The sequence below is a fragment of the Ceratotherium simum genome, chromosome 23, assembly GCF_057802395.1.
Source record: "Ceratotherium simum simum isolate JZ-2026a chromosome 23, ASM5780239v1, whole genome shotgun sequence".
Taxonomy (NCBI): Eukaryota; Metazoa; Chordata; class Mammalia; order Perissodactyla; family Rhinocerotidae; genus Ceratotherium; species Ceratotherium simum.
In genome coordinates, this window is record NC_141922.1 from 18,429,801 (window position 1) to 18,635,028 (window position 205,228).

The 205,228-nt window shown below is 42.6% G+C and overlaps 4 protein-coding genes, 1 long non-coding RNA gene and 1 other non-coding gene across 14 annotated transcripts; 3 read left to right on the forward strand and 3 right to left on the reverse strand.

Moving 5' to 3' along the window:
- The first annotated feature begins 15,096 nt into the window (after positions 1–15,096).
- On the forward strand, positions 15,097–37,874 carry ZHX1 (zinc fingers and homeoboxes 1). Of its 3 annotated transcripts, XR_015555965.1 has the most exons (5): positions 15,097–15,416; positions 21,398–21,514; positions 30,934–33,786; positions 34,166–34,234; positions 36,284–37,874. XR_015555965.1 is itself a non-coding variant. In XM_004431097.3 (4 exons), exon 3 carries the CDS (start codon positions 31,162–31,164, stop codon positions 33,781–33,783), a length of 2,622 nt encoding a protein of 873 aa, XP_004431154.1. In that variant the 5' UTR covers positions 15,099–15,416; positions 21,398–21,514; positions 30,934–31,161; the 3' UTR covers positions 33,784–33,786; positions 36,284–37,874. The 3 variants fall into 3 exon arrangements, 2 of the variants coding, with proteins under 2 accessions (XP_004431154.1, XP_087303608.1); XM_004431097.3 differs by lacking the exon at positions 34,166–34,234 and having other exon boundaries at positions 15,099–15,416; XM_087447482.1 differs by lacking the exon at positions 34,166–34,234 and having other exon boundaries at positions 15,099–15,329.
- Positions 37,875–47,573: 9,699 nt separating this feature from the next.
- C23H8orf76 (chromosome 23 C8orf76 homolog) lies at positions 47,574–63,756 on the forward strand. Of its 2 annotated transcripts, none has more exons than XM_004431098.3 (6): positions 47,574–47,718; positions 50,625–50,720; positions 51,469–51,612; positions 55,296–55,753; positions 59,842–59,974; positions 63,424–63,756. In XM_004431098.3, exons 1-6 carry the CDS (start codon positions 47,605–47,607, stop codon positions 63,619–63,621), a joined length of 1,143 nt encoding a protein of 380 aa, XP_004431155.1. In that variant the 5' UTR covers positions 47,574–47,604; the 3' UTR covers positions 63,622–63,756. The 2 variants fall into 2 exon arrangements, with proteins under 2 accessions (XP_004431155.1, XP_087303609.1); XM_087447483.1 differs by having other exon boundaries at positions 51,472–51,612.
- Positions 63,757–71,667: 7,911 nt separating this feature from the next.
- SACK1A (scaffolding CK1 anchoring protein A) lies at positions 71,668–90,926 on the reverse strand. Its single transcript, XM_004431100.3, has 4 exons — positions 90,417–90,926; positions 81,037–81,204; positions 79,258–79,382; positions 71,668–72,590 (listed from the first exon to the last, which is right to left on the reverse strand). Exons 1-4 carry the CDS (start codon positions 90,894–90,896, stop codon positions 72,056–72,058), a joined length of 1,308 nt encoding a protein of 435 aa, XP_004431157.1. The 5' UTR covers positions 90,897–90,926; the 3' UTR covers positions 71,668–72,055.
- Positions 90,927–97,875: 6,949 nt separating this feature from the next.
- On the reverse strand, positions 97,876–108,853 carry LOC147913981 (uncharacterized). Its single transcript, XR_015555966.1, has 5 exons — positions 108,660–108,853; positions 107,094–107,218; positions 106,187–106,432; positions 102,800–102,876; positions 97,876–102,307 (listed from the first exon to the last, which is right to left on the reverse strand). It is a non-coding gene; the product is annotated as an uncharacterized LOC147913981 (long non-coding RNA).
- An 825-nt stretch (positions 108,854–109,678) lies between these two features.
- On the forward strand, positions 109,679–109,751 carry TRNAM-CAU (transfer RNA methionine (anticodon CAU)). The gene has a single exon. It is a non-coding gene; the product is annotated as a tRNA-Met (tRNA).
- A 4,701-nt stretch (positions 109,752–114,452) lies between these two features.
- On the reverse strand, positions 114,453–190,761 carry TBC1D31 (TBC1 domain family member 31). 6 transcript variants are annotated; one of them, XM_014787987.2, is made up of 22 exons: positions 190,614–190,761; positions 186,317–186,463; positions 182,436–182,551; positions 178,824–179,002; positions 172,266–172,417; positions 169,373–169,532; positions 167,902–168,102; positions 163,334–163,510; positions 157,622–157,701; positions 157,397–157,543; positions 155,522–155,655; positions 149,540–149,673; positions 149,037–149,216; positions 147,849–148,081; positions 147,423–147,575; positions 145,991–146,126; positions 139,199–139,291; positions 126,519–126,659; positions 124,715–124,909; positions 122,550–122,688; positions 116,865–116,957; positions 114,453–114,800 (listed from the first exon to the last, which is right to left on the reverse strand). In XM_014787987.2, exons 1-22 carry the CDS (start codon positions 190,688–190,690, stop codon positions 114,667–114,669), a joined length of 3,201 nt encoding a protein of 1,066 aa, XP_014643473.1. In that variant the 5' UTR covers positions 190,691–190,761; the 3' UTR covers positions 114,453–114,666. The 6 variants fall into 6 exon arrangements, with proteins under 6 accessions (XP_014643473.1, XP_004431158.1, XP_087303611.1 ...); XM_004431101.3 differs by having other exon boundaries at positions 116,865–116,960; XM_087447487.1 differs by lacking the exon at positions 114,453–114,800 and adding an exon at positions 114,832–116,756.
- Between the last annotated feature and the right edge of the window lie 14,467 nt (positions 190,762–205,228).

Genomic DNA, 205,228 nt, shown 5'->3' on the forward strand with positions numbered 1-205,228 from the left:
CTTATATATAGAAAATCCTAAAGAATCCACAAAAAATCTGTTAGAGCTAATAAATTCAGTGAAGTTGTAAGATAGAAGATCAACACATAAAAATCTGTTGTATTTCTGTACACTAGCACAATGAACAATCCAAAAAGGAAATAAAGAAAGCAATTCCATTTACAATAGTGTCTGACAGTAAAACACCTAGGAATAAATTTAACCAAGGAGGTGCAAGACTTATACACTGACAACTACAAAATATTGCTGAAAGAAATTAACTAAGACCTAAATAAATGGAACGACATCCTATATTCATGGATTGGAAGAACTAATGTTGTTAAAATGGCAGTATTCCCCCAAAGCAATCTACAGACTCAGTGCAATACCTATCAAAATCCCAATGGCCTATTTTTGCAGAAATGGGAAAGTCAATCTTAAATTCATAATGGAATTGGAAGGGACCCTGAAAGCCAAAACAATCTTGAAAAAAAGAAAGTTTGGAAGACTCATACTTCCCTATTCTAAAATTTACACAAAGCTACATTAATAACGGTACTGGCATAAAGGATAGACATACTGATCAATGGGATAGAATTGAGAGTCCAGAAATAAATCCATATATCTGTGGCCAATGGATTTTTGACAGTGGTGTCCAAGACCATTCAATAAGGAAAGAACAGTCTCTTCAACAAATGGTGCTAGGAAAACTAGATATCCACATGCAAAAGAATGAGGTGGTACCTCTACCTCACACCATATACAAAAATTAACACAAAGTGGACTAAAGATTTGGAGCCGGCCTGGTGGTGTAGTGGTTAAGTTCGTGCACTCTGCTTTGGCGGTCCAGGTTTCGTGGGTTCAGATCCTGGGTGTGGACCTACACACTGCTCATCAAGCCATGCTATGGTGGTGTCCCACATACAAAATAGAGGAAGATTGGCACAGATGTTAGCTCTGTGACAGTCTTCCTCAAGCAAAAAGAGGAAGATTGGCAACAGATGTTAGCTCAGGGCCAATCTTCCTCACCAAAAAAAAAGGACTAAACACCAAAATTTAAGAGCTAGGGGCCGGCCCCGTGGCTTAGTGGTTAAGTGCGCGCGCTCTGCTGCTGACGGCCCGGGTTCGGATCCCGGGTGCGCACCGACCCACCGCTTCTCCGGCCATGCTGAGGCCACGTCCCACATACAGCAACTAGAAGGATGTGCAACTATGACATACAACTATCTACTGGGGCTTTGGGGGAAAATAAATAAATAAAAATTAAAAAAAAAAAAAGCTAAAACTACAAAATTCTTAGCAGAAAACAAGGGCAAATCTTTATGACCTTGAATTTGGCAATGATTTCTTAATTATGGCACCATAAACACTAGCAACAAAAGGAAAATTAGATAAATAGGATTTCATCAAAATCAGAAACCTTTGTGCTTCTGGTGCAGATACTATCGTAATGAACTATTAAGACTCAACAACAAAAAGTCCAATAATGGATGGTCTAGAAAAGTGACAGGCTAGAGGCAAGAGAGTCAAAAGGAAGCCTTCAGAGGCATTTTTGTTAAGGAAGGTTTAGTAAGACCTTGCTTGGTAATCTAGTGGGCATTAAGATAATTCCAGAGTTGTAAAGATAAACTCGCAGAGGATTGGTGGGGATATTGACAGTAATAGAGAACAGTTGCCAGTTTCAGGGATGAGTTGAGTATGATTGGAAACATCTTGATTTTCAGGTCATATAGGGATGCTGGGGAGGCAGAAGAGAGTAGTCTTCCTAGTCCATATTTTACTCCTAACTTCTGTAGTAGGCTGAAACGGCCCATCCAAAATATATCTTCATCCTAATCCCTGGAACCTGTGGGTGTTTCCTTCTATGGCAAAACAAAAAAGGAGAGGGTTCTTTAGAAGTAATTAAATTAAGGATTTTGAAATAAGGAGAGTATCCTGGATTATTTGTGTGGGCCTTAAATGCAATTATGTGTCCTTATTAAAGGGAGACGGAGGGCCGGCTCCGTGGCTTAGCGGTTAAGTGCGCGCGCTCTGATGCTGGCGGCCCGGGTTCGGATCCCGGGAGCGCCCCGAGGCACCACTTCTCCGTCCAACGCGAGGCCGAGTCCCACGTACAGCAACTAGAAGGATGTGAACCTATGACATAACAACTATCTACTGGGGCTTTGGGGGGGAAAAACTGAATAAATAAAATCTTTAAAAAAAAAAAAAAAAGGGAGACGGAGATTTTGGAAGAGAAGGCAATGTGACAGTCAAGTCATAGGTTGGTGTCATGTGGCCACAAGCCAAGGAAATGCTGGCAGCCAGCCACCAGGAGGTGGAAGAAGCAAGGAACAGATTCTCCCCTAATTCATCCAGAGGAGCGCAGCCCTACCCACACTGGTTTTGGCCTGCTGATATTGATTGTGACCTTTTGGCCTCCAGAAGTGAAGGAGTTATGATTGTCGCGAAGTAACAGTGGTGAGAAAGAACAACCATTTTAAGTCTGTCCCCTTGAGATGAATCTTCCTAAGAAGACGAGGAGGTTGTCATATGAGAGTACAATGAGGAAGGAAATGCAAGAGGTTCTGAACTGATTTTATGTGAAGGGCAATTTCTCACCTTGGAGTAGGAGTGCTACCAGTTTCAAAGCAAAAGGAAAGAGAATAGCTTTTGCTTTTTTGTTTGTTTTTTAATCAGAGAGAAGGGCATGATTGGAATAGGGCATGGCAGATTGCAAAAATACTTCTTCAAACTATTCTTACTAAGAGGACCAGGGACTGCCATTTTCCTCGAATGTGCACTTAGTCTTTTTCGTACTCTCGCACTCACCATTATTCTATGAGATAGAGCACGTCTTTCTTGAAGCAATTTTTTCTCCAGCCTTCTGTGACACTACGCTCATGGTTTTCCCTCCAGATTCCAGAACTACCCTTTTTTTTTTTTTTTTTTTGCCCTTTTGATGGCCTCCGTCCTCTACTCTTAGTCTTCATGTTGTTCTCCAGAGCTTGATCCTGGGCTCTCTTCTCATTCCACACTCTTTCTCCAGGTGTTGTTCTCTGCTCTCAAGGCTTTAAAATACCTGTATTTCAGCTGTATATCAACTACTCCCAAATTTGTATTTCCAGGCCATACCACTTTTCTGAACTACAGACAAACATATTTTGATCTTTCCCTGAAACCTCCAGAGTTCTTCATCAATAAATCTGCCATCTACTACCATCCATCCAAATGCCAAAGCCAGAAAGCTAAAGCTTCTCTCTCCCTCAGCTTCCAATCCATCACCAAGTCCTGATTTTCTGCCTCCCAAATAGCTCTCAGTTCTCTCCATTTCCTCCACTGGCTCTCTCAACCCACTATAAACATATACCTGCCGTACCCTTTGCCCCCTGCCATCCATTCTCCACCCAGTAGCCAAAATATTCTAATGAATTCAAATCTTATATCATCATTTGCTCATACTCATTAGTGCTTTCCATTGCTGACCCGTGTTATGACTCCTACCTACCTCTCAGCTTCATCTCACCACTCCTCCTGGCCCACAACACTCCAGCCACACACAGCCTTTTTTCAGTTCTTTTTTTCTACCTCTGGGCTTTTCACATGCTGTTCCCTTTGTCTGGAATGCTCTTCCCTCCACCAATGCATGTCTAACTCCTCTTCCTATCCTTCATTTCTCAGCATAAAAGTCACTGTCTTAGAGACGTTTTCCTGACCCCCTCAATCTAACTGAGATTTCCTATTTTAATCTCTCATTTAATCCCCAATATTCTTACATGACACTTTTCATAATTTGTAGCTATGTATTTTATAACATTTATTTAATGTTTGTCTCACCAAGAGATCATAGGGTTTTTAAGGTCAGGAACTAAGTTTGTTTTGTTTTATGACTGTAGATCCAGCACTTAGCATAATAGGATCATAGGTGACACTAAATAAATATCAGTTGACTTCATGACTGGGTAATGGATAAGGAGAGCAGAAGATTAAGGAGCAGAATGGGAAGATGTGAAGTTGATAGAAAATGGAGGCCCCTGGGGGCTATGGTAAAGGGAAGCCCACACTTCAGAAAAGGAGAATGGGATCTAGCTAATAGCATCTAAGTTTTAAAAAGACACAAAATCATCTCAATTATATTTTTAGAAACTGCTTCGGTTAGATTTATCCAATTCCAAGGCTGTAAAAGAACACGTTTTCACGTTGGTTTGCTGAGAGTTAATTGTCTACGTATTAGGCATCCTCATGAGACTGAAACCTATCTAATTAATGATTGTATATTCTTAGTTTTGCGTAGTCAGTCCGTAAAATGGGAAGACTGGAAGGTTGTGGGGTTTTTTGTTTTGTTTTTTAGTAGCTCTGGAAACAAGCACAAAACACCAAGAAATATATATTTATATGTAAATATATTTATATATTTAAAATAAATTACATTTATTTAAAATAGATTAAATATAAAAAATATATAATTAAATTGTATTTATTATATATATAATTAAATTTTATTTATATATAAGTAGTGATGAAAGAGCAGCCATCAGTTAACGTGTTGGATTATCAATAGATGGGTTTTATTGGTTAAGATGCTTTTGGTTGCAATCAACAGAAATTCTCTCTGGCTAACTTGAGCAAAAAGGCATATTTTTGAAAGGATGTAAGTTATCTCATGGACAGTCAGAACAACCAAAAGTCAGTGAAGAGCACCAAGGCTGCTCCACGCCCTTGGAGGAGTTCTTAAAATAGTTGCTATTGATGTGACTCAACAGAGACACCCAGACTCAGTGAGTCTCTGTTTTAGATTTCAAAGTTCCCCCTAACAAAGAATTGGATTGGTCTTGAGGTCCGCCTTGGTGTGGCCAGAGGCCAGGGTCATATAATTTAGACATCGCTAGAGGAAACCCCAACTATAAGGAAGTGTGAACCCGGCAGCTACTCCAAGAGTTGTCTGTCATAAAGGTTAACAAAGCCACAATTACTGACAATTTCTAATGTGCGTTTGAGCCAGTTCTTTGATACATATGGTGAACTCTCTCACCTTGTGTGCAGTTTACACACCATGTCTTATTTAATCCTTACAAAGACCATAGGAGGTAAGTTCTAGTATTATTTCCATTTTACAAATAAAGAAAATGAGGCTTAGAGAGATTAAGTAATTTACGGTTTCACACATAAGTGGCAGAAGCAGGACTCCACTAGGTCTGTGTGATTGAAACCCATGTTCTTAACCAGCTCCCCTGAACAGACACTGTAGGTGCCCTACTCATATGCTCTTGGCATCCAGCATTCTGGTGTGTGCCATTGGCAACCTCCTGCAAACATCTGGAAGCCCACCTGAGGGCTTTCTCATGGTCCACGCTGGATGTAGGCTGGAAGTGAAGGGAAGTTAACATCCCTGGGAATAGCTGCCAACCAGCCATAAGATGGGAGTTGATGAATAATACCCCAGCTCCCTTGCCCCTTGAGTGGGACAACTCTGAGGTGTGTTTTACACATTGTCTTTAGGTTCCTGACTGGGGTTGAGCCCTGGGTCTCAGAGCAATAACCTGCCTGAAACTGCACTCAGCTTTAGCTTCCTTCCCTGTCCCACTCCTCCACTCCCCCGCTTGTACCTCTTGGCATCACCTCCCTAATAACCACTTGCTTTCACATCCTTTGTTCTGGGTCTGCTTTAGGGAGCACCCAACCTAAACTCCCTTTATTAAGTAAAAGTGGAATAACATGACATGTCCCAACAATAACTATAAGATTTTTTTTAGCTTTCTCAGCTATTACTGAACCTCACAAACCAGCATGAATTTCCTTAATATTTTATTGTGACGGCCTAACAATTTTATTTTCAAAATTCTTCCCATTTCAAAGATTGTCTTAATTGTTTTGTATCAATGTTAAATTATGTCTTTATTCTGTTTTTAAGGGGAAAAATCTGGAAGCTTCATGTTTAGGCTATGTGATTTTAGTATGCAAAGGTTGGAGATGAGATCACTACATTTGAGCGATCAGCCCTGCCAACATCTGAGCTCTGGCTGGGAGTCAGAGAACGGCACTTAACATGCAGCGAGAGGCCTCTTGGAATACTACTACCTTCAGAGCACATGCCAAATCAAAATTATTTAAACGTTCAAAAGATACGAGACTAAAACATTTAGTGGATCAAAGAGTGCCAAACATGGGTCCCCTGGACATGCAGACATTGTGAGCTACAAGTGTTGGTTTAAAGGACCATTGTGAAACTTCAACTGGCTTAAAGATTGTCTGGGGAGAAAGAGAGGGGCACACTGCAATAGATAATGTATTCATGAAATAATTTGGAAACTGATTACGTGTGATGAATCCTAATTATAGCTATTTACTGTGGTGAATATTTAGGAAAATCAGGGTCTTAAAAAAAGACACAAGCTTTTGCTTTAATTATTTAGGAAGAAAAGTTACCCAAATCTTATGTTCTGTAATTATTTTTTTCATTCAGTTTACGTGTTTTATATTTAGGACCACAGCATATGTCTCTTCTGTTTCTTCCTTAAATTTTTCTTAAGTCTCCTTCCCCACCCCACTAGGGAGAAAATGTAAATTACCACCATCACTGGAATGAATTCTCTGGTTCTTCTGAACCTTCACCTCACAGCTGTTGCATGAAATATAATCACTAAAATACTAGCTACATGAAAATGTCTATCCAAAATGACAATTTTCTAATATTCTTACACAAAATAACCTTGCAGGAGAAGAAACAGAGATAACTAAACGTATTTTCTTTCATCTAAAAATAGCTAATCTGGAAATACATCAAAATGCTAATAGTGGTTAGGAAGAGAGAACCATGGGCGGATTCTTTATTTTTTTCAAGTTTCTGCAAAGTAATTATATTCCCTTGATAAGTTTAATTTTATAAAAATGTAAAAGTTACTTTTAAGCTATAATTCTTATTTTAATTATGAAATCTAAAATATCTAAAGGAAGGCAAAAAAAATCAGAAAAAATATTCTTGAGTATCTAAACTGAAAAATTATATATTTTTCATATTTTTATATTGTCCCTCAACTGTCTTTGGGTAAGTATTTTTTAAAAAGTTGTTAAAAGTCTGCAGATCTATCTGTGTGATCAAAAAGGAGGTGTCTAACTTTGGGGTATATCTGTAATATAAGCATAGCATTGTATCACCTTGCTGGCTGTAAGCTGCATACCTCTCCTCCAGCTGTGAAGCAGGAAGGAAAGAAATGTGTAAGGAGGAGGTAGATTACAAATTGAGAAATAAACTTAATGACAAGTCCAAATCTCTATTTGTATAATTGGTCTGTATTTTCAATTTATAACATTTATAATTAAAATGGGAGTTAAACTATATTACAGATGACAAGACACAACACTAATATGTTATTATTAGCGTATTTTAATTGTAGTTAAGAGGGCAGGGACTATTTCTGTTTTGTCCAATTAATATTTGCTGAATTTATGTATATATGTACATACATGCTATTCCTGAGCACTTACCGCATGCAAGGCACTGGGAGAGAGAAGAATGAGATGTGGCCCTTGCCCCCCAAGGAATGTATAATACAGTAAAATTACATGTCAATACACCTGAATTGCCTCATACCTCACTAAAGAATTTAGGTTGGCCTTTACTTTATCACCCATGGCACAGAAGGATGGACTGTAGGCTTCACTGTGCGGTGGAAAAGGATGGCCTGTGGAGTCAACGTGGGTTTCAATCTTCTTGAACATGTTCTCCAAAAGAGATGCCTTTTGTTAAGGTAACATGGCAGAAACATTTACTGCTCACCAAAACGTCCTTGTGCTCCCCCACATTTCCTGTGACTAGGGCTGATAAAGAGCTCTAGGCAGAAGTGTATGTGTCACTTCTAAACTGAAGCATTTAATAGCTGGTGGACATCTCACTTCCCCCTGCCTGGGCAACCTAGAAGACGTGTATATGATACAGACAAAAAGAGGAAGCAGCCTGGATCCCTGAGTCATCATTTGGTAGGGAGTTGCCCCAGAGACCGGCTGAGAGCTACAAGAAAACTTGATGAATGAAAAATCATTATATGTTAAGCCAAGAGTATTTGGGTTTATTACAGCAGCACAACCTAGTCTGTTTTGACAAATAGAGATACTAATATACTCACTTGATAGTTGTTGAGCCTGTGATGGAAGAATCAATGTGAAGCCTAGACTACGAGACCTGTTTTTTAAAAGCAGCCAAAAATCGATGTGTCTTTCTGTGTTGATTTCCTCCACAAATAGTGGAAAAGACATGACCAACCTCCAGCCCACCCCAGGCCCCTGCTCCCCAATATTCAAACCTGAGTAAACCTCTGCCTCCACAACTTGTGGGACTTGAACAAGGCAATCTTCATGAGCGTCAGTTTCCTTATCTATAAAATGGGGGATGTGGTACTAATATTCATAGGATTGTTTTGGAAATTAAATTATATAGCAAAACATTTAGCTGGGGGCCTGGCAGGTAGGGATGTTTCATAAGAGTTGTTTGCCTCCCTATTCTTTATCTGAGGCCATTGGTTCTCAACGCTGACTGCATTTTAGAATTATTTGAGAAGATTTAAAAGAAAAAATCAGTGCCCGTATCCCACCCTAAACAGAATAATCAGAATCTTTGGAGGTAGGACTGCCGTATAGATGTTTTCTTGAAATGTTGAGAAACATTGCCTTAGGCAATGTGTAAACAAAATATTTGATTACATACAATTTAAAATAAAGCCTTCATAATAAAAAAAATCTTCAAAAAGTACACAGTGTGACCACTTTTTCACAGACCTGGAGTTTTTAAAAAGGCTTATTTGTAAATGACAGACACTAAGACTCAATAAATAGTTACCGGATGCTCTCGGGGACTGAAGGGCATTCCGATAAGCAGAACTGTAGATAAGCCCAGTGATGTTGCAGTGGAAAGCACAGGCTCGGACATCATTTACATTGTTTATAGTGATGACTGTTTTTGTGTTGTTATGGGCTGAATTGTGTCTCCCTCAGAATTCACAAGTTGAAGTCCTAACACTAGTACCTCAGAACGTGACTGTATTTGGAGATAGGGTCTTTGCAGAGGTAATTAAGTTAAAATGAGGCCATTAGGGTGGACTCTAATCCTATATGATTTGAACACAGACATGTACAGAGGAAAGATGATGTGAAGATACTCGGAGAAGACTGCCATCTACAAGTCAAGGAGAGAGACCTGGAACAGATCCTTCCCTTACAGCCCTCAGAAGGAACCAACCCTGCCAACACATTCGTCTTGGACTTATAGCCTCTGGACTTGTGAGAAAAATAAGTTCCTGTTGAAGCCACTCAGTCTGTGGTACTTTATTATGGCAGCCCTAGAAAACTAATACACCTGTGCTACAGCTAAAGGTGTGGTAGGTTTTTGGTGAGTGGGTGGGAGAAATAGCCACCCTGCCTCCACTTTATCAAGAGATATTCAGAGAGGAGATGGATTTTTATAAGGTCCTTAAAGTTGAGTTCTTTGACTATTTGATGGGGCGGTGATTTAAAATATTAGAGAAGGCAGCCTGAGTCCAGGAAATGTGAATCATTCTGTGTGCTGGCTCACAGCCATCTTCTAAAGGAACTGCCCTTGCTCACAGCCTCTGCTGCCCACATAAAGCTGCCCTTTCCCCCCGAGACTGCCCACCCCTCCCACCATGGCAGATTGGACTAAGCTAACCTTTTAAGAAAAGGTGTGCTGGACCAATCAGATTCTCTTTTTAGATTGTGAAGTTGGGACACCGAGAACCAGGCCATTTAGCTCTAACGAATAAAGCTGAACAGTCATATTGGACTCCTAGGCTAAGGCCGCTTGGCTGGGCCATGTTCTCGAGTCTTACAAGGAGAGTCAAGGGAGGAGAGAATGGAGTGGACGTACAGGGACAAACAGTAGCTTTGGCTTCTTTAGTTGAGCTAGCTTGAGTGGGTTTCTGTACTGCAACCAGAAGAGTGTTAACTGGAACATCATGAAATCAAGATTGAGAAAATCAGCACCAAAGTCCTGCCCTTAGAGGCCACAAAAAATTAGCCTAATCTCTCCTCCATGCAGATACATAAGACTTTCAGGCTGCAAAGACCCTAGAGGATAGCATCAGCATCATTGTGGCTAATATTTTCTGAGAAATTAAGGTAAGCCAGGCCCTTTGCATGAACTATCAACCCTTTGAGATAGAGCACAACCATTGTAATATTATCTTCATTTTACATATGCGTAAAAACAGACAGAGAAAGGTTAGGAAATCTGCCTTTAGTCAGATAGTTACTGTGGTAAATCGATTACAAAAAAAAAGGCCACAATTGTTTGCCTTTCTGAATCCCCATCCTTTGCAATGTGACTTTGCAGCTGCTCCCATCGAGAGGTGGAATCTGGGCTGGCCCTGCGACTTGCTTTGGTCAATAGAATGTGGCAGAAATGACAGTGTGTCCGTTCTGAGCCTAGGCTTAAGGGGTCTTAAATGCTGCTGCTTGATTTCTTAGAACCCTGTGCATGTGAAGAAGTACAGGCTATTCTACTGGAAGATGAGACACATGGGGCCCAGTTGCCCCTGTGATCAATACCCAGCCAACAACTGGAGGTGTGACTGAGGCCGTCCTAGATGAGCCAGCCCCTAGACGATCCACTAATAGTCAGCCAACTGCCACATGTATGAATGAGTCCATCTTGGACCAGGCAGCCCCCAGACTACCCACCTGCTGACCACAGATGCATTAGTGAGTCCAGCCAAGATCAGCCAAACCTGGCCCAGATCATCAGAACCACCTAGCCAACCCACAGACTTAGGAGCTAAATAATTGCTTAGGCTTTTTTTTTCTTTTGTGTGAGGAAGATCAGCCCTGAGCTAATATCCACGCTAATCCTCCTCTTTTTGCTGAGGAAGACTGGCTCTGAACTAACATCTATTGCCAATCCTCCTCCTTTTTTTTTTTTTCTCCAAAGCCCCAGTAGATAGTTGTATGTCATAGTTGCACACCCTTCTAGTTGCTGTATGTGGGATGCAGCCTCAGGATGGCCAGAGAATCGGTGCGTCGTTGCACGCCCAGGATCTGAACCCAGGCCACCAGTAGCGGAGTGCCCGTACTTAACCGCTAAGCCATGGGGCTGGCCCTTGCTTAGGCTTTTAAACCACTAAGTTTTGGTGGGTTTGTTATGCAGCAACAACTGCTGTTGTAGAGGATCTGAGACTTAAACAGAAGACCATCTGACTTCACCACCAGTGAATGCTCTCAAATCCTGTGCACACTGTCGCCTGGCTAATGCAATGCCTTCCTTCTGAGAAGCAGCATATGTAGCATCTTCACTAGATTTTAAGGTTGGCCAGAGTAGGTACAAAACCCACCTTACCTTGCAGGTTACTGGGCAACTGACTGGGCAGGTCAACCTCTCTAAACCTTGGCTTCCTCACTAACTGCAAACAATACCAATTACCTTACAGATATACCAGAAAGGTAAAATGAGATAGTATATCTAAAGCATCCAGAGTTTAGTGAGTCATGAGGTTTCCTGGAGGATGGAAATCTGCAATGGATCCAAAAGTTCTTGATGACTGGAGTAGAATTTCCCTTTCAGTGTTGATGTCCAACCAACTGACAGTTTTAGGAACGGATATCCCTTCTTAGAGATACTGACGTTTTATAGCTTGTAACCCTTAGTTCTACAAGTATGCGGTAAGTTTTCCCCCAATTATAAGCATTTTTCTGGATCAGTATTTGTCAAAGTGAAGTCTATAGGTCGCTTCCATAAGGGTCATCAGCTGCTTGTCAAACGCAGACTCACAGCCTCATCCCAGACCTACTGAATTAGACTTTCCTGGGAGAATCTAGATTTTACACAAAGTTCCCTGATAATATTCTTGCACATTGAGGTTTAAGACCTGCTGCTCTAGACTCCTCTGCTAAGACTTTAAAACACAGCGAAGCATTGCATTTTCTCATTCTAGTATTGCTTGCCACTTGGGTGTTCCCCTAGGGTTATTTGTGTCCTAAAATTTTAGGTCAAAAATGACACACTGGCATCTTTTTTTCAGAGATAGTGTTGACATAGCCACTAACTTTTCTGTGGAAATAGAGTACACACCAATGAATGAACCAACCCACTCGATACCATGATTTTTTTTCAGAAAAAGTCTGTCAACATATTACTCCTTGAATAAATCCTGGGAAATCAGTTTTTGGTGTTTTTCTTATTTTGCACGTATAGTCCTATATATATGGTCTTACGCTGGGTACACAAATAGGGAGGAATGGAGTGGGGAGGGTATTTACCAAGAATATTAACTCATTTCTACTATTGTTATTATCAGTAACATTATTATTTTCACAAAGCAAGCACTCAAAGGAATAGGAAATGACTCGACCCTGAATTGACTTCGAAAGTTTGTTCAGTCTGAACTAGCTTTAGCAGGAACATTCTTGTTCACCTTCTGAAGTAGCCATTAGAGAGAATTGTGGGAGTGTTTCACTAGGGCAAAATTCTCAGATTCACCTCACTATAGTTAAAAGTTTAAAGTGTCTTAGTTTGATGTCTTTTCGGCTGATCTGTTTCACGGTATCATGTTTTTTAGAAAACTTTGTCACAAAGAGTAGAAAAAGGAAAAATAATAACAGAAGGAAACTACTACAGAAAGTTCTGTTGGAAGCCTATTCCTCTTCAGATGACACCAGTGCTTAGAACTTTTGATTCAAAGCTCTTCATTCCCTACAAATATTTTTTTTTCACTGTTCCAAAGGTGGAAGAAGCTCTAAATAGCAAGAGTGCTGTGCTTTTTAAAACCTGCTGGACAACTTCTCATCTCTAACAGTACTGAAATTTTGCCATACCAGACTGTGTATGACAAGCCGCAAAACATATGCATAAAAAAATCTAGACTCTTCTAATTGAGCCAATCCATGGGTAAAAACTTACTTCTGGAGCCACACAGCTGTTGAAATCAGTCATATTTACAATTTTTACAAATGAGTTTATTTTAATAAAAACAAGTTACTCTGTGAGCATGATCTCTAAACAGATTTATGTGGGCTGGTGCAATCTGCTATGCTAAACATATATTCATATTGCTTAGGTCTGCAACCAGCTTTTTTGAGTGTGATAACAGTCTTGCTTTGTACAAGGATACCAAATAATTGGCAGCAATTCAGCCAAGGACACTGGTTCTCAGCACTGTGCTATTGAAATTGTTTTCCTGGACAGAACTGCCCTGCGGGCATGGCCCTAAATTGGGAGGACTCTGGGCTACTGGCATTGGGCAGTGAACCAGGCAGACAGCTTCAACAGAGAAGGAGGTGACTCTACAAACTGGTGCTAAAGAAGAAGAGGAGGAGGAGGAGGGGGAGGATGGGTGGGAGAAGAGAAGGAAGGGAAAAAGGAAGGGAGGGAGGGAGAGAGGAAGGGAGAGGGAGACAGAGGAAGAGAGGCAGAGGGAACGAGAGAGAAGGGAAGGTGAGATTTATATTCATTAATCCATGCCTTTAAAAGGGTCTCTATGTATCTCTCCTTGATCTCTTCTCACCTCTCGTCTTGCTTGATGTTTTTATGCTCATGTTTTTTGCTCGGTTACTAGACTGTAATCTCCTTGAAGACAGAAATATTGCCGGACTCAGCTTTGCATCTCCTACAGTGCCTGATATACGCTGGTGCTCAAAAACCTAGTTGTTAAATGCATGAACAAAAGAATGAATTTCTGTATCTGAAGCATTTCCTTTCAAGTCCTAAACCGAGGTTCTCAGTGGGCACAGTACTGCCCCCTAGGGGGCATATTGAAATTTTGTGGGAGCAGTTTTTGTCTTGTATTGTTCTCATATTGGTACTAGAGTATTTATACAGTGAAAAACATTATTTTTACTGATATTAGTATAGTATTTTAGAATAAACTACTTTCCATTTTTTCATGTTTATATTATTGAAACATTTACATTGGTTTCTTGAAATTGTTTTGTAGATAGTTATCTATGAATTTGATTCCAGGAGAGTAAAGTAGTATTACATTTTTGTTGTAAATACAGAGTGTTGAGTATGGCAGGATTGAGTACCTCTGTTTATAAGATCATTAAGCATTGCTTGATTCTGCTTCCACAAGTTCTGGGATCCTAAGACGAAACATACAAATAAAAAGAAGCTGGTGTACTTTGATTTCAACAATCAGGTTTTCACCATAAGCAACTGCATATTTTAGGATTAATGTCGCTCAGTGGGGCACGGCTGTCAAAGCACAGAGGGTGACTGAGTGGGGAATGAACGTCAAGGCGCCACGTTCTCGCACGTCCAGGCCCCTGACTGTACTGCCCTACTGTGCAGAGTAGTTCGGATGGTGAGTCGTTTCTCTCGGCTTGGGTGTGTACTTTTCTTCATTTAAAAAATGATGTGGGGGGTGGAGGTAAGGGGAGGTGGGGAGTGGCGGTGACGCCTTCCTGTCTTCCCCAAAGCCTGGGTCCATAGCTGGCCGTCTCTGCGAAGCTGGTTCACAGTGAAGCTGTCCAGATTTGAGGACCACGGCTGGAAAGAAAGCCCTCCAGAAAAGTGACTCGTGAGCAGGCAAAGGAGGATTTTCAGAGAGCAGAGGGAGCAGAGGGCGGCTCTGTCTAGCACGGTGGTTCGAAGCGAGGTTGAACTTCTAGTGCCAGCCGGTGGAGCTGCGGCTTGTGGAATCGGGACCGAAGGCAAGAAGAGGCGGGCCGGCGATTGACAGAAGGTGGGGCTTCGAGCTAGAATCGAGACCGGTCTCGGGAAGGCGGGGCTTCCATTGACAGTGGGCGGGGCCTCCGCGGAAAGGAGGCGGGGCTTAGATAGTACTGCCGCCAGGAGATGGGGCTTAGGATGAGGAGAGGCGTTTCTCACCATCCGGCTGCAACATTGGGAAGGCGGAGCGCCCAGAGGGCGGGGCCACAGCTAGGAGAAGGCGGGGCTGCCCTCTGGATTGACCTGAGTGACGACCAGACTTCTATTGCTAGCGGGCGGAGCTATCGCCGGCAAGGGGCGGGGCCGCTTCGAGACCTGGAGAAGGCGGGGCTTCTGTTGACAGAGGGCGGGGCTTCCGCATACTGGGGCGGGGCTTCTGTTGACAGAGGGGCGGGGCGGCTGCCTGCCTCCCGCCTTGCGCCAATCCAACCGGTAGAGGCCCGGGTCGAACCCTAGGGGAGCAGTAGGGTCCCGGAGCGCAGAGCCCGGCGCGGAGAGGGGTGGGGGCGCGCGGAGGGCGCGCGCGCGCGGGAGGGCCCCGCCTCGGCCGGCTCTTCCCTCTCCGCCACCCCCGGTCGGCCGCTGGGGCGCGCGCCTCGCCTCGCACCCCCACCCCCGACCCTTCAAGCTCCGCGGGGCCCGCCGAGCGGCCGAAGCCGGGTCCCGGCCCGCTGAGCGGTTCCGGGTGTAGGGTTCACAGGTCAGAGTTGACTCCCTGAAAAGTGCAGCCGGTTTGAAATGCAAGATGGCGGCGGTGGGGCGCTGAGAGGCGCGGCGGCCCCTGCAGGTAGCGGCGCGAGTCGGCCCCGCGACGAGCTGGCCGGGGCGCCCCGGGGCTGCGGGTGGGAGCGGGCAGCGCAGAGCCCGCGGCCGGCGCGGCGGGCCGGGAAGGAGGGCGGCGCGGGCCGGACGGAGAGGGCAGCGCCGGGGCAGAGACTCCGGGGGCTGGGCGCGCTCGCCGCGGCGGGTGGCGGGGCGGACCGGCGCGGGCCGTCCGAGCGGGAGGGACCGGGCCTGCCTGGGCCAGGGATCGTCGCCGGTGGACGACCCTGCGCCTCCTTCGCGCTTTCGGGGTCTCTGCGGCGGTGGAAGGAGGTGGGGGTGGGCTGTGTAAAGGAGATTTCAGCCCTCCTGTCTCTGAGAGGACTGAGCGACTTGGGACTGTTGGGGGAGTGCAGACTGGTCTCCTGGGGGAGGACGCCTTAGGGATGGAGGACTCCAGCAGTGCTGAGGGTCCAAGGGGAGGTCGCGAGCCCTGCCCTGCGGGGGCGTGTGGCCGCCTGGGGACTGCCTCCCTGAAAGTAAGGAGAGATTCTCTTGCTGGAGCTGGGCGCGCTGGCGTTGTGGTTGGAGCCCCGGGAAACCCTTTGGGGAGAGGCTGTACCCAACTTCGTGGAAGCCTGGGCACACACTTCAGGGCCAGGCCATGCCCCCACTTTGGGGCAAGACTCCGAGTTGAGTCCTTAAGAACCATATTACGTTTTGAGGAAGCCCTGGGACTTAGGGAGAAGTTAAAGAGAATGGAAATGTTATCCGGCCCTTTCAGGACGCAGGGAGGCTGACCAGGGACTCCTTCAAGCCTGAGGGCCTAAAGGGAACAGTCTCCTAATCCTTGCGGGGAATGGGGGGCTGGGAAGGAAATGTGAGAGGAAGGGGCTCTCATGGCAGGAAAGAGGAGCCCTGGCGGATGCCCTTTGCCTGTAATTTACACCGAAGTTCTGGGTAAAGGGGGTTGAAATTCTTTGTTTCAGCACGTCTCCCCTCTTTGGTAACAGTAAGGAAAGAGCAAAACCCCGGAGAAGGAAAAGCTTCTATTTGATATCCTTAGCTTAGGTTAGAGAAGGATCAAGCTGTGGTCAGGCTTCACTGAGAGACTCGGGGTAGGAGTCTCTCAGAAGCAGGAAAGGGGATGGATAGAGGAGGAATATAGGGCAGAGGTTGGGCAGAGCGGGAATTCCACAGCGCTTTTCTGTCATTTCACTCCAGCTCTAAAGAAACACGTGAGAAGAGGCTAATCTTTGCGGGGTGGTGGTGTGGTGTGTGTGTGTGTGTGTGTGTGCGCTGTAAGGGAAGGCTAACTGATAGAGGATTTGTAATGTGATTAGGTTGGGATTCCATGTAATTTGAAAAGAAGAAGCAATTCTCTTGGAGGTTAAGAGGATAGAAGAAAAGGGAAAATCACAGAATTGGGAAATAGAGTGGTTCTCAGGGAGGAAGAAGCCAGCTTTCTCCCAAGAATAGTGACTGTTTGTTGGGTTGAATTCCGTACCTACAGAAGTGCACCTTCAGATTTGTTGGTATTGGTCATTGTTTCTCAGTCTTTGTCTGAAAGCTTTAACTTGTGTTATATGGTGCTACATGAATTATCCTTGCTTCTGAAAAATTATCCTGAAAGAGTCATTTGTTTTTATGCCAACAGTGAGGATGAACAGGAATTGGTTCTAACAGGAATATTGGCCCTAGTCTAGCCATGGATTTTTTATTTCTTAATAGCCATTCTGACTCTTGATTTTAAGCAAAAGAAATGTGAATGCTGCCAAAGACAATAATGCGCTCACAGGATGTAAAAGAAAAAAAGACTTTCATGAATATTTTCTCCTCTTAGTTTTTCTCTCCTTACTCTCTAAGCCTTTTACGGCTAAGCAGACTAATTTTATGCAAAATAAAATGTAAAATCATGGGTCCTTGCAGTATAGAAGTGATAGCATTTCATTTATCAATGTCTTTTTGTAGAAGAACCTTTCAAATGCTTTCCTTAGTGATCAGGATTAAAATGAGAAAAAAAGAATTAAAGTAAGACTTGGGTAATTGATGACAGCTATGATTCATACAGATTTCTTGAACCATTCTCGTTTTTTTAAAAGAGCTTTAACGTCTTCAATGGAAATGTTTTTAAAAACACATTTCAAGTATAAACTAGTTGAGAGCTGCACATTTGGAACATTATTATACATGTGTGCTGTTCTTTGGTTTTTCCAAAGTGCGTGTAGCTCTAGTTTTATATTCAGTTCTGAACAGATTAGATTGGGTGAACCAGAGTGGCATTGATGCCAGATGGTCTGAAAATATGCTACGGCTGCAAACATAACTGTGCCTGTGCTGGGGAACACTCATTAGTAGATAGATGTCTTTCCCTTATAGCGAGCTTATTATTTCACTGGATTTGGAGGACAACTGATGAATGATGTAGCAATTATTTCACCTTTAATGACACTTGTATTATAAGTTCTTCTTTTCAATAAATGTGAATAAAGTTTTACAATTATTTTGTTAATAAACTTAATAGCATAGGTGAGGTAGTTCATTTTGAAGATTTTCTCCCTTTTGTATTATATTTCACATTAAAACTGAAAGGTGATGTTATGATGTATTATACATTTTCTTTCTTGTAATGTTCATTGGGCACAAAAATGTGATATTTGGGACTTAGTTTGCTTTAAGTTATGCCTTTATACTTAAATGGAAGTACTAGTAAAATTACTAAAAGGATTACAGATGTAGCTGAGGAAATAACCTTTTTATGTACATTACAGCATTGTGGATTTGGGCTCAAAAGGCTCTACTTATTTGAATATTAACAGTGTTAAAAGTTCAGTGCCTAAGCTAGTTTTTAATCTAATATCGTATTCAATAAATTCAGGGAAGTGTTTGGGAATATCTATTGCACCATTTATGGTATTAGCCAGTATAGCACATTCACTTTTACATCTAATTTTTTTCTAACTTAAAATCCTTTTAAATCATTCTGTGTAATTTCAAAAGTAATTTAAATTACATTTCTTTGAAGGGAAAAAACTATGATACTAGCCATTGAATAACAGCCCATGTTGCCATAATATTACTGATATATTTTATTGTGTCCTTGTTGCTCTGATATATTTGTAGTAGCGAGTAACCAGATTTACATGACTGAAGCTGCTGATTTAGATTACTAATCAGGATATACATTTGATTTTACATTTTGGAGATCTGTATTTTATACAGTTAATTTTTTAAGTAAATATTTATGTAAATTTTTGTGTAGTTGTCAGATTTTGGTCTTAAAGGATACTTAATCTTTGCAGTTTCTATAATCCATCTTCCATAATGTATTTTAAGAGGTATAAAGATGGTCTTATATACCTTTGGTCTAAACAAATATGATGATATACTTTGGAAAAGAGGTATACATGAGCAGTTTAAGAATGACATTTATTCAAGGGAGTCAAAATCATTTTTTATGCAAGATTTTTGTTTTCAGTTTTTAGATTTAGGTTTTTTAAAAATCATTATCAAAGCTTATCTAAAAAATTGAAACGTTACAGTGGTAGACATATGATATACATATTTATCATGTTAAATAAAATAACAACTTTGTCATTAAATTTTAGTGATTTCATATTTCCCATAGGATTTCTGACTCCCCTTTTCCCTTTCCTAGAGGTCTTTCTTTCTCTTTTTTGGTTGTTGTGAGGAGTGAAAGGAGATAGGAACAGTCTGATATTTCTAAGCACTTCACTCATAATTATGTTTTTCTTCTGTACTAAATCTATTCCCTTTCATGTTACAATATTATCGAAAAGAAGTTTATTAAAACTTTGCCGGGCATGGACTGTACTTGGGAGTGGGGGAATGATGAGAAGAGAACAATTTCTCTTCATTACTGTGATAAGATTATTTATATCAGAGGTTTGTTAGTTCTAAGAAGCACTTCTTAAAATGTGCCATACATTAATGATTCATCTTGAAACTAAGGTCAGAGAAAGTATGTGTATGTTGGGGTGGGGGCTGTGTAAGTTATGATTTATTAATGTCTACCTGTTAAAGCCAATTTGTTCTAGCATTGCTTAAAATGCTCAAAGGTATGAAAGGGAAAGTAAAGCTGATTGTTGTCTGGACTTTTAAAATATTTTATAATGTTTAAACATTTAGCAAATTTAAAGAAAGACTTCCTTTGTTGTGTAACCTAAAGTTAATACCTAAATAAAAGTCAGAAAAATCTAATTGTGCACTTACTAAGTGCCAGGAAATATTCCAAACACTTTACATGTGTTATTTCTTTCGATCTTCATAGCAACCCTATTAAGTAGGTACTATCATAGCCCCATTCTACAGATGAGGGGGCTATGGCACAGACAGGCTAAGTCACTTGTCTGAGGCCACACAGTTAGTAAGTGACAGAGCTGGGATTTGAACCCATTGCAGTCTGCTCCCAAAGCCCAAGCTCTTCATCTTGATTTACAATCCATTTTCTACTGCCAATAGCACTCGGCTGTTTTATTATATAATATATGTGGTTGAGAGGACTTCTTTAATTTTTGAAGTTCAATCTAATCCTAAATTTTAAAAAGATACTTTGAATTAGAGAGAAGTGTTCTAAAGTAATCCCAGTATCCGGAATTGAAATACCGTCAGGCAAGTGTGCTTTGCATCCAGAAGCACTGAGGAGCTCTTCCTTGCTCCTCTAGTTGCCGTGTGCCTTTACATGTCTCAGCAGCTTTTCTCAAGAGACTCTTGTTCGGTAAAACATCTTGCAATTACTGTGTGATTTAAGAATGGATTCAAATAGGTTACCAATTTCCTATAATATTAATAATTCATTTTGGAAAATAACCTCCCTCTTTGGCAGCTGTTTCCTGTCTTCTCTTCTAGCCTACATCCTGTAGATGGACGGCTAAGGAGCAGCTGAATGAGGAGACACCAGGAAAGGAAATTGTAGAATCCCAGGCTGCAGAACTAACAGGATGCTCCCTGGGCCTACAGGGAAAATGCTCTTTTGCTTTTCTTGAAAAGAGTGTAACTATTAGCCTAAGCTTTAACTTAACCTAGAAGTGTTTTACTAAAGAATTGGTGTGTTTACATTATTTCTTGACTTAAGAAGGCTCTTCATAAACTTGTATGTAATAATAGCAGGAATCGAAGGATAAAGTATTTGAGGGAAACCATCTTCCTTAATGTTCATTCACTATAGTTTACAGAGTTTCGGGGCTTAAAGAACAACAAAAATGTTTCAACCCTTTGAAAGCATGATTTACTGTTATTTAGTAAGAGAAGCAAATATAGTTTTTATTAAATTTTCCTGATTGGTTTAACTACTCTGAGTAATATACCACAGTTTGGGGGACAAATCTGAATTTTCAGAGAATGATTTTCAGTTCGTTTGATTGTACAATCTAATGCTTCGCGATGTACTGACTGAAAGCCATTTGGTACTAGCTCTCTTGCAAAGACGAAACAAACACCAGTCGTTCTGTTGGATCCTACATGTTTGGGGGTAGAGTAGCACTAGTTTATTTAAGTAATATTGGCTTGTCGCCAGCATTAATAATCCACTCCACTTCAATTAATACATAGTAAATTAAGATACAAATATCAGTAGGTTTATGTGTAAACATATAAACATATACCTCCTCCAACTCTTAGTTTAACTAAGTTGTCTTTCATAACTTTTGTGTCCTAATTTTTTTACAATTCCAAATTTCTTAATTTCAGCTTTCATATTATAGCCTGCATATATTTACATTTTGGAAATTTTTATTGAAAATAGTATAGTAGTGACTTGGTTGTTTTATATAATATAAATGGAAGTTTTTAAGGTGTGTTTTTCAATTTTGTGTTTCTTACCAATATTGAATTTGTCATTTACAGATTCTTTTAAAATCTCTATGAGGAAATTAAAAATTTTTTTCAAAATTACATTTATTTTTAAAGAAGCCAAAGCATAAACTTTAAGGTTTTCTAAGACCGAATCATATCTAGAATAATGAAGTGATATTACTTTTTTTGTAGGAGATGGCAGATAGATACTTTGGACCTGTTGGTAATGATGGCCTGAGCTAAACACCTCCTAGGTTGAAGGGACACCCTTCCGTGTCAAAGAACAGAATGCTGAGGAAGCTGTGGCAAGTATGTATTTCATTGTTTTGGTATGGTAAATCTCAGATAATGAATGTGCCAGTTTAGATCCCATGATACTATATTTGGCTAAAGTTTTAAAAACTTTTCTTAAAAAAGCAGCAGATATATTCTTAACACTTTTTTAAGAAATGTACTTTCAAACTTTAAAAATACAGGTGTATTAGCTGCTTTAATTTTAGAGGAAACATCATCATACTTCATAATAAATCTATGCGGTATATTTATAATTGATTTTTCAATTAATATTTGCTGAAATACGCTGTGTGTCAGGCACTGTACCAGGGGCTGTGGTAACTGGTAAACGAGACAAATGGAGGTCATGAGGGCAGAGACCTTTAGTGTGGAGAAATTGATCTAGAAATTTTACTATTTTTTTACCTATATCCAGAAAAATGCTTCAAGACTTACAAGAACAATAAGTTAAAGACAAATACTGTATGATTTCACTCATATTTGGAAGATAAACACATAGATAAGGAGAATCGATTAGTGGTTACAGAGGAGAAGGGGGTAGTGGGGAAAGTGAAAGGGGTAAAGGGGCGCATGTGTATGGTGATGGATAAAAACTGGGCTGTTGGTGTGAACACGATGCAGTCTATACGGAAACTGAAATGTACTGATGTACACCTGAAATTTACACAATGTTGTAAGCCAATATGACCCCGATAAAATAATTTTTAAAAAAAGACTTATAAGAACAATTCCTGAAAATATATTTTCCATATATAGCCTACTAATAATGGTTAATTATAATTATAAAAAAGGATATTAATAATTAAATACTTTGATTTAGAGTAAGCATACCAATATTTAAATATTTGAATATATTTCTCCATAATTACTTTTATATTTTATTTACCTGATATAAATTGGCTTTTATAAGAAGCATTAGATTACATACTATACCGTTTGAAATGTTTATACTTTAGTCCAATTGTTATTTTAGATGATTCCAGAAAGTACTAGGAAAGATTCCATGACCATTATTGTGGTGGTTCACTTTCATTTTTTAAAAATTGATAGAATCCTTACAAGTTGACCTTACCAATACTAATTACTATTATCTTTCAAAGTGTTTTTAGAAATTGGATGATTATATCCTGAGTGAAATAGGTAACAATTACTTTATTTTATAAATGGGGAAGATAATGGACAGATGAATGGTTTTTCAGCCTCAATGATAATCTCACTTGGAATCAAGAATAGCATTCTTGTGTTAGACTGTGAAAGACTTAGCACACCTCCTTGAGAAAAGCAGGGGAAGACTATTTTCAGTAGAAAATTACTTTGTTTCATATAAACTTTAATAACAAAGATAGGAGATTTCATTATAGTGCTAGTTTATATATCATCTCAGTATGTTACATACATGCCAGCAGAAGATAGAAAGCCAGCATGGGGCTGGCACCGTGGCTTGGCGGTTAAGTGCGTGCGTTCCGCTGCTGGTGGCCCGGGGTTGGGATCCTGGGCGCGCACTGACGCACCGCTTGTCCGGCCATGCTGGGGCCGCGTCCCACATACAGCAACTAGAAGGATGTGCAGCTATGACATACAACTATCTACTGGGGCTTTGGGGGAAAATAAATAAATAAATAAAAAATTAAAAAAAAAAAAAAGAAAGCCAGCATGGTAGTGTCCTAGAGACCTTTCAAAAAGACATTTTACTCTTCATATCTGGGGTCAGAGCCAGGAGAAATCTGTTCAGCTTGTATTCTTCTTTTAATCTTTAGCAGCCTGAAGAATGGCTTTCTCAGGTGGAGAAAAACAGGTAGAGAAGATAGTTTCTAAACCTTTAAGCCTTAATTAGCATTAGCAAAGAGATCTTCTGAAATTAGATTATCTTTGGCCACAGTTTCTTAGATGCTTTCATTTTTATCACGTTCGCTCCTGTCTATATTCACCTTAATACATGAATTTTGATTGTCTTGAGACCATTTTGGCAATTTTCTTGAGATTTATCTCTTAAGTAGTGATTCTAGGTTATATAATTTTTTTTTAAATTTTATTTATTTATTTATTTTTTCCCCCAAAGCCCCAGTAGATAGTTGTATGTCATAGCTGCACATCCTTCTAGTTGCTGTATGTGGGACGCGGCCCCAGCATGGCCGGAGAAGCGGTGCGTTGGTGCGCCCCCGGGATCTGAACCCGGGCCGCCGGTAGCAGAACACGCAGACTCAACCGCTAAGCCACGGGGCCGGCCCAAGGTTACAGTAATTTTTAAAAACATTTGTTGTGGGTACAAATTTGGGTTGTCAAATTTCTCATTTAATTTTTTTTTAAGAACTTTACTATTGAATATTTCTAAATATTTTTACATTTTAGCTTTGAAAATGCCTCAAGGGTATAAAGGTCAAAATGTTTCTTTTTTTTTTTAATTAAAAAAAGTATCCTCTTGGACACCTTTTTTTTTTTAACGTGGTAGATAGTCTTTGTTTTACTTTGACCCCATTATTCTTTGTTCCTGCTATTATTTCAGGCATTTTGTCATTTTAGTGGATTTGTAGCTCTTAGTTTGAATACAAACACGTAAAAATAAGTGTTTTCAGCTGGCTAAACAGAACTCTGACTCAGAGAGAAGTGAAACTAAACAGAATACAGAGTCCTAAGAATTCTCATTATAGGTATGAACACATATTCCAAAGAATTCTCAGTTTGTATATTTTAGCTACCCTAAATTAAAATTAAATTACAGTTATCTTCTAAATGTTCTTATTTGACCCAGAATTGGTGTAAAAAACAAAGTTTGTTTTTATTCACATAAAATCGTACCAAAATAACATACTGTTGTGGCTAACCAGGCCAATAAACTTATCTGTTAATTATTTAATTTGAAGTACAAGACAGTCAAAAAAATAGAGGCTCGGAAATTCAGAGTAGTTATGGTTCTGCTTAACTATAAAATTTTTTAGACTTTTTTTGGCACTAAGCATAGAATTTGAAACAATCCACTAACTTTTTATAGTGTATTACATTGAGAACTGATTTTTTATTCTTTTTAAAAATGTAGAACACCATTACAGTATAGTTTTCTCTTGGAACAGAGAAATAATGATTCTAAGTTCAAATTTGCATTTTCTGTCTTTACAAGAACTATGCCCTTTTCTTCTGAATTTCACTGCAGGACTAATTCTTTGAATGAATTTATCTCCCTGTTTCATTTTTATGTAGTCCACAAATTTAGATATACACTATTCATACATAAAACTCATTTGTTACAGCAGAATTATAGATGTTGGTAAATATTTGTTGAATATTCATTGCTATATTTTAATAAATACAATGTTTTATATTTGAGGATGTTTTAATATTCTAATGACTAAGGTAATTTTATTAGTAAGGTTTTGACCATTGAAAGTAATCTACTGTAAAGCAAGCACAGTTGTTTTTTATAGCTCCTCTGTAAATGAGTGTTTAATGAAGTAAAATGTATGTTGTAATACACAGTACAGATATAGTTTAAAGATTTTTTTTCAGCAAATATCATTGGGCACTGTGTTGGGTCCTGGGGATATAGTGGAGAGCTAAACAGACATTCTTTCTGACCATATAAGAACTGCTGTTAGAACTACCTCAAATCTTTTGTGTGTGTGTGTGTGTGAGGAAGATCAGCCCTGAGCTAACATCTGTCGCCAATCCTCCTCTTTTTGCTGAGGAAGACTGGTCCTGGGCTAACATCCATGCCCATCTTCCTCTACTTTATATGGGACGCCGCCACAGCGTGGCTTGCCAGGCGGTGCATCGGTGTGCGCCCGGGATCCGAACCCACAAACCCCGGGCCACCGAAGTGGAGTGCCGCACACTCAACTGCCAGGCCACCAGGCTGGCCCCCAGAACTACCTTAAGTTTTTATACTTTGTTCAAATAAATTTTACTTTCTTAAATACTTTTCTGTAGAGAAACTTTGTTGTAATTATTTTGATTAGTTAAGAACCCGTGAATTGATTAACCCATGAATTTTCTCCCACCCTCAGGAGAAAAGCCAGGATGCAGAGAAAACCATGGAAATGGGCTTGGCATAGATCCACACCCTGGAGATTATGGGTGCTCTTGAGGGCTCTTAGACCCAGTCTGACTTCTCAGCTCCACAAAATGTCTAGAATACACCTCAATGCTGTACATACTCAGGGATTCCTGCTCCCCGTGAAGAAACCTTTATGTAGCACATGTTTTTGCCTTAAAAATAGAAAGTAAACTTCGTTTCCAGCTTGAGACAAATGAGCATAGAAATATTTTAGTGTGTTTGCAATTTTAAGGCCTTGAAGCTATTGTTTGTTGTATTTTGTAATAAAGCAATGTTATAACAATACTAAAGAAAACTTTTAAATACCATACCCATAATGTCATGTGAAAATTTCATTTTTTTATATTCTCATCTAGTCTTTGTCCACATGCATACATATTCTCCCATAGTTATTTTATAATTAATATGCAAATTTTGCTCTGATATTTAAAAATTTAACAGTAAATGGACATTTTCCGTATTTCTTTTTTCTTTTTTTTTTTTAAACAATTGGTTTTCTTTTCTTTTTTTAACTTTATTTATTCTTTTTCCCCCCCAAAGCCCCAGTAGATAGTTGTATGTCATAGTTGCACAGCCTTCTAGTTGCTGTATGTGGGACTCAGCCTCAGCATGGCCGGAGAAGCGGTGTGTCGGTGCGCGCCCGGGATCCGAACCCAGGCCGCCAGCAGCGGAGTGCGCACACTTAACCGCTAAGCCATGGGGCCGGCCCTCCATATTTCTTAATTACTCTTTTGCTTATCATTTTTAATGGCAGTATAACAATTAACTGATTTGATCAGTTATTTTTTTAACATATTTCTCTACTGAAAAGTTAACTGAAAATAGTTTTCAAAAGTAATTATATTTACAGTGCTGGCTGCATTTAGAGCATAATTTTTTCTTTTATTGGCAGACTTCACTTTAATTGTGTTTTAATTGCAAAGCCACCTGGCAACTCAGTTGTGCAACTGAACTCTAACCCCTTTTACAGGTAAATAGTACAAGCTTCCCTAAATCGATTTTGAGCCCTGTTTTTAGTTGACCTTCAAAAAGAGGATGAGAGGCCTGTCAGCTAATAGCGATTTCTGTATGGCAATTTTCCTGTCCCAGCCCCACTGCACTTTAATGACAAAAGGAGATGAATTGGAACCATAGAAATTCTTATTCTGGATTTTTACCCCTTCTGCTTTTTCATTCAATTTGTGTGCCCTGTCAGCTGATTAAATTGCTTGAGAGAAAGAAAGAGAAAGAGAATAATACTAAATAAATGGTATTTCTTCATCCTCCAAAAGAATTTTTCGGGGACTGGAAATAACATTAATTAGGCACCTACTATTTATCAGAGTGTGTGAAGCATTTTTATTTGATCAGCCTCTAAGGTAGATCCCACTTTTTTTATTTTTCCAGGGCAGCCTTCTCTGCTTCTTTTCTAGAAGCCTCCTGCAATGTGCTCATATAGGCGATACTTCCTCTCTCATTGCATTGATCATAATTATTCTAAGTAATTGTTTACTGCCTGTTGTCCTTACTCGACTGCTAGTACCTGGCAGACTGGAGACAGTCTGTCTTGGTCACCGCTGTATCTTCTAGTGCCTAACTCAGTGCCTGGCGTATGGTTGACATTCAACAAACAGTTGTTGAGTGATTTTTGTTGAATTGAAGAATCTTGGTTTTATAGGTGAGAAAACTGAGGTTGATACTGAGTAACTTTTCCAGTCACCTAACTACTAAGTGACAGAGGAGACTCCAAAACCTGTGGTTTTACCCTATACCACAATGGCTCCGTGAATTTATTCCTCTGGGCCTGGGTTTCTTCCTCCATAAAAATGGGGCAATTGTACTGACTTTGCTTCCCCCCAAATTATGACTTTATAATAAGGACCTGAGGATGCCTTTGTTTGCGCTTTGGTCTACTTTTAGGCTATGTGCATTATAAAATTGAGCCATTGCACCAAATCTTGAGGCTTTTTTAGAAATTCTCAGTCTCCATTTAGAAATATGTTAAATAATATACTGACTCTGGTTTTGTTAGCTAAATGTGAGCAAACAGTTTTAGGAGTAAAGAGGCAAGAGTATTTCTCAGGTCTATGTAGTTTGGTATAGAAGTAACCCAAGGTTGAGGCTATCTATAATACCCAAGATAATCAGATTTTTGGGCTTTTGCATTACTGAAGACTTTGAAGTGTCTCTTTTAAGTAGCTTATATATATATTGCCAAGACCAATGCTTTCAAAGGAAAAAGCACAATTGTGCATATACATCATTAGATTGTAATAGTTTGTAAATTTTTATTTTAAACTAAATACTGTATGAATAGTTTGTAAATTTTATGATTTTAGCAAAAAATATTTAAGCTTTTAAAATTTGGTTATATCTGCTTAAATTCTTATGAACTGACCATTCTGAGCTAGTGAGCTATTAGGAAGAGAAATAAAAGTAATAATTTGGTAACATATTCCTATTTTTATGCTAGATAAGAAAAAAGAAGTTTAACTCAAGAACTAGAGGGCCAGAATAAAAAAGGAAGCTTAGCTCCTCAAGTTTCTGTTCTGTATCTCTTATTAGTACTGGCTTCTCTCTTCTACCGCCGGGTGCCCCAGGCCTGCCTTCTACACTGAAACAGCCTCAGATGACACAGTAAATTCTCTTTAGATTAGTTTTCAAATTTCATGGCTCAGCAGTGGCAAGCTGAGAAGGATTTCTGATGAAACTGATATATTGACTTGAAAGTGTTTAAGTTTTTAAGGCAAAGCTTTCAAACACATCTCAGAACCCATCAGAGGTGGAAGTAGGGATTGTGGGATCCATAGGATGGGGTCAGGAAGTAGTTTAGCCTCTCTACTTCTCCAGCCAGATAGCTACTCTTTTATCTGTTTTGCACCTGGGCTTCTCATAGAATTTTGTTTGAAGAAAGCACTCCCTTGCTTACAACAAAAAGTTTGAAAACCACCACTTCATGGAAAAGTAAAACCCTTCTATGTTTGAGTTTTGGCTATTAGTATACCCCAATTAAATATAATCTCTCTGAGATTCTAGGAGAATAACAGTCACAAAATAGTTTACTCCCTGGCCTTTCAGCAGTTCTCCTTCACTTTAAACAATGTGGGAGCTGCTCATTTGTGACTCTGCCACTTACTTAAAGCTATTTGAGGAATTCCCTGTTTCTAATGACAAAAAATGATCAAACAGTTATGCTGACACTTGAACAAAATAGTGGAATCTCCTATTGAACTGAATAGGAGAGACAGCATTAGCTTAGTTTATAATATTTCGTTAAGAAATAGTTTTAAATTTGGGTCATTTCTCTATAATCCTGTAGAAAGCAAAGGAGTTTTATAGAAAAAAAGAATGACACCTTTGAGAGTAGGGATTTGGACTGTTGATACTACTATTATTGACAAGCTGATGCCCTTTATTTTATAATATGGGAAATCAGGAAACAAGGGACATGTAGTCCAGCTTTCCATCTGTTGCTTGGATCCATCAAATGGATATGTAGTATGTATTTGAATAATCCCAGGGAGGAGGATCTTACCACCTTCAAAGGCAGGGCATTCTCTCCTTGGACAGCTCTGTTTCCTAAAAATGTTTCTCCCTTTACTGAGTCCATATGTCTCCTCACAGATACCTGGTTTTGCTTTATAATCTTTGAAGCAAACTTTTCCTCTTCAGTTCAGCTAGGAGAAGGATTATGCTGGTAAATGAAAATAGTTCTAATTTGTGGTAGAGAATAAGTGAGACCATTTACTCACTTTATTCATTTTCATTAGTTTAGACTTCAGAAGCACACCAGCTTTAACTGATTTCACATCAACATTTTATTTTCAGTATTTTGGGTACAACATTATTAAAATGTATTTGTATGAACATAATTCACTTTTTCTTGATGATTTAAGGTCATTATTATAAATTTCAGCTACTGTTCTCTATGTTGATATCCTCAGGGCAGGTTGAGTTTTGTAGAACTGTTTTTCTGTTCATTCTAGTTCAGGTTAATAAACATTTAGTGAGTCCCTACTTCCAGGCTTCTTGTATGCAAAGGGGATACAGAAATGAATGAGAAGTCAGCCAAAATAGCTCAGCTGGAAGAGTGTTAGACTGAAGATATAAAGATTCTTCATTCAATCCAGAGTTTCAGGAGCTTTGTTATATCTCAATAAAGCTATTACTTAAAAAAAAAAAAGATTACCATCAACTATGAAGTCTTATTTAACATATTTTTTATTAAACAGTTAATAGTCTGTGAATTTCCAGTTTATAACTATATATACAAATATTTTCCTATGTATTCACCAATCTTATTAATAAACAGGTAGAATTATTAAAAAAAAAAAAGGAGAAGAAAAAGAATGAGGCACATACCTATAATAAGGAGACTGGGGGTGTGGAAAGGTTGTGGGACAGAAATGCAACGTTCCTCTGCTACAGTATATGGGGGTGCTAGGCTAGAAAATAAACCGGGGAAGAGGTTGGGCCAAGTTAAAGGGAGAAGGTGATCTATAGGGCAGACAGATCATCACACCCAGTGCACAAACAAGTGCCCGGCATAAGGTACAGCATGCGTTGAGTGTCCCTAGAACAGCAGTGTTTCTACTGAGCCAAAAGCCTAAGGAAATAGGAGTTGGGAGAGAGACGGCAGGAAGGTGAGGTCTGGGCCAGGTTGTGAAGGGAACTACATATCCCTTAAGGTGTTTGGACTTTATTCTTTCAGCACTGGGGACCCATGATAAACTTTAAGTCAGGAGATTGATATAATTAGATATATTTTACCAGTTCTGGTAGCACTGTGGAGAATGATTAAGAATAATGTTTCTGAAACTTGGATCATTCACATTGCATCTTTGCTGCTTTTGCCGTACTTGGGCATGCTTTTGGGATGGTGAGACAGACCAGTAGGAAGAAGAGGGCATAACTGATGGATTGAATTTCTTATACACTTAATAGCCATAGTTTCTGAGTATATGTGACTGCTTTTTATAGTTTTAAAGTTCCTCCCTTGTTAACAGACTATCATGTCACATTGATAATAGTGTGTTTGCCAAAGCAGACTCTTTCTCCTACTTCCCTTCCAATATATAGCTGGCTGAAAATCCAAATCAACAAGCCTGAGGGCTGACCCATGAGTACAGTACATGACCTTTAGTGAATTGGCTTGGAGACATCTATTTTGATCCTAAGAGGACTTTTTTCCTGGTTCTTGTCTTATTCTGGATCTTTTTTTGTGTGTGAGGAAGATCGGCCCTGAGCTAACATCTGCCAATCCTCCTTTTTTGCTAGAGGAGGGCCGGCCCTAGATCTTTATAACTGAGCTATCCAACAACTTCATATAAGTGAAATATAACTGTAATTTGTTTAAAAGATCATAATCACTCATTTTAAAATATTTTTTAAATTTATTTTAATGTAGGTGATTGGCGTTGTGATTCAAAAATTTCAGCAGTTCAGCAGTATTTTATCTGCCAACAATAAGCTCTTTACTTGATTGCACCATGAAAAAGCTGCTAATGAGACTTGTTGAGCACAAAAATGGACTTGAAGAACCAAAAGCCATTGTTTTCAAATGAAGAATACTGAACAGTTTTAAGCCTCAATGCTTTTTAATAATCACCACTGAGATTTTCCCCATAACATCAGAATGGCAAGCAGGCGAAAATCAACAACACCCTGCATGGTCCTTACCAGTGAACAAGATCCAGACCTCGAGTTGATATCAGATGTGGATGAAGGTCCTCCTGTACTTACACCTGTAGAAAATACCCGAGCAGAGAGTATCTCAAGTGATGAAGAAGTTCATGAATCTGTGGATTCTGACAATCAGCAAAATAAAAAAGTTGAAGGTGGCTATGAATGTAAATATTGTACTTTTGCAACTCCAGATCTAAATATGTTTACTTTTCATGTGGATTCAGAACATCCCAATGTAGTGCTAAATTCATCCTATGTTTGTGTTGAATGCAATTTTCTTACCAAAAGGTATGATGCACTTTCTGAGCATAATCTGAAATACCACCCAGGAGAAGAGAATTTTAAGTTGACTATGGTGAAACGAAATAACCAGACAATCTTTGAACAAACAATAAATGATCTGACTTTTGATGGTAGTTTTGTTAAAGAGGAGAATTCAGAGCAAGCGGAATCGACAGAAGTTTCTTCTTCGGGAATATCTATCAGTAAAACTCCTATCATGAAAATGATGAAAAATAAGGTGGAGAACAAACGGATTACAGTTCATCATAACTCAGTTGAGGATGTCCCTGAAGAGAAAGAGAATGAAATCAAACCAGACTGTGAAGACACTGTGGAAAATCCAAGTTCTTCAGCTTCTGAATCAACTACAAGTACTTCCATTGTAAACAGAATACATCCAAATACTGCCAGCACAGTAGTGACCCCAGCAGCGGTTCTTCCTGGGTTAGCACAGGTGATAACCGCTGTGTCAGCTCAGCAGAATTCCAGTTTGATTCCCAAAGTCTTAATCCCTGTTAATAGCATTCCTACCTACAATGCTGCATTGGATAACAATCCCCTTTTGCTTAACACCTACAACAAATTCCCTTATCCAACAATGTCAGAAATTACAGTTCTTTCTGCTCAAGCGAAATATACAGAGGAACAGATCAAAATATGGTTTTCAGCCCAACGTTTAAAACATGGTGTTAGCTGGACTCCCGAGGAAGTAGAGGAGGCAAGAAGAAAACAATTCAACGGAACAGTACACACTGTACCTCAGACCATAACTGTTATTCCTACACACATTTCCACGGGGAGTAATGGTTTACCATCCATTTTACAGACATGCCAAATAGTTGGTCAGCCAGGTCTGGTGCTTACACAAGTAGCTGGAACAAACACCTTGCCAGTAACAGCACCGATAGCCCTGACAGTGGCAGGGGTTCCAAGTCAAACTAATGTACAGAAAAGTCAGGTCCCTGCTGCTCAGCCTGTTGCAGAGACAAAGCCAGCAACAGCAGCAGTTCCAACTTCCCAGCTTGTCAAACACGAAACCGCGCTGGCAAACCCTGATTCATTTGGCATTCGGGCAAAAAAGACTAAAGAGCAACTGGCAGAACTAAAAGTTAGCTACCTTAAAAATCAGTTTCCCCACGATTCAGAAATTATCAGACTTATGAAAATCACAGGCCTGACTAAAGGAGAGATTAAAAAATGGTTTAGTGACACAAGGTACAACCAGAGAAATTCAAAGAGTAATCAGTGCTTACATCTCAACAATGATTCCTCCACCACCATTATTATAGACTCCAGTGATGAAACCGCGGAATCCCCAGCTGTTGTTACTTCACAGCATAAACAATCCTGGAATCCTTTTCCCGACTTTACTCCCCAAAAGTTTAAAGAGAAGACTGCAGAGCAACTTCGTGCCCTTCAGGCAAGTTTTCTCAACAGCTCTGTACTTACAGATGAAGAATTAAATAGATTAAGAGCGCAAACCAAACTTACCAGAAGGGAAATTGATGCCTGGTTTACAGAAAAGAGGAAATCAAAAGCTTTAAAGGAAGAGAAAATGGAAATAGATGAAAGTAACGCAGGTAGTTCCAAAGAAGAAGCTGGAGAAGCTTCTCCCGGAGATGAATCTGGTGCACCTAAGTCAGGGAGTACAGGCAAGATATGTAAAAAAACACCCGAGCAGTTGCACATGCTTAAAAGCGCATTTGTCCGAACACAGTGGCCGTCACCAGAAGAGTATGACAGGCTGGCTGAAGAAAGTGGGCTTGCTAGAACGGACATAGTTAGCTGGTTTGGGGACACCCGTTATGCTTGGAAAAATGGAAACTTAAAATGGTACTACTATTATCAAAGTGCCAACTCGAGTAGTATGAATGGTCTGTCTTCCCTTAGGAGAAGGGGGAGAGGGAGACCCAAAGGAAGGGGCAGAGGAAGACCTCGCGGGCGGCCCAGAGGAAGCAAGAGACTGAACAACTGGGACAGGGGGCCGTCACTCATCAAATTTAAAACTGGAACTGCAATACTTAAGGATTATTACCTGAAGCACAAATTTCTCAATGAACAAGACCTTGATGAACTTGTTAACAGATCACATATGGGTTATGAGCAGGTCAGAGAGTGGTTTGCAGAAAGACAGAGAAGATCAGAGTTAGGTATAGAATTATTTGAGGAAAATGAGGAGGAAGATGAAGTTATTGATGATCAGGAAGAGGATGAAGAAGAAACAGATGACAGTGACACTTGGGAACCCCCACGACATGTGAAGCGGAAGCTTTCTAAATCAGATGACTGAAATGTAAGTTTTTGATCTGAGTGTGTAGTCATCAACCACATACACTTATAACAGTCACCTCTAACTGTCATCTTCACTTTCGATAGTTTTTTTCTAAAATAGATTTTCTTTTACCTAACAAGAGGATTAGGTGCCATGAGTATAGCCAAGAGGTATGTGATTATCATGTGTAGTCTGATTAATATGATCATTATGTTTATTATGTAGAGTTTAATATTGCTTTAATTATTTTTTATTTGAATTTTTTTTTACTTTAAGGGAAAGTTACCCATTCTCTAAGAAGGGAGACTGGTGGGTGGCGAGGACTCACAAATACTAAGATAACTAAAATGCATTTCTTCACTGCTGCTTCACTAACGCTTCATTTTTTTGCCTATTTAAGGAAAGAATTCAAAAACAAAAACTAAAAAAGAAGGGCAAAAGTATACCGAAGGAGAGACTTACCACAGGGGTGAGGATTGCTCAGTTTTAGGAAACTAGGTGAAAATGGGTATCTTTTTTTATTCATTGTATTGCCCCCCAAACTACTAGATTTTTAACTAGAGTTTAAAATGCTTTATGTATTAAAATTATTCAATATTTTTTCTATTAAAAGCCAAAGTTCTGTTTTAAGCTTATATATAAATTTGTGTTTGCTTAGGTGGCATCTGTTTTTGGAAACTGTGATATAAATTATTTCTGTGTTAGAGATCAAAAGGTAAATAACAGATTTGATAGTAAATTAACTCAACCGCCTGAAATGTCTTTTCATTCTTTGATATAAAACAAACCTGCTACCAGCAGAAACACTGTATTTAGTTGAAAATATATCTCTGTAGTCATAAAAGTGCAAGTAAATATGCTTTAAATTTGACAGGTTTGGCATGTTCCTTAAGCCTTAATTCTTTTATAGATTGGATTAATTAAAATTTCACTGTAGTTGCAAATCAGATACCTGATTTGGAGTTAGGACTTCAGTTCTTAATACTTTTGGAATTCAATAGCATAGTTCTTTTCTTTTCTGCTGTTTGGAGTGTTCCGGGATAAAACTATACTTTTTTTGAAAACAATGTAATTGTGTCATGAAATGTTTGTATATGTCTATCAGTAGTCCAGAAGCATCCTGTTCTCAGAAATTACTGCAGTGTTCTCAAACAGTAAGAGAGGAAAGGAGGCATAGATCCTCCTTATCATATGAGCATATTTACTTATTTCCTTAGCTTTTTGCATCCCCAACCCCATCCTCTACTTTTATGCTTTCTTATTCTGTGCAGTATTCCCCCATGTCTTCCTCCCTGGTTTTATTTATTTTGTTTTAACAATTATTTATAGAGAGCTTAATATGTACCAGGCACTATTCTTATTGCTTAGCAATCCTTTTCCAGGTTTTCTTTTCGTTAACAACTTTTTTCAGGCTGAAAAACAGATGAAACTAAAAATGCACCTATTTTAGAATAAATCTCATTCCAGGTTATAGAGTATAACATCTAATTGTAAGTGGTAAGTAGTTAAACAGTTGCGTACAGCTTTATTCTGAAGCGCAGCCCTCCATTTCCTGATGTCAGAAATCTTCAGGACAGGCTTTCTTCTGACCCAGATGCATAAAATATTTTTAACAGGCATTTTTTTTATTGCTAAACACAAGAATGCGCACTCAGCCAAGATTAAATCAACAAATTTGTTGCTGCAATGAATTGTTGTTGTTGTCATTGTAGTAATCTCTGCAGTGATTTTGTGGGGAACTGCAGTCTTCTAAAAATAATGTGAACTTTTTTGTACAGTTTAGTTTGATCTTTCTTTAAGTTTGTGTGGGTAATTCTTATAGATTAATACTCTAATGGATACTATGGTCAGAAAACTCACATAAAGCCACAGTTACCAAAAAATAGTATCATATGTGTTATACATGCATTTTTGTGGTATGTATATAGGCATGCCTTACTTTTAAAATATGTAAAAGTCTAAAATAATAAAACACAATTAGCAAATTATCATTGGATTAACAAAATAATTTTTCATGTTATAAAAGGATTCACTGTACGTTTCCTCTAAGCTGTTACTTCTCCGTTTAAATATGGTTCAATTTACAAAAAAGAAAGTAACCAAAACGTTTCTAAAATAGTTACTGCAAAAAGTGAGATACATATATATCTTTTGCACAAGTCAGCCTTATATATAAATAGAAAAAAATACAAGAGTCTTTAGATTTCATAGTCTGTTTATTACAAATACTGACAATGAAATATGTACTTCCTACTAATAATTTTTTATAAATTATTACATATAGGTGAAAAATGTCTATCAGCAAATCTCGTATACGCAGAACAGATACATAGGACTTGTACACAAAATCTAGTGCATTATGTAAGATGTATGTGGCAAGTGATCTCGGTATTAATAAGCAAATACAGAAGATGTATTTTCATGGCTAATTCATATCATTTTTCTTTCTAAAAGTGGTAAACATTAAAATATGGTTTTCTTTAAAATTTTAGTTTTTTATTATGTTTTTCTTTTATAGCTGCCTAAAACGTTGGAGGAGAATCAATTCTTCAACTCCAGATGTCTGATTTACTGTGAATGGGCCCAATCTTTGATGACACTGAAAATGTTTTGGGGCATACACATTCTCAAAAAATAGGATCCAATACCCAAAAGAAATGGAACTTAATGTTGTGCCAAAGTTAAACTGCTGCAGTTGGTGGAAGTTCTGCAATGTAAATAGAACACTAATTAAAAAACAACTTGTAAAAATTCAAATTTTAATACAGTACATTTTTATTCTGATATGATGCAGACATTCTGATTCTTAGACTTTCTGAGGGGATTTAATGACCACTAGATCTTGTCCTCATATTTTGTCCAGCTTGAAACTGTATGTCTGGTAAGATGGGCCTTATTGCCTGTATTCTTTGATATGTGATTAAGCTTATAGCTTTGAGTGACCAAACATTTTACAGAGTAAAAATTGTCAGAAACAGGAAAAAGAAAAACCTGATTTGTTTCTATGTCTTATTTATCAGGCCCTGCACTAAGATTAAAAGTTGTGCATGGGCTCATACAATTTCAGTGTAAGTGAAAAAAAAGCCTATTGACACATGTTGGAACAATAAGATTTTGCGGTATCATTGGCCCTTAATGAGTGAATCTTTCACTGAACACGTTCATGGATACCACTATTACACTTGTAATAATTCTGTTACTTTTTTTCATTAGAAGCTAAATTTGCTTTTTATTAAACTGAAGATAATCAGTACTGAAGAAGGAAAAGAAACTGGCATAAGAATTTGGATAGGGTGAAACTCTGAAATAAATATTGTACCAAAAATGTGAAAAGAATCATGTAGTAAATATATACTTAGTGTTTTCTTACAATCATATGGAAATGTTTGTACAGGTGTCAGATCAGAATTTTTAAGAATTATCTTTTGGTGAAATTCTACTTTAACAATTTCAGTGAATAGAGAAAAAATTCTGAACTGATCATAATGAGTTAAAAGTTAGCTTTTCACTTATGAATCATGGAAGTGTTAACTGTTAACTCTTGCCATTTCCGGAGACTGAAAGTTCAACCTAACTTATAAACTTTGTAAAGATCGGTGCTGTTCATTCGTGTTGAGAAGGACCCTTTCTTTTGTGACTCTAGGACCATTTTTCCATATGTGCTTTCTTCATAGAAGAAATGTTCAGTTTAATTAGCTTTGGATTTTAAAACGTTTTTCTGAATGACCAGAAGTAGTGGGCTCGGCCAGTTTGTTCTATCTAATTTAATGAATAATAAACATTAAGCTCTTGTTTTTACCTACATGTTTGTCGGTAATGAAAATGTTATGAAGAAGCCTTGAATATGCATGCTGCTTTCATTTTTATAAACTTTTTATTTTTTAACTATAGCTTTATTAGCAATTCCAAAATGCTGCAATGTAGCTGATTTCTTCACTCAGACAGCTGGCTTTGTGGGTGGCTTTTTCATACTACTGTTAACTTTTTTTAAACGAAGCAATGTAAAGACTAACAATTTAATGCACTAAACTGTTCTTTCTTTTACACGTTTAAAAACTTCTTAAAGCACTCTGTATTATAATGATTAAATTGCTCCCTTTTTTAAACCATTGCTAATGTGGTCTGAGTTTTGTTTGACAATAATTTTAATGTTTTCAAAATTTGAAATGTCAAGTATTGGAAATGAAGCCTTTGAATATATTTATATTATGTTTCCCTTGCAATATGTTAATTTTGTATAGCTGTAAATAACTATTATTAGCAGTTTTTCCCCATCTTTTTTATAGGCTTGGCACTTAATTCTGCTCTGATGTTGGTTAGCTTTTAAATATATTTATTTGACAGAGCAAAAGAGCCCTCCTTTCCTGGTTGATTGTGTCCTTGAATACAAAATAAAAGTTAGCAGTGATTAGTAGTTTTCAGTGATTTTTTTTTTCCGTGTTATTAACCAAGTTTTTAAAAAATTGTGGTAAAATATACATAACAAAATTGGCCATTATATCCATTTTTAAGTGTACAATTCAATGGCATTAATTATATTCACAATGTTGGGCAACTGTCACCATTTCCAAAACTTTTTCATCGTCCCAAACAGAAACTCTGTAACCATTAAGCAATAACTCCCTGTTCCTCCCTCCCCCCAGCCCCTGGTAACCTTTAATCTACTTTCTGTTTCTATGAATTTGCCTATTCTTGATATTTCAAATAAGTCAAATAATACAATACTTGTCCTTTTGCGTCTGTCTTATTTCATTTAGCATAATGTTTTCAAGGTTCATCCATGTTGTAGCATATATCAGAACTTTGTTCCTTTTTATGGCTGAATAATGTTTCAGTGCGTGTGTGTGCATATACCACATTTTGCTTATCTGTTCATCTGTTGATGGACACTTGGGTTGGTTCCAGCTTTTGACTAGAAAATTGATGCAGTGAACATTGGCATACAAGTATCTGTTTGAGTTCCTATTTTCAGTTCTTTTGGGTATATATCTAAGAGTGGAACTGCTGAGTCATATGGTAATTCTATGTTTAACTTTTTGAGGAACCATCAAACTGTTTTCCATAGTGAAAAAATGTTTTCCACAGTGTCTGTAACCATTTTACATTCCACCAGCAATGTACAAGGGTTCCAATTTCTCTGCATCCTTACCGTTTTATTTTCAGATTTTAAAATTACTATTATTACTATTCTAGTAGGTATGAAGTGATATCTCATTGTGGTTTTGATTTGCATTTCTCTAATGACTAATGATGTTGAGCATCTTTTCACACAGTTATTGACCATTTGTATATCTTCTTTGGAAAAATGTCTGTGTGAGTCTTTTGCCCAGTTTTTAAGTGGGTTGCCTTTTTGTTGTTGAGTTTTAGGTGTTCATTATATATTCTGGATATTACACCCTTACCCAGATATATGATTTGGTTTTACACCAGATATATATATACCAGATAAATACAGGCAATTCTCATTATTCACGGATTCTATATATGCAAATTTGCCTAGTCACTAAAATTTATTTGTAAGCCCAAAATCAATATCCGTGGCACTTTTCGTGATCATTCACGCACATGCACATAGGTGGCAAAAAATTTGAGTTGCCCAGTGTGCTCGTTCCCACTGAGGTCAAAAAAGGCGATGCTTTGCCTTGTTTCAGCTCTCATACTGTTAAAAAGCATCCTGTTTGTAGTGTGTTTAGTGCCACTTTTTAAACATTTGCGCCTTTTTTGGTGATTTTGCTATTTAAAATGATCCCCACATGTAGTGCCAAAGTGCTGTCTGGTGTTCCTAAATGCAAGAAGGCTGTGAGATGCCTGATGGAGAAAATATGTGTTAGATGAGCTTCATTCAGGCAGTGAGTTATAGTGCCGTTGGCTGTGAGTTCAATGTTAATGAATCAAAAACATATTAAATACTGTGTCATTAAACTGATGAAATAGATGAGTCATATATGTCATGTCATATAATTGGAATCATACAGCATATAGCCTTTTCAGATTGGCTTCTTTCACTTAGTAATATGCATTTAAGGTTCCTCCATGTCTTTTCATTAGCTTCACAGCTCATTTCATTTTAGCATCGAATAATATTCCATTGTCTGGATGTACCACAGTTTATCCATTCACACACTGAAGGACATCTTGGTTGCTTCCAGGTTTTGGCAATTATGAATAAAGCTACTATAAACATCCATTGAAGGTTTTTGTGTGGACATAAGTTTTCAACTCCTTTGGGTAAATACCAAACTGTCTTCCAAAGTGGCCGTACCATGTTGCATTCCCACCAGCAATGAATGAGAGTTGCTGTTGCTCCACATTCTCATCAGCATTTGGTGGTGTCAGTGTTCCGGATTTTGGCCATTCTAATAGGTGTGTAGTAGTATCTCGTTTTAATTTGCGTTTCCCTGATAACATACGACACTGAGCATCTTTTTATGGGCTTATTTGCCATCTGTATATCTTCTTTGATGAGGTGTCTGTTAAGGTCCTTGGCCCATTTTTTAATCAGGTTGTATGTTTTCTTATTGTTAAGTTTTAAGAGTTCTTTCTATATTTTGGATAACAGTCGTTTATAAGATGTGTCTTTTGCAAATATTTTCACCCAGGGTGTGGCTTGTCTTCTCGTCCTTTTGAAGTTGTCTTTTGCAGAGCAGGAGTATTTAATTTTAATGAAGTCCAGCTTATCAATTATTTCTTTCATGGATCTTGCCTTTGGTGTTGTATCTAAGAAGTCATTGCCAAACGCAATTCTAGGAGTTTTATAGTTTTATGTTTTACATTTAGATCTATGATCTATTTTGAGTTAATTTTTGTGAAGAGTGTAAGGTCTATATCTAGATTCACTTTTTTGCTTGTGGATTTCCAGTTGTTCCAGCACCATTTGTTGAAAAGACAAATACAACATACCTTAGTGGAATGAAGCTCTCTTTCTTCTACACTTCCTTTGTACTTTATATTTCTCTTAAAGTGGTTATTACTTTCTGTCTTGTATTATATTCAGTCCCTTGTTCATTAACTGTGTGTTTTACATGGTAAGTGCACAGTTGCTTTCACTGAAATAATACATGCATGTTATTCCTTCTGTTCGGCTTGTCCTTCTGATGTTGTCACCGCCACACTTGTTACCTCCCCTTGAGGCCTCCCTGTTCCCCTCCTGCCCTAGTCAGTACTAACTGCTCCCCCCTCATCTATCCAACAAGTCTTGGTTTATGCCTTTATTCAGTACTTGTCACAGTTAGCTCTGTTAGTACATCTATTTCACTAGCTTAGAGCACTTTGAAGGCAGAAACTGCATTTTCAAAATCTTTTTTTTAAGCTAACATTTACTGAACATTTCCTGTGTGCCAAGCTCTAGGCTGAGAGAGTTACATGATTTATCTCAGTCCCCGCGGACATTCCTTGAATTAGATGCTATTATTACCCCCACTGTATAGATGAGGAAACTGTATAGATGCAAATTCACACACCTGGTAAGGTTGGAGGTGTCAAACCTGAACTGTCTGCAGAGCTCCTACCCTTAACCGTTGCCTCTAGTGCCTAGCCAGTGTCTTCACAGAATTGTTACTCGATAAATGTTAATCAAATCAAACTGAAGATTGCAAGTTTGGGAGCCAGGAGAGGAAAAAGCAATGCCAGGCTGGTTGTGTACATAGCTGGCATTGGCAGGCGTGTTTGTCTTTGGGACAACAGCCTGTGATACTGGAATGAAATGATCTGAGCAAGAGAGAGTACACTCCACAAGCCCTGAGAAAATTTCATTTGGCTTACGATTTGCTGACCCAAATAAAAGGGCATTAAATTGAGTTTTGTAGAGGAAAATGGGGGTGAGAGGAGAGGCCAAAACTCAGCTACATAGTCAGATCATATGACAACCAAGGGAGTGACAGGAAAATAATACGACATCATAAGCACCATGCACAGTAAATGCAAGAAAATACAACCAAAAAGCTAGTAAGATACAGTACGTGGAGTTTTGGATCATTAGATCATTTGTTCGTTCAATAAACATGTATTGAGCACATGATTTGCTCTCTGCCTGGCTGATCCCTCTCCTGTCTCCGGCCACACAGCTAGCTCTTCCTCTCGCTCACTTGCCTCAGCACACTGGCGTGCTTTCTGCTCCGGATTCCTGCAGTTTTTTAGATGCTCTTGCTTCCGCCTGCAGTGCTACCTCCAGATGTCCTCTTGGTCAGCTCCTTCTCTTCACTCCAGGCTCAACTCAAAGGTCACCTCTCAGAGGCACCTTCCCTACCTGAAGAAGTCTCTTTCTCATACATCATCCTTCAGATGTTCTTTTTGTTTGTTTGTTTGTGAGGAAGATCAGCCCTGAGCTAACATCCGTGCTAATCCTCCTCCTTTTTTTTCTTCCCCAAAGCCCCAGTAGATAGCTGTATGTCAAAGTTGCACATCCTTCTAGTTGCTGCATGTGGGACGCGGCCTCAGCATGGCCAGAGAAGCGGTGCGTCGGTGCGCGTCCAGGGTCCGAACCCGGGCCGCCAGCAGCGGAGCGCACGCACTTAACCGCTAAGCCACCGGGCCAGCCCCTCAGATGTTCTTTATAGCACTTACCGTGGTCTACAACTACCTTGTTCATTTATTTACTTGTTTATTATTTGCCCACTGGAACTTAAATTCCATGAGAGCGAGGATCTTTTCTGTCTTATCACTGTATCCTCCACTCTGAAAACAGGCCTTGGCTTATAGCAGGTACTCAATACATTTGAGTTGAATCAATGAATGTACCTACTATAAAAATTTACAGAATATGGGAAATAAGTGAGCTCAATATGTTAATGTAAGTTGATAAATACCCATGAGAATTAGTGGGATGGAACTCATGCCAGTAATGACAGGGTATGCTTTGCTCAAAAGAAACAGAAAAAGATGGAAAAGGAGAAAAAGCAATATTTACAAATATCCAGGGAAGCTGAGAAAGGGAGCTCAGAGCAAAACTGCTTGGGTTAAAAAGGAAAGAGATGTGATTTCATTATGGAAGGTGTTTTATAGGCTGCTAAGCCCTGTTATTCTCTCTCCTAGCACTTTGCCATCATCTGTAATTAAACAATTTCCTTGCTTACATGTTTATCATCTGTCTTCTCCATCTTAACATAGGCCTGTTGAGAGCAGGGACCATGAGTGGTATATCCTTAGCACCTGGCACAGAGTAGACCCTCAGTAATACATTGGGTGATGCACAGAACGCATAAATGAGCACTGTGTTCCAAGAGTAGCCCCAGAGGAGTGTACCGTGTAGAAGGGAGAGGATTCATATGCGAAGAGCCTAAAGATTAATCCATTCAACAAACATGGAGTGAGGGCCTACTGGGTGCCAGACAGTGTGCTCGGTGCTACACAGAGAGATGAATGACCCAGTCCTGCCTAGAGTGAGGGCACTGTCTCCTGGGGGTGATGGACAAGTGAGCATGGCACAAAAAAGTGAGCATGGACAAGAGCTGTATGGGATGGGAAGTGTCTTGTTAGGGAAAAGCATGTGGTACCGTGTGAACCCAGACAAGGGTCGTGTAACCCAGACTGGGGGATCAGGAAACGCTTCCGAGGAGTCAGCCAGATGGAGGGCACTGGGAGGGGCCTTCCTGACAAAGAAAATGGGGAGCTGGGACCTGGTAAGGGCAGGAAAAGTTGTAGGATGAGGGAAAGACTCAGGGGGAAGAATGTGGGAGGCTGATTCCGGAGAGGACCAGCCTGGCTGGAGAGCAGGATTCAGTTAAGGCAATGGGGTAGGGAGAGGGCTAACACTTTTAGCGTGATGGACATGTTCATCATCTTGATGGTGGGGGGAAGGTTTCACAGGTGCATACATATGTCAAAACTCATCACATTAAACGTGTAGTTTATTGTTTGTCAATTATACCTCAATAAAGTTGTAAAAACAGAAACACTAATAAAACAGTATGAGTGAGGTTGGCAACAGGTTGTAGGTGGCTTTGATTGCCTAGCTAAGGAGTGTGTAGTTAGAAAGGTGTCAGGCTTTTCAAAGCACCCCTAACATCTCTCCTGGACCGGGGAGGAAAGTAGTAACCTCAGACACCCATCCTTGAGGGCTGGACAAGGACTTCCTCTGCCTTCATCTTGCCTCACAGAAGGTCTGTATTTCTGGGCAATTCTAGAAACTCTTTGAAGACAACCAGTCTTCCCACCTTTAATTAAAGCCTATGGTCAAAGATGATATTTTGGTGTTCTGGAGGGGAGGGCCTTTGAGGGGCAGAGGTGGAAATTGAGAGGGAAATCAAGACTGGGAGGGGTGTGGAGGACTGCAATTTCTGAGTATAGTGAGAACAGTCCTGTACCCTGGCAACACCCACAGGGCTGTGGAGTAATGTACCCAGAGTGGCTAGCCTGGGCTCAGGGGCCCCAGCCAAGGCCCAGGCAAAGACCCTAGCGCTCTGCCTGGTACAGTGGCTGCAAATTCTGTAGACACACATGTATGTCCACTTGGCTTCCCTGTCACCTCCAGACCACAGCCCCTCCTGAGCCACCGGCAGACCACCAGAACCTTCTGCTCTTTGAAATGGCGAGAACATCTGATTCTTGGGCCAACAGAGTCTCTTGGCCAATAACCTGGATTGGGGACAGTAATGTTAGTCATCCTCTTCTGGGTACTTGAATTGCCCAGGTTTCAGAGGCCATGTTTGGGATGTGAACAAGCAAGGCAGAGAAAGCCATTCTGCAGAGAGTCCTCAAGGCTCCAGAATATGAGGCAGGCAGAGCCAGCCAGTGACAGATTCAGTTCTCTCTGTCTCTGTGAAACCCGGCCATTTTGTTTTTGGGGATAGTTGAGAACATAGATGTTGATGTCGGATAAGGTGACTTTGAATCTGCCCTTTTCTACTCACTGCCTGGGACCCTGGGCAAGTTATCTCTCAGATCTTTTTTTCCTCATCTGTAAAAATGGGAACAATAATGTCTAACTTGGGGGAGAGAGATTGTGAGAATTAATTAAAACAAAGTTAGGGGCCAGCCCAGTGGCGTAGCGGTTAACTGCTCGTGCTCCACTGCAGCAGCCCGGGGTTCACAAGTTCAAGTCCCAGGCGCGCACCGATGCACCGCTTGTCAGGCCATGCTGTGGTGGCATCCCATGTAAAGTAGAGGAAGATGGGCACGGATGTTAGCCCAGGGCCAATCTTCCTCAGCAAAAAGAGGAGGATTGGCAACAGATGTTAGCTCAGGGCTGATCTTCCTCACACACACAAAAAATAAATAAATAATAAATAAATAAAATTAATAGCATGCCCATAGCACAGCCTAGTACATACTAGATGCTCAATAAATGTTGGTTCCTGCCCTTCCTCACTCATAGGTGGGATATGAACATATGACTTAGAACTGAGAAGTGCTCCCATCTGCTCCTTCTGCCATGTCCTGTCCATTCAACAGGCATTCACTGAGCTGCTCTGGGCCAAGGCCTGTCTGGGAGCTGAGTTTACAAGAGGCAAAAAGACACTATTTCTAATCTCCACAGTGTGATAAATGCCACAAGGGATAGAAGCATGGCGGAATTACAGGAAAAAGAAAGGAGGGCTGCCTGGAGGAGGTGATGTCTACCTTGCCATAGGGAACTCAATCAAACCCCTCAATCAAAAATCAGATTTGTAGAGAAGATCTATAGAAATCTATTTTTATCACCACCCATACAATTTTAGATACTTGCAGAATTCCTATTTACTCCCTAATATGACCTAACACTTGGCATTTCCTAAGTGTATAAGGCGTATTCTCCTAAGTGTGTAAGAGCGCCCTTCTCTTTATTGGTTTACTCTCCTCTTTTAAAGAGATATTATCCCAGGGCCTCTCTAGCAATTGAGGCAGTGGTTTACAACTTGAGGTCCCAGACCCTGGGTCCTCAGTAGCGATAGGGGTCTTTGAGCTGTTTTCATTATTGCCAAAGGCCCAACATTAACCGTGTTTCACCTTTCTTCAGGCTTCCCAGGGTCCCCAGCAGCTATTTCTTTGCTTTCCACTAGAATCCTAACTCAGAGTGAGGCAATGCTGGTAGGCTCAGGCTGGGCAGAAGCTTGGACTGGCTGTGACATAGGACGTGGACACAATTTTTTTTAAAGGAAAATGAAGCAATTATTAGTGAATAAATGCAACTTTATTGTGTACACAAATCCTCCACGACTTTGCAGAAAAAGAACTGAAAGGGTTCTTAGTGGTAAAAAGGCTAGAAACCCCTGAGCTCAGGAATCCTGAGTTCAAAGGGCAAAGAACTCTTACCTGTAAACTGCCCGTCCGTGGCTTCCTGACCGTTTCAGCAGAATATCCAGCTCAGTTAGTTGTTGGGCCAGGAGGAGGCTAGCCCTGGGAGGGCTCAGAACAGGAGAGGATGGAAGTTCTAAAACCAAACAGCCTTCAAAAAGAAAAATCTGAAAACATTCTCGCTGTCTGCCTTTGCTTTGCTCTTACTTTGCACCGGGATGAGGAATTTTGAATGAACATGTATTTCTCACTTGCTATCTGACAGGCACTTTACACACATTATTTTAATCAGTGCCCATTTCACAAATCGGGTCACACAGCCAGCAAATAACTGAACCAGGATCGTGAACCCAGACAAATCTGGTGCTTGAAGCCCCTTCAACACTATGCTATGATGCCTTTTCTGTTAGGACAGGGCATTTTAGGATTGGGGCAAATATCTACCTTCTTTAGACTCCATTATTTCTGGGTGATGATATTATGGATACCTTTTTTCCTTCTATTTTTCTATAATTTCTAAATTTTTCATAATAAGGAGTATTACATCTATGATGGGAAAACAAACTTTTTTTTTTTAATGGCCCTTCTCTGGTTGAATTCATCAGTAGCTAATGCCTGGAGGCTGTCCTGGTGGAGCCTTCCACCCAACGCTGTTGGATATATGGGCTGGTTCTAGATTTGGGGAGTCGTCAGCAGAGAGATGGATTTTGAAACTTTAACGAGTGGATTAGCTTCCCATAGGGTGAATTTGTGGAATAGAAAACTGGGTTGAAGAAAGAACTTCGGAAGAAGAACTGGTGAGTGAGGAGACATAAGAGGAATACCAGGGAAAACCTCCATGTCGCTCACCTGCTGTGTCATATGGCACAGGAATACTGCGCTGTGCAATGCTGGCCAGTATTTTGTCAACAATTTCTACTTTCTAGTCTCAAGGAATAGCTTGAAAGTATAAGAATTCTAGTATGTTAGTCTTAGAATCCTGGGATTTGGGGGGTTTCTCCAGGTAGAATTAATGGTCCTTGATCGGGCCCCAGAGTACATCTCTACGTCCTCTGCTTTATAAACGCGCGAATTACTCTGGTCCTTGTTATCGGTGGTGGTGTCTCTTCTCTGGAGACACGGGAAATACTGCCTCCTTACTTCATTTCCCAGCTCTCAACCACGTAATAATTGATCCTGAGCAAGTTACTTAACTTCTCTAAGCCCCAATATCTTCATTTGCAGAAGAGCAATCACTGTGCATTTCATAAGTTGTTGGGAGAGGATATAAAGTGCAAAAAATTGCTTAACACTGTGCCAGGAATATCGTCAGTCGCGAAAAACTGGTACCTACCAGTTTTAACCAGCTACCCTGGGGCCAGTGCTTTTGATGCGTGCAAGAATCGCTCTGTCCATCTCCTGAAACCGAGAAGTCAAACTCGGGTTCGGCGAGTTTGTCAGATAAAAATCGCAGCTCAACAGTGACTTCCCACTTGCAGCCGGCCAAGCCCGGGTTAGGCCCCGCCAAAAACTACAAGTCCCAGCATGCCGCGCTCTGGGGCTTGGCGCACTCGCCTCTTCCGCGTTGGCTCCCACGTGGGCGCCGCTTTAGGCACCGCCTCTGCTCGATGCCCCGGCAGTGGGCGCGCGATGGAGGGTGGGTGCTGGTTCGGCGGCGAGTTCGAGGACTCGGTGTTCGAAGAGAGGCGGGAGCGGCGGCCCGGCCCCTCCACGTCCTACCGCGCCAAGCGCTGCGAGCCGCAGGTAAGAGGCCGGGCCTCGCCCTCGCGGGTCTCGGCCGGACGGCGCGTGAGACGCCCCACGCCCGCGTCGCCTTCCGCTGAACTCCAACCCTCCCGGCCCGAGCGGCCGCCGCCTTCCCGGGCTGACCCTCTGCCCACCCAGGCCTCGCGTCATCCCTTCCCCCGACGAGGAACGGCCCCGCCCACTCTGCCCACCAGGGCGGGAGGAACCCCCGCGCCGTCCGTGGTTAACTCGCACGTGTCTCCCTACGGCCAGCGGGTCTCTCTCCCTGCTCTAAGGTCTGCAGTAACTCCCGTGTGCCTTCGCTGACTCTGCAGCCGGGCAGTCCGGGCCCCCAGAAATCCGGCCACCCCCTACTTGTCAAACCTTGGTGGTGTCTGCTCCCCAAATGGTGACGTCCTACCCACGGGCCTGCCCTTGTTCCGTGAATTCCCCCCGCCCACCTTAACCCCGCGCTGACGGTCAAAATCGTTCAATTGTATCCATTTCTCAAGGCACATCTTAAATGCCGCGTCCTCGAAGAAGTCTTCTCTGATTCCCTCTTCCCATCTAATAGTTTTGTCTTTGACTCCTTTCTCCCCTTTGAGCTTCTATTAAAGCACTTGTCAGTGTCCCAGAGTGCTAAATGATCACATGGGAATGGGTGCTTAACTTTATGTCCCCCGCAGTGCCAAGCAGTTTTTCTTCATAGGAGCTCCGTAAATATTTTGAATTAGCAGAGTATTACTTTGTATCATTTCATGTATGTCAATTTCATCTCACCAATAATAGCTACTATTTATCAAGAACTTACCTGTTCCAGGCATTCTGCTGGATTCCTTTACCTGTTGGCTGATTTTTCCTTACAACCATTGTATTTACACGTCACGTGCTCAGTAATTACTGAATTGTATTTTTGGTCTGTTTCACGTAGGTTTTCTCCTTAACCACATGCAGTCTTCCAAAGTTACCTCTAGTGTTTGATCATGTAGACTAAAATCAGGGAATAGGCTGGGAGGTCATGTGGTGCAGCATTAAAAAGCCGTGGTTATGAGGCAGGACCCTTGAATTTCAGTGCTGGCTTTCCCACTTGCCTCTCAAGATGTCAGTTCCTTTTTTGTCATTTGGGAAAAGAATATTTGCTGGCTCACAGGGTATTGTGAGGATGAAATGAGAGAATACTTTGTCAGGTGTGATGTGCTGTATACTTAAAAAGTAAAACCCAAAGATCACTTGTCTTTAATATATGATACTGCTCATAAACTCAGAGAGGCCGCATTCAAGTCGTGTTGGTTTCCCTAAGTGTCAAACCAGGAGTTGGGGTTGGAAGATTTCTGTTGTCCCTTCCTGCTCGGATTCTGTGTGGGACCAGATGTTGGCCTTATCCAGCACTTCACCTCTTAGTCACATCCTCATTCACAGCTCTTCCCTCCCTCTTCTTATCAGAAAGGGGTATTTGAAGCCATTCCCTGTTTGAATTCTTGCAGGCCTGCAGGTTAGGTGGGAGAATAAAAATAATCATTTGAAAGCCAATTTTGCTTGATCATTTCCCAACAGGATAATGGAAATTGGATGGAGGTTTGCAGTTATGCAGTTATTCTTCAAGAACTTGGGATTGGGTAATAATCCTATACAGTATGTGACTGGAGAGCCGTGGAGTGCACAGGGAAGTTATGGGTTCAGTATACAGACTGTTGTTGAGTTACACAGTACTTCAGGAAGGGCAGAAAGACAGCGGTGACCAGCTCTCTCCACTGTGATGGATCAGCTCAGGAGAGGAACTGTTTTACCAAGGTAACAGGGACAGTGATACCCAGGCAACTCTTAGAAATAGAACCAAGCAATTTCAGCGTGTTGGGGGAGCCATCACAAATGCAGTTACGTTTGTAACCAGATAACATTTAACTGGGGATGGATTTCATTCAGCCTCAGTGTTTTACTGTGATGAGATCCTTCTTTGGAGCTGGGAAAACTGGGACACAGAGTGCGATTTGTCACACCTCTTTTCTCATCCTAACATTCTTTAGTCAATAACCAAGAAATCTCAGCCTCCCTTTCCTTTCTATCCATAGGGTTTAAATCAGCAGAAAAGTGAATAAAATATTCCAGATGGGCCTGTCTTCAGCCTTTTCTCCAGCAGGTCTTTGACATTCAACTATAGGGAAGCTTCCTTTCAGCCTGAATTTCTGTCTCCTCTTTGCTTAGATTCTACTTTTTTATTTTTTTTGAGGACGATTAGCTCTGAGCTAACATCCGATGCCATCCTCCTCTTTTTGCTGAGGAAGATTGGTTTTGGGCTAACATCTCTGCCTGTCTTCCTCCACTTTACATGGGATGCTGCCACATCCCATTGGTAAGCGGTGCATCGGTCCGTGCCCGGGATCCGAACCTGTGAACCCCGGGCCACCAAAGCGGAGTGTGCGAAGCAGAGTGCGCGAACTTAACCGCTATGCCACCAGGCCAGCCCCTACCTTTTGCTTTTACAACATTTGCATAATAGCACTGTAACAATAATTCTTCTTTCCTATGTCCTTTCCATAAAGATTTGTCAGTCCCTCTTCCATGACTTGAAACATTTCTTTACAAGGAAACTCAGTCTAAAGAACCAGAATGAACTGTGCTAGTTAAATGCAGGTTCCCAGGCACCATGACCCCCTATTGAAAATGCTGCAGATGAAACCGTATACTTCTCTGCTTTTTCAGTTGAGAGGTTTCATACTATTCGTATGTTTATTACTTGTGATAGTTTTAATCAAAACTGGGCCATCATTAAAATTGTCATGCTTCTTTGTCAGATGTTTTCCCCGAGTCTCATCCTGAAGAGGTATTTTTTTTGAGGTTTAATTGTGTATAGGAAATTCCTTCTGGGTATGAGGTGGGAAAGTATAGCTTCATTCTCAGTAATATGCTATATTCACAACTTCTAGTGGTTTTATGAAGAAACGGGGAGCAGTGATGATGTTGAAGCTCTGACTGTCCAGAAAGTCAAAGGGGACCTGGCGTACAGACGGCTAGAGTACCAGGTAGAATTCAGCCTATACAAGAGTGCGCTTCTTGAAGTGGGCCCCTGTTCTGTCAGTTACAGCGTATGTGAATAACAGTGTGCTTGGCTGTGAGTGGGTTGTTTGTGAAGATAAATTTAATCTTTTGTGATATGTGTTTCTAATCTTAGAATCCCAAGTTTCTATCCTTTCTCCATGGCTCTATACAATTTGTTTTGTTTCCTGTAACTCCAACATAGGGATCTTTTTGGGATCCTTGTAGGTCTGTTTCCCCAGGTTCTGTATCTCGCACTATGTGGGAGCCTCTAGCACGGATACCTCATGGTGTCAGAGGAGCAAAGCGCCCCAAAATGTAAGAACAGGGAAGAGTTAACAACTTGATACCAGCTTGCTTTACATATAGATCTCATTTCATCTTTGCGAGAGTCCTGTTGTTATTTTGCTGATGAAAAGGATATACAGCAAGTTGGTGGCAAAACCAGGATTCAAACCATGGTCTGTTTGACTCCAGAATGCTCTTCCTACCCTAGTGTGATGTTTTCCATGGTAGTAGTGGTTACATTCTCCAGCCATCATCTCTACCTTTTAGAAAAATAGTGCTGACTGAAATACTCAGGTCTTCCTTAGTTCATCGTTGGGCCAATGTTAACATTACCTTCTGCTTAGGAAAAAAAAATCATCCCTATAACTGAATCCTTTCTCTACTATGTTTTCCACCTTTCTTTTCTTCCCTTCTCTTCCTTTCCTTTATTTAACAAATAATCGCCAGAAGGCCCTGCAGGAGTATTCCAGTATCTCTGAAAAATTACCATCTACGAATTTGGCCATGAAAAGGGACGTCCAGGAAGGGCAGGCTCGGTGTCTGGTTCACCTGGGAAGGCACGCAGAAGCACTAGAGATCGCCGCAGACTTGGTGAGTGGTTTCCTTGCTTATTTTCATCTGCTTTCCTAGGATGGTTGAATAGTTTATTTTCTAAAAAAAAAGGAAAAACAACTTCTTGCCAGCAGCAAAATCTGTGGATTTGGATAAGCGGAAGAGAATTGTCAGTGGTGTGAGAACTTTATGATGATGAACAGTTTGGAGCTCTAGACATAATTGTTTTCTTGTAATATATTTTCCTGTGTATGCTCAAAATTCTTCGTTGCCTGAAAATCTCATTTGCAAAGGTTTTACTCTCATTAGGAGTAAATACTCAGAGTGGAAGGATTATCAGTGATCTGTTTTCTTTAGATTTTTTTTCATTGTATTTTCCATAATTTCTACCATGAACATATATTACTTTTGTAAACGGGAAAAAAAGTGACAGAAAATGACTAAATGTCATTCTGAGCCAAGCTTAATAATCCTTTTTATTTTTAAATGGCATTTACAGCATTTTTTTAAAGGATAAAGAAAAGCAGTTCTTTGCAATTCTAGATTCTGCTTGTTTTCGAATTAAGGCACTTATGGTTTTCTTCTATGGTTTTTTGTGTAAATTTTGTATGAGGATTGGTCTGAGTTGACCAGTCGTAGTTTATAGATGAAAATGGGTTTTCTTCCTCAGAAGGAATTAATGAGGCACCAAGACACTGGTCTCGAACCCTGTGGATCTAGTCGACCAGAGGTCAGCGTAAAGTATGCATGCCACTGAGCTGTCCTCCTCCGGCTCCTCATCTAAGAGAAATCCCTAAAGGTGCTTCCCGAGGGGTTCATTGCGTAGGACCTCAGCCTCTTGCAGTTGGAGGAAACCTCTGCGGTAACTGTCTTCAGAACATGGGAAACAGCTGTGTTCTTTCTTCTCCCCTCTGCTAATTGTGGGTTAACTCTGAAACTGGAAGATGAAATTACCTTGTTAAGGGAGCACAAGGCGTGAACAGAGAACTTGGTGGAATTGAACAGTGTTCATTCTCAGTCTCCCTGGTCTGCCAACAGCAACTTTGGCCCTTCTGCTACCTTTTTCTAGACGTCAGTTCCGTGCTTTGTGATGGTTCTGCTCTCCCATCCTCTCTCTTCCTGGCACCTCTTGCACGTCACAGTTGTGTTTTGTCTTCCCTGCCTGGACCTCTGAAGGCAGAGGCAGCTAGATTGGTGTCCGGGACTGGATTAGCTCTATGGTTCCTCCTCGCTTAGTAAGTCTCTGTTTCTGTGGCTCAGAGAAAGATCTGTTGCTGGTTCGCAGACGCCAGGTTTCCAGAGCTTGGGATGGTTTCCAGGCAGGAGGAGGGACCGGCCAGAAGACCTTCCACTCTGGTCAGGACTTGGAGAACTGTTCATCCGGCTTCTGGGTGCCCTGTCGGGGAGGATGGGAAGGAAACGGGCAGTGCAGGCTAGTGGGTCTCACCCCTTTCTTTAGGTCTCTTCACATGGTCTCAGTGGACCCTGCCTATTTGCATGGTTTTCTCATTTCCTGGCATCCGTGTTTTGTTTTGTTTTTTAAATTTCTTCCCTACTTGCAGACCGTCTTCTTTCGTTAGTAGCTCTGGCCCATTTCTGGTTTTTGCCTCGGTGGTGTTTGGCCCCTCACGTTCTGTAGGGTGACAGGGCAGTATACAGCATTGACCAAAACAGATATCTGGTCCTGGAGTGCCCGTCAGGACATGAACATGTGCTCACAGCTTCTATTGACGTTTATTCACCTCTCTTCTTAATGATTTTTGGATAAAATTTGTAATAGAACTTATTTCTTAAATAATTTAAACATCTTCTTATAGTGGCTGATATGCTCATGTGATGAACCGTGATAAGCAAGCTGCTTTCTGACAGTAAAGGACTCTTTTTCATTTATGCACTCTACAGACATTTATTTCAGTCCTGCCGTGTGCCTGGTTCTAGGTTCAATGCTAAGGAGACAGATAACCCATATCCATACCGTGCACATACATGCTCGTCTCGTGTCTAGTGGAGAATCCTAAGCCAGCTAACATGCATCAGCGCTTCTGAAGTACCCTTCATTCTGTGACCTCCAGTGTGACTGTAGCTCTGCTGCTTACTAGCTGTGTGACGTCAGGCAAGTTAGATAACTTCTCTGTGACTCAGTTGCCTCATCTGTAAAATGGGGATAATAATAGAATCTATTTTAAAGATTTGCCGTGAGAATTAAATGAGTAAAGCCCTTAGAATAGTTCCTGGCACATGGTAAGCACTCAGTGAGTGTTAACTGTTGTCACCATCATCACCTTACAGAAGGAGCTGCAATATTCTGGAAAAATCACACACACTCATTTCAATGGAATTTAATTTCCAGAGAGTTATTTACTAGTTATGCTATCAAAACCCTCGCATCCAAATCATAGTTTGTACGTCACAACCTCAACCCCAGCACACACATATATTGCTTTCTCAATACAAATGTGTTTTTACACAATCTAAGGCGCTGCAGACTGGTGTAGGAGAAAGGTAGTATTTGTTTCGGATAATCTATATGTGTTGCTTTCCTTATTATAAATAAAAGACATGAAGATGTGTTACTCAGCAGTTATTAAACATCTGTTGTGTCTGAGGTGCTGTGCTCTGTACAAGGAATTCAACATTCAACAAAAACTCTTTGGAACGTAATGGTCTGTTGGGAAGGACAGAATACCAAACAATAGTAATAATAAACCCAGATCAGTTCTGTCATTGGGAAGGTACGGTATGACCAAATAGGTTGCATGGGGCTTTATTTCCTACCTTTTCACTCAATATATGCATATTTAGGATCCTCCCCAAACTTCCACTCACTGGTCTGCCAGCTTCTTCAGGCTGCGTACTGGGTGGTTTTACTCGTATTTCTTGCTCTGTGTAGTTCTGAGTGGGAGCTTGATCTAGAAACTAGTTGGCCAGGTTTTCCTTAGACTTAAAATCAACTGAAAGGTGACTGTAGTCTGCCATCTGCTCTCCGCAGACTTGAACTTAGAAAAAGAGGGCTTGTTTTCCATAACCCACGGGGCTTTTGCCACATGGCAAGTTAGGCAAGAGGCGGTGGCTCTGGTTAAGGAGACTTGAAAAGGATTTTCTGATCAGAAGGAAACCAAGTAACCCCCTCTAGCCAAAAATAATTGGCCTAATAGTTACCAGGGAAGCATTTGGATTCAATTAGGATGCATCATGAAACACTGAGAGCTTCAGGGCGATCCTGTTAAGATGCGTAAGCCAAGTAAAATTTGGAAATAGAGTCAGTTCGAATCCTCAAGGAAATTACCAATTGGAATTTTAGAAAGCCTGGAATATTAAAATGGAACCATTAGCCCAGGGTATAAAAAAGTTGGCCTTGGGTCTTTCAGATATCTGGCTGAAGACAATAAAGATTATGATGAAAACTGAACATAAGCTGCCATGTATGTTTTTGGTGTGGAACTTTGTCAGGCCACCATCACGTGAATTATGTTATTATGACATTAGGGTGTTTGAGGGTGCCTGGAGATTATTTTGCTGGGTTGTACATATTTCTCTAGGTTTATGGTTGCAAGCTGAGATCTATTGAAAAATATTTAGTTCACTCTACTTCTGCGGCTACTGAATCATACTTCTAATTTTTCTTATTTAGAACATATGCAACTTGGGTTTTTAGGCATCTCTGTTTTTATGTGGAAAACATCCTGCAGTTTAAGGTTTTTAACCTTTTTTTTCCTCCTTAGGAAAATAAAGCAACTAACACAGACCATTTAACCACCGTGCTCTACCTCCAGTCTGCTATTTACTCAAGTTTGCAGAACTTGGAGAAAACAATTTTCTGCCTACAGAAACTGATTTCTTTGCATCCTTTTAATCCTTGGAACTGGGGCAGATTGGCAGAGGCTTACCTGAATCTGGGTCCATCTCTGTCAGCATCATTGGCGTCATCTCAGAAACAGAACAGTTTCACTTCAAGTGATAAAACTATCAAATCCTCCTTTCCACCCTCGGAAAAAGACCGTCTTTTGTGTTTGCCTGAAACGTTGCCTGGGAGCTCTGTGTTTCCTGTGGAAGCAGGCAGCAGTAATAACCAGAAGAATGAGAAAGCACTTAAAAATGTTCCAAACTGTACGGCAGAAAAGAGAGCAGCAGTCTCGCTAGAGACTCAGATGAAAGCCTGTGCCTGTCTTATACGAACCAGGTAAATGAAGAGTGGATTGAACAACACATGGACTAATTAAAGGTTTTAGTTTTCTAATTTTTTTTTTTTTTAAAGATTTTATTTATTTTATTTTTTCCCCCCAAAGCCCCAGTAGATAGTTGTATGTCATAGCTGTACATCCTTCTAGTTGCTGTATGTGGGACTCGGCCTCAGGATGGACGGAGAAGTGGTGCCTCAATGCGCACCCGGGATCCGAACCCGGGCCACGAACCCGGGCCACCAGCATCACAGCGCGCGCACTTAACACCAAGCCACAGGGCCGGCCCATTAGTTTTCTAATTTTAAGCTTCAAAAAATTCTAGGTTAGACACTTGGTATATGTTTTTGAGAGTTTTCCTATGGTCTAGACCGAATCCTTTGAATGTGTCCTTTTAGTATGTAAAATTTAGAAACAAAACTATATTTGCTCAAAGATACAACTTGTATCATTAGTCAAGGTAAAATGTTAAACATTAAAATTAGGAAAAGAGAATTAAATGTATAAAACATTGACAAAGGGGGAAGAGGTATTTTAAACAAGGAATTTTTCACTCGTACGTTCCACAGAAATCTCCTGAAGGAGAAACTCTGCGCTTGTGTTTGATTCACTATTAATAATGTGAACAAACAATGTTTAATTCATTCCAAAGAGAATTCCCGTGGTTTAGGGACTCCAAATGGTTTGAATCCATCGAGTATGAGAGTTGAAAGGAAAGGGGAGTATACACTGGGCCAATTCTGTAATTTATGAGAGAAACACTCCCTTGGGTTTCTAATGATACCAAAAAACATAAAGTTGTATTTTGTTTTCTTTTTTTTTTTTTTGGAGGAAGATCAGCCCTGAGCTAACATCCATGCCAATCCTCCTCTTTTTGCTGAGGAAGGCTGGCCCTGAGCTAACATCTGTGCCCATCTTCCTCCACTTTATATGGGACGCCGCCACAGCATGGCTTGACAACTGGTGCCTCGGTGCGCGCCTGGGATCCAAACCCCAGGCCCCCAGCAGCCGAGGGCATGCACTTAACTGCTACGCCACGGGGCCGGCCCCTGTTTCTTTTTTAACTCGGGAGAATTCAAGAACTATTGATTAACAGTGAGGCTTACTGAGAAGTAGTATCTATTTGGTGGGTTTTAAACTTTATTCAGCAGATGTTTATTTAATGTTGACAATGTCCCTTTAGTTCAGAAGTACATTGAATGGCAGCTGTGTGCCAGGTGCCTGCTGGGTGCTGGGATCATAAAGATTGTTAAAAAAGAGTCTTTTTCCTTATACAACACACTGTATTGAGGAAAATATACATATAGTCAGTGACTGGCCACACAGGCGCTGAACAGTGTATTAGTAGTGTGCACAGAGCTCTCCAGGGACCAGTACACAGGAGCTGTGCCGTGTGGCAGGAAGGAGGAAGCCTTTACAGAGGGGACGAGGCTTCTGTGGAACATTCCTGGAACCTTTGTCAGCTGTGTGGATAAGTGCGTACTAGGTGCTTCGTATACACTATTTCATTTTAATCCTCACCACCCTCTGGGGTAGATGTTGGGATCCCACTGTGTAGACTAGGAAACTGATTTAGAATCACGCCCAAGTGACACAGCTCTGAAGTGCTGCCAGGATTTGGGCCCAAGTCTTTGACTCCAGAGCCTGTGTTCTTTCCAGGATATCTTGCTGACTCCATGGAATATTCCCCAGCTGAGGAGTGGCATGCCAGGTAAAGAGGAAAAAAGCACCGCCCGACGGGTGGAAGGGCCGCTGTAGCACGGCGCTGTCGCGTGGGCTGGTACGGCGCGAGCAGCATTGGTGGGGCAGCTCCGGGGGGAGGCGGTAGACCAGGAGGCCGGGACGGCGGCGTAAGCAGGAGGCAGACTGCGGTCAGATCTCATTTTAAGGAACCTAAAAACTTGTTACTGAGTGAATGAATCTGGACACCTCCACTTGCCAGCTGTCTGAGCTACACAAATTACCACTTAAATTCTCTGATCTCCACTTCCCTCATCTTGACAAGCTGGAGAGATGGGGAACGTCTGCTTCCTGAGGCGGTGAGAAGTGAAGTCTCTGAAACACTTGCTGCAGGGTGCAGCGTGCAGTAGGTGTTTGGTGAGTGTGGTGCTTGTGTGCTTCGGGTTTTATTAGTACAAGAAGTCAGAGGGAAGGCCTGAAGAGTAACTGGAGGGTTAAATGTGGAAATGGTGTGGCAAGAGTTGTGATCTCAGAGAGAGACCTGGTGGCTGGGAGGATGTGTTAGAAGAAGGAGTTGGAGGCAGGAGCCCAGTGAAGGGGCTGTGCAATATCGGGGGGAGGTGGTGAGGACCTGGCCTAGGACCGTGCAGTGGTAATAAAAAGAGGAGTGGATGTCACTGCAGGATGGAATAGACAAGACGTGGTGACCAGCTGAGTGTGAGGGAAGGATTCCTCTTCACTCCTAGAGAAAGAGGACTCAAAGGCGGCGGAAGAGTTTACCTTGGGTGTGTGGGTGCATGGCGGTGCCTTTCACTGGGACAGGACAGATTTAGGGTGGAAGGAATGATTTTCGGTCTCGTGTGCTGAGATTCAGGTGCCTGTAGGGTGTCCGGCTGGAGCTTTGCATTAGGAAATGGGAGTTGAGCTCAGAAGAAGGGAGCTCGAGGTGAAGGAGCTTCAGGGAAGAGCTCAGCAGTATGGTGGTAGTGAGAAGTCGGGCTTGATTCTGAGAAGAGGGTTTGATGGCTGGGGCTCATTTGTGACCTCTGAGAGGCAAGTTCAGGAGTGGTGCGGTGACGGGTAGATTGCAGAGGGTTGAGGAGTGAATGAGCATGAAGTAGAAGGAGCAAGTATAAGCTGTATTCTCAAGTAATTTCGGGAGCAAGCAAGCAAGCACCTAAATTCACAAATGTGAATGCCTTCAGAGGCCAGGAAGGTCATGGGGACTGTTAGAGGGAATGTGAATCAGGTCCTGTCTTCCATAAACCTCTCCAGCGGCTTCCCACTGCACTGACGTAACTTCCACGTTCCTTTCCGTGGCCTGCAGGGTCTGACGTGAGCTGGCCCTGCCTCTGTCTTTCTCCTCATTCACTCCAGTTTTTCCTCCCTGGCTGTGTCCCAGCCACGGTGATCTTTTTTGTGATTTTCAAACACGTCAAGCTAGTTCTTGTGTCAGGGCCCCTTCCCCCAGATAGTCCTGTGGCTGGCTCCTCCTCATTTAGGTCTTAGCTTGAGTGGTATCTCAGAAAAGCCTGCCTTCACTGCCCCTCTGAGGTAAACACTTCGTCCATCCTCTCTTGGATTTTTTTTTTCATAGCATGCATCACTACCTGAAATAATTTATTTGTGATCTCTCTCCTTCCATTCCGTGAAGCAGGAACCTGTCAGTTTGCTCACCAATATCTTCGAGGCCTAGAGTAGCGTGTGGTACATTCCTCAAGACATGAAATGAGTGAACAAGAGAGCTGACTGCTTCTGGGTATACCGCTAGGGACCAGTGAGGCCTGAGGGAAATTGGAAAAATCTACACATTCAATATTTTAACAATCAATCAAGAGAAGGAGCCGTGTGAGGAGGCCAGGAGGGAGGAGGAAAGAGGAGACCAGGTTATGATCGTGACGGGGAAGTCAGTGGTGAGGCGACTGCCAAGTGGTCATCAGAGGGTCATTACAGATCTGGCCCTGTTTTGGTGGCTGCAGTGTGCTAGGGGATCTGACTGGTCCTTGAGGTCACTTTGCTGTGGGTTCAGGGAGATGGAAGGTCACAGAACAGTGACTTCAAAGGAGCACATCCAACATGTGGGGGTGGAGCCTTTGATTGGGAAGCTGATTCTTTTCACTCCAAATTATTTGTGCTTTCAATCACTTGACTTTACAGGAAGCCCTTTTGAGGTTTTGCTCTCTAAAGATTTCTTTGAGAAGCTTTGGTCTGTGAATTTTAGAAAAGATGGCTCTCCAGTGTGGAGTTGGGCAGTTTGTTCCGAGTGAGAAGCTGTGGGGTTCACAAGAGGGTGAGCTCCTCCCGTTAGCCTGTGGGAGCCGCATGCCGCTGAATGCCTGTGCTGCGCGGGAGCCTTTCCTCCCCGCCGCCCCTGATGCGGCGCCTACACATGGTGCTTCCTGTTTTCCAGGCTTCTGCTTCAGCTCACCCAGTCTCAGCAAACGTCGTTTGCTTTGGAGAGGAACTTACAGACTCAGCAGGAAATTGAAGATAAAATGAAAGGGTTCAGCTTCAAAGAGGACACTTTGCTGCTGATAGCTGAGGTGAGTTTATGTGAAACGGGGCATCGTAGATATTTTTCCTGGCTCCGATACCATATTTTATAAAACGGGCAAATCCCATCTACTAGAGGACTTCTGTCTCCCTCCTTTACGTGCCTTTTGATCACTTAATCCCCCAAAGCGGCCCCTTCAGCATCCTTCTCCTGCAGCATGCTAGAAGGCGGGGGCTGTGCTTCCTGTACGTGTCGGTGCTGGTTAGCACCTGCCTGCTTGAACAGCATAAATGCCCAGTAACTGCTTTCTGACTGCTGAATAAAGGAGGGAATGAATGTTGACATTTGGGCAGTACTTCTGTATGTTTTTTTCTCCGTGCATCCTCCCGATGGCCTGTGGGATAGGAGCTGGGAGGGAGGCTCCGACAGGTCGTGACTAGCCTAAGGTCAGATTTTAAGTGGCACCCATCCAGCTACAAGTCCATTTTCTTTCTTCTCCACCCTGTTACTACTTCAATGATTGCAGAGAAATTCAAATGTCAACTTTTTTTTAAGCTTTATTACCTTTTTAAAAAATATGCTGTTGAAACTTCTTAGGATGGCATTTGGAGATTATGTATTTAAATTACGCTGGTTCCTTTTAGTATGCTACACGTGAAACTTGATAGCTCAGGTACTTTTCCCATGAGACTAACTCTATCCATATACATCCTAATGTTATTCTTTCAAGACATACCTCCTGCATGTTTCTGATTGCCAGGCTCCCTCCTTCCTTCCCCGAGCCAAGCTCTCGTTGGGACGTCTTTTCGCTATTCTGGGACCACGCTTCCTGTCTATCCTCTGAGCCTTTTTCAACCATTGCCCTTCCCTGGGCTCTTCCCCGTGAGCCCAGATGCCCTGTCTGTCCCTCCTGATCTACCGGAGCCTCCTTAGTCGTTGTTTTCTTCGTGTTTCTACAGCATTTGTAGCTACTGACCGCTCACTCAGTGTTTCCTCTTCCTTCTATGTCTGAGAGGCTACCCGAGTCTGGGTTTCTCCTGTGTTTCTTACTATTCCTCTGCCTCTGGGGACTCCACCGGTCTCCTCTGTCTTTTTTTTTTTTTTTTTTTTTGGGAGGAGATCAGCCCTGTGCTAACATTTGCCAATCCTCCTCTTCTTTTTGCTGAGGAAGACTGGCCCTGGGCTAACATCCGTGCCCATCTTCCTCCACTTTATATGGGATGCTTGCCACAGCATAGCTTGCCAAGCGGTGCATCAGTGCGCGCCCGGGATCCGAACTGGCGAACCCCAGGCTGCCGCAGCTGAGCATGTGCACTTAACCGCTTGCGCCGCCGGCCGGCCCCTCCTCTGTCTTAAGTGATGACATTCCCTGAGGTTTCACTCAGGTTCTCTGTTCCCTCCACCTTTCTCCCACGGAAATCATAACCACACTCAGTTTCAGTGGTCACCTCTGGGTTGATTACCCTCCAATCTGTGTCTCTAGTCCCGTCTCTGGCACACTCGTGTCACATCTCAGATTAATTACCTACTGAGTGGTTAGTCTGAGATGATTGTTGATTATCTACTGTCACTTCAAGCACAAGATGTCTAAAATGGAGCTACTCATCAAAACACTTTCCAGTCAGTCTTTGGTCAGTGCCTAGCCTAGTGTGGACCCTTTCATAGACGTGGCCGGCAGTGAGCGTGTGTTGAGAGGAAGCCGAGAGGAGGTGGAGAGAACCATCTCTTCGTTCTACGCTTAATCGTTTTCGTTGGTCTTCGCTGTCATTCTTCTTTTATCCAGACCCAGAACCTCTCTAGCTGTGGGCTGCTTCTTCTCCATCTCACCTCCAGCCAGGCACCAAGCCCACCCTTCCTTCAGGTCCACCTTCATTTCTCTCCCACCGCTAGCACCCTGGTCCTTATCACCTCATGTTTGACTCCCACAGGGACCTCCTGGCTTGTCTCTCCTTGCTTCCTTGCTTTCTCCCCTCAGATCTTTCTTGAACATTGCTACTGGGTTCATCTTAAAACATTGCTTTGTCCACATTATCCACTTGTTTAAAAACTAAAATGTGTCACCATTACCTCAGAGGTCAGGTCTAGTGTAGGTACCTTGATTTAATGTCTAGGGCCTTCTGGAGAGCAGCCCCAAACCTATGACCTAGTAATTCCTTACACAAATCTTTGCTTCCACTAAACTAATCTGCCCATGTCTAACAACTTGTCCTGGATTTTCCCATCTCCACCTACTTACCGTTTCCATCCTCAAAGACCCAGCTGAAGTCCCACATCCTCTAGGAAGCTTTCCCTGAATGTCCTGGTCTATGGCCATTTCTCTGTCCTCTGAGCTCAGATAGAGTGATTGCTTGACTAGATAGCTCTTTGGGCCCTAAAAAAAAAAAGCAAGAATATGTCTTATATTTTCGACTAGATTTAGGTTCCTTATAAGTGAGAGTATCCTTATAAGTAAGACATCCTTGTAAGGTGTCTTAAACGTCTTCATGTCTGTCACCATGCTTGGTACCTCTGTGGGCCGACTGGAGTAGTAGTAGTTCTCCACCTGGGTGATGCATGTGACATACCTGTGGAGCTTTCTTAAGAAGACAAATGTCTGGGCCCCCATGGGGATTCTAACGTACGTTTCACTTTGTGCTCTGTGAATTTTACTTAGCATTGTGACATGAGCATGACCCTATATCCTTCAACATTCTTTGATTGCATACGTTTTTTTTCTTTTCATAGTTATTGGAATTAGGATCCATGTAAGGAGCACATACTGTTATTTGGTTCACTGTCTTGACTAAAGGTGGGCCGATGACTTAGTGGGTTCAGGTGCAAGCTTTCTATAACTTCAGTGTGGATGTCTTCTCAGAGAAGCTACCGCAGAATCGGGGCCTGCTTCTGGCCAGCAGGGAGCAGTATTGTGCCTTCAGAGGGCAAGCTGCTCCTTAAGGCCCTGAGGTTGCTGTGGTAACATTTCTAGAGGGATTCTCTCTCTGGGTCGGGAAAGGGTGGGTCGGCCCAGCTACTTGCTACTAGACTGTTTGCTGCCTGTGACGTCTTTGGAGAACTTCTAAGAGAAAGAATCTGTGCCCCCCCCCACCCCCCCCACAGCAGCAGTTATATTCTGCCCCAGCTCTGCTTTTCGGTCGTTTTACAAGGAGGGGTAGTCAGTCACAGTTGCATTCTGCCAACGGAAGATGCTCTTTGATGTCAGGAGACTGACTCGCACTCCCTGTAGGCTGATAGTCCTGCTGCCACCTGAGTCCTTCAGTGGCCGTTCACTCAGGGAATGATGAGGGTAGAAATACGGGATATTTAAGATACGTGGTCCTCGGATCACTACTTCTGAACAAACATCTTTTCAATATGTTGGAATGGTCGGAATTGTCCCCTGGCTGCTAAAGTATTTCTGCTTTTGTATGAAATCCGTTATTTAAACTTAATGAATAGCATAGTCTTCCGTTCCATGTCTGCTCCCCCTTTTATTGGGACAGGTGTTTTTCCCTCCTGCAGGTTATGGGAGAAGATATTGTCCCAGAAAAACTGAAAGACGAGGTTTACACAAAGGTGAAGTGTATTGGCCCCGCAGCCCTGACTGCCTTGGTGATCGCATCGTCGGAAGAATTTGAAGACAAGTGGTTCAGAAAGATCAGAGACCACTTGCGTCCCTTTGAAAATCAGTTGCATACAGATATACACATCTTGGCTTAGTGGTTTCTTTAAAAACAAAACAAAACATCCTGCACTGTATTAATTGCCCTTGTTTACTTCAGACAGAATCCACTGCTAATCATGGAGCATAGTGAATTAAAAATGACTATTTATGTTTTATAAAAATGGCTTCTCGGGGCTGGCCCCATGGTGTAGTGGTTAAGTGTGTGTGCTCCGCTGCTGGCGGCCCAGGTTCGGATCCCAGGCATGCACTGAGACACAGCTTGTCAAGCCATGCTGTGGCGGCGTCCCATATAAAGTGGAGGAAGATGGGCACAGATGTTAGCCCAGGGCCAGTCTTCCTCAGCAAAAAGAGGAGGATTGGCATGGATGTTAGCTCAGGGCTGATCTTCCTCACCAAAAAAAAAAAAAAAAGCCTCTCTTTCAGATTATTTCTAGTGTGTTCAGTTTCTTGATTTTTTTGTTTTCTCTTTAGATTTTTGCTGTTTACTTATCTTGAGCCTCCTAGCCCTTTAGAAGATATCTGTTGGGAAAGTGTATAAAAGAAGCTTTTAGATTTTATAGTCTTTTAAAAACAGTTACTCTATTGTAAGCAGCAGTGTAAGTGTCCACATGTTTAGGTAAACTCATCAGGAATGACCAAGAATGTTGAAACGTAACAGTAAACCATTTCTGAGAAGGGTGTGTCAAGGTCTGAGAAGGCTCTGAGATTTTACCCCACCTGTCAGCATGTTAGCCTGCCAGTTTCACGGATGCTCCAGGGGATTTTAGTACTCATGGCCCAGGAAGCCCTTTCTCTCCATCCCGTAAGCTACACCATAAGCATATTTGCATCACTTCTTCCCTCCAAGTCCCAAGGGGGAAATGCACATGGGCCCAAACCAGTGAGTGCACGTGTAGTGGTTGTGTTATAGGACAGGAACCCCGAGCTCAGGAAACCCCAGTCTTCTATAACGGGCAGTAAGCGTGCTCGCCTTGTACTCAGAGGAGGACGCCATCTCTTTTTGAAGGTTGTTTGCCCTGCAAGCATCATTGAAATGATCGTCTGGAACGAAGGGCAGCTAGTGCCTTGCTCACAAGACGTACAGAAACACGAGAGACCCGTGGAGCACTGTCTCCCAGGGTGATTTTCCCATCCTTTCAGCCACACAAATTATAATCACAGTCTGTAACAGCATCTTCACTGACAAAGGGCCATCACCTTACTCGAATTATCTGCGATGGAAGAGCTCCCTTATGAGAAGTGGAATTTACTAATAAACCAAAAACTTCATCCAGTGCTGTCCCACACACCTTTTCTTTTTCTCAGCAGAGGGAAGAGAATTCCAGCATGGGCAAAAAGGCGAGTCATCAGGATTTCCTTTCCACGTCACCTGCTCACTGCACCCTTTCCCAGGCCCCGTCCCCAAACAGACAAAGGTCCGATTTTGTTTGTATTTTGACTACCCTTTTAGTATGAGTGAGTGAGCGCAGGATGAGCAATTGCAAGTTTAGTCATTCATCTCTAGCGTGAAACAAAGGACTTTGTATGATTAGTAGACATTTCAGTTTTTAGGAACCATTGAAAAGTAGGGAAACCCCTCAGCAGCTCCCCATTGCCCTCCATCCATTCACTGAGTCGTGAACCATCACTTACTGAGCTCCTGTTACTTGAAAAGCATTGTCTGGTTGCCACGGAGACACTGGTGATCATGGAGTTTATGGTCTGGTGTGGATGGCCCTCAGGGTAGAGCCCAGCCTGGAACATGGTTTGCCAGGCCCTTCGCAGTAGAGCCACTGGCTGCCTAGGGCTTCATCTCCCCTGTCCCCGCTTTTGAATGTGCCCTAACTCACCTGCAGGCTTCCGCACAAGCAGCCGAGTCTGGAACCTCTCCCACCCCCGACATACGGCCAATTCACGTTCAGCGTTTAGGTCCCAACTTAGTGTTCACTTTCCAGAAGTCTCCATGCCCACGTGGTGGAAGGCTTCCTGCTTGTACCCCTTCACCACTCACTCCCGTACTGGCCCTTAATCCTCCGTGTCGTAATCACCTGTCTGTTTTCCATGATAGACTTTAAACTTCGTAAAATCGGGGACTAGGACTGTCTTGTTCATATTTGTATCCCCAGGGCAGAATACCTGGCATCTCACTGAACATTTGTTGAAAAGAATTGCTGAATAATTGGCCAGCATCTTATTTTGTTTGCGCAAAAGGTGAATACCCTGAGGTTCTGACACAGCGCTGAGGCAACCCCAGCACCCTGCCCGTTTCTCTGTAGGTAAACCCCTCCTCCCGTTGGTCTAGGCCTCCCAGAAATGCCCTTGTCTCCTCTGGCCTCTCTTGGCTTCCCTTCTCCATCCTAGTCCCCTTCTAACTTCGCCTGTGCTTTTAGCTTTAAGCCCTCTGGCCTTCCTCCCAGACCCACTGTCTACACTGTCCTGAACTGGCTGAGTGGTCTTCGGGAACCTGCTCACACCTCCCTCCTGCCCCACCTCACTTCCTGGCAGCGGCATGTCTGTGCATGTGAGAACCCTGTGCTCTGATGCCTCAGCCATACCGCAGGCTGGGAAAGGACACCCAGGAAGACTGGCCCCTCTGGGTTTCATTACACAAAAGTCATCTTGATCATTTCCAGCACAGATGGTGAAGGTTATTAATTGAGCAATGATGATGATGAAGAAAAACCTCAGGCCTGCCTACTTAGACACCCCACCCTCTTGTCAGTGAATGAATCCCTCAGAAGGTGAGCCGATATGAACCTCAGAGGTGACTGTCCGCACTCCAGGTGGGTAGGACAGGACCCAAGGGCAGCTCTTGCCTCTTGTGACTCAAAAGACCTGTCTTCAATGTTTTCTCCCAAGGGGGGATCTACGTCCGGTATTTGAGCTGGTGAGAGTCCTTTGTCCTTCACACTCTTACACCCCTGCAATCTTCATATTGTAGCCAAAGAGATCTTATAAAAATAAAGATTGTGGGGCCAGCCCGGTAGCATAGTGGTTAAGTTCACGTGCTCTGCGTGGGTGGCCCACAGTTCGAAGGTTCAAATCCCTGGCGCAGACCAATGCACCACTCATCAAGCCATGCTGTGACAGTGTCCCATGTACAAAACAGAGGAAGATTGGCAACAGAGGTTAGCTCAGGGCCAATCTTCCTCCACAATAAATAAGAAAGAAGGAAAGAAAGAAAGAAAAGAAGGAAAAAAAGAAAGAAAGAAAGAAAGAAAAGAAGGAAAAATCACTCTCAGAGCCCTTCGGGGATTTCCCAGATCTTCATGAGGCCTGTGAGGCTCTGGTGGTGTGGTCTGGCTGGGCCCCCTCTACCCCAGTTCACTCTGTTTTTTTCTCATGTCCTTGGACCCTCTGCATCCTCCCACCCAAGCCCATTGCCCCTCAAGTTACCTCTACTTGGAACATTCTTCCCTGCAATCTCCAACCCTGCCACAAACTCCCCCTTCCTACAGATCTCAGCTCAAAGGTCACTCTCAGATGAGATGTTCCTGATCCTAGACTTGCTCAGGTACCCCCTTTAAATGTCGTCACCATGCCAAAGTGCTTAATGGAGTTATAACTGAATATTCATTGTGTGGATCCTCCTTGCTCGATCATAAGCTTGGGGACTGTGTCTCTGCTTTGCCCCTTTATGGTGGAGCTCAGCTTCCTGGACGTACCATGACTTCTGCTCCTTGCTGGCTTCCTGGGGCCCCAGGCCCTTGCAGAGGTGGCCTGAAGCCTGGTGAGCCAGCAGCCCGTGGGCCCGTCCCTGCAGAGCTCCAGTGCCAGCGCCAACGGGCCCCCTGCCCACCCACGTGGACTGCATTTCCACAAAGATGTGCTTCATTTTAGAAAAACCTTAGGTAGACATCTCTATGAGACGAATCCAAGGCCACTGTTTACAAAAAAGATTATTTAAAAAGCAGCTTTCTAGTGCTTTTGAAATTTCATCTATAAAGATAGTTTATACACTACTTTCCAAGATCTTAATCATAAAAGCAAAAAGCAAACAAATAAAAACCAAAGAGGATTATACAAAAGAATCCAAAGCTTTCAAAACTGTGATCCTAATGAGGGGCAGCCCAGGCCTGGCTCCAGGCCTGTCTTCCCAAAGTGTGTCTGCGGGGAGACTTTGCTGAAGAGGTCAAGGGAAATAGAGGACAGGCGTTTGTCTGCTTGGGGCTCACGCTGCCTCATCCTTTTCTTCCTCGGCACCGAGTGGCTTCATCACCTAAAGCTTCCATGTTGTGTCTGCTCAACCCTTGAGCTAATGACCACCCACCCCCCATCTCTGGGAACTGCCCTCTCATTCACATCGGTGGGTACCTGGCAGCCATATTTGTACTCAATGACCCTAACTGATTGGAGGGAGGAAGGAGGGTTTGCCTGACCTAAGCTGAACCAATCAGAATCTCCCCTGGAGATTCAGAGATGAAAGATGCTTCTCATGGGTCTGAAACTAACAAGGTCAAACAAATGTGGAGATGGCTGTGTTCTGCCAAGTGGACTGAAGAGCAGACACAGCAGGTGTGTGGAGAGAGATTGGAAATGAAGGAGATGCCCAGAAAGGGGCAGAGGGACAGGTCTCTGCTTTGCTACTTCTGGATTCCGGGCTCTTCCTGTTCTCTAGGCCCGGCTACACTGTTGACTGAGGCCTCCACAAAACACCTGGAGTGTGGGAGGCAGAATAACGGCTCCCTAAAGATGGCCACATCCTAATCCCCAGCACCTGTGAATGTGTTAGGTTACAAAGCAAAGGGGAATTCACTTTGCTAATCAGCTGACCTTAAAATAGGGCGAGTCCCCTGGCTTATCCAGGTGGGCCCGATGTAGTCATGGGGATCTTTATCGATGGAAGATGGAGTGTATTGGGCAGGGCTCTCCAGAGAGCCATCTGCAAACCAGGACGAGGGCCAGTATCAGAACCTGACCACACTGGCACCCTCATCTTGGACTTCCAGCCTCCAAAACTGTGAGAAATAAAATTCTGTTATTTAGAAGCCTCCCAGTCTGTGGTATTTTGGTATAGCAGCCCGAACCAACTAAGACACCTTTCTTATTCCTCAGGTCCTCTCCATTCCTGAAAAGTCAAGGGCGAGGCCTGGCTTGTGCTCTTCAGGGGAGATGGGGAAAATGGGGCTCAGAGCTTGGGGGTCTTCACTAGCAACCGTTTCAGTGGGAGGGTCTAGAAAACTCTGTTCTCAAAGCCCAGCCCAGAAGGTGTCTCTGTGTGAATTTGGTGAGCGGGCAGTGGGGGAAGCAGCCTTGGCAATCACGGCCACAGGCTGGACTCCAGCCTCCCCTCGCCCTTGGCCTCGGGCATGCGCTGCAGCCTCGTGCCGTGGCCGCCTCCCTTGAGCCTCTCTGTGCACTTGGCATGGCACCTCATCGTGTGGACACCCTCACTCACCACACCCTAGGGAGGAAAGAAGGATGGAGCACCTTGGGAGGCAGCCTGTCTGTCTCAATCCGAATACACTATATTTAGTGAAGAAAAAGGAGGTCGTGTTTATGCTTGTACGTGTGTGTCTGCAATGTTTACATCCTCTGAGAGCAGTTTTCCTGACACACATACGCTTTTCAGGAGGAAGCTGAGAAAGTGAGTGACAGTTGCTCTGTGTCCAATAGCTTCTTGGACCGAGTCCAGAAGATGAAGCATTTGAAGATGCGGCTCTGGCACTTCCGTGACGGGCAAGACGGGCGGAGGCAGGGGCCCAGCTCAAGGTGAGGGCAGGGCAGAGGGAGCGTAAAGGTGGGCCTGTGGCGTCTGAATGTTCGTCTCCCTTGCAGGAGCAAAGCTCCCTGACCGATCAGTTAGCACTCGTGCACTGGGGACGTCCGAGGCCCTGTGGTTAGGGTCCCTCAGGGCCTGCAGAGATGCCCTTGGCCTCTGGGCTCTTACGATGCAGACAGGGAGATAGAGGTCAGTATCTGGTGAGGACCAAATGAACGCTACAGATAATTTCTCGAGAGAGAGGTTCGGGGGGCAGTGTTGATCATCAGCAATCGATCCTTCCAGTCAGTCCTGGCTGATAATCCTGCAGGTGGATAATGTGATCCTGAATCCCTGGGGTGGGGTATGCATTTGGCCTTAAGTGAAGCCCCGCTTCCACCATGTGCCCCGGACAAGACTATCACACTGTTTCATTCTCTCATGTTCTTCATGGTGCTTGTTCACGTGGGTGTCACTCCCAGCTGACTTGGGGTTCTCCAGGACAGAAGCGAGTCTGGGTCTCTGCCTGTCACTGAAACGGTGCCTGGCACACGTGGGCGCCCCATTCCTGGTGTTGTATTTCACACTGTGGGCGAGACAACGGATGTTTCAGGGTGGTCCCCAGCAAGCAGGCACAGGTGCGATTCCAGCCTAGAACAGAATTAAAGATGGGCGAACTCGGTTTGGGAGGATTGGAAACTTGGGTAAGGACTTGCTTTGCAGGTGTGTCAAACCCTGCTAGTCCCCTGGTGGCTATGGTGTCTTGGGACAAGAGCCCAAGGCCGGGGGCCCTTGGGAATCCAGTCCCACAAAGGAATGGCCCAGCCTGGTGTCAGTGGGTCCTGAGGTTGTATCAGTCAGGCCAGGCTGGATTATGGTGCGGTAAGAAACATCCCCAAATCTCAGTGGCTGAGACAACAAAGGTTTGTTTCTTGCTCTTATTACTTATCCACTGCAGGTCGGTGGGGTAGGAGTGGAGGTCCTGCTCACCAGAGTCTCTTAGGAACCCGGGCTGGTGGAGGGGGCTCCATCCTGAGGCAGGCTCCTACATGGCCAGCTGCTCCTAGGCTCTTAAAGCTTCTGCCCAGAAGTGGTCCTCAACGCTTCCGCTCATGTTCCACTGGCCAAAGCAAACCACCCCTGACTTCCCAGCAGGCAGGGGTCACACATGACAAGGTGCCCAGGAGAGGAGAAACAATGTTGTGAACCCCTAAGACGACTGCAGAGGGGAACCTGGCCGGCAGGGAGCGACTGGGAGCAGGAGGGTTTGTTCCAGCTGCTAGGTCTCCTCTCTCCAGACTGAGCTGGACACGGGCAGGGGCAGAGCAGGCTGTTGCAGCTCTTGGCACCCCGAAAGCTTTACCTTCCTGAAGCTCTCTTGGCAGACTGAAATCCAGTCTAGAATGCCCAGTGGTGCCTGGTCATTCTAACCTCCTCACAGCCATCAGTAGGAAAATGGCAGCATCAGGACCGCGGTTTAAAAAACGTTCAGGAACCAAAGGGTTCTGAGCTGGAAACAGCAACAGGGAAGCCATCTGCTGAGCTGATTTGCAGGTGGTGGGGGGAGGGGGGCATGGAGAAGGGCAGATGGATGGGAGTTTGCACCTGCTTCTCTCAGGCTGGAGCAGCCGGGCTCACACCCACCCCCAGCTGACTCCCTTGGTCTTTGGGTCTCCGGTTAACTGTCACTTGTCCAAAAAGTGTCCCCCGACCTCTCCAAGCTGGGCCGGCCAGCCCTCCTCTGTGCTCTCTATGCGCTCTCTATGCGCTCTGTATTTCTTCTTTGTCCCCCAGCTAGGCTGTGCCTGCAGGATCTAGTACCACCCCAGGAGCAAAGCACACTGTGAATCTGAGAATGAATGAATGATGGGGCTCCTGAGGGCGCAGCATTCATGCTTCAGGATGGCAACAAGCCAGACAGAAGCACCTGGACTTGGAGACAGCTGGCCGCACCCAGGGGCTGCAAGGTCAATGCGGAACCCTCCCTGGTTGCTCAAGGCTGCCCTGGGCACTGCTGCAGGGCCGTTCCCAGATCCTGAGAACTCAAGCCCCTGGGACTCAGCCCAGACTCAGGGACCTCCAGGCTCGCCCAAGGCTCTTGGGGGAAAAATCTGAGCTGCAAAACTGCCTTGTCCAACTCCATGTCCTAGCCGCCTGGGCTTGCCCCATCCCTGGTGGCTATGGTTTCACTGGGCCCACACAACTTAGTGGCAGGTTCTGGGCCTGATGCCTGATTCATTGGGCCCAGGAATGAGTTATACCTTTCCAGGGAGGAGGAGTTTTCCCATCTCTCCCAGAAACATCCAGAATGTTCCCATGCCTTCTCCTGACTCTCTGGGAGTGGACCGTTCCTGGGCGCTGGGAAACAGGAGTACCTTGGTCACACCTACCCTCTCTCAGTGCCTCAGTTTACCCATATGTAAATCTCGGGCTGCATCTGCCCCTTCTTACATTACGGAGATTCCAGGAATATTAATATGCAAGCACTGGCTGCTCTTTGGAAGAAAGGGGCTCTATTTCCATGATTTTGTCCTCTAGCTCCCCACCCCCCACCTCCCTGGAACCTTCTGGAATGTGCTGCATAGGCCATACTAGAGAAGGAAACCCAGGGACTGGTGGGCGTCAGCAGGTGCATGGTCTCAGGCCTGGGGACATTCAAACACAGGCAATGATTTCGTCCAAGTGCCTTTAGTTCCAAGGGAAGCAGGTTAAAGCTGCTAGTCGTTGAGGTGGGGTCCTTGGGCCAGAAAATCCAGGAATGCCCAGCCCGGGGCTGGGGGAGGGACCCTTCAGAAATGAGGGGAGGCCTGCAGAAAGGGCCTCCAGGTGTGGGCCACCCTGGGCACCAGGCCCAGCTGCTCGAGCTGCAGCCGCGTGGGCCTGTAGGCGTTGAGGTTGCTGTAGAGAGCGGGCGGGCCGTCGTGGGGCCTCGGCGGCAAGTGGGCCTGTGGAGTCAGGGGCCCCCAAGGGCCAGCGTGGGGCTGAAACCTGGGGGGTGGAGGTGGGTTTGGGGCCGGGGGACTGCCGGGGCCTGAGGATAAGGACAGACTCCGGTTCTGGGGGTGGCTGCCCGTCGACGGGCTGCTGAAGGGGTTGGAGGACGTGCGGTCACTGGCGGAGCTGCTGCCGCCACTGAGGCGGCCGGGCGGGGGGCTGGGGCCTGCTCTGGGCTGGAGGGGTGCGGCCAGCCGCGGGGACTTCAGGCCCATCACGGGCTTGGAGGCGGCGTAGAGGTGGCGGAACTCCTCGTCGAACAGCTCCACGGCCTGGCCTGTGAACTTGGAGAGGATGTTCCGGTGGACGTGCCCGCAGAGCCAGGTGAAGCTGGAGGAAGAGGAGAGAGAGTGAGGGCTGGCACTGGGGAGGCTGGGGCCTCTGTGGCCCTCCCCTGGGGGCAGTGGGGCTAATGGCAGGGCTGGTGGGAGGGGATGAACACACGCCCACCGCTCCTCTGTGCCAGCTCATTTCATCCCAGCAGAGCCCTTGGAGGGAGACACTGGTGTGCCCCTTTCACAGATGACAAAACTGAAGCTCAGAGACCAGCAAATGCCTGCAGGTGAATAATTAATATGCCAGAGTGAAGCCCTGGCCTCAGGTCAGGGTTCCCTCCTGGTGCTCAGATCATGGCCCCTTAGAAGATCCCTGCAGAGGCACAAAGGGGCTGAGTGCCAGCTGAGTCCGTGTCCCCAACTCTGTGCTCATATGAGTCACCTAGCAATTGGGCTTCAGCGGCAACACCTGTGAAATGCAGCGACACTTACTTCTTCTAACCAAACAGCGGTCTGGGGCAGGCAGCTCCTTGGAAGGCAGGGGCTATATTGTCACGAAAATATAAAGAATGTAGCCCCATTTTCAGGCACATAAACCTGTAGGAGGTGGGAGGGGGAGGGAGAATCCTCTGCTCTTGGCGGGGATGGGAAAGAGACCATGGGGTGAGCCTACAGGAACCAGAACCAGGAGCAGAAGTGCAGTTGGCCTGGACACCCACAGGAGGTCCCCCTCAATGAGGCCTTGGCCCCCTCTATTTACGAGTTTTAAAAGAAAACAAAATGCTCAAGGCATTTATGTATTACTTTTATGATTCCCTGATTTAACCAAATTCCTTTCCATCTCTAATGGAAGACTCCCCTAATGACTCGCACCCTCAAAACCCTTGAAAATGCCTGGTGACAGTGCAGAAGACCCACCAAGAGCGTCAGGTTAGAGATTCCTGGGTCCCTAATTATGTGAACCCAGGCGTGGGAGAGACCAGGGCAGATGGTTAGAGGAGGACAGGGTTACCATGGGGGACAGAAACAACCCCCACCAAGGGTCTGAGTAGAAACAGCGCCCACACCGGTCTCAGCCTCCAGCCCCTAGCCTGCCTGCCTTGCCACCAAAAGGTGGGGCCCGGCCTGTGGGAACCCTGCTCTTCGAGGCCGGGGCAATCCCGGGAAGAACAAAGCGGCTTTGTTTAAACCTTGCCTCCCGCCCAGGAGCCACCCCCACACCCCCAGAGAGGTGAGCAGCTGATGCTGAGCCTGGAGCCCGCCAGATGACAGGGAAGGTGGCAAACAGAGAGACAGTGGGTCTCGTGGCTACACTAGGAAATCGGCTGCCTGGTATTGTTTGGAATCAGACTAGATTAGGCCAAGCAACTGCACGCTTTGCTCAGCAAGACGGGTCCAAAGGCACCCTGGCAACTTTTCAGGCCCCCACACACCGGGCATGCCCCTGCGTCCCTGCGCCTTCACCTGCCGGCAGCCTCTGTGCGCCCCCGCGCACTGACTAGGGGTTCCTCTCCTTTACACTGCGCGTGTCCGTTCATCCCGTGCTCTAGCGTCTACGCTTTCTTTTCTCACCACCGATGGTAAGAAATACACTTTATTTTTATTGTCTTTTGGCCCTTAAGTACATAGAATTGACTTAACCATAATCTTTGGCTCAAGACCCACTCTCATCATTGGTCTGTTCATGACTCATTTTAATTTATGTAGCTATTTACTTAGTTATTTTCTATAATGTAATAAGCACCTATGAACCCACCACCTAAAATTGAAAAGGTAGCATCTGGACATTAACCAGCATTTAACCACACTGTCCTTCCCAGCAATCCATTTTCCAGGTTCCCCCAAATAGAGGAAATCATCACCTTGGATCCTGTGTCATAGTTCCCATACTTTCCTTTTCTATAATTAAAAAAAAAGTTTTATGTATTTTAGAAAGTAAATATTTTTATTTTAGATGTTTTTAATCAATGTATGTAATCTTTGGGGGTTTTTCTCACTTAATATTATATTGCTAAGATTTATCTGTGTTATCTCTTGTTGCTGTACTTCATTTGTTTTTTTGTGTGTGGAAGATTGGCCCTGAGCTAACATCCATTCCAATCCTCCTCTTTTTGCTGAGGAAGACTGGCCCAGCTAACATCTGTGCCCATCTTCCTCTACTTTATATGGGACGCCGCCACAGCATGGCACGACCACCGGTGCCTCGGTGCACGCCCGGGATCCGAACCTGAGCCACCAGCAGCCGAGCGTGAGCACTTAACCACTACGCCATGGGGCTGGCCCTGTTCATTCGGTTTTGACTGTTGTCTAATATTCCCCTGGTGGTCATATCACGGTTTAGTCATCCATTCTCCCATTGATAGTCATTTGGGTTGTTTCCATGGTTTTTCTGTTGTGACCAGTGCTGCTATGAACGTCCTTATACGTGTCTTCCACTGTACTGTGGACCAGTTTCTCTTGGAAATAACCTAGGAATGGAATTGCAGGGTTATAAACTAGGTGACTATTCAGCTTTAGGAGAAAATGCTGAACACTTTCCAAAGTCACTGTACCGATTTGCAATCCCATCAGCAATGCAGAGAAGAGCCTGTAAATCCAACATTTGGTATCATCAGTCTGCGTATTTTTTTGCTGGTTGAAAGGTATAAAAGGGTAACTCATTCTAGCCTTGATTTGCATTTTCCTGATCACAGCGGTGCTGAACATCTCTTCATGCATTTCCACACGTGTGTCCTCCTTGGGGACATGCCCGCTCACGCCTCTCGCCCACTCTCCATTGTGCTACTTTACTCTTATGAATCGTGGGAGTTCTTTGTGATTCTTGACACAAATCTTGTCAGAGCATCACGAAAACCTGTTCCCAGTTTGTAATCTGACTTTTCTCTTTCTTTAAGATGTCTTTCAATGAACCTGAGTTCTTAATTGTAATACGGTCAGAATTAGAAATCTTTTATAGTCAATGATTTTTTGTGTTCTGTTTGACACAGAGGGGTGTTTGTATTAAGACACCTAATCCTCACCTTAAGGTCTAAAAGATATTCATCTGTATTTTCTACTAAGAGTTTTGAAGTTTGTTTTTGACATTTAAGTCCTTTTAATGTATTAGGAGGTTTGTTTTTTATATATGTATGTGAAGTAGAATCCAATTTTCCACATGGAGAATTTTTTTTTTTCCAGTTTCTCCTTTCTCCACTGCTCTGACAGGCCCTGTCATGTGTGGGTCTGTGTCTGGACTTTCTGTCTGTCCCATTTGTCAGTGTGTCTGTCCCTCGTCCAACGCCATGTTGTCTTGATTACTTCATGACAGCTCCATGACAAGTCCTGATCTCTGGGAGGGCAAGTCCTCCTTGCTTGTTCTGCAGATTTATCTTGGCTATTCTTGGAGAAATACATTTTACATCGTCACCTACTCACATATACAAATACATATGTAACCACACAACAATTTCCAGAACATCCCTTACCTCAGTGTGCTCTAATCATTTTTATTCTATCCTATTTCATTAAAAAAAATTCTGGGCACCATCCACTAAATTGATTTCATACTCTGCTAATGGGTGGTGATGCACAGTTGGAAAAACTTTGTTCCTCTAGCCACACTGGATGGCCAGGGCCTAACATGGACTCTCATTCGTTTACTCATCCATCCATTCAACAAATGTTTATGGTCACATATAATGTTTAGGCACTGTATTAGCTGTACTTCATGCCAGGAATGCAATAGAGAAGAAAACAGATCCAGTCCAGGCCCTGATATCGTGTTGTTTACAATCTTGGCTAAATAAGTCCACAGAGAAGGTCTCTAGGAAATGAACTGGAAGCTACCACCTGCAAGATAAATTAACAGGATAAAGGTAACAGGAATGAGCAATCCAGCAGAAGGAATAAACAGCAGATGCAAAGGCCCTGAGGCATGAAACGGCATGAAAGACTTGGGAGGAGGCCAGTGTGGCTACAGCATAGTGGAGGGGGAAGAAAAATTCTGCTGAGACAGAGGCCATGGTATGAATCTGGATATTTTTTTTCCTAGGAGCAGTCACAAGAGTGGAAGGATTTTAAAGATGGAAGTGATTTGATCTGGTTTGTGTGTAAAAGTCTTTCTGTTCGTGGTAGAGACAGCCCAGAGATGAGAGTACAGATCAAGGCAGGAGTGGAATCAGGGGCCAGTTAGAAGGCTGTGCCGGTATCATGCTGTTCCTCATGCTGTTGCAGCTGCCTGATTTTGCCCCCCTACCCCCGACGGAATCTTTCTCATCCTCCAAGGCCCAATCCAACCTCCTGGACCTGCCAGCAGAAGTGGGAGCTGCCTCTTGCACTTTCTTAGCTCATGCTGATCTTCGGGCACACTCCACACCACTCTGTGGCCATTTATCCATGTTTTTTGATTAGAGAGGAGAGTTCTGTGTGCCCAGCACCTGGCACAGCACCTCTATACAACCCCCACCTCCACCCCCACCCCTCAGGAGAAGATGTGGACAGAGCTCTTCCGTTTGGGAGAACTGTGTACGACCAGAGGGAAGAGCCCAAATATCTGAGGCCCAGGGATGGCTGGACTGAAGGAAGGGGTGGAGACTTTCTGTTTTGTTTTACTGGAGACAACTCTAAGGGTCCAGGGGAAAGGATCCTCTGAAAGGCTGGCAGACAGATCCCCTTTGACTGTTGAGTGCAAAAGCGTTACAGTTGTCCTGCCCTCCCTCCAGGATCTGGACTCTCCACAGTTCTTAGGAATGGTCCCGCATGTCTTCAACCCACTGCCACCCTCCCAGCACCTCCCATATCAGGAGGACATGCCCAGCCCGATCTCAGTAGGCACTGGAGAGCTGAGACCTAGTCAAGGAAGCTGGTGACCCTGGGCCAATCACCTACCCTCTCTGTGCCTCAGTTCCCCCATCTGATAATTACAAGAATAAGGCCTCCCTTGAAGGTTGTCATGGGGATTAAATCCTTCCTACAGGTCTGATGGCACCTGACCCAGGGCCTGGCCCAGAGCTCAACACGGGTAGTTCTGCTTCCTTCTGCCCCTCTCGAGGGCGAGGGCCAGCCCTGCATGATGCACTCCGTAGGGGCAAATGAGAGGCTCCGTTCTCCCTATTGAAGACAGGAGGAGAGACTCTCCCCCTCTTCATTTCTCTTTCAGAAGCTCTGTCTCTGTCCTTTTCAAATGTATGGAAATCTTTTTAATGGCTAAATAAGCCTCTTGGCTTGTCTCATAGCTGGTTGCTAGGGGTTGGGGAGAGGGGGATGGGGAGTGAGTGCTTAATGGTGAAGGGGATCAGGATGTGCTACCCCAAGTCTATATGCCGCTCTGACATGAGAAATATTTTAAGCTGAAGGAGTCTGAGACACGGCAGGTGCAGGAAGGAGTCTGACTTCCCCCTTCTCCCTGAGGCAGGTCATTAGACCCTCATGTGAGAGGCGCCCTCCCTGCATCAGGAGGAAAGGAGCATCCTTACCTCCAAGGACCGAGGGACTCTGAGAGGAAGCCGAATGAACAGTCTTACTACATTTCCCCAGTGACCATGCTTAGCTCATACCCTTCTGTCCTATCACACTTTTCCACCACTCTCCACTCTTCATCAAACATGGTATAAAGACGCTCAGGCTTAACCATTTCTCAGGGTCTTCTTTTCCTTATGAAGGCTCCCGTGTCATGTAAAGCTTATGTTAAATACATTTGTGTGCTTTTCTCTTGTTAATCTGTCTTTTGTCAGTCCAATTTACAGGGCCCCAGGCGGAGAACCTCGGAGGGTAGTAGGAAAAGGAGGTTTTCCTCCCTGTACAATGGGTCATCTGACTTCTAGGCCAGGCTGCTGCCATGTCTGGTCCCTAGCGCCAGCCTTAGGTCCCGTGGAACTTGGAGATGCTCTGAGAGGGAAGTGGAGAAGGGTCTGGGAAGTTTGTGGTTGGGGGGCCACAGAGGGTGACGCTTGCCATCTTATCTAGGACACTGTGACAGCTCAGCGAGCCCTGGCAATTCTGAAGTGAGAGGATGACTGTCTTGGTGCCCTCTTCTCGGGCCCACACGTCCCCCTCCCTGCTCTGCTTGGCAGCCCCCTGGACCAACATCTTCTCAGACCTCACCCTCTCAAATCTTGCCTATCCCGTGTCCCCTTCCCCTGGGGCCTTGCCAGGGTCCTGGCTGGCTAGTAGCAACCATTCATTGAGGACCTACTGTGTGCTAGGAGCTGCGCCACATGTTTTGCAAACTTTATCCCATTAAGCCTTACAATAATCTGCGAGGGAAAGTATTGTTACCCCCATTTTACAGATGAGGAAAGTGAGGCCAAAAAGAATTGAATTGTACACTTTAAATGGATGAAATATCTGGTATGTGAATTATATCTCAATAGATTTGTTATGTTAAAATAATAAAACATTTTGAAAATAAAATGGGGCACATACAACAAAACAAATTGCATGGCTGTATAATCACACCTGAGAGATCCAAGAAAGGAAAAAGAGGATTCCATATCCTATGGCAATATCAAGGGAAACTGAGGCACTTGGAGGTACCTCTCTACACTGAAGTCCGGATTTCCCCCTTTGCGTAGGCTGGTCCTGCCTCCAGCTTCATATATGGGATGAAGCCCCAGCTCCCGGCAGAGGAGAAGCGCCCTGGGAGCTGCTGGTGGGCATGTGTGCCCGAGGGCCGGGGCTGGTATGCACCACGCCCAGCCTTGGCCTCTGCGAAGCCTCAACAGAAGGTGCAATCCAGTGCTCACCTGTACGATCCAGACAGGACATATCTCCAGTCCGAGATGATGAACTTCTCCTGGATCTGGCCGGCAAACTTCCTGCCTGATTTGGCACAGTACACCTCCCCTTCCACACTCCGGATGGAGATGTTCTGTTGGAAGGAAAGTCACGGTTCTCTCACTAATTATGTATTTATAGATATACATTTGCCCTGGAAAGAGTGTGGAAGGATGCTTACCAAGACATAACACAGGGGTTGTCTCTAGTTGGTGGGATTATGGGCCATTTTTATTTTTTCCTTGGCTGAATTTTCTAAATTTTCTTCATTGGCCCGACATTATTTGAGTAATAAAAAAAAAAAAAAAAGGAAAGGGGAGATGGTAGAATTTAAACAAAGCATAAAATAGAAGAAAGATGAGGGCCTGATGCCCATGGAGCCCTCAGTCTAGGCTCCCTTGGACCACAGAGGTCTGGCAAACCCAGCCTTGCCTTGTAAGTAGCTTTAGTGACATGAGTCCCTCACCCCAAGCTGGTCAGAGGGAAGGCCCAGTGCAGCCAGAGGGGGCAGCTTTGTGGAGACCTCAGTGGACCCTAGATTGTCCTAAGAAAAGGTGTGTCTACAATGTGAATCGTGGCCCTGTTTATCCCTCTCCTCCCCAACAGCACCCACTGCCCCAGACCCCAAGCCGGAACCCTTGGAAGGCTGGAGAAATGAAAGAGCGAGTGAAGCATGGGGATCTCTGAGGAAGGTGGAATATTGTGGGACCCCATGAATGTCCGCCCGTGGCTGGCAGGCTCTGGGAAGGGGACGCCCAATGCCTCCAACAGCCCCTCCCAGCCAATCCATAAGCTCTGTGAGATGGTGAGAGGGGGGCGACATCTCACTGTCCCTTGGCGAGTAGAGGACTGTTAGGTGTGGGCCATGAAGGCAAGGCCTGGGCTGACTCTCTGGACCTGTTCTGATGGCCTCATGCCGAGGAGGTGAGATCCTGGTAACATCAAACAGACCCAGCAATCAGAGGACCAGAGGTGCCTGAACTCAGCTGCCTCCGGGTCAGGGTGGAGGAGAAGGAAGGAGGAAGCGAGGAGGGCAGGATCTCCTGGAGGCTGACCTGCCTGAGCGAGAGGGGCGTCACCAGGGAACCACCCATCTGCTGTTCAGCTGGGCCTCCTCATGAAAGCCATGAGTGGTTTTATATTTGACCTTGAAATAGCTGCCCCAAATTTGACATGACTAAATAAATTCTTATCTCTGGGTTTCTTTTATCCCCGGCAGGAGAAGAAAGTGGGAAGTTCAGTTAAGTCCAAGAGGAACAGCTTCCTGTTGGGGCTGTGGAATCCTAAACACGTATCAAACAGGTCTTGGGTGTTACCCTTCCCTGTGAAGTGCACCCACTGGGTTTCCTCAGCCGAGAGGGGAAAAGGCATGTGCGGCAGAGATTGCTGCTCACCACCCATCCATGGGCCCCTTTACACCTCCCAGCCCCCATGCATCTGGGTGAGGTCAAAGGGCTATGAGCGGAAGTGATGAAAATCTCTTCCAGATCAGGTCCTAAATGTTTTTCCTGCAGAATTCTCCAGCCCTCTCTCTCCCTGTCACTGCTTTCTTGGAGGCCACGTATTCCTTCTGGTGTAGCTACAAGTTGAGAGAGGGCCCTCTGACCTACATTGGACTTTGAGGGAGAAAGAAACCTTTATTATGCTAAACCATTGGGCGGGGGAAGGAGGGGACGGGGGGAGCATCTGTTACCACAGCAGAGCCTATCCTATCCTGACTAATATAAAGTACCTTTCGGGGCCCCTACCTTGAGGTGACTGTCAGAGATCTGGACTTTGTCACACATCTCCTGGAAGAGCTTCACGCCTCCCTGGTCCAGGAGTACACAGACGAACACCCCGCGCTTGTTGGCTGCCTCTAGAATGTCACAGAAGATCTCCACATCCGTGAACACATCCATCAGGATGGCCAGGACCTGGGCCAGGGCAGAGGGGTTGAATACCAGAGGAGTCAGGGCCAGCTGACTGGTTTCAGCCAAACTTCCCAAGTCCCAGTGGGCCTGGGAGAGCCATTCCCATGGCTGCTGCGCTGCAGGGGAAAGGATGGGGCCGGGGAGGGTCTGACAGGGCAGGATTCAAGGAAAGGGAAAGAGCTGGAGTGGAGGCCCCTGCTCTGTCCTGACCCCACCTCTCCAGCCCCGCCACAGAGCCTGTGGCCTCTGTGCCCACTGTTGGAGTGGAGAGAGCAGAGGAGGAAAGGGAGAAAGCAAACAGAGAAGGAGGGCAGAGAGGGAAAGAGAACAAGGGGAGGTGGCCGGGCAGGTTCAGAGGAGAGGAACAGATTTAATGTCATGGATTCTTGGCCATTTGGAGCTCCCAGGCACTCTATGGCTGCTGGTTTTCAAATGTTTTTAAGCCGCGGAATCCTCACCTCAAACAAAATCCCGTGTGGAGACCCCATATGTAAACTAGACCAGACTGAGCTGCCCCAGTGGGATGGAGAAGGGAGTCCTGCTCAGCCAGCAGTCACTGCATCCTCTACCATGGCAGAAACTCAGGGAAGGGGGAGCCCCAGATGTCCAGCAAAGGGGAGAGACAGATGTGTTCCTGCCTACCAAGCACCCATTCCTCCTCCTCCTGCCAACAGCACCCCAGCTCACTTTAAGGAATCATCTCTCCTCCACAATCGATGTGGTTTGGGTGGGACTTACTGCCATGCCCTGGATTGGGCACAGGGAGGGCACATCACCAAGGCCAGACCAATGAGCGCCCTGCTTCCCCTGCTGGCCACAGAGATTGGTCTAGGGGTGGTCACGTGGTCTAAGTTATTCTCATGAGAGTCAGCTCAGGACTTCCGCTGAGACTCTTAGGGAAAGGAGGCACTCTTTCTAGTGGGGTTGCTTAGCTGGTAGTTTATATGCTCCAGCTGCTGACAGCCATTTTGCCACCACGTGGGGACAGCCTGCCCGAAAATGAAGCCAGCCCCGGAGAAAGCAGGGCCCAGAGGTGGAGACACATGGCTGGCTGCATCATTTGAACATCTTGTTTCAGTCGTGCCTGAAGCCAGTCCTACCCCTGACTTGTCCACTGTGGATGCTGATACGTGTTCTTCTTCTTACGCTTGTTTGGGGTTCTTTTCTGTCACCCAGTCAAGAGTCCTTCCTAACACCTAAATTGTGGTATATTACGTGGATTATTAGGCAGCCATTAAAATAAATAATTATAATGGTTACATAGAAACTATAAGACATGGTGAAATAAAGTAAAAATTGCTGTATAATAAGCGCTTAACAAATGTGTATTAAAAATAAATGAATTAAGTGAAAAAAGAAAACAGAACACAGTAGTTTGTCCACTACGACTGACGCTGAGGAAAAGCCGTGTGTAGAGAGATAACAACAGAGCCAAATCAGCAGTCATGTTTGGAGGGGGGACTATGGCAATCTTTCTTTCTTCAACATTACCTGTAATAATAATGTACTAATTTTTATTTTTTTATTTTTATTTTTATTTGTGTGTGTGTGTGTGTGAGGAAGATCAGCCCTGAGCTAACATTCATGCCAATCCTCCTCTTTTTGCTGAGGAAGACCGGCTCTGAGCTAACATCTATTGCCAATCCTCTTCCTTTATTTCCCCAAAGCCCCAGTAGATAGTTGTATGTCATAGTTGCACATCCTTCTGGTTGCTGTATGTGGGACGCTGCCTCAGCACGGCCGGAGAAGCGGTGCATTGATGCACGCCCGGGATCTGAACCCAGGCCGCTGGTAGTGGAGCACATGCACTTAACCACTAAGCCATGGGGCCCGCCCCTGTACTAATTTTTAAATAATTTTTCTAATAATTACAATAATTTTTTTTCTGTAGCTGAGGAAGATTAGCTCTGAGCCAACATCTGTGCCAATCTTCCTCTGCTTTATATGTGGGTCGCTGCCACAGCATGGCTGCGGATGGGTGGTGTATGTTTGTGCCTGGGATCCAAACCCACGAACCTGGGCTGCCAAAGCAGAACGCACCAAACTTAACCACTACACCACGAGGCTGGCCCCACAATAGTTGTTTTTGACCATCAACACCTGGGAAGTAGCAAGGATAAGAAGAGTGTCATGGAGACAAGTGAAGGACACGGGTGGCCACTTGGAGCTGACTTTCTGCTCCGTTGACGTGGGTGTCTGGACAGGGGAGGGACCCGCTACGAACTGCTCACCCTGGGCTAGAAGTCAGAAAGGATGTTCTGATAGTGAGGCCTGTGACCCACTAGAACCATGGCTGTGTCATCACATGATTAAGTGTTTGTACACGTTGAAGCTTATGGCACTGATAATGCCTAATACCGAGGCTGCCTCTCTCTGCTGAAACATAAATGCTTCCTTGTCCAAGGTATTGACAAAAGAGACAATTCTCTCCCCCCAGGAGGTCAGTAAATCCTCCCAGTTGCATTCCAGTGAGTCCTTGTTTCCCTGAGCCAGGCTGGTAAGTGGGTGACCAATTGAACAGAGAATGGGGCAGGTTTGAAATAACCCAGTGTCTTCGTTTGAGGGATGCTCGGAGATACAGGCTCAGGATGACTAGGTTTATCTTGTCTGCCTTCTCTTGGGATTGTCTCCCAGCTGGATTGATTCTTCAGTCCCTTGCATGGGCGAGCTGCCTTACAGGGGGTGGTGGGTTGAATGATGACCTCCCAAAAGGTATGTCCACATCCTAAACACCAGAGCCTATGGATGTGACCTCATTTGGAAAAAGAGTCTTTGCAGATGTAATTAAGCTTCTCAAGATCATCCTGAATTATCCAGTGGGCCCTAAATCCAATGACAAGTATCCTTATAAAAGACACCCAGAGGAGAGACAGGGAGCAGAGGAGAAGACCATGTGACGCTGGAGGCAGAGACTGGAATTATGCGACCACAAGTCCAGAAGCGCCTGGAAACACTAGTAGCTGGGAGAGGAAGGAAGGATCCTTTCCTAGAAACTTCAGAGAGAATATGTCCGAGTCGATATCCTAATTTTGGACTCTGGCCTCCAGAACCATGAGAGAATAAATTTCTGTTGTTTTAAGCCACCAGATGTGTGATAATTTGTTACAGCAGCCCTGGGAAACTAATACAGAAGTATAGCACATACTCCAGAGGAAAAGTGGTCTACTGGGAGTCAGGGAACTTGGGCTCCAGCCTTGGTGCTACTGGAGACTAGCTGAGTGCCTTTGGACAAGTCACTCACCCTCTCTGGGCCTTTTTTTTTAATTTTTAAAATGTTTTTGCTGAGGAAGATTTGCCCTGAGCTAACATCTGTGCCAGTCTTCCTCTATTTTGTATGTGGGACACCACCACAGCATGGCCACCAATGAGTGGTGTAGGTCTGCACCCGGGAACTTAACCCGGGCCACTGAAGTGCAGCGTGCCCAACTTAACCACCAGGCCACAGGGCCCGTGCTGGGCCTCAATTTCTTTATATGTAAAACACTGCACAATAATAGAGCATTAGTTATTATGCAAGGTGTGTCTAACCGTGGGCCCAGATAATATAAATGAAAGCATGTGCAAAAGTAAAGGCTATTTTTCTAGTATGCAGTTAAAATATGACTATGATTTTGTATGTGTTATTCATGAGCAAGTGTGGATAATGTTAGACTAACACCATGGATTGTTGTTTTAATCTAGGTCATGGAAGAGGATTAAAATCGGTGCCCACACCTCTATGAGCATAAGAAAGAAACAGGGTAGGGAGAGCTGTGTTCTTGTCAAGGCCAATGGGATGGACCAGCACAGTGGGGTGGGGTTGGCTGAGAAGAAGAAAGCACTTTCCGTGACACCTTGCTGGAGAAGGAAGCGGGCCTGGAAGCACCGCCTTGCAGGCGGCTCTGGGAATGGGGGGCTTGAGTGAGATGGAGGGGCCCAGCCAGGGGGATGCTGGTCTGCTGGGGCAATACCCATAGGCAGGGGCCATCCTGCGGGGACCTCAGATCCTGGCTGGGAATCCCTCACTCCCTGCCAGGCCTATGTGAGCTCCTCGTGGGCTGGAAATCCTGCTGCTTCCGGGAAGGGCAGGGCGTAGGAGGGGAAATGGGATTTGGGTCCTGGTGGGGCCACCAGCCACGTTGGGGCTGCTTGTTGGGGGCACTTAGCACCCCATCCCCCACTCTACGCTGGTTTCTCCTCTCTCCTCTTTCTCTTCTATGTGCCATGCTCTTTTTTCTGAGCTTGCTTTCGACAGATGAGTAATAACAGCAGCAACGATTTGTCGAGCACCTCCTCTCGGCCATCTGTCATCTCCTGTAACCTTCACAATACTGTCACCCCAGCTGCCCAGGTGAGGAGCCGGAGGTGCACAGAAGTGAAGCAACTTTCCAAAACCCACACGGCTAAAAGGCAGGAGAGATGCCCCGGACCCCAATCCAAAGCCAGGCCCCCAATCATTCTACTTCAGGCCTAAGAGAAGGACTCTACTGTCTGTCACTGTCTGTCTGTCTGTTTATATGATCAGATACAGCCTGAGGGCAAAGAGCCTTCTCTGCTTGTGGGTTGGGGTCGGGCCAGGGAAGGAGAGTCAAGCCCTGGGAGGGTTGGGGGACCCCAGAGCAGGGCTCAGTGGACAGAGGAAGGGAAGGGGGCCCAGGTGGACCCTCCACCAGCACCCCTCTGCTGACCACAGAGCAATGTGGCCACAGCCCTTGAAAAGGCAGCTGTGAGATGAGCCCACCAGGGACGAGCCTGCTCCAACAACATATCCCCACCTGTCTGTGTCGCCTCTGGCTGTGCCTGGTGCTCCCCTGGCACTCCCCTCCCCCACAGCCCAATCTGGAGCAGTGACAATATGCCAGTGCTGCGCCACATCCCGGGCACCCAGAGAGGAGAGTGACTTCCTCTAGGAACTCCCGTGGGAGAGGAGACAGGCCTATCACAGATCCCAGGAGGGGGGCTATGGAGCACCTCCGCTGGCCCTTGGGGGCCACCCCACGCTGGCAGGACTGGGGTAGAGATGCCCTGCTGCCCTGGCTGGGACCCCCACATCCCTGGGGGTCTGGTCCCTCTCTCAAAGGTCTGGCCCCTCCCTCAGTGACCCCTGTCAGAGGAACCACCAGCGACCTCGCCTTGCGGACCCTGGTGGCCCTGGAATCCCTGGTCACAGGTGTAGGGTGAGGGACCGGCTCATCAGCTCCCTCCAGGGGATTGCACAGTTTCTGCTCAGGTTTCTCCCTCCGTCCCCCATCCTGACCCTTGACCGTCATCCCTTGTCCCCCTGCCTGCTTCCCTCAGCCTGGCTCGCAGTGACCCCATGACTGTGTTGGGGGAACAGCCACTCCCCAGCAGAGGCTTAGCCTGTAAAGATGGTCCTTGACACCTGGGGTCGGGGTGGGGAGCTTCTCTGGAACCTTCTCACTACTCTCCCCTCCTCCTCCTCTGTGTGCCCCACTCCCGCCTCCCCCTCAACCTCCCAGAGAGCTGACTAGATCTTTCCTTTTTGCAGTGAATCTGTGTTACTTGTCCAGGGAAAGGGAGAGGGAGAGGGAGAGGGGAGTGAGTGGGGAGAGGGGGCTTACCTGCGAAAGTTCTCCAACTTTTGGTCTCATGCCTCCCTTAGACTCTTAAAAATTATTGAGGATTCCAAATAGCTTTGGTTTATGTGGATTATACCTATTGATATTTGTCATATTAGAAACTAAAACTGAGAAAATTAAAAAATGTCTATTTAAAAATAACTAATATTAGTTACTTAAAATACTATTAAACCCATTCTATGTTAACATAAATGTTTTAATGAAAAATAACTATATTTTCCAAAACAACAACAACAAAATGTAGTGAGCAGAGTAACACTGTTTTGCAAATCTCTGTGGCGTCTGGCGTAACAGAGGACAGCCAGCTTCTCAGATCTGCTCCTGCAGCAATCTGCTGTGACATGTTGTTTGGATAAGAGAATATGAAGCCAGTCCAGCCTCACACAGGTAAGTGGTTAGAAAGGGCAGGACCTCACAGACCTGCTGAAAGGGTCTCGGAACCCTCAGGGATCCTCGGTCACACTGGAGGATGTGTTAATCATGGCTTTTGTTGTTGGTATTTTATGATGCTTTGACATCCCCGGGCTAGCTGATTTCTGGAGACAGCAAACACCTTGCCCATGAGCACACCTGTGATGTGCAAACCAAGCAATCCAGAGCCCACATCCCAACCACCTCTTTCATCTCACTCACACACCAAGCATAGCCCCTGCCCTAAATCACCCCAGGGCCAGGGACTGGACAACTAGGACCACTTATAGCCCAGAGCCTGCTGACATTATTCAACCTAGCCAGTCTTCAACTGTTTACCCTGCCCTGCCTCTTTCCTGCAAAACCACAATCAAGGTTTGGGCCCATGCGTTCCTCTCGCTCCTTCTGTCTCCTGACTGCCCTGGTGCTTCCCACGTGGCCCTGCGTGGCATACGGTGCCTTCTGCTTCTAGGGAACTGAGAGCAAAAACCTCTTCCTTTGTGACAGTCATTCCCATGTCTCTGTATCCCCACCTCCAGGACGTGGAGCCCTCTCGCACCTCCTGACCTTTGCATTGGACACTCCCTAGGCCCAGAATTCCTTTCCCTTCCCTCTTTGCCCAGGGAAAACTCTTACTCAGCCTGTGAGACTCAACTCAGAGGCCACCTCTTCTGTGAAGCCTGCCTTAGTCACCCTCCCCTCCACTCCCAGGCACACAGGGTTGCTCAGGTCCGGGGCTGCTACCCACCCATATCCTACCCCCACTCCCCACCTCTCCCCTGAGGGCAGGCAGCCAGCAGGGAGCTCCCCAGAAGGCGAGAGGCCTCTTGTTCTCCTCTGTCCTTCTGGGTGCAGGGCCTGGCCTGTAAATTAGGCTTTGTGGAATAAAGGAATGAGAGCATGAAGGGAAAGGGGGGGAATTCCTGCTTCTTAGGGAGTGGAAACTGCTCTGGAAAACTCCTAGCAGGCTGGCTCTCTTCCCCTCTACTCTTTTCTCAGGGGGCTAAGCCAGAGGAGAGGGAGAATGCAAACCCATTCTCTCCACCCTCTTCTCTCCACTCTGTGTGGGGACGGGGGGCACAGCCTACTTCCATGGACAGCCCGTGGCTGAGTTCTAGATCCCTGGGTGTCTCTGTGGGAACTGGCCACCCCTGTGTCTGTGTGCCTGTGGGTGTGTGTGTGCGTGTGTGTTGTGTGTGTGTGGGAGGGATATCACAAACAAAATGGGTGAAGTTCATGGAGCCTGGGACAATAGGGAGTGGTGGGGACGGTGGCAAAGGAGACAGGTCTACCCAAAGAGGTGGCCACATCTCAGCATCAGCAGAGCCAGCTCTTCCTACCTGCTAAGAGGAGCTGGAGATTCTTACTTTTAGGTGAATTCTGATTTTTAAGTGTTGTCCTAAATTCATAACTTGCTGTGTTGCTGAAACAAAGGACATCAGTGGGCCTTAGGGCCAGAGAGGCAAAGCGAGGGAAGCCTTGCTGGGTGGGGATTAGGGGGAAGGAGAGGGTTGTGTCACAGGCCCCAGCAGGGCTTCTCTCTGGGGGGTCTCACTCACCCTTTGAGCCGCAGCTGTGATTGAGAATGTCCCCAAACCACTGGTCCCTACCCCTCGGGAGAGAACTGAACTTCACACACAGAGAGACCAGAGCTACACGTTTAGGAACAAACCCTTGGACCTGGAAGGGACCTTAGTCCAGTGTGAAATCTGAGGCCTGGGGAGGTCAAGGGACTTGCCCTAGGTCATGCAGCTGGCCCCAGGCGGTGCCCACACTCCTGGCTGCCTTCCTGGGCCCATCTGTCATTCCTAATGCTGCCCTGCCAGGGAAACGTGAAATACTGCTCTGAAGCAGCCCAGTGACATGAAAAGCCCACACTCCACCCATTGTCACCTTCTATTTATTTTCCAGAACTCCACTCCCTCTCTCCCCAACCGTGCACAGCCTCCCCACCCCTGGTGGCTTTTTCTGGAGTCTTAAGATTTCACACAGTATTGGACTGGGGAGGGGATTCAGTCACGATACTGGGATCCTGCAGAAAAGGAGCTAAATATCTGCTTGTTCTTTGAGTTCTTTAAATGCAACAACATAAATCATTTTAGTGATGAGAGAGACTGAGAATCTTAACAGATGACAGATTTCTTTCCTTGGAGTCCACTCACACCCCTGCCCTCTGCAGCTTCGGGAAGGAGGAGCGGGCATCTGTGGCCCTGTGCTGAATGGTCATTTTGTGCACCTGCGATGGAATGAGCTAGACTCCCTCCACCCATTCCCCAGCTGAATTCCCAATTCACCAGCAATTCTAGGAGCACTGAGAGAAGTCCTGAGCCAATGCCAGTCATGGGGCCTGCAATTCTGCCAGCCAAGCTCTGGTCTTAAAGGATTTTTCTTCTTCTAAAGTCACTTACTAAAGTACAAATACTCTGGGGAGGGAGAACCTTCTCTGCTGCCTGCTCCGTCTTCTGCCTGACCACTGGCTGGATGCAGGTGCTGCACAGCCATGTGTGGGCAGACTAAGCTGAGTCTGAGGGGACAAGGGACAAGTGTGTGCCCCAGGGGAGTGGCCCCTTCATTTGGAAGCACAGAGGCTAGGTGCCTTGCCCAGCCTGGGGAATTCAGGAAAGGCTTCCTGAGAAAGGGCCTTGGGTGCTGGGTCTTGAGAAGGAGTAGGCACTAGTCAGGTGAAGAGCAGGGAAGGTGAGGGGTTCCCAGGCAGAGGGAACGGCACGTGCAAAGGCCTGAAGACAGAGCAAGGCGGGTGTGAGAGTCTGCAGGGCACTCGGCATTGAGGGGCAGGAGGTGGGAGAGGAGCTGGAGAGGTTGTGAGCCATACTAAGGCGTTTGCTGTTCCTACTGTGGGCATTTGGGAGCTAGTGAAGGCTCTAAGCAGGGAAGGGACCAAGTTAGACTTGAAGTATAGAAAAAGTGTCGACAGCAGCAGCATGGAGACTGGGTGGTTGGGGATCAAGATGGAAGAGGAGGGCCAGGCAGGAAGCCATCGGAGGAGTTCCAGTGGGTGGTGGTGGCTTGGACCCAGATTGTGACAAGTGGAATTAGGAAGTCAGTGATCCAGGGCAGGCCAGAGAGTAACACTCCGGAGTCCATGCTAAGCCCCAATCACCTGGACTCCATCCCTCAGAGCAGGACATACTCCCCTCTTCCTCCTCCACCAGCCCCTATTCCTCCCGCCCGTGGTCAAGGAGACACGGGCCCCGCCATGCCCACCTGCCCGGTCCGGGTGATGCAGCGGCGGATGAGGTCTCTGATGTTGTTGTGTTTGTCCATCTGGAAGTACACGGTGGCGCTGGACTTCTCCTTTAGGTAGGGTTTCTCGGCTGAGGCCCAGGTGTGCAGCAGGGTCGGCTCGCTGCTCTCCGAGGCCATGGGGTAGTAGGTACCTGACTGCAGGGAGCAGGAGTCGAGACCCTTGGGGCCTGCCTCGGCCCCACCCGGGGACTCCAGGGCACAGGGGGGCTCCTTGGACCGGGCCTGGATGTACTGGGCCTCCACTGAGGACAAGAAGTCCACCTCGCCTTCCTGGCTGAGCGCCTGCCAGTAGGCCTCGGGACCCCCATCCAGGAGGGCATCTGTGGCCAGCCGGGCACTCTCATTGTCGCTGAAGTCAGCCCTGGCCGGCCGGACCCACTGGTTCTTGACATCTTCCAGGCGTTTCCGGATCTTGCCCACATGCCTTGACTGGCTCATGCTGCCCTGTCCCTGGGTCCTGGGGGAGAGGCACACTTGAGCCCTTCCTGATGGCAGGGGCGAGCGGGCCACGCCACAGAGGAGGACCGGAGCTCTGGGAACCTGGGGAAGCGCCCAGCGTCCAGGGCTCCCTGCCACCCCTCGCGCCCGCTCCGAGGAAGTGATTTACCGCTGTCCTGAGCAGTGCTTCCTCACAGGGATCGTCATCTGCAGCCAGAGGTTGGCTTATCTGTGAGCGACACCCGCCCTGCCCACAGGCCAGGAGGGCTGGCTCAATCACGCCTTGGCACACTCAGCCCTGGGAGATTTGCCCTCCTCCCAGCAGCAGGGGGGGCCAAGGTGAGCCAGCTTCCCGCCCGCTAGTTGCACAACTCTCTCGGGGACCCGTGGGCCTTTGTCACAAAGCAGAGAGACTCTCGCAGCACCATCACCCTGAGCCATGGGTCTCTGTGCTCCTCGGTTCAATGCCGATTGGTTCAGACATGCATTTTCCTGTGAGGGAAAGATGCTGCCCCCGAGCCCTGCGTCCCTGTGAGGGGGAAGCTGGAGGCAGGCCAGGCAGAGTGTTCGCCAGGCGCTCCGCCTTTCTCTGGTAACGGCCCAGCTTGCTGGCCCTCCCCGTTCCCTGAAAAATCTCCTCTCTCCTCTCTCTCTCCCGTATTGTGTTTGTCACGGTCGTGTTTGAGCAGAGCCCCCAGAGAGGCTCCAGTTCTGGGGCCACAGCTGATCCGGTGGAAGTGGCTGCTGGGAATACTGTCTGGAGGAGAATCTGGGGCCGTGTCTGGGCCCACGGACTGATGGGATCATCTGTCTCAGTGCAGGGGGGCAGGTGGCAGCAGGCGCGTTTGAAGAATATGAACAGTCAAGGGAGAACACATTTTCTTTCCATCAGGTCGTGGTCAATTCCATGTCAGTGGAATGCAAGATCTAGAGTCTTGATGGTCATTAACTGGGTTCTGCCAGAAACAGACCTCTGAGACTTGAGTTCAAGTACCAGTAGCTCATTGGAAGGTGATCCCAAAAAGCATGATGGGGGGGTGGCAGGGAGTGAGACAGGAAGGAAAGGGAGCCACTGTGGGATGTGTTACTGAGCAGGTCACCATTGTGGACATCTGGGGTTTAGGAACATCTTGGGGCGTGTCCAGCCAGGGACCTCTGGGAGATGGTGTAGAATACATCTCAGAGTTTTCCTACCCAAAGGGCGAGACAGCTGCAGAATTTATCTACCAACTTCCATTTGTCATTGGTCGAGGGACGCTCCTGGGGCAGCGTTTTTCCCCCCCGTACTGCTGGCCTGCCCCAGGAGCTCACCAGCACAGCCCTGAAGCCAGAGAAAGCCTCCAGGCAGAGGGTGCAGGTACTATGGTAAGAGACCATCGTGGGAGTGGTGACACTGAAGCCATGAAGGCCAGGCCCTGACAACATCTGCTGAGAGAATTACGCCGGAAAACCAGGCCTGCGTGGTCTTCAACAGCTAGTACGTAGTAAGAGGTGGATGTCTCTCTGTGGCACGTCTACTCTTTGGAGGAAAATTCCCATGAGTGTCTGTAACTCCACTGCAGCTGTGGCCCAAGCGGCTCAGTCCAGTAGTAGAGTAGCATCCTTAAAAGCACAGTCCAGAGAACAGAAAAGGATTTCTTCTCCTCTTTTGAAGGACACTGAAGGCATCTAATTCACAGGCCTTTATTCTGCTTCAGCCCCTCCCCACAGTCCCTGGAACCTTCCTGAGGACAAATCCAATAGACTCTCTCCCCATCGCCCCTTGGCTCTGGGCCCTCCCCCGTCTCCCTTCTGCCAACTCTTGCTTACATAGTTGATTTAACCTCTTTCCCACGTTCTCCTCTGATCTTCCCTCCTCTCTGGTCTCCTCTGTGTCCTCCTCGGCTCATTCTCCAATTCTGCATCAGCTAGGTCTAGTCACCAGTCTGTGAGGAGTCTCCTGAGCCTAGCATCTGAGAGCCTGCACGTTTGAGACCTGTGTGAACATTCCAGCCTGCCCTCTCCTGCACTTGGCCATCAGTGAGTGCTCACTGCATGCTGGCTATCTGTGCTGAGGGAGACACAGATTATTAGGACTCTTTTCACAGATGAGGAAACCAAGGCTCGGAGAGGTTGAGTAACTTGCCCAAGATCACACAGCTGGTGAGTGAGGGAGCCTGGGCACTGTCACTCCAAAGCCCATGTATTTTCCACTGTGCCAAACTTCACTATTTCCCTTCCCCTCCCCTGTCCCTTTTTAACCCTCAGAACAACCCAAATCCTCTTATCAGTTTCAGAATGTGTGTAGAGGAGAAGGAAAAAAGTAGTGGATGTCCTGGGATTCTCCTCTCACCTGGGCCTAATTCTCTTTGTTAGATGAATAAATGATTGCGGGTCCCTCTGAGACAGAGGCAGGTCTCCACAGCCTGTAGGGACCATTTTCACCTGTCCATTTGCAGAGCAGCTCTCGTTTTTTGAAAAAGAATTTTGAGTGGAACTTTCCCCTCTAGAATGGCTAGAAGAAGGAGAGCCCTGTTTCTCCTGTCCCTGGCTCCTTGCCCTCACACAGACCCCAGAGATTCTAGTTGAATCCTTTAGAATAGACAGCAAATACACTCTATGCATGTTGTCACACCTTGTCCCCCCATTCCTGTGCTCCTGGCAGACATTACTAGTCAATCACAAAACTCCTTCCCTGTGAGCTGGGAACCATCTCCTCACTGCTCTTTACGAGGCTCCAAGAGAAGCCCTCACCTGGAAGGAATCTTGGATGTGCCGCAAGTGCTCCAGTTTACTGATGAAAAAACTATAGCTCAGAAAGGGGAAGTGACTGTTCTCAAAGTCACATAGCTGGCCAGTAAGTATCATTAGCTTTGACCCTCATCTTCGCTCCTCTGCAGCCCCAGCCTTGTGAAATGACATCATTCTTGCTGGGTCCACTGGCTGGAATAACAAATCCCTCATCTGGGGTTGCACTTCTGAACCAGAAAGTCTGGCCAGCTGCAGAGCCACACCTTCACCTGTTGAGAAATCCTGAGCCCTCTGTTCCAGGCACTGTGGATTACGGAGGACTGACTTACCTTCTTCCTTCCTGTGGCCTGAGTGTAGTCTCTCCTGCTCATGAGGACACCTGACAATGAGGGAAAGAATGAGAAGCCAGGCTCCTGTTAGCAGATGAGTGGTGTTGGGGCTTCCTGAGAATTCTCTTTATCTAGGGCAATGGTTCTCAGCTGGGGGCGATTTTGGCCCCCACTCAGGGGGCATCAGTGTCTAGAGGAATTTTGGGTTACTAATGGTGGATATTAACAACTCGGGGACAGATGCTCCTGGCATCAAGTGGGTATAAGCCAGAGATGCTGCTACATCCTACAATGCACAGACAGCCCCCACAAGAAAGGACTATCTGGCCCCAGATGTCAATAGTGCTGAGACTGAGGAACTCTGGTCCAGAGCCCAGGCCCTAGTGGATGACTGACTTCGCCCATGTGGGAGGTCCAGTCCCCTGCCTTTGTTCAGCCCGTCCCCTCAGCTGGAAGTCCTTGCCTCTACCATCACAGCTGATTCACGTCTTTCTCAGCGTTCAAGGTCGATCTCGATTCCCACCTCTGCGAGGGAGCCTTTCTCGACGATTCCCAGGCAGCTGTCATTGCTCCTCCTCTGAGCCTACTAAGTGCTTGTAGGACTTGTCTCAGCCAGTCTGGTACTAGTTATGGGCACACTGCCTCATCTCCCCACTGCATTTAATTCCTCCAGTGGTGCAATGGCAAAGGGCTTGCGTGCTTCCGGAGTCAGGCACAAGTGAGTTCAGAGTGTGCCTCTGAGAACATGCAACCTTGGGTGGGTAACTTACGGGACCTTGCTGGACTTCACTTTTCTGTCCATACACTAGCAGCTAACCTTACGGACCATGTCCTGTGTGCCGGGTGGTGGTCTCAGTGCTTTACGGGTGTTAATGCATGCGATCCTCAGAGAGCCCTGTGAGGAAGGGCTATGACTATTTCTGTTTCATGGATGAAGGAAACTGAAGCACAGAGGTTACGTAACTAACTGCCCCAAGGTCACCTGGCCGGGAAGTGACAGTGCCAGGAGCTACACACGGGTGGTCTGGTCCCAGAGTCCACCTGGTAACCGCAGTGTCTTCTGCCTCTTTCACAGGACGAAGCTCGAAAGGTGTGAGATGTAAGGGAGAAGGCCTGTGTAATACTGAGCAAACCTTGTCCCATTTGTGCTCCACTCTGCAGCCTAAGACAGCGCCAGTATTTTTTTGTGAGCTTTTAACATAGTTGATATTATACCACACATGCAATTTCATATCTTGCCTTCTTTTATAGTTTAACAATACTCAGAAGTGTATTTTTCATATCCTTAAAAAATGCCTGGGCTTCCTCTCTCACCTTCCCCCCGGCCTTTTCTTCCTGAACAATTCAATCTTAGAGCCACTGGGTGCGTTGGAGCAAGGTAGGCGGCAGAGATGGGGAGGGGGCCTGGTGTGGAGGGGACCTGATGGCCCAGGGCAGGTGTCAGAGGCCAAGCGGGGTGAGGAGGTGCAGGGCGAGGAGACGTCCATGCGGGGAGGGGGCAGCCTGGAATGGATGTCAGAGCTTGAGCCAAGAGAGGTGGCAGAGGAGATGCTAGGTTGGTTACAGGCAGGGGCATTGGTCAAATAAGGAAATATAATAAGTAAGGATGATGGAAACCGAGTGTCTTACTGCCAGGGCAGAGAGTTACAAATACAGAAGGGGAAACCAGAATGAACGCTTTAGTGTTGACTGTGAACTGGAGACACTGATTTGGACTCACAGCTTCCAATATAGATAAATTTTAAAAATTTAAAAATTACATAAGTTCTAATATATAATATATAAATTATTGATAAATATATAAAGAATGATATAAAATATAATCATACTTTATACAGATATACATTTATCTCTTAGCTCCCTAGTTCTGTCCGCTGACAGTGACACTCCTACGGCAACATCCACACCCAGTGCCCGGGGCTCCTCGGAGAAGTGGCTGTTTTCACGAATGGGGCAGGGAAAATACAAGACGATTCCGGAATATCTTGCACCACAAAGCAAGAAAGTGCTGAAAGAATGATGAAGTCATGTCAAAAAGACACAGAGGCCAGCTTAAAGGGGCTCCCACTGGCTAAGCCTGGGACAATCTGAGCATCAAAATAATGGTAATAAAGGATTATAAACATGAAATAAACTAGGAAACCATGAGTCCAGACTGATAAGAATAAATATGTTGAGAGTTTGAGGAAGAACAGGTATTTAAGTAGTTTCAATAAATAAATTCCCCATAAAGTACTGAATAATTACAAAGAAGGAACAAGAAACGTTACACGGAGAAACCTGTTGGACATGACCCTAATCGTGTGATCAGAGTGACCCTCGTCAATAGCGGAACAAACAGAAGTCCCGAGCCACCCGATGGGATGTAATAAGAGCCCAGCATCACTTCCGCGATATTCCTGCTGAAGACGTATAACCTGAATTTTGACTTTTTTTTAAAACGATGTTTTTTAGGTGACCCCACAAGGAGGAAACAATCAGACAAATCCAGGCTGTGAGACATTCTACAAGACAAGCCGGCGGGAGATGGGGGAGAGGATGTTATTGGGGACCAGGGAGGGAGTGGATAGTTCCGTTATGTACACACTGCATCCGATCACAGCCTTGCAGGGTTTTCGTACATGAGGAAACAGAGGCACAGGGAGGTTAAGCAGATTCTTCAAAAGCCCAACAACAGAGCCTGGATTGGGTTCGTCTTCAAAGCCGTTGCTCCTATCTGCAGCCAGATTCTGTAATTGCTGGTTTGAGTGAGAACCTCCTCCTTCAGGCTGTGAGCAGTTTGGGGTGGGGGATGGGGGAGAGGCAAGGCGTGACTTAACCTCTTGCCTGGGGCTGGCACGGTTTAGGCATTCAATCAATGTTTGTTAGGTGAATACAGGGCCGAGAGAGCTCCCGGGGCAGAGGCCAGCTTACACAGGTAGAACGCACACGAAGAGGATTCCAGAGCTTGCTCTGGGGCAGCCAGGGGCTGAAAGCCTGGGCTGTGGGCCCAAGAACCTGGAGGAACAGGGTGCCTCCTGTTTGACCTTAAGGAGCAGCTGCCACCTTCTCCCTCCCACTTCTCCATCAAGGCCTGTAGCAGCAAGAAAATTGTACAGTCTCATTACCCAGTGACCTGAGAAGCACAATTAAGTTGAAAATTAGTTGGCATAATTAATTAGATGGGCAAATAGCTCCCTGTCAACACCAATCAATCCATTCTGCATATCATCAGCTCAGCGCAGGCAGGAAGGAGCCCCTGCAGCTGCTGGCAGGAGGGACAGAGGGTGGTGGAAATGGGACAGGGTGTCCAGCCAGTACCCTAAACCCCACCCACCATCCACAGGTCCTTCTACAATTGCTTTTCAGGGGAGCAGCCTCTCCGGGCTATCCTCAGCGAGTTCATCCTTGGCCGCCAGCAAAACCACGGCTTAATTCTCAGGGGCCCATAGCTGCCAAGACCCTTTGCGTTCTCAAGTTTTTATTTTCGAGTTCCCGGTTCACTGCTTAAGATTTCTGACATGCATAAAAACCATGGGAACTCCCATTTTTTGGCTTGTGAATTTGCAGAAGCTTTTTAAAATTAAGGTATAACTTAAATGCAGTAAAATTTAGTCTTGTTACTGTATGAGCTCATGAGTTTTCACAAACGCATAGGATTGTGTAACCACTACCATGATCAAGATATAGAATATTTCCATCACTGTAAAACATCCTCCACTCCCTTCTGTAGTCAACTGCTTCCCCCACTCCCAGCCTCTGGCAACCTCTGATCAGTTCTCTCTCCCTAATGATTGCCTATTCCAGAATGTTCTATAAATGGAATCATAAAGTGTGAGCCTTTTGTGTCTGGCTTCTGTCGGGGAAGAGGGAGAATCCCCCTCTGCCCTTTCCCTTAAGGTTCTTCTAGCTGGCCAAATAATTAAAAAGAGGTTAGCAGGAGAAAATAATACCAAGTTTAATAACATGTATAGATGGGAGAAACCAGGGAAACTGAGTTTCTCAACACAATGGCAGAGATTCTCATCTTAAATACCATCTTCAGCTAAAGACAAAGGAGGACGTTGTGGGTGGGGAGGGAGACAGAAATCACAGTAATCAAGGGTATGTAGATTTAACGCCTCACCCTCCACACTGATAAGTTTCTAGAGAGGCCATCTCCCCTTCCCCCCAGCACAGAGAGGGAGATACCTTTGCAAATGGAGATTTCCCTTATAAATGTAAATTTTTGTCTGGCAACTCTTTGCAGGGCCACTTAGACAGAATTTTTGATAAGATGGGCTTGTTGGTGCCTTTTCTATTGTAACATGTATTTTGCATTATATTACAGCCATCATATGATAGTAACTCCTTCCTGGAACAGGAATTATGTTAAATTATGTTAAATTCTTTAGGCAGTTTGGGGGAGGTCAAATGTCCATCAGAGAAAATAATCAAGGTAAAGAGAGATATTTCAGGGTGGCCAATTTTGATCTCCCACACTTCTTTCGCTCAGCATAACACCCTTGGGATTCATCCATATTGTGGCGTGTGTCAGTGGTTAGCTACTTTTTATTGCTGAGTAGTATTTTATTGCATGGATGTACCACCGTTTGTTTATCCATTTCCCAGTCGAAGGACGGTGGACTGTTTCCAGTTTTGCACATTTATGAATAAAGCCACTATAAATACTCATATATAGGTTTTTGTATGAATACAAGTTTTCATTTCACTTAGATAAACACCTAGGAGGTAAGTGGCCATCAGGCTGCCGGGGGCCATCAGAAGAACCCTCCCTCCAAGCTGGGCTGGGAAAATTTTTTCCTCTGCTGGAATCCACTCTCTCTCCTTTCTTCTGAAAATAACTCTATCGGTTTTTGCCCTTTGTTTTGTGACTATTACACATTCTTTTATAAAAATTTGGCAAAAACAAATGAAATAAAATGCATTAAAATGAAAGAAAAAATCAAACATCTTCCATAGCTACACCACTAGACATTGTAATTTTTAACAGTTTCTTGGGTGTTGTGGCAACAGTGGAGATTAGATCCCTCAGGACTCTCCACAGTCTCCCACTAGTGTACTCTTCCACAGCGTCTGGCAAGCTCAAAACTCCTTTTCCCAGGCCTCCCAAAAGCCAGAGCTGTGCGTGGGACCCAGGCTCTCGTAGGCAGGAGCATCCTCACATGACTTAAAGGCACCCAGGCAGGGATTTGGTTCTTCTGCAGCAGCCGCTGGGGCAGAACTGGACGCTGGTGCCGGTTCATGGCGTCGGAGGTGGACAGTGGTGGTAGCAGGAAGGTTTCCACCGGAACAGTCCATAGTGTGGCTAAGCATCTTGCTGGCTGGGGTGTCCTTGCCTCTGTGGCATCCACATGTGGTTCCCTAGGCCTCCTGGAAATTCTGTAATGAACTAATTATAACAAATCCCCCTCTGCTTAACCAGCTAGAGTGGATTCTGTGGCCTGTCTTTGGGCCTCACAGCACTTACCATCATATGGAATTGCCTCCTTCACGTATTTGTTTACCTACTTAACGTCTCTTAGTGAAGGGGGAACCAATTTTGTCTTCTTCACCACTCTGACCCCAGTGGCTATCCCACTGCCGGGTGAAATATTTGCTCACCTTCCAGCGGCCCCTACCCCAAGGGAGAGCCGAAGTACCAGCTTCAGCCACCTCTGTAGGCTTAATGGATTGTGTTCCCTACCTGTACTCCCTCCAACACTTGCTGACTGCCTCTTTTTGCAAAAAATGCAATGTTCTAGAAGATTCCCACCTGCACCCCTCTTTGGCTCTAGTGACTTAAAGATTGTAAGGGTGAATCAGCTCACTGTGCCCAACTCCCTGCTTCCCTTCAACGAGCAAAGACCTGCTGCTCTGTGATGAGTGTGTGTGTGATAACTGGGGACAGATTTCTGAATAGGAAAAGACCCACAGACTCAGGATAGAAACGTTGTGTCATTCATTCATTCCACACTCACTGAGTGCTTCCTATGCATGTATGTGCAAGGTGCTGGATGGGACCTGGACTCCCAGTAAATGCTACTTTGTAACCAGACTTTCTCGGTTGGCCATCAGACTGTCACCTACATTAGTTGAAGCCTCTAAGCCTTAAATTATGATCTAGATGATGTGACTTTGCCATAATGTAGTTGTGCAATTTCAGGCATACATGCTATGTTTGAAATACAGGTGCAGTAGATTTTAGTGATATGATTTGAAAGGATTAATGTTTAAGCAGCCCAGCCCCTGGATGCCCAGCTACTTCAGGGAGAGACCAAGACACCCAGTAGCCCTGTGAAGAAGGGGCCTTATGGCTCCGTGTCCCAACACAACCAGGGGAGCTGGGACATTCACTGTGACCCCCTGCCATTGCCATTACACCCGTTGGAACTGCGGGCAAAACCACTGTCCTATTCCAGATCTGAACCTGGAAGGAGGAGGCCCAGCTCCTTGGGGCCCCAGGGCTGCTGGGACCACACCCAGCACACCTGTCTCACCTGTCAGGGGGGGCAAAGTGGGAGGGCCCCAGAGTTGAGCGCTGTAACCCTTTCCTCTCCTCTGGCTAGGGGACCTCGCTGTTGTCCCCACCTTGTATGTGGAGAGTGGGCGATGGACCTTGGAGTCCGTTCCCGACCAGTTCATGGAAAGGCCCACCTGGTTACCGAAATCAGAGCCTGTACATCTTTGGAACGAGGAACTAGGTCTTTGATCAGACTAAAAGTTGGGAATGTAGAAATGAGCCAACGGCAGGCCTGCCCTCAGAGACAGACAAGCAATTACAGTGGAATGTGCAAAGCATTTCCTGTCATCGTCAAATGCACGAGGGCCCACCGTGGGCTCTGCACAGCCTACAGCATGGCTTCTGCTGTGGAGGGGCCTCCAGTCCAGTGGGGAAGACGGCAAATGAGAAGTCATGACATTGAACCGGGATGAGTGTTAAGGTCAGGAGAGCAAGAGCCAGGAGAGTACAGAGCAGGGAGGCCTGACCTAGGCAGGGGTGGGAGGGATGTGAGGAGTAGGAAGAGATGAACTCAAGAGGTCAGACCTCGGGGGTGGGGCACAGGAGGACTTCCGCCTGAAGCTGTTAAGCAGCCTTCAGACAAGGCCAGATTAGGGTTTGTAAGGGAGGCCTCTGGCCACAGTGTGGGGAAGAGCGGAGCCCTCAGGGAACATCCGGGCTGCCAGGGGTGAGGGCTTCCTGCTTCTCGGTGCTTTGTCAGCAGTTCAGAGCAATGACTCTGAGATGCTTCCACAACAGGCTGACTCACACTGTGCAGTCTGCTCGTCCAGTCAGAAAGGGAGCTGGGAGGACGTGGCCTTCCGCTGCCCTGGACAGCTGACAAAAGACTGTTGGCTGCTCCTCCCGCCCCGTGCTTGGCCTCTCTCAGCCTCCCTGGACCTGCCCAGCTGGCTGCGCCCTCACTGCGGGCTTGTTACGGGCAGAATACTAAGATGAGACAGTGGGCCCACAGCCAAGTCCTACCACCTCACCAAGACCTGTTGGGAAGGGGCCAGGCCTGGGGAACCTTTGCTGCCTCCCAAATACCACGGGAGAACTTGCTCCCCAAATGGGGCCTTTCTCCCCGGCCTCCTTCCTTCCCCGATAACCTTTCCCCTCTCCCAGCCTCTGCACTCCTTCCATATTTTTTATTTTTTTATTTTTTTTAAGCAGAGAGAACTTAAAAGCTGATGAGAGCCACAGTGAGCAGGGATTCTGGAATGCATTCACCCTGACTTCCCTCCAGCTGAAGTAGTGGCTGCAGAGGACTGTTTAAGGAAAGAGGCTGTGGGCTGTGGTCAGGTCAGACGCGGCCCGCAATCTGGTTGTGATCCTGCCAAGCAGATGGAGACAGCGATCCGTGGGTGGGAGAGAAGTGCAGGGAGACGTCAAGGGTGAAAAGAAAGGTCCCAGTTCTTTCCATCTGTGAAAGCCCCAGCACTGACAAATCTCAGAGCTTCTGGTTTTCAGCCTCAGGTAAATGGAAAATTCCCCATGTGCTCCCTTGAGAGTGAAACAGCAAACCTGCCCGAATGCAGGACAGAACATACTTTTTGGCTGCCCACAAGCTCCTCAGACTTCCACTGTCAAACATGCACAAGAATGTTCACGACAGTATTTGTTCCTAATTGGGAAGAAGTCGATGTTCTAGAATTAGAAGACCTAGAGAAGCTCGGGCTGCCATAACAAAGCACCACAGCCTGCGGGGTTTAAACAACAGAAATTTGTTCTCTCACAGTTCTGGAGTCTGGGAGTCCAAGATCAAGGTGTTGGAAGAGTTGGTTTCTTCTAAGCCTCTCTCCTTGGCTTGTAGGCGGCCGTCTTCCTCCTGCATCTTCACCAGGTCTTCCCTCTGTGTGTCTGTGTCCTGATCTCTTCTAAGAGATAGACTGCTGTGGTTAAAAAAACAAGGAAGATCCATATGTATCGGCAGGGAGAGTTCCCAGCTATTGTTAAGTGGAAAAAGTAAGTTACAGGACAATACGATTAGGGGCAAGGTGGAATCATATTTACTTGTGTATGTCTGTCTGTGGCAGATTGGGGTACTGTTCTCAATTCTTCACTCTCTTCCTTGCCCTGGCTTTGCAGCCTCTTCCACTGTGGGCCAAGTATACTTCCCAGCCCCGTGGATGTTGAACTCGGCCAGGTGACTTGGTTTGGCCAATGGAATTTAAGGGAGGTACCCAGAGCAGAGGCCTTAAATGTGCTGGTTTGGCATAGCTTGGTCTCTTGGGATGCTGTGACCCTCAGTGAGAAGAATACACTCCAGGGAATGGCTGGTCCCAGGAGAACATTCAGATGTGACAAGCAGAAGTGAACCCACCCTCAGCCTGGAGCTAGCCCAGTGACCCACCTACCCATGAGCAAGAAAAATACATGCTTACCTTGAAAGCATTATGTTGAGTGAAATCAGCCAGACACAAAAGGACAAATATTGTATGACTCCATTTATACAAAATCTCTAGAAGAGGCAAATTTACAGACAGAAAGTAGGTTAGAGGCTACCAGGGGTTAGAGGGAGAGGGGAATGAGGGGTTCTTACTTAATGAGTACAGAGTTTCTGCTTGGGGGGATGAAAAGGTTTTGGAAACAGTTATGATACTTGCACAACATTGCAAATGTACTTAATGCCACTGAATTGGGCACTTAAAAATGATCAAAATGGTAAATTTTGTTACATATATTTTACCACAATTTTTAAACATAATAATGTAATACATACAGTCATGCACCGTAATGATGGACTGCATATACGACACTGGTCTGGTACGATTAGTACCATACAGCCTAGGTGTGTAGGAGGCTATACCATCTAGGTTTGTGTAAGTACACTCTATGATGTTCCCACAATGACAAAATTGCCTAATGATGCATTTCGCAGAATATATCCCTGTTATTAAGTGATTATACACCGAAAACCATTGAACTGAACACTTTAAATGGGTGAATTGTATGGTATGTGAATTATATTTCAATAAAACTATTTAACAAAAACAAAAACACACTTGTTGTTTGCCATTAAGTTTTGGGTGATTTGTTAAGCAGCACTGGTGCAGTGTGCTAATAGCTGACTGATATAGTCTGTATGTGTGTATGTACTTTATAACGAGCACACATTACTTGTGTAATACAAAATATACAAAAACAGAACTTATTGGGTTCCCCCAAACAGGTCCCTCTTTCCTGGTGGTGGCACCAGGACCTTTCTGGACCTTGCTTATCCTTTTTTTTTTTTTTTTTAAAGATTTTATTTATTTTATTTTTTCCCCCCAAAGCCCCAGTGGATAGTTGTATGTCGTAGCTGCACATCCTTCTAGTTGCTGTATGCGGGACTCGGCCTCAGGATGAACGGAGAAGCGGTGCCTCGATGCGCACCCGGGATCCGAACCCGGGCCACCAGCATCGCAGCGCGCGCACTTAACCACCAAGCCACAGGGCCGGCCCGTGGACCTTGCTTATCCTAATGTGGAGTGACTTTGTTTCCCTCTTTGTCCTTGGCAATTAACCAGACCCAAGTCCTGGCTGTTCTGTACAATGTGTCTCCACTTGGCTCCCTCCTCTTGGTCTCTGCAGCCGTCTCCCAGGATGTGCTTTCATCGCCCTGGGCCTGGATTGTTTCACGGGTTTCCCAGGTGGTCTTGCTGCCTGGGTCCATGGGATAGGACTAATTCACAACATGTTTCCATTAAGTTACCCTGCTCAGCCAGCCCTGAGCCCACCTCTACACACACACACACACACACACACACACACACACACTCTCATGCACACACACTTTCCACTCTGTAAAATGGGCTTACAACAGCCTCTACTGCCTGTCAGGTCAAATCTAAGCCCCACCAAATGTCACCTGGACAGGTGCCCCAGCGGTATGTGAAAATATCCTAAAATTGATCAACTGGAGAAAGAGCTGCTGTAGGGGGGTCAGGCCCCCGGTCCTTTCCCATCTCCCCTTTCACTTCTGCTCTTCCCCCACCTTCAGGATCGTACCACTTGGGTGTGAAACCTCCCGCACTGCAAATAAAGGCAACGTTCGATTCAAAACATTGGTTTACAAGTTGAGAAAGTGAAAGACTCTAATGACCAATTATTGTGGCTTCCAGTTCAAAACAGAAAGAGGACCTAATCAAGCTGGATGGATGAGAAGTGATTTTTTAGGATATAACTTGAAATTGTTTAAGGAATTGGGTTTTAGTGCTGAAATAAAACTCATTCCTTGCGCCGGCCCTGTGGCTTAGTGGTTAAGCGCTCACGCTCCGCTACTGGCAGCCCAGGCCCAGATCCCAGGCGCGCACCGATGCACCGCTTCTCCCGCCATGCTGAGGCTGCGTCCCACATACAGCAACTAGCAGGACGTACAACTATGACATACAACTATCTACTGGGGCTTTGGGGAAAAAAAGGAGGAGGATTGGCAATAGATGTTAGCTCAGAGCCGGTCTTCCTCAGCAAAAAGAGGGGGATTAGCACGGATGTTAGCTCAGGGCTGATCTTCCCCACAAAAAAAAAAAAAAAAAGACTCATTCCATTCTTTTTTTACTTCTTCATGTCAACAAAGTTTCTCAACATTTACATCTGTACATATGAAAAATACGAATAGAATTCATGCTGAACCCCTTCTCATTCTAACAAAAAGTAATAGTTGGACAAGCATACACGAAGTACGTGGGATTAAAAAGTTGCATCCATCTCATGGATATTCGTTTTTGATAAACTTTTATATTTTTCCATTGAATAATTATTCTTCAAATCTATAAATAAATTTATAATTTTTGATTGTGTACTAATAAAAATAATATGTCAATTTTGAAGAAAATTTTGACGGAAATTTACGGTCACAGGAAACAAAAAATGTTCAATTTATGTATATATTTGTGTTAGGCATGTTAGGGTGATCAATAACAGACATGCAAACATAAAATATGTACTATATGAGGATAAAATTCTGTAGGGGGAAATAGAATGGAAATATGAGATCAGGAGGGAAAATAAATGTAAACTTAACAAGTGTTAAAGAGGAGCTTATTCATGTACACTTAGATTATGGTTGGTTTGGAATGCTTAGGCTATTTCGAGTTCATCGGATGCACGTTAAAAAATCATATATGCGGTTTTACTCTTTAAAAATCAGCACATACAGTCTACTGGAAATTACATCTTGTGTAACTGTTTGAACTTATAATGAGCAAGTTTAGCTATCAATTTAACGTTATGCCAGGAGGTGTGTAGATGTTTTTCAAAATTATTTCAGGGGGTGCCCGTGAGGAAACAGTTTGGGAAACTGCTGCTGGGGGCGGGGGAGCGATGGTTAAGGGGCCGGCCTTGCTGTCTGACTCCGGATGGAACCCCCCCTCGCTGCCATCAGCGGCTCCAATGTGGGCAGGCCGCCTAATCCCGCTTGAGTTTGCGCATCTGTAAATGTAGGGCAATGCTAATACCGACCCCTTTCGGTCGTTCCTGGAGTAAATGAGGAAGGAGCGCCTTCGTCCACCCGAGTAGGGTCGGGTCGGGGTGGGGTGAGAAGCAGATGAAGAAGGAAATAAGGAAATGGAGATCAGGTTTTCTCAGAGGAGGTGACCTTTGACTGTTGAAGAAGGGCAAGGAAGAGACCCGTGTCACACTAAGGGGCCTGATGGAAAAGGGGCGTCAGGCGGAGAGAACAGCCCGTGCAAAGGCCTGGAGGTGGGAAGGGCTTATTCCGGGAGCCCCGCGCAGGCGCAATCTGAGGTGCCCCCCCCCCCCACGCCTGTCCTCGGCCATCGGTCACTCACCACTAGCCACGCCTGGGGGTCACCGCCTGCAGGAGACTGCGCCTGCGATCCCGGTGGGCATGTAACACTGACCGCCCCTTACTCCGGACTCAGGGCGCAACCAGCCCGCGGTTCCCTCCACAGGACCCACGAGGTGCCGAGTGGGGACTGGGCACCTGCCCGGATTCTGCCGGAGCGCGGGCTTCATCGAGGCAGCAAGGAAGCACGTGTGTGTGTGTTTCATTATGCTGACACGCTCAGAAGTCTCTGAAAATCGGTGGCACAAGTATTTTTAAAATGGAGACACTTTATTTAGCGGAATATTTGCACCGCCACCCACCTCTTGTCTACCTTCCATAAACAGGGCTGGATGATGGTGGTGGTCACCCCGGCGTGTGCCCAGCCTGGTACCCTGCACGCGGTCGGGGCGCAGTCAGTGCGTCCCGAGCCTGGCGGAGTGGGCACCCCGGCCCCCCTCCCTCGCCCCTGTCTCAAGGCTTCGGGCTTACGGAAACACTAGCACCACACGGACCCCCCCGCCTCCCTTCTGCCTTCCAGCGCCGGAAGCGCTGGGTGGTGGCGGAGACCCCTCGGCAAAGCGCCCCCTCGCGGCCGCCCGGCAACGGGACTGGGAGCCGGGAAGTCGTGGGGCCGGGGCAGGACCACGCGACACGGAAGGTCTTCCTTCTCTCCCTCCACCTTCTCCTCCTCTTTTCTTTCTTCCTGTCCCTTCCCCTCCTCCCCCTTTCCTCTCCTCCCTTGTACTTCTTCCTAGTTCCTGCAGTTTGTCTTCTAAATTAATATATTTACATTTTAAAATAGGTAATAGATTTAACATAGTTCAAGTATTTTTTTCAACTATTCGAAGGTCTTCATCCCAGAAAAACATCAGACAGATCCCAAGATTGAGGGTCATTCTACAAAATACCTGACCAGGCCTCCTCACAACCGTCAAGGTCTCAAAAACCAAGGGAAGCCTGAGAAACTGTCACAGCCAAGACGAGCCTAAGGAGACACGACCATCAGATGCAACGTGGGATCCTGGATGGGAACCTGGAACAGAACAAGGACATTTGGGGAAAACTAAGGGAATCGGAATCAAGATGGAGTTCAGTCAATAACGTATCAACACTGGTTCATTAGTTGTAACAAAGGTACCATACTAAGGTAGGATGGTAATAACTAAGGTAGGATGGTAATAACTAAGGTAGGATTGTATTAACAGGAAACTAGGGGCGGGCTTTCTGGGAACTCTACTGTCTTTGCAATTTCTCTGTAAATCTAAAACTGTTAATAAAGTTTATTTTTTAAAAAGTCTTCATCCCACCCCTGACCCCAACCATGCAGTTTCCACTCCCCCCACGTATTAATCATGGCTCTTAGATTTTTGTGTACGTGTGCCTTCAGAGATTTAGTGAGCAAATGCTAGCAAGTATGATTGTACCCCCCTCCCCCTTTATAGAAATGGTGGCAGACCCCACACCCAGTTCTGCTCTTGCTTTCCTCACTCATTGCATGTTAGACACAGAGCCTTCCGTGTTCCTGTGTACAGCCGCGACAGACGGTCCAATTCCCTGTTCATGGACATCAGGCTGTTTCCAATTTTTTTCCTAATCTTATTTTATCTTTTTTATTGAGATGTAATTGACGTATAACTTTCTATGAGTTTCAGGTGCGCAATTTTTTGCAATTCCAACACGACTTCAAGGAATAACCGTGGCCCTGGGTGAGTTTACCTGTTGGACACCTTCCCACTCACGGGACTGCTGACCTGCGAGCGGGTCAATTTGTAACTGGGGTAGACGGGGCTGTTGGGTTTAATCCACTCGTCAATCAGTGCTCCTCAGGCCTGGAGATCTGGGTGAAACTGCTGTGACACCCCAAGTCTGCAGTCCTCAGAGGCCCCTGGATTCTGATCCCAAATGTTGAGGGGGTTCCCTCTATGGCCCCTCTGCCCCGGCCTCTGCCCTCCTGCACCCGTGGAGCTGTCCTGGGGCCCCACCGACCATACCCCCAGAACACTGGCCCTAGGTCAATTCCCTCTCGGCAAAGTGGGTGGGAGAACTTCCCCCAGGGCTGGGAGGTCACGGGGTTCCCACTGGGGGTGAGGGTGGGAAAGCTCCCCTAGGACTGGGTGGAAATAATTCCCTCAAGGCAACCCGCCCCATCCACAAGTCCTCCTACAGAGGAGCATGCCCTAGGGGCCCACCTCCTCTCAGCTCCCTGCCGGGCCTCCCCCGCCCTGGAGCTCCCAGTCCTTCCCCTTCTGGGCCCCGCGGACCTCCACTCCAGGGGTCTCTCTCCAAATTCTGCTGCCTGCTCCTAAGATAATATTATTTTCTCCATCTCCTTACACTCATACTGCCATCTGCCCCCTTAACATCTCCCAAATTCTGGATGATTTAAAAAATTCCTCCCCCAGCACTTTACAATGAAAGTTTTCAGATAAGCAGAAACACTGAAAGAATCGCACAGTGAATATCCATATACCCACCGCCTGAATCCACGTTAACCTCTTACTCTGCCTCCCGCGTCTCCCCCTCTCCGCCCTGAGGTCCGTGGGTCCATCACGTCGTCTGGTCTTCTGAGCACTTCAGACTTGCAGACGTCAGGACACTCCCCCAGAGCCCATGCCTCCCATCGGCTGGAGTCCAGTCTAAATTTACTATTTTTAAGGTAAAATTTACTTACAGCGACATGCAGATCTTAAGTGTGCCGTAGTCTGGCTGATTTTAGATGGTACGTGGAGAAGTATTTTTTATTTCAGTAGTTACATACTTATTCTAACGTGTATTAGGAAAAAATCCCCTTTGTTCCATTTATGATAGTGACATCCAGTTTGCTTTAAGGATGAACGTGTGTAGATGACTGTGTAAAGGGCCGGGGGAAGGCGAGGGGAGCGGTGGGGAGGGCTGGGGGCTTCCGAGACGCCGAGGCTGTGGCTCTGGGCGTCGTTTCCGGAGCTGCGGACGCTTCTAAGAAGGGCGGCCTCAGCCTGGGGCGCCGGGAGGATCGGGGGTCTGCCGTGGGGTGTGTATGCGTGTGTTTTCAATTCCTGCATCTGCGCGCCCACTCCAACTCTCGGAGGCTGCCGGTGCCCTGTGAACGCAGCATTCAGCACAGGGCGCGGAACACAGTAGGTGCCCAATAAGTGTTTCACGAGATCACAAATGTGCAACCCCTTTGTAAGCACTATACAAAAGTAAGCGTTTACAACAACAGGAAGAATCCCACTCTCCCGTGTCCCCCTACCCAGCGCAGCGCTGCCAAGCAAGCCGCAGTGTTTGTCGATTGACAAACAGATCGGCAAGCGGAGGAAGACTGGAAAGCAGGGGGCGTTTCGGCCAGGGCGCTCTCCGGAGCGAGCGCGGGAGCCGGCGCTGGGGCCTGGAACGCCGAGCGTCCCGGGCCAGGGACCTAGTGGAAGCAGACAGGACGCCATAGTTTTCTGAACATGCGCACAGGGCCGCTGTGCTGGCCTCATTACTCTACGGCCGGAAGCGGTTCCTAGGTGCCTCGTTAGCGCAGTAGGCAGCGCGTCAGTCTCATAATCTGAAGGTCGTGAGTTCGATCCTCACACGGGGCACAGTAGTTTTGTTCGTTCCTATATCTTTACTCTTGCAAGAAAGACGGGTTTTGTTTGCCGGGCTGTGGACGGGGAGACCCCGAGCGTGCGCGCTTTCCCCTGCCGGGGTCCCCGGTGTGTCGCCCTCCGCTCGGCTCGACCTCTCTCCCCGAGGTAGCGGGGACCCGACGGGTGACTGACCTAAACTCTCCCGACGCTGCCGCGCTGCCCCGCGGCTCTCGGCGTGCTGGGCGGAGGGCGGAGGACCAGACGGCAGGCGGGGGCATGGCGACAGGGGGACGCTGGCGGAAGACGCCTCTTAGGAAGAACCTCAGCCTCACCACCTCCGCCCTGCCCGCCTAACAGTCCTGTTGGTCCTGCCCTTGCCCCTGAGCACTGGCGTCGCGGGGGACGCGCACAGCCGGGAGCACGCGCTGCTCACCCGCCAGGAGGGCGCTGCCAGCGCCCTGGTGCAAGGCCCCCTGATGGGGGCTGCAAGGAGAGACAGGAACACAGGCCCCCGGGGCGGGGGCTGATGCCTGACACCTGGCACCAGGGAAGGGTGGGTCTAGGGGGCTGTGGGAGGTGGGCGGCACGCGATGAGAGGCCAGACGGTAGGGGCCACTGAACACCATGCGGAGGAGTTCTGGCTGTGGAGCTGGGGAGTGGCAGGACGTGATAGGGTCTAGGGGAGGGGTCGTAGGGAGGCCCTGCAGGCCGCTGCTGGGGGCTAACACGGCGCGGGCTGTGCCGGTCCTGCGTCTGAGACGGTTGCCGCAACCGCTGTCACCATCGACGGTTTCTGACAGTGCAGTCATTCTGCACAGGGCAAATAGCAAGTTCAATTGAGGGGTGACAGCTGTAACCATCCCTTCGTCTTGCACGATTTGATGGCGGCACCGATCTCTGCAGTTCCCCATCAGGGATGCGGTAATACTTTGGTTTACTCTCCTGGTAGGGGGCACCTTCCAGAGGCTTTCACTTGGCTCTTTCTACCATAAAGACCGTTACTCAGTGGGTCACAGTGCCACTGTGGAGATTCTGCCATTTGTCAGTATGTTTATTCTAATTATACACTCAGGTACTCGGGAACTAACCACAGTTGGTTCATGGCCCTGCTTCATCCACTGTAATTCAGACTTGGCCCAGACTTCTTCATCACCTGACCCCCACTAGCCCTGACTTTGGTGTCAAATTTAAAGCCAATGTCTAGTGTCCCTGAAAGGTCTGGGTGTTTTCTTTTCCCTCCTACGCATTCAAATAAATGGCAACAGGTCCCTTTGGGGAAGGCCTGGGGCATTATTTATCCTACATGTATGGGGCACTCACTGCTGCAGGATCCTTCCTGCAGGGGACCTGGCCTCCCCTTCAATCACGAGGCTTCGGATCTGGAAATGAGTTTAAGTCTGGAAAATGGGTGACAGGTATAGCTCTCCATCGTGGTGACTCAAGTCAGCTTTTCGGCCCCCGGATCTGAAGTTTTCCCAGTTGCATCTATCAGGCAGCATTTTCGTAGGCTATCTCCTTCATTCTTGGGGATAACATAATCAATTACCAGTAGCCAAAAATCCCTTACCACTGCTGCTTCTCTGCTGCTAAATGCTTGTCTTCGGTAGTTAAATGCCACACTCAGCCTCTGCTGCGATGGAATCCCATCGTCCCCACTGAAGTCAGGGAGCACATCCATGGTGGCGTCGCACCATCACACACCAAGAGAGGAGAGCCACCACAGAGCTGTTCAAGTTTGCAGATGCTCCTTTCACTCGATGCCGTGACAAAGGGAGCATCTTTGGGGCTGAGCATGCAATTGGGAGGTGAACAAGAAGTTCATTTGTGATAAATCCACTCTTACATTCCTCCCTTCCTAAGCCTTTGATACCTTCATCTACATCATGACAGGGAAATTCTAGCCTCTCAATCTGATTAAATAGAGGCTGACATTGAGGCCACATGTCTGTCAACCAACCGAGTAAACTTAAGAGCCACTTCCAATTGCATGGGTGTGCCCACTATCTACTGCCTGCCTCTCAGCTCCACGTGCCCTCTTCAGCAGCTGCTCTGCAATAAGGGACTGGACTCTCCACGCGCTTCTCCTTAGTGTGCTCGAGGGGCGGCCGTCAGTAGAGGGTGCTGGAGGACACGGCAGGAGGAACGGGCTCCTCTTTCTAGCTCCAATGTGCTGTGTTGCTTCTTCTTGCTCCTGCTTCCTGGTCCATCAGCAGCGTGTGTGCGGACATTCAGTGGTGCTCTGCCCCAGCCGTGCGCCCGGAGCGCACAAGGTCTTGGTGACTCTACAGCCCCGGCCTGATGAGCACTTTGCTGCAGTCCTCGCCACGTGGACATGGCACGCTCAGCCTTGGTTTGCCTGTGCCCCAGGGGGTGCTTTCCCATGGCCCTCTGGACATGCACAGTGCAGGACAGTGCACACACCAGGCCACACCCAACCCTGCCTACACCCCGGGGCCTGATGCCGACTCCCTATGTGCTTTCAATACTGCCTCAACCTGCCCGCACCCCAGACTTCCCTCCTGCTGCCTGCGGACTGTCGGCCGGCTCTGGCCTGGGCAACCCAGCAAACTCTCCGTTAGGCAATGGTCTGCAACCGCACCTTCTCCCACCAGGGCTGAGCCTGAGCCTGGGGAGGCAGGGGCCTCCCTTCCAATTCTGTCCCTCCTGGAGTACTCTCCCTCAGTCCTAGGCACGCTTGAGTTCTCGTCACATCTTTATAGTTACTCCCCTATCATAGTTCAATAACGATTTATATGAGATTTTTCCTGTTTAACTATCGTGTGGTTTGTCTCCTGATAGGACCCAGACTGATATGAGATTGAACAGTAAGCCCAGAATCTGTGCTTAGTGCCCCCACACTACGGTCCTCGTAGTCATGACTGCTGAAACGTCAACACGGAATCACCGTGGACAGGCCTCCAGCAAACGCTCAAATCCCGCTCCACATCAGAATTCACACCAGAGAAGAACCAAATGAATGTAATAAATGTGCAAAGGGCTTTAACCAAGTTAGTAACGTATTCATTCAACACCACTGAATAAATCCTGGGAGAGACTCTCTAAGTGTAATCGATGTGGAGACAGAACCCCAAATCTACCCAACATGGTACACGAGAGAGAAACCGCATGGATGTAATAAATAGGAAAAGGCCTTTAGGAACCGCTTCGCTTTAACAAACTCAACCTTTATTCAATTCCTAGAGAATTGACATCATAAAGAAATTGGGGTAAGGTTGAGGATATAATGTCAAGAAGCAGGAAGAGATAATCAGAAATGTATTTCATTAAATGCGATAACCTTTGAAATGCTAACCAAGCACATATGACTGAAGAGATTCAGCCAAGTATCTGAAATCTGCTAAGGCAGTGACTTTATCAAGATTACTACTGGGAGAACTGTAGGCTCAGAGGAAACTGAAAAAATGTGATAAAAAGAACTTCTTCATTTGGTTGAGAGTATGCATAACTCACTTTCACTGGATAAACGGAAACTTTTTAAAAATGAAATAACTGTAATACTGTAAAGGAAGTGTGTGTGTGTAGTTGCAAAACCAATCTGAGCCGGTGTAAATTCTAGTAAAAGAGGACCTGAAGTAAAGATAAAAAAGTGGCAATATACAGCGGATTCTGGCTGGCAGAATCACAATATTTTAGAATTTGAATGCTTTTGGGTGAACAAGCAATTTCTCTTTCTCCCAAGTTCCCATCATACCCTATGTATTTTATATCCTGTGACTTTCTGTTGCCAAACACACCATCCTGGCCCATGAGGCCTGCTGTAACTACCAGAAATCAGGCGGAGGGAAGTGCTCTTGGGAAAGCAGCGCCTTGCACAGTGATGGGGTCTTATTTTAGGACTTTGCCTATTGGACAAAAGAGAGCCCTCTGCTGACTGAAAATAACTGGTTTACCGTAAGATTATGCTTTGTGACCCCAGAAAGGAGAATTACTACCATGTATTGCACACTTATTGTCTGTCAAGTGTGGTACCAGGAACTTTATGTACTTTACTGTATTTAATCCTCGCATCAAGTCCATGAGCTATTTCTACCCTCCTTTTAAAACTAGGTTCAGAGAAGTAATTTGCCCAGGATGATGAAGTCGTGAGCAGCCCTGCTGTGGAGCTAAGAGGGGGAGAGTAGTCGGTGCTGTCAGAAGCAGGCAGAGGGCAGGAGAAGCTGGAGACACAGAGACAGAGATACCAATGGCAGGAGCACGGTTGGATCACTGGCGAAGAGGAGGTCCTGCTGCTGGGCAGACACAGGGCTAGAATCCAGGCCGCTCCCCGCTGGTGGTGCTGTCGAGCCCTGCTAAGTTTGCTCTCAGTCCTGGGTGTACCACTGTTGACACAGTATCCTGCTCTTTATCTCTCGGTTTATCTTTAAAATCAACCCTCATCAACTAAAGTTACTGAGGTTTATGCTGCTCCTTGCAACCTGAAAAACCCCAACACAAGTTTCAATAGCTACAAATATTTTTTTGTGTGTGTGAGGAAGATCAGCCCTGGGCTAACATCCATGCCAGTCCTTTTGTTTTTTGTTTTTTTTGCTGAAGAAGACTGGCCCTGGGCTAACATCTGTGCCTATCTTCCTCCACTTTATATGGGACGCCGCCACAGCATGGCCTGACAAGCGGTGCGTCGGTGCGCACCCGGGATCCGAACCCAGGCCGCCAGCAGCAGAGCGCACGCACTTAACCGCTACACCACAGGGCTGCCCCTGCAAACATTTTTTTATTGTGAAAAGTACAAGGAGCCATTTATAAGCCAAAAAGCATCAGAATTAAATAGAACACATAATTTTTATACACACATTTTTCTATACAAAAGGTTGATCTCTATAGGAATTTAAAATAAATAATCTAAAAATCAGTGTCATTGATTGCAAAATAGTTCTCTCTCTTTGACTATCTCGAGGGGACAAGCCTCCTATGTAGCCAAAAGATGAGGCGTCTGACACCTGTGTCGAGCCTGGGCGGTGAGTCTCTGGCGAAGATTTCTCACTCTCTCCATCAGATCCCGTTCCATGGTGTCCCACTGGATTTTTCTTTGATTTAAAGAAACTTGAAAACAAAATTTAAAATTAATAATAGTTTCATTTTCTAATGCTAGCAATGATACAGCATTTATTTTAAAGGTAAAAATGTTGCAAAAAGTCAATAATGAAATAAATATTCTAAAAACCAAATTTCTTAAACAAAAAAGCCTAATATATTACTGGCCCTATGTGGTTCCATTTACAGGCCGAATGTTTGTTAAACTGAATTAATGCTATCAGAGAACTTATCTACTTTTGGTTATTTAGCATTTTTTTTCTTTGGGGGATACAGACAATCTTTTAAATTAGGAACAAAACTTGTCTAAGAGAGAATTTGAGTTCTTTGCAACAGTAGTTTCCTTCCTATGATGCTTAATGGAAGTGAGAAAAGGCAATCCAAGTTGCCAAAATTAATACTGCAAAATGTACACTGTGACCACTTCCCAATGATTAAACAGAAATAAGTAAATCAAATGCTTTTTTTTTGTGTGAGGAAGATCAGCCCTGCGCTAACATCCATGCCACTCCTCCTCTTTTTGCTGAGGAAGACCGGCCCTGAGCTAACATCTATGGCCAATCCTACTCCTTTTTTTCCCTTTTTCTCCCCAAAGCCCCAGTAGATAGTTGTATGTCATAGTTGCACATCCTTCTAGCTGCTGTATGTGGGACGCGGCCTCAGCATGGCCAGAGAAACAGTGCGTCGGTGCACGCCCGGGATCTGAACCGGGGCTGCCAGTAGGGGGCGCGCGCACTTAACTGCTAAGCCACAGCGCCGGCCCTCAAATGCTTTTAATAGTAGCTAACACAGAAAGAGTCCAGAATAGAGGTGAAAGCACTACCATGTGTCCTAGTGTAACTGCCATCCCGTACTCATTCAGAGGGGCGGGTAAACACTGGAATTTGAAGGAAAAAAAAATCTTAAAAATACACTTCTCTGAAACGTAGTTACATATTGTTTCAACTTCTGCAAACTATTTCCCCCCCAAAGGAATACAACTTTTATGCTTTTTTGTTTTGCTCCCAAATAACCTAAACTTAACCAAATATCCTCAACTCGATTTTCAATTTAGAATTATTTAGTTAAAAAGTTAAGTTCTGACATGTGAGAATAGAGAACAGTTGAGAATCTCTTGTACTTTCATTTGACTTACGCATGACTTTTGGTTTAACTTATATTCTGACACCAAATTTATAGATGCCTATAAAAGTATGAATTAGCAAAAATATTTTACACAACACTGGAATCTCAGTGGACTTGTTATTAAGTGTCTTTCTTATAAAGCTAGTCTTAGGGAACACTGTATAAAAGTTCATTCTTCTAAAAGAACTCAGAAGACCTTGTTAAATTCTGATTCATCTATACGACAGTTTTACTGAAAAAGTCATTTCAAATAAAGTCTCACAGAGTTTCTTGTTCCTTCCCCACCTTTTAAAAAACAAATCAAAGACTTTCCTGGGAAATTGTTAGCTCCTTTATGGGCTAATGCTATGACTACATTTCCGTAAGATGTTTCCACCCTGTCCCTTCCAAAAATAAACAAAACCTCCGGCAAATCAAGTCAAAGGATCAAAAGTCCACGAATCAGCATGAAGCCACCTGCCCTCAGCGGGTCTGACCCAGGCTGTCCCAGTGCTCAGTCCATCAGGGCCCACAGCAAACACAAGTTTTCAATGGAGCCCAGCCCAGAACAGAGTCAGAAAATTCAAATATTAGTAATAGCTTTGAAAAATAATGCTGAGGTTTTCTTTTCACAAGGATGTAAAAATAGTTATGAGTATCATTAATTTAGTGAGTGACAGGCTTCTGCTGGAGCCTCCAGCTCTGGTTTTGGACAGCAGTGCTGATGCTGAAGAAATGGAGAAGCATTAGCGATATCTGGCAAACTTTCTTGTACTTGGGTTTCGGTCTGATCCAGTTTTTCGCCAGCTGGAAATCTGAGAATCTTGCCACCTCCATTTTCGGATTTCCATTATCAATGCCCTGGGAAAATGGCATCGATGTGCCATAAATATAATTTAAGCCACAATCTTGCTTAAATATTGCTAAATTTTCAAAGATAGAAGAAATCTTTCTTGCTTATCAACTTACTCCGTGCTGAGGAATCCACTTCACAAATGTCACTTAATTGTGAGGTTCCAGGCAAACAGCTTGAGGCGACCTGTTCATTTTGGCATCTGGGCACTACTGTTATAAAAGTGAGGAGATAAACATGATGTTTGAGAGTGAGTGGAAAGCCTTTATTAATTCCAAATGCTCCCCAGTCAATTAAAATTGCCAAGGACAGGGGCCGGCGTGGTGGTGTAGCGGTTAAGTGCGGCATGCTGCCCTTTGGCGGCCCCAGTTCGCGGGTTTGGATCCTGGGGTGGACTTACACCACTCATCAAGCCATGCTGTGGCACCGACCCACATACAAAATGCAGGAAGAGTGGCACAGATGTTAGCTCAGAGCCACTCTTCCTCAAGCAAAAAGAGGAAGATTGGCAACAGAAGTTAGCTCAGGGCCAATCTTCCTCACCAAAAAAAAAAAAAAATTGCCAAGGATGAAAAGCCTTTTACTTTTCTGTTCTGAGAAGAATGCTGTCACCACTCAAAAGGCAAGGCAAGTGCAGTTAGTGAGAATTAAGAGCTGAGCTGAAGTTTTGGTAACGTATTTTCAAAACACCCTTAGTTAAAACCAAAAGCCAACAAATAATTCAAAAATATATATATACTAGGATAGAGATCCTGAATATTTCTTAGAAGAGATTGTGAAATGCGATCAGCAAGCCTTTCCTGAGAACTACTGTGAGCTGCTCACTGCTGGCTTTAACCAGGCGGGGCCTCATCACAGAGCCAGCCTGACCGGCAGCCGCCTCAGAGCAGTAAGCACAGCAGTGTGCCAGCACCCATCTGGTGCCCCCCTATTTAACTAATCGCTCTCCTCACCTCACAGTTTATGCTCACCCTTCAGCTGTGTTTTTACTGGTCCCTAACTCCTACAGCTTTACATCCAATGAGACACAAGGTCTTTTTGATTTTTCATCCTAACGCTGCTTATAGCTGTCCCTTCCTTTCTACTCCCATCCCCCGGGTCCGAGCCTCCAGGAGGCAGGCCCAGACTGCTGGGGTCACATCGACTCATTAAAATGCTTTTACCTGGTCTCAAGAGCTGTAGTTTTAGCTCAACAAGTCATTAAGACAAATCTGACTAATTACCAAATGACTAATTTGGAATGGAATACAGGAGTCATCTTCAAATATCCAAGGGGCTGGCATGTGGCAGAGGCAGTAAATGTAATTAATCTGCATTGCTCCAGAGAAGAGTGTCTAGTGAGAGAATTAAAATAAAAACAAAAAAACAAAACAAAAACAAAACCAGATTCAACTTTACAGGAGGAAGGAGTCACTTTTAAATGAAATACTGGCAGAAGACGGAATAAGGTACTGGGCTCTCCAGTTCGGTAAGTATTCCAGCACAGGCTGGAAGACCACTATCACAGCGCTGCAGAGAAGATACACGGATCAGACCCTGGTTCCTCAGATCCTTCCCAGCCTGAGATCTCACAGTTCCTTGTCTCTCATCTGTTCTCCCAAATCCATGCTGCCACGGCTGGTTAATTCATCTTCCCAGAGGGCCACATTGTAAATATTCTCTCTGTTCCTTTAGCCTACGGCAATGTTTCAAAAACTGGCTAAGCAGATTCACCTGTGAAACCTTAGAACAAAAATCTAACTTCCTAGCTTCCATCCTAGATCTATCAAATTAAATTACCATTGGTGAGGTCTTGATTAAATGTATTTTTAAAAAATAATCTGCAATTTACAAAAAAGATAATAAATGCTAATTGTAAGAAATTTGAACACAAAAGGAATAAAGTAAAAAGTGAAAGTTTCTTTTCCTATACTTTTTGAACTGCGACTTGTTTTTCTTAATATATATATTTTAAAGTCCCAAAGGTGATTCTTATTATTTTAAATTAGTATTTATTTACTGAATTGGAATTACATGAACCATAAAATTCAAAAGGAACAAAAGGGCACAAATTATAATTTTATTTTATTTTTTTCCCCCCCAAAGCCCCAGCAGATGTTGTATGTCACAGCTGCACATCCTTCTAGTTGCTGTATGTGGGACGCGGCCTCAGCATGGCCAGAGAAGTGGTGCTTCAGTGCGTACCCGGGATCTGAACCCGGGCCGCCAGCAGCGGAGCACGTGTACTTAACCACTAAGCCACGGGGCCGGCCTAAAAGGGCACAAATTAAATGTCCTTCCTTCTCCTACCCAGGAGGCAAGCCCTATACAAAGTGTTCTCCACAGGTCATTCTCCTATGCAGCCAGGTTGGCAAACAGGATGGGGCCCAATTCCTGAGCCCGGCACTCAAGGCCCTATCATCTACCTTCTCCAATGGCATCTATACCCGTCCTTGTGTTGTCTCTCTGCTCCAGCTGGCCTAACGTACACCCCCATGACAGGCAACTTTCTGCCATTGATTAATTACATTTAATAAGTTCTATCACAAACAAACAAAGTTCATAGAGGCCTTTGGTTGATGAATCCACAAAATTATACGGGAAAATTTTGTGTGTATGTTTATGTGCAAGTTTCTGGGGGAGATTCTCAGAGAGGCCCACAACCCATAAATGGTTAGAAAACAGTGTAATATAATGTTAGAACCATAACAAAATTAAAGATCACCTAGTCTATAATCTTCTCATTTTACAAATGAGAAAACTGAAGACCAGTACACATTTCTGAATAAATTCCAATGAATGAAGGCAAGTAGTTAAATAAACTAGCCAGAGGCACACAGCTTAGTGACTCCGCCTAAGTTGACTTAAACTCTTGTGCTCACTTGCCATAAAGGTGGGACTCGGGCCCAGTGCTCCTGTCCTGTCGTCCAGTTTGGGCTCCTGCACCACACCGTGAAATTCTCCCTCTGACATGTCCTCCCCACTGCTCTAAGCCCTTCCCTTTCTTCAAAGCCCAGGAGTTTAAAAACCTGGGCCAATGGCCCCACAACATTTACTAATGTCTTTTTAAAAAAAATAACAGTTTCATGGAGATATAATTTACATTCCATAAAATTCACTCTTTTAAAGTGTACAATTCAGTGTTTTTAGTATAGAGTTGTGTAACGTCACCACTAATTCCAGAACATTTCCATCACCTCAAAAAGAAACCCCATACTCATTAGTAGTCACCCCCCAAACCCTCAGCAACCACTAATCTACTTTCCGCCTGTACAAATTTGCCTACTCTGGACATCCCATATGAAGAGAATCATATGATATGTGACGGCTTTATGTCTGGCTTCTTTATCTTAACAAAAGGTCTTTAAGGTTTATCCATTTTGTAGCTTGAGTCAGTACTTAACTCCTTTTTATTGCTAAATAAGTTTCCACTGTATGGATCTACCATATTTTGTTGATCCATTCCTCATTGGATAGATACTTGGGTTGTTTCTACTTTTTGGTTATTATGAATAATGATACTATGAGCATCATTATAAATTTTTGTAAGGACATGTTTTTGCTTCTCTTGGATATATATCTAGGAGTGGAATTGCTTGGACATATAGTAGTCACTCTACGTTTAACCTTTTGGGGAACTGCCAAACTTTCCCAAAGTGGCTACACCATTTTACATTCCCACCAGCACTGTTCCGATTTCTCTGATCCTCACCAATACTTGTTACTGTTTGATTATAGTCTGCTAGTGGGTGTGAAGTGCTATCTCAGTGCGTTTTTTTAAAATTTTAATTATTTTCTCTTTGGTTTTGATTTGTATTTCCCTAATGACTAATGAAGTCGAACATCTTTTCATGTGTGTATTGGTCATTTGTATGTCTTTTTTGGAGAAATGTCTATTCAAATCCTTTGCCCATTTAAAAATTTGGACTAATATTATTTTATAAGACATAGCTATTCAGCTACAGTTTAAGTTTCCGGACCTGGGATTTTAGCGGCAGAAGGTTCTGTTTTCTGGAAGACAATAAGAATTTCCTCCCCATTGCTAATAAAGATTTGACACTGGGTGAAATTTTAAATAAGTGCCCTGTTGTTGGCACACGCTTGTCTGTTTCCTACTTGCTGGTGCCTCCCTTCTAGGCTCTGAGTGACAAACCACTGCTGAGCACCTCCAGTCAAAACACTGTTTGCCTAATTATAGTTGATTATCTGCCAGTTTTCAGATTAAATGACTCTGATTTAATTTATACATCCTGATTAAGAAAATGACAAATCTTTACATTTTACCTTTTGAAAAATGGATGATTATTAACCAAATTATCTATCATTGGTGAAATTTAGGACAGTTAAAAAATTTTAGGTAAAAAACATGGCAGGAAGACATCATGGAGGCAGAGAGGCCAACAGGCAGACTACTGATGAGGGAAGCTTTTTGCAGTTTCTTCCCTTTTTCTATTTCTAAATTCATAGGTTCTCTAAAAGCTTCAAGACTTGTTTCTTTCTATAGCAGGGGTAAGTGAGAGAGGGCTAGGGAGAAGTGGCAGCTCCAGTGGTTAGTATCTTTTATAAGCCAGTTTTAAATATTTAATTTGTGCAAAGAGTGACATCCCTCTCCCCACCTCCCCCAAGTGCTCTGGGTGCTACTTGGGACCTAAATCTAAAGTATGAGAGGGAATGAGGGGTTTCAAAAGTAGACAATTAAATTATGATAGATGGCATTGAACATATATGTTTACGTTTCAAATTTGTGACTTTTAAAAGTCGTGCACATAGCAGCATTATTCATAAAAGCCACAAAAGTGGATTCAACCCAAATGTCCATCAACTGATGAAGGGATATAGAAAATATGGAATATCCACACAGTGGAATATTATTTGGCAATAAAAAGGAATGAAGTATTGATACAGGCTACAACCTGCTTGAACCTCAAAACATTATGCTAGGTTGAAGAAGTCAGACACAAAAGACCATATATTGTATGATTCCATTTACATGAAATTTCCTGAATAGGCTAATCTATAGAGACAGGAAGTAGATTATTGGTTGCCAGGGGCTGGGGTGAAGTGATGGGAAATGGGGAATGATTGCAAATGGGTGTGGGGTTTATTTTGGGGTGCTGAAAATATTCTAAAATTGATTGTGGTGATGGTTGCACAACTCTGAATGTATTTTTTAATATATGATAACACAATACTACCAAATTGTACACTTTAAATAGGTGAATGGTATGGCATGTGAATTATGTATCAATAAGGCTGTTATTAAAAAAAGTAATACATATACATTATAAAAGACCAAAACACTACAAAATACAGTAACATAAAAGTTCCCTGCATCCGTACTACTCTTAGAATTTTAAATTATAATTTTGATTTTTCAGTTGATGCCATTGTAAACCCTGTACCAAAACCTAACGTTTGATTAGATCTTATAAGAAGTTTCCTTGTGCTACTTTAATATACTATTGTTCTGAGGACCAGCTATTGGCAAAGCACAAATATTTACTAAAAAAAAACTAGTAATAGCACTTTGGGAACAAATCCACTTCTGATATATTAAGGGAATGCCAAGGACCATGAAATAAAACAATTCTACAGGATGGCTGAGAAATTTTTTTTGATTGGAGCTGGTTTTTAACAGCCCCATCTCCTCAGCTTTTCCTCACTCTTTTTGACCAAAAAAATGGTGAATAGTGATTACCTTTTAGCTGAGCAATAATCTGAATACAAGTGCCAAAATACACCTTAAGAATTTATCCATGATCACAGATCACATCTAAATGAATCTGTAACACATGGAGAGAGAGGAATTCACGGACACTCACCTTCATTACATGGATGCTCAGCATGTTCTACAGCATCATTTATCTCCTTCTCTAGAAACCACTTTCTAGATGCATCTGAAAGGGCAGAAGCTTTCCTTTCTGATTTCAAATGGAAGTCTTTTTCTTCAGCTTCCTTCCACTAAATACAAAGAAGTGAAAACAAAAGATCACGTAAAAACTGGTAATACAAACTCTTGCAGCGGAATAAGCCCCTCTGTTTCCTCTCCTCCGCTTCCGTTTGTGTTTCCCGGCACGCAGGATCTGTGTGGAATCAGGGTAATGCGGGTGCCTGTCCAGCCCAGGGCTGCTGCAGAGCCTTGAAAGCAGAGGCACTTCTGATGCACCACTCAGCACCTCGGGTGCCACGTGCACACAACTGTCACTGAAATAAGAATCCATTTCAAATCTCAGATCTTATGGGATTAAGCTAGTTTTTAAATTAATGGCAATTGTTTTATTTAATTTGAATGCTATGCCTTTAAAGTCTACAAAATTCAGAGACTGAATTCTTTGCCCAGCTCTGGTGCACACGACTACAGGAAAGCCACGTAATCTCTATTAGCCCCTACTTTCTTCTTCCTAAAGTGAGAAAACAATCATCTTAAATTAGCTCCAAGGGTAACTAAAATAATAAATTTACAATACTATATAACTCCCAAAGTTTACCAAAGTTCTAGAGATGCTACAGCTTTTATATGCAAACACACATATAATTTTTATGTTATAGAAATGCTAATGCACTAACTATGCATTAAATAAAAAAAAACCTTGAAGACTCATTAAGGCCAGGAAGGATCACAGAGATCCGTCCCTTTCATGTCACTGATGAGGAGACTGAGTCTGAGTATCTTCCAAGGCCGCACAGCAGTCAAGCCAGCTTTAGAACCCCAGACACCAGACACAACAAAGGATCTCTCTCTGTGGAACATGAAGCCCTGACCATGACTCTCCGTCTCCTCTCAAATACCCCATTTCACCAGAGGAGAGCAGCACCCGATTCTACAGTCCAGCCCTAGTGTCGCAGTCCTTACCTTCAAGATGCGGGCTCCATCCCAACTTCCTGAGGAGAAGAGCCTCAGGGCCTCAGGGATCTGGGCATCCCTCCCGCCCCTCCCTGTCCTTGAATGAAAGGATTATAAGTTAGGGCCCCATACCCCTGGGGTGAGGAAGGAGGAAAATGAATCTGGAATAGTGACTTGAAGGAAATACATGATGGAAAGCTTTCAGAACAGACATTATGACAGAGCAGCAGAAAGAGGAATGGACTGAGGCCAGCTGTCTAGTTCCTGATCTCTGCCCAGCCCTTCAGTGTCCTCAGGGAAGTACACTGTGTCTGCAATACCTACAGAGCAAGGTCCCAGAGTTGTGGGGAGGATTGACCAAAAGACACACATGTGTGACATACACTCAAGTTGCCTCCTCAAATGCATTCTCTGATTCTTCTTTAGAACAGAATTCTAATTTTATTTGAGATGATAACGCTCCCTGCTAAAAATACTACATTTCCCAAAATCCTTTGCAGCCAAATGTGGGATTTCTGGAAAGGAGTTAAAAAGGAATTGTCTCAGCTGGAGGTGAAACCTTTTGCACTTCTGTCCTATATTCCTCCTGCTGAATGGAACGTATACGCGATGGCTGGAATTCCAGTCATCTTGGATGGTAAGGTATCCATGAGAATGAAAGACATAGACCAGGAAGCAGCAGAAAGGTTGAAGGAGGCAGTTTCCCTGATGACCTTGGAGCCAGGACACCAAGGACTGCCTACCTCCAAACTTCTTCCACGTGAAAAAGAAAAACACTTCTATCTTGCTTAAAGTCATTGTTATTTTGGTTTTTGTTCCTAGCAGCTACATCTAATTCTTAACTCTTCAAAATCTTTTACATTAACTATCGAGCATCAGGTAACTTAAAGCAGTAATATTATACAATCAGCCAGAGCAGATCCAAGAAGCTGAGAAGTTGAGACACACTACTGTAAATGAGGAAGAGGCTCAGTGATTTTTACTAGCATCAATGTTGGACTTCTTTGAGCAACATCTATTGAAATTAGATCATCTTTAAGATCTTTTCCAACAAAAATTATTTGGTTTGATGCTTCTGTCATTTGATTATGTAATGTTTCAAAATTTAAATGACTAAGAAGAAGTTTATAACATCATTCTTACCTTTTTAGCTTCCTCCTCGCTCATTGCATTTAATACTTCTATTTCTTTCCTTCTGTTTTTCTGAAGGAGTTTGGCCATTTCCTGGTAATGTTCACTTCGTTGTAGATCACTGCTTCTTTGTTTATGTAAAGCTTGAATTCGCCAGTCAGTATTTAGACATGCTTGTTCAGCTTTTGCCAAATTTTCTTCAATTAACTAAGAAAAATTTAAGAAACAAGATCAGACTATATAAAATTATGGTTTATCCATTCAAGGTACTCAAGTGTCTAGGGCAGTTGTTCACAACCCTGGTTGTACATTAGAATCACCTCAGAGTGTTTAAAACAAACTGATGTCTAGCCCCCACCACAAACCAACTAAATCAATCTCTGGGGCGGCTAGATATTGGTACTTTTTTTTTTAAATAGTGAAAGCCCTTACTTCCACCAATTGCTTTTTTTTTGCAGGGGAAGATTTGTCCTAAGCTAACATCTGTTGCCAGTCTTCCTCCTTTTTTTACCCCAAAGCCCCAGTACATAGTTGTATATTCTAGTTCTAAGTTCTTCTGGTTCTTCTATGTGAGCTGCTGTCACAACATGGCTACTGACAGATGAGTAGTGTGGCTCCGTGCCTGGGAACCAGGCCCGGGCTGCCGAAGTGGAGTGCGCTGAACTTTTAACCGCTAGGCCATCAGGGCTGGCTCAGGGATACTAGTACTTTTAGAAGCTCCTGAAGTGATTCTAATGTATAGCCAAGGCTGAGAACTTCTAGGCTAACGGACGGGTGGGATTAAACAATTTCCATGTTTCAACTCTTTGCAAATGAATCAGAAGAGCCCATTCTGACAGACTGGACAAAAGCCTATGAGAAAAAAAAATGGTGGGATATTCTGGGGGGATTGCTGTAGGACAGAAGGTAGGGAAACTTCACACTACGCCTGGATTTTGGACCAGGGCTAGGCCCTGCCACAGACCAATTAACATTTCCTTAAAGGGCTAACAGAGAAAGTTCTTTCTGGAAGGTCTCAAATTCTATTTCAATTCATTTAAGCCACCATTCCTGAAAGGGTACTCCATAAGAAATTCTATAAAATAAGTTTAGGAAATTTTCTTAGAGATACATAATGTACCATATCCTCAAATTTGACATGAAGAAAACCTAACTTTAAGACAGCATATCTATGGGCCGGCCCTGTGGCTTAGTGGTTAAGTGCGTGCGCTCTGCTGCTGGCGGCCCGGGTTCGGATCCCAGGCGCGCACTGACACACCGCTTCTCCGGCCACGCTGAGGCCGCGTTCCACATACAGCAACTAGAAGAATGTGCAGCTATGACATACAACTATCTACTGGGGATTTGGGGGGAAAAAAAATAAATAAATAAAATCTTTAAGACAGCATATCTAATACTTGTTTGCCATCTCCCATTTTATTGAATAATAAATAGTTACTAATATTCTCCAGAATATACTTTGGAAATGCTGGCTTATATACCAGGCAGAGACTTGATGTTTTGCAATTAATCTGCTCCGGGCCAATTTCTGAGACATGACACAGTAGGATACTACAACTTATAAAGTTACTAATTTCCTTTGTATTTTCTTCTGTCTTAAAATTCTTAAAGAGTATAAAAGACACATGTAGAAGGCTGTCACTGAAGTAAGTAACCTGTAAATAAAATAATGTGAGATTCTAGGAACTCTGATAACGGAAGCAAAGAAATGAATTAACTCAACTCTGCAGAGTTCAATTTTGAATTCCCTCTTTTAAAATGATGAAAAATAGAAATTTCTCCCTCAACATATATGCTAAATTTATCACATTTTTACCTTCTGAGTGTTTCGGATCTGAGTTTGATCTGTTTCTATCAGTTTATGAAACATGTGTTCTTCAAGATCCACTTTTCGTCTATAGGCATCTGCATCTTCTCTCATTTCTTTTGCAACAGCTTCTTGATTTCTAGTAAGATTCTGTTAAAAAAATTATTTGTAAAAAAAAGTCACCAATCTATATAATAATAATGCTAGAACACAAAAATGACTTTTTTCCAGAATACTAATATGCTTACAAATAAAAAATGTAATCATCTAATTTTCAAAGTAAAAAGCAAACAGCAGTGACATCAGCAAAAATAAGAGTAAAGACCTCTGAAAATTCTCTCCTCCATAAAAGCACTGAGAACACTGGCAAACCCAACTTTTTCAGAACTTTGGAAATTAACTGAAGGTTTGCAGCAATTTGGGGAGCATGTATTCATAAAAATGCTAAGGACAGCAAGCTTTATGGCATTTTTAACTTGTATTATTCTTATTCCCACCCTTCCCCTCAGCTTTGCATTAGCCTTGAAAACCAGTAGCCTGACAGCCAATGGAGTGGGCAAAATGGAGTCTGAGCTCCTTCAAACTCCCTGTCCCACAGAATTGTCATCATCTGACTTGTGTGGTGGTTCTGGAAGACCCCACTCCCAAGGCTGCCTTTATTTGACCTGACTCAGAACTAGTTTACTTTTTTTGTGTGTGTGTGAGGAAGATTGGCCCTGAGCTAACATTTGCCAATCCTCCTCTTTTTGCTGAGGAAGACTGCCTCTGGGCTAACATCTATGCCCATCTTCCTCCACTTTATATGGGACGCTGCCACAGCATGGCCTGACAAGCGGTGCGTCAGTGCGCGCCCAGGATCCGAACCAGTGAACCCAGGGCCGCTGCAGTGGACGCGTGTACTTAACCGCTTGTGCCACCGGGTGGGCCCAGAACTAGTTTACTTTTAATAGCCTTTTCCCTGGGGATGTTTACTGAAAACAATCAGAGGAAACAGTTGAATATCTTGGCTGCCTGAGGCAGTGGATCACAGAGCAAACAACAGGCTAACCAAAAAGCTTTACAGGAAAAGGTGGGAATTAGATGTCCACAGGGGGCTTTGAAAAGCTTAGATAGATTCCCAGGACTCTAGAAGGCCTCGTGTATGTGTAAGGCTGTGCTCATGCCAAGGGCTGTGTGAATGCTCAGACCTGAGAAGGCCCTAAGCTCTCAGCTCTGGTGAACTGAGGTTCTGCACAATCAGGAAGTGAAATCTAAGACAGAGTTGTAAACTACCTAGCAGAGTGCTAAAGGTTAGCCTCAGCGTGATGCGCACAGAACCCCTTGGCAAAGACTAGAGGCTCGTTCAAGGCATCTAAGAAAATCTCTGTGCAATCAGTAAGCTAACTGAATAGAGACTTCAGCGGCTACACATGACAAAGAACAGAGAATTTACAGAATTAATTCAGAAAAGTCACTAAGCAAAGAAATGCTGGGGGGAGAGGGCAGAGGAGAATCTGATTCCAGAATTGCCACCTTTTATTACTTAAAATGTCTAGTTTTCAACAAAAAATTACATGACAGATTAAAAGCCAAGAACGTATGGCCCTACATACTTAGAATAGATATTAACCACATGATCTCCAAAGAAGATATAAAAATGGCCAATAAACATATGAAAAGACGCTTGACATCACAAGTCATTAGGGAAACACAAATCAAAACCACAATAAGATACAACTTCACACCCACTAGTATGGCTATAATCAAAAAGACAGACAATAACAACTGTTCATGAGAATGTAGAGAAATTGGAACTCTACACTCCTAGGTATATAACTCTACACTCTTAGGTACATGTAAGAGAACTGAAAACATAAAAAAGTCATACACGCATGTTCATAGCAGCACTACTCATCATAGCCAAAAAGGGGAAACAACCCAAATGAAGACTGGATAAACTGAAGACTGGATAAACAAAACGTGGTCTATCCATACAATGGAATATTATTCAGCCATAAAAAGGAATGAAGTACTGACTCATGCTACAACATGGATAAACAGTGAAAACATTATGCTACGTGAAAGAAGCCAGTCATGAAAGACCACATATTATATGATTTATTTATATGAAATGTCAAGAATAGGCAAATCCATAGAGACAGAAAGTAAATTAGTGGTTGCCAGGGGCAGGGGGATGGGGAGTGAGTGCTAATGGGTACAGTGGACGGGGGGAGGCAGCAAACAGTATTCATGAAGATTTAAGTTAAAAAAGCAAAATACCAATTTTATGTACTAAATAATCTCACTTATTCTTACTGATATTAGCAGTTATTTTCCGATAGAGGGATTTTTTTCTACTTTTCTAATTATCTACTGGCAGCATAATTACCTTCATAATTGGTTAAAAACAAAAATGTTTTTCAACTATATGTAGAGAAGATATATGTGTAAAGAAATTTATTGCCCAAAACTGTAAACCACTTAAACATCTAACAACAGAAGAAAAGTTGAAGTAAGTTATGTTCATTGATAGCCACCTGAAATGACAACTATGAAGATATATAGCCATCTAGAAAAAGGATTTCTTTTTTTTTTGGTGAGGAAGATAGTCACTGAGCTGACATCTGTGCCAATCTTCCTGCTCTGCAGATGGGATGCTGCCACAGCAAGGACTGATGAGCAGTGTGTAGGTCCACGCCCGGGATCTGACCCTGTGAACCTTGGGCCGCCAAAGCAGAGAATGCGAACTTAACCACTACACCACCAGGCTGGCCCCTTGAAGAAGGATTCTATTAAGTGAAAAAGAAAAGCAGAATATAGAATTTTAGCTACTCCATAAAGAGGTAAAATGATGTATGCGTACAGATAAGGATTAGGAGGAAAATAATGGAAATCTGAAAACGATGAAGAGCAATAAGATAGGGCGATGGTTTGAAGAAGCAGGCTGGGGAAGGAAGTTGTCAATTCATTTTGTAAAATGATAGAGTTTTCGGCCAAGGGGGAAGGAGGGAAACTAATATCTCTCTGGCTTGTTCCATATATCAGACACTGTGCACTAAAGGGTTAACTCAGGAGTCTGATTTATTCAAATCCTGCACATTCCAAAGAAAAGATTAGCCACTGACTAGCTCTAAGCCCTTGGAATATCCTGCCTAATAAGAGTGCCTCTGTATAGCTGGGGCCTTGGGCCATGCCAGACAGCTTATACGAGCAATGTTATTTATGGTGGGAGCCTTGGGCCACACTATAGTCAGTGTGACCACTGCTGAGTAGCTAAGCTCAGCCACGTGCACACTCCATGCTTGTACGACCAGCCCCAGTAAACCCTGGACACCAAATTCGGGTGAGCTGTTTGGTTGGTAGTACTCTACAAGTGTTGTCACACATCTTTGCTGGCAAAATTAAGTGCTATCTGTATGACTATCCTGGGAGAGGACACCTGGAAGCTTGTGCCTGGTCTCTCCTGGATGCCACCTGATGTGCCTTTACCTCTGCTGAGTTGAATCTGTATCCTTCTGCTGTAATAAACCATAACCATGAGTATAATGGTTTTTCTGAATTCTGTGAATCCTTCTAGCAAATCACTGAACCTGAGGGTAGTCTTGGGGACTCCTGACACAGACATAAACATGTTAACTTATTTAATCCTCATAGCAACCTTGGCAAGGCTGGTACTACGCCAAGGAGAAGGCACACGCGCAGGAGGACAGGGAGAAGACAGAGACGGAGAGACAGAAAATGGACTTGATGAAACAAGGCCCTAGAAAAAGAAGAAGGGGATAGGATCTGGATCACAGGGCTGTATTTGCTTCTTTGTTTGTGCTTAGTTTTATTCTTTTGTTAAAAAAATTTTATTCAAATTAGATATATATGGAATGTTGAGCTCCTATTTCCAATAGAGGTAACCACAATATTGTCTGCTTTCTGGGATATAGTTTGTTTAGAAATAGACACATTTAGGGCCGGCCCCGTGGCTTGGCGGTTAAGTGCACGCTCTCCGCTGCTGGCAGCCCGGGTTCGGATCCCGGGCGCACACCGACGCACTGCCTCTCCGGCCATGCTGAGGCCGCATCCCACATACAGCAACTAGAAGGATGTGCACCTATGACATACAACTATCTACTGGGGCTTTGGGGGGAAAATAAATAAATAAATAAAATCTTTAAAAAAAAAAAAAAGAAATAGACACATTTAATCAACCTAATGTAACAGAGAAGTTTGGCAGACAAAGTGTTAATCACTAAAGTTAATTTGAAAAAGGCAGTAGCAGGGCCGGCCCTGTGGCTTAGTGATTAAGTGCACGCGCTCCGCTACTGGTGGCCTGAGTTCGGATCCTGGGCGCGCACCGATGCACCGCTTGTCTGGCCATGCTGAGGCCGCGTCCCACATACAGCAACTAGAAGGATGTGCAACTACGACATAAATCTATCTACTAGGAGGAGGACTGGCAATAGATGTTAGCTCAGGGCCGGTCTTCCTCAGCAAAAAAAAAAAGAGGAGGATTGGCACGGATGTTAGCTCAGGGCTGATCTTCCTCAAAAAAAAAAAAAATAAATAAATAAATAAAAGAAAAAGAAAAAGAAAAAGGCAGTAGCAGCACCTTTGTATCTAATTGACCAGATACAGTTCATGATTTTATAAGTCAGTTTTGCTGAGTAGGTTAAGTCTCCTTTAACTGTATTAATTTGCTTAAATAAATATTTCCTTCAAAAGACAGCAAAAATGATATGATACACAGAAAGAAACTCAGCGTCATGTCTGTGGCATTTCAGCAAAAGTGTATAAGTTGAATCTTATCATGAGGAAACAACAGACAAATGCTAATTGAGGGACATTCTACAAAATATCTGGCCTATATGCTTCAAAAATGTCAGTATCATAAAATATAAAGACAGATTCAGGAATGGTTCCAATTTTTAAAGGAGACTAAAGAGACATAACTCAAAAAACAGATTATCTTAGATTTTCTTTTCCTCTAAAGGACATTTTTAGGACAATAAATTTATTCTGATAAAATCTAAATAAGGTTTCTGCAACAAATAATAATAATATGTTAATTTCCTGACTTTGATAATTGTACTGTGGTTATGTAATAAGGACTCCTAGGTTTCAGGAAATATACACTGAAGTATTTAGGGTTAAAGAGGCATCATGTCTACAACTTAAACAGTTCAGAAAAAAAAGGGTGTGTGTGAACATATAGAAAGAGAAGGATGATGCAAATTTAGCACAATGTTAATATTTGAGAATCTGAGAGAAAAATATTTGGAAATTCTTAGTATTTTTCTTGCAAATTTTCTGTTAACTTGAAATCATGCCCCCTGGTGCCACCATCCCACCTCCCCCAAAGAAAAGATAGTAAAAAGCTTGGTCCAAATGAATTACACCTAATTCAAAATCATAAGCGACTCAGCAAAAGTGTGAATCTCTGGCTCAGTTCTAGAAGTTCAGTGTGGGAACTTAAGAAGTGGCGTAGGTATGAATGGATGCTCTATGTTTTAAATCTTATTTAATGTGAATAACAATCACACGTTATGTTCCCTGTTACATATTTGCAGTTATCACTAATTTCAAACTCAAAGTCAGACTTTAAGAGGACTGAAGGAAGTGAAAATTTACGGTTTCAACATTAAATAAATGAGTAACAAATCCTTTTCCTCTACAATAAATATTTATATTAACCAAGTTCCTTTTTCCAGTGTCTTAGAAACTGAATTATATGTATAAGTATATACTTGCTGATTTGATTCCAGAAGATTCAAATTTAAACTACTTTACAGCTCTCGCCTGACTGACCTCAGAAGACCCTTGTGAAGCACTGGGACAATTTTGCAGTCACTATTACACAGATACAGGAAAACTTAGTAAGTTGGTAGAAGATCCTGAGGCAAAATCTGGGGCTTACCTCTGGTGCTTCAGAGACCAGACTAAGTTGCTAAGAGAAACACGAATTAAAGAATTACAACAAACTCTGTATATTCAGACATTTTGGCTACCTTACAGTCCTGGATACTATATTCTGCCTAAAAAAAAACAAGTAAGGAGTGACGTCAGCATCATGGTGGAGTGAGCTTCCCCCACTGAACTCTCCCCCTCTAAGACACAACAAAAGGACGTTCATATTCCAACAGAAGCTATTCACACAACACAGGGGACGTCTGAGGCACACAGGCAGCCGTACACCCGAGGACTGAGGTGCTGGAATCTCCAGAGAAGTGGAAGGACGTAAGAGGAGCTCCCTTCCTTTCCCAAGGACTGCGACCCAGAGACTGAGACCATGCGGCTCTCAGAGGAAGGGGAGGGGCGGCTCGCTGCAAAAAAACGGCGCTGTCCAAGACCCCTCACAGCCTGAGGGAATCCCTCTACGGAGAGAGCAGAATTGTTGCAAGGGTAGTTTCAACAAGCTAGCCCCTCAGGAGAGTAGAAATCGACAGCGAGGGGAGAAACCTCTGAGATCGGGGAGGGGAAAGTAAGCGCCCCTCCCCGACCCGGCCCGCCTGACTGCTGCTTCAGCACAGTGGCACTTCAGCTCAGCCCCGTCAGAGGCAGCTGCCCCCAGGCGCCCAGCTTGACCAGCAGTGGGGCGAGCCTGCCCCCCAGCACCAGAGGCAGCGGCAGCTTAGTCCCCACCACACCACAGCCCCAGCTGCTCCAGCTGGACCAAGCCATGGCCCGAGCTCTTTTGGCTGGAATGTGCCCCACCCCCAGCTCCTTTGGCTTAACCGCCCTCCATCTCCTTGGCTCCAGCTGCTTCAGCTTGGCCTGTGCTCAGGCTCCAGCTGACTTAGCGCCAGCAACTTTGGCCTAGTGCACTCCAGTTCCAGTTTCTTGGGCCCAGCTGTGCTCCAGTTCCGGCTTCTTGGGCCCAGCGCCCTCCAGTTCCGGCTTCTTGGGCCCAGCGCCCTCCAGTTCCGGCTTCTTTGGTCCAGCGGCACTTCAGCTTCAGCTGCTTCAACCCACCCACACCCGAGCCCCAGCTGCTTTGGCCTAGCTGCGCTCCAGCTCCAGCTGTTTCCACGCTTCCCCCCCAGCAGCCTCCACTCAGCCACACCGATGATCACCCAGGGGGCAACAAGAGTGCCCATGGATTGAGGCGGGCCAGAATACACAGCCCTTGACCCCCACCCAGCGGCAGTAAGAGGAAGCTGTGACAATATATTTTCACTATGAGGAAAGGTAAGCCAACACCAACAGGCACCATGCAAAAATATATTAAATCTCCAGACCAAAAGGAAAATGACAAGCACCCAGAAGTCAACCCGGAAAGCACAGAAATGTATAACCTTAACAACAGAGAATTCAAAATAGCCATCATAAAAAAGCTTAATGAAATACAAGAAAACACAGACAATTCAGTGAAATCAGGAGTTTCTTCACAAAAGAGATTGAAACTATTAAAAAAAAAAAATCAGAAATCTTAGAGATGAAAAAGACAATATAGGAGATAAAGACAAATCTGGAAGCCTTAAGCACCAGAGCTGACAATATGGAGGAAAGAATTAGCAATACTGAGGACAGCAATGCAGAAATGCTCCAGATGGAAGAGGAAAGAGAACTAAGACTAAAAGAAATGAAGAAACTCTCTGAGAAATATCCGACTCAATTAGGAAATCCAACATAAGGATTATAGGTATTCCAGAGGGAGAAGAGAGGGAAAAAGGAGTGGAGAACTTGTTCAAAGAAATAATATCTGAGAACTTCCCAAACCTGGGGAAGGAGCTGGAAACACCAGTGAATGAAATCAATAGATCTCCTAAATATATCAATATGAAAAGACCCTCTCCAAGGCATATAGTAGTAAAGCTGGCAAAAGTCAATAACAAAGAAAAATTATTAAGGGCAGCTAGACAAAAAAAAAATAACATACAAAGGATTTCCTATCAGGCTGTCAGCCGATTTCTCAACAGAAACTTTACAGGCTAGGAGAGAGTGGAACGATGTATTCAAAATTCTAAAGGACAAAAACTTTCAGCCAAGAATACTCTATCTAGTAAAAATATCCTTCAGATATGATGGAGAAATAATAACTATCCCAGATAAACAAAAGCTAAAGGAGCTCACTGCCACAAGACCCACACTACAAGAAGTGCTCAAGAAGGCCCTTGTGCCTGAGGAATAAAAGAGAAAGGGGATACAAAGTTTTGAACGAGGAGGAAAATAGGTCAACAAAACCAGAAAAATTGCAGTCCTCTATCAAAATAGATTAGCAAACACTTAATTATAAAACCAAACATCAAGGGAAGGTAAGCACCAAGCATAAACATAACCTCATTATGTTAAACACGAACTCACAACACAAGAAGGAATAAGATGTGACAACAATAACATAGAAGGGGAAGAGGAAAAGGATCAAATCGACTTAGTCTAAGGGAATAAGACACCATCAAAAAACAGACTATCGCATCCATGAGATTTTTTATACAAACCTCATGGTAACCACTAACCAAATAATCAGAACAGAATCACACACGATAAAGAAAGAGAAAACTAAGAGAACCCCCATACAGAACTACCAAACTGCACTGGTAGTCCAAAACACATGGGACGAGAAACAAAAGAAACGCAAAAGAACTGGAAAAAGAGTGATAAAATAGCTGGAAAAAGAGTGATAAAATAACAACAACAAGCCCCCATATATCAATAATTACCCTAAATGTAAATGGACTGAACCCTCTAATCAAAAGACACAGAGTGGTGGGACGGATTAAAAAACAAGACCCAACAATATGCTGCCTCCAGGAAACACATCTCAGCTCTAAAGACAAACACAGGCTCAGAGTGAAAGGATGGAAGACAATACACCAAGCTAATGGCAAACAAAAGAAAGCAGGTGTTGCCATACTTATCAGACAAAGTTGACTTCAAGATAAAACAGGTAATGAGAGACAAAGAGGGGCAATATATAATGATAAAAGGGACACTCCACTAAGAAGACATACCACTTTTAAATATATATGCACTCAATACAGGAGCACCAAGGTACATAAAGCAACTATTAACAAACCCAAAAGGAGATATTAACAACACCACAATAATAGTAGGGGATCTTAACACCCCACTCTCATCAATGGATAGATCATCCAGACAGAAAATAAATAAGGAAATAATGGCCCTAAATGAAAAACTAGATGAGATGGACTTAATAGACATATACAGAGCACTCCATCCAAACACAGCAGACTACACATTCTTCTCAAGCACATATGGAACATTCTCAAGAATAGACCATATGTTGGGAAACAAGGCATGCTTATATAAATTTAAGAAGATTGAAATCATAACAAGTATCTTTTCAGACCATAATGCCATGAAGTTAGAAATCAACTAGAAGGAAAAAACCGGGAAAGCGACAAAGCTATGGAGACTCAACAACATGCTACTAAACCACCAATGGATCATTGATTAAATTAAAGGAGAAATCAAAGGATATTTGGAGACAAATGAAAATGAAAATACACCATACCAACTCATATGGGATGCAGCAAAAGCGGTCCTGAGAGGGAAACTCATAGCACTACAGGTCCACCTTAACAAACAAGAAAAAGCCCAAATAAGCAACCTCAAACTACACCTAACAGAATTAGAAAAAGAGGAACAAACAAAGCCTAAAGTCAGCAGAAGGAGGGAAATAATAAAAATCAGAGCAGAAATAAATGAAATTGAAATTAAAAAAACAGTAGAAAGGATCAATGAAACAAACAGCTGGTTCTTTGAGAAGATAAACAAAAGTGACAAACCCTTAGCCAGACTCACCAAGAAAAAAAGAGAGAAGGCTCAAATAAATAAAATTAGAAATGAAAAAGGAGAAATTACAACAGACACCACAGAAATACAAAAGATTATAAGAGAATACTATGAAAAACTATATGCCAACAAATTGGACAATCTAAAAGAAATGGATAAATTCCTAGACTCATACAACCTCCCAAAACTGAATCAAGAAGAAATAGAGAGCCTGAATAGACCAATCACAAGTAAAGAGATTGAAACAGTAATCAAAAACCTTCCAAAAAATAAAAGTCCAGGACCAGATGGCTTCTCTGGAGAATTTTACCAAACATTCAAAGAAGAAGACGACTTAATACCTATCCTCAAACTATTCCAAAAAATAGAGGAAGATGGAACACTTCCCAACACATTATACGAAGCCAACATCATCCTGATACCAAAGCCAGGCAAAGACAATACTAAGAAGGAAAACTACAGACCAATATCCCTGATGGACATAGATGAAAAAATCCTCAACAAAATATTGGCAAACCGAATACAGCAATACATTAAAAAGATCACACACCATGATCAAGTGGGATTTATACCAGGGACGCAGGGATGGTTCAACATCTGCAAATCAATCAATGTGATACACCACACCAACAAAACAAAGAATAAAAACCACATGGTCATCTCAATAGATGCAGAGAAAGCATTTGACAAGATACAACATCCATTTATGATAAAAACTCTCAACAAAATGGGTATAGAAGGAAAGTACCTCAACATAATAAAAGGCTATTTATGACAAACTCACAGCCAACATCATACTAAACAGGGAAAGACTGAAAGCCATTCCTCTGAGAACAGGAACGAGGCAGGGCTGCCCACTTTCACCATTCTTATTCAACACAGTACTGGAGGCTCTGGCCAGAGCAATTAAGCAAGAAAAAGGAATAAAAGGAATCCAAATAGGTAATGAAAAAGTGAAACTCTCGCTGTTTGCAGATGACACGATCTTATACGTAGAAAACCCTAAAGAATCCATTGGAAAAGTATTAGAAATAATCAACTACAGCCAAGTGGCAGGGTACAAAATCAACTTACAGAAATCAGATGCATTTCTATATACCAACAACAAACTTAAAGAAAGAGAACTCGAGAAGACAATCCCATTTACAATTGCAACAAAAAGAATAAAATATCTAGGAGTAAATTTAACCAAGGAAGCGAAAGACCTATACAATGAAAACTATAAGACATTATTGAGCTAAATCAATGACGACATAAAGAAATGGAAAAATATTCCATGCACTTGGATTGGAAGAATAAACATAGTTAAAATGTCCATACTACCTAAAGCAATCTACAGATTCAATGCAATCCCAATCAGAATCCCAAGGACACTCTTCCCAGAAATAGAACGAAGAATACTAACATTCATATGGGGTAACAAAAGACCCCATATAGCTAAAGCAATCCTGAAAAAGAAGAACAAGGCTGGGGGCATCATAATTCCTGACTTCAAAACATACTACAAAGCGATAGTAATTAAAACAGCATGCTACTGGTACAAAAACAGACACACAGATCAATGGAACAGAATTGAAAGTCCAGAATAAAATCTCATATCTATGGGCAGCTAAACTTTGACAAAGGAGCTAAGGACATACAGTGGAGAAAGGAGTCTCTTCAATAAATGATGCTGGGAAAACTGGACAGCCACTTGCAAAAGAATCAAAGTAGACCACCTTCTTTCACCATACACAAAAATTAACTCAAAATGGATCAAAGATCTGAAGGTGAGACCTGAAACTATAAAACTCCTGGAGGAAAATACAGGTAGTACACTACTCGCCATCAGCCATAACGGGATCTTCTTGAATTCCATGTCTACTCAGACAAGAGAAACAAAAGAAAAAATAAACAAGTGGGACTTCATCAGATTAAAGAGCTTCTACAAGGCAAATGAAACCAGGATCAAAATGAATAGGGAACCCACCAGCTGGGAGAAAATATTTGCAAACAGTATATCTGACAAGGGATTAATCGCCATAATATGTAAAGAACTCAGACAACTGAATAACAAAAAAACAAACAACCCAATCAAAAAATGGGCAGAGGAAATGAACAGACACTTCTCCAAAGAAGATAAACAGATGGCCAATAGGCACATGAAAAGATGCTCAACATTACTAGTCATCAGGGAAATGCAAATCAAAACAACACTAAGATATCAACTTATACCCGTTAGAATGGCTATAATCACCAAGACAAAAAGCAACAAATGCTGGAGAGGCTGTGGCAAAATGGGAACCCTAATCCACTGCTGGCGGGAATGCAAACTGGTGCAGCCTCTATGGAATACAGTATGGAGATTCCTTAAAAAATTAAAAATAGAAATACCCTATGATCCAGCTATCCCACTACTACTGGGTATCTACCCAACAAACCTGAAATCAACAATCCAAAGAGGCTTCTGCACCCCTATGTTCATCGCAGCATTATTCACTATAGCCAAGAAGTGGAAGCAACCCAAGTGTCCCTTGACTGATGAGTGGATAAAGAAGATGTGGTATATATATACAATGGAATACTACTCAGCCATAACGAAAGACAAAATCGTCCCATTTGCAACAACATGGATGGGCCTGGAGGGTATTATGTTAAGTGAAATAAGCCAGAAAGAGAAAGACAAATAGGGTATGATTTCACTCATATGTGGAAGATAAACCAACACACACACAGATAGAACTGTTTGGTGGTTACCAGGGGCTAGGGGGGTGGGGGGTGGGCACAAGGGGTGGAGGGATGCACTTATATGGTGACTGATAAACAATAATGTACAACAAAAATTTCACAATAAAAAAATAAATAAAAATAAAAATAAAAGGAAAAAAAACAAATAAAATTAACAGTAAAAACCCATGAATAAATACAGTCTAAAAAGAGTTTGTACAAAGTCTGCTTTTCTTATATTGGAAATAGCTGATTTGTACCTTCTCATAAAGTCTTTTTTGTGATTCGAGTTCCAGACGTCTCATTTCTAGGTCTTCGGCTGTGGTAGCAATTTCTCGATCTCTCATATGTACCTATGGCCAAACAACAAACTGTGAATACCAAAAAGAATTTACAAGATAATTTTTGTTTAATAGATTTAGCAATCTTGTGACCTAACACCCACTAAAAGTATTTAAAATGATAGGTGTTGGGTTTTTGAAACGAGAGTAACTGACAATATATTAACATTCACTGTGGAATCGAGGAATAATGTCTGAGTTAATGTTAATTTTCTAAAAAAGAAAGCACAATTACCATATGCTCATCTACCCAGACTGGGAGAACAGATGGCAGTTCTTACCATATTACATTAGCCAATATTATGGGTTAGAAAAACTTGAGCAACTTAAATTTGGGGTGGATAAAAATATGGAATGTTTAATCTTATTAAATGTAACATTTATTTAATGTTCTTTTTGATTAAACTTCTATACTTCTATAAATTCAGTCTGGCAACTAGTTTAAATTTACCTTGGACTATTCGATCTGTATGTGTCCTGCTTGGACTTAGTAAATTGAAAGTTCACTTTTCTTCAAAATTTGATTACTTGCAAGCTTTTCACTCCTATACATTAAGGGGTTTGCATAAGGCATTCTTTAACCTAGAGAATCTTAGGAATTATCTTAAATACTTGGCGGGCTAGAGCCCCAATTTTTTAGGGGTGAGAATGAAATACATGGTATATGTTTCAGAAAAAAACAAAACAAAACAAACTATAACCCATCAGCCACCTGAGCCCGTTCATTTATTCAGTAAACATTTAATGATTGCATTACTATCATTACTACCTGCAATCATAAGGCAAAGTGTTAGATATTGTAAAGATAAAAGACACACTATCAAATACCTATAACAGGAGAAACAAATAGTAAAACTGAGAATACAGCGGCATGTGCAAGAAGGACACGTATCCAAGAAGGGAAAAAACCACGGACTGGCAACAGTTCCACTGCAGGAGGTTACCAGGAGAGCAGGTGGCTCAAAGGTGGGGATACCTGAGCTCATGAAGCAAGAGTAGTGACAACGTCAAGAGGTGGAGGAGAGGTCTGGCAGAGCAAATAACGATTTTTAGGAATTTCAATTACAGAAGCTCTTTCGCTTAGGAATTTTCAGAGACACAAAAAGCTATGTGCCAGAGCAAAACCAGATCAACTTTGCTTGCTGCTAACAGATGTCCATGGTCACTGTAAGTCTCACTTTGGACTCAAGCAGTCTTTCCTGCCGGAGCTTGAACTGTGCGTAGAGAAGCTTTTTCAGGTTAGCAGGGTCAGGCTCACCATCAGATTAGGGTGACGGCAGGATAGGAGGTTGGAAGGGTGGGCAGAGGCCAGATCACACCACTGAAAGGACTTGAGAGGATTCTCTGACCAAAAAATTGCCTTCCACTATCTCAAAGGGGTTTGGAACCATGAGGTCAAGTTGTAGGCCTGTATTACTTTTAGAGAACATATACTTTTCTAGAATAATGAGTTATCAACCTCATTCACTAGATGAGAAAATTAAAAGGAATCAGAGGGCCGGCCCCGTGGCATAGCAGTTAAGCGCATGCACTCCGCTGCTGGTGGCCCAGGTTCAGATCCTGGGCGTGCACTGATGCACCGCTTGTCAGGCCATGCTGTGGCGGCCTCCCACATAAAGCGGAAGAAGATGGGCATGGATGTTAGCTCAGGGCCAGTCTTCCTCAGCAAAAAGAGGAGGATTGGCATGGATGTTAGCTCAGGGCTGATCTTCCTCACAAAAAAAAAAAAAGGAATCAGAGATTTTAAAAACCAATTTAAAATTAACTGGCTTTAAACAAAACTAAAAGTATTACCTCATGCTATAAAAAGAGATAAGAGATTTCCAATACAGATGACTTAAAAATACTTTAAAAGATTTAAAAAATATTTAGTATTTTATTAAAACTTGTTTTGAAACTCTCTAAATTAGTCTATAACTTCAATGCAATCCTAACAAAAATTCCAATAGGATAGGGGAGGTGGGGATTCAGAGAGAGAGAGAGTGATAAAATTTTCAAAGTCTATTTGCAGTGATAAACATTTAAGAATACTGAAGAAAACTCTAAAAGGCAGACTAATAGTGGGAATCAGGTCTACTAGTTAGTAAAACATTACAAAGTTGTTTTTCAAACAGTGTGGTACTGGCTTAGGAAAAGACAGAGCAATGGGGAGATCAAGTATATATGGAAATATAACATTTAATAACCATCAGTTGGCAAATGACTTTGCTAATATTCAACAAATGGTGTTGGAACAACTGACTTGCCTTTGGAAAGAAGATTGATCCCTAACTTATTTTTTTTTTTTTTTGTGAGGAAGATAGGCCCTGAGCTAACATCTGATGCCAATCCTCCTCTTTTTGCTGAGGAAGACTGACCCTGGGCTAACATCCCTGCTCATCTTCCTCTACCCCATATTGGATGCCGCCACAACATGGCTCGAAAAGCGGTGCGTCGGTGCGCGCCCGGGATCCGAACTGGCAAACCCCGGGCCGCCAAGTGGAGTGCGCGCACTTAACTGCTTGCGCCACCGGGCCGGCCCCCCTAACTTATTCTTTACTTTCAATTTTCAGACACATCAGGGGTTGGCAAACTTATTCTGTAAAGGGTCACAGAGTAAATATTTAAGGCTTTGTGGATCACAGTTTCTGTCACAACTATCCACCTCTGCCACCAAAGGCAATACGTAAACAAACAGATGTGACTGTGTTCCAACAAATCTTTACTCATGAACACTGAAATCTGAATTTCCTGTTTTAAAAAATTTAATTTTTGTCATGAAATAGTGGCTTTTTTTCTTTTTTAATTGATGTTTTCATAGTTTATAACATTGTGAAATTTTGGGTTGTAGGTTATTGTTTGTCCATCACCATATATATGACTCCCTTCACCCCTTGTGCCCACCCCCTACCCCCACTGTCCGTGGTAACCACAATACAGTTTTCTCTGTCCATGTGTTGGTTTACATTCCACATATGAGTGAGATCATACAGTGTTTGTCTTTCTCTTTCTGGCTTATTTCACTTAACATAATACCCTCCATGCCCATCCATGTTGTTGCAAATGGGACGATTTTGTCTTTTTTTATGGCTGAGTAGTATTCCATTGTGTATATATATACACACACCACATCTTCTTGATCCAATCATCAGTCAAGGGACACTTAGGTTGCTTCCACTTCTTGGCTATAGTGAATAATGCAATGAACACAGGGGTGCATAAGCCTCTTTGGATTGTTGATTTCAGGTTCGTTGGATAGATTCCCAGTAGTGGGATGGCTTGATCATAGGGTATTTCTGTTTTTAATTCTTTGAGGAGTTTCCGTACCATTTTCCATAGAGGCTACACCAGTTTGCATTCTCACCAGCTGTGTATGAGGGTTCCTGTTTCTCCATATCCTCTCCAACATTTGTTGTTTTTTGTCCTGGTGATTAGAGCCCTTCTAATGGATGTGAGGTGATATCTTGGTGGTGTTTTGATTTGCATTTCCCTGATGATTAGTGATGTTGAACATCTTTTCATGTGCCTATTGGCCATCTGTATATCTTCTTTGGAGAAGTGTCTTCATTTCCTCTGCCCATTTTTTGATTGGGTTGTTTGTTTTTTTGTGTTCAGTTGTGTGAGTTCTTTATATATTATGGAGATTAATCCCTTGTCAGATATATGTTTTGCAAATATTTTCTCCCAGCTGGTGGGTTGTCTGTTCATCTTGATTCTGGTTTTGTTTGTCTTGTAGAAGCTCTTTAATCTGATAAAGTCCCACTTGTTTATTTTTTCTTTAGTTTCCCTAGTCTGGGTAGGCATGTCATCCGAAAAGATTCCTTTATGACCAATGTTAAATAGCATGTTGCCTATATTTTCTTCTATGAGTTTTATAGTTTCAGGTCTCACCTTCAGGTCTTTGATCCATTTTGAGTTAATTTTTGTGAATGGCGATAGCAGATGGTCCACTTTCATTCTTTTGCATGTGGCTGTCCAGTTTTCCCAACACCATTTATTGAAGAGACTTTACTTTCTCCATTGTATGGTCTTAGCTCCTTTGTCGAAAATTAGCTGTCCACATATGTGTGGTTTTATTTCTGGGCTTTCAATTCTGTTCCACTGATCTGTGTGTCTGTTTTTGTACCAGTACATGCTGTTTTGATTACTACTGCTTTGTAGTATGTTTTGAAGTCAGGGACTGTGATGCTTCCAGCTTTTTTTTTTTTTTTTAAAGATTTTATTTATTCATTTTTTTCCCCCCAAAGCCCCAGTAGATAGTTGTATGTCATAGGTTCACATCCTTCTAGTTGCTGTACGTGGGACTCGGCCTCGGGTTGGACGGAGAAGTGGTGCCTTGGGGCGTGCCCGGGATCCGAACCCGGGCCGCCAGCATCAGAGCGCGCGCACTTAACCGCCAAGCCACGGAGCCGGCCCTCCAGCTTTGTTCTCTTTTCTTAGGATTGCTTTAGCTATTCAGGGTCTTTCCCTGCCCCATATGAATGTTAGTATTCTTTGTTCTATTTCTGTGAAGAATGTCATTGGGATTCTGATTGGGACTGCATTGAATCTGTAGATTGCTTTAGGTAATACAGACATTTTTAACTATGTTTATTCTTCCAATCCACGTGCTTGGGATGTCTTTCCATTTCTTTATGTCATCATCGATTTCTTTCAATAACGTCTTGTAGTTTTCATTGTGTAGGTCTTTCACCTCCTTGGTAAGATTTATTCCTAGATATTTTATTCTTTTTGATGCAATTGTAAATGGTTAAAACCATTCTAGCTCACGGCCTTACAAAATAGATGGTGGGCCAGATTTGTTGGTGCACTGTAGTTCGCTGACCCTTGAGATACATCAAAGACTAAAAAAACAAGAGGAACGGGGCCAGCCCAGTGGCATAGTGGTTAAGTTAGCACACTCTGCTTCAGCAGCCTGGGGTTCACAGGTTTGGATCCCAGGCGTGGACCTACACACCGCTCATCAAGCCATGCTGTGACGGTATCCCACATACAAAATAGAGGAAGATGGACACAGATGTCAGCTCAGAGCTAATCTTCCTCAGCAAAAAGAGGAGGATTGGCAATGGATGTTAGCTCAGAGCCAGTCTTCCTCACATACACACAAAAAAACAACAGGAAAACATAAAACTAGAAGAAAATATGCATAAGTGGTAATATAACCTTAGAATGGGAATGGTAAGGTCTTTCTAAATATGACACGAAACCAAGAAGTCATAAAAAACTAATAAAGTTGGTTATCCCCAATTAAAATATTTTGTATGATTAAAAAAAAAAGATACTAAACATGCTTATGAGACAAGCAACACAGACAAGAGGAAAACATTTACAACAGACAAAGGGTTAATGCCCCAACCACATGCTGTATGGCAGCCACCAGCCACACATGGCTGTTGAGCACTTAAAATGTGACTAGTCCAAATTGAGGTGTGCTGTAAGTATAAATTGGACTGCTGGATTTCAAAGATTTAGTAGAAACAAAAGGTAAAACATCTCATTAATAATGTCTTTATACTAATTACATCTTGAAATGATAACCTATAAATATATTGAGTTAAATAAAATGTTATTAGAATGAATTTCAGCTGTTTCTTCTTACTTTTTTAATGTGGCTATTAGAAACCTTAAAATTACCTATGTGGCTCACATTATAATTCTATTGGACACTGCTGCTCCAAACGATATAAAGAGCCCACGTAAATTAGTAAGAAAATTGAATTTGCTGGAAAAATGAACAAATGATATGGATATGCAATTTATAATTCTTCTACAAACGGAAGATAAATAACTGTAGAGATACTTAACCTCACCAGCAAAAAAAAAAGTTAATTAAAATATACAATTTTTTACCTATCAGACTGGCAAATATTAAGACTGACGCACTCCAAACTGACTAGGGTATGGGTGTTCCTATACACTTAAAATAGCTTAAATGGGTTCATTTTTGGAGGACAATTTGGCATAACTGGGAATTCACTCAACAAAAGTATGTGTGCAAGTACACAAGGATCTGAACTGAGAATGTACAACATAGCACTGTTGTATAGCAAAACACTGCAAACAACCTAAATTTCCAACAGCAAAGGATTGGTCAAATAAACTATGACATATTCATAAAATGGAATACTATGCAACCATAAACAAGAGAAACAGATACACATATAATGTGTATCACAAGACATTCAACATTTTAAGAAGCAGGTCACAAAAACAGAACATATAAGGAGAATAATCCTCTTTTTGTATAAATATAGGAAAATATGAATGTAATTATTCCTTTATCTACAGAAAAACATCTGAAAGGCCACGTAATGAACCATTTTTTTAACAGTTTATCTCTGGGGATGAAATAAGAGAAGAGTGGAAAAGGTCCATTTTTAATTCCCTATGTTTTATAATGAAAATGTTTTTATACTGGCCATGTGTAAATTTTTATACTAAAAAAAATATTTCCCCTACTTCAAATTAACTTAATGGATACTTCTATTTTTAGAGAAACTGTCACCAAGGGCACTAGTCAACTTGACTCATTTTCCTGGCATTTCTAAAATATTTAACCATTAATGAAATACAAAATAGAATACCATCTGAGGGGAAGAGGAAATAAAATGAAAGGGGCTATTTAGTCTTCATTGTGACCTCTAGGAATACTATTTAACTTGAAGGTGTTCATTACATTTAAATGAGAGTAAATGGAGATAATGTATGAGTACTAAGATCAGAAAAATAAACCTTTCTCTCAATTTCATCATCTAGTCTTCTTAGTTCCATTTCACGCTGATCTTGCTGAAGCTTCAGAAAACGCCTTCTTGCAGCGTCTTGTAAGTGGATTTCTTTTACTTTCAGCTCTCTTTTCACAGCAGCTAGTCTTAAATACAAAATACATCAAGAGGAACAAATGGAAATATTTCCCAATATAGACTTAAATGAAAAAATATTGTGTCACAACAACGAAAGGCCTGCCACCTAATTTGGTCCACTTTCCCAATTTAACCGGTACCATTGTAGCACAGCTGTATTTATAATATATAAATGAAAGATACCCAATAACAAAACAAGTCTGCATTCATGAAAATGATAAGTGGTCCATGTGCAACTGGCTATCCTTTACATATTCAAAAGTTCTCAACTGGTCTGCTACTCAGATCATCTCAATACAACTGATATCTGTTATCTGAAGGAAGAATGTGAAAAAATACTCTGATGTTAACAAAGATCATGGATGCTTATTCTTTTAGAATTTTAGTAGCAGGCTAATGGCTCAGTTCAGTAATTCTTTTTAACCCACACCAGAAATCTGTTTCATCAAGTCCCACCCAAGAATAAGAATCAATAAACACTTATAGAAGTGAGTTTCCCAACAATTAGGATTAGTCTGAATGCTCGTCCCATATTTTACTTAAACATTTTACCTTATTAACATACTTTTGAATAAGCATTAATACTTCTTCCCCTGTCCTCCAAAGTATGAAATGCATAGTGAGATAATCATTTTATGTTTCAATTTTCAGTTCACACAGATATATTTATTTATTTATTTATTTTTTGTGAGGAAGATCAGCCCTGAGCTAACATCCATGCTAATCCTCCTCTTTTTTTGCTGAGGAAGACCCCAGTGGATAGTTGTACGTCATAGCTGCACATCCCTCTAGTTGCTGTATGTGGGATGCAGCCTCAGCATGGCCAGAGAAGCGGTGCGTCGGTGTGCACCCAGGATCCGAACCCAGGCCGCCAGTAGTGGAGCACGTGCACTTAACCACTAAGCCACGGGGCCGGCCCCACACAGATATATTTAAAACACAATTTAAAAAATTATGCTCCCTAAAGGTGATTTATCCAGCACTCTATTACAAAGCATTTCTGCCCACTGTAGAATGTTTCTAATAATGTCCTCCAAAGTATACTAGATCTTATAGTACTTCTGAATAATCAATGCAAAGTCATATCATACTCAGTATAGCTGTAGCATTGCACTTTACTGAATGTCAATTTTTGAAAAGTGGTATACACAGATTTATTTTTATGAACTTAAATATTTGCTCAATGGAAACACTACAGCTGGGTAATGCTACATATAGTGTTGTTCCTATAATGAAAATGAAAGAAAATAAAAATTATTCAACTAACTCATATGTCCAGATTTTTTCAAAGTGATAAAACATACTTCTGTCTTTGTTGTATCATCTTCTCCTCCTCTTGCAAGAGCATTTCTCTCCTTGTTTCTTCAGCTTTACGAAGAAGTTCTTGTTTTTGGTACCAAGCTTCATCTTCAGCCCTTTGTTGGTCTACTTCAACTTGCATGTCTTCAACCGTCTGCCTTAAGTAGACAATATTTATTACTATATCAAAATGTAAACAAGAAACCTGAGTAATTTTAGTTTAAGAACAACCAAAACACAAAACATATACCCGATTAATATGCAATTGTTTTACTTCTATATGCAAGAATTAAATATCTTTAAAGATATTTCCAGCCTTCAAATTCTGATTTTACAGAAATACTTAATAATTTATTGTATTTTTCATAAAAAATTTTCTTATTTATAACATTTTGTTTCTATTACACAAAGAACAACTATTCCATGATTACCTCTCTCTTAGGTAATCCAATTCATCACTCCTTATTCTTTCTCGTTCCTGCGTCTGATAGTCCACGATGAACTTTGGATACTGATTAAATACTGGATATTGCCCTTTTGTCAGTGACACAAAAACATCAAGCATGCGGTCTGGATGAATATCAGCAGGCGTGGTATCCATGAGATGATAAACTTCTCGAATTACAACACTGATATCCAGGTTATTCCGATGGTGGAAAAAATACTGTAAGAAAACTTTATGTTTAAATTGAGATTTACCTAACAAAGCAATTATGAGGTAAAATTAAAACAAGAGTTTAAAAAAGAAAATGTGAATTCATCTTTATGAGGATTTTTTTTTTGCAAATTCACGGAAGCTTTTCTTAACCCAAGTTTTAAAATGAAGATCCAATTTCATATTTTCAAAATGTAATAAAATTCCAAAACCATATTATGAACTTTTAAAATAACATTTTTTAAATTTTAACTCAAACTGAAGGCCTCCTTTATAACAGAAGAAGAATGCTTCCACAATGGAACAAACTCTTCTGCTTGGATTTTCTTCCTTCAGAATCCAAAATAAATAAATTTGAAAATAAATTAGCTTCTTTAAAAATATCTGAAATGTTCCCACATTATCTTGTTCTGCTGGCAGATCCAAATTTTAAAACATATATATGTATGTTATCTTATGAACATGAAGTAAAAATAAAGTGTAATTTGACGAGAACCACAAAATAAGTAACAAACAAAAAAACAATTCTCACGTCTACCAAAAGAACCTGTCCTTTTAAAAACCACCTCCAATGCTTTCTTTCAGTCACATTCCCATCAAATCTCAAAATTCTCATAGTTATCGTTTTACACGTGTAATAAGCATCCAGATTACCACAGACCAGATGGGTCACTGATAAGACCATGTACAGAATAAACAATACCCAATTGTTAAACATCCTTTATACAGGCAAAAAGCACAAAACTCCAAGGTTATCATGTTTCTTTTCTGAAGCTATGATTTTAAGACTAACGGTCTGTTGTAATTGCCTGTTGAGTTGTCTACAAACTATGTAAGGGCAAGGGTGTGGTATAACTTGTTCTCCACCATATTCCCACCACCCAGCACCAGTACCTGACGTATAACAGGTTCTCAATAAATAAACGAAATCTGAGAACCGCTACTTAAGAACAAGGATATTTACCTCGAAATCATCTTTAAGATTACAGTTGAGCAAAGGAGCCCTGGAACATATGTTGTAGGCTACAACAGTCATCAGGAGGAACGAAGGATGGTTAGAAAAGACATTATCAAATAATTTCAGCCACTCCTCTCTGGTTAGTACTTCTGAGAACACCGTTTCAAGAAGAGGCCACGCGTATAGCTAAAATAAATACGAAAAAATTTATTGGTTTTCTAGAGAAAAGTCAATAGAGTCACTGCTAATATTCTCTTCCATTTGGTTTAACCATTAAAATCATTATATTAAAAACATAATTATGAAAAGAACTACCTTAATTTGGACCCTTCTTTATAGACTTTCAGGAAAGCAGTTTAATGAAGAAAAAGAATGGGATACTGTTAAAAATACAAAATGTAGGATGTTTTGTATTATACTCTTTCAAGAAAATACTGGTTTATTTATATCAGAACCAATGTTAGCTTCCAAAATAAGTTACGTTGTTCTAAAAACCTCCTACTTCTTACCTGGGAAGTTATGTCATGATCTATGAAGTGCTGCAGCAGTTTCTTGTCGTGAAATGCCAAAACATTTTCTATCATACTAAGAATATTGATAGGAGGATTAGGAAAATATTCAAACCAGTGTTGACACCAATTGACTACAAAGAAAAAAATTGAAAATTCATCTTTACTTTTCCGTATTATCAAAGGACTTTGCAATTCTTAAATGTACCCACTGTTGATGTCCTCAACATGCCCATTAACAAGGAAGAGAAAACATAACTCTTTAAATTCTACAACAATAGAATTAAAATTCCATCATGTTAACATAGTATTTTAGGTTTATAGAAATTTGCCAAGTTCTTCAGAGCAGTCAATGAGAAAGTGTCAATAAAACAAACAAAATGTCCCAAACTCATTCCTGATCCGAGCTACAGGGCACTCCAGTTTCTGCTGACTCATGTGTTACATGTTTTTGGATTTCTCTTGGTTAGGAAAATCTTCCTTCTAAACAAGGTTCCAAGTTAAGTCTTCACTAAATGTGATCAATGTTAAATGCCAATCTCCTCAAATCTACTAAAATTCATACCTAATTAAAATTAGAAAAGTTTAGTAAAAATATTCAAAATTACATTCTTACATATCAATAGCAATGCATAAAAACAAATGGGTATATAAGATATCCCTATCCATTCAATGTTATAATGAGAACAAAAATAGTCAGCCCCCTTACTAGGGAAAAGACTGATTATTCAATAGCTATGGTACCCAGTAACCAGCAGAACTGGTTTTAAATCTAATTGATCGATGACAACCTGTTCAGTAAACTTGACTTTGAAAACCAACCAATCAGTGACAGCAGCATCTTTTGAAAATCAGCCAGTGGAAACCAGAATCCATTCCAGTGGAGAGGCTTCTAAAGCTGACTGTAACTCACTTAGTAACCAGTACAAGCCCCCAAACACTCTTCTCAAAAACCCTAGTAAGATCATCAGTGTGTTTTGCTCAATGAGCCCTATGTCTGACCACTACAGCTCTCCTTAACTATCAAATTCAGATATTTTATTTATTTATTTATTTGGTGAGGAAGATTGGTCATGAGCTAACATCTGTTGCCAATCTTTCCCCTTTTTGCTGAGGAAGGTTGGCCCTGGCCTAACACCTGTGCCCATCTTCCTCTATTTTGTATGAGGGATGCCGCCACAGCATGGCTTGATGAGCGGTGCATAGGTCCGTGCCTGGGATCTGATTCTGTGAACCCCGATCCAATGAGGTGGAGCATGAGAACTTAACCACTATGCCACCAGGCCGGCCCCCACCCCTGATATTTTATTTTGAATATTGAGTTGTGGTTTCATCTTCTGACAATAAGATCTCCTTTCTCAAACTAATGAAAGAAGGCTTTGATCAGCAAAGTACTGGATTACATATGGTTTATAAGGGCTTTCCAATTCTAGAAGTCCATTATCTCATTTATTACTAAGTCTTTAAATTTGAGTTAATAACTAAGTCATAAATAAACTCTTGCAAACACTAAGCTTTAAAAGAAATATTTGAACTTCTTTAACTGCTGCTCTTAAATAAGTTAACTTTAAAAGGAAAATCCAGTTTAGCAACATGTACTAAGTTAAGTACCTACCATGTCTCAGACACTGCTGGTTCCGGGAATTTTAAAACACCATATACATACACAAAGCCCTGATTCTTATACTTAGTAATCTTCATCAATAGAACATTGTTTTCAATTAGGCAAGAGGGAAACCCTTGCTTTATACAGTAACCGTTTGCCTTCTCTTCTTTTATTCTGCTTGGTGCCACCACAACAAAAGTATGGGTAGAGGCCCTAGCGACAGAGCTAACTGAAAGCAGAATGAAGAGCAATGATAACTGTATGGAGATCCCTTACTAAATCCAAAGAATTTCCTCCTGGTCATAAGAGGGACTCTAAAGAGCACTTACAAATGACTTTTATACACGTATCCCAAATTATACATAGAAGTGACTGTATTCCTTCAAAATTTCTTCTAGGTCCCAATTAGACTCTAAGCCTGAAAGCCACAACAATGGCTTATCCCTAGCAGTGCTAACATTTAGTTGAAGGTCAGTCAATGTTTATTGAATAAAACTACAGTAGTCCCCCATTATCCACGGGGGATACATTCCAAGACCCCCAGTGGATGCCTGAAACTGAGGATAGTACCAAACACGATATATACGTACTGTTTTTTCCTATACATACGTACCTATGATAAAGTTTAACTTGTATATTAGGCACAGTAAGAGATTAACAACAATAACTAATAATAAAATAGAACAATTATAACAATATACTGTAATAAAAGTTTATGAATGTGGTCTCTCTCAAAATATCTTATTGTACTGTACTTGCCCTTCTTCTTGTGATGCTGTGAGATGATACAATGCCTACGCGGTGAGATGAAGTGAGGTGAGTGACACGGGCATTGTGACGTAGCGTGAGGCTGCTATTCACCTTCACCTAAGTCAGGAGGAGGATCATCGAGCCATGACATTGTCGATGGGTGGCTGTCAGAAGCTGATGAAGTAGATGGTTAAGGATCCAACAAAGGGACGATTCATGTCCCGGGAGGGAAAGAGCCGGATGGCACTGCATTTCATCATACTACTCAGAATGGTGTGCAATTTAAAATTTATGAATTATTTATTTCTGGAAATTTCCACTTAATATTTGTAGACTGCAGTTGACTGTGGGTAAGTGAAACTGCAGAAAGTGAAACTGTGGGTAACGAGGGACTACTGTAGTTTGAGACCCTTGATGAAAATCCATAGCTATTCATGATGACCATTACGGATCTTCTAGATTTAGATTTTAGGATTAGAAGAGAAAAATCAATTTCCTGGGCCAGCCCGGTGGCGCAGGCGGTTAAGTGTGCGCACTCCGTTGTGGCGGCCCGGGGTTCGCCGGTTCGGGTCCCGGGCGCGCACCGATGCACCGCTTGTCAAGCCATGCTGTGGCGGTGTCCCATATAAAGTGGAGGAAGATGAGCATGGATGTTAGCCCAGGGCCAGTCCTCCTCAGCAAAAAAAGGAAAGGAGTGGCAGATGTTAGCTCAGGGCTGATCTTCCTCACACACACACAAAAAAATCAATTTCCTTAGCATATAATCATACTTTAGCTATGTAACAAGATTTTACTGGAAATAAAAAAAAATAGTTTGCATGCCTACCTAAATGAGATATGTTTCTTTTCTTTCTTATGGTAAAATTTGCCATTTTAACCATTTTTAAGTGTACAATTCAGTGGCAATAATTATATTCACAATGTTGTGCAACCATCACTATTTCCAAAATCCTTTCCCAAACAGAAACTCTGTATCTATTTAGCACTAACTTCCCATTCCCACTTCATCCAGCCCCTGGTAACCTCTATAATCTACTTTCTGTGTTTTTCTGAATTTGCCTATTTGAGATATTTCATATAAATTTGTCCATTTGTGTCTAGCTTATTTCACTAAGCATAACATTTTCAAGGTTCATTTATGTTGAAGCGTGTATCAGAATTTTATTCCTTTTTACGGCTGAATAATATTCCATCGTATATACATATTGTTTACCCATTCATCTGTTAATGGACACAGGTTGTTTCCATCTTTTGGCTATTGGGAATAATGCTGCTATGAACATTCACATACAAGTTTCTGTTTGAGTCTCTGTTTTCATTCCTTTTGGGTATATCCCCAGGAGTGCAATTACTGGGTTCTATGATAATTCTATGTTTAACTTTTTGAGGAACCCCCAAACTGTTTTCTACAGTGACTGCACCATTTTATATTTCTACCAACAAAGTATGAAGGTTCCAATTTTTCCACAGCCTTGCCAACGCTTATTCTTTTTTTTTTTTTAATTATAGCCATCCTAGTAGGTATAAGGTGCCATTTCAGTGTGGTTTTGATTTGCATTTCCCTAATGACTAATGATCCTGAGCATCCTTTCATGTGCTCATTAGCCATCTGTTTATCTTTTTTTTCTTTTTTGTGAGGAAGATCAGCCCTGAGCTAACATCCATGCCAATCCTCCTCTTTTTGCTGAGGAAGACTGGCCCTGAGCTAATATCTATTGCCAATCCTCCTCCCTTTTCTTTGCCCCTTTTTTCCCCAAAGCCCCGGTAGATAGTTGTACGTCATGGTTGCACATCCCTCTAGTTGCTGTATGTGGGACGTCGCCACAGCATGGCTGAACAAGCGGTATGTCAGTGCGCGCCCGCATCCGAACCCGGGCCGCCAGTAGCAGAGCGTGCGCACTTAACCGCTAAGCCACGGGGCCGGCCCCCATCTGTTTATCTTCTATGGAGAAATGTCTATTCCAGTCCTTTGCCCATTTTAAAATTGGACTGTTTATCTTTTTGTTGTTGAGCTTCTTTTCCTTTTTAAATTCATAGTCTTATTGGCAGGGTAAATTAGTACAATCCTTTTGGGGAAGCAATTAGAATATTCATATTTTATGACCTAATAATACTAATTTTAGGGATCTGTCCAAAATAAATTATAAATATTTGTATGTAAAGATAGTTATAACACTGTTTCTTTTAATAGGTAAAAATTAGAAACTACCTAAATGTCCCACAATAAGATATTAAACTAGTACATGCACATTATGGAATATTACAGTCAATAAAATGTTTATAAAATTTATAAAAATAAGATAAATGTATATAACATGTTCAATAAAAGTAGTATGATTATAAAAATAAAAAACTGCTTAAAAAGTGTGCAAAAATTTGGGGAAAAAATCACTAAAAGTCTAGAAGTTGGGGAATAGATAAATTATGATACACCTATGAGATGAAATATTATATCATGCAGGCAATAAATTATGTTTTTCAAGAATATTTAATGATTTGGGAGAAATGCTCTTATAAGAAATTCATTAATATATTATGAAAGATTATGTCTAGGGAAGAGGAATACTGGTGAATTTTCTTTTCTTTAGTATATTTTCCTATATTTTCTCCAATGAACAGTAAAAATTTATCAAAGCAAATACAAAGTAATAAAATGAACAAAAAAAAGTAAAAGTAAAGAGAAATATACTAAAATACTCTCAATATGTATGCTGGGATCTTTTTACTTCTACTTTTTCAGAATTTTATTATTATAATTAACTGCTTATCTCCTTTGTATAAGAAAAACACTTTAAATAATTTAAAATACATAGAAAATTGGTTATTTTTCTTAAACCAACGTATAATTTGGATTTAGTTTATTAATTAACTGACCTGATTTTACTAATGTGACAAAACGACTCACTCTTCAGTGTGTATGCTGAAGACGAGCAGCAGACACGCTGGCTGGGAGCACAGGCTACAGAGTCTGCCTGCCTGGCTTCAAATCCTTGTTCTGCCAGTAACCTAACCCTAGGGACGTAAGGTCTCTGTGCCTCAGTTTCCTCATCTATAACAGGGAGATAATAATAACACCTACCTCATAGCATTGTTGTAAGGATTAAATGAGTTAACAAAGGCAAAACGAGAACGGTAGCTGGTACACAGAAAGTCCTCAATGAATGTTAGCTATGGATAATGAGAATGAGGACAGCAGCCAGCACCTGCCACCACAGGCGTCGTGTGCGAAATGCTTTACACACTTACTACAGTCCTTTGAATAATAACTACAGTCCTGTGAATAATAACTATGGTCCTGTGAATAATAACTACGGTCCTCTGAATAATAACTACAGTCCTGTGAATAATATCTACAGTCCTATGAATAATAACTGACTTCCAGTAAGTGAAGAATCTGCCTCCCTTTTACTAACAAAATCTAGCCTATAACAATATCTTCTAAAACGCAACTATCCAAACTTTCTTGTAAATAAAAAAGTTTATGTATAAATGTCCAAATTGTCCACTTTATGCTCTATACTGACTGTTTCACACTAGAATTGTTAAATATTGCACAGGTGCAAAGACATTAGGAAAATGTATAAGAATCCACTCTTGATTTCATTATTTAATACTTATTTACTTACTTATGAGAGTAGCAACAACTTCAAAACAGATGAGTTGGTTGTTCTGGAATAATTTTACAAATGGAAATGCCAAGAGGGGAAGATATGGTGTCTCGCTAAAGATGGCAGACCAGTGAGCCAACGCAGACAAGGTTCTGTGCATAAAATGAGGAAATAAAGACCGGAAAACGGCTTATTATTAAAATTTATTGGAATAAATAATATTCACATGATAAAAAATTCAATACAGAAGGTGAAATGGGTGAAGATTCTCCCTCCTACCCCATCATCTATCTCACCTCCCCAGAACCAGCATTAAAAGTCATTTATACAAGACCAATGCTCTGCTTAATGTCACTGTATGTACATCATTCTCCACGTGGGAATACAGATATAGATAAATTCGTAGAACTGGGATTGCCAAGTCAAAGGATCTGCGCATTAGTAATTTCAATAGCCAGTGTCAAATTATTCTCCACAAAAATAGTCTATTTACGTTCCCATTAGCAGTGCGAAGGGATGTCTATTTTCTCACTCTTGCCAACATATTTTATTATCAACCTTCTTTCCAAATCTTTAATCTAGGTGAGAAATAGTATTTCAATGCAGTTTTAGAAATATATATATGTTTCGATGTAGTTTTGTTGGCACTTCTTTTATTATGAGACAGGTTAAGCATCTTTTCATGTTTAAGAACCACTTCCACTGCTATGAACTATATGTTCAATCCTTTTTCCATTTTTTTATCGGTTGGTCCTTTTCATGCTTACTTACATGAGCACTTCATATATTTAAGAAATCAGCCTTTTATTTTGTCATATGTTTTGATGTATTTTCTTGGTTTTATGTATGTCTTTGTCTTGGGAAACTTTTTACATGTAGAGACTTTTATTCGTATCAATCTCTTCTGGATATGTCATGCTTAGAAAAGCCTGCCGTACTCTGGGATTACAATTCTCTCACAATTACTTCTAATACTTTGAAGGTTTTTTATAACTTTTCGTTTTGAAATAATTTTAGGCTTACAGAAAGTTGCAAAAATAGTAGAGAGTTCCTATACACCTTTTGCTCAAATTACTGTTGAAATCTTGCATAAAGACAGCACAGGGGCCGGCCCCGTGGCTTAGCGGTTAAGTGTGCGCGCTCCGCTACTGGTGGCCCGGGTTCGGATCCCGGGCGCGCACCAACGCACCGCTTCTCCGGCCATGCTGAGGCCGCGTCCCACATACAGCAACTAGAAGCATGTGCAACTATGACATACAACTATCTACTGGGGCTTTGGGAAAAAAAAGGAGGAGGACTGGCAATAGATGTTAGCTCAGAGCCGGTCTTCCTTAGCAAAAAAAAGTGGAGGATTAGCATGGATGTTAGCTCAGGGCTGATATTCCTCACACACACACAAAAAGACAGCACAATTACCAATACTAAGAAACTAACATTGCTACAATGCTAGTAACCAAATTACAGACTTTATTCAGATTTTACCATCTTTCACACTAATGTCATTTTTCTGTGTCATTTTTTCATTTCACCAATCCAGGATGCAACACTGCATTTGTTATGTCACCATGGTTTCTTCCAATGTGAGAGTTCCCCAGTCTCATCTTTTATGACGCTGACATTTTTGAGGAATACCAGACAGTTAGTTTACAGACTGTTCCTCAATCTGAGTTGTCTATTTTCTCATGATTAGACTGAGGTTATAAATTTTTGGCAAGAATACCACAAAAGTAATGTGCAACATATTGAAATGTTTTATTACTGGTGATTTTAAATTTGATTACTTGGTTAAAGTGGTGTCTGCTCAGTTTCTCTACTACAGAATGACTATTTTCCCATTTGTAGTTAATACATATTTTGAGGGAGATACACATTGCTGCAATATACTGAACATACCTCTGTAATATTCTGAGTAGCTTCCTACTTTTGATGGGGTATTTCTTCTGAAGGTTGAGAAACGCCGCATGAATACCCTTATCTATTAGGTTACTAAATGCAGTATGATTTTCAGGCAGTTGTAGCAGAGAGCGCCAAATGAACATTCTGAAATTAAAATATAATTTTAACCAAGAAAAATTTGGGGGGTAAGATTGATTTAACATGAAAGAATTTAAATTTTACCTATATTTCGTTGGATATTCACCATAGTCTTTTAACAAGATTTGTAAACGCTTTTTGTTTAATCCATCTGCCAACTCATTCTATAAAGAAAAAAATACTATCAATAAACGACATAATCTTAAAACTGAAAAAAGGTAATCTAGTCCACAGTGGCTTTCCAACTTTAGAACACACAGTATCAGAGGGAGAAGGTCAAATACCGTATGATTTCCTTCATTAAGTAGTAGATAATAACAACAATAAACAAACACATAGGGACAGAGATTGGATTGGTGGTTACCAGAGGGGAAGGGGGGAGGGAGGAGGGTGAAAGGGATAATTCGGTACATGTGTGTGGTGATGGGTTGTAATTAGTATTTTGGTGGTGAACATGATGTAGTCCATGCAGAAATAGAAGTACAATGATGTACACCTGAAATTTTTACAATGTTATAAACCAATGTTACTGCAATAAACAAAAAATTAAAAAAAAAAAAAAAAAAAAAGAACACACAGTAAAAAATATTTTTACATTGTGGGACTCTCTATACACACACACACACACACACACACACTCAATCTCCCTCTCCTGAGTGTGCATATTACATGGCTGATAAAGTTCATGACATATTATTTACCCTAGAACAGGGTTTGACAAACTTCTTCTGTAAAGGGTCAGATAGTAAATATTTTAGGTTTTGTGGGCTAAGAGGCAAAATTGAGGATCTTATGTAGATACTTATATTACCATTTATAAAACGTAACCATTTAAAAACGTAAAAATCATTCTGAGCTTGAGTGGCCACAGTGGGCCCATGGGCTGTCATCCACCAACCCCTGTAGCAAGAGCAATGCATTCTTTTTTTTTTTTTTTGTGAGGAAGATCAGCCCTGAGCTAACATCCATGCTAATCCTCCTCTTTTTGCTGAGGAAGACCGGCTCTGAGCTAACATCTATTGCCAATCCTCCTCCTTTTTTCCCCCCAAAGCCCCAGTAGATAGTTGTATGTCATAGTTGCACATGCTTCTAGTTGCTGTATGTGCAACGCGGCCTCAGCATGGCCAGAGAAGCGGTGCATCGGTGCGCGCCTGGGATCTGAACCCAGGCCGCCAGTAGCGGAGCAGGTGCACTTAACCGCTAAGCCACGGGGCCGGCCCAAGAGCAATGCATTCTGATGTTTTCTTCCTTCTCTCTCTTATTTTTCCCCCCTTCTTACTTTTAAGTCAATTTTTATTTTAATGGAAAAATATTTTATAGATTTTAGGATTACAAAGCCATTTTCATAGATTATCTAAGTTGATCCTAACAACTAGATGAAACAGATGGAATGCTGTCTTCCTTTCTTTGAGAAAATGGGAAGGAAGGTCAGAGAAGTTCAGGGATTTGCTCAAGGTCACAAACCTGCTAAGTCTTGGCTCAAGACTCAAAGCCAGATTTTCTGACTTAGTTCAGTGCTCCTTTTACCATAAGAAACAGGTAATCCAATCTAAGAGAGGGGTGAAGGGAAAGCCCAAGAGGATGGTGAATCAAGATCCCCATTTGAGAGCTAGGTACCAGATATTGAGGGCATCCAGTCTAGATTGAAGCAATATGATCTATGAAAGAGACATGTCCATTGCTATCATCACCAAGACACCTGCTGCCACTGAAGCCTCTTTTTTTTTTAAGATTTTATTTATTCATTTTTTTCCCCCCAAAGCCCCAGTAGATAGCCGTATGTCATAGGTTCACATCCTTCTAGTTGCTACACGTGGGACTCGGCCTCGCGTTGGACGGAGAAGCAGTGCCCTGGGGCGCGCCCGGGATCCGAACCCGGGCCGCCAGCATCAGAGCGCGCGCACTTAACCGCTAAGCCACGGAGCCGGCCCTGAAGCCTCTTTTTGAACAAAGGATAGGATTCCCAGGTGAGTGTGGCCGGAGTTTTATCTGTTTTTGTCTTGACCATAAGCTGATGAAGTCCCTACTTCCCTTTCTATCCTGATGCCAAGACTGGCTGAGGACAGGCGTTCCACCCTGTAGAAGTGTTCTACTTCGACCTACTCCTTAGACCTGGTTACAGGATACTTAGAAGCAGGCTACTCCCTGACATAGTACTGTAGGATAGTCAGATTTGATCCACACTAGAATGCTTCCAGATGCCCTGACCATGGGAATCCTCTTATTTCCCAGAAGTCAATCGTGACCACACTCACTATTTTCCGAGAAAAGGCTCCTGTAAACTCTCAGGAAAGCCAAAGCCAGACCATGTCTCAGAGGTATCATTCAGCTTATCTTCTCATTAAAGCATTCAGCTAATAGGGGCAATACTGCCAGATCTTTACACAGCTAGGTTTGTGCCTGCAGGTGAGTTTTTTAAAGCTATACAATATCTTAGGGTTACATGTAGAGGTGATAAAACTATATATAAAACTATATATAAAACTATATAAGAAAATCAAGGACATAACACAGTGAGGATAATGGTTACATCTATGAGATAGGCAGAGAAATGTGATTGGGGATAAGCACAAAATATCACTAGCAGCTTTTTTTTTTAAGGAAGATCAGCCCTGAGCTAACATCCATGCCAATCCTCTTCTTTTTTTATTTTTATTTTTTTTTGCTGAGGAAGACCAGCCCCGAGCTAACATCTATTGCCAATCCTCCTCCTTTGTTTCCCTTTTTCTCCCCAAAGCTCCAGCAGATAGTTGTATGTCATAGTTGCACGTCCTTCTAGTTGCTGTATGTGGGATGCCGCCTCAGCATGGCTGGACAAGCGGTGCGTTGGTGTGCGTCCGGGATCCGAACCCGGGCCGCCAATAGCGGAGCGTGCGCACTTAACTGCTAAGCCACCAGGCCGGCCCCACCAGCAGCTTTGAAGTCCCCTATTTCTTTTTTTTTTGGTGAGGAAGATTGGTCCTGGGCTAACATCTGTTGCCAATCTTCCTGTTTTTGCTTGAGGAAGATTGGGCCTGAGCTAACATCCATGCCAATCTTCCTCTATTTTGTATGTGGGATGCCACCACGGCATGGCTTGAGTCTGGTGCACAGGTCCGCACCTGGGATCTGAACCTGAGAACCCCGGGCTGCTGAAGCGGAGCATGCGAACCCAACCACTATGCCACCAGGCCAGCCCTGAAGTCCCCTATTTCTTATTGTGGCTATGCGTATGTCCAGAAAAGAGTTACACGGCAGGTCTGAGACTGCTACCCTTAGATAGGCCTGCTTGCAGATAGGCCTGCTTGGTCCTTATCTGGTGTTTAGAAACCTGGATTTCAGGAGGGTTCCCACTAACCCCAGAACCACATGTGGCTCACTGTGCCTACTGTTTGTACACTGGGGTTTACGCTGAACACCTGCTTTCCTCGTGGAGTCTGGAATTTTGAAATGTACTAAACAGAGGAGGCCCATATAACCAGCCTCAAATCCTGCTCACTGAGTCTCTAACGAATTTCCCTGGTAGATAACACTTTACACATTCTTTTTTTTATGCAAGTTTCACCATTTTAAATGCTTAAAGAGAAATTATTAAAAGTTATTAAAATTAATGTGAAAAATACCAAGTGTTGGTGAGAATATGGAGCAACTAGAACCCTCCAATACCGCTTGGTGGGAATATAAATGATTTCAATCAACCACTTGGGAAAACTCTGACAGCATCTATTAAAGCTGAACATATGCATAGCCTGTAAAGCCAGTAATTCCACTACAGTCTATACCCAACAGACACATGTCCTAATGTTCACCAACAGAGATGCACCAAAATGTTCATGGCAGCACTATTTCTAATAGCAAAAATATTAGAAAACTACCCAAATGCCTACCAACTGTAGAATGGATAAAGTTGGTTTATTCACATGCTGGAATTCTATACTACAGCTCTGAGGGAATGATTTACAACTCCATGGATCTCTCAAATATAACATCGAATGAAAGAAGCCAGACACAAAAGACTACAAACTAGATGATCCAATTTATATAAGTACCAAAAAGGCAGAACTACTCTACAGTGTTAAAAGTCAGGAAAGTCGTTATCCTTGGGTAAGGGGGAACGTGTCTGGAAGGGAGCAAGAGAGGGGCTTCTGGGGTGCTGGTAACAGTCCCTTTTGGATGTAGGTGCTGCTAACAGATGTGTTCAGTCTGTAAAAATTGACTGAGCTGTCCATTTATGTGTACTTTTCTGTGTGACTGATTGATTGAATGTCAGTGAGAAGTTTAAAAAGTCCTTGAAAATGTCAGCAACCTCTCTATTAAGATTTACATTTTCTTTCAATTCTAAAGTAGTACATGCTCTTTGCAGAAAATTAGGACAAAACAAAAAGTTTATATAAAGAGGAAAATAAAACTGACTGAAACCCCTTCCCTCCAAGATAATTCTATTAGTATCTTGGTCTTTCTCATGGAGTTTTAAAAATAACACAGAGTACTCATATCCTTTTTAAATCAAATTGATATCCAAGTATATAGTTCTTGGAGCTTGCTTTTTGTATTTAACATACTATAATTATTCCCCTTTCCTCTTAAATATTCTTAGGTTTCTAGTGTAGCTCTACCGCAATTTATATGATTAGTGAGCTACTACTGGACATTTTGGCTGTTTCTAAGTTTTTCTTGAATAAATCACACACACACACACACACACACACACACACTCGCTAACAGATCATCTCAAACAAGGCAAAAAGGCAAACTGGTACATTCTTTTCGAAGAACAATTTGGTGACTACTATCAAAATTTTTATGCACACACTCTGACTTAGGAATTCTACTTCTACAGATACATCTGTGCAAATGTTCAAAGATAAGTGTACAAGGATATCTACTGTATCACAGAGTGTATTAACAGACGACTGACAATACAACCTAAATGCCAACCAGCAGGGTACTAGTTAGATAAATTAAGGTATATTCATAAATACAATACTTTGCAAATATTTTTTGAAATGTTGTAGCACTATATGCACTAATATAAACAGATATTCAATCTGTTAAGTGATAAAAGCAAGTTATAGAATAGTGCTATAGAATGATTCCATCTATGAATAAAAAGCTAACATATGCAGATATAGGTATGTTTACATATGCACAGAAAATTTCTGAAAGGATATCAATAACTATTAGCAATGGCTACCTCTGGAGAGTGTGATCAAGTGTGGGCTAGGGAACAGGGGGGAAGAAAAGTACGCTTTTATCTTTTCCCTTTACCTAGACCAGCATTGTCTAACAGATAACACAAGCCACAAATATAATTTTAAATTATTTTCTAGGAACCACATTAAAAAGGTAAGAAGCAGCAGGTAAAATTAAGTTTAATAGTATATTTTATTTAACCCAATATAATCAAAATATTAGCATTTCAACACATAATCAACATAAAATTATTAAATAATAAGATATTTAACATTCTTTTGTTCATGGTAAGTTGTCAATAACTGATGTGTATTTCATATGTACAGCACACCTCAATTCAGACAGGCCACACCTCAAGGACTCAAGCAGCCGCATGTGGCTAGCAGCCAGGGTCTCGGACAGTGCAATTCTATACTGTTTGATTTTTCGAAAACCATTAACTATGTATTAATTTTATACCATAAAGCTTAAGAAGCATATTACAATTTCAGTTACAATGTTCTCCTCTTCATATAACTTTCCTTTAATTCCTAAGAGAGAGAAGACTGATGGTGGCCTAGAAATCACGAGACTTGTCTACAGCAGAGTCATGACAAAAAAAGTTTAGTTATAATATATTCTTACCTCTTTATTTTCACAATGACCAGTCAGGTCTTGTTTCAATATTCTAGTCTGTATTTTGCTTTCCCTTGCTTTTGCCGGCCGCTGTACTCTTCCTGATGTTACTTTCATCTTAAGATCACCAGCATTCAATTTACTCTTAGGCACATCTTCAATCACTTTCACTAAAGGAGGAGGTGGCTAAAAGGCAAAAAAAAAAAAAAAAAATCCAGTGGCTATCTTTGGAAAATATACCTGTTACATATGATTTACAAAATTTGTTTTAATCAATTTAACAATGTGCCTTAATATATATAATTATTCTTCAGGCAAAAAGTGTAAATAAAATATCCAAGAGTGTTGTTGACTAACAAATCCAAGCAAATTTCTGCCAAATTCCTTTGAAGAACAAGAAAGATACATGATTACAATAATAGATAGAATTTAATTATTCCTTGAAAGCTGGCCTTAAATCTTAGACTATCAATCCATTTCTTACACTTGCATGATAAAGTTAGTAGTATGGTGATGACCTGCAGCAGAGAAGGCACAGTGAGATGTATGGCCCTCTAGAATGCTGAGAGAAGCACCCTCATATTCTTCAGGCTCAAGTGAAATTTCCCTGCCAAATGCCTTTCCTCTGGAAGCAGGGGACCCCTGCCTCTCTATCCTTGGTCACATTTTTTTATCTGCATAGAGACGGCTGTTAGTCCCTTTCTGCTTCAAAGGCTTAAGAGACAGCACAACTTAGATTCCAACCCCTCACTTTGGGGGGGCCCTTTCAAACAGGAAAATAAACCCCAACAACTTCAATTTAGTTAAGGTAAAATGATTCACTGAAACATTTTATCCATGAAAAATACTCTTTGAAATCAAAATATCTTCCTTGTTCAAAGGAAATGAGCAAAGAAGGTATCTCAGGCTTTTTAAGTTCTAAATATGACTAAAATACAATGACCTTCATAGGGTATTTAAATGTTTGAGACCATTATTGCTGAATGTTCCCTTAGTAATTAGCCCAGACCCAAATCAAAGACAAGGTGGATTTGTGACTTAAAAAAAGAAATTTTTTGAAGCCAAAGTGCCGATCCCTTTCGTATGAGAACAAGAACATAAGGAATATCTCAAACGTCCAAATGAACACATTAGATTTCAGAAAACACGTTATTACACCCATGACCTTGAATTCAACTGTCATGAAATCCAAAACAGTATTCTTCCATGATGATGTATAATGAAAATGAATCACCACTCTTTGGGAAAGCTCTTTGAAGCAGAAACAAACTTTTTTGACCTCCTCCCCTCTTATCCCCAAAAGAAATAAATAAAACAAAGCAAACACCTTGACTTTTTTTATAACGTAGACTACTAAAAGACTACTTGGAGGTTTCAAACAAAGATTTTTCTCATGCTGCCTTCAGAGGTTCAGGACTTCTGCTTTCGAAACCTGCAGCCTACTACAGGAGACCAAAAAAGGTATTCCCTATTGTCAACTGCAGTATGTATGAATCCACCACACTGTGAAATGTGTAGAGTAGGTAACGTGATATGTACATGGCACAGATATTGCACTTTTGTTTTAAAATTATTAGGAAAAGTATTTAAAGTTTTAACTTTATAAGGTTTTTTTAATAGTGTTTTTCTAGGATACGCTGTTATTTATTCACATCTAGAAAGATTACAAGGATAATGTAAGACAGAATAACAACAGCTCTGACAGAAGTACAATGACACTTATTCTATGATTTTTCAATTCTTTATCTACGAGATGTAATTAATAGTGGTCTGGCTTCTGAACACTGCCCATCTTTAACGTCGTTGAACCATCTTCTCTCTAAGCTCAATCCATTCTTCTGCATCTCTACTAAAATTTCTATTCTAGTGACACTTTCCCCGCTTGAACCCCAGCTCTTCCATGAAATACAATCTCCCAAAAGTGAGAGCCTGAGATATGACGTGAATCGCCATACCTTAGTGGCGCTAAAACTTCAACACGTAAGTAGAAATTAGCTTACTGTATTAGAACAATACCAGAAATTCTCCGAAGGCAAGAAAACAGGACTGAAGGAATGGGGCATAGGTAAGTGCTGTGGAGACTGTGGACCCGGGCATTTGTACAGACCTGCAATCAAGACACTGGTGGTGTGGGTAAAGTGTCCAAAAGAAAGAGATTACCCTACTTCTGTTATAATTGAGCTTTTCTGGTCAATATGATCTCAAGTTGCCTAATAAATAGCAGAGAGGAAGTCAACGACTCTCTCTTACCTTGATTTTTCTCAGATCTCTCCCTGCTTCTATAAATAACACCTAGCTCTTGTAAAATTCAGCTAGGCCAAAAACTCTCTCATTAAGAGTAAATAATAATATATTATTAAATTTTTTGAAGTTTACAAGAACAGTAGAGGATAATTTCATATGTTTAAAGCAAATTCACACACCACACAGTAGACTCTCATTATTCACAGTAGCTACGTTCTATAAAGTCGCCGCAAATACTGAGTTAGTGAATACCGAATCATCGCTCATAGGGGAAACAGAGTTAGGTCCCTGTGAGCCTCTCTAGTCACAACATTTTTGTCAACCAATCAATACATAACCTTGTTCGGTGTGGGTTTCTATTTAAAGACACTTATTTAATATATATTGTTGACTCATTAACATTGAACTCACGCCAATAACAACGTATGCTAGAATGAAGTTTATCTATCACAGCCGTCTTGTGCTTTGGAACACCACACAGCACTTCAGCACTACACTTGAGGGCCATTTTAAAGAGCAAAATCACCTACAAAAAGCACAAAAATGTGAAAAATGTAGCACTAAATAGACCATGAAAAGGATGCTGTTTACAGTATGAGAGCTGAAATGAGAAGGCAGAGTGTTGCCTTGTTTGACCTCAGCTGGGAACCTGCATGTCAGGCAACTCAAAACTGTTTGCTGCTCTGCGCATGAGAACGTCTGTGAATATGTGGTAAATGTTGACTTTATAGTTACAGATACATTTTCACGAGTAGGTGAATTCACAAATACAGAATCCATAAATAATGAGGATTTATTGTATACATTTACACACACAGAAAGACTGGGAAAATATATATTTCAAAATCATCTGAGGAGGGTAAGACTGTGATTCTTCTTTATCTATTTGCTTATCTGTACCTTTTGATTTTTCTCTGCAAGAACACACTTATTACTTGTCTAATTAAAGAAAAGATAAAAAGAGCAAAGGGGAGCAGACACATAACAAAAAGATTGTCATACTAATAGAACTGGGCCCGCCAATGACAAGCTGCGCGGTTAGGCTGGCGCATGAGCTTCTTCCTCTGTAGAATGAAGTCTCCCCTAGTGCTACCTTGATACAATTCCAGACCTGGAAAGGCTGCACATAGACAACCAGACGTGGCAAGAAGCTGGGGAAATTTTATATAACCATAAAACAGGAGAGGGAAGTCTATTTTAGATGAAATGAATAATGTAGATAACAGATATAGAAATGAGAATGGCATCTATGCTGGACGATGAGGGAAGTTACCAGTATGAAGAAATAAATTAGACACGTAGAGTAGACAGGATTAGAGAGGACCTTGAGAGCCAGGTAGACGAGTCTGGACTTAATGCAACAGGCAAAAGGAAGCCACTAAGGTAGCACTATTTTAGAAATAAGTGATGAAAGTACTATTTTAGAGAAACGTTATATGAAAGATGGATTGATGAGCAGGGGAAGGCGCTGGGGGCTCTGAGTTTTGTTTAAATTACTAAATTATTTAAATTACTGTTATTCAAGAGCAGCTAATGAGGACCAATACAAGGATAGCTAATATAGAGATGGAGAACAGGCAGCACATATACAGATATTCCAAATTTAAGAAATTACATGACTTAGTATTGACTAGATTTAGAAAATGAAGGAACAGGAACAGTCATAGTGCTCCAAGGTTTCTAGCCTACACGATGGGAAGAAAGAGTGAGACAGATATGAAGAGACTGGAATTGAAAGCTTCTTTTGGGAAGCAGATCATGAGGGGCACCTTGAATGGGATAGAGCCAACAAAGAGATGTCCTTAGGAAGGCAGCGATTTAAGAAGGGAGCATAGGTGAGAAATCAAGTCTGGAGATGTGGTTTTGGGAGTAAGGGCAAAAAAAAAAAAAAATCCAGAAAAATGGATAAGGTCCAAGGGAAGTTAGAAAATCATAGCATAAAGATTTTATTTTTGGGGGCTGGCCCCATGGCTTAGCGGTTGGGTGCGCGTGCTCCGCTACTGGTGGCCCGGGTTCGGATCCCGGGCGTGCACTGACACACCGCTTGTCCAGCCACGCTGAGGCAGCGTCTCACATACAGCAACTAGAAGGATCTGCAACTATGACATACAGCTATCTACTGGGGCTTTGGGGAGAAAAGGGGGAAAAAAAAAGGAGGACCGGCAATAGATGTTAGCTCAGGGCCGGTCTTCCTCAGCAAAAAGAGGAGGATTGGCGTGGATGTTAGCTCAGGGCTGATCTTCCTCACAAAAAAAAAAAAAAAAGATTTTATTTTTGATGATACACTTAAATCTTAAAAAAAAAAAATTGATGTTGTTTACTTGATGACATACCTTATTTATTTCTTGCGTTAAAGCCTGAACTGAATATATGTTCAGACTTCCATTTTCCATAATAGATGCAATGTACCGTCCATGTGGGCTAATCGCTGATGAGCTAATTCCTTCATCAAGGCTCCCAACTTCAAAGAGAAGTTTACAAGTCTGTATATTGACAAACCTCATAATACCATCTTGACTTAGCACTCCAAGAACCTAAGAGTGGAGAGAAACAACAGATGAGTTCCTAAAAACACATTTAAGAGTCAAATGTCTGAAAGTCGAACCACATACACACATATGTATGTAGGTGTGTGTATTTTTTTTTTTTGGAGGGGAGGACAGTCAGAGGAGATTATATTCGCAGAGAGCCATTATATATTTTCAAATCCCTAATTATGGCTCATGTAGATTTGCCCTCTTCAGGTCCAGATGAGCTTGGCTCAACCCAAAACCAGCAAGGAGGGCCGGCCTTGTGGCTTAGCGGTTAAGTGCGTGCGCTCTGCTGCTGGCGACCTGGGTTCGGATCCCGGGCATGCACCGAGGCACCACTTCTCCGGCCATGCTGAGGCCATGTCCCACATACAGCAACTAGAAGGATGTGCAGCTATGACATACAACTGTCTACTGGGGCTTTGGGGGAAAAAATAAATAAAATTAAATTAAAAAAAAAAAAAAAAAAAAACCAGCAAGGAGTCCATCCTAGGGGACTATGGAAAGGTCACCTGAGAATCTTTCCTTCCCACAGGCAGGCCACGTCTCCACTAATCCCTACAGAGGGATTACAGATGATTAGACAGTTCTTAACTTTGACCTCCACACCGGCTGTCAGAGGCAAGGAGTGTGGATGGTTTGTGTTCCATCACTCTGTTGAAGTGCAAGATCCAAGATAGTCAATTTAAAATAAAAAAGTTAAGGTTTGACTGTACTCAACTATTAAAAAGAAAAAAGATGTGTGTGGAGGAAAAGCACTTTGTAAACTAAGGCAAGATATAAAGAAAACATGTCTCATGGGATTGAGGCACCCTTGATGGTAGATAAAACACAGCACAACAGAATGAGAAAATTTTAGTTCTAGTCCCACCTTCAATCCTTACAATTAACAAGAGTGTTGACAAGTCACTTTATGTTTCTAAGCTTTAGTGTCACAATCTGTATGATGGTGAGAATACCTTCTCTGCCTATGTTCAAAGAATTCTTTAAGGATCAAATAAAAAATAACATGCTAAAGCGCCCTGTAAACATGAAGTATGACATAAATTTAAAGTATACTGATTTTAGAAAAAGGGTACATTGTCAGCAACATACAGAACCTAAGATTTAAAATTTTTTTTTCAATTTTAGACCCTTCACAAAAATAATACATTAGCAGTTTCAAATCCTTATACCCATCAGGGTACAAGTTAAGTACGAGAGCTAATCTAGTTCAGAAATTGATATGATTTTTCTCAAAAAGTACAACGTTAGTAATACTTATGTTACTAACCTGATTAGAACCAGCATCAAAACTATCAGGAAGAAATTCTAGTTGGCGAATGGCTCGAACTTTAGTAGGCATCTGGATAATTCTAAATAGCTGTTTAGCTTCCAAGCACCACAAATGAAGATGGTTTGATTTGCCTCCAGCAGCCAGCATTCGACCATCTCTATACAACAAAAAGGTGAGACGTAAGACTAGACGAATTGTTTACAACAGCACTGTCCAATATGATCTAAGATGATGATGGAAACATTCTACATCTACGCTGTCCAATATGGTCACTATTTAGGCACAGGTGATTAGTGAGAAGTTGAAATGTGGCTAGTGCTTCTGAGGAAATTCTTAATTTTATCTAATTTTTATTAATTTAAATAGTCCCATGCACCTAGTGGCTACAATATAGGAAAGCTCAGGTTTGTAGCATATATTGTTTTTACCTATTGCGCTACAACACCAGCTTAACAAATATTTGTTTGTTGACTTAATTGGGGGTTTCTGAGTAACATTTATATTTTATAGCATAATCTCAACGTCACTTACCACTATCCAACTTTCTGTATTTCCTATATGACTATATTGAATTGTTACAGCATTGCTATATGAAAAACCAAAAAGCCCAAACATTTTTCCCTGCTCAAAGAAAGCTACTTTATGTTTATAAGGACCAAAAAGAATAAGCTGTATTTCTTTGCAAGGTTGTTGCTCATTCATTCACCAAGAACTTGTCAAGTCTCTACTATAAGCCAGGTATCATTCCAGGTGCCAGGGACACAGTGGTGAACAAGACAGGTAAGATTCTTGCTCTTACGGGATTTTCAGACTACAGGAGGCAAATAAACAAACGAACTTGATCTCAGCTGATGATAAATTCTATAAAGAACTATAAAATGAGGTGATGTTACAGAGCTGGGAAAGGAAGAAGATCTGCTACGTGAATGATGTGAATGGGCCAGTCATGGGATGATTTGGAAGGAGAATTCCATGCTGCTCAGTATTCCAGGCTGGCCAGTACAAAAGTGTTGAGAAAGGAACAGGTTAATATGAAGGAAGAGTGAGAAGCCACACTGAAGTGGGCTGGAACAGTGTCAGGGGAAGGAAAGAAGATGAGGAAAGAGAGGCAGGCCTAGGCCAGATGACAAAAGACCTCAGGGGATGTGGTGGGGAGTTCAGATTTTATTCTAAGTACAGTGGAAAGCCTTTCAAGGGGGTTCAATAGAGAAGTGACATGATTTGACTTAATGCTTTAAAAAGACCACTCTATCTGTGACGTGGAGACTGACTTTAGGAGACAAGATTGAAAACAAGGAGACCAAATAAGGAGGCTATTACCGTAGTCTGAAAGAGACTAGGGTAATAGCTGAGGGTACAGAGAGACAAAAAGGTCTAGTCTGGTCGAGTTGATGGGATCTACTGATGGCTTACAAGAGGGTGAGAGAAAGAGAGGAAATACCTATTTCCTAGCTCTTTCTACTGAAAAGGCCTGGAAATAATGACCAACCTAGCCGCAATGAGAACTCCCAGCATCCAGGTTCATTTCCCACTAAAATGAACCCTAGCTCCTTAGAGAAATGGCTGATTCCAGGTTTGGGACAGGAAATACACAAGATAAGCCTGGAATATCTTGTCAGACCAAAAAGAACAAAAGCTATCACAGACAAATGCAGTTGTATCAAAAGGGTTTAAAGGCAACTTGAAGAGGATCCGACTGCTCAAAGACGAGAGAATTGGAGCATCACTAAGAATAACAACTTGAATGGATCAAATCATGCCAACTATGTTTAAATCCATGAATTTACAAATATTAAAGACAAAAAACTTCATTGGTCACCTTTGAAAGATGCCAATAAACCAATTCATTATTTTGAAAAAAATTTTTTTAAAAAAAGGGGGAAATCAAGCATTTATCCTGCCTTTTCTTTACAAACTATACATCAAAGTAATGAAAGAGTTGATGAGACGAAGTTTCTTTCTACAGGAGTTTCTTTAATAAGGGAAGAAGGAATGCCAGAATTAGAACAGCACCATTTTGCTAATCTCTAATTTAATACTGGATCTAGGTAATAATCATCGATGGCGACTAACATCACATGAGAAAGAGCTCTACGTTCCTCCTGATGAAAGTACACACACCACTCATGATGTCTTCTTGCCCCAAAGTCAAACTTGAATCAGATCAAGCCTCCAATTTATAGGATACAGGTGTAACCAGTTTACAGGAAATACAGATGACAGAGATCACATTAAACAATACCACACGGATGCAAAGAGCAAAATCCAGAATATAGAAAACTCTAGGACAAATGACATTTTACAAATGACATTTAACAAATAAACTGCGAGAAAAAATAAAAAGAGGGCTATATCAACCAAGACAATGTGTGAATCTGGTTTTGTGCCTGACCTGAACAAACAGACCATAAAAAACAATCAGATAAATCAGGGAAATGTGAATAATGACTAGCTATATGACAATATTGAGAAATTATTAATTTTTAAAAAGTGTGAAAACAGTACTATGGTTATGTTTCAAAAAGGGCCCTTATGCTTTAGAAATGCACCTTGGGATATTTATGGATGGAATGATATGCTTGGGCTTTTCTTTAAGACAATGCAGTAGAGAAATAGTAGGCAGAGTTATAGATAAAAAGGAGTGGCTATTAGGATGATTGTTACAGCTAATCAGAGGACTGTACTTAGGGAGTCATGAACTTTTATATTTTTATGTTTACTTTAAATTTCCCACAATAAAGTAAACAAAAAAAAAAACCTTCTATAGATGACATTTAAGTCTGAAGGAAACTTTTCCTCATATGACAATGAGATACGGAATAAAAACTTATAAAACTTCACTGGAAGTTAAATTTCTTAAAAATCCTCAGTATCTTAAGATGCATATTACCTGGTCATAGCAAACACTTTGTATAATATACTAGAGCTTTCCGGTGGAGCTGGCAATTGATATTTGCAAAAAAGAGTATCACATTCCCAGGCAAAGATGGAATTATCTTTAAAACAGCTGAGGATGGTATTACTTAATGGTAGAAAGAAAACCTAGAGGGAGAAAAAAAGTTATTGATCATTTAGCGCTCTTTATTTTTTTATTTTTTTGTGAGGAAGATCAGCCCTGAGCTAACATCTGTTGCCAATCCTCCTCTTTTTTTGCTGAGGAAGATTGGCCCTGGGCTAACATCTGTGCCCGTCTTCCTCCACTTTATATGGGAGGCCGCCACAGCACGGCTTGACAAGCGGTGCGTCAGTGCACGCCCGGGATCCGAACCTGTGAACCCCAGGCCACCAAAGAGAGCGAGCGCACTTACCCACTGCGCCACTGGGCCAGCCCCCATTTAGCCCTCTTTAAATTTAAAAGTATACAAGTAGTCAATTTTTCTTTTTTAAAATTATTTTTTCTTAAACTGGAGAAAAATACATTTATAATATATGACAGGGAATAATACTGATATTTCATATACTATTATAAACTAAAAAAAAAAGGTATTCAACTTTAAATAAAAAATAAGTGACTATAACTAGATAATTCAAAAAATACTAAATAACAATTTATAAATATTTAATCTTATAAAAGATTCAAATGAAAGTAATGAGATACCCTTTTATGTGTATCAAATTTTTTTTCAAAATGCACACACATATACATATACACAAACCATACATATAGTAACATGTGTATTATATTTATAAACCATATACTATGGGCTGGCCCAGTGGCATCATGGTTAACTTTGCCACGCTACACTTCAGCAGCCCGGGGTTCACAGGTTCGGATCCTGGGCGCAAACCTATGCACCACTTATCAAGCCATGTTGTGGCAGGTGTCCCACATACAAAGCAGAGGAATATGGGCACGAATGTTAGCCCAGGGCCAATCTTCCTCAGCAAAAAGAGGAGGATTGGTAACAGATGTTAGCTCAAGGCTAATCTTCCTCACACACACACACACACACAAAACCCATATAATAATATAAACACTGTACTAAATACTAACTACTGATAAATGTTAAAAATACAAAATGCTGGTGAAAGCATAGGAAAAGGCATTGTCATACACTGCTCCTGGTAGTAAAAACTAGTTAAAGATAGTGCACAACATATCTCAACAGCCTTAAAAATATGTATCGCTTCTGAAATAGTCAATTTACTTCTAAGAGTTAAATCCTTCAGAAACAATCAGCAAAGTGCTTTAAGATAAATGTACATAAATGTTAAGCATTATTTATAAAAGTAAAAAGTTGAAAACAAATACATGATCATATTTTCTTAGAAGTTCAATTTATTTAATGGACAAATGAGACAAATTAGTTGAGAGCAAAGTTGAAAATATAATTTTATTCTCCTAATTTCTATTTTTCTATTACATAAGCACTAAACAATGCTTAGTTTTAATAATATAAAATTTTAATTAAAATTGACCAACTTTTTCTCATAAGAGTTTCAATGGCCTCAAATATACATTTTGTGTGTCATCCGTGTAAAACACACAAAGGGAGGAAGGGAAGAAAGGGAGGAAAAGAAAGAAGGAAAGAAAACAGAAGAAATCAATGCCCTAAGGACAAAATACTCCTGCTCGTCCTCTCAAAAGAAATCCCCTCAAATAGCTTGAGACATTTCACATGGTTTGATCACTAGTTACATCTCCAGCTATTTATTCGTTGATTCCCACCTAGAATGACCTTAATTGCATTATAGCTTATCGTAACACTTTATATTTGAACATATTTCGTCATTGTTTCTACTGGTGTGTCTTTACAAGCCTTATTATTATTTTTTAAAATATATGACTGTTTCTATGTTGAAAAGAGAGGAGCAGGGACTCACTGAGGAGGCAGAACACCTTTAAGAATCTCTGGCCTCTCATTCTGATCCCTGACTTGTCACACAGCTTTACAACTTTACTAGTGTCAGGAGGAGGCCTGTTTTCTCTTGGAATGCTGCATTCTTTGGAGATGAGTGGGGCAGCCTTTGTTTTTAACACTGTATTGGAGTGTCTCCTGAGTATCTGGCAGCTGGATACGGCCGTCGTCACAGTACTGAGAGAGCGCAGGCCAGAAGTGACTGTCCAGGGGAAAATCAGGATCAACACCAATCTACCATGGTTTTTCTCATTGTTACAAAAATAATGGGTCAATAAGGTACCTATATGAATACTTCTGCAGTCTTGCATCTAATTTGTGCTACTGTCACCCGGCCTATTATAACACACAGGAAGCGATTCTCAAAGTTAATAATATTACCATCAAAATTTCAGGGTACTGTAAGCCATAATTTTCATAACAATAGTTGTAGGCTCTTATCATAAACTGTTTTTCTCATACACATATAATAGTATCTCTTCTTTCAATAAGAAATAGTGCTTAAAAAACCCCATATATACACATATACATAATGTACTATGGAACATACTGGTTAATTAAAACAATCTACTCAGGATTAACGTTAACAAGACTCAATACAAAATGCTAACTCAACTACATAAGGCGCTGACGGCCTTGCCTGATCCAGTCCCTCACTTCTGTCCTTGGCTCACTTTGTCAAAGGGAATGTCTGGTAGATCTTTTGCCAAAAGATTCATTATGTTAGGAAGATTTATAATACGAAGGTCTTATAGAAAGACTTTGCAATGAACACGCTATAATCTATAACAAATGCACTAAAACACTGTTTCAAAACCAATGTCAAAAAAAGTGACTTAAGATTTTCTTTATAATCAGCAATATTTTTCTAGAAAAGTAACAAAGTTTATTCCTACTGGGAGAAGCAAAAGCTTAAAAGTTAATGAGCATCAAGTGCTATTTTAGGGGAATGGCTGTGATAGATTATTGCCTACATGATTATTCATTACTAGATTTGTGATTTTAATTGCTAGACTTTAATGATTATAAAATTGTTGCTAATGAATCATGTCATTATTTAGATAGTGTCATCTCTTGACAAACATAAAAAGCTTAGAAAAAACTTCAAAAGTACTAACAAAATGTACTTTTTGGAGGGTCGGGTACAAGGATGGGGCTGCAGTTTTTCCCCTTATAAAATATGAAAATCCTAGGCTTTCCAATTCATTTTTGAGAGGTACACGAGCTCTTTTCAAAGAAAGAGTTCAGGATGGTAGTAAGAGCAAGTTAAGGTCAAATGTACACTTCAGCAAAAATTTAGTGAGTGCCCATTGCATACAGAGACTGAATTAAGTTCAGTAACACACTCTATTAAATGCTTTCTGATCTCCATCACAAAATCTTTTCCAATACACACTAAGCCACAGTAATGAGAAATCCCAGGATTTATTCCAAAATTCCTAACAAAAGAGCTAAACATTCTACCTCCAAGCATCAACAAAAAAAACAAAATTTACTACTTTGAAGAGGTGTGATTGGTTTACCTGAGAGACAGGATGGTGTAATGGAACAACTTCGGAGCAAGGCAAGCTTGGATTCAAATTGCAACTCTTTTATAAGCTATGTGATACCTGGCAGGTTACTTAACGTTTCTGAACTTCAGTTTCCCCATTTGTAAAACGAGGATTATAGTATCTACATTTTAGGATTATTTAAGCTTAAAAACAGCTAAACAGAGTATTAGGAACACAGTAAGTACTCAACAATTGGTACCTATTACTATTAGTATTAATTACTGCTATTGCTAGGTACAAAAAACAGTGGAAAGAGGTTGGGATGGTAGGTTCTTTAAAAATATTTTGAAATCAGAGGTCCATAGTTCTTCATCTGAAACACTTGGGATCAGATGTGTTCCAGAATTCAGCACTATGTCTGATTTGAGAAAGGTAATATGATGCGTACTCTGTAATATTAGGTGGAACCCTCAGGTGACCTGCAGCAACACCCCATACTCAAACATATTAATATTTCAGCCTCATGTAATTCAGTTCAGGTTTTGCTGCCAAATGAAATCAAGTCAGATCAGATTTTGCCACCAAGTGAGTTATTTAAAAACTTTTGGGTTTCTGAATTGCTAATAAGGGATTGCGCATCTATTTAATGTATTCAAAAGAAAAACAATACAGCTGCCTTACAGCTTTTTAAGAAGATCTATAACTGCACTGAGTAAGATAATCCCATGATAGGGCTAGATAATAAATGACAATAATTATAGATAATAGTAACAATAACAACAATCATAGAAACAGCAGCAGCTGCAGCTAACTTTCACAAAGCACTTACTATATGACGAGCATTGTGCTAAGCGCCTTCAATACATTACCACATTCAATCCTGAAACCAACCCTAAAGTGCTATTACTATTTTCATCTTACACATAAGGTAGATAGCTTATCAAAAATGTTTAACATGAATCTACTCAAGCCTTTAGAATTAACTTCTAGTTTATAAGAAATACAAGTGAGAGAACAAGTTAAGTGACATAATGATGAAACAGTAAGACAAATCCAGAATGTGCAGCATTTTTCAAGACAACTGGTCTGGTCTCTCTTTCAAAAAAAATTGTGGACATCATGGAAAAAAATGGTGGGAGACTGTTGTAGATTAAAAGAGCCATCATAAAATGAGACCCATAGCATCATGTGTCACCATGTGTCATCAAGACAAAATCACAAAAGTCCTATTTAAAATATAGAAACTGGAATAAAAATATAGGTTTAGCTTTTGCTAAGAATAAAAGTTTTACTTTAAGACTGGTTTACAATTATTTCCTATTTTCAAAGACTAAGCCAGGAGTGGCAACCATCTGCCCCATTTCCAGTTCTTGTGTAGCCCAGGAGCTAAGAATGATTCTTATATTTTTTAATTATTTATGAAATAAGTACACACATAATATCCTCAATTGTGCTCTTGGCCTGCAAAACCAAAAATATTTACTATCTGATCCTTTGAGAAAAAGTCTGCTAGTAACTTATAGAGTATGGTGATCTATTATTTTAGAACAATATACTTATATGCATACTGCATACTATACATATATTTTCTACATTTAATTTTATTCTCATAACACTAACATTTGGAGTCCTATTTTTTAAACTAAAATATCTAAATGACCAAGCAAGGTTAGAATTGGCAACTATCCAGGGTATACTAATTTTAATTTCACGGTAAAAGAACAGATAGTTTTTGTGTCATTTCATAACTTTGTTTCCATTGTGGGTTCAACTCCCAATGCTCTCTTCTTTGGAATTTAAAATTCAATTTAAGTACTAAAGCAATTAAAGAAGAAAAGACCTACTAAGACATTTGGCCTAAATCCCTGATGAATAAGCTGGCTACAACTTTTATCGTTTTTTAATTATTAAAGGCAAACTAAAGAGCTCTGGGATTTCCATGCAGACTACAAAATAAAATTTTGGTTGACATGCACTGTTAGCTGTTCATGTTAATAACCAAGGAATTAAAAGCAATACTGCATGTATAATATAACCTGAAGCAAAATAATTAATCACACGGGAGACTCAGACAATCCTGAAAACAGTATTTAGCTAATCAAATAGAAAAAAAAAAATTAAAGCTTAAAAGCGCAAGATATGGATTTTTTTTAAATGATATATATATCATTTATATATATATAATATATATTTTATTGCTGATATATGATCAGCAATAAAAAGGAACAAACTACTGATATATACAACAACATGGATGAATCCCAAAAACCTTACGCTAAAAGAAAAAAGCTTTATACATGCCATTACTGACTAGCTGTATTTACAAAATTTTAGAACAGACAAAACTAATCTATGGTGGGAAAACATCAGAGTAGTGTTTACTTGGGAAGGGACATAATGGAACTTTCTGGAATGATGGTAATGATAGGTTATAAAGATGTATGTACTTGTCAAAACTTAAAAAAATGAATACTTAAGATTTGTGCATTTCATTATACATAAAGTTCACATCAACAAATACTGAACCCTAGTCAATTAAATGCAGGCTTAAATATTTATGGGCAAATATACAGATGTCTTCAATTTACTTCAAAATGCAAGAAAGAAAAAAGGTGAATTAATGAACAGAGACAGAAAGATGCATAATATAGTGTAGTAACATATAAGTACAGTAAAGGAAAGTATAGTATAAGAACATGTTAATGGTGGAACCTAGATGGTGGGTGTCACATGTTCACTGTGAAATTCTTACAAATTTCCTGCATGTTTGAAATTTTTCATAACAAAGTGTTGGGGGGAATTAAAAACTAAAACAAAACCAATCAGCTAAATAAAAACTATCACTTTACTACAGTTGAAGTTAGACACTACAATAATAATTGAAAAGAAAAAAAAAAGGAGAAAAGCCCCATAAGTTATAAATTGCAGCCACAGGCAACATCCTCAATTCTGCAGGCCACTTTGCTTCTTGTGGAGTTACGAGAACACAGCTACGTGGGAGAAAGTGAATCACCACTCTTGTATCATCTATAAACCCTGCTCACCAAGAAACCAGCCTGAGAAGCACAACAGACCAAGATGTGCTCCCTCACTGACCTTTTGTATACCCACAGACTGGAGAACATTCAGCTTTCTTTTCCTCTGAAAGGTATCCAAGTCCCATAGCTGTGCTGTATCAGAAGAAGTAGTGATGGCGTATCTCCCTGACGCATGCACAGAGATCGAAAATACTGACGATTCATGTCCTCTCATCCAGCTAACTAGCTCCTTGGTAACTGTGGTAAAAAATAAAAGTTATACAGGTAAAACAGTATTTATCATCCAAGAACTGATTCGATTGATGGTGAGGTATTACATGAGGCACCTCCGTTAACATCCACAAAAATGGAAGCCTGTGGCTAGTTGATAAAGTGCACCCCAGGATATGCTGGTAACACGTGTACCATGGAGGTATGAAGAGATGAGGCTGAAAAAGGGTTTGAGAACGGCTTTATATGTGACTCTAGGTAGTTTGGGCTTTCTCTTGTGAGTAACAGTTTTATGTAGAGGAGTACCATATCTGGTCTGTGTTTTAGAAAGAGCACTCTGAAGATATATGGTGGATTTATCAGAAAGGGGGAAGAGATTAGTCAAGATGACTGATTTATTTGTTGTTGTAATAATCCAGGCAGGAGATAAGTGGGGTCTAAACTAAGAAGGTGGCAATGGAGAAAGGAAGAAATTCAAGAGCTATGAAAGAGAAAACCCAAAGGAGTGAGTGACCAAATGGACGAGTTGAGATAAAAAGAGTTCAAACTCCAGCAGTTGTAGTTTAAGTTATGTAAACAGATGGTGATACTATACTATTAAATGAGGTAAGAGACACATGAGAAGGAACAGATTTAGCAGTGTGGGAAGAAGAGAGAACGAATTTGATTTCTAAAATTGACTCTGAGGTGCCTGTGTGTGCACACATGTGCATGTTACACACAAGCAGAGAAAACAGTCTGGTAGGGAAAACGTCAACTATTCATGATAATTATCACTGGGTAGTAAAATTTCAAATGATTTTTATTTTCTCTTTACATTTTTCTGTGTTTCCAAGTTTTCTACGGTAGCCACGTTTTACTTTTATGAACAGGATTTTTTCCTCCAGAAAGATGGAACTGAGGAGAATAGTCAGAAAGCAAGATGCAAATCTGGGAAACATTAAGATACAAAGTAGGTCAAAACTGAAGACGGAGGGACACACAAACCCTTAGGGAGAGGGTGGTGGTTTCCAAACACCAGTGTAAAGTCTGGCATTAGTTAATGATAAGTTCTCACTGGGCCTCAGTAAAATGAGAAAAATAAGGATAACGTAATGAGTTTTTCATAAAGCTCAATTTAAAGTACTACCTTTTAATCTTGTATTATATCCTTTTAAGGTTATGTTAAAAAAATCACTTATTTTATAAAATGAAGTTATATTGTTTTTCCCAATGTCAATTAGCAAAATTAAAAGCTAACAACCTATGTGGGTTCCTCTACTTCTTCTTTTCAATTGGGTCAAAAATCCAAAAGTCTAGGACCCACTAAAGAACCCAGGAGAGACTACTAAAAGCAGTCGGAAAGATAGGAGGAGACCCAAGAGAGATAACAGTATGAAGACTAAGACTCTTAAAGTAATCCCAAGCATTAAAAGCTACTGAGAAGTAGGATGAAAAGTATAAAGAGGATTTAAACAATCAGAGGTCGCTAATGATCTTGGAGATAGACGTCTCCGTAGCATGGAGTGGGGGAGCAGGAGTCAGAGTCCGATGATGGATGCTGTGAAGAAGCAGAATCTGATAGTGAAGCAAGAGGGAGGTGGAGACAACACCTAAGGAAGGGGGTCCACTACCAGGAGGGTTCAGTAAGACAGAAGAGACTATGAAGAGCGGGAACTAAGAAGAGAGGAAAAAAGAATGGGTGAAATCCAAGGAAAGCAAGCACAGATGAGGATAAAGACTTAGTTTTTCAGAAATTCTCTGACAGCAGTGTTTGTAATACCAAAAATTGGAAACAGTTTGAAGGCCAAAAGTAACAGGTTAAATAGAGTACTGCAAACATCTATAAAGTAGAATATTAGGTCCTGATTTTAAATATACTGTGTGAATTTTTAATAGGTTTAGAAAATGATTCCACAAGACAACATAGATAGAATGATCATACATTTGTTAGAATATAAAAGGTCTATGCATAGAAAACAGACTGGAAAGACAAGACCCTGTAATAAAAACACTGAGTGTGTCTCTGGACGTTACTGAAGGATGACAGATTTTTCTTCTTGTCAAGTTACTTATGTGCCTCAGTTTCCTCATCTGCAAAAGGGGGAAAATAATAGTAATCATCTCCATGGGTTATTATGATGATTAAAATTAATTAATATGTATAGTCATAGAACAATACTTGGCACAGAGTAAATACTATATAAGTGATTGCTATTGCTATTATTACTATTGTTAGTATTACTGTTTATATGTCTTTCTAAATATAACAATTACTTTAATAACAAGAAAAAACAATACAATTATCTTTTTTTTATTAATAAGAATAAGAGGTTCAGTGTAGACAACTCTTAAGTTCTCTACAGAAAAATATGATGGGGGCCAACCCAGTGGCATAGTGGTTAAGTTCACACGCTCCGCTTTAGCGGCCCAGGGTTCATGGGTTTGGATCCCGAGCACAGTCCTACACACTGCTCATCAAGCTGTGCTGTGGCGGTGTCCCACAGACAAAATAGAGGAAGACTGGCACAGATGTTAGCTCAGGGACAATCTTCTTCAAACAAAAAGAGGAAGATGGGCAAGAGATGTTAGCTCAGGGACAATCTTGCTCACATACAAAAAAAAAAGAATAATGTGGTATAAAATACATAGTTTATATTAAAAAATATTATTGTATCTGTGTAGTAAGGAATTTGGCCCTCAAAGAGAAGTATATGGCCTTTGTCCAGGCTCCTTGGAGGCATTCTCTAAACCCCTGGAGTTTCCCCAGTGATAGGAGTGTCTTTGTTATTCACGGTAGGTCCCTCAGACAACAGCAGATGGTTTATGCTAAGGGGTGAACCTCAGAGTAGGCGCTGGCCAGACCAGAAAGACCAACCATGTGAGTGATTTGAAGGTTGGGGCTGGGGCTACGTGGTATCAGCTCGACCTCCCGAGAGAGAAGGAGGGCTGGAAATTGAGTTCAACCAGGTGGGCAATAATCCAACCAATCATGCCTATGAGTAGGAGCCTCAGTAAAAACCCTGGACATCAAAGCTTGGGTGAATTTCTTGGTTTGGCAATACTCAGTGCGGATGGCTACACATCAATGCTGACAGGGTCATGCATGCCTGAATACAACAGAAGCTTCTCTTTTGGGAGCCTCCCAGATTCCACCCTATGCATCTCTTCCTTTGGCTGGTTCTAATTTGTATCCTTTAACTACATTAAAACTACTATAATCATAAGCATAATGCTTTCCTGAGTTCTGTGAGTCATTCTAGTGAATTATCAAACCTGAGGGTAGTTGTGGGGGACCCTGAATTTGCAGCCAGCTGATCTGACATGAGGATGGTCCTGGCACCCCCAAACTTGTGGCTAGTGTCTGAAGTGAGGGCCGTCTTGTGGGGACTCTCTCAAACTGTACAGATTGGCAAACTCCTTACAGTACTTCAGTTTACATTTCACTCTGTTTCAAAAGGTATACAGGAGGACTTCTTACCTGTATCGAAACATTTAATAGAATAATCAGCTAATGCCACAAGGAATTCAGACTTCCTATGAAGATTAAAGGCCAGAGCTGTGCAAGCTTGTGCTGTTCGCTGAACAAGATTAAACCTAGTAAAAGATTACTGCATTAGTATCAGAAATTCTTCCAATAATCATAAATTTTACACTGGAGGGATCCTTAGAGATGAAGACAATAAAACCCAGAAAAATAAGCTCCCATTTTGGTAGGCCAACTATAGATGATGAAGAGTGCTATATGACATGTACAGGAGTTCAGATTTATCAAAAGTTTTTAAGCAAAGCAGAATTATGAGCAGGCATGTCTTTTAGGAAGATGATTCTGGAAGCAATGGAAAATGGACAGAGGGACAAGGCAGAAGAGATTATTAAGAAAGCAAGCTGCTACAGAGAATCTCAACCAGAGTGAGGGGCACAGAAAATGCAAAGGACTACTAGGAGGGGCGTCAGAACTCAAGCGCAGAGAGACTTGGTGATGCGTCAGACACAGCGTGAAGAGGGAAGAATCAAGAATTCCTCATGTGTAAGATGAAGAACAGCTATCTCATAAGGTTGCTGTGACGATTAAATGAAATATCTTAAGTGCTTAGCAGAGTACCTGGCAAAAGCCAGAGTTTAATTTACAAAAACATAAAGTTTTCAAACTTGGGCAAAAGAGGAACAAGTTTGGGAGTAGGAAATAATAAGCCTGGTTTTAAACATGTTGAGTTTAAGGCCTTTGCAAAACATTTAGAGCTGTGCTATCCAAAAGAAATACAATGAGGGCCACATGTGTAATTCAAATTTTCTAGGAGCCACATTAAAAAAGTAAAAAGAAACAGGTAAAATTAATCTTAGTAACATATTTTATTTAACTCAATATCTATCTAAAATAGTATCATTTTAATATTTAATCAATAAAATTAGTGAGATATTTTACATTCTTTCTTTCATACTAAGTCTTCAAAACCCAATGCGTATTTACACTAACACCACATCTCAGTTCGGACCAGCCACCTTTCAAAGGCTCAAGAGCTATCTGCAGCTGGGGGCCACTGCACTGGACAGTCCAACCTAGCAGGTATCCAGTCTGTACAGAAGTAATCTGAGTTAACAGCGTTTACACGGAAGCTGAAGCCTGAGGCTGGGTGGTGATGAGATTATCAAAGAGAAGACCTGGAGTATGGAAGGAATTAGGCCAAGGACAGACGCCTGCAGACCTCAACAATAAAGGGGTAGGCACTGGGGGAAGAGTCAGCAAAACAAGGGAAAAAATGATCAGAGAGTAGAAAAATCAGGAAAGACTTGTACCTTGAAGACAAAGAAAAAAATTTCAGGGAGGAGGAGGAGACAAGAGTATTTAGCGCTTTAGTAAGATGAGAATGAAGAGACCTTTGAATTAGGCAATTAGGAAGATTTTGAGGGAGCCAAGTGTAGTGGGCTTTGGAATCACACAGACCAGATTTCAGGTCTCAGCTCTGCCATTTACTCATCTCCTAAGCCATGAATATTTATAAACAGAGAGAAAAGGGACAGTGGACAAAATAAAAGAAAGGAACACTCATGGTGCGAAGTCCCAGTGGAGGCTGTAGAAGATAGAGATTAGCACTGGAAGAAATTAGGATCACCTATTTTTATGAATAAGGTAACAAAGAGGTATGCGTGGTTGAACTTACAGATAACATTTGACACTGTGGTTGGGGAGGAGGAAAGGAAGGCTGAAGGCATCTATATTCTCAGGAATTAGGAGGCCAGGCAGTCAGAATAAGAGTAGGGTCAAACACAAGGAAATTGGTAGCAGTTTGGAATACTCAGAGGAAAATGGGAAACGTAAGTAACACCAGATAAGCAAATGAAGTGCTAAGTATCACTGATGTCGAAGTTTATTATTCTGTAGGAGTCAACCAACAATTATTCTTATTTTGTTTAGCAGTGGGAGTGAAGAAGAGACAGTTGTATTGATTGAAGTTTGGGAATTGGCAGGGTAGGCTGGGCAAGAGTAAAGGGTGGGAGAGTTTTTGGTAAAGAAGAGAACTTTTTTGGTAAAGAGCAGAAAAAAAGATGAACAGATTTCTACCTTGTAAGTCACAGATAAAGAAATCATATATGACCTCTTCTTTTCCTGAACTATTTGAGAATAAGTTACCAAGATTATGTTTCCTACAAACACGGAAATTCTCCCATATAATCACAACACAATAACCAAAACCAGAAAATTACATTTACATATTACCACCATCAAATCCTTAGATCCCCATTTGATTTTGCCAGTTGTCCCAATAATGTCCTTTACAGTAAAAGGATCAGTCCAGATTCATGCCTTTGTCATGTCTCTAGTCTCCCTCAGTCTGGAACAGTTCTCCAGTCTTTCCACAACTTTCATGACCTTGACCCCTGTGAAGATTACAGGCCAGTCTTGCTATACAATGCCCTTAATTTAGCTCTGTCTGATGATTCCACCGATTAGATTCAGGTTACATGCCTTTGACAGAATATCACAGAAGTGACCTGTGTTCTTTTCATTGCATCCAACCAGGTGGCATACACATTTTGATTTCTCTCACCACTGGTTATATTAACTTTAATCATTTGGTTAAGATAGTGTTTGCTAGGCTTCTTCACTGTAAAATTACTCTCTTTTCATCTGTAATCAATACGTATTTTGTGCAGAGGTACTTTGTTAATATGCAAATATCCATTCCCATTAAACTATTTGTTTGTTTGTTGATTGCAGCACGAATTCATGGACTTCTATTTTATCCAATGGATTTTGACCCAGCAGTATCATTATTTATTTTGATGCTCAAATTGTCTCCAATACGGTCAGAGGGAGCTCCACCAAGCTGACATTTGAGTCCTTTTGACACATCCCCATCACTCTTTAAACAATTCCTTCTTTCTGGCTATACAATGTAGGCTCACCTTGTACTTTCCCTGCCTCCATCCTGAAACTGGCCATTTCTGGAAGGATCCATGACTCCTTTTAGCAGAGAGTGGTATTTAGAAAAGAAGAACTGGGCCCTGGGTATATTATTGCTACTGGAGTGTTGTTGCTTCTGGGCCCTCTGAGTGGACAAAGCTAGGGAATATATGTACATATACTTCATTCACTCTCTCAAACACACCCCTCTCTTTATTTTTATGTATTGCTGTATATATTCAAAACCAAGAGTTCACACTGCTATATCCAATTCCAGTCCAGTACCACAGGGTTCATTCTACTTTCCTCCCTTTCCATATCTGTAACTTCCCTTTCCAATAGTGAGAAAACTGGCCCCATTATCCTCAATATATTTACTAATTTGACCAAAGCCCCCTGTCTTTCCCATGACTGTCCTGTCCCCCACACAGACACCTTCCGACTCCGTGGCTAGGCCATCACAGCTCTCCCTCCCGCCGACCCCTGCTGCCCGGGTCCCTATCCTGGTCAATCTCGCCTAATGGCTTTTGGACTAAATTGTTCAGCAAAGAGAGAGAAGAGAAAGAGGAAGGAGGAACAATTTTTTTAAATTTTTGGATCTAGTATACTGTGACAATAATGTACAAAGGAAATTGTGTTCTTTCTAAATTGCCTACAGAAGTACCAGATATTAACTGATAAATTAGCAATTGCGAATTTTTAAATTTAAGGAAAAATAAGCTACTAGAGATACTGCTAAAACCAGCACTTTAATTCTCTAAAAAATCTAACCATATTATCTTCCTCTCCTTTCCCACTTTCTTCCATCAGCACTATGAGAGTGTTTTTCACAAGGTACCTGAAATATAGCAAGAACTTAATAAATCTTTCTGAATGAATAATGAATAGCAGGTATTAAAATAATCAGTGAATTAATAACTTGTTAAATAAGACAAATATCAAAAGTGTCTGCTTACCTGTTTCCATTCAAGTCAAAAACGTAGATATTTCCTTGATGGTCCCCAGCAATTAAGCAATCACCTGAGCTATCAAAAGCCACATTCAAAAATCGCAAAACTTTGGGAAGGTAATCAGAAGTGCTGTGAACGATGTTCACTATAATTCTGTCAAAAAAACCAAAACACATTAAATTCTGTGTCAAGTGTTACTTGCTATTATGAAAAACATGGCTTCTGCAGTGTACTCCACTAATTTTGAAGTTTTTTGGCCTATCCATTCCTCCTGCCCCTACTGCTGCTGCTCCTCCCCCTCTGTCCTAGAAGCAATCCTACAATTTCTGAAAACAGTTCAGAAAGTCATTCACTATCAAAGTAGCTACTGTTCATTTATTCATTAAATATCTGAAAACTCGCTATGAGTCAGACACTGAATAAGCTGGGAGCGGAGAGTAATTGATAGACCTGGGCCCTGCCCTCATGAAGCTTTCAGTTTAGTGGTCAAGACAGACACTAAAAAATAACACACATATACGAACAGATTTATAAATTGTGATTAAGTGATAGACAACAACAGGCTATGATAAGAAAATGTATTCTAGACTGAGCAGTTAAATTGTTAGATTAAGCAACAGACACCTGCTAAAAATAATGATGATTAGTGAAAAGTAGTGCAGTATATATAAATCACAAGCTACCATATGTAACAAAAATTTCAATTCAATATCCCAACTTTAAGATATCCTAATGAGATTTAATTTTTGTCATATAGAGTGTTCCAAAGTGAATTAAGCGTACACGAGTTTTATTTTCATTCCTAATACATTTACCATAATACCCTGGAAGGTGAGCTTGGTGAGAGCAGGGACGGTGTTTGTGCGTCACTGGATCCCACACCTTGCCCTGCACTTGGCACACAACATACAAGAACTCACAACATCCCTGCTGAATGGATGAGTGCTTTAAGACGTCATTCTTTTAAAATCCTTATTAATCGCGCTTCTATTCAAAAGATTAAGAAAGTTTACCAAAAAAAGAAGAGAAAGAAAAACCTACACATAGGGGAAAAAATGAACACACTAAAATATTAATAGCAGTTGTCTGTAATAGGTATATGGGTAATTTTTTCGCCCTTCCTTCTACTTTTCCGTATTTGATATTCTTTAATGATCACATTCTATTTATTGTGTTTATAACAGAAAATACAAACTTTATTAAGAACACACAGCTATATTTGTCTAGAGTTACTATTTTTTGAGAGGAAGATCATGTACCATATAGGTACTTAAAAGAAAACTGCTTATAAAACTTGCAGCACAAAATAACTTCTTAAAATCATAAATATATACATTTGGGTCATAAAGATCAGAATAATCCCATTCTATATTGTAACGATAGTTTTTAAATCATAAAAATTATCTTAATTGACTTTTTGTGAATTTTTGAATTTTAATATTAGAATTTTAATATATCTTCCTTGTTATCACTTCATTAAGGCATGTTAAATTGAATTAAGTGTATTAAACATTTTCTTCAGTTTATCTAAGCACTCATTTTGGGGAAACAGCCAAATTCGTACAATGCTATTTTTATCTAGTCCCTGACAAAGATTCTTTGCTTGACCAAACTTGAGTCAGGCTCTTGAAGCTTCTCCTAGGGTCCATCTGTGCACTTCCTTGTAAAATCCAGTTTTAGCAAGCACCCTTCTCAGTCAGTTTAACCAGAACGCTGGCCCCTGATTCTTGATCACCCTAGACATCTGATCAGGTTCCTCATCCTCCACCACTCCCTGCTCATCTTGGTCTGGCTTCAGCAAGAATCCTGTTAGGTTAGGTCAGTTTAGCCAGAACTCCCTGACCCCAGAAATTTCCCCTTAGTACGTTTCCACACACTGACCTTCACTCTGCTCCTTGGGTATAAACTCCCACTTGCCCATGCTGTGTTTGGGACTGAGCCTGGTTCTATACTGGGTCTCTTTTCCCCAACTGCAATAGTTCTGAATAAAATCGGTTTTTACCACTTTAACTACTGTCCAGCTCTGGTTTTTCTTTGATATCCCCAAGTGGGGGTAAAATAAATGTATTGAAATGACAAGTAATAACATCAGAATGTTCCCTGGTAACTAAACTCAGAGCAAACGACTATTCCCTCCAGTCTTTTTTCTGTAACATTTATTATGTGTTTGAATTACAAAATTACATGATCATCGTTCAAAATATGGAAAATACAGAAAACACTAAAAAATAAAATTGATGATAATCCTACCATCTAGATATAATTACAATTAACAGCAACATTCTGCCCTTCTGATTTTTCATATAAACCATGCACATAAGTATTTATTTTAGAGCAACATCTTTCCATTGCTCACAGGTTGCCTGAGTTCTTCAGTCCTTAAACATAATAAAGACATCAAATACTTATGGAACACCCAGATGCATGAGACACTATTTTAGTCTTCACAAAGCCCTAAGACAACCCTAGCTGGTAGGTATGGTCATCTTCACTCAGTCTTAGAGATTGACTTGCCTAAGGTCACAGAGCTAGTAAACGGACATTTACTTCAACTAAAGTCCCTCTGACTTCACAGTCAGTGCTCCCTGCCTCTCTCAACTCCACACCAATGGGTTTCAATGAACAAAAAGAAAGCCATGTTTTAGTGGAAGAAGCAAATAAGGACATTTGCATAATGAACTTGTTTCTTTCATTTTTTTGAATCTTGCATGTCTGTCTCTCTCTCTGTCTATCTATCTCTTTCTTTTGGTGAGGAAGATTCGCCCCAAGCTGACATCTGTTGCCCATCTTCCGCTTCTGGCTTGAGGAAGATCTGCTGTGAGCTAACATCTGTGCCAATCTTCCTCTATTTTGTACGTGGGTCGCCGCCACAGCATTGCCGCTGATGAGTGGTGTAGGTTGGTGCCGGGGAACCAAACCTGGGCAGCTGAAGCAGAGCACACCAAACTTAACCACCAGGCCACTAGGCCATGGGGCTGGCCCCGTCTATATATTTTATAACAGCAAGAAAAAGAATTACTGTGGGTTGGCAATGACTTTTAGAATGTTTTGAGAACATTAGAACTAGGGGTGGTATGTACATAAACCTCTAATTTGGAAATGAAAATCTCTATTCAAGAAGCCCTACTCTAGACAAAAATTTTTGTTCAGTGGAGTTGATGGGACACCAGCATTGTTTGGGGACTGACAGCAACCAGAAACCAAACAAGCTGTTAGCACAAGGTCTAGCACTGTGCTTTGAGCATAAGCAGTTGGCAACGTCTGTTGATTTGTTGAGGAGCAACCAAAGGATCAATAGAAAAATCACCAGAACACTGAAACAGGAATTCAGCAATGCAGCAAAGTCACAAACTCCTAGGAAATTAGAAGCAATAAGATCACTCTGTGTGCTGCAACTGGAAGTGACACTGACACCACTTTGGGGCAACTGCCACAAATGTGCCACTCTGGTGGGAGATGTTGGTAATGGGGGAGGCTATGCATGTGCAGGGGCGGGGGTATATGGGAAATCTCTATACCTTCAGCTCAATTTTGCTGTGAACTTAAAACCGTCCTAAAAAATAAAGTCTATTTAAAGAAAAACAAAACAAAGCAGCAGCAGTAGCGCTGGCTATACTAGAAGGCCCCTCTGCTTTGTAGAATGTACCCTCCTGCCCCCAGCACGCACAAACACGCACATATATAAACTCCAGAGAACTAGAAGTTTATTTTGTTCCACTGCTGTCCCCCAGCGCTTAGAAGCTTGGCACAGAGCAGGCGCTCAACACATAGTTGATGGATGCATGCTCGTCTGAACACACACAACGATTTAAGGATGGATAAACCGCAGCATTTCTTCTCCCGCATCCCTCCCTCCTCTTGAGTCCCCTTCCAGCTGCAACAGCTAACGAGTATTTGCTGAGCATCTACTACGTGCCAGGAATACTACAGGGGCACTACGATAATTAGGGCTGACAAAGTCCTGGCCCTCACGGGAAGCGCAAGTTCTCTCACGCGTATCGGAGGACCACCTGCCCCTCCTGATCCCGACCAGACCCCTGCCCCCAGGTCTGGGGAGGGGGTCTCTGCGGATCGTGGCGTCCACAGCACACCGAGACTCGGGTTACCTGCGTGTCCTGAGGTCACCCAACCAGGGGATCCGGGACAGGGTCAGCGCCAGAACCCGAACCTCCACCCTGCCCCCCTGCAGCCGTGCCCGAGACCCTCCCCAGCTGCCCCTCAGACGCCTCTCCACCGACGCGGACCCGCCCTCGCCGGCCTCCATGCCCCTCCACAGCCCGCGCCCTCCCGCCGCGGCCTTTACCCGTCCCGAGTGGCCGGGCACGGCTTGCGGTGCCATATCTTGCCGCTCTCCTTGTTGCCCAGCTCCGTGCTCTGCATGTTGAAGCGCGGCCGCGGCCTCTGCGGGCCTAGCGGACAACCGTCCCGGCGCCTTCCCGGCGGGCCCCGCGCTCGCGGCCCGGGAAACTCAAGCTTCGGCCGCGGGGGCCCAGGTCCCCGCAGACCGTACCAACCGCGCGCAGGACGCCGCCTTCCTATTTACATCCAATCGGAGGGCGGCTTCCTCCCAAACTCCGCCCAGGCGGCCCCTCCTGCCCTGGACAATGGAATCGGCCAACGACCTCCTCTTAGACTCCGACCCTTGTCGAGGTCCGTCCCGAGGGACCCAAAGCCTTCTGGGAATCGTAGTTTTCTGCAGGTGGAACGTGGGCGTGAGAAATCTCTTTGGGAATTCTGCACTCTGGGGGCCTCGCGGGGTTTTAGGCTCCCAACGGAGGCAATAAAAGTGATTTTCCCTTGTGGTCCCTGCATTCCGTTCTAAATTAAGCTTAGGGATTAAGGAATTGTAGAGACAGCCAATAGAGAAGCAAGGACCCTAATGCACTGAGGATTGAAAGACTGCTTTTACAGAAAATTCCGGCTCAAGAAACCTTACAGATTAACTAGTCCACTCTTCTTGACTTTCTCACCATCGTCATGGTTATTTTTCAATTCCGTAATCTAACTAGAGGCTCCAGTATTACGGTGTCCAGTCCACCTATCAACGTCCAGAAAAGAAATATCATCAACAACCAATTGCATTGACCTAGAGAGTTCTCTTTTGTAAAAATTCACTTAGTAAGTACTTCAATAGTGTTTAGTAGGTATCAAGCACCCTTCTAAGTGCTTTACAAATATCAACTCATTTAATGCTCATAGCAAACCTACAACGTTGGTAGTCCTATTATTCCCATTTTTAGTGCTCTATGAGGTAGTGTATTAGTTTCCCGAGGCTGCGGTAATAAATTACCACAAACTTGGTGGTGTAAGTCAACAGAAATTTATTCTCTCACAGTTCTAAAGGCCAGAGTCTGAAATCAAGGTGTTGGAAGCGCTGCTCCCTCCAGAGGCTCTAGGGAAGATTTCATTCCTTGCCTCTTCCAGCTTCTGATGGTTGCTGACTTCCTTGTCTTGTGACCACATCACTCTTTTCTTTGCCTCCATCTTCACATCACCTTCTCTTCTCCTCTTCTGTCTCAAATCTCCTCTGGTTTTCCCTTCTGACAACACCTGTCATTGAATTTAGGGCCCACCTGGATAATCCAGGATGAAGTCACCTCGAGATCCTTAAGTACACTTGCAAAGACTCTTTTTCCAAATAAGGTAACATTCACAGGTTCCGGGGATTAGGACATGGATATATATTTTGGGGGCCCACCATTCAACCCACTACAGGTAAGGATTTCTATTATCCCCATTTTGCAGACAAAGAAATTGAGTTAGTAGGAGAGCCAGGATTAGATCTTTAGTCTTTTCACTCCTGGTCCCTATGTTTTTTTTTTTTTTTTTATAATTTTATTTATTTATTTATTTTCCCCCAAAGCCCCAGTAGATAGTTGTATGTCATAGTTGCACATTTTCTAGTTGCTGTATGTGGGATGCGGCCCCAGCGTGGCTGGAGAAGCAGTGTGTCTGTGCGCGCCCGGGATCTGAACCCGGGCCGCCTGCATCGGAGCGCACGCACTTAACCGCTAAGCCATGGGGCCGGCCCCCTATGTTTTTTTACAACAGAAAAATGCATTAAAAAAATTTATATAGCCATGATATTTAAAAAGTTAAAACTTCATCAGAAAAGCAAAACTCTCAAAAAAATAGGCCAATGCAGGTTTAAAAACTTTTAATATTGTTACCAAGGGTTGGCTCTAAGAGACCAGACAACTTTTAATAACCTATTGCAGAGGAGACAACTGCATCCCTCATTTTTATTTATTGGATTTGAGAAGGTAATAAACTGAATGTTTGCATTACTATTCAGGAAACTTAGGGCGTTAAGTTTAGGGGCACCTAACTTGAAACACAGATTATTTCTCACATTTCTATCCCATACAGGTCATCAAATAATGTTTTTATCTGTAGCAGAGACAAATGTGCTGAATGACTTCCTTAACTACTCTGGTTTAACCTGCCTGCAGTTCCGATTGTATAGGCTATTACAGATCATGTGACCATCCTATTCAATTTTAGATAGGTGATGAAGAGGTTTCCATGTTACAGATCTTCTGGTCTTCTACTTTGCACATATCTTTGGATTTAGTTGGGCCAAATCTGAAAGTTAGGCAGGCAACCGAAGAGACATGCACCCATGGCTGCCAACCTTCTACTCATTATAATCTCCCAATTTATAGCCCAAGTTGGTAGACCATTTGATAGTTCCTTCCTGAATCATTACTCAGTCAATAACTGCTGCATCCTATGCATATTTTTTTCAGTTTTATTGAGGTATAAGTGACATTCAATATACTTCACATATTTAAAGTGCATAATTTAATGTTTTGACATAACTATACCCCTATGAAACCATTACCATAATCCAGATAATGAACATATCCATCACCCCCAAAAGTTTCCTCCTGTCTCTTTGCAATCCAATTTTATCCCCACCCCACCTTACCTATAAGCAACCACTGATCTGCTTTCTGTCTTTTAGATTAGTTAATATTTTCTAGAAATTTATATAAATGGGTCCTAAACTAAGAACTGCTTTTTAAATTTAGTCTGGCTTGTTTCATTCAGCATAATTATTCTTTTTTTTTAAATTTTATTTATTTATTTCCCCCAAAGCCCCAGTAGATGGTTGTATGTCATAGCTGCAGCATAATTATTCTGAGAGTCAACTGTGTTGTTAGGTGTACCAGTTGTTTGCATGTTTTTATCGATGAGTGGTATTCCATGGTATTGATACACTGCAATTTGTTTATCCATTCACCTGTTGATGAACATTTGGATTGTTTCCGGTTTTTGGCTACTACAAAGAAAGCTGTTATGAACATTCCTGTACAAGTCTTTGTATGAACATATGCTTTCATTTCTGTTGGATAAATTCCTAGAAGTGGAATGACTGGGCCATATGGTAGGTGTAGGTTGAACTTTTTAAGAAAGCATCAAGCATTTCCAAAGTAGTTGTGCCATTTTACATCCGCACCAACAGTGTAGTAGAATTCCAGTTGCTCCATGTCTATGATGAGTCTTTGTAATTATAGCCATTCTAGCTGTATAGTGGTACCTCATGGTAATTTTAATTTCCATTTCTGGAATGACAAATGACATTCAGCATCTTTTCATGTCATTATTTGCCTTCTTCTTATATCCTTTGTGAAGTATCTGCTCAAATCTTTTGCCCAATTTTTAATTGGGCTGTTTGTTTTCTTATTATTGAGTTTTGAGAGTTCTTTATATATTCTCGATACTGATCCTTTTTCTCCCAGTCTATGGCTTGTTTTTTCATTCTCTTAACAGTGTCTTTCAATGAGTAGATGATATTAGTGTTGATGAAGATCAACCTATCAACGTTTTCTTTTATGGATTGTGCTTTTGAAGTCATATCTAATAAATCTTTACCTAACTCAAGGTCACAAAGATTTCCTCCTTTGTTTTCTTGGTATGTATTTCAAATACATTCTCAGAAGAATGGAAAGTGGTGTGTCCAAGGTAGTTTTGGTCTTGGCTTTGCAAAGTCCTTCCTTCTTGCCCTCTCCCTTGTCCCACTTTCACCGTTGAAGGATGCCTTCCTTTTTGCTGTGATAATATGTAAACTGCAGAGAGAAGGAGCCCTTCTACTCTGTCTACTTTGCTGGAGAGAATTTAGTGGACATCTGGATTGTCCAATATCTGAACACCCTTTCTGTTTGGGAAAAAATCCCAAGATATTTGGAAGGTAAAGAAGGGCAGGGGCCGGCCCGGTGGCGCAAGCGGTTAAGTGCACGCGCTCCGCTGCGGCGGCCCAGGGTTCGCTGGTTCGGATCCCGGGCGCGCACCGACGCACTGCTTGGCAAGCCATGCTGTGGCGGCGTCCCATATAAAGTGGAGGAAGATGGGCACAGACGTTAGCCCAGGGCCGTCTTCCTCAGCAAAAAAAGAGGAGGATTGGCGGATGTTAGCACAGGGCTGATCTCTTCACAAAAAAAAAAAAAAAAAAAAAAAAAAAAAGAAGGGCAGCTGTTCTCTTTCCCAATTCCTTGGCAGCCAGATCTAACCCAAAAAAACCAGGCCAAAGGGTTAGCAAGCAAATTAAACTAGCAAGATAACCAAAAACAACTGAAAATACAATTTAAATATTTACTGCAGTCTCTCAAAAGCACCAAAAAGTCGTAATTACCAGAAAGTAATTAATAACCTTTAGCAAACTTCTTAAAATATCATTTCCTACCTCATTCAGTCAGGTTAGACTAAGTTATGCCACAATGACTAACAACTCCAAAATCTCAATGGCTTAAAACAACTCCTCATGGCTGAGTGTTCAGCTCATCTTAGTCTCTAAGGGACTCAGGCTGATGGAATAAGTACCATCTCAAAAGTTTTTGGTTACTGTGTTGGGGGAAAAGAGAGTTCTAGAGGGTCTCACACCAGCAATTAAATGCTCCAGTCCAAAAATATCACTATTACTTTTACTCCCAACTCACTACCAGAACTATGGCCCGATCCAAACACACGGGTCCAGGAAGTGCAATTCTACTAAATTAGTTATCTAGAGCTGCAATAATGCTGTGAAAAAGCAACCACCAAACCTCTGTGGCATTCACTGATAAGCATTTATAGCTCACACATCTGGAATCAGCCAGGTGGCTCCGCTGATCTTGGCTGGGCTCCATGTCTAGGGGGGAGGTGGCCGTCAGTTTATAGGCTGGCCTCACCGAAGCAATGGGAGCAACCCAACTCTGTTCCAAGTGTCTCTCATCCTCTCGCAGACTAGCCAAGGCAGTGGTGCAAGTGAGCAAGCAGACCTGCAATGCCCCTAGCCTGGCACTAACAAGCCATCACTTTCTCTTCCTCCTATTGGCCAAAGCAAATTACATGGCTGAGCCCAGGGGCAGAGAATTATACTCCGATCAGAGCAGGAGAGCATTGAAAACTTCCATGGAAGGCACGGATCCAGGGATGAGTGGAGAAAGGGAATCAATTATGTAATCTGCGACATCTACTGTGTGTTTGGAAGGAGAGAAAACCTAAAAGATTTGGTGAACAGCAAAATATTGGGTAACATTTAATCTAGGCCTGGAAGGATGAAGTGAAGGCTTTCTACACAGAAGAAAGAATGAGTTTTGGAGGCTGTTTGTTACTGCAGCATAAAGTAGCTCATCCTGACTAATAGGATAATTTTGTTCCCATTTTATAAATAAGGAAGTTAAGTCTGAGACTGGTTATTTAACTTGTCTAAAGTCATATAGCTATTAAGCCAAAATTCAAATGTAGACCTATCTGCCTCCATTATCTCATTCTGCCTTTCATGCACCAGATTGGTGTGGTTCTGAGTTCTTCCAAAAGACCTATTGCCTGGACCAGAAAAGAATTTATCGCTAGCCTGGGTTAAAAATCTCTGGGAACTTTTGTAACAATATTCTCTTTTATCTCCTTGGAAAAAGGGTTTATTTGCACACACAAAAAAGAGTGTTGGTAAACAAAGATGTTGAGAGCACTTAAAAAAAAAAGCACAGAGGAAGTGGGTTTGGAAGAGGGTGTGGTAGGACCGTAGACATGGATAGTTTTGCCTGCTCAGCACCTCCCACCCCTACTACGCCTCGCCTCCACTCCCCACACACACACTCTGAGAAATGTCCTGTCTTGCCATGCACATTTCTGGGAAATGCAGCTAGCCCACCCCTCGCTGGCCATATGATTGGCTCAGGGGTGGGGCCTGACTCAGCTGAGCCAATCAGAGCCATTTTCTGGGATTTTTGAGAGCAAGGAGAGTGAGTCTCAGTCCTGCTCTGGTAGCAAAGACTGGGAGCTGCCAGAAGCAGGTAGCTCCAACTTTGTGGTGACAGGCAGTCTGTGAGAGGGTAGCTGAAACTCAGAAAAGAGACACAAAAAGAGACAGTAAGAGAGGGTCCTGGCAGCATTTACATCCCTTGTTTTAATTGTCCCAGAAGTTCCTCTGGCCACCTGTCCTTCCTGTGCCCTGGTTACTTGAGCTAAGACATGGCCTTTATTTGTAAAATAGACAGAACTGGAAGAAAAAAAAAAGAATCAGGGAGGGCTTTGGGAGCTGGTGATACATGAGCTGAGTCTGGAAGAAAGAGGAGAAGTTAGAGAAGGAAACAGCACCTGCAGGAAGGCACGGGTTTTTGGAAACAACATGGATCCTTCTAGAAACTAGAGATGCTCAGTGCCGTTAAAGCACAGGACGCACAAGGAGCATGCACGTAAAGTGCTTAGTACCTAGAAAACGCTCAATAATAATAATGACAACAATTATTATTATTACTAATATAATTATTACTATGAGTGAACGGCAGGGGAATTAGAGTAAGACATATGTAAAAGTCAGAATATAAAAGACCCAGTCTGCCATTCTAAGGAGTTTGTGTCTTATCCTGAAAGGTTCCAGGGAAACTCATGGTTTCTAGACACATCCCTCTAACTGCAGTGGAAAGATCACTTAAAAGAGTTTGAGGCTTGAGGCAGCAAGAAGGTGGGAGCTGTTGTTCCACTTGAGACAAAAAGTGATGAAGGGTTGACCAAGTCAGTCACCGTGGAAGGAATCCAAATGGCAACAGTTAGAAGACATGGTTTGTTGACATATTGTGTAGGAAAGCTGACATTGCAAAGGAAAGAGTTCTGTTTCATCAGTGAAACAGACATGTGTGTCATGCTGCTAACTGATGCAAACCCAGGCAATGTTTTCATTTCCTAGATGACTCAACTATTTGGCCTTGTAAGGAGGGAGTTAGGAGGCAGAAGCCATTGCAGGCATGACATACCTGCAACTGTAACATAGTGCATCTCCCCCCACCCTTTAATATGAGTCAGAACAGAAAAAGAAAATCAAAAAGATGTGCTCCACGTTACTTAAATAAATATTCATGCCTAGGTGTTCTCATAAAACATACATGAAAGCAACCAGGGGCAGTGTTTCATGTGTAATCAAAAGGATTAGGCACTTACAGCTGAAATGGTACAGTATCAAAGGAGAGGGGGAAATGTGATGTTGATCTTGACAGGCAGCCAGATCATTCCAACGTACAATGAGAAACTTCTGGCATAGACCAGGGTTTCTAAAAAGCCTCCTCTCGACTAAAGGAAGGAGGAGGCCAGAGGGTGAAGCACCCTCTTCCATGGCAGAATGGGCAGTGGCTCCAAAGTTCCAATCTTTACAGCCCTTCTATGTGGCCAGGAGAGGAGGAGGGTGTGGAATTCTCGGCGTCTATCACGTCCAAACCTGTCCTAAGAAGCAGGACAGCCTAGAGCCACCTCTGCCTTAGCCACAACTGTATAATATCCCATCTTATGGATGTGGCATAATTTTATAATTCCCCTATTGTTGGCAGTTGAGTTTTTATTTTTATTTTTTTTCCCCCAAAGCCCCAGTAGATAGTTGTATGTCATAGCTGCACATCCTTCTAGTTGCTGTATGTGGGACGCGGCCTCAGCATGGCCGGAGAAGCGGCGCGTCAGTGCGCGCCCGGGATCCAAACCCGGGCCACCAGCAGCGGAGCACACGCACCTAACCGCCAAGCCACGGGGCCAGCCCTGCAGTTGAGTTTTTAAAAGTGATTTGCAAACTTTACTCCAGAGAAATTGATATCTAAGTGTGTTATTGTAGATGCTAGTATAAGCCAGCTCGGCAAGTTTCTATGTGGAAGCTTAAATCTTCAAAATTATGCTCTGCAGGTAGTGGCCTATTCCAAGGGTCTTCCTCGGCAGAGGGCTGTGGAGTCAGAGAATGCTGGGAATATCTCCCACAGGACTGAATAATCAGCCTCAATTCTCTGGCTCCAGATAACATATCTGGGCTTAGAGGACAGGCTATCAATCAAGCATGACAGGACGCCAGTACTTCTTGAGTAAAATGCCTCTAATGGCTGTAAGGGAGGAAGGCAAGCTGCTTGAGCTGTTTGTTGTCCACTAAAATATTCTAGGGCAGCGTGGCATCCTTCCTCCAGTGCCTGCTCTGGGCAGTGTGTGGAGAGAGGCCACAGAGCTGACTGAGGATGACCAGCAAGAAACCAGCACCTTATAGACCCCTTCTTGGCCAAACGTCATCACATCTCAACAGGCTCTTCAGGCCCTCCTGATTTCTATGTGGCCTTACTCAACAGTAAAAACCATCTTTCCCAAGTATTTTTTTTAATGACTTTATTTATTTATTTATTTTTTGGTGAGGAAGATTGGCCCTGAGCTAACATCTGTGCCCATCTTCCTCCATTTTGTACATGGGATGCCACCACAGCATGGCTTGATGAGCAGTGCATAGGTCCACGCCCGGAATCCGGGCCTGTGAACCCCAGGCTGCTGAAGTGGAGCATGTGAACTTAACCACTATACCACTGGGCCAGCCCCAAGACTTTATTTTTAAGAGCAGTTTTAGGTTCACAGAAAAATTAAGAGGAAGGTACAGAGGTTTCCCATAGACCCTCTGACTCCCAATCTGCATAGCCTTCCCCATTATCAACATCTCCCACCAGAATGGTACCTCTGTTACAATTGATGAACCCAGATTGACACATCAGAATCTCCCAAAGTCCATAGTTTACATTAAGGTTCACTCTTGGTGTTGTACATTCTATGGGTTTGGACAAATGTATAATGACACGTATCTACCATTATAGTGTCATACAGAGTATTTTCATTGCCCTAAAAATCCTCTGTGCTCCACCTATTCATCCCACCCCTCTCCCCTTTTCCCAAATATTTTTGCTGTTTTCATTGAATTGATGGCTTTGAAAAATACTGCAAGCAACTTTCCACGTGAGGAAAGAGGAAGATAAGATAGGGTATGCACAACGGGATTGTCTATTTCACCTACAGACCTTAGAAGAGTGTTGTCTTTGTTAGTGAAGTAGTGCCCTGGAAGCTGGTTCCATCTGCTTAACCCCTCAGAGAATTCCATTTCAGGAAGTAGGTGTGACCACGTGGGGGGTGGGGTAGGTAATAGAACCAACATTGACTGGGCACCTGTGCCAGGTACGTGTTAGCTGCTTTCCATTTTGTTATCACAGTTTGTTCTTGGGTCTCACTTGCTTTTAGTTTTTAATCCTATAGAAGTTCCTATTTGAATTTTGCATAAAAACAAACCTTCTAACTCATGAGTACTGTGAAGATAGTTTTAAATTCAAATATTCTGCCTTGTTCTCCCCATGTACTTATTAAACTTATTAGATCTTGTACCCTGACTAATGGCTTGGAAATATGGACAATATACGTAAAGATATGGGACCAGGAGTGTCTGAGTTCATTGGCTCCAATGCTGACTAGTCTGATAAACTTGGGCAAAGTATTTAACTTCTCTCTGCCTTGGTTTCTTCATCTGCAAAATCAGGATAATAATAGTACCAACCCCACAGAGTTGTGAAGAGTTTAGAATGGCATCTAGCACACAGAAGTCCTCAATGAATGCTAGCTATTGTTATTGCTATTATTTAAGCCCTTCTAAGGAAAATAGCAGTGATATGCTGATAAACAGCTCAGTGATGTGCTGAAAAATTTAACAACTGGATCTCTGGACAAAAAGCCCTGGTTTGTAGCATTTGGCAATTTCTGTGGTATAAATATTCTTACTATGGCGAATTTCAAGATATCAATGTGATGTCATTGAATGCAGAGTTGGAAAACGGTGAGCAATAGTACCCTATTACATAGTACGTTCACCATACAGATACAATAGACAGAACCTCAAGAGCATAGATAATGGTAAAATGTAGTACAATAATTAAGAATTGATATGTTTTGAGTATTTATTACCTTTTAAAAATATAACTTATCTCAATCTAAGTTTATATAATTTTTATTTATGGCCATATTTAATAATTGACTCAGAAAATTCCTGGAAATTTAACAATTGGCTCTTGAGCTAATATGAACCTGCCCCAACACTACACTGCTTCTTACTCATTTGCATCAACTTAGACACTTGATAATGTTTCAGTTGTCTATTGTTGTGTAGCAAACCATCTCAAAACTTATTGGCCTAAAACAAAAATGATTTCCTATTTTTCACAATACGGTGAGTTGACTGGACTCAGCTGAACAGGTCTTCTGCTCCACATGGGCTAGCCAAGGTCACTCATGGTTGCCATCAGCTGAAGCTCAGCTGGGGCACATCCAAGATGGCTTCTCATCTGCCAGCCTCTCTCCATGTGGCCTCTCAGCATTGTAGTCTAGCCTGAGCTTCTTTACATGGCCCTGGCTTCTAAGAAAGGAATGTTCCATTAGGACAAGTCTGAATGTGTAAGTGTTTAACAAGCCCCTGCTTGGACCACCACATCTGCTATTGTCCCATTGGCTAAAGCAAGTCACATGGTAGGTCTAGAATCCACGTAGAACGGCACCGCACTCATGCGTGAATCCTGAGAGATGTGTTTTATCAGAGGGTACTCATGTAATGGTTGACCACAGATGACATCAGGAAATCCCAGGGGTGCATTCAGAGGGAGTACACGTAGGAATGAGTCATCCTTTGAGGAGGGTTGAGAGGATTGTCCTACTGTTCGTGTGTGTCTTGGGGATATATGGGGAGCTGCAAAAGAAGGAGGGGGCTAGACAAGCATCATTTATAACTCAGTGCTTCTCACCCAGCGGTGACTTTGCTTTTAGAACCCCAGAGAACATTTAGCCATGTCTGCAGACATTTTTGATTGTCATAACTGGGGAGGAGGGTGCTCCTGCCATGTGGTGGTCAAGGATGCTGCTAATTGTCCTACAATGCACAGGGAAGCCCCTCACCAACAAAGAACTAACCGACCCAAAGTGTCAACGGTGCCAAGGTTGTGAAACCCTTCATGTAACCTAACACACGCACAAATTTGGCTGTTCAGTATTACCAACACATCTTCCCCTACTGCCTTTGACAGCATGTACAGGATGTAAAATTCTCTCAGAGCTCTCTAAATGCATGTTCGGCCTACTTGGATTGGCTTCAAACAAACGTGACAGATGTAGCCTTTTTGGCTCCGATGTCTTCCCCGTCAACCATATGCTGATGCTGCAGCATCAGCAACAACATTCCGTGACTAAGAGAGGTCACACATCTAATTTTCACTAAAACATCTCAAATTTCTTTACTTTTCCTCTAAGTCTTCTGGCTCTCAGGTGCTCTTGATACCTCTCTTTGCTTTCTTCTCCAGGTAAGCTATTCTGTTCTATCCCTCATTATACTAAGGTTACATTTGTCCACTGTCTGCAAAGGAGATCCTCATTCACTAGTTCAATAAATTCCAGTGGAGGTCCTACCGTGGGCAAGGGCTTTTCTGCGTGCTGGGGTACAGCAGTGAACAAGACAAAGGTGCCCTTGCATGGAACTTGCATCCCAGTTGGGGAGACAGACAACAATTAAGAAAATAGAGAAATGATATTATGTTAGGTAAGGAACAGTAAAGAAAAACTGACAGAGTAAAGGGACGTGGATGGTGGGGTGGGGTGATACTTTGATTAAGGTGTTCAGGGAAGGCGCCGCTGAGGGGTGTTGTCTGAGTAGAGAACTGGGCGCCGTGCAGCAGTGAGACACAAAGACAGGTTTTTAATAGTGTACTCATTACATTGTGGGAGGTTGGTATTCATTTCCCAGGGCTGCTGTAACAAAGTACCACAAACTGGGTGGCTTAAAACAACGAAATTTATTCTCTCACATTTCCAGAGGCTAGAAGTCTGAAATCAAGGTATTGGCAGGGTTGGTTCCTTCTGGAGGCTCTGAGGGATAGTCTGTTCCATGCCTTTCTCCTAGCTCCTGGCAGTGGTAGGCAATCCCAGGTGTCACTTGGCTTGTAGATGTGTCACTCCAATCTCTGCCGTTGTCTTCACATGGCCTTCTCTGCTGTGTGTGTCTGTGTCTCCATTTTCTCTTTTTATAAGGATACCAAGTCATTGCTAATTCAATGGATTAGCTCACTCTCATCCAGTATGACCTCATCTTAACTTGATTACATTTGCAAAGACTGTTTTCAAATAAGGTCACGTTCACAGGTACTGGGGGTTAGGACTTTAACATATCTTTTTCAACCCATAACATGATTGTTTTGGGTTATCACAACTAGGGGAACAACTGGCATTTAGGACAGAGGCCAGGGGTGCTAGGCAGACATCCAGCAATGTATAAAATGGTCCTGCACTCTTTTGAATGTTTCCAAGATATTCCTGTAAGTGAAAACCCTGTCTGTAATATCTGAATTAGAACCTAATTCTGTTCTACATATAAACAATAAAGAATATTTATAGGGATTTAATGTATAGTAGATTTTTCTGGAATGCAATTACTATATTCACTGTGACAAGATTGTACTTGTTCTTTTTAATGCATTTGTGTATGTGTACATATATTATTTCCTCTTCTTTCTTACATTAAAAATGGCATATTATATATATTATTTTGCATTTTGCTTTCTTACTTACCAAGGCATCCTGGAAATCACTCCACATGTGTTCATAGAGACCTTCCTTATTCTTTGTTTACAGCTGCATAGTATTCCAATGTGTGAATGTACTATAGTTTATTCAATGTATGGGCTCTTAGGTTCTTTCCAATATGTTGCAGTTACAAATAGCACAACAATAAATAACATTGTATCTGACTTTTTGGACAATATTTTTTTTATTGATGTTTTAATGGCTTCTAACATTGTGAAATTTTGGGTTGTACATTTTTGTTTGTTCATCACCATATATATGACTCCCTTCACCCCTTGTGCCCACCCCCCACCCCCACTGCCCCTGGTAACCACAGTCCAGTTTTCTCTGTCCATGTGTTGGCTTATATTCCACATATGAGTGAGATCATACAGTGTTTGTCTTTCTCTTTCTGGCTTATTTCACTTAACATAATACGCTCCAGGCCCATCCATGTTGTTGCAAATGGGACGATTTTGTCTTTTTTTATGGCTGAGTAGTATTCCATTGTATATATATACCACAATTTCTTAATCCAATCGTCAGTCGAGGGACACTTAGGTTGCTTCCACTTCTTGGCTATGGTGAATAATGCTGCAATGAACATAGGGGTACATAAGCCTCTTTGGATTGTTGATTTCAGGTTCGTTGGATAGATTCCCAGTAGTGGGATGGCTGGATCATAGGGTATCTCTATTTTTAATTCTTTGAGGAATCTCCATACCGTTTTCCATAGAGGATGCACCAATTTGCATTCCCACGAGCTGTGTATGAGGGTTCCTGTTTCTCCACATCCTCTCCAACATTTGTTGTTTTTTGTCCTGGTGATTACAGCCATTCTAACGGGCGTGAGGTGGTATCTCAGTGTTGTTTTGATTTGCATTTCCCTGATGATTAGTGATGTTAAGCATCTTTTCATCTGCCTATTGGCCATCTGTATATCTTCCTTGGAGAAGTGTCTCTTCATTTCCTCTGCCCATTTTTTGATAGGGTTGTTTGTTTTTTTCTTGTTCAGTTGTGTGAGTTCTTTATATATTATGGAGATCAACCCCTTGTCAGATGTATGTTTTGCAAATATTCTCTCCCAGCTGGTTGGTTGTTTGTTCATCTTGATTCTGGTTTCATTTGTCTTATAAAAGCTCTTTAATCTGATAAAGTCCCACTTGTTTATTTTTTCTTTAGTTTCCCTAGTCTGGGTAGGCATGTCATCCGAAAAGATTCCTTTAAAACCAATGTCAAATAGTGTGTTGCCTATATTTTCTTATATGAGTTTTATAGTTTCAGGTCTCACCTTCAGGTCTTTGATCCATTTTGAGTTAATTTTTGTGAATGGCGATAGCAGATGGTCCACTTTCATTCTTTTGCATGTGGCTGTCCAGTTTTCCCAACACCGTTTATTGAAGAGACTTTCCTTTCTCCATTGCATGTTCTTAGCACCTTTGTCAAAAATTAGCTGTCCGTATATGCGTGGTTTTATTTCTGGGCTTTCAATTCTGTTCCATTGATCTGTGTGTCTGTTTTTGTACCAGTACCATGCTGTTTTGATTACTATTGCTTTGTAGTATGTTTTGAAGTCAGGGATTGTGATGCCTCCTACTTTGTTCTTTTTTCTTAGGATTTCTTTAGCTATTCGGGGTCTTTTGTTGCCCCATATAAATTTTAGTATTCTTTTTTCTATTTCTGTGAAGAATGTCATGGGGATTCTGATTGGGATTGCATTGAATCTGTAGATTGCTTTAGGTAATATAGACATTTTAACTATGTTTATTCTTCCAATCCATGTGCATGGGATATCTTTCCATTTCTTTATGTCATCATGGATTTCTTTCAATAATGTCTTGTAGTTCTCATTGTATGGGTCCTTCACCTTCTTGGTAAGATTTATTCCTAGGTATTTTATTGGACAACATTTTTTTTACTGTTACAGTTTTATCTTCAGGGTAAATTATTAAAATTGACATTGTCAAATTTAAATGTAAATGCCTATGTTTTTTCTATTGTAATAAATTCCCTCCCTAGAGATTATACTATTTTTTGCCAATCTAATAGGTGAGAAATAGAATC

Coding starts and splice junctions, on each gene's coding strand:
- ZHX1 (XM_004431097.3), top strand. CDS start 31,162: ATGGCAAGCAGGCGAAAATCAACAACACCCTGCATGGTCCTTACCAGT.
- TBC1D31 (XM_004431101.3), bottom strand. CDS start 190,690: ATGCAGAGCACGGAGCTGGGCAACAAGGAGAGCGGCAAGATATGGCAC. Junction 179,003..182,435: donor TATTAAATGTTTCGATACAG/GTAAGAAGTCCT, acceptor TTTTTACCACAG/TTACCAAGGAGCTAGTTAGC. Junction 122,689..124,714: donor GCGAGGAGGAAGCTAAAAAG/GTAAGAATGATG, acceptor CTTTGTATTTAG/TGGAAGGAAGCTGAAGAAAA.
- C23H8orf76 (XM_004431098.3), top strand. CDS start 47,605: ATGGAGGGTGGGTGCTGGTTCGGCGGCGAGTTCGAGGACTCGGTGTTC. Junction 55,754..59,841: donor GCCTGTCTTATACGAACCAG/GTAAATGAAGAG, acceptor CCTGTTTTCCAG/GCTTCTGCTTCAGCTCACCC. Junction 59,975..63,423: donor CTTTGCTGCTGATAGCTGAG/GTGAGTTTATGT, acceptor TCCCTCCTGCAG/GTTATGGGAGAAGATATTGT.
- SACK1A (XM_004431100.3), bottom strand. CDS start 90,896: ATGAGCCAGTCAAGGCATGTGGGCAAGATCCGGAAACGCCTGGAAGAT. Junction 79,383..81,036: donor TCTCTGACAGTCACCTCAAG/GTAGGGGCCCCG, acceptor TCCTTCCAACAG/AACATCTCCATCCGGAGTGT. Junction 72,591..79,257: donor GTCCTGTCTGGATCGTACAG/GTGAGCACTGGA, acceptor CTCTTCCTCCAG/CTTCACCTGGCTCTGCGGGC.